This window comes from Erithacus rubecula (assembly GCF_903797595.1).
Source record: "Erithacus rubecula genome assembly, chromosome: 16".
NCBI lineage: Eukaryota > Metazoa > Chordata > Aves > Passeriformes > Muscicapidae > Erithacus > Erithacus rubecula.
In genome coordinates, this window is record NC_136668.1 from 2910325 (window position 1) to 3198682 (window position 288358).

General features: G+C 37.1%; 2 protein-coding genes across 12 annotated transcripts; one reads left to right on the forward strand and one right to left on the reverse strand.

Moving 5' to 3' along the window:
- Positions 1-61775: 61775 nt before the first annotated feature.
- On the reverse strand, positions 61776-206410 carry GABRB2 (gamma-aminobutyric acid type A receptor subunit beta2). Of its 8 annotated transcripts, XM_079320074.1 has the most exons (11): positions 206042-206410; positions 205023-205255; positions 204805-204896; positions 203848-203915; positions 159181-159401; positions 129011-129093; positions 89349-89486; positions 88006-88158; positions 84572-84816; positions 71506-71556; positions 61776-67855 (listed from the first exon to the last, which is right to left on the reverse strand). In XM_079320074.1, the coding sequence occupies exons 2-11, from the start codon at positions 205097-205099 to the stop codon at positions 67508-67510; spliced, it is 1476 nt and encodes a 491-aa protein (XP_079176200.1). In that variant the 5' UTR covers positions 205100-205255; positions 206042-206410; the 3' UTR covers positions 61776-67507. The 8 variants fall into 8 exon arrangements, with proteins under 8 accessions (XP_079176200.1, XP_079176198.1, XP_079176203.1 ...); XM_079320072.1 differs by having other exon boundaries at positions 204805-205255; XM_079320077.1 differs by lacking the exon at positions 71506-71556 and having other exon boundaries at positions 206042-206409.
- A 42696-nt stretch (positions 206411-249106) lies between these two features.
- Positions 249107-273076, forward strand: GABRA6 (gamma-aminobutyric acid type A receptor subunit alpha6). Of its 4 annotated transcripts, XM_079320037.1 has the most exons (11): positions 249125-249239; positions 249616-249734; positions 249981-250048; positions 251279-251499; positions 251602-251684; positions 252283-252426; positions 252861-253013; positions 253122-253274; positions 256246-256505; positions 265405-265665; positions 270558-270738. In XM_079320037.1, the coding sequence occupies exons 1-11, from the start codon at positions 249202-249204 to the stop codon at positions 270606-270608; spliced, it is 1551 nt and encodes a 516-aa protein (XP_079176163.1). In that variant the 5' UTR covers positions 249125-249201; the 3' UTR covers positions 270609-270738. The 4 variants fall into 4 exon arrangements, with proteins under 4 accessions (XP_079176164.1, XP_079176163.1, XP_079176165.1 ...); XM_079320038.1 differs by lacking the exon at positions 253122-253274 and having other exon boundaries at positions 249107-249239; positions 270558-273076; XM_079320039.1 differs by lacking the exon at positions 252861-253013.
- The last annotated feature ends 15282 nt before the right edge of the window (positions 273077-288358 follow it).

Here is a 288358-nt window from a genome sequence, read left to right on the forward strand (position 1 = left end):
TCTATTCTTTATGTTTTATTGACACACATATCCCACAGGTCTGTCTTAAATAACTTTGAGAACTTCTAATTTCAGTGGGAATAACTCATGTTTCTCCTTCTGTTAAGACAAAATTAATGTTGCCATGTGATACTGCGCTGAAAGGGAATGCACATTCCATCGTGGGAGTAAATGATTTTTGTACAGCTCAGGAAAAGAGGAAAGAAAAGTTGACTCTGTCACAAAACCAATCAACTACTGTAGATGACACCCGAGACAGACAGTGGAAGTGTTACATTTTCTCCTGGACACCATTTGGCAATGTCTGTGTTGAAATTTATTGAATCATGGGCATTGTAGAACTTACAGTTAGGAGGCAAAAATTTCAAAACCTCCTTATTTTCTTAGCAGCCTGAATCACTGCGCTTTACTGAACAGCTCAGATTGCCAGAACAGCCTAATCAGGGCAGTTCAGGTACCATGTGAAGTGCCTGGTTATCCACATTATCCCCCTTAGAGCTCCACACTACCACGTCTGAAGCAGTTCTGATACTGTCTGTCTGCTCTGTCCGTCCCAAAATAATTACTACATGCAGGCACATTATATCCTCTTTTCAGGATATAATTTTTCCTGGAAGGTAAACAAATATACAATATTCCTAGGCACTGGAGAAAATTCTCCATGATTTTGAGGTTTCCTCCATTTAATTTTAAAAAAGAAGAAAGAAGCATTGACATAGGAGAAGGAAGCATGGGCAAGGGATTCCACAAGTATATTTTCTTAGTCCTTTATTTCATCTTGTCCTGGCAGACAAAATAAATATTAAGTTTATTAAATTTGCAGATTAAGACAGATTGTCAGCAGTTGGGAAGATATGTTCAGAACTCAATCTTGATAAAAGGAAGACTATTTGATTTGAGAAAAAAAAAGATTCTAATTGAAAGAGTAAAATAAATACCTAGCAAGAATTTGAAAGCACATTGAAGTCAATGTTAGCAACAGTTCTGCAAAAGATATTCTAGGGACTATTATGCAGCTTTAGTTAAGTATGTCATGATAATAAGTAAAATCAGCCACTGTATTATGATATAGAAACAGATCTGTATGAGTCATGAAGCTTGTTTTCTGCTTTTGAAAACACCCCAGCTTAATTCTTTAGATCTGATTTTAGGCACTCTCAGTTAGAATATCAAGAAGAGAACAGGGATAATGACAAAAGATTTAGAAGCAGGTCCTAAATGTGCTAAATTTCTTGCACAAGGAGTTGAACACATATGAGGAAAATAGGAGCAATTTCTTCTTGTCACTTGGTAAAAAAAAAAAAGAACAAGAAATAATAGGCAGAAATTTCAGGAAGGACTCAGGTGAGACATTAGGAAAAAAGCAGTAAGGACAAGGTCTCCACGAGCCTTCCTGGAGCTGATCCTCCATCCACTTACAGAGACCACAGTGACTTTGACAAGCTGTGAGGAACAGCACAGCACTGCTGACACTGCCTAAAGACAGGAGACAAGATGACCTTCTGGTGCTTGTCTTTTGTACTGAAACTGAGTTATGACTGAAGAAACATGTGATTAAACCTTGTTCTCTTTAATAGGAGGGGCTGCTGTGGGAGGAGGGAAGAAAACCCCTAAATATATGATGAGTATGAGTTTCTCTACTATATCAATGTACACAGTACATCCATACATCTGCAAACAGACAACATTCTTAGTCCTGAAAACTGATCTCAGGATGTGAAACACAGATTCTAGAGTCACTTTTAAGTTACTTGTTTTAACTTTAATTTCAGAAACCTGGCTGGAATGATTCATTAATGTCTTGTGGGTCTGAATATTTTTGCAGCATTACCATGGCAACTTGATGTGATAGAAGCATTGAATATAAAAATATATTGAGACATCTTTTAAGAAAATAAAAACAATGAAAATAGAATATTAGATAATGGAAATTGTACACTTGCAACATTATATACATACTGAAATTCAATAAATGGATCCTGTGAAAGCACTGAGGATATATTCTTCTACTGCTGAATACAGGTGTAGAATTTACTTCTTAATATCGACACCAGTTTAGTAATAACTGGTTGAAGTCATCAAACAAAAGCATCATTGAAAAGCAAGATGACTTTTGGTTTCTGATCACCATTATGAAAGAAATCTTTATCTATCCTTCACTCTCCTTGCAGTGATAAAATAATCATTATTCTTACTACTTAGCTCATCTGAAGACTTCTTGCTTGCCTTTAGGGATTAATGTTTGATTTAACTTCCCAATTTCCTCAAGGATTACTCTTTCTATAAACTTCACTATTTATAAAAAGCTGAATTTTTTCCGCTTCTTCCCCTTTCTTATGCACCATTACTCATTTTGAAGACAGGTGCTGCATTTAGACAATTCAGAATATTAATGGCAGAACATTTCCTTTTAATGTCTTAATCACTGTCTTCTGAGATTGTGGCTACCTCATTTTGAATTTAAGAGGACTCCATGTATCCAATTTCTGCTACCGAATTTCACTTTCTCTAATCCCTAACTTTCTTTTAATTTCCCTGAAATGCAGAAATTAGGCACAATTTATTTTCTAACATACTTTTTGACCTTGGCCTGATCAGACCAATTGTCTCATAACTATTACACCCTTCCATTCTCAACTAATTCAGAAGTGATTTTTTATCTGGATGCTCATTTTCAGTTGTGAACACTTTTAGCTGAGTCAGAACCAGTCCAGGAAGGGAGACAGGAATTTGATTGCCTAGACAGCCTGGATGCTTTCTCCTGTGAGAAAAGTGGTGGTTAAAGGAGGGGAAGTAAAGGATGAGTAATGACCTGGATTCAGAGACCTCCAACAGGTCTGCATCGTAATTACAGAAGGATTTGAAACTGCTCCTGCTTCTCTATTAACCACAGGACAGGTAGGTTAAGTTGACTCTTCCTTCCAATGATTATTTCTAAGTAGGGCAGAGTCAAAATGTATTAAAGTGGTAGAATTACATGATGCTGACAAGTTTCTTACCTACTAGACACTTGGTGAGCTTGAAATTCCCTCAGGAGATAACTCCTACCTTGTCCCTTTTCCAGATGTCTCCATCTCCTCTCTGATATGAATTAGGGTATGAATTAAACACAAACATGTTATGAATTAATTTGCTCAAGGAATTCCTTCTCTGTTCAACTGGGATGGTTAATTGACCAAGAAATTTCATCTGTATATCAAAAAAAGCTCAAATAAAAATATTTTTCAAAAAAAGTTTTACATTAAAAATATTAATTCCAGGATGACTTTTTGACTCATAAGGCTAGTTCACTTTTCATGTGAAACAATACCATTTGCTTAAAAAATATAATCTGGGTTGGCAAAAATTCTTCAATAATGTAATGTAAAGAGCTCAGCATTTACAAACTGCTTTCTAAGTGATGTTTTTGTTAGCAATCTATTTTTAATAGATTTAGTCACAATATTATCATATTATTACATAAACATATGTGAATCTTTGGCTTTGGCAGAAGCATATCATGAATCCCACTGAGTTGCTGGAAGCTTTCAGGATCACACAGAGGAAGAAAGAAGCTCCTTGAAGATCTGTCTGCTACTTTTTTACTTTTGTTTATATTATTTAACAGTTTATTACCTTAGTGCAGAGATTCATACATACCACTTTGTTTTGCTGTTCATACTTCTCCTGATACACAGGATAAAACAAAAATCTTTGCTTTTCCTGCCCTTCTGTGTTCCAAACTCAACCTGATTGACTGGAATTACCATTGTAGGGTCCTTCAGGATTTCTGTATGGACTGGAAAGCTCCATACATGAGCTGTACCACAGGAGTGAACAACTCTCCAAATGTCTATGCAAATCCCTTCTGCTTTTGAACTGCAGCTAAGAAAATCACCAACAAATCCAAAACAATTCTTACATACCAGTCTTGGTGGTATTATAAATCCTGCCTTAATTTAACAAGAGTTTATCTAGTTAATCACATAATGTCTAAAACATTGTGTTTTCTAATATATTACAGCAGACATTGTCTTATATGGCTCCAAATGGCAAAAGGGCGGAAAGCACCTCTAGTTGCAAATGTACAAAGCCATAAGCAGAGAGGTGTGCCCAGCCAGGAGCAGCTATTTTAACACTGAACTGCCTCTAGTCATGAAACTTTCTATAAATTACCATAGTAGTGCATAAATATTGACTTACTACCTTCATCATCCTGCTACTTGTTGCCTCCAGGGTCACTAATGCTGCTGCTGTCACTGGACCATGAGCTTTCCACAGCTGTGGCACTGCCTTTCACCTGTATCCTCTGCACACCTGGCTGTTTAGTGTCAGTATCAGTTATGGCAGTGACACACACATCAGAGCAAAGTGCTTTAGCAAGCAGATCAAAGTAAAACATCACAATGGACTCTGGAGTAGCAATCCCATGCTTTCACTAAAGGTTCAGGGAATTGCCTGGCAGATGGAGGCAAGTATACTCACATTATGGCAATTCCATTTTTCTAATGAAGCCATTGCAACATCAATATAGAGCAGCCCAGCTTGCTGCAGTATCTTGTCATCTACGATTAGGAAAGTGCAAGAACATTCCTCTTGCTCTGCAGACTTTGCTTTGTTGCCATAAAGACTTCTTGTTCTCACACAGGAAGAGCTAGTGGATGGCATATTGTGTCCCACTTTTCAGATGAGAGTTTCTTTATTCCTCTCTACCCTTAACTAAATAATTTCACTACTGGCAGTTGAATTTTCCTCTACTGAAATACAATTAAGTGAGAGGTTTTCAGAGAATATTGCCAAAGCTGTTTTCATAGAGTGGAATTAATCAACAACATTGTTCTTTTGTGTGCTTCAGGGGCAGATTATTGCGGGATGTGGGCAGTCAGTGACTTAAATTATGGGACATCACTGTATGTGTATGTGACTCACAAGTTTGTTACTTCCTCCTGTTTTAGTCCTGGCTTGTAGACAATCTCAAGGAACCACTGCTAACCCCCCCCAGTCCCCCCAAGGGTCTCAGAAGAGCTCTAAGCATTTTTACAAGTTTGAAGCTTGTCTTTAGCCCAGAATAAATAGGATATTTATGAATTAAACATAGACTTTTCCTGTATTGGACCAAATGGGCTGTATCTGGTTAATGACCTGTCATTAAGACCTGTCAGCTGGACATTTCGGTACAGCATTGTTATGTCCTCATAAAATCATGTGTATAGTAAGTGAACTTATTATAGATACATTCAGCAATATTTTTATCAGTTTATTTTAATTTCTTATTTATATTAGATTTATAACATATATAACCCATACATAATGTGCACCCTTTTTATGTTGTTTATAAAAAAATAAATTAAGGAGATAAAGTGCATTCTCTACATTATTCCCATCTATCAGCATGCCCTCAATTCCCTTCATCTCAATAAACACTATTATAATGATAAAAGACTAAGGGAGCATCTGGTTGGATTTTTTTAGCAAATAGCAAACTAGGTTTAGCTTAGAATTTCTCAGGTGGTACCAGAAGGTGAAGGGTGCACTGCTGTCCTCATGTATGAATGCACTGAATTTTCACTGTCGAAGAAATTTCCAATCACACAAATCCCAAGAAGCTCAGGCTGATTACAGTTTGTTTGTTGTGCTTGACACCACAGGATAAATGAAAAGCTTTTTGGAAGGATACCCATTCCCCCTGGCACAGCATTCATTTAATGATGTTCACAGTTATCTTTACAGCAAAGATACAGGCTTATTATGAGCTATCACCAAGCCCGTGGTGCCATGGCTCTCACAAGAAATTGCCAAAATTGATACAGACTGCATCAAAATCAAGCTGTGTAAATTAGCTGTGTAGGGAGTTGCATAAAAATGCATGTTAGGAATCAAGCTGAGGACACTCAGTCTGTTCTATATAGCACATACTAGTATGCAGCCACAGAGTAAAAGAGGAATATAGGATTTTCACACAGATGTGTCCATGGCAACTGACAGACTATTTCCAATTGTCTCCAAAGATGTTTCCAGCATAAAGGGCTCCATTAAAACTCACAGATAAATCCATGCTCAGAAAGGATACCAACCAAGACTATTTGTTAAACTATATTCTGTTTTGACAGGGGCATGAGACTTTCTTTGTTTCACAAGCCAATTACCAGTCCATTTTTATGGCAGAAAAAAAACAATGGCAAGGTTTTCTATATACAAGATATAAAAATTCAAGAATTCAAGAATACTGTAAAATGATATTAAATTTAGATCATTCTGTACCCATCCACACAGTGAGTTATGACAGAAGGTTAAATGTCATCTATGAACACTAAGAATCAAGTAATTAACAAGTTGATTGGAAGCCTTGACTGGAGCACACAAACAAAAAGACCTTAGAGCCTTGCTGGTCTTTCCCTGACTGAAACAACTGCAGTGTTACAATGCCCTTGAAACAGGTTTCCCAGAAGTGATGAGAAAAAAAGGAAGAACACTGAGGAATAGCAGGCTATGAAAAACGTGTGATCATTAGATTACTAGGAAATTAAGCAGTTCAAGACAGCATGAGGAATAAATCACACTGTTTGATTTTTCAATTAAGATGGTCATTGCACAGATCCATTGCATGGATCACAATATGAAAGGAAACTCAACATCCACTTCTAAAGCAGAACATCTATTCCAAATTCCTACCAAGCATATGCCACATCATGCAGTAAGTCTTTAGTCTTTAAAAAAACCCCTCTAATTTTTACCCCAGTGTAGCAACTTTTTTGGGCTCTTCTGGTTATTTTTATTATGGAATGACCTGTTTTGTCTTCCAGTTCAACATTGCCTTCATTGAAAAGCAACATATTTCTCATTGAAGCTAGAAACTATTTTTTGCTGTACGGATCCTTGTTTGTTTTTGTTTTATGAGATTTAATTGTTGTAATTTTACCAGAATACTTTTTTTATGGCCAGTTCTTACTTTTAAATAAGCTTTCTGACTTCTGAATCACATTTGTTCACTGATCAATCTGTCCCTCCATTCCCTACAGGCTCTCTGCATAATTGTGTTAGAAATTGCTATGAACAGCTGTGGGGGTTTAGTCTCTGCCTTTTGCCCAGGCCTCCAGCAGCAGGCAGTAGCTTTATTGGGGTGGCTAGCACTCCAAAACCCACCCTTGTTTGCAAGTTCTTTAATAATGGCTGATGCGGTCTACTACAGAATGAATTAGACACAAAACTTTATAGACATAAGACTTTAAACAAACTAATACTAAACAGGAAGGACAAAAACAAACTACTAGTAGGTATATACAGTGCAAGATTAAAGGTACCATTAATTTTATAGCTAGTGAAGAAGTAATATAACTTAGGATTCAATGTATTTTACCATTCAGTTGTTGATGGGACACACATCAAGATCCTTTCCCTCACTTCCCAGGAAAGCCCCAGAATTTGCACCCAAACTCCAGAGAGAAGTCTCCCACACCTTCAGGGTGTCTGTGAAAGAGGCTTCTGTCTCCTTGATAACTAATGTGTCTTTTATAGTTTTGTAAACTAGTGTCTCCCAGTCAAGAATATTTCTATTATCTCTGCCCACATCTGCTTTCCAGACTAAGATGTTGATTTTTAGCTGTGGCTTGAGCCCTTTTGGTGCCAGAAGTACACTCACTTCTGGATACAATGATGTGACAAAGTCTTCAAAGCAAAAGAAAATTGTTTATTTGTACCGATTCAGCTAAGCCAGCTGCGTGCCTCTGACACCTGAGAGCAGAACACACACACCCTCCAACAAAATGGAAACTTTTTATACCCTTTGGTGGCCGGGAAGGTCCTTGTCCCCTTTCCTATCAGCTGGTACTCAAGAAATTACCTTCTCTTCTGGCCACCTACTTTTGTGGCCCCTCCCTTCTCATCCTACTTAATTTTGATCAGGTCTCCAACCCTGTCCCTCTCCCAGCTCACCCAACAAATTAGCTAGAACAAATTCTAACTATAAATAACAACATAGAAAACCAACAACTTTCATTCTTTTTACCTAATAACCTCTTGGCTGCAGCAAAATATTACCTCATTTCTCACAACTGTAATATTCTTCTCTTGAGCAGCCATTCATCCAGTAGGTTTGAAACTATTTCCTGCAAGAAATTCAAAAGTTTATAAAGACAACTCTGGGAAGCTGTGAAATATTGATTAATAACAATAACCTCAAAAATATCAAGCCTCATTGACACTGAAGAGTTTGAGCTCTTCAGCACAGCTGAATTCTCTGATGAGCTGCCTTAATTTCTCAAAGCTTGCCCTTTTGAAATAATTAAAAACCTGTAATTAGTAATCCAAATGGTTTCTTTTTCTATTAATTTCAAATGGACTTAGGGTCACTCAATCTGGAATAATTTCATGGGAGCATTCTTTTCAGTAAGTTATCTCCTGCCATTCAGGCTGCAAAATTATACAGCCTGTTCTTGGTTCAATGGCTAGTAACAAGTCTGTCATCTGGCATAGTCAGAAACTGTGGGACTACCCAATACTGTCAGTATTTTATCTCCAAGCTACACAGAGGAAAATTATGTGTCCCACAGTAAAGCAGTTGCATTCAAAATAATCATTTGTTTGTACTAATATTAAATTGGTCCTGAAGTTTTGCAATAATATATCAGAGATATGCCTGTGGCATATTTCAGAATTCTATTTTACAGTAAACCTAAGACTGAGGTTTCAGTCTTTGATTACTGTGCACCAAAATGATCTCCTAATATTCATAAAAGCCCCTTATCAGGCTTGTATGCCTTTTCTGTCATGCACATTCAGCCATGAAACAGATGTGATGGAAATAATGCCTTTTAATGGATTTTCAAAATTCCTTTGATACTTTTGAAAATTCCATTGAAAAATCCTGGTTTACTTGGTCCCCAGCCCTTGTCACTCTGATTTATCTTGATGAGAATACACATATGTTAAGGGTACCAAGCTGAAAAGGGATATAAAATTATATTGAAAACCTTGATGTTCCCTTAGAGAAACAAGGTAGCACTTCATGTGATGGAACTGCTAATGCAAACCTTTCACAGTATTAATTTAATGAATATTAAAACTGTGCTTTATTTTCATCTAGTTCTCATTACTTTCATAATGAGATATTTGCATGCATATGCATTTGTGTGTAGGATAATGTGCTACACATCATGACTTAAGGACAGATAAAATGGTAGAATGGGTATTCATGCTGTACTTGTTTGGGGTCAGGTCAAATATGATGCTGTGGATGTATGAGCAGGTTCAACAAGCAATGGAAAACAAACCAAGAATTGCTTAAGAAAAAATGAACTAAAGGAAATATACAAACATATCAGAGTCAGTGAAAGCACTAAGAAAAAGACCTATGGCAATATCTGTTCATATGACCAGGAGGATAGTTGATTAGGACAGAAAACTTTTTAGTTTCTATTATTTTGACTGAAATTTAAAGTTGATTTTTATCCACCACTTCAGTCTCTGAAAATCAATACAAAACAGCCTGTTGTGTGGCTTGTTGTCTCTGCTTTATTTAGGAGTTAAGCTGCTTTTTAATACTTTCTTTTTTTAATTGGATCGTCTGTGTTATTAAGCTTTGCATAGCCAAGCAGGTTCTTTTAAACCTATTTGCATTTAATTGTAAGAACACAAGTAAGTGGAGCTTAACTTTTTCTTAATTAAACTCCAAACAGCAAATCATCATTACCCTGCAGGGACAGAGATTAGTGATACATACCCAAACCTTAAAATCTGTTTTTGTGCCTGCAATACAGTATTTAAAAACTATCAGATCAGTTTGTCTGTCTGTTAAAAAGGCAAGAATATGTTACCAAACTCTGTAAGTACTTCATGCAGTATCATGTTCTCTTCCCCAGAGTGCAGCAGTTTACATTTGCCAATTTCAATAGACTCATTTGCTGCTGTGAGATAGGATTAGGAGCAAAAGCAAGGCAGGTCTAAAATGTAAAGGGTGTAAAGAAAAACTATATTAACAACATAAAGAAATAATAAATTCAGAATAAAACCTTCAGACCACCCCTCTTCCCCTCTCCTACACCACCTTCTCCTTTTTAACAACATCATACTGAAACATTTCAGTCAGTTACCAACTTAGATATTCGTTTTCAGTTTATTCTAGAGAGAGGAGTCTCCCCTTGTCAGGCTATAGTGATTTTTCCACAAGAAGAAAAATACCAGTTCTCTCATGGCTTCACTTTCCACAAACTCCTCACATCTTCACTTTCCAGCTTTCCCAAAGCTATGGCTTATAGGCCGCATTAAACTCATGGGGTATTATATTTTGCTTTTCATTTTAAGAATGAACTATTCAACAAGCAAACTCTTCATCACTCTTTCTCTCTGTTCATACTCCATCCCCAGGAACAGAGATCTCCTTCTTCCCTCAGGGCAAAGGATCCTCAACACAGGTGCTTTTGCTCAATGATCTACCAAGCTGAACACTCCAACTCCCCTTGTCTTTTTCCACGGTTTATAGGAATTTTTACTGTGGGACAGCCACAGTATAACTTACAAAAGGATTTTCATCCCAATTCACGGTGTCTCCTCATTCTCCTTGCATCTGGAACCTGACTCCTGCTTCAGTGACTGGTGTATCCTCTCTGTTCTTTTTCTTCTCACTCAAGGCAGGATTGAAGGTCTGCAAGTCTTACGCGAGCATTGGAAAGGTTAAATCTCACATGGAGGATGCAATGGCTGTGGCCAGGCCACGCTGGAGCTGTGCCAGGATCTCAGGGCACTCAGGCCAGGGAGGGGCTGGCCCAGGCCAGAAATGGCAGCAGCCTCTCTGGGAAGGGTGAGGGGGATGGCTGGGATCTCCATCAGCCTCCCTGGGCTCAACTGGCACCCCTGGCCATGGCCACCCTCCTCCCTGCCGGGCCAGCTCCCCACAGGGCCCGGCCCTGTCACCTGCGCTCCTGCCAGGAGGGAAACGGGCCCTGCCCGCCTCGCTCACTTCAAAATGTCACTCATAGAGCTGGACCAAATTCTACAGTTGGTTTCTCAGGCTGTCAACAACCAAACTGGCCTCCAATTGGTCCCATCAACTCACAGAGGAAGTTCTCAAGGAGAAAACCCCTGTGTATGTCCTCCTCCAGGTGCCAAGCAATGCAAAACCAGCACACAGGGAAAAAATCGCCGGTCAGGAAGCAGCAGACACAACCAGCAGTGATATTGCCTACATTACTAACAAAATCTGACCTTGAGTTTATCCTTCACTGACTCAGGGATCATCAGCACAGTCTGCACTGGACGCTGGTGATCCTCCCAAGGCCTGAACCATCCGTCTCAAGTCTGGGATATGTGTAGAACAAACTGCCAGCACCAGGCACCAAGCCCTGTCTTGCCGATAGGCAACTTTGGCCATCTGTGATTAGATACAAATTCAGGACAGGAACAAAAGGCTTTGAGATTTTTTTTCTGCATTGCCTTTGCTTGGAGCATTTCAAAGGGATGTGTTCTACTTTTCAGTATCAGAGGATGAATGAGAATCATAGTCTGAGTATTTCAGTGTGGGCCAATGTAATGAAGGGAAGAACTATCATTTAAATGGTTTGTGATAAGAGTGGCTGCTAGGCCAGTCCAGAGGACTGCTGGCTTCCTCATTACACTGCATCTGTTTTGCCACAGACATTCCAGTGCCCAGCTTGAAGTGCCCTGGTCCATGATTTATTTCTGGGAACTAAAATAAAATAAATGCTAATGAATTGACATAGTCGTATCAACAATATTCCCACTGAATAATCATGAGGTGCAAACAAACAATTTCTGAGTATTTATTAAAGGCTACAGTTCCTTTGGTTTTAATTTTCTTTTAAGCCTGAATCACAGAGCTACAGGTCACATTTTCAAAAGTTCAGCAGCACAGAGATGTCTATGACCCTACTTATTTTTCATTTTTATTTATTTTTGGAAAGTTGATACTTTAAAATAGCTAACAGTACCTGTACTTGAATTTTAAGGCAAAAATAGACAAGTTATTAGTGTCTGTGATTCACAGAATTCACAGAATTCACAGGATCATAATTAATCACATTAATTAAAGTGAAGGAAGGTCTCAGCCTGAAAAGAGTATCTCTGAATGATGGTGTGTGAGAGAGGAAGAGAAGGGCAGAGACACAGACAGGTGGACACAGATTCTCTGGCTTTAGCCAACTGCAGAAAGTCAGGAAGCACAGATGCATGTTTTAGGACTTTCCTGTGAATGTTTTAGTTGTGAACTGCAAACTGTTGGAGTCTGTGCCCTCAAATTAGTCTTAATGTTGACTTGAGATTAACAATTTATGAAATAGCAATTCCTACTAGTGAAAATCACACATGAGCTTTAAAGCAGGTTTTCCCTTTTACTTTTATCTTCTGATTTGCTAGAAATGCTTCTGGGTATTGAACTCAATGATAATTAAAGAATACAGAGACCATGCCTGTCCTAGTGGATAAGATTTTCCTTTGGGAGATCTTTTGCCATTATTTGTGAAGAGTTGAGTTGATTGAGGTGAGCTATCCAAGGTTTTCTCTTATTTTGTTTTCCCTGCATCGCACCTCCTGCATTCTAGAAAAAAATATTATATTATTGAAGTAATCTGTTATTTATAAATGTGGGTTCTCTCTTTGCAATAGGGAATTGCTTCAAAACAGGTATTTGATCTCAACTACAGAAAAATCAAGAATATTGTACTTCTGGAAGCAAAGCAAACATTGTGGGAAATAGGAAAACCAAAGTAATCAATTCACTGCATGTGGTACTTGTAGTATCTCAGCTGCAGACTATGTCTAACTTAAGCAATAGGTAAAACAATTGGAGAAAAATCCAGGGAATGCAAGAAAAATAAGAAACCTGGAAACATAAGATATAAGTATGGTTTCAAGAAACAGAATTTGTTTAATATAGGGAGAAGAGTTGAAGTATAAAACTTCATATACACAGCAAGTGCCTGAAAAGAAGAAGAAAATAACCTATTCTTCCTGTCAACAAAGGTAAGATTAAAAACATCCCAAAGGTCTTTAGCTGGACAGGTGTCCTGGTTTGAAAGGACAGGTGTCTGCCAGTAGGGGCAGAAGTTTCCCTTTTTGGAATAGAGACTTTGGTTCCACTCCCCTCCCCCAAGTATTACGATTGTTTGAATCAAGGACTCTGAGGCAGAGATAAGGGGGGTGGGAATAACAGCTCTTTTACTAATATATCTAACTATACAAACAGAAAACAATAACAGTTAAAATTGCTAACAGAACGAAATAGATAACTCGATGTCAGTCCCTTTAGATGCAAGCACGCTGTCTCTGTGCTTAGTCCAGAGCCCGGATTTGCCAGAGGGCAGACGGGAATGAAGGCAGGAGGGAGGGGGGAGGGGCAGCAGCGGCCACGCCGGTCTCGGGCGGGAACGGGCTCACCCTCACCGAGGGTGGCGGCTCCTCGCTCACCGTGTGTGTCCGGGGGATCAGCTGTGTCCGCAGAGGCAGGAGGCTGGAACAGGGCAGATGCAGGGCAGGTGATCGCAGAGGGTCTGGCTCTGCTGTGCTCGGCCGCGTGGCTGAACGATCCCAGGCGTCCTCCTCCCAGCTCGCCGGAAACGCGAGTGCCCTCCCGGAAGCCTCAGAGGCCCCTCCGGGGCCGTCCCCACCCACCCCCTTTGTCTGGACCCATCAGGGACCCTGGGTGTAACCCGGCCAGCTCCATTGGCATGATAATGGGAAAAATTCTTACAATTGACACAGTAACAGAAAAACACTCAACCCCGAACATTATCCACCCCGAATTTTTCCATGCCATCATGCTACATCATATTGAAACCTTTAAATTATATACATACATGTAGTTACGGGCACAGTATCATATATAGTTCACCCTAGAACAAGGTCCCCTTGGGGTATGCATCGGGTCTCTCCATCCTTTTGCATCACCCACCAAGTGCAACCTGGTCCTTGAGCGAAAACCACCCCACGAACAGGATTGTCTTTGCTGGAAGCAGAGTTCACCCAGACAGTTTTTCCTAACATGCCTCTCAGGTGTACCACTGGAACCTTATCTCCATCTGCTGCTCCCAAGGGCTCTGACTGGGCAGGGCCTGCTCGGTTAGTGGAACCTCGGGTATTCACTAACCATGTGGCCTTTGGTAGATTGATCTCCCAGTTCTTGAAAGTCCCCCCACCCAGTGCCTTTAAGGTGGTTTTAAGCAGACCATTGCACCGTTCGACTTACCCAGCCGCTGGTGCATGGTAGGGAATATGGTACACCCACTCGATGCCATGTTCTTTAGCCCAGGTGTTTATAAGGCTATTTTTGAAATGAGTCCCATTGTCTGACTCAATTCTTTCAGGGGTACCATGTCTCCAGAGGACTTGTTTTTCCAGACCCAGGATGGTGCTCCGAGCAGTGGCGTGGGGCACAGGGTAGGTCTCCAACCATCCGGTGGTGGCTTCTACCATGGTCAGCACGTAGCGCTTGCCTTGGCTGGTCTGAGGCAGTGTGATATAGTCAATCTGCCAGGCCTCTCCGTACTTATATTTGGACCATCGCCCCCCATACCAGAGGGGCTTCACCCGCTTGGCCTGTTTGATGGCAGCGCACGTGTTACAGTCATGAATAACCTGAGAGATGCTGTCCATGGTTAGATCCACCCCTCGGTCTCGTGCCCACTTATAGGTGGCGTCTCTGCCCTGATGGCCTGAGGCATCGTGGGCCCATCGAGCCAGGAACAGTTCTCCCTTGTGTTCCCAATCTAAGTCTATCTTTGACACCTCTATCTGTGCAGCCTGATCTACCTGCTTGTTGTGCCTGTGTTCTTCATTAGCCCGACTCTTGGCAACATGGGCATCCACATGACGGACTTTCACAGGCAGCTTCTCTACCCGAGTGGCAATGTCTTTCCACTCATCAGCAGCCCAGATTGGTTTTCCTCTACATTGCCAGTCAGCCTTTTTCCACCTTTCCAGCCAACCCCACAGAGCATTGGCTACCATCCACGAATCAGTGTAAAGGTAGAGCTTTGGCCATTTCTCTCTCTCAGCAATGTCCAAGGCCAGCTGAACAGCTTTGAGTTCAGCAATTTGACTCGATCCACCTTCTCCTTCGGTAGCTTGTGTCGTGTGGGGCTCCATACAGCAGCTTTCCACTTCCGGTTCATCCCCACAATGCGGCAGGAACCGTCGGTGAAAAGGGCGTAGCGTGTTTCATCTGCTGGCAGCTGGTTGTACGGTGGAGCTTCTTCAGCCCGGGTCACTTGCTTCTGCTCCTCTTCATCAGCGAGACCCAAATCTTCACCTTCTGGCCAGTTCGTAATTATCTCCAAAATCCCAGGGCGATTTGGGTTACCAATACGGGCACGCTGCATGATGAGGGCAATCCACTTGCTCCATGTGGCGTCGGTGGCGTGGTGAGTAGAAGGAACCTTTCCTTTGAACATCCACCCCAGCACTGGCAGTCGGGGTGCCAGGAGAAGTTGTGCTTCTGTGCCAATCATCTCTGAGGCAGCTTGAACTCCCTCATAGGCAGCCAAAATTTCCTTCTCTGTGGGAGTGTAGTTGGCTTCAGATCCTTTGTAGCTTCTGCTCCAGAATCCCAGGGGTCGGCCTCGGGTCTCACCAGGCACCTTCTGCCAAAGGCTCCAGGACAGACCATGGTTCCCAGCTGCAGAGTAGAGCACATTCTTTACCTCTGGTCCTGTCCTGACTGGGCCAAGGGCCGCTGCATGAGCGATTTCCTGTTTGATCTGGGCAAAAGCTTGCTGTTGTTCAGGGCCCCAATGGAAATCGTTCTTCTTGCGAGTGACTTGGTAGAGAGGGCTCACAATCTGGCTGTACTCAGGGACGTGCATTTTCCAAAAGCCGATAGCACCTAGAAAAGCTTGTGTCTCCTTCTTGCTTGTTGGTGGGGACATTGCAGTGATCTTATTGATGACTTCAGTGGGGATCTGGTGCCGTCCATCCTGCCACTTCACTCCCAGGAACTGGATCTCTCGGGCAGGTCCTTTGACTTTGCTCTTTTTAATGGCGAAACCAGCTCCCAGTAAAATCTGGATGATCTCCTCTCCTTTCTCAAACACCTCCATTGCTGTGTTCCCCCACACAATGATGTCATCGATGTACTGCAAATGTTCTGGAGCCTCACCCTTCTCCAGTGCAGCCTGGATCAGTCCGTGGCAGATGGGAGGGCTGTGCTTCCACCCCTGGGGCAGTCGGTTCCAGGTGTACTGCACGCCCCTCCAGGTGAAAGCAAACTGAGGCCTGCACTCTGCTGCCAAAGGAATGGAGAAGAATGCATTTGCAATGTCAATGGTGGCATACCACCTTGCTGCCTTGGACTCCAGCTCGTACTGGAGTTCCAGCATGTCCGGCACGGCAGCGCTCAGTGGTGGAGTCACTTCATTCAATGCCCGATAGTCCACAGTCAGTCTCCATTCTCCATCAGATTTCTGCACAGGCCAGATAGGACTGTTGAAGGGTGAGTGGCTCTTGCTGACCATCCCTTGGCTCTCTAGATCACGGATCATTTTGTGGATGGGGATCACAGCATCTCGATTTGTCCGGTACTGCCGGCGGTGCACTGTCATGGTGGCAATTGGCACCTGTTGTTCAGTCACTTTCAGGAGTCCTTCTGCAGAGGGGTTTTCTGACAGTCCAGGCAAGGTGTTCAACTGCTTAATGCTCTCTGTCTCTACAGCAGCTATTCCAAAAGCCCACTTGAACCCCTTTGGGTCTTTGTAGTAGCCGTTCCTGAGGAAGTCTATGCCTAGAATGCACGGTGCCCCTGGGCCAGTTACAATTGGATGTTTCTGCCACCCCTTCCCTGTCAGACTAATCTCAGCTTCCAGCAAAGTGAATTCCTGTGATCCCCCCGTCACCCCAACAATGGAAACAGGTACCTTCCCCACATGTTCTGATGGTATCAGGGTGCATTGTGAACCAGTATCAACTAACACTTTATGTTTCTGTTGCTTTGATGTGCCAGGCCATTGCACCCACACTATCCAATAGATCCTGTCATCCCATGCCTCTCCCTGGCTAGAGGCAGGGCCCCTCTAGCCCTGGTTATTATTTCTTTCCTGGGCATACATAGTGGAGGTTCCTTCCAGGGGATCTGACAGAACATCCTCCTTGCTGTAATACCCTGCACCTTGCTTGTGGGACGTTGAGGCTACCTTTATTTTAGTGCGGCTCCCTTGGTTAGCATTTCCCTCCCTGAGCTGACGCACCTGTGCTGCCAGGACAGAAGTGGGTTTCCCATCCCATTTTCCCATGTCTTCCCCATGGTCTCGCAGGAAAAACCACAGGTCAGCTCGTGAGGTGTACCCTCTCTCCCTAGCTGGGGGACGTGAAGCTCTGACTTGGGGGCCTGTGACTCGTACTGCTGCTACGCTGATCTTCCTCACCTCCTCCCTCACCTCCCTCATCTCCTCCATCATCTCCTCCCTCATATCCCTCATCCTATCTTGGACCTGTTGGAGGTCCCTGGCCACGGCAGAGACATTAGCCTGCATTGGGCCATTCATCATGCTCTCAAAATTTCTGAGTTTGTTGGCAACAGAACACACTGTCTCTGGATGGTTATCAGCATTAATCATTGCTATGTAGGTGGTATATTGAGATGGACCCAAGGTTGCCAGAATCCATAACATCTGCCCTGTGCACTTGACCTTGTCAGGGTCATTGTCATGCTGTCCATCCCTCCCAAAGAGTACCTCTAATACTGCTGTCTCTCTCAGCTGCTGGATCCCTTCCTCAAGGGTCTGCCAGCGCATCCTACGGTGGTGCTCCTGCATTCTCTCTCTGTGTAATAACTTGTCTCTCACACTCATTAAAAGCCGGTCCCAGAGGGAAAGGAGGCCTTGCTCCCTTACGAATATCTGGTCCACACCTGAATCCTGGGCCAAGGATCCCAAATTCCTGGCCTCAGTTCCATCCAGTTGAACACCTGTTCCCGTAAGGTCCCAGACCCAGAGTAACCAAGTTGTAAAAGGCTCATGGCCCCGGCGAGCAATGTCTTTACGCAGGTTACGGAGACTATCGTATGAGAGGGACTCGGTGACAATCTCAACCTCTGGCTCCCTTGCTGGTTGTGAGGACCCTCCTTGCTGATCCCCATTATCTAAGTGCCTCGTTTTAATCTTAGATTTCCTAGTTTCCACAGGAGCAACTGCTGCTGGCTGTGGCTGCTCCTGTGATCCAGCTGGAACCTGGACAGATACGACATCTACGGGTTCCACTGCAGCACCATCTGACTCTCCCTCATTAGGGCAGAGGGAGGGTTTCTCACCAGCTGGGGAAAAATACTCCTTCATCATCTGGCTATGCTCTTTCAGCATTTGGCCTATATCCTTCACTAGAGCCCCCACCCACTCTGGATGGCTCATTTCTGCAGTGGGCTGTGGGGCATCATCCCTAGTCCCTGGGGCAGGTATCAGAGTTGTCATCCAAGCCAATATTCCCTTGTTTCTGAATGCTAAGTAAAACAGGCCAATCAGCAACACCAGCCACTGTATAATAACAGTGGCAATTAAAACAGATCTGAAATCCTTGAGAACCAGTGGGGTAGCCTCAAAAAACTGGGTGATGGGTTGGGAAAAAATTTCCCTTGCACTCGTTACCTCACAGTAAGTACCATTACTGAAATAGCCCCAGAAACACGCAGTTAGAGTACGATAGCTCCAGATCCATGCAACCGCTTCCCAGAAAAAATTAAAAACCCATGAATTCCTGACATAATCAATCCACCAAACCAATCGGACAATAGCCACAGCAACCTTGGTGAGGGGGCCCAAATTCAAAAAAGGGCTTACAAATGGGAGGGAGATGGCTGTGACCACATGGAACACAAACCAGATTAAACCAGACAACATATTGCCAGTTAAGAGAGCTGTTATTCCTGTCTTAACTCTCAACTCAGTGCCCTCTGCCCCACGTTGGGCGCCAAAATCTGTCCTGGTTTGAAAGGACAGGTGTCTGCCAGTAGGGGCAGAAGTTTCCCTTTTTGGAATAGAGACTTTGGTTCCACTCCCCTCCCCCAAGTATTACGATTGTTTGAATCAAGGACTCTGAGGCAGAGATAAGGGGGGTGGGAATAACAGCTCTTTTACTAATATATCTAACTATACAAACAGAAAACAATAACAGTTAAAATTGCTAACAGAACGAAATAGATAACTCGGTGTCAGTCCCTTTAGATGCAAGCACGCTGTCTCTGTGCTTAGTCCAGAGCCCGGATTTGCCAGAGGGCAGACGGGAACGAAGGCAGGAGGGAGGGGGGAGGGGCAGCAGCGGCCACGCCGGTCTCGGGCGGGAACGGGCTCACCCTCACCGAGGGCGGCGGCTCCTCGCTCACCGTGTGTGTCCGGGGGATCAGCTGTGTCCGCAGAGGCAGGAGGCTGGAACGGGGCAGATGCCTCCTCCCGGCTCACCGGAAACGCGAGTGCCCTCCCGGAAGCCTCAGAGTCCCCTCCGGGAGCCGTGCCCACCCACCCCTTTGTCTGGACCCATCAGGGACCCTGGGTGTAACCCGGCCAGCTCCATTGGCATGATAATGGGAAAAATTCTTACAATTGACACAGTAACAGAAAAACACTCAACCCCGAACAACAGGAAAGACAGCAGGGATTGCTAAGCACTGAAACAGATGGCCCACATGGGCTATGAAATTATCCCCCAGTAGCCTGTTAAGGTTTTAAAATAAAACAAATGAACCAAAGGATAATGCCAAGTTCTTCTTGGTGTTAAACAAAAAAAAAAAACAAACCCTAAAAATTACACTGCTTTAGTATGTTCTGACAGTAAGACATGATGGCAGTGTGTGTGAAGGTGTGGTAACACTCAAAAATACAGGAGAGCAACTTTACAAGTTTTCTAATATGACTCTGGAGTGATGTAGTCTCCATCTTGGTAGATGAAAAGATCTCATAAATTTGTGATCAGAAACCAAAATATGAATGATTTTTATTGGTATTTATTGTGAATGGATAAATATTAACAGAAGAGGGAAGCTGGACTGCAGTGACTATATTACTATGTTTATGTGGTCTTCTGTTTTACTATTGCTTTAATCCTGTGTGGTGTTAGTCAAGACAATTTGATGAAATTCCCCCTTTTTTTTTTAATAGATTTTGTGTTATGATACAGCTAGAGAACATAAAATAAAAATCCTAACTGAAAAACAAAAAAACCCCTAGATTGCACTTCTTTTTTAACATTACAAAACAAATACCTGATCAATTTCAGTTTTTAAAGATCAATTCTGCAATGATACCTTAATGACTACCTTAATGATGCATTCATGAACTACATGACTGGAGAAGTTAAATATCTTTCTGCAAGAGTGAACTTCCTTGTGCAACTCTCACCTTAATTATTCAGGAAGGACAGACTGTATTTTCATGCCAAAGATGCAGCTGTTAGAGGCCTTAGGTAATATGAGGGTGTTGATGGATATTCTCAGAATAGGCTCATACATTCTCCTAGGCCTTGTTTTCCATACATTTTAGACCCTTTCCATTCAATAAAGATACTTTATTTCTGCTTTATAATCCAAACTACTGCCTTAATATAAGGTAGGAAATAAAGCCACAGGCTTAGAAATAAAGGCAGAGAAAAAAAGTGGGCTATTCTCAGGTCTAATCTCCAAAGGGATAGGACACAAAAAGGGTAAGGATATAATATTTCCTATTTCATATACTTACACCAGTAGGACAACTTGTTTGCCAGCATCAGATGAAATGTTAAACAGCCTCTAATAATCTGCTGCTCAGACAGGTAAAAAAATGAAACAGAGATGCATGTTCTTTGTAGACCTGTATTGCAGGTTGGAGTAAGAGTAGAAAATACAGCCCCCTCCATTCCCAGACATTTGCTCAGCACAATGGATTAGACCTTCTGACCAGAGGACAAGTCAACTTTTCAAGAAAATACATAAACAATATACTTCTAGTCAGTGCTGTTATTTCTCTGAAAAGAAACCAAAATAATTTTTTTTCAGCTCAGTGATGATTTTTAGGCAATAAACATCTTGTTCTAACATATGGCATCCTTAAGCACTTTCCAGTGATTTGGGTAAAGACTTCTTTGCTCAATATATATATTGATCTGCCACCAGCACAGGGCCAATTAGGACAGAATACTCTGAAACTTAACTTTGGCTTCCTCTAAGGTATTATTACTCTGAATTGAATGAGAAGACACCAAACTTTTTTCCTCTGGAACCTGGATAAAATGAGCTCAGTAAGAGAAAAAATCATTAATTTTACCTTAAAAATGCTTTCAGGAAATTGAAACCTTGATTCAAAGTATCAAGTCTAATAATACTTCCCATTTTCTTTTGAATTTTCTTTAGGTTGTGAAAAAAAATTAAAAAAAGAAAATAAAATTATTTGTGTGGAAGGAGGATAGAGAAACTGTTAAACAAAAGGGCAAAAACCAGAGGTTGCTATCAAGCAAAAATATGAAATTAGGTATATTTTAGGTACATCTAGTCTTTAATAGCAGTAATTAAGCCTAGTAAACTTTTCATGGGATAGATTTTTAAGGGGTTGCAAAGCAGGCTGAAGTTCTTGTTAACCACTTTTATATGGCCAGTATTTTCAGAGACAAGGCTCAGAGCAGATTTTAAAGTTTGCCTCTACAGTACCAAATAACCCTTTCATTTCAGTGATGTATTATATAATATTTACATAATACAATCAAAATAATTGAGTCAGAGGGTTAAACATATTATGAAAACTGTATTTCATCCTGCTCTAGGAATTTGTCATGAAAAGGAGGAAAAATCCCCAGAATGTTACCTTCTATGTACTACACATCAGACTATCTCTCCTTGGAGAGTAAATCTGCTTAGTAGCAGTCAAGTCAAAACAACATTGACTGAGTTATATTTAAAAACAAAACTGACTTGGATAAAATTTTTGTCATATTAATCTGAGGGTATTTTGACATCCTTTTACAATTCAAGGCGAATGCTAAAGGTAAAAAATAAAGTAGATATCTTTCTCAATGTATAGCTATGTTTTCATAGAATGACATAATGTTTGCAATTTTATGTGTCCAGCAGAAGCAAGAAATAAGAAGAAATAAGGAGTGGGAAATTCAAGGCCCCAGCAGTCAAAGTGCTAGCTTTTTAGCTCCTGTATGTTTATTACTTTCAAATCTGATTGAAATTATGTATTATCCAATATCCATATTTTATTATTTTACCCTACATACCTTTCACTCAAGTGAAGTCTCTTGATATGATTTCCTCTTTAGACAATTTAATATTCATCTGACTTAGATAACATAAATTATTTATATTGTGAAAGGGAAAGGAAGAAGCCTTCAGTTCTGTTCAGAACTGAAATTTTCAGGTATTTTTAACAGTGTCCTATTATAATTTTAATATGCCAACTGGCTCATTTTGACTTCAGATCAACTGGCAGAAAATGAGCTTTTGGTGAAACTAAGAAAGAGGTGAAACTAAATTATAACTATTATATAGTAATATTGTCTGGTCATAACGCATTTTCTTCAGGTAGGTCTGATTTCATGAGGGCAAGTTGATTAATATATGAATGGGAAAAAAAAAGGGTTTCCATTGAGTTGAAACTGCAGAATTAAATCATACTTCCATGGAATTTAATGAGGCCAGAATTTTATCTCTGTCCTTACATTTTCAAAATTAACCTCCTAAAAATATTTAAAATATTTAGTCCTGCTGAAATGCTGGATCTAAGTTCACTAAAATCTTCTCAGTGCCTTGTAAAATGCAGTTATGTTAAATTCAGGCTATGAATCCATTTTAGAGGAAAAAAAGCATTTGCTGGTAGGAAAGTTTTGGACAATATTCTTAGATTTAACAGCATATAGCAAGGTGGTAAAACTTATGGAAATAAGAGAGAAAACAGTGGAGATGGTGTGCAGGAACTGATAATGGAACTCTAACACTGGAAGGCTTCCTTGAAACAAATGCAGGAAAAAGAAATCTGAAATGGACAATTTAATCAGATTCTAATGAAGAATAGGAATAAACTTGGCAGTTCTCTCTTATCAGCTCTATTTCAGTTGCAAAATTGTCATTTCATGTAAGCCAGAAATGCAAGTAGCATCTCATGTTCTTATCTTTCATTGAATGTTTAAAATATTTGAAACTCTGGAAAAGAGAAAACGGGAATTTTTTGATCAAGTACCCGGGACAATGCCAACATTCCTTAGAAAAAAGTAAAGCCAATGTGAAGAACTGAACAAATTTACAATCTGTGGGATACTTTCTGTGCTGCAATTATTAAAGATAATAAATTAAAGATAAATATATGGTGTATTAAATATTTATAGCAAAATAGGAATTATTATTTAAGTACCTGGAAATCCAGGAAATCAAGACTTCTTTGCAGCTACTTAAAGACCTTTTACTAGACTATAAAAGAATGCATCTCTTGGATATATTTCAAATTGTATTTGATAATATGATACTATAAAACATCTCATCCAGTCAGTATAACGACCAAGGTTTTACCACACATAAAGGAAAGAGAGGAGGGAAACCCCTTGTGAAGAATCCTAAGGCAGAGAGATTGTATTTTGTGGTGAAGATGGTTCACTAGATCTCTAGAGCAAACTTACACCCAATTTTTTATTGTGCTTTGCATTAGGTCACGTTACATCTCAGACCCGAGGCCCCATTGTCTTTAGATATTCTTTTTTTACTAAGTGAAGATAGCTAAATTCAGATTTTTAGTAGACTGGCAAAATACTTAAATTTTTTGAGCACATTTTAAAGGAGATTTCTTTTGAAGTAGACAATTCTGCTATTTTTAGTTGACTGTTAGAAACATTCTGGAGGCAACAATTTTTTTTTTTTTTTCAGTTTTGAATAAATGAAAAGTTGAATAAATGAGGAAAATAATCACTGACTTCTAAATGTTCTTCTTCATAACATGTGAGCAATGAAAGGTTTCTAGTCTGAATCTGTGCAAGGCTCTGTCCTTTATCAAAGTATCCTTTATCAAAGGACAGTGACTTCTGATGTCCTTAACACACCATTGGGTCACACAATGTATTTGAACAAAAAGAATTCAAGGATCTTAATTTTAAGAGTAAAGCCTGGCCTGAGATCATACAACTTATAAGATCACTCTTTATTGCCTTCATCACTGCAGAATTCATTCTTCATCACTGTAGAATTCATTCATTGACCAGGCTGAATAAAAAGACTCACAATCTATGCATTCAATTTAAAGGGTGATGGCTCAGACTAGTAACTCATTCCCCGTCCAAGATTATAGACATGGATTCCTGGATTCTGTTTTATATATGCAACTCTAAGAATTAATTTTATTTTATTTTTTTTTTTTAAGGAATCACATCATTAGAGGTTTATTATCTTTAACTGTTTACCAAAATGTATGTGAAAAAACATTAGATAAAAGGCTGTTTGAAGAACATTCCATTTTCCATGTCAAATGGGTACAGCTAGGTACTGAACATGGTGTTTTTGTATGAACTATATTAATAGCATCTTTCCCAACCTCCTTGAGCAACTGCACTTACCACTGATGTAGTAAAACCTGTAAAACAAATTAGAAGTAAGTGTTATTTTGTACCCATCGGTAAATTACATGACATTTCTGCCAAAAAAGCCTCACAAGCTGCCATACCAGCTGGAAATCCTTCAGTTTAGTATATCAAGTGCAACTCTGAAGAGCTTTTATAGATATGACTAATTCAGTTTAGCTTCATTCTAAATTAATGCATTGGGACAGCCAATAGTAAAGCTATTAGCAGAGTGAAATGATGGTGTAATTGTCAAAATTTCTCCCTTAGCCTGCATTTAGGAACATGGGTCTCCAGTCAGAAGTAGAGAGGCATACTTACATTCAAATTTACATGAGGTTTCTGGGGACAGGATTTGAAAAAAAACCAGTGCTACCTACTGAACAGCACTATATGCATACATATGGAATTTATTTTAGTTAACATGACAAAAGGGATGACACTGAAATTAGGCAGAGAAGGCCCCCTATCAGGCAAAAGCCTGTGCAAGCAGATGGGCTTCTCAATACACTTGAAGGTCAAGAGATTCTAAATCACCGAATGTGTCAGTAGTCATGATAGTATATAATCTCTGTCTGCTGTAGATACTGGATCTAATCTGCACATATGTCAGCAGTTAAAAAGGTAAGGTCTTGAAAGCAGCTATCCAAGCAAACTGAAAATGAAACTATATCCTCTTTTCTAAAGAGAAAATAAATCTTGTTGGATCACAGTAAATAGTGACATTTATTTCAACTGTGGGCTTTCACATAAGCAATCCTATGAGAATAAATTCTCAAAGACACAGCAGGCTGTCTTGGTTTGAAAGACAGGGGTCTGCCAAGGAAGGTGGGAACCTCTCTTAGAATGGAAAATATGACTGAATTACTATAACTTTGAAATTAAGGGGCTTTCAGGAAAAGATATGGGAAAAGGAATAACAGTACTTTACTAGTATGTAGGTGTATAACAAGGCAAATAAACAACAACAACAATATCTACAACAGAAACCCAATGAGCCTCTCTCAGCTGCCAGCCTTTCTCTGTGCTGCAGTTCCGGTCACAGGCAGCAGGGGGCGCTGCTGGCTCCCGGCCGGGCAGGGTGGGTGCAGTGATTCCCCCATGGCTGCAGGGGGCGCTGTGAGCAGGGCAGGGCAGTGATTCCCCTGCAGGGGGCACTGTGAGCAGGGCAGGGCAGTGATTCCCCTGCAGGGGGCGCTGTGAGCAGGGCAGGGCAGGGCAGTGATTCCCCTGCAGGGGGCGCTGTGAGCAGGGCAGGGCAGTGATTCCCCTGCAGGGGGCGCTGTGAGCAGGGCAGGGCAGGGCAGTGATTCCCCTGCAGGGGGCGCTGTGAGCAGGGCAGGGCAGTGATTTCCCTGCAGGGGCGCTGAGGATAAAGGCTCTGCACTGGCAGTGAATCCTGTTGGCAGAAAGAGACAGAGAGACAGACAGACAGACAGACACCCTGGCAGTGTCTCAGCCCCTCCCAAGAGACAAGCCCTCAGCCAAGAGAGTGGCCAGCTACACCCTTCTCTCCACCTCACATCCGCATCTTTTGTTCTCAAAAGTATCAGTTGTTATCATGGCAACAAGCAGGAGAAAATTCACTGAAAGAAAGAAAGAAAGGAAAAATCATAGCCTCCAGCACGTGCAGTGGATATTGAATCCCAAGTCATTATGTCTTAATATTATAGTTTCAATAAACAAACAAAACTGCTATGATACAAGTCTTGCATAACAGTATTAAAATAAGTGACATTAAGTCAATGTGAAAGCTATAAATAAAAACATAATGTAAAGTTTTCATAGAGTTTTCCAGGACTGGGAAGTCAAAGGATATCAGAAAACTTACCTACTCTCTAAATTGTAGTGGTTGATAAACCCTCATTCTTGATGTACCCTTTTTTAAATTCCATATCTTCAACTCAATTTCCTTTCTGCATTTACTTTTTAAAAAAACTCTCTGTCCTTTGTGTCTTAAAAGACTGCATTTGAATGAAAAACACCTACAGCTACTCATACTTAAGCCTGTTACTTTCAGTGAGGTTCTCTTGCCTCAGTCTTTCCTCTTGATTAATTTCTGTATACTTTCTCTTTATGCAGTCTTTCTCTCCTCTCCTTCTTCAAATGTTCTTCCTTTGTTTTGGAAGAAAAAAAGGTACATAGAATGACTAAAAGCCAGCCTGAACTCTCTGATAAACCATCAGCTAAAACTCAATGAAGAAAATTTTAAACACCTGGGAACACTTTCTTGCTCTATTAATCAAGCTCGTTCTCAGTGTGGTGTAAGAATATCGAAGGAAACTATTTCTGTTTCTTCACTGTCTGAAAGGATGTTCCCCTCCATTTCTTCTCCCAACATGTTTCTCTTTTTGTCAAGAGAATCTTTGGATCTACCAAGATTAACTTGGACATGTTAAAGAATCCACACAAACTCCCTCCCACTCATCCCCCCAACATGCCAGATGGAAAATAAGGAAGTAATATTTAAACACTGGAGACAATATGACTCACACTATCTTCCTAAATGTATACAGTCCCTACTAGACCTTATTTCCTGATTTCTTCCCTAAATCTTAAAGCTATATTTTGTTTTGAGAACCTGAATGACTGTCACCAGCATTCTTTATAGCACCTTCTTTTGGGATTCCATTTACTGCACCAACCCACAGTAGTAGTTCTGCTCTCTATTTCTTTATAAAGAAATACTGGAGGGATTTACGTTTTAGAATAATGAAGGATGCCTCTCTGCATACCCAGTATCACTACAAATCAGAGTAAGGACTGATATTCATTAAAAGACTTCTACCTTCTGTCAACTCAGCAAAGGTGTGTAGTGGAGTGCAGGGTTTCAGTCAATAAAAAGTCAATTTTTTCATTTTAACAAGATGAAAATTTTTAAACATTAGAGAAAGAAATAAAAGAGCTGATGACAAAACAATATCAATGTTTAGCAATTTTAAGACGTTTATAACTTCCAGTCACCCAAATGAAAAAAATTATACAGAAAACCAGAGGTGTGAGGACCAGAGTAACTACAGGAGACTATACAGCTGAACAGTAAATGAATTGGAAACTGCTGTGGTTTGGACCAAACCTGGTTAAAAACAATAGGAATTCATTAGATCAGTTCCACCATCAGATGCACCATATGGTCATACAAGCACTTGTGCCAGAACAAGTCAGAAAGCAGCATGGGCACACAGATTAAATGAATGGAAGGATACTGCAGTTACACCTTTCAGGGACAGTACTGGCTCTGAATGTTTACAAAACAGCAGAGTAACTAGACCATGCCATTTCAACTCAAAAGAAAAAAAGCAACTGAGGAGAAATACAAAGATGGCAAAAATGTCATAACTCCTATGTAACATTTTGCAAAAATCATGAACTGGAAGCAACAAATTCTTACTTCACTTCATTCTTCAGAATGGGTGTGTACCAATTTAAAATTACCTAGCAATCCTTTCTGTACAACACAGGGAAATTATTCAGGCATTATCTTAAATTAATTAAAATGTATTAATTCAGCTACTTCAAATACTGGAAGTTTTTATATACAATTGCTTTCAATCTCTGAACTACTTTAAAGGACTTGAAATATTTCCATTAATTTGATCACCCCTGTGACTAAAAAGGAAAAAGTGGTTTCAGTTTTTTTCTATAAAATTTGCTATTTTAAAAAATATTTGTATTTTTGGATCTATTTCTTATACTTCTTCTTTTCTCCCTTGTAAGATTATAGTGAATGAAATAAACTGGCATGGATTGTAACAGATACTATCTGCAAATTTCTTTCAAGTTCAAATACTGACAACTTTCTTTTATCCTTCCTCTACGCAGGGGTAGTTTACATTTAAAGTTCCATCTGTGACAAATTCCATTAAGCACACAAAGATGTTTAAGCTTGAAGATATTTGTTATGTCTATTAAAATTTGAAACTTGATCTTTCTTTCTTTTACAGTGCTTTGCTTAGTTACAGGTGATATTAGCAACACTTTTTGATATCAGCCTAATCGAAGAACAGGGCAAAGACAGCGTTCCAGTTCTCCTAAGATCAGAATGTCTCCAAAAGCTTAAAAGAGAAACACATGGACAAAATGGAAACACAGGTTACAAAGCAGCTCATGATAAGCAATCATTATAAAAGACTGATTCTCACAGAAGCTGACAATTAATGACTGTTCTAAATTTAGATATGAGTCTAAAATCCATTTCTGTTGTACTGTTCCAGCAACATTTTTGTTCTTGAGGGAAAATAAACTTACAGCCCATTTGCAAGATAGCACATAATCCTGTGGCTCTCAAAGAATATAAAATAAACAGCACTAAATCTCCTTCAGTTCTTTATCTTTCCCACTTCATTAAAAAAAATTGCTTCAAGTGAAAAATATTAATAACTTAGGTTCTTTGGCCTATGAGAAATTACATAACAACTCAGGGAAATCCATATGGCAAAAGTTTCAAAGTTGAACCACAGCTGAATTTGGATCACCAGAGACATCTTTAAATAAAATTAGTGAGAGAAAGATTAAGTATTCCAAAGGGCTATTTCTGCTTGATATGATTCATGCTGGAAAACAGCACACTTTTAAACTAATAAGGCACAAAGCCAGATGAATGAAGGAAGTGTCTGATGCACCTGTATATTTCTGTTACTATACCAACCAAAAAGGAAGATGAGCCCTATATATGAAGGCTCTATTAGCAGGAAGAATTTTTTACATTATTGCAGAGTGTCTTTGCGAAAATTTTTTTGTTTTGTTTTTTGATTTGCCTGACAAGTCTTCAAAACCTGCATAGAGATCCAGGGGCAAGGAAAAAATGCAAAAGATTCAGTGGCAGACTGGTGTGCGCAAAGCTATAACAAAAGAATTGGTTGATAGTGAGAACATTAATTTAGGGCAGTGTCACACCTTTGCCTCTGCTAGAGCCCCTCTCATGCTCTGTGGAACTTAGTTCTAAGCAGGCTGCAGACCTGAGCTGCATAAATGAAATACAGAAAGAAAAAAAGTGAAATGTTGTGGGGTAACTTTTAGTTTTTTATGAAATACAAACCAGCATGTTTCAAGCTTCAATCTGTGTACAGTGAAATCAACTAACTGAAGGAAATCAAGGTGTATTTTGTTTCTAAAACAAACAACAAAAAAAGGGACAAATTCCAGGGTCACTTACAAAAAGCAAAAAGAAGAATAGGAAAACAAAATAAAGAGTAGGACTGTTACAGAGAATTAAGTGACAGGATATCATAGTCTCTTGTCATTTTATATGAACAATTTTCAGCCTTTGTATGTTTTTATAAATGAACCATTTTTACTCTCCCTTGACGTGGCTAGGGGGAATTGATGTTACTCTCTGTTGAAAGGATAATTTATATTAAAGCATACAATCATTTTGCACAGGCCTCCCCACCTCTTACTTCATGTTTTGCACACTTAGTCATACTGGCCCTTCCTCACAAACTTCTTCTTATGAATTAAACACCCAGATCTTAAAATCTCTCTCAGAAATATATGCAAGAACATATTCCCTGGCAACATGACTCACTCAAGTGTCTAAGCTTCATTAGTAAGCAAGGCAGATGTCCAGATACCAGTGCTGTCTGTAGCACTTACAAATGTGCTCAAATATCTCATTATTTATATGTAAATGTATAATGCCTTATCTTGGAAATACAGCATCAATTTTTGGTTGAACATTATTAAGATTCACTCAGAAGTGTCTTGTTTATTTTAGTTGTCTTCATTGTTTTAGTCTTAAAATTTTGCCATTAATTATCCTTATTTAGGAGAAAGCAACTTCCCTTTGGGGTATTTTCCCCTGAATGCAGTGCATGTTATAAAATGTCAGTGGTACAATCTCTTATGGTGTAGCAGTCGACAGTCTGCATACTTTAATCAAGCCTTAAAGCTTTAATTATACTGCTAGAGGCACTGCATTTATTTTCTTTAATTAATTTATTTATTTTCTTTAATAAAGACTCTGGAAGAAATTTAGAAAAATAAAAGAGCAAAAGTTAGAGTTCCTTAAAAAGAAAGAGGAGGGCACGTTTCTATTTTTAAACAGATAAATCTGAACACTGTCACTATGAAACAGCCACAGTGTTTTAGGTTGGAAAAGACCTTAAAGGTCATCAAGCCCAACCTTTAACCCATCACTGCTGCCAAGTCCGGCACTAAACCATGCCCCTAAGCTCCACATCTACAAGTCTTTTAAACACTTCCAGGGATGGAGACTCAGTGACTTCTCTGGGCATCTTGTTCCAGTGCTTGACAACCATGTCAGTGAAAAAAAAAAATTCCTGGAATAAAAGAACATCCTGAATTGAATGAGATGCACAAGGATCATCAAGTCCGTCTCCTGATCCTGCACAGGACAACCCAAGGATCCCATCATGTGCTTGAGAGGGTTCTCCAAATGCTCTGTGACCTCTTGCCTCAGGAGCCTGTTCCAGTTTCCAGTGAAGAGCCTGTAGTATCCAATCAGAAAACCTCCTCTGCCACCACTTAAGACCATTTCCTCTTTTTCACTTGTACTATCACTTGTTACTTGGGAGAAGAGACCAACAACCACCTTTTTCCCACCATCTATCAGGGAACTGTAGAGAACAGTAAAACCTCTGATGCTCCTTTTTCCCCATGCTGAATACCCTTGGCCCTCTCAGCCATTCCTTGCTGACTCTAAGCCTTCATCCCTGCCCTGGTCCTGCTGTCACCCTATTGCTTGAGCAAGGCTGGAGCCCTGCAGGGGTTTGCTATGACCCAAGAGCAGGACCTGTCACTTGGGCTTGTTGACCCTCAGACCTGGTCTGAGCCCATCAGTCTGGCCAGTGCAGAGCCTTCTGCAGAGCCCTCCTGCCCCTCAGGACATCCAGACTCACACCCAGCTTGGTGTCCTCTGCAAGCTGCCTGAGCTGCACTCCAGCTCCTTTTCTGGATCATTGATAAAGATGTAAAATAGGACTGGCCCCAATACTGAGCCATGGGGAACATAATTTGTCACCTGCCACCAACTGGATTTTGCCTCCACTCTCTGGGTCTGGTCATCCAGCTTGTTTTCTACGCACTGAACAGTGCTTCCAACCAAACCATGAGCAGCCAATGATATAATTTGTGGTTTTTTACACCAAGGGAGAGAAAATTGTATGTTTGGTACTATTAATGATAATGCTTTTGGATACTGTAACTGTTCTAACAATAGCAGGACCTTTAAATAAAATCCTCCTCCCTACATATTTCCCTTTTTTCTGCCTTCTGGCATTCAGTACCTGGAGTGGGTAGCACCATGCACTTGGGAACTGTTCACCTGTACAAATACAGCTGTAAGAACGCCTTGCCCTATTTAAGCTCACCTTGAACAGTGTTGAGAAATTAAGCAATATTCTTACTATGTTTTTATTATATCTGGGGCTGAAGTTTTGAGCTTTTACAGAGGTCTAAACTTTACACTACTTTCTAGGGCTTTTTACTCTCTAAAGGCACTTAAAGCATATCCCTACTTACTTAAAACTTAATGTTCTACTTCACATCTATGTAACTTAATAATATTTCTATTCACTTAAAACTAAAGCTTACACTTCTACTTCAGGTCTGTGTGGCTTAATATACTTTAATTTCTCTAAAGGTTTTAATTCAATCCCTCCATTCTGATCTCTCTCTGAGGAACTCAGAGAGGCTTCTGTTTTACACAATCCAACAGAAAGGCACCCTTAGAAAATACCTGTTAGCCTTTGAAATTGATTAAAGAAAAAAAATCATAAGAACTCTACTGTCATTATTGAAACAGAATTTCTTCTCAGAAGGACAGCACAATTTCTCATCAAAATTTGTTTCAGATTTAAATGTTATGCTATCATCATTGAAGACACTATGTCAGATCCTGTTGAATAGTATTTATATATATATATGTATTTAATTAAATAAATTTAATTAATGACTTACTTTTGATGGCCTGCACTTTTGGGGCTGAATTCATAATTTACCTTATGGTGTTTTTTTTTTTTTTACCCAAGGATGAGCTCATTAGCCTGAAGTGAAGTTCCCAATTTCATTCCAAATCAGGTAGTTCTTTCTCTACAAATTCTCTTTAATCTTCATTTGGATGTACTGTATTTCTCTCCCTGGTCTCAAAGAACTATTTGTGTAGCATTACTATTAGAAGCTTTTCCTCATTCTTTCCATATGATATAGGTATCAAAACTGTAAGAGTGAGAAAAACAATCTATATGGGATGAGTAATGGCTGGAAGTTACAGACAGAAGATACTTTATATATATAGGACTATTAATGTACATTACAGGAGCAAAATAACAGATATTTTGACTTGAATGGCACTTAAAAACCAGGTCAGGTCTCTTCACAGTTGTCTTGTTTGACTGAGCAAATAAATACAGCACATATAAAATGTTTTAATCATCCCAAACCAGCTTGGAAAAGGATTTAAATGTCTAATACATAAATTTCATGGAGTTTAAACTCCCAGATTTCAACCTTGAAACTATGCCTTTGGATTACACAGACTCTAGGTAGCATAAACTGAAGAGGGAGTTCAATAAAAAAAGTTCTCCAGATAGAGTCTCTAACTTCTCTAAATGATGACAAATAACTAATTCCTAGAAGAGTTAAGTGTCATGTACCTCACTGCAGATGACTAACCTGCATTTCTCTCCCTCCCCTTCTAAACAGCTTGTGCCAGAAGGTTTTAAAGCACACTGCAGACTCTTTTCCTCTTATAAAAAAAATTACCAGAAATTGTTTTCTTTTTCAAAATAACCAGAAAAAGAGTGAGATTTTCCTTTCCCTTGCTTTTAGACTAAAGCTCATTCTTTGGAACAGTGACCCACGGTTCACTTTTTGCCTTTAAAATGGTGTTCAAACCTATGTAATTACCAGATAAGAAAATTACACAGAGATAAAGACAGAGGTGCTTTCAAGCGTCCTATGGAGGCTGTGGCATTTTCCAAATAAGAATCAGGCACTACTTGTTGTTTATTTAGAGGAAGGAGAAAAGTTGAGTAGTACTCCCTGCTCTAGGAAAAACAGCAGGCTACTGGGGAGATGGATTTCTAGGCTGACCTACAAAATAAAAAGACAAATGTAATCCAAAACATTAAGGAAGATAATTGAAGGAAAAGAGAATCTTGTTTAAATGTTGTCCATCTCTCTTCCATTTTGTTCAAATGGAACCCATTCCCCATCTTATGCTGAATCCAGCCACAGGTACAGTATGTGACAGTGCTTATGTAACAACAGATCTACAACTCTTCCTATCTGGAAGACAGGTGTCCTCTTGTGATATTTTTTTTGGCTAGACAGACTGCATGATAATTTTTGGAGTTCATCCACAGCCATTTGATAAAGACAATTGTACATCTTTGCCACTAATTATAGTAATTATCTTACTTAATATTACAAGCCAAGAGCTTGAGCCAGAGCAGCTAATTTCACTTTTACTCCCAGTTCCCAATTCATGCTACATTGTTCATCCTTGTCTCAATTACAAATTGTCTAAATGTTTGGTTGGACTTAAAACAGAGGAAGCAGTAATATTTTCTTCAAGATGTAGATTGGCTTCCTGACAGAGATCGTTAAGCAATTCTGTATTAAAGTGTGAAGCTGAACAAATCACATTTTGAGGTGTTTCTCAGGCAAGTGAACAGTTATTTTACAATACTGTGTTCACAAAAAAATACTATTTTAGGTTAAAAAATACCTTAAAAGCACTGTTTATGTCAGTGAAAACATCTAAAGCAGCCCTTAATATTACTTCAGTTTTGAGATGAGAAGGAATAAATAAGTTGCACCAGCAATGAAATTCAATAAAGTGTCAAAAGTTTTATGAATTTCTTTGAAATGAATGCTCAGCATTCTGAGAGACAAAGAAATGAAACAATGGAATTAAATTGATGATGGGTATACTTGGCAAAACCTCTGAAATAATGACATTTTAAAATCAGTAACATTCAGAAAATTCTCAGGGAAATGTTATTACTGACCTGAAATTTAGCTGTGACCTTGTAAACTATAGTATATGCAGGAATATATCAAAAGTTGGAAATTATTTAGAAAAATTTAAATACTGATTAAATACTTAAAATTCTTTCAATACTGATTGTTTGTTGTAACTTCCTTATGTGATTTCCTGTATTTTTAAGGATAAATATACTTAGCCTGACCTGCAGCATCATATACAAAGTTTCCTTAGCTTAGTTCTGTTCCATACTGAATCAATTATAAATATTTTGTGGGTTTGAAATTATTTATACCTATGCAAAGGAGATATTTTTGATTAGTATTGAATATATTGCCTCTATATAGACTGTGAGAAAAGGCTGAATTCTCTATAGCCTGCTTGAGCTACATTTCTCTCTTTACTGGGTTAGGAGCTTAAGTTTTGAACTCAGAAATTATTAGTTAGACACATAGTGAGGGACTGATCTGGCTTAGCTTAGACATCTAAATGCCAAATTAGTAAAACTGAACCAGTCACACCCAATCCCTTTCCTAAACGAAGAACAGACATCTTTAAATGTTTATAATCTGATCAGAGAAATTGTATATCTATCTTTCTCTCTCCCCCAGACCAGTAGTGCTCAAATACAGGAATTATTCTTGAAAATTAGACATGTGATTGCCTTAAAATTATTAACATTTTCTATGTCTCCATTATTCATTGCTCTGCTCACGGCTGAGAGTGCAGTAAGAGCAAGAGTTTCTTGGATGATGGTGCAATATCTCCATATCTTTTCTATACTCTTCTATGTTAAAATCTCAAACTTACTAAATTAAATTGTAACTTCAGTTGTCATTCTTTGTTTCTTCATAGCCTTACTGTCCCTAAGTGTTCTTGAGAGATTAGGACAACCTTGAGAACAAAAGAAAAAACAGAAGTAATTTACTGCAAGCAGTACAACTGCAGAAGGTTTTATGTTGATAAGGGAATAGCCCTGGAACATGGCAAATACAAATAAGGCAGCAGTAATGGTCTGCATGTTTAAGAACTACTTAAATAAAAGGTAAATACTGAGGAAATTATTTCATATTGAGCATGGCAGCTTTTTGATATATTTAGTGAACACCAAAATGCCATTCTGAAAGATGAATCAGTCCTTATCAATCCTCTGTCCCTCAATATATAAATGCATTCATACTTGTGCATTTGGAAAAATTATTAATTAGAACAAGCAGAATCAATTGGAAAAACCCATATATTTCCAAGAGCATGTGCTTATAGGATGTCAGTCAGACAACCAGCTCAAATATGTTTCAAATTACTTAAGCCACAAAAGGTAATCAGAACAGTATAAGTAGAGGTAAGTAACTTAAAAAAAAAATTCCAAAAAAATCCCCCATAAATTTTATGAAGTCATAAAATTAAAAGGGGAAAACATGAATGTTTAGTAGCTTAGGGTTTTTCTGAGGGAATATGACTTTTTCTTGTTCATGCTCCACTGCAAACATTTCAGAACTTTCAAGTGCAGCAAGGTATTTCATGTAGCTAATGGACAAAGGGGGTTCCAGTCCATCCAAAGTGGTGTTAAGCAAGCAGGAATTACAGAATAATGAATTCAACATTAATTTTCCATATTTTTACTCAAAGATCAGATCTCCTTTTGCCTCCAGCTGATTGTTTCATTGTAGTATGCTGGTCTCTGCCATGTACAATATTTTGATATGCAGGGAAGCAATATTCGCTAAAAAGACCTGAAGCTTCCATTGGTTTGTCTTTTACAAAAATCTGCAGGCTGGAAAATAACTCCCACTGGAAATTTTCTTCTTTAAAACTTTTAAATCTAAAATGTCATCCTTTTCACCTTGTTCATCTGGAGAGCAGAACTGCAGAGCATGTTAAGGTACCCATTAGTCACTTCTTCAAGTGAGCTAGCTAACAGAGTAAGAGACATTTAAAATGTACAAGATGCACAAAAATGCCTTTCAGATGTGTTATTTGATTTGATAGTCATCAAAGCCAAGCATTCAAAGAAATGCTATCTGAAGTTAAACATTTTGCTCAATAAAACTGCCACAGAAGAAACATACATTTGAATTTCTATGTCTGTCAGTGATAAGTTCACAGTGACATTGAACATCTCATCCACATCAGTTATCTGAAACTCATTACACTTACCCTGCAAAATCAGGATGGAATTCAATGTGAACATTTAGTATACTTGGAAAGGAAGAAATATTGTATCTGTTCCTCCAACTAAAGATGAATTGCTCCAGGTATTTGCTTGAACTGTTGACAGAAGTATTTGCCAAAACAAGAAACAGTTTTCCACCATCCTGTACAGAAAAAGTTACACTTCTGTAGCTATTCCACATACTTTTGTTTAGGAGTCAGCCTGGTTTATCCTGTTGTATCCATAGAACTGGTATGCTTAAATCCATGCTTCAGCTATTGGCATTTGTCACAAAGAATGAAATCTTTGATCTTTAGAATAGAAAATAATTGTTCTACTGGCCAAAGATTAAATTTCTACTTCCTTATAAATAAAAAATTTTAAACATTTTCATATTCCTGTCTCTATTGTTAAATATCAGATTTTCTGAGTATTTTTAATAACAATTGCTTTTTTAAATTGAGTTCAGCTTTCAGTCAATGAAATTCCATATCCTTTAGCTTTCCACTTTGTATTTAACAGAGACTTTTCTTGCTTTAGATATTCTAATTGTTTTCCCTAGTGAGGCTAATGCAGATTTGTACAGTATATGAAGATACTGCTCTCTGCTCTACAGACTTGTACCTCAACAATGAGGATGTTTTCTAGCAATGCATCCATCAGAAGTTTAGAGACTTCTTTGCCCAAGAGCTGCTACAAGGTGCTAATACACAAAGAATCCAATGCATAAGCTATTAAATGGGGAAGAACTTATTGTTTTTCTCTCCTATTCTCTGGTATAATTAATCATGTAAATCTTTACCATAGTTATTTACATGTACTAGAATACATAATCTTTTATTTCAACTTTTCTTAAAATAAGAGTATTTTTGACCATTTTCTGAGACTTTTGGCTACAATCCACTCACTAACTTGGAAGTAACGAGACCCTGGAAACATTTTATGCACCTTACTCCTTTTGATTTTTCCCCGTTTTGATATTTTTTGGATTTTAGCTGTGCCACTCCTTGTTTTCCTACCTTTTTTACATTGAAGTTGAATGTGTGTGTACTGGTTTTGAGGCTTGAGGAGTTGGGGGAGATGAAGCCCTGGAAATGACTGCTGAATATGCAGCAAACTAACTTGGGTATTTAATCCAACATATTTCCATGCTCTAATGTCTGTGTAAGAAAGCTTATGTTGAACAAACTGTGGCTATTGACATTTGTATTCCCAACACAGTCAGAGCACCCACACTGTCTAGCTCATTACAGAAATTGCTTTAGAATGCCTTTGGTATGAAAGGTGTTATTATAGTATCAAATTCTACTCTAGTCTGAATTTCACATTCTTGATTAAAACAGCATTTTGGGCTAACAGGTTCTCTATTAACATCTCACCTATATACTTTACAGTGAATAATTCTAAATTATTTGTTACAGCTAAGGAAGATTAGGGCTGCTTAAAATAAGTCTGCTATTACTGCTTTAAATGAGATGTTTATTGGAACAGTGAATTCAATATTATAAAATATTACATTCTATCAGCTACTGCCAGTGAAGGAAATTCCTAAACATGCACAAACTCAGAAGAAAGTATTATGTATAGTTACAAATTCAAGAGATTATGGTCCTATTCATACTTTCACTTGTGGAGGTCTAATCAGATGCACAGCATTAACATATTAAGGCAACCAGAGAGATGGGTTTACAATAATTTAAAATAAATTCTGGACATATAAAAGGCATGGCTTTTTTGGGCACTTGTTTCCATGATTTAGCATCTCTTGCTGGACAGAAGAAGTTCATTGCTGTTCAGTACTGGAGGGAAAAGACTCCAGGGCTGTGTGGGGACAGTGCCAGGGCTGGGCAGCCTCAGGGCTGTGCCAGATCCTGTCACAGATGGCACCCCACTTGAAAAGCCTGGCCCCAAGAGACAATCATGGAATCACAGAAGAGTTTGGGTTGAAGAGACCTTCAAGATCATCTAATCACAAGTCCTCTAGCACAGTCTGCAGTAGTTCTCCCCTACTAACACCACAAATCTTTTATTTCCAAATAAAGCCAGATTTGCAGTATTACACAGGCAGGGTGATGCACCTCACAGTCACTTTCCTCTGTGTAGGTGTAGCTGTCAGAAAATGCCTTGGTTACATTTTTGGATCCTCTCCATAGACAGGAATGCCCACATGCTGGAATGCAGGAGAACAGAGTCAGAACCTGCTTCAGAGGGTTTGCTGCTCAGGCCAGTGAGTAGCTGAGACAAAGACAGCCTCAGAAGGGATCTCAGAAATTAGGTCAGACCTAGTTACCACCAGGGTATGCCAGTCCCTCAAGTGACTTAACCACACCCGTAAACTACTTTATCAAAATACATTTTTGACATGCTTGCACACAGGAAAAATTCTTTCTACTATTCATACATTTGGAAATCAACTGAGTTCCAAATCAAATCAAATCAAATCAAATCAAATCAAATCAAATCAAATCAAATGTTAATATTTTAAAGCAAATACGTTAATTTTAAAAGAGATTCTTTTGCTTCTTGATGAACAGGTGACAGGACCCAAATGAAAGGATTACAAAATCTGCAGACACCTGTGTGGCAGCCAGGAAACAGCAGCCCAGGGGATGGCCCATGGTGGAAAGGCTGTGAAATTGCATCTACACAGGTAATTGACAAATACCTTAGGCTCAGATCTAGAGAAAGAAAAATCAGGCATGCATTTAGCCTTGTAACACAAGCTAGTTCAGTAATCCTAGAAAATACTACAGTTAACAGGAATATATCAGAGAGATTTTCCACTGCATCTGAAGAAAAATAGCACTGACACTTAAGAATCTGTAACAATTTATGGCAGTTCATAATATTCCAAAATCAATTCTAACATACCTTGAATTGCATTTATACATTCAGAGGACTTTTAAAAGTAATTAACTCTTTTAAAAATTTTACAGTCTATGAAGAACTGGGAAGATAGTTTTCACTGTGCATCTATGGCAATGAGATCAATTTGCTTTAGGGTTAACTGAGTAGTGGAAGAAAGAAACTGAGGACAAATTTTTAATGTAATAATAAAAATTATCAATTAAAGCAATAGCCTTTAGTCAAGTAATAATAAAATAATAAAATCAATTAGGATTCAGTCAGAAATAGAATTCTGATTTTAGAAAGGCACTAGCTGTTCTGTCACTTACATTTCCTCCATGATAAATTTAAAGTTTGAAGTCATGCTTTCCCCCAGTGATACCCAAGTAATCACAGAGTATGTTTATTTAAGAAAAGTATAGAGCAAAATATTTTCAGCCTTAAAGAAAGTTAAAAAAAAAAGGTGCAACATTTTTTTACAATCCTAGCCTCAGCTCTGATGACCTTGCTCTAATCACCTCACAGAGTTTCAAACAGAGCACAGCTTAACAGGAATGACAAATAAGTTGAGTCCTGTTGAGATTCAAAGTTTTAAAGTTAGTATCTTTCAATACAAGATGAAACTTTGAAATGTACTTGGGTTTGCACTCATTCCCTGTAATTCTCTCTGTAATATATTCACTGTTAGTATTTTCTATCAGTGATCTTCAATATGATGAATTTATCTATGAATTTGAATCAGAAGCAAGGAAACTGTGTTCAAACAATAATTCAACCCAATCAGATCTACTTCATCTCTCATTTTTAAATGGTAAGGATTTTTTCTGCTCTCCCTCTCTCCCAAAGTGCTGCAGAGCAGTTGAATTTTCTGTGATTCATGCTCCCCAGGCAGGCAGCCTCTCCCCCAGTGCCAAGTGCTGACTGATGCCTGTGCCCTGTCTTGCTCTGAATTTGCACCCAGTCTTGCTTCTATTTTGGTCTGGAATTCCAGTGCAGTCGTGTACTGAAGGAAACAAGGCCAGATGCTCATTGTGCAGCCCACACACAAAGTACAGTCCAAGACAGGCCCAAAGGAATCAGAGTTGCTGCTCTGAGAAAACAGGGAAGGAGCCAGCAGTGAAATACAGTGATGGAGAGGGAGGTGCTGTGATAGGAAAAAAGACACATAATGCATAAGCCACCAAAAAGAATATAATTAAATAGTATGAAGAAAGAAAAACTGGTGGGCTCAGCACACCATGACCTGAACAGTGATTGTGCAAAGGAGTCAATAAGCCTAAGAAACAGAGCCCATAAGTAATGGGTGAAGAAAATGAAGCAAGACAAGTTGAGGTAGAGAAGATATTCCAGAAGCAGAAGAAGCTGGACAAAACTTATGCAAGAGAAAGCAGGAAAGCCTTTGGCTGTGGAAGGAAATTCTTTGGAGTCCACACAGAAGCCAAGATTCCTGACACATGGCTCTGAACACAATCAGAGCCATGAGCTGTGCTGCTCATTCAACACATTTAGTGCTAATGAGCACCCATCAGAGCCATTACTGCTGTCAGTAATTTCAGTTCATAGGACAAACATCCATTGGGTAAATATAACAGGTTTCCTACATGCTAATCTTGTAAGATAAAATTAATATATTTTATAGCTTTAGTCCATGTTCTGTGTTACAAATATTTATGTTATTTTAGTAAATGTTTTGATTATGTCCTCAGCAATATAAATGGCTAGAAATAAGTGAAAGGCAGAATGTTTGAATACATGCTTTTGAATTGTTGTGTACAATTGACCAAACCCCTGCTGTTTCCTGCTGAAACTTGTTGGAAGGTCTGTGTAAAACTGCAGAAATGGAAGCACTGTATTTAATTCCCTAATAAAATATCAATTTAAAACCACTAATGAAAAAGACACCTTTCCAGTGGGTAATAGAACTCAATAATCTTTCAGAAAAGCATGCAAATGAACTACAACAATCTGTTACAAATTTCCTACATATCCAATGAACCCTCAAAGCCAAGCCTGCAGCTAAATTACTTTGCTGTGGAACTTGGCTCCTACACTGCATTCAGTGGCACAGGAGAGACCCTGCATTTTAGAATGCAATCAAGAGTCAAGGTTCCTGTGTCTGGTGTTGCAGTCTTTTCCATTCTAATTTGCTTTTGTGACACCATTTTACATTTCATATCAGAGAGATAAGGCTGAAGTCCCCCAATACTAACAGCCTGCCCAGCATCACATATCCCAGGAGTAAATGAGATGGGTAGGTGCCTGCACTGAAACTAAACTCAGAGGTTGATGGTGAAATAATATGAATCCAAGAAATTGTACATGATGTATTTCAGGTAATCAGTCCTTCAAATCCAGATTATGTCATGCTAATTTTCATCACTTATTGAGTAATTTCTTATGTTTTCAAACTTATAAACCATCCTAATATGTGTTTCATCCTAATCTGTTTTAGTCTTGTGGTCCACATATATGGTGAGGGCCTTGGTTATATTTTCCTCTTCCTGTCCAGCTGTGGGGGGCAATGACAGAGAGGCTTTGGTGGGTGTCTGACATCCCTCCATCCACTACAGGAACCAAACTATTACCAATTATTGATATTGATCTGGTTGGAGTGAACTGTGGAAAGCAAAGCTGAAGATAATACTGTGCAGGAGGAAGCAGGGCAGGAATTGTATTGTTACAGACATTTGAAATTTCAGAATATTCCCACTGCATATTACAGCAAACTAAAGCACTCTCAAAGCTTTTCCTGACAAAGGAAAGAGGGCAGAAGAGGAAGAAAAGACCCAAACTACATTTGTAGTTACTATCTGGATGTTCACATAGGCTGTAGGGAACCTGCATTGTGGTTTTCAATCTTCTGTGTTGAGAGCAGGAACTTTGAAGATATTTTTCCTTTCACAGGCACTACAAAGACTGCAGGTAAGAAAATCCTTTGTTTTGCTCAGAATCAGTTTCTTGGCTGAACAGAAATTATCTTCAGAACAGAAGAATGGCTCTTTGTAAAAATAAGAAAAAAGTGTATTCCAGTAGAATGTTTCAGTTTTTATAAACTTTTCCTTATTGCAAAAATGTACAATCACAAAATTCCTACTTGCCTCCAGGAAAAAAATCATTCTTCATTTGTTTGAGTTGCAAACTTTGTCACTATAATTAAATTATTTGTTCTGTAAGATAAATCTCTTCAAAAATCTAGGGCTGTATATGTATTTCTATTAAATATTCTATTTTCATGTTATCTTGAAAACACACTGCTTATGTTAACAGCATTTACTTCTACTGTTTGTTTTCAAGGCATCAGATTTTCTTGGTACAGATATCTATGACATTTTTAGTAAGTAATTTAAATGTTTGGTTATTAAATTAAATTGTTTCTCATTTCAATTTAGAATTGAATTAGAATTTGTTCATTTCTCTGGTTCAGTGTTTGGAATCAATTTGCTCTGTGCTGACACACTGTTTATTTTAATGTTCAACCTTAAAAAAACCAGGTTTCTGAGACAGTAAATCTGTAAACTAAAATGTTTAGGATGTAACCTGTGTAACATCTATTCAATGTTTGCCTCCTTCTACACAGGAATGCAGAATTCACATTCTCAGGATCAACCATGGGTAGTCCAGCTGACAAGGTGTGATATGACAACTGACTAAAACTTACCAGCCACCTCAGGGTGGATACCTGAAATATTAGTGGGGTAAGAATGCCTAGACATTACAGCAGAGATAAAGTTATTCCAGTAAATTTCTACCCTTATTCTTTTACAATATAAGCACAACTCCAAATTGTTGAATTACTGTCTGATGTTGATGTATGAAGAGATCCATGTTCTTTTTCTAGGCTTTTTTCTTTAGTCATTCAGCTGTTTGTAAGATACTCTCCACTTTAAAAAAATTAATTTTGTTGATTTTCAGGAATTGTTGTATTTTTTGAAAATACTCAGTTATTTGCTAAATAATACATGTGGCAGAGTTTTCTCTCCACAATAGTAATAAAGATTAGAGGGAAATAAAGCTCCTGTGATTAAATTTGCTTGTAAGAGGATAATATATTATAAATCAGCAGCAATAATGGCCTGTTACAATTAAAATACAAGAATTAAATGACCACTTTGTGACAAAATATTTCAAAACCCATGAAAAATAACCTCATTAAGAAATATAAACTTAAAAAAAGAGTAGAGCTGCATATGCCAAAGATTTCACATGATTCTGAAGTCAATAAACAAAAGCAGGTACAAAAATGGAATTTCATACCAAGTCATTCACAAATTTAAATGGATATGTTGCTCTGTATTAACATAATTTGTATTAATTCCTGTTGTCAAATATAAATAAATGTCAGTAGTTATTTAGGTCTTATGCTAATATTTTAACTCAATCCCTGTGCCTTAAAAAACTCTATTAAAAAAAACCTAATGAAGTCACTTTGGCCTAATTAACAAATAATAATCAGAGCAGACAAAGCTGTGAACAGGTGTAATCTGTCTGCAGGATGTGAGATCACACTATCACACATCTGAAGATGCAGCTTATTTTCCTTTAGCAACTGTGTGTGATTTACCTTTTTATGATAAACAGCACATAGGGCTTGGGCTTTCTGCTTGCCAGATGCTATCTAGAATTCCAGAGCTAAGTCAGAGGTAATTATTTGGGAGAAAGCAAAAAAGGAATAAGCTAAGAACAAAGATAAACCTTCACACAGAAAAAGGGACATTTCTGTACAGCTGTGTGCAGTTAACCAGCTGTTGTGGGCACCATGTCTGGCAAAAATCATAATGCTCAGACATCCCAGGGACTAAAACTCTGAATCTGTGGAAATCAGGTGTGATGAGAGAGAGCAGAAAGGGAGTGGGGAGCTCATGGGGCTCAGAGAAGAGACTCTCCTTGTGTCAGAAAATGCACTGTGCTCCTATCCACAGCAACTTTGGTCCATTCATATAATCTTTATTTTTACAGAGTAAAAAATACTATGATTTTAAAAGGTTTTGAATGTTTTTGATCAGGTATTTGCTTTTAAATGAGAACATTCATAATTGTCAAATGAGTACTTTATATCCAGACTTTTAAACCTGGATATAGAGGACAAGTTCCATACTGTATTTAAATGTAGGGTTATTCAAATTCATAAAATAAGTCATGTTTACATATTATCTACTATGATTTATAAATTGTTTACCATGAGAATTGCTCTTCCTGGCAACAATATGCATTTGTTGCTGTAATAAAATAGCTCAGTGTAAAATAAATCTCTCAGTACAAAGTACAATCATAAATAGGATAAATATTACTAAATTTAAATAAACTAGTTCTATATTTCCCTCTCTCCAAATCCATTTTTTCCCTTTATATTTAAATAAGGTGTCATTTTTCTCTGCAATATATTCTAACTTTGTGTTCACATGAGTAATTTTTTCTTTATGGTCAGTTCAGTGAGATCTTAGTGCTCTACAGATCCTCTTGATTTTTCAGGTGAATATTATAGTAAATGCCAAAAACTCTTTATGAGGTTTTAGTTGCAGCTATAATATCAGCAGCAAATTGAAGATAATCCAGGAAATTCTTATCAATGGTCTGGTCTCCCTTGAAGGTTTTGGACAAAAGGTGGAAGAAATAGTGGTTGGGACAGTGTCTTCCCGTCTAATATGTCACTTTAATTTTCTCTCTTAACTTGTCAAATTCAGAAGTTGTTAGACTGGACAGATGGATTCAGGTGAAATCAGTTTCCTTTAATTTAACTTTATCTTATGTGTTTTATACAAAGAATCTTAACTGGCACCTGAATTTAACAGCTACTTACAGGAACTTTGTGAATTTCTGTTAAAAAGAAATAAACCTCAAATCTCAGCCAGTGACAATTCATGGTATCTCAGTAAACACTGAGTATCTCAAAATCAGATTATGTGCTTTTTCTGAGACAGCAAAGTTTCCCTAATCCAAGATGAAAGAAATTAAAGTCTGTGGAGCAAGTGTTTAGTTATTTGAAGACTAACTACAAACAATTATTCCTGGAAATTGTGTTTATTGCTTTGAGTAATGAAATGCATTGTGTTTCCATATTTGTCACTTTTTAACATTTTAAAACATGAACAATAAATACAGTAATCATAAGAGCTTGTTCTGTAAAACACTATATCTTCATTATTGTGAGGAGCACTAAATAATCTAAATATGAATGTACAGTTCCATGTTAGCATAAATTATAAAAACAAAGCCAATGTTCTAGCACTAGGACTCAAACATTTTATCCACTAAATCTTTTTTTTTTTTTACATACTTTCACAAGCTGAAACTGAATGTAGACCCTGACCAGGTCTGTCCCCAGTGCATTTTTCCTGGTAAAATGAGAAGCTTGCTCATTAGAGGCAGCTTTATCTGAAAAGAACATGATACTTAGCTAAGTTAATTCTGGATCTTGAAGAAGGGTTGAGAGACAGGATAAAAAGTCAAAGTAAAAGGTTCCTTTATATGAAGTTCAGGAAGGTAGAAAAAAATTGATGATGGAATAGAATAAAAGCTTTTATGAGCCATCTTGTACCTGGTGGGGCTGATACAGATCCAGAGCCAAGAGTCTGATAACTCCTTGCTCATTCACTCCACTGTCTCTACTTGGAGTCTAATAATTATGGGGAAATAGCAGGTTCATTAGAGCTGGGTGTGCAAAGAACTGGCTAAGATACAGGTCCTCAGTATTTTCATAATGTACTTAATGTTTTTTTCATACACTTTAAATCCTTTTGTAGCTCAAACGTTTCCTTATCCATAGTGATCTGTAAGCCAGAAGATAAGAGAGTAAAAAATTTGATATTTTAAGACAGACAGTTAAACTCAGTCTTTTCATCCTAGACAAAGCAGAAATCTAACTTTTCAGAAAACATTTAAGGAAACTAGCACAACATGAATGCAAAGTAATATAATTACAGGAATATAATTCTTGCTTCAAATACACACCTTCCTTTGGGATTCTGCCCATGTAAACACCACCACATTTTCTTTTTTAAGATTTCACCATACATGTGAAGTGGATATTAAGAGACTGCTGAATTTAACAAAAATTATCAAAAATCTTATTTGACTGAGGCCCAGCTGTCACACAGTCTTTTTTTTTTGCCCCCTCATAGAGGAGTTGAGACTTCTGTCCCTGTCTTTCCCTTGGTTCACAGCCTTCCACTAATTCTGAACATGTGCATATTTTCTACACTTTTTGAAACCATCAAGCTGGCAAGTGTCTCATCCCATTTGCTGGGGCAGACCAAGGTGCTGGCATGGCTTTCTTGAGTGCTGAATATCATCACTGACTGGAGCAGCTGAGAATGTTGCCTCTAGCATCTGCCCACATGCTGCAGGATTATCTGCCATACCCACAACCTGTCTGCTAGCAAGAAAATAAATTAAAACAAACAATAAACAAGCAAAAAACCCAAAAGAAACAAAACCAACACAGACACAAAACCAAGTGTTCAACTCTAACTGAAGTTGTCTTTCTTAAGCAAATACAGAAATATGACCAGATCTGCTTCAAAAAGCAAAGTTAACAATGAGATCACTTATGCTGCCCACACTCTGCCTCCTGCAAAGCAGCAAACATGATACAGAGGAAGAAATTATGTCAAATTTCATGTGGTTACTGTTGCTTGGGAAACCATTTCCTTGGTAACTACAATGCATTCTCAGCACGACTCAGTATCAATTCCTCTCTGGATTTGAGAGGCACAAACCTGCAGTATAGTCTGAAGTGAGAACAAGGAAAACAAAAAACTAATAACAAGGAAGTCGATCTGAAGAAAAAGAGGAGAGAATGAGCAAAAGATTTCTTGTTGATGTTGTTTCAAATGTGTCTAAATTAAAAATAAGGTAATCAGAAATCTATCTGGAAGCTGTTTCTAATATGGTTTGGAGGAGAAATCATTGATATATGTCAGGAAGTGTGTCTTGAATCATAAGTGTGAGGTTGGAGAGGTTCTTGTGTGGCTCTGCAGAATTGGCACTTTGCCTGCCAGGGAAAGTTGGCTGTCACTGTGTTTTCTCTGTTCCAGTTTGTCAGGACTTTTATTCCTGAATCCACACTACAGAGTGCAGTTTAAAAAACGATCTGTTAAGAGTAACTCACTAGTATTTTAAACATAATTTCTAAAGAAAATTGTAAAAAGAAGCCATAAACCTAGGAATCATTTTCAATACTGCTCCAGCAGAGGGGCTCAGAGATATTGCTGCTGAACCAGCCACAGCTTCCTTACTGCTAAAACACAGTGATCCTTCTTTTAGAAGGATTGATTTGAGCTCTTTGTATAGAATGCAAAATTTGGTTTATTCATTGTTTCACACCAAAATCTTGTCTTCTGCTTACCTGGACTTCCAACTTCTCTTTGACAACAGGCATGTGAGCTGCTCAGCAGAGTTTTTGTTCATGGACTGCATAAAGGAAATTTAATTTTTATATGAAACAAATAGAAGAAATGTCCTAGTTATAGCACCAGTAATTTGGATTGTTTTTCTTTTTCTTTTTCTTTTTCTTTTTCCAGTTTATCTTTTTCTGGGTCTTATATCAGAATAATTATTGTGTCATTTCAATAGACCAAATTAAGTAATAGGGAAAAAGAGGAAACACTGAGAATTAATGTCAACCTTAAGTGTCCTATCACTGTTCTTACAGACAAAGCAAACTCACCAGCCTGTACAGTTCATAAAAATGTGTGCACTGGAGGTTTCTTTTCACACAGCTGGATGTGATTAGGGTGGCAAAAAGGAGGCATCATGACCTCTCTACTTCCTTCATTTATATTTAGTACCTTAGGACAGAATAACTCTAAGAAAGCATGAAAAATAAATAAGGATACTAGAGAAATAATTTAAATCACCCTCTTTCTCAGTGCAATGAAGTACTCCTTTTATGTATGTCTGTTTAAATATATAGATTTCTTTCTGTAGATAAACATACACACACTTGCCTTTTCAAGGACAGTAATAAATCAGTTTGCTACTTTTTTGCAGACAAAAAAATTAACTGGTTGAAGTTATTTTGTTCTTACAGAAGGAGCATCAGCAAAACATTAATAGTGTCATTTTAGCACCTTTAGTTCAAGCATGCCTTCCACCCACACTGTGAATGGCAGAGGACACATGTAGAACACATCTCTTCCAGGAATTCAGGAACTTACTGAGCCAATGCAAACACTGCTGCTAAACTGCAATAATAGACTCATCCCATTTCCTGCATTAAATACAGGGACAAATCAAGGAATCTGGAAATTAGAGGAGTCTATAATTTGTTCTCTGGGAATTCAGGAGTTTGTATATCTGCTCTGGAGTACCTGGCTGTGGGATAGGGCAGGAGGATATCCCTGGGATGCTGGAAAAGATGATGGAGAGACCTGAGGTAGCCATGGGTAACAACAGTGGAAAGGGCACTCTCTCTTTTGTTGTTGACTACCTGGGTCAACACTACTTTCTCTTCTGTATACTGTCTTAATTCAGAAAAACAAATTAGGAAGTCCAGAGGAGTTCAACTGGTGCTGCTATTCTCAGGCAGTTGAAATACTTCTTCAACACACATTTATGGTACTTCAGGAATGAAAAACAACAGTGGGAAATGCCAATTCTTCCACATTGCTGAGACAGCTCTTCAAATGTTTGGGCAGTGCTCCTTCCTCTCCCTGGGGAGTTTAGTTACTCCATTCAAAAGCACCAAGCAGCCTTTAGGATCAACATTATTTGGACACTGATGCCTTGAAAGCTCTAGACTTGAATGTGGAGTTGTAGGTCTCCTGGTACATAATTATTGTTTCCAAGCTATTCTTGGATGAAAAACAGGAAGTTACATATATGTAAAAACAAATCAAACGAAATAATTCCAACAAAAGTCAAAGTCACCAACAAATTGAATTAGGATCACTCAGATTTTCTGTTTGTTTTGGATTTTTTAAAGGAAGTTTACAACAGTTACATAATCCAGAAATGCACATGTAATACTTCATTTTTCTCCTGCCAGCATTGCTGTACTATGAATTTAAATACTTCAGTCAAACTACTTCCTTAGTTTAGATGAGAGAAAAATTCTTGGATCCCTCTGTGAATGTATTATTCTTCCTCCAACCCTCAGTTTATCTCATCTCCATCCATGAGCAGTTCAGGGTGTCAGTCTAGAAGCCTGTTCAGGGTGTTCTCTGCAGCTTTTTAATGCAGTTTTGCTGTCATAGGCAAAGGTGCTTCATGAAGGTGTTTAAGTCATAAATTAAAATGTTTCAGTCTCCCAACACCAAATAACAACTTTCTTCAAGACCAGCCCATTTAGTCAGGAAGGGATAAACTCCAAGAAATACTTTAGACAAAGAAATGTTGGGAAAAAAAACAAGCCTGATTTTTAAAAACACTTTTTTATTATCTGATAGGATCACAGTCTGTCACTCTGGCTTTAAATACATAAATAGTGTTGCTTCTTGCATATTGTTGACTTGATTCTAGGAAAACCAGCTAGCTTTTTAAAAGTCAGTTTGTACATTTGATTTCTCAGAGGATTCAGTTATGTCTAGAGTCTATGGGACTGAATTGAGATAATTATTTTTGCCTTTCAGGCATTCATTCACAGGCACATCAGGTTTCCTGTGAATTTTTTTAAGTATGTTTTCCATACATCTGAGGGAATAATTCTTTTTGCACAGAATGTGTAACAAACTTCCATTTATCTTTTGCCATGGTGCAGATCGAGGTAATGACTTGTTACCTCAATGTGCAAGATACTGAATTTTGTTTGAGATGAAGTACAGTGAGATTAAACCCATTTCAAATTCAGTTTCATTACATAATTTTGTCAGTGCTTGTGAAGTGTTCCAAAGCATTCTCATAAAGCTTTATGGCTTTTCAATGTTAGAATACATGGATAAATTTACAAAAGGAATGTTTTTAATATATAATGTTCCTGTGAACAATTTTTGCACAGACAAACAATTAAGAAGTGTTATTCAGAGATGGAATAATAGAGGCTTGTAGTCAGACCAAGCATTTACACAAGGCAGGAACAAATATCCATGTCTCTTATACCTTTGGTTGAAGTCCTAATCACTGGGGTATTGGTATTCTGTGCATATTTAAATATGCATCAAACTAATGAAGGGTGATTTGGAACATTGCCCACGAGGTTAATGAATCAGGAGGAAGAACCTCTCAAACTTGGGCTCCCAGCAGCCAGCCCAATGTTGCTCTCTGATGTTTTCACAAACTAAATTTGCATGGTCTTAATTTGTTTCAGTTCAGAATAAAGAACAAATGTCAAACACCTCTAACTTTAACAGCATCCATTTTCCAGGCATTCCCTGCCTTTTCTGGAGACTTTTCCTACAGCCCAGAGGACTCACATTGTCATAGACAAAATCCAAACCCAGTCCTGTGGAATATAGCTCTTCTCCAAACCAGAATAAATGGGAATTGGTCTAAACTCTGGTTAAAGCTTTCCCTGAGGCTGCAGGGAGCCCAAGCACAGTCAGCCCCAGGCAAGGATTGATTTGCAGAGGAGCACACTGCCCCATTAGGCCAAGCCAAGATCCCAAACATCCTTCAAGCCCCACACAAGGAGCACAGGTGGCATCTTTAAGGAATTAAAAAGAGTATCAAGTAAAGCCCAGAGAACACCAGTGGGCAGTGGGAGCAGCTATTACAGCAATAAAGAATGGAAAATCCAATAAAATATCCACAGATATTTCATTATTTTCAGTCCATGGCCTCACCTCTTCTGATACTTGCACTTCAGGCTCACACCACATCTCTTGTCTCATCTCCCCAGCAAAATGAATTTTTGTATTGTAGCAGCTCTGTTGCCCCTTAATTCCCTTTGGATTTCTTCCCATTTACAGTGTATGTTTTGTCTCCCTCATTGGATAAGTTTAAGGGGAGGAAGATGTAGTTGCTGTCATGTCCATTTTTCATCCACCACTCTATTATTATTATCATAACCCCCATTACTATTAGTAACTAAAAGTAACTGGTTTTCCTGCTGTCACACACTGAAGTACAACTGAACCGGTGTCACTTTTAGCAGACAAGTTTTCAAAAAATAATGGCAAGAGATTAGTTTGAAGCATTAAAAAAAAAGTTTCTCCCTTAATAAATAAAAATTGTCACCCCAGCTGGCACAACACTGACCCACCTGACCATTTCAGCCTCCTTCCTCCTAATCACAGGATATTCCTGTGACCACAGCCTCGAACATCTCTGTATATTTGTGTCCCACAATTTCATATGCAGAGTGGCTCAGACCACCACAAATGATAAAATGATTTTCCAAAGCAAATACTTTAAAGCTAATGAAAATAAGGATGCAGCTAAAATGTTTTGTCTAGCATAAGGTTATTTGCTTTTTGTTTTCAGCTTCCCAAATAATATTGTTTATTATTAATAACATGATTAGTTTTATATTATATTTATATATTTATATATTTATATTATATTTATTATTAATAACATTGTTTATGATACTTCTGTTTAGTAGTATCATTGAATTAACAATTCTATATTAACAACCATATGCTGAGTGTACAGCCAAGAGTCAGAGATCTTTTTTTCTCATGTTTAAAATTTTAGGGGCATGATTAGTCAGGTAAAGAGAGAAAAGAAAGGGAGATACAACAGAGATCTATAAAATTATGAATATTATGAGAAAGCTTGGAGATTATTGCTAATAAATGGCATTAATCCATTTATATGGATTCCAAAAGTATATATATGAATTTATGGAATGAAAATTGGGAAAAGTACAGCTTTTCCCTTACTATCCTTAAAAAGTGGCAAGTCTGTGATAATATATTGACAGATGAGGGACCTGAGAGGTAGCTAAGACAACAGTTATTAAGATGGAGGACAGCAGCTGCCTGAAAAATCAAGTAAAAATTGATTCTTACACGCAGCTCCTGCCAAAACAAGAGCAAACCACAAAGCAATATGTTGCTTGTGTGGAAAAAATAGTTTGAAATGTAAAGCCCAAATCCCCAGAAAATGCACAGGGCTTAAGGATCTGATTTACACTTTTGCAGATAAGTAAACTTTTGTTTCAAGTAATGGAACTAAATGCTTGAGCTCAGAGTTTTTCCTTAAATGTGGCTTATTTCTTCAAATAATATAAATTTTTCCAGATAATTCATTTTTTTTAATATTGGGAGGATGTTCAATTCAGACTTCCACAAAATTGAGTAGAGATAGTCTAGTGAAAAATAAAAGTTTTCTCTCAATTATTCCTCTTAGGCCACAGTAATGTGAAACTGCAAATACAAAACATGCCCATAATGTAGGGAAGTACTTGTGTGAATAATGAGCTTAATTAAATTACTCGCATTGAACTTGAAGTAATCCCAGTTGCACTGAATTTTCTTTACCTTTATCAATGAAATGAAAAAGAGAAATGGGGCAAAATGATCAATTTGATTTTGGAGCAATAGTTTATGAACAGACCACTTCTTTTTTTTTTCTTTTCTTTTTTTTTTTTCTTTTTTTTTTTCTTTCTTTGTGGAGGGAGGTGTATGTTTGGGTTTTTTTTGTTGTTGTTGTTGTTTTTTTTTAAGAGGACTTTTTGACCATTGTGTGCTGTTTAAACACAGCCATCATATGCCAAGGGAGAGTTTCCCCTTTGGCTGCTGCCTCAAGCCTTGCTGGTTCTGCCCAACACACAACTGGTGTCACAGTTTCAGGGTCACACCTCTGACCTGCACTCAGCTGATTGTCCCCAGGTCTCCCAGGCCACAAAAAAAGCAAAAGTGTGAATATGAACCCAAAATTCGTGTTCTCCTTCTCTTTTATGATACTGAAAAGTCCATTTTAAATATTCTTCTGAACTATTTTAGATACTTTCTCTGGAATCATCAGATCTAGTCAAGAAATTCTGGTGTTTCCAAATCTGACAAGACTTCTAATGAGACTGTTGAACTATTTTCCTGTGCAGGAGTAGCCCAAACAAGAACAAAAATCAGGCAGTTTACATTAACCTTTCCCATTCAAAAGCTTACCCATGAACGCTCTGGTTCTTCATTAAAATCAGCTTGAAAAAACTTTTTTTATTATTTATGAACCTCCAGGTTATGCATGAACTTTTCTGAGGTTGAGCTGATCAAGTAGAGCTTATTAGCTTCCAGATTCCACACAGGCTGAAAGGTTCAGATTTTAAAGCCTCCAAACTTTTTGCCCCAGACTCCTGACATTTCCATAACTTCATTTGAAATGGTGATATGTGTGACTGTTTCTTTGACCTTCACTTGTGTGTATCTTCTCCCTAAAATACTCTAAAGTCAAAAGAAATTTGCAAACACCACTGCATAAACAAGGGGGGATTTTATGCAAGCACAGAAGGACAAGTTTAGCAAATTGCCTGAGCAAGAACAGTATTAATTAGAGAATATGTCTTAGTGTGTACTTTAGTGCCACTTCACATGGAGAAACCTTATTTAGCCCTCACACTTTGAAAATGTGTTTTAAATTCAATTGAATGCAGCTCTTCCTGTGCATTGCTAGTGAGAAACACAACTAATTTAAATCTGTTTTAAAAATCAGAAGACATTATGTGTTAATGTTGTAAAAAGACCAGGATAACCATTTTGAGTTTGAAATTTTAAATTAAAATACTGAGATATATTATTGTCTCTCCTGTGAATAGGGAAACAGCAGGAACATTCAGAGACAATGAGGAATCCTTCCCCTGGATTCCTTAGCTAATTCCACAATTCTCTTCTGTTTTAAAAAGAGAGATTATTATTCTCTTGGTAAGGACTCCAAGAGAAGAAGAAGAGGTAAGAGCAGGGACAGTTTGGCATTTACTATTGCAAAACCTGCCATTGTATCATAGCCCAACATTCAACTAAATGTAATAGATGAAACTAAATATCTGGAGGAAGAGAATTTCCATCACCCATCTCCACCTGTCTGTACTAGTTTGAAAACAAACCAGTGGGAGACTCCAAGTTAAACTACAGTTTAATAGAAAAAAATAAAATCATATAACACTGGCAAAACTGACAGAGTCACTTGGTCAGGGGGGTGGTAGCAGTGTGATTAAATGGTGGCTGCAGTCCTGTTGAAGTGGTAGAAGTGGTTCTGTTGCAGCTGAGATCCTGTGGAAGGGTCTGATCTTCCTCTGGAGATCCCGTGGTGACCATCCAGGTCTTGTCCTCTGGGAATCTGGCAGGGAGAGGCTGCCCATGGTGTTCTGAGCCTCAGATTATATCCAGGTGGGAATGTTTGCCTTTTCCCTGGCTGGAGCCTCTCACAATGGGAGGATGCAATTTTAGGAGCCCTGCAGTGAGACCTGGTGGCCCATTAGCTAACTCCTGGAGGGAGTTAGCAGGGATGAGTCAGGGAGGAGATCAGGAACACTGCCCCATCTCTTTTAACAACTTACAAAGATGGTGGTAGAACAAACACTTCTGGTGACATCTTACACTGTAACCTGAGACACTGTCCAAGAGTGGGAACAGTTTGTGGCCAGAAGAGTTCATTATCACAGTACAACAGTTCCACAGTTTTCAGGACCAGTGGATGCAGTGCCATTTTCTCAGGACAAAAAGGAATTGAATTGAACAGAATAGAATATTTCAGTTAGAATGGACCTGCAGCAATCATCTAGTCCAGCTTCATAGATTGTGTGAAATCACTTGCAACCAAAGAGATATTTTTGGCCTGAAAGGAATAGAATTGCTCATGACTATTTTTGACATCTTAAGGTGATTTAGAAAAAATCAAACCAGAAAATTTTCTTCCCTATGTTCACTGTTTTATAAACGATTATAAATTTCTATGGAGTGAAATATATTATCAGCTATTTAACTCTGTCAAGGAGCCATATCAATTAATAGCATAAATGTCTTACTGTATATTTTTTTATGCTAAGTAAGCTTTATGGCAGAATTCCTGTGGACATACTTCCTGTAGATAATTTTTAGGTTTTATAGTACATAGTGTCCTAAAGGCATCTTTAGTGTAAGTCTGCTCCCTTTCTCCCCTCTAAGAGGGTGAAAATTTAACATGGAATCAGAGTTATTTCTGGGCTTTTAAAAATGTTGTTAAAAACAAGGTGGGATTTGAAGTATTCTTATTCTCATAAACAAAAAAAAAGGTAATAAGCTTTAAAAATTGTCTCATAGGGCACATTAGAAAACTATACAAGTAAACTGCCATTATCTATATATTAGCATAACTTTTGTTATCCTAACATATAGATACAGTCTTTTCTGTCTATTTGCTGTGCAAACAGCTTAGGAACAGGGGAAACCATAAGCTCCAGGAGCCAATCTGCAACTGTTGTCTGTTTATGTAGTCTGATAGAATTTACATGGGCTGGCAGAAAAAAATTGCCCTTTGCATGCTCTGTCTCTAGGGGAATTTGGAAGTATGTCCAAGTTTTATAAAATAATGATAATCACACAATACACCAAGCACAAATCACAGATTTTCTAAGGATTTTTCTTAGCAAGTTAAGTGTGTGGACAAATAGAAGATAACAAATAATACTTACAAGAAGAGGAAAACCAACCCATTTATGCATCAAAGTTAAAGTGGGTCACTCTGCAACATAAAGCACATTTTTAGTGGGTATAAATTTAGCAGCTCTCTGCAGCATTATGCACGGCAGCTGTCTTGTGATATTTCAAGTATAGAACAGGTCCCTGGAGACACCATGTAATTTATAATGGACTAACCATAATGAACCATAGCAGTCAGAAAAGGAGCTGGCTCCAATGAGATAAGGAATGTTGGTCTACATGTCTTATAGGAACACCATGTTGAAGATTCACTTATCTGGGATCAGAGCAGTGGAGAGGTCAGTTTATTGGTCTGGGAATTAGAAAGGAAATTAGATAGGAAAAAGTCAAAACAGAAAATCTCCTGTTTGTCTAAAGTAAGAACTTAAAGAAAAAAATACAAAGGATCACAATACACTTTTCCAGCAGACTAATAACTAGGAACCCTTTTCTCCAAGTGTACAGCAAATGGCTTTCTGCTGTTTGTGCTGGCAATGCTTTATCAAAATTGGTGCAGTAACAAAATCCAGTGATACCTGCAGGGCCAAGGGCTCTGCCCTCCTCAGCTGTACTGCAAATTAATTAGGCCCCAGCTGCCTACAAAGGCACTCTTTATTTCTGATCTATCTGTTACTCCATTGTTTCATAGGGTCCTTGCAGGTAGACTGTGGGTATCCATTTGTTCATGGCTACCAGGGACTGACACCTAACAACATGCACAAAGTGTGGGAATTGTGAGCAGATTAAAGGTGCTCTTCTCCAAAACACATATTTAGCATGTCCATTCAGTGCAGTCATCTGCACATTTTTTAATTAATGAAAATTTAGGTTAACCTCTTGCTTTTCAAGACCTGAAGAATTAATTTCTATATCCTATTTTCTTACAAGCCTTTGATGACATGAGAAATTACTGAAGATATTATTAACATGATCAGAGTTTCACTTAACATTCTCCCATGCTGTCACTTGTTCCTTCAAAATAACAGTAACAATATGCTCTAGTTACATGATATTTTACAGTTATCAATTAGTGATACAATTAAGGCACAGGTATAGCAATACTATTAATGTGATAGTTAACATCTAATTCAACAACAGTGCAGGTAAAGTGTCTAGGACAGAAGGGGATGCAAACCTGAGGCAAATCCCAATCTGATAGCAGGTTTACTGTCTGTCAAACAAATGTGTTGGAAATCCCAGAACTTCTTTCCAAATTCACAGTATGCAAAAGCTATGGTAATCCTAATTTAATTCCCCATAGCAAAGTGTCAGTGCTTGCACCCAATTGTCCTCTTTCAAACACAGAATCTAGCAAGAGGCATTCTGCCTTGCTAAATAATGGTGCAGGGGCATTACAGTTTGACTTTTTATATTTTCCAATGTCCAGATCATTCTGTCTCATTAGAATTAAATAAGTCACTTTAATTCTTGAAGAAATGAGCAAAGCCAACCCTCTTCTCAGCAGGGCACAGATTTTGTATAAAGTGTAGTTTCTATTTCAACAATATGCATGAGTGCTTGCAAAATTGAGGCAAAACATTTTCATTTACAGGGGAACAGATTTGTCTTATTATCTCAGTTTTTGAAAGAGAAAATTCTTCCCTCCCCTCCTCCACTGATAAAACCACTCAAATATTTCTCAGGGTGTGCACAATAAATGGAAATGGATGCTTAACACCTTTGGAAATCCTTTGGGAGAAGTAAAGGGAGCAGGATTTGTTATTTGTTTTCAAGTATTGCCAAATGTAAAATACACAACTAAGGAAAATTTGGATTTGGATGCAGGACATCTTTCCTTTCATCAACAGCAGGATCTGTTATCTCATATCACTTTCCTGTAAGCAATCTGACATGGGAAAACCCAGGTGATGGATGGCTGGACTGCAGTTAAAAGACAGGGAAACATGTTATGCCAGAGGAGCAGGCAGTATTTACTGTAAAATCTTACAGCAAGAGTAAGGAAACAACCTTTACTTTTCATCTGTCCTTTCCTTTTTTATGTTTTTTCTTTTTGTCTGGACCTCACAGAAAGATTTCCCCCTGTCTCTTTCTCTCATCCTTAACTATTTTGAACCTTTTCAGTAATCACATTGCTTTAGGTAGTAATGAGGGCAAATAAATAATGCTTAACCTTTCTTAAAGAGATCCTGAGACCCTTCCAAAACCAAAGCTTACATTTTTCACTGGAATTAGCCAAAGCTATCATGCTAAATATCCAAACTTATCTAAGGAAAAACAAAAACAAAAAACAAAAAAAACACATTAAAATTAAGGTTGGGGAAGGAGAAAGTAAAAGTTTGTCCTTCCTACAGTCTTAAAACCTTCAAATTTTAAAGTATGTTATGAGTGGGATTAAAAAAGAAGAAAATAAATTAGGTGATGCATGTTGCACTTCATGGCTGCTTGAGAGAATGGGAGGGAATTTGCTGAATTTCACCACACTGCTTTTTTTTTTGGTTGGTTTGGTTTTTTATTTAGGTTTTTTTTGTTTGTTTGTTTGTTTTTTTGAGGGGGTTTTGTTTTTATTTTTGTGGTTTGGTTTTTTTTTTTGTGGTTTTTTTTTTGTTTGTTTGTTTTGTTTGGTTGTTTTTTTGCTTTTTCTCCCTTTTTCTGTCCAGCAATTTATTTTTTTTTTGGCACATATTTCCAATTTAGATATCTTTTGAATGATGACTAACAACAGCAGCAATAACAATCCTCAATTTTTCATAACCTAAAACCAGAAGCACATCAAAACCAATCCAATTTGTCTGCAAATCTTGCAGATAAATCTTGCTGTCCTGACATGTAGGTTTTGATCTCTTTATTATCCCCATTCATTCTCCTGTCAATGTCTTCTCACCTGAAGAATCAATTCCATTGCATGGCACAGAAGTGGAAATATCAGCTCAGTAATGGAACTGCACTGACCTGACTTGGGCACATTGGCTTTGGTGCTGTGGGTTTATCACTCACATCTTGCCCTTTTTGCTCTCCTGCACTCCTGTGCCTGCCTGTGATGTCTCTGCACAGCACCTTCATAAGCAGCAGTGCCATGAAATCTCAGCAAAGGGCTGAGGATTAAAGACTGACATGATCAGACTCTTCAGAAGAGATCTTTGGGAATGTTTAACAAGGAGAGCTCAAAGGTCACAGTGCAGTTTCGTGTGGGCTTAGAAAGCAGCAGACCTCAGAGGTATCAACCAAGCTGAGAAATGGGAGCACATGAGACCATAAACACCAACAGCTATACACAGTCCCAAGTCCCATCTGAAAACAAAACAGCACCAAAACAAAAAATGTGCAGTTTACACAATTTAAAGCATTTGTAAGGGAACTTAACCAAGCTTTGTTTCCTTGGATATATTTTTTTCCAAAAAAGAGGATTTTTTTAAAAAGTGGTCTCAGCTGGAACCCTGCCCTTAGCCATAGAGTGCCAAAATGAATGCAGTGTCAGAATCTCTCAGAAAGACAGAAAATAATACTTTCACTCCAAGAATAAGATTAGTCAAAAGTTTTGCCCTAACATTGAAACAAGCACTCCCCTTTCCCCAGAAAACCTGGCCCAGTCTCAGCCATGGGAAGCAAATCTCCTTTTATATAAGCATCCTCATCACCTGAATAGCCAATCCACATTTCTCCACATAACTGTCAGGTTGGATTTTTTAAATATATCCCTTGATTAGACTCAATATGAAATGAACACCATAATAAATGAGTCATTCCAGATACCCCTCAAGAATAACAAGCATTATGGATTGATAATGTCATGCAGGTCATTAATTTTGATAACCACAGAATTTATGTTAGTGAACATAGTGCTATGTAGTTATAATGTTGCATTTATTTATATGCAGCAGTTACAATGTGTTAGATGCCAGTTCCCATTATTTCACTGTTTCACAGCTGTTCAGTATTTGACAGATGCATAATTTCATTCTTTAAAATACTAATTTTCCTTTTATAAATAAAAAACCTGTGATTTTAGTTAATTTGCCTCATGTTTTATTAATTTTAGATTATAGAGGTGTAGACAACAATGCAATTTTACATAAGAAGTCACTACTAAGGTTACTAATTTGCAATCTAGTAAATTGAATGAAGGAGAGGCTATGTTACATATATCATGAAGTGTTAAAACTGAGTAAAGGAAATAAATTATTCAAATATCCTACAGTACTAGCCTTATTTTTGTGCCAGTTGATTTAACTCCTGTTAGGATGTGATAATATAGAATGCATTTATAAACACAGACAAGTGAAATAGTAGAGAGACATTTTTGATTTGAAAATGATAGTCATCAATTAATATAAATATTTTTAGTCTCTGAAATCATGAACCAGTCTTAAAAGTTGAAATACTTTGCTCCTGGCTTGTAATAATCTTGAAAATAAGGGGCAACAGTATATCACAGAGTTGTAACAAAGCAGTTGTGCTGACATTTCAGTCTTTTTTCAGAACCTTGCCCTCCTTTTCAGAAGCTTCAGAGGAAAATATGGTATTTTGAACAGTGAGGTACAAAAGTCATATTTGAGCTTTCCTTGACAGTCTGGAAACAGTCCTTCTCCTTCTCGTGTTCTATGTCCCTGACACAGAGTCAGCATCCTGCACCCAGCAGCTTCTCATTTCAGAACAATCTGTAAAATTCAAGTTTTCCATCTTCAGCCTCTGCTTTCTCTGCAGAACTGGTGCCCTTTATCCACAGAAAAGAGACAGAACAGATCAGTCATTAAAGCAGTGCTGTTGTGGGGCTGGTAGAGAGAGTAGCCAGGTGGATAACTTCAAAAGGAATTACCAACTGCTGTCTGCTTTTCCAGACAAAAATGAGAATTTGGCAGTTTTAGCCTTTGGCAGTCTTTTGTCCGATGGCCATTTGTTCTCTTTTCTGGTGCTCCATCTGCTCCCCCTGGTAGGATCAGCCAAAGAATCATCTGTGGGCATGTGCAGCTAAAGCTACCAATAAACACCCTCTAATATCCCCCACGTAGTAATACTTGGGGTGTGGAAACACAACCATGCATTTCCTTTTATTAGAGCTGAGACAGCAGACAAGAGAAACTAATAGACATGAACTGTTCACTCAGCACAGCCAGCAGACACGTGTAAGTCTGAAGTATATTTAAGGCTCAAGATTCCAATGAGACAGAAAGGAACAGCAAAACCTGCCCTGTATTAATGGACATTTTACTTCTTTGGAGTACAAAGCACCCAGCTTCTAATCCCTGCTACAGCCCTGTCCAAGAGCCTCTCATGACCAAGCCTGACTGGTCTCTCCTCTACTCTGCTCATCTTGAATTGTTCTTCAGCTGAAGCTCTCCAACAGGAAAATCTAAATCCACCATCCTGAAAGGGACAATAATTTGTCATGCAGAATCTCTCCTGTTAGAGCCCAGGTAGGAACAGGAAGGTGTGGAACTTGGAACTTCCATATTTGAAGTCCACATATTCAGATTTAAGACAATTTAGTGTAGAAGGGAATACCATCCCCCTGCCAACAGACCCTTCCATATTTCTGTAAGGGGGACACCAGCAACTCTCCATCAGTAACAGATTCACAACAATTGACTCTGAGGAGGTAATACTGAACTTGTGAGATTTTTTCAGCTGTTCCTCCTCCTCTCAGCATTTCTGTGCTGACCAACACCAGCTTCTCACTGTACATTGTTTACACTCCCCAGACACTCAAGTCCCACAAGGGCTGCACAGGCAAATTAACAGCATGTTATGGTTCCCATCCTACACCTACATTTCAGGTGCCTCAACACTTCACTTCTGAGTCCCTTTCTGACCCAAACTCAGTTACTCGCTTCACTGCAGCTTTGAGGAAAGAGCCTGCCCAACATAACACAACTACATGTACATATTTTAGGTTTTCTTTATTTATATTTTTAAATTCAAGAATTACACACTAGCCAACATTATTATATATTTACATGCTGAAACTGGCTGCAATAATTTTAAATTCAAGAAAATATCTCTTATGTGCTACTCATTTACAATCATCATTTTACTACCTCATATATCCCAGAGGTTAGCAGTCCTTTTGAGAAAGACATGAAGATCTGATGCAATGATATCCACTAGTATTTTGCATTTTCTAGCCATTGGAAAATGTGCATTATGTGCATATAAGAAAGGCTACAAGGTCATTAGTAAGGCTGATGATTACTACATTATGAAATAAATAGTACTAAGTAAAAGGTAACTCAGAACTGCGCAAAGACAGTACTAACAGAACCATTTAAACACCCATGCCAATAAAAACGTGATAGAAGTCAAATCATAGGCAGTTTGTCAGAATTAATCATGTTTCAAATGTTCTTTCTGTCTTCAACTGAAAGTAACAGGAGAGACCATGAACCATACATCCTGGTGAGTATCTGCCAAATGACAGGAACAGTGAAAACATACAAAATGCTATCAAATTGTAATAGATGACCTCATGTCTGAAAAACATTAAAAAAATACAACCCTTAGTATGAAAGTAGAGGTGAGATTTTTCATCATTTAAGTTTCATCTTTTTTTTGTCAAAGCACTTACAAAGAAAATAATTTTATATTTATGAAATGCTAGTGTTGCATATTCTTGTAGAGATGATCTATTTCAATTTTATATAATGGATTTTAATTAGTAGTATTTTTACAAAGTAGAATAGGGCAGTCTTTTTGATCAACAACATTCCATTTGCTTCTTAAAAATTTTGACAAAGTTCCTAGTGCATTTTACTAAGCTTTACCTTTGGTGTTAAGCAGTGACTTTTTAGATTTCCCCTTCAAACGATTTCTAGAGTGAAGGTTCTTTGGCTTTGGGGGACCATGCTATCTAATGACAGTCAAACATCCTGTATTTTTTTTTTTTTTTTAAGAATATAAGCCTACTATTAAATTCCATAAGAGACAGATTTCAGAATCAGACAGATGCAATATGCAGGCTTCTGTAATGAAATCACCAATAGCTGAATTCTCACTTACCCTTGGGCACCTTCACCTCTTCACTCACTGGAGCAAAATAAAGGTGCATTATTGTAAGTGAAAACCAGGCCCTGTTTGTTTTGGCTAATCTGAGTACTGAGTGTGTGGCCTGAATATTTTAACCATACAAAAGAATCTGTGCCAGCAGAAACATTGCCACAGTGGCTATTTTACACTATAGCACTTCCTGTACTATTTTATATCTGGAGTCCAAATCTGTTTATGCAAAAGGGTGTTTAAATTACTCTGCTAGAGCACTGCAATTATTGTACTTAGTAAAAAAAAAGTCACTAAACAAATACTGTATCTATCGACTGCTCATTTACAGCTTATTTAATTATTTACATAATTTTAGGACACATTAACCTAAACCATAAGTAGAATTAGCTTTTTGCCTTACCATAAAGTACAAATTAGAAGTTAAAAATGTTTAAGAAATCTGATAATATTTACACACGTTCAGCTTAAGTTATGGTTGCTCACATTGTATGTTCTATATACACATAGCAAAATGTTTTGATCACTACTGATATAGTATTGTACCCTGGCCATCCCACCCTAGATTATTTTCTAGAAATAGTTACTATTTTTGTATTTTTTTTTTTCTTCTTGGTTCCCTAAGGAATTTGTTGGTTTTGAAAACTTACTAGTGGACAATGCTGTTATAAAAAGAGAGAGAAGAAATAGGCAAGCAATGTGAGGACTAGTCTAGTTCCAGATGCAAGGAGGTACAGTACTATCATCATGTCAAACGGTGCAGAACTCCATACGGATCATAAGCATTGCTCTGCTGATATAGAAATGCCCAGGTACCCTGTAGAGTAAGTTGTTTGGTTATTTTTTTTTTCTAAGTACGTTAATCTTTTTTTTTTTTTTTCAAAAATATATTCATACACTGGTTGATGGTAGAAACAAAACTGTTATTAGCTTATTCCTTGAACACACCATGTGAATGTGTGTGCATGTATCTATACATGTACTCAGCATGTGTATATATACACACTGATGTCATACAGACATTGGGGAGTACATCCATATGCACAGAGAGTTGGGAAATATTTCACTTCTGTCCAATTATGTTTAGCACTGTGTTATAGGATTGGAACACAGTCTAATAATTACAGTGAAAATTAATTGAGGTTTAATTTTAATGCATGTTTTTCTGATATAAATAGGAAATTTTCCCCAGGTGTACGACCACCACTCATTTTCTCCATGCATTGTGCTTTTGTACCTTACAGATTTTATGTCTTTTTTTATTAGAATGTAAGAACTCTGAAGAACTCAGTCATATGCTGTTATCTAGGACTCTGCTTTCCTCCCCTGGGAATGAAAAAAGAAATTGTCACAATGTCATTGCTTGAGTCTTTCTTCCCAGTCATTGAACTGCGATAGGATAGAAACATAACATTCCTTATGCAAACACAGAAATATGTTGCATGAATTTTCAGTTCTGAAAATGTGTATCATACTTACTAGCAGTCATGTACAGTATATATTTACAGATTGATCTCAAAGATTTCATTAAAACTGTGCCATGTTATAGTCATAATTCCCCCATGAATTTCACAAAGATGAAAAACACCTTAATTGCTGGCTATTATGTCTAATAGAACAATAAAATGTGCAACTATAATTATATTACACGTTTTATCTAAATTATTAACTTTGCTATTTTGTTTATTGAAACCAACAACACTTAACATGATTAAAAAGATCAAGAATATTAATTTTCTGTCAATTCTAAAGTAAAAGCAAATTTATTCTAGTTTACCTGGAGGGTAGCACACATAGCAAACCCCACATCTCATGTATGTTGGCATCATTTCCCACTTTCACTCAAGTATCTCAGGAGTAAGTGCTTACCTTGGGCTCAAGTTATGCTTTTCCCTTGATAGTGCCTCACCAGCCTTTCTCACCCCCATCTTTTTATATCACAGTGTTAAGCCTTAGTACAAAATGGTAGAATCTTTCTCTTTGACTAATTTTATACATCACATTAATAGCCAGAAGAACATAGTAAAAGCAAAAATGCTCCTTCCCCACAGATAAATTATCTTTCCTAGTGACACCTGAGCAGAAACCAAACATTTTCTTTCACTCTCTGAATAGCAATATCAGAGAGTATTATGGCTTGTACTGTAGCTTCAGAAAAGTGAATGTGCAGTTCCAGGACTCCATCTCTGTGGATTTTGTAGCTGAAGCAGTTACCAATGCAGAGAGTCAACATATTCCCTGTAAGGTTTTATATTTGATGTGTATCAACCACAGACAGGCTGTGAGCTCCCTGCAGTCACACTCTGCTTCTGTGAAACAATAAAAGGAGCTGTCAGCAATTTCTGCAATGAAAGAAAAACTTGCACAGAAGAATACTATAAGACTGTTTTCATTTAAGATAATTAATATAATTTTTAAAGGACAGACTTTGAATAGAAATACTAAATTTTGATATGCTTCATTTCCTAAAATTGGGAAAAAAAAAATCCAACATGACTCATACCTATCAGCTGAAATCCCAAGTGCATCTACAAAGGTTATTGCATTATGCATGAAAAGCAGTCACAAATTAAGTATGTCAACCAAAGAGCAAAATTTTGAGTTAGGAAGTTAATCACAGGGGGAAAACCTGTCTCTACATATTGCAAAGTCTGAGCCTGGAGGCAGTTTGTGAATGTACACAACTTCCTGGCAGGTAGGGTACATTGCAAATCCCATCCCAGGCTCCAAAACCATCCTCTCTTAGCTGAACCAGAAATAAGCATATGAAATGCTCAAAAAAAAAAAAAAAAAAGTCAGAATATTTGCCTATTAGTTCTCAGAACTATTCTTCTCCTATTCATATCATTCACTGTCAAATGGGGGGGATGGGGGGAATCAAAAATAAAACCACAGAAATTTGTAAGAAAATTACTCTTAAAGTAAGAACAAAAAACCTAAAAAATATTTTATGAAACATGTTCTGAAGATTTTTTTAGTACCCTGAAAAAGTTTATACTCTCTAGGTTCTTTCAAAGATTTCTACACAGATGAGAGGTAGTATGGATGCAACAAATGTGGCTTTTTCTTCTTGGAACATTGTGTCAAACAATATATGGGATCTAATCTAGTAAAAGTCATCAAGAAATTTTACTTTATATACAGTTCTTGCGACTGCTGTTTTCATTACAAAAGGAATAATAACAAATAACAAATGGAATAAGTTTCAACATTTTTTTTGTCTAAATTATTTTTTTCTGTTTTATTTTGCCTGTAAAAATAAAGCTCAATGGAATGAAAAAACTCAACCTTTTAATTCATAAAGTTTCCCAAAGAAAACCAAATTTTCTATTTTTTCAATGGAAATTGCCCTAAAGCAGGAAACATTCGAGTCTACTTAAACTCTTAAAGTGATTGCTACGAATTTCTTTCCTTTAGAACAGTGCATTAAGGAAAACAAAAAGTGAAACGTTATTGCCTAATCCAGACTGAGGAAACAAACACCCTGTTAGTACCTCTTGTACAGAAATAGGTATGCTCAGATCTCAGCTGCTGAAAGGTACAGAACCTTTAACCAACAGCAGGAAGCATAATGCTGGAAAGATGAAAACTTGGAAGAAATCACACAACTCCACATGACTCTTTCAGAACTAAGCTGTACACAACTGACATTCATCTGCACCATGTATAAACATATATATATACACAAACACACTTTTATGTATATGTAGCCTCCAGTCTCCTTGCCCCTGCACTTTGTAATTGCTCTCTCACTCTCCCTGCCCTAGAGAATGACAGGGCACCACTGGTTTCCTTCAGCCACCTGTAGAATTACTATTTGGGCAATCAATTTTGGCACTTTGGACAGATTTCTTTTCCTCAACACAACCCAGCAGCATCTACCCATTCAGTGCTGATGCATTTTTATACTGTCCATACATTCCTCTACTCATCCCAAACACAGTCACCGTGACTGTGAGTCACTGACTCTAAAATACAAACATACTAGTGCTTCTTGTTTCAGCTTCTGTGCAAACACCCAACCCCAATATTATCAGTCAAAGGTTCAGTTCTTTCCATAAATAAAAGAAAATACCTGAATGTGGTTGGGAAAACCTCTGACCATGATCATCTTGGAAAGATGATAGGCACTACTTGTTTTCAAGTTTACACATTTAAAAAGTAAAGTGTATGTGTTTCATAAGCAGTATACTCGCAAGTGTATATGCATGCCTTGGATATGCACTTTCCCTAGAATGGCAAGTACTGCTGTCAAAATTAAAACTTGTTTCTCAAATGCTGCTCTATAATTTATACCACTAAACTGAAACGGCCATTACAAAAAAGAAAAAAAAAAAAATAGAAAAACAAAGAAAAAAGAGTGAAGGACAATGAGACAGAAGTGATTTACAAAACCCTATTTGCCTTTACACTCAAAATGCACTTATATTTTGGTAAGGGGATATGTCCATACCGCAACTTAAAATATATATGGTTTAGTAGATACAACCAAAACATTATAAAAACAGACCATAGAGCGGGCCAGCAACTAAGGTGTTTTAAAATAACTTTTTGTCCTGAATAGAATTTTTCCAAGTCCCACTTTTGGCTGTACAACCGATTTGAAGAGAAATCCAGTTCTTGCTTCCCGCGCGGCTTTGTCTCTTAGTTCACATAGTAAAGCCAGTAGACAATATTGAAGAAGGAAAAAACGACGGGGAAGAAGATGCGCGACCACCGGTCGATGGCGTTCACGTCAGTCAAGTCGGGGATGGTGATTTTGAGCTGCGAGGCGCGCCGCCGTAGCCGGCTCTTCTTCTGCGCCACGTGCCGCTCCAGCGCCGCGCGCCCGAAGCTGTGCCGCGGCAGCCCGGCCTTGCGGTACTGGATGCTCGACGCGTCGTAGGCCAGCATCGTGCTCCTGGGGTCCCCCAGCCCCATCACCGCCTCGTTGGCGGCCATCTCATTCTTAATCTCCAGCGTGCTCAGCAAAATGTTTTCGTGCGGATCCATCTGGAAAAAATCGGAGAGCGGGTTCAGCGGGAGAGAAAGGGAGCCCGGCCAGCTGCAAGCTGAAGCCATGCTAGGGCCATATCTAATATCACTAATTTATTGGATGTCAGACTAAGAGACTCTAAGCATAGCTGTGATTATATTTATTATCTTTTGTTCGTGACGATACAGTATAATGCAATAAATGGTATTTCCCTAGACCTGATGTTCAGCAAGCACAAACAATACCTGGAAACAGAGAACATGCTCAGCTCCTGAAAATGGGATTCTGAATAGGATATCTGGGGCAAATATTGAACTTTTCAGGGGTTTTGGAAGGAAATTCAATGAAAAAGGATCTGCCTTTTTTTGGATTTTCTTCTTTCAAATGAAAGTTTTGGTTCTGACATAAACTTCCATTAATTGTGAGGTCTCTCTCTATGAATGGGGTACACAGCACTGCACAACAAAATGCACATTTTAGGTCCCCATATTCCAAACAGGAGTGCTGGTTACTTGGGGAAAGGCAATGCCATAGTCTAACTATAGCTATGTGGAAACTCCATGCCCCAGAAATAATAAATCTAATAAATACAATGCATGCTGCAATAGCATGCTGCTCTAATAGCAGAGATCTGCAATTTCAAGCAAGGAAAAAGATATGCAGAATGTAATCACATCAAATGTACATTGAACAGTTGTTTCAATGGGTATATTTAGCTACTCTGCATTCTTTAAAGGCAATTCAGTGAAAAAAAAAATTAAAGCAATATTGTAGAGAAACCCCTTAGACTATCAAGAGGATTTCAAAGATAAGGAACTAAATTCCACTCTTAGGCAATCTGAAAAAGATCTGGAGTGTGGTAGGAAATTTAAAAAAAAATCCATTTATAGAAAACAAATAAAAGTTATTTAGGAATTTCTAATTCTTCTCAGCCTTCCCTCTAAGCATGTATTTTGAATTGTGTGATAACAGATTACAATTAACTAAAAGTACTTAAAAACAATAATAGCTAATGAGAAGCTAATTAATTACACTGAATTAGTGATGGTAGTGCAGATATACTCCAGGCCAAATAAGAGGAATAATTGTCCCAGAGCTCTTTTAAGAATCATTCAGCCACATAATTAATTATCATGTACAGAATATATTCTTTGATTATTACTCAAAGCACAAAAACTGACTTTTGTGGATTTCTAAACAATAACAGGGTATTAGTATATTCCTTAATATTTAGAAAATAGCTGCAGCAGCAGGTACCTCCCTGCACTGCCCAGTGCAGACTGAATTTGCCATTATTAAACCCCTACGTAATATTTACCATGGCAAGATAAGAGAACTTGGTTTAAATTAGTTGCTTTTTAGTAGCACTCTCTGCACAGTGTTATGAACTGGGAAGTGAGACTCACAAAGGTACTCTGGACCTACTGAAACACTGTCATTTGAGTGATTACATATGTTGAAGTGATGCACAAAAACTAGTGCTGCTGAGATGACAGATTTCCCTCTCTCTCACTTTTCCTCCCAAATCTGTGTGAGTTTGCACCCCTCTAGTTTCATTATATTTTAGTTATAAATCAAATGTCATGACTCAATGTGAAAGAGAGAAAATCTTTAACTTTTGTTTTCTTTTCATCAAAGCCACATTAAATTTCTGAAATTCCAGACATGTTAGGGGAATCAATCTTTACTTGAAAAGCACTAGAAAAATGGGAAAATTGAGCTGGGACTCAAAAATTCCTTTAAGAACTCTGCAGCATAACATTGAGCTTAGTGAGGGAAGCTGCTTCTATCCAGGTAGGCCATCAAATCAGCTCTGGTCTGCATCAAACAAAACTAAGGTAAAAGTAATATTATGGTATTGTAATTCCAACAAAAGCATGTTTCAAATAGATCTGTGAAACTTCTCAAAATGGATTTCAAGCACTATTTTCTAATGAGTGCATTTACTTGGAAAATTCTTTTGTGATTTTTGGGGTAAAACAAAAGGGGACTAATTTTTCATTATTAGATCTCAGACCAATCCTAAGACTCTCAGGGTCTTAAACTAATTACAGGCATTTGGCATTCATTGATCCCTAAAATCACAAGAGGTAAGTTTCTTAAGTGAGGGGTGCAAAGTCATTTGGAAATTACATTTTCTATATTTTATATAACCTCAAGAAAATAAGTTTTAGTTCCAGTGACATCAGGGGAAAGTTGATATAACATCCACTAATGTAATGGGTTTACCCCTTAGCCCAGAGGCTGGGTTATTTTTCAGTTCAATATTGTGCATTCTAGGATACTATTTTTGGAAAGATTTTAGTGCCAACAATTTTTTCACATCTTAAATCTTCTTAGGATGAATTTACCTTTTTTTTTAAATATATTTTATAAATATTTTATCCTTTTGATCTGCAATGATATTAGAAATTTGAGTTCTCTTTACATATTTGCATACATTCTATGCAACACACATGCAAGACAGGCTGTATTAGTCTGCTAGAGTTAAACACAGGCATGTTTCAGTGACATGATATCACTCCAGTCAACTTTTTTTCTTAATGCAGCAAAATGCTGCAGATGTCTGATAATCTTGGAAGCAGTTAGTAAGATTAGTGGTGCTGGGCAGAAAAAACATTAAGCAATATTCTAAATTATCTTCTATGGAAAAATGTCATCCTCTGTACTCATATCAGAGTTGAAGCACAGCATTTTTCAATATTCCAAGACTTTTTCAGAAGGAATAATGCAAAATACAGTAAATATTAGTGATGGGCGAACCTTCAAGTGTAACAATACCCAGGTAAACACCACAAAGCTCAGTTGTTTCTTGAGCACTAATCTGACCCTCTTGCATTGGGAATAATGAATTGACCATAAGAAAAAAAAATGCATTTTTCCATGATATTTAGAATTTCCAAAGGTGGGGGAGGGCAGGGCAGGGCAGGGCAGGGCAGGGCAGGGCAGGGCAGGGAAGGGAAGGGAAGGGAAGGGAAGGGAAGGGAAGGGAAGGGAAGGGAAGGGAAGGGAAGGGAAGGGAAGGGAAGGGAAGGGAAGGGAAGGGAAGGGAAGGGAAGGGAAGGGAAGGGAAGGGAAGGGAAGGGAAGGGAAGGGAAGGGAAGGGAAGGGAAGGGAAGGGAAGGGAAGGGAAGGGAAGGGAAGGGATCTAACTCTTCAACCTCTGTCAAAAGGTTCCCTGTCAGATTAGAGAGAGCTGGGAATGCTTTTTCCACTATGTAGATTCGCCCAACTCTAACTGAAACATATTTTGTAACACAGTGATACCTGAGATAGAAAGACAGTGAACTAACTACATTTACTGCAGACAGCACCACCCATTCAAAAGGATCCCAAAGCGCTTTACAAGCATTAGAAAGAAGAACCACTTCACATCCCAGTGAAGCACAATCACCTCTGAGGTGAAATGTGGTGACTGACAGTGCAGAACAACACACTTTCTTTTAGTCGAGGAAATGGAGAATGTTGTAGCCAATTGAAACTATGGGGTGGGTGAGTGGTGGTGGGGAATGCACAACAGTTACATAAATTGATATTTGGCCAGGTGCTTGGTGTTGAAATGACCACGCTATAAAAAAGTGCCATGGGATCTTGAATGACCATAACTGGTCAAGACCTGAATTTTACATCTCTGAGGATAAAAACATTAGAAAACAATGAAAGATACCTTTGTTGAATACATTTCTGGACAATGATATGTGCCAATTATTCTTCTGTCCTGTAAGTTAATAAAATCAAGACCAGTTTCCTTAGAGATAAGGCAGCTATTATCTTTCATTTAAAATTAAAGCACTGTAGGATAATAGTAGGAGAAGTAATTAAAATATATAGGGACCTCTAAGCCAACAATTAGCTTAGGTACATTCTGGCTTCAGAGGTGCTTTTACTGCCTTGCTCTGCTCCTCAAGGTAACATAATGTTGTGATGTAAATGTATTTTTTCCAACTGGTCATTTGACCAAGGAAGATATGATGATATGAAAACAATTATTAAAATTATTCTGGGGGGGAAAATAAGTGTAAAAGGTGTTTCAAAAGGAGGTGGAGAAAGGTTAGAAAGATCTCTTGGTGCTGAAGGATTGTTCAACCATAGGACTAGACTCTTTATGGTGAACAGGAGAGTTCAAACTTAATGGAGAAATTCCCAGGACGAGAAAGGAAGATGAAGATGAGAAAAAGCAGCAGCAAGTACTATGGAAATAAAAGGTGAAGGCAGAAGTGGAGGAGAAATGACCAGAACTCAGCAACCATGCAAGACACTATGGTTTTTATAAATCAATCTTATATGTGAATGACAAAATATATTATGCAAATGATTCATTTACAGGTCCAGGTCAAACGGAAGAAAAACTGACTCTGGAGCCTTGAAAGTAGCTATGACTTTTTTAAAGGTCTTAAACAAAGGGAATACAGAGAAAAGCATAGAAATGTTACCATTATATATTCTTCCTGACAAGTAGAAACTCCAAAATGATGGCTTTCTTGAGGAATCCCTCTTACAAAAATACATTAGCTACTGTAAAATACAAGGAAAATGCAACTCCCACACACATTCATTAGGAATCCTCCAAGGATGACCAGACCTCTGAAATGATTTCTTTCAGTAAATCAGTTCCTTAGTGATTATGCTCTGCTGTTCTGCCAAACACAGCTTTATAATATGAGAGAAATTTATACTGATGAATTGAACACTGACACTTCTCCTTTCTCATACACTGTTCATTTTCACCTGTAACCTTCAACTACAGGCAGGAACTGATGGCTTATACTATGGCAGAGTGGCTCAGAAACTGTGTAAAATAGACAGTAGAGATTGAATTCCTGATAGAAAAATCCTTTGGAACAAAATAGTTGTAAATCAAAAAGAAATCTTTTTGTTAAGTAGAGCTGTCATTAGACAAAAACAAAACATAGTGAGCTAAACCATGAAGTCTTAACTGGAAGTACCCAGTCTATGACAAAGATTAAAACCTGAAATTTACCAGTTATATGTCCTGTGAACTGGCATTCTCAAGAACTTAATACAGAAACAAAGATCCCCATTCTCAATGAAGACTTACATGACGTGTCTAGATATAGAAATAAATTTGTTGCAGATAAAGACTTTACCATCTATAGCATAGTATCCCATCTCTGAAATGCTGAGGTTTTCTTGGAAAACTGGTAATATTCCATTCCTGACAAGTCAGAGGAGCTCTAGTAACATCAGGTGAAAGTATGATGCACACTTTACTGCAATAGGGACCTTCCACCTCATCAGCAAGATCTGACACATGAAATGGGAACCACTGAGCTCTGGGGATAGCCCTGGCCACACAGGCAATGTGTGGGAGGTAGATAGCTCTGTGTAAGCTGCTGCTGGGTTCACTCTGGATGAAAAAACAATTAATGATTTCCAAAGGGCACCTGCCTAAAGGAATAATGAAATTTTTGATATGATAAGCCAGTCTGCTGAGATAAAGCTATAGAAATTTATGAGACATAAATGGTTAATATTTCAAAATATCCATATATGAAGTAATGTTTTTAACAATGCAACAAAAACTGCATTCGCATTGTCTGTACAAAACTCAATTTACTGCCAGTATTGTAGTTACAGTATATGAAACCAGGCTAGCATGCATTGTTATACACCTCAGATTTGGATCAGGATGTAAGGAATAAAGTTAGAGAACAGTAAAATTGGGTAGACTTATATGTTCAGGTTGCTTCACTTGATTTCAGGTCAGAAAATTCAGAAAAACTCTGCAAATTACAGAAGGATTTTCTTCAGCTTCCTGACCTTTCAAAGTCTAAAAATCTAAGCACACCCTGCCCCCCACAGCAAGAAATCTGTAAGAGTTAAAAAAAAGAAGGTGAGGAAATAATACAAGATATGAACATGGAGCTTTAACATTGCTCTTGCATTGCATATACTTGTAAATAAATTACTAGACATCCATTTTTACCTCCTGATATTTGTGACTTCTTGATCCTTATCTTTAGTAACACACCAATAACTTAATTGGAAGTATTGTAGGATTCTGGAGAAATGGTTGAAAACATAACTTCCTGTTGGTGTGCATTGCTTAAACACGGGATTCTGTATTTAAGGCACTGAAAAATGAGTGCCCAGATAAAATGCAAGAGGCTAAAGCATCTTTGATGGCTTTTGAATAAAACTCATGAAATATGAACTTCTTCAAACTACTGCACAGAATCCAACAAGCTTGTAGTTTATGTCTTCTCAAATACATTTTCAGCAACCATTTTTTTTACTACTGAGACATAGGAGGAAGCAAAGGCAGGTGATCTGGAACAGAAGACTTCTTGGATAGCAATTAACAACAGCTTAAATCCTACTGTTTCACAAAAACCAAGGTGTTAGGCAGTCCACATTCTTAGTAATACTGCTCTGATTAAGTTATTTGTTATTTCTTTTGTAAAATATAATCCCATTACAAGTATACAATTAATTTTCTTGAAGATAATATAAATGAAGAATACATTACCAAGAACGTGCATCTTAAAAGCTGCTCATTTCCATCTGTGATCAATAAAATCAAATTTTCATCAAGACTCCACGACAAACATCAGTCTCCCATTGTGGTGTCTTACAAAATATAATTTAGCAGATATATCCAGCATCAAAAATCTACTACAGAAACAGCAAAACTGGTTGTATAAGAAAATGCCATGAAAGATAAAAAATGCATCAAGCACCATTATCACCACAACTGGCAAAATTTCTAGGGTATAATTGGGATATAGTTATGGTTTTGAAACATAAACTAGATGGCAAAAATAAGCTTCTTAAGTTGCTCCTCTAGAACAGCTTCTGCAAAAATATGCTAAAAATGTTATTTTTCTTGTTTGAAGCCAAAAAAAATGTGTAAAGAACTATACAGCATGTCCTTATCATGAAGGTGGGTGGACTGAATGACAGTCTACCAGTTTCATATATCTGACCATGATATCCTCACTTGTCAACAGATTTAGGCCTCTGGTTTTGGGGAAGACAGAATTCCCAATGACAAACATGTTCAGAGACAGCAAAAGGTTCAAGGATAAAACTCTGGAGAGAAACTGCAACTAATTCAACAACAACAAAACTAAAAGAAAATTCTTGAGATTTTTCTATGGAAAAAAATCACTGAGAATATTTTGTTATAAGAAAAGGAAGATTAATTTCTAACACTTTATAACAAATGTCCAAATTAAAAAAAGATCCAGAGAAGTATTTCATATGATCAGTTCAGTGCTGATTTAGAAGCTCGAAGCAGTTACAGCTATAGACACTGCAAGGCTCAGAGGACTAGTCCTGACATTATTAAATTGAAAAGTCTTCTGCTGTAAAATTGTGAGGAAAAATGTTGACTAAATTAAAATGTTCCTGCATGATTTATTCATAAACTGATAGTCTGTTTTTCTTGGGAGACTCTAACATTTTGCTACTCATTTCAAAATGAGTGACAAGAATGAGGAAACTTTCTCTCCAAGATATGACTAGTCATTTAAAATCTGTTTCTGAGTAAATTTCTTTATATGCAAAAGATATACTGATATTATGTATAATTTTAAAAGCTGCATTATATTTGATTGTTTTTGTGTATGCACTAATTTTAGGGAAAATAAAAACTAGATTATAGTTTTATTCACGACATGGTGGCCTTTTGTGTCTACATTTCAATCTTGAGTTCATAATAAAGATATTGTATTTTGAATACTTATAAAATACATGGATAGAAAGTGGTCAAAAAAACTCCATTACATGAAAAAAAAATCACATTGACTTAGGCTTTGTGACCTTTACTGTTTCATCCTTCAGGCCACAAGTGTTAAGCTTCTGACAACCCCATTACCAGAACACAGACCTTGTTTTGAGAACATGAGTAAGGACAGGTATAGAACTTTTTGCACACAGCTGTAAGAGCTAAGTTCAGGGAGAAGTCTCAACAATTTTTTACATGGGGAAGAAAACTATAATCAAGTCTTTAACACTTCTTAAAAGAGGAATAGAGACATAAGAATACAAAACCACAATACAAAAATTCCATGTTCCAGTACAACCTTTTATCATTACAGAAATATTCTTAACTAATTTCTAAGAAGTTAAAAAGAAATATTCATGTATAGACATATATTTTCTCTACATATACATATCTGAGTTTAGGCATAATCCTACCAATCTACACCTAATGTTTTCCTAAATTACACAAAACTAACTCCTCGTATCTATCTTTCTCCATATGCAGAATTCTGGGAAAGCAGTGGAACCCAAAAGAATTTGTAACTAAGTGAATTTACCAAGAAACATAGGTCTTCATAGGCCTGTTCACTGTTCTTCATAGACTGTTTCACTAAATTTAACATATGTGTAAGCACTACAAACCCTACCATGATTTTAAAAAGAAAAAAGGAAATATTCAATTTCTGCATGTCTAAATGGATGCCTCTAAATGCATCTAAATGGATTGAGTCTTTAGAATGTGTTCTCATATAACAGACAGACAATCACTGTAACAACAATATAATAATATTTTTACCACTTAGTGACATCCAAGTGGATGTAATCCAGTGATCTCAAAATTCATGAGCACAACTAGGTTACCTTCTCTAGTACATACTACTTGCAGTTACAACTTATGTTTTGGTTAGAAATTTACCAGCTCCTGGCTGCTGAATTAAACCCTGACAAACTCTTTAGGGCTCATGTGTTTCAGTTTGAAATCAATTCACCACATTCCATAGCTAGACACACCTTCTGGACTGCAGCTACATACATTGTACATAATTTGTCCTTTTTTGTGTCTTATTTCTTCATAACTTGATATAATAACCTAAACTGCACTAAGAGATTTTTATGAACTAGAAATTGTGTTCTGCTCAGGGTCACAGGCTGTGTTCTGCTTAGGGTCACAGCACAAAAGCAAGTGGGGAGAATGTGCTTTAAACAAGCACACAGGCACTGGTCTTACATTAATTAAATATGGCATTCAAAGGAGTACAAATGGACAAAAAAAGCCTCACGCAGTTGACTTGACCTTTATTCAGATGTCATGTGGAATGCCAGCACAGATTGTGGAAAATCACCTTCTGACTGCTTCTCCAAAGTGCTGTGAGCTAAAACTGGAACCTCCTCAGAGTTCACTCCTATCTAGACCCTGGTTTGATAAAACACAAAGAGGCTGGCCAAACACACTGTGCACACTGTTTCATATGCAAGCTGTTCCTTGAAAATGCATGAATGTAAATTTAGGAGAAAGGCTAAGCTTTCATAATCCATGCCTACTTTATTAGATGTCCTTCAATAAACTGCTGTGTAAAGAATATCTTCTGATCCTGGATCAACAATGAGTCCTCATGCAGCTTTACCTGTACTGCAAACAAAAGGAAAAATCTCCTTGGAGAGAAAGAAAAAGGATGAATTCTTTCACTGACATCTGGAAAGTGGCAGCATTAGCTCCAGCAATACAGAGCAGTAAGGATTTGAGACTGAAATTTTAAGAGCTTCCTGTTGCCTTAGTGTTTTAATATCCTGCTCAGTTTATTAACTGTGCATATAACCAGTTAAAAATTCCTCTTTTTACCAAAAGCTTTTACATCATGTTTTAAACGTGTTATATAAGCTTACTCATGTTTTAGACTAGAAGCACCTCTCATCCATAGGGTGTAAGGTGCCATTCTATGTAATAGGTACTGACTGGTTTTAGGTACCTTTGAAATAGCTCCTTCTCCTTGAAGATGCATCATATAATTTCTTCAGATAGAAATGAACAAATATTGCTATGAACTGAAAAGGCCAGTGGCAAGCCAGCAGTAAATCAGTGGGGAAATAAAGGCATTAGCCAAGCCTAATTGTTTTGGAGCACTGCTTTGGTGCAAGGTCTATTATCTTGGGCCTATAGCCCTGCTAATGCATCTTCACACCACAGCCTGAAAATAGAAGAGAGTGACCTTGTGTGTTTGCAGTGCACTGAGAGCCATCACAAGCTGCAAAAAGCCACAGGTACAGATCAGTGTGTTCACTTTGGCTCAGGTTAACACACTCCTCCATCTAATTCATCCCTCCTTTCCTACAGACTATGGGTATGACAGATTAAAAACAAAAATACAAAGGGTCTTCCAGTTATTCTCTAGTAAAGTGGTGCATGGGAAATGGTCAGGTAGCACACAAGCATCTGAGTTGTCTGTGCCATTTCCAAATGTGCTGATTAACAGAGGGCTTTTCTGGTACCATGGACTAGAAAGTTCTGAGTCTCCCTGCTCCAAGAGCACCCATACATTAGACAGTGAACCTGAAAGTGGGAATCTGGGGAAGGAGGATGCCTCATTTTCCTGCTACATTATACAACTGCCAGTCCATCCTCAGACTGTCAGTAGCTGAGATAATTAGGTGTCATCACTTGTGAAACAGGTAATTGCATGCTCTTATTTCTCTCAAAGCTTTGATAACACAGTGGAGTTCCCTTAGAGTGAAAGATCTGAGGAAAACTGTTGAACTTGTCCAGCTAAACTTGGTCAGACTCCTTTCCTTGGTCAAAAAGCTGTAGGAAAAAAAAAAAGCAGCTGAGACAACTTGAAGGGGAAAAAAGTTACCAAGTGCATCTTAAGGCAGGTTAAGCTTCTCTTTGTTGTTGGCCATTTCACTTCCTTTAGCTGACCTGTGCTAATCCAGGTACAACAGCAGTGGGCCTAGAGGGCAATGAATTACAAAGATACCTGTATTTGTTTAAACCTTCTTAACTCCCTAAGCCCTTCATTTATTTTTTGAGAACACTTCTATTGTATTCAAATCTATTCATATGTGTTTAAACTCATTATCATATTCCATGTTCCTTGTACCCAAATTTTGGATTGAAAAATGCCATGAGTCTGACAGTTTCCCTTGTTCATGGGTGGCACTATGAGCAGCAATGCACTGTGCCTTTCAGGTGTGCTGACTGAATACAAAGAAAAAAACAAAACAAAAAAAAATTATGCAATACAACTCATTGTTTTAAAAACACACTCAGTATATTTTAAAAAAGTGTCTGTGTTCAGAAAAGAAACCTTATCTAAACATGCATAGGTTAGCAATGTCACTTCACATTTATTTAAGGAAAATGACTGAATAAATCTGTATAAACAGTTTTACAAAGCATGCATAATATGCTGACATTTTTCCCCTCTTTCCCAGAGGGAAATTGCTGATTTACTGCTTACAATAACAGAGTATGATTGCAAAATTAGAGGTGGTTTTATTTATGTGACTTATGTTTTCATGTACTTCAGGTATATTGCTGGTATATTGGAGCATTCTCTGTACTTTAAGCTAAGTTGGAAACATGTAGACTTTAATGATTGCTTCAACTGCATCCAATTTAAAACCACATTTAGTGATGAATTTACATGTATTTTATATTATGCAAAACACAATGCTGCTTCTGTGAAGTGGCAGATCAAATATTTGAAAGAACGTAGCTAAACAATTTTATATAAGGAATGTTAATTAGCAATAATTAACTCTTATAAACCTAGATTATTTAACTATAAAGGAAAAAAAATTAGAAACAAGTTAAACCCTACCAATATGATTTATACTATCTATATTATATACAGGTAAGAATTAGAAAGATTAGAAATGGAAGAAATGTGCACCAAATCATTATGTGGTAATGCCTCTGTAAGGTTTGACATCCAAGTTAAAAAAAGAAAGTATCATATCCTGTTTCTAGGTAATATCCTGGATAGTGATGTTGGAGACAAGACTGACCAGGACCTCCTTAAAGAGACAGATCTGTCTCCCTTTAATGAGTCTGCATGTTTGAAGTGCCCCCAGTACTCACAGTGAGTATCATCTCTGCTGCTGCCTGACACGTTCCAGCCTCGGATGCTGTCCAAGAGGATGGCACAGAGATGCTTTTCCATGGAATCATTCTTGTCAAACACACACTTGGCAAGAAACACTTCTTTACAGAGGAAGAAGTGTCAGCCTTTTATTTACCAAGTGACAGTCCTGGTTTTACCACTCTAACAGAGGTTTTTTGATCTATTCAGAATAACAAATATAGATTTAATTGATATTGAAAAGCATTTTCACCCTACTTATGCCTTGAAAGTAGTCAATTAAAGCACATAGTAGTTTGGATCAAATGAGTCAGATGAGCAACTGTAGAAAAAACAGCAATAGACATAACACCAGCTTATGCAGCTGGCTGACAGGAAATTTAGGAACACATATGGAAAATACAGAACTTGGCAGGTGATCAGACACCAAATGTCTAGAAGATATATCAGACTCATCACAATGGTCAGCATCAGCAAGCTCATCTAAATCAGAGTTCTGAGATGGAAATATTCAAGATAAAACTATTCGAAACATCAAATTAAGAGTACATGTAGAAACTAACAAAAATAACTTGGCTCCTGGATTCTGGAAAAAAATTAAGGGGAATAAATCAGCTCTGAGAGAGCACTAAGAAACTCATTATCTGAGCTCTCATAACAGAAATGAAACTTATTAAAATGGCTGGGCATCTACATAAGAAATCATTTACAGTTGTAGAGGCTCTACACTGAAATTGTGGTTAGGTGGATCATCTTCTTGGAGACAAAGCCAGACTTCACAGGGAGAAAACCTGAACAGTTATATGACAGTAGCTCGTTTCCCTCTCCTTGCACCTTTCTATCCCAAAAGGAAACAACAGAAAAAAAAATTACAATGAAAAGAAAAAACAGGGTCATAGAGGCTTCTAGAACAAATCCTTCTAGACAATTTGTATGTAGCTACTGAATAAAAATATATAATTTATGGTTTTCAGTAAAGCCTTTGATAGACATTACCTTACAACAGAAGAGCTAACATGTCCCAGATGCATGGACAAATACCCATAGGAAGACAGGTGAATGATACTGGGAAGCCTGAGGCTGGAATTTGGCCCTGTATTTTAATGGATCTGTTAATCATCTTGAAGAAGCAAGACAATATTAGTATGAAGATTCATGAAATGCAAAGTACCAAAAGGACACTGATGACCATCAGCATTCTTATCTTAAATATAAAAGTTCACAGAATAAAAAGACATAATGGTTTAGAGTATATATACCATAATATACACTCCCAGTTACCTTTCCTTGTGTACCCTTGCAGTACTATGCCAACCAGAACAGAAGAGATGAAGAAACTTGAGACTACCAAGGCAAGAAAGGCATTTCAAGACATAAGATGAAAAACTTGAAAAAAGAGGTGAGGAAATTAAGTGAATGCTATCTCAAATAAATGAAGGGTGTCTAGAGAAAGAAGAAAACCAGTGATTTACCTAGAAGTAACAACATGATTGTTTACAGAAAGAACAACTAGTCTTGACAAGGCAAAAGATGATGAGTTAGACTAAAAGAACAAACTGCTAAATGCAGCTTGAGAAATTTCAGGAGTGGAACAATGATACTGACAGCCATTTTTATTTGAACTCACTGGAGAGAAAATCAAGCAAGTCCAATATAATTTTAAAAGTCTGTGGCAGTGTATCTGCTGGTAACTGAGTCTGACTCTTCCTTGAGTTTTATGCTCTTTAAATTTCTACATGATGTTATTACTCTGGTTGCAGTATCCAAGAAGCAAATCAAGGTATAGGCCCAATTCCTTCCCTACCTTTCCATTACCCCATAGTTTCTGAAAATGTAATATATCTTATGTGATGATTCAGACTAGATGGATGGAGGAATTTTTTTTCTTAAATTAGAGTGATGAAACACTGGAAGAGAGTGGAAGAGGTTGCCCAGAGAGGTGGTGGATGCCCCATCTCTGGAAACAGGGATCCAAGGTCACATTGGATCCTGCCCTGAGCAACCTGATCTAGCTGAAGATGACTCTGCTCATTAAAATAAGGTTGAAGTAGGTGACCTTTAAAGGTCCCTGCTGACTCAAACTATTCCATGATTAAAAAACTCCCCAACAGAACAAAACCTAAACTACCATATTTTGGATATGATATGAACTTGGTATGAAATTTAAAGAAAAATTTGGGCACAGTTTCATCTAGAATAGCCATGGAGAAACTCTGCAGCCAGCCTGATGGAGTTCACTCTGATAGAAAAAAGAGAACACCTGAGTCACCAAATCTCCAAGAGATTGCAATGGATTGAGCAGATGCTACAGTCATGGAAAAAAAGGTTCTGTTGCACACTGTGTTGTAGGCTCTCTAGTATCTTCTGAATAACACCAAGGAAGAATAGAGAGATTACCAGTGCCCATGTCCACCCTGGAATCTGTCTGTGAAAGAGGATTCAACAGCAAAAAGGGAGCATGAATTAACTTCTCCTTTGATTTTACAAGCAGCTGTGGATGAGAGGACTGATCAGCACCTCTCCTCTCACCACCTTCTGTTGATTGAAAGTTGTGTGAGATTGCTACCAAACAAGAGTGCTGGAATTTAATAAAACTATTATGGATTTTCTGATCTGTAAAGTATAAACAAAGATGCTGCACTATAAACAGCAGTACCAGTAACTATTTATCTGCCTCTTTTACAGTGTCAATGCTGAATGCAGTAACAGACGTTGTTATCCATAGAAGTTTTCATCCTCCTGTTTTGAGGTTTGTTCCTTATGGCATCAATCTTCTCTCATATACTATCTGATTCTGATTAATTCATAATATTGCACATAGTGATTCAAGAGGAATCTTGTAGTATCACAGAAGAACATTCACACCTTGCAAAATCAGTCCTTCACTATTGGAGCCTAGTTAAAGATGGAATGCTTGTGAGATTCCATTTCTAAAATATGTTGGTCTTTATGACAAACTGTTTCTGAACTAATTTCAGCACTTCAGACCCCTTTTTGATTCCTATAAATGAAAACAATTACATAATATTTGTCTCCCTTTAATAGAAAAAATATTCAAGTCTGTTAAATATTAATATGTTTTCTTGCTGCTGGTCAAACAGCTGTGAGCTCCTTTCCTTCTCCCCAGGGCAGTCTCTGCACAGTGACTAGTACATTAGCTAAAAGGCTCAGTATAAAAAAAATACAAATCATATACAGTTGTTACTTGTGTTTTACAGTATACCTTGTGTAGCTGTTACATTTCTGCAACAGTTATTGAAATTAATTTACTCTGCCTACAGAATTGGATTAGCATACCAGTCAGTGCTTTCAAATTCTTTTTCATGGTCAGCAATTTGCTGCTGGACTTGAGCTATTCTGTTACACAGCTGAAAGATCTATTGTATGAACATGAATATTGAAAACACCACAAGTGAAGCAAAGTGTACAAAAACTCAGATAGAGGTGGTATTCTGACACATATGGATCTTAAATTTCCATTGATGTCAGAGGAAAAACTTCAGATAAATGCAGGCCTAGTACTACAAAATTACTCACATAGCATATTTTAAAAAGTAAAATTTAATTTTAAAAACAACAAAAAAACCCTACCCTTGACAAATTAAATAAAACGCAAAGATTTTTTTTTCATTCTGAAAAATCACTGCTAGAAATAAAAACACGTTACTGTGTTTCTTCATGAACTTTATAATTCTAAAAGATGATATATATTAACATCACATCTAAATTAAACTCATCATTATGAGTATGCCTTCATTCATTAAAATATGTTTCTCTCCAATCAAAAAATAAAATAAACCAATGAATGGATGAGATCTGAACCATGGTGATGTAACTCTCCTTCTTACAAACTATAACCTATAAAACTAATTTGTGCCATCAACATGTGATGGATTTTTGGAATAAAATATTCTTCTCTCTTCTCCATGTGTGTAGAGGTTCCAAACAAACATTAGAAATTTCTCTACTAGAGCTGTATGAAACTTAAGTTTCCAATTGACAAATAATCCCTTGGGGTTTTTTAATGCAGATTTTTTTTTTAAATTCTGACTTTGATTTTTTTCTCCTTGGACTATTCTGATGAATTACAACTCAAAGAGATTCCCCTGACAAAAAAAAAAAAAAAAAAAAAAATTCCCCAAACCCCCCCAAACATAATTCAACCTTATTTAAATTTCCAATTTTGCATGTGTGTGAAAGTTTATACATTTTAGACTGAGAACATTTTTGCATTCAGCAGAGATTTGCCACTGTGTGATATTCATCCCAAAATGGTCAAAGTGATAAATTACAAGTGCTTTATGATAAGTGCCCCATTTTCATTAAGCATAATGGATACTTCTCCCTGAAGTATGTATCTTGGCAAATATCTTTTCTGCCTCAATTCTCCATCCTAGGGGGCCACTTTTAGATTCAAAATTAAGAACACAGCACATTGATGGTTTATTTCTGAGAAGTTCCTCATTTAGTCAATATTATCCTGGCCCATTATACATTGAAAATATGCAAACTTGTCAAGCTTTAAAAACTTTTGTGGCAAATATTTCTTACCCAGCTCATCTGAAAGATTTATGAAAGCAGGTTAAATTTAGGTTTTAGTTCCAATGTTCCATACAGCTTTTACTAGAATATACAGCCATCATTTTGGATTTATTCCTTTGGAAACAATTGTACATATTCAAGTCTAAATTCTGACTAAGGAAACATCTCTCAGGCTTTAGAAACAAGTCATTCAGCTGTCCAGCCTAGAGGGCAGCATTCATTGCTGAGGTGCTAAGTACACTGCTCTGCAGAGCTAAGACAAGGTCATCATAACTACACTCCACTCATCTTCTACAAGAAATTGCATTTTAAAGCACTGTCTGACAGCAGTGAGAGTCTGCTTTCCTGGGGAAATGCTAAAACTGTATCCCCATGACAGTTTACCTTATTGACATCCATTCGCAACTTCTCATTGTTGGCACTGGCAGCTTTCTCTGCTGCTTTCTTCTGACGCTGAGGGCCCCTGCCAAAGAAGATGTAGTTGACCAATGCATACTCCAGCAGAGCCATGAAAACGAAGACAAAACACCCCATAAGGTACATGTCAATGGCTTTCACATATGGAATTTTGGGGAGAGTCTCTCGAAGATGGGTGTTAATTGTTGTCATTGTGAGCACAGTTGTGATTCCTGGAAAAAAGAATTGAGAAGTCTAGTAATTGAAATAGTTTTAATTTCTTTTCTAGAATAATAATTTATACTATTCAAATGCTAGAGTTGAAAAATATAATTTTTTCTCCTAGTGGAAAAAAAAAAAAAAAAGTCTCTAACCTCTGTCCATATTCATAGAATCCTAGAAGAGTTTGGGTTGGAAGAGAACTTCAAAACCATCTAGTACCATGGGCAGATAACTTTCCAACTTTCCACAGGTTGCTCATAACCTCATCCATCCTGGTCTTGAATATTTTCAGCGATAAGGAAGCTCCAACTTCAGGCAACATGATCCACTGTCCCACTACACTCACAGTGAAGAATTTCTTCCTAAAATCTAATCTAAACCCACAAGCTGTCAGCTTAAAGGCATACCCCTTTGTCCCAAGTCCCTCTCCAGGTCTCCTGGAGCCCTTTCAGGCTCTCAAAGGTGCTCTAAATGTCTCCCTGCAGCCTTCCCTGCTCCAGGCTGAACAATTCCAACTCCCTGTCTTCACAGAGAGGTGCTCCAGTCACACAGTTATCTTTGTGACATCTCTCCAGCCTGTTAAGGTCCCTCTGGGTGGCATCACTTCCCTCCAGCATGTGGACAGCACCACACAGCTCAGTGACTTGCTGAGGATGCCCTCAATCCCACTGTCCATGTTGCTGACAGACATGCTAAGCAGCACCAATCCCAACACAGATCCCTGAGGACACTTATCACTGGTCTCCATTTGGGCATCAAACTATTGACTGCAACTATTTAAGTGCAACCATCCAGCCAATTCCTCATCCACTGAGTGCTCCATCCAACAAATCCATAACTCTTCAGTTTAGAGAGAAGGATCCCATGCATAACAGTGTCAGATGCTTTGTGCAAATCCAGGCAGATGACATCAGTTGCTCTTCCCTCATTCCACCAGTAGTAGATGGCCACAGACATGGTCAGGCACAACTTGCCATTAGTGAAGCCAGGTTGGCTCTCATCAACCACCTCCTTAGTTTCCATGAGCCTTAGCATAGTTTCCAGAAGGATCTGCTCCATGACCTTGACAGGTACCAAGGTGAGACTGACAGTTCTGTAGTTCCCCAAGTCTTCTTTTCTTTCCCCTCTTAAAAAGATGGGCTTTGCTTCCACTTTTCCAGTCAGTGAAACTTCACCAGACTGCCATGGCTTCTCAAATATGATGGATAGAGTTTTAGCCAATTTATTTGCCAGTTCCCTCAGGACCTGCAGATGCATCTCATCAGGTCTCAAGGACTTGTGCTTGGGATCCCAGGCTCCTTAGACAGTCTCAGACAAGATCCTTTAAGCAGCTGGTTCTTCATTCTCCCAGTCCAAGCCTTTGCCTTGTGCAGCTTGGGCAATGTGTCTGGAGCCCTTGTCCATGAGAGCAAGACATTAAAAACGTGCTCAGGACCTCAGTCTTCTCCAGGCCCTGGGTATCCAGGCCACCTGCTTCCTTGCAGAGAGGACTTCCATTTTCCCTTACTGTCTTTTAGCACTGATGTACCTACATGGAAGCTTTTCTTGCTGCCTTTGACATCCCTGGACAGATTTAGTTCTGTCTTAGGGCTTTAGCTTACCTAACATGATCCCTGGCTGCTCAGACTTTTTTTGTTTATTTCTCACAGGCTACCTGACCTTGCTGCCACTCTCCATAGATTTCCTTTTTGTGTTTGAATTTTTTCAGGAACATCTTGTTCAGTCCTTATCTTGGACTTGGATTTTTTTGCATAGCATAAAAAACATTGCACTCTAATAAACTGAGATCAGTCAACCAAACAGTAGTTGGATTCCATAAGTATATTTTTAATCAGTTAAACTGCAACCTTCTGTAATGACTCTCACTTAAAAATTACAGGCTACAGTCACTTTATCTTGCTTTCCTCCAGCATTTTCAGCCTGTTGGCAGTCTCAAATTCTTAAGGCAAAATGCTACAACAGAAAGGTTTGGCAAAACTCAGACATTCTATAACATTAAAATGTCAAATTCTCAATGGCAACTTTTATGGGCATTTACCTATTTTAGCTATATAAGAGCTGTACTGGCAGGAATCAGACTGATTTAGACAAAGTCTGGCAATAGATAGAGATATTTATTTTTGTAACATGCTCCTTATGATGAGGGGCACAGAATAAACAGGCACACATGGAACTAGTGATGAGATTTACAAACACTCTAGAGATTAACTAGGGAAAACTTTTGCTTTTGGAATGTAAGGTAACAACAGTAAGGAAAAAAACCCAGACTTTTACAATAGTTTAGGTTGGAAAACACCTTTAAGCCCATTGAATCCAATCTTTAACTCAGCACTGCCACCACTAAACCATGTTCCCAAGCACCAAATCTACACATCTTTTGAATCCCTTCATGTAACTCCACCACTTCCCAGAACAGCCTCTGCCAGGGCTGGAAACCTTTTTGGTGAAGAGATTTCCCCTAGGATCTAATCTAAACCTCCCCTGGCATAATTTGAGGCCATTTCCTCTTGTCCTTTCACTCGTTACTTGGCAGAAGAGACCAACCCCCAGCTGGCTGCACCCTTCTCCCAGGGAGTTTTAGAGAGCAAGGGTCCCCCCTGAGCCTCCTTTTCTGCAGGCTGAGCTCCCCCAGCTCCCCCTCATCAGCCTGGTGCTCCAGACCCTTCCCCAGCTCTGCTGCCCTTCTCTGGACACACTCCAGCCCCTCCATGTCTGCCTTGAAGTGAGGAGCCCAGAACTGGACAGGATTTGGGGCACAGCCTCCTCCCTCAATGTAAGGTTGAGCAACAAAGTGAGCTATACAACCCTAGTAAAACTTTATTTAATTCCTGAAAGGAAAAGCGATTTATAATCCATAACACAATGCTGGACATGTGTTTTGGACTGCCATAGTCAAAAGCAAAGTGCATTCTTTTCAGAGAAAAAAACAAGCAGCAAAAGAACAGAATATGTTGAGACAATTAGGGTTAATTTTGGTTACAATGATTATACAGTTAGCTGATTCAGACATGAAATAATTTTAATTTTTTATTTAAATTCTGATTGTTTAAACGCTGATTCAAATAATACAAAGCTTAACAAGCCAGACATAAAAAGATCAAATATATTTTTATTTTCAAATCATGCACTATCCACTCAGCCAGAAGCTAGAAAAAGCATTCAGCTAATGCACACTGCATGAAATGTGTAAAAATGCCTACCTAAAGCAACTCTTGCAGCTGAAGCATCATAATTAATCCAGAAGGAAACCCAGGACAGGATAGTGATCAGAATAGAAGGCATGTAGGTCTGCAGAATGAAGTAACCAATGTTTCTCTTAAGTTTAAAGCTGAGAGACAGCCTTGGGTAGGCACCTACAAGAGAATATTTGGTATGGCCATAATTCATTTGTATAATGCCTGAAAACATTTTTCTTTTCTGTCATTTTGGTTATATTTTTCATTTAACATGGTACACTCAGAGCTGAAATATCCAGGATATTCAGGTGCAAAATTTCCAGCAAGAATTGGGATTAAATCATCTTTTATGCTAAGGATACAAAGATGCTGTAGTTTATCAGATGGTAATCAACATTCAACAATCAACAGCCAAAATACACATCAGAGCAACAAAGCAACAAAAAAATGCCTCTTCCCTGACAAAGTGTTGTGTGTCAGCTTCAGTGTAACCCTTACCCTAAGCCTCTCTCCAAGAACTCCAACACTTGTCTTTTGTCACTGGATACCAGGAATATTGTAGTGTATGAAACATTTGTTAATATGGGTGCCTAGAAATCATTCTGCAAGTCTCCATTCCTGCTTGATTTTGAAGTATTTGGGATGTACAATCCTTCAATATTCCCTCCAAAGATGATTTCTACCCGTATCTGGAAAGTGAGTTTTGAAGATAATTTTTTTAACACACTTAATGGGTCTCACAAGTAGGTAGAAAACATCTCCTAGTAACAGCCCAATCCAACTCTTCCCTCTCTTGAACAATTTAATGTCTTTGAAATATGTTAGTTATTTCTTTGTTTGCTTCTTTTTAAAATTTCATTAAATCCAATCTGCTTTTCCACTCCTTTTCAGAAAGTATCTTTTCACCTTCAGAAAGTCATATGTTTGCTAGAATAGGCTAAACTGGAAATCCTGGAAAAAGCATTTTAAAGACTTTATATTGAAGACAAAATAATTAGATTAATATATCTCCAACTTGCAAAACAAACATCTAAAAATACAGAGAAAAAAGTTCCTAAATTTCCTACATGCTGGGTTGGGTTTGTGGCACAGAGGAATAAGTGACTTAATCAGTTTTTGCAGGCAAACAGAAAATACAGCTCATTTGATGAGCCCTAACATGACAGATTACTGTACCCTCTTCATATGTTAATGAATGATGCCTTTTACACTATGGAAACTGTAATAAAAACTGCTTTCCAAATTCACTGTTGCTGCTCTATTTTATTCCTGTTTCTAAAAGTTTTGTTTATCAACTGCACACTGAGAATTAATCCAGTTTTAAAAGTTTTTAAAAGAATTCCCCTTTTAAGTTCCCCTCCACAAACCTGTAGAGAAAACAACATTCTTGGTGATAAGCTTGTAGTCTACAATGGAGAACTGTGGCAGCTCGATCTTTGTCACTCCTGTGACTGCATTATCACCCCCACGCCAGTAAAATTCAATGTCATCTGTTGTATAGCCATCTAGAAAAACAGGAATGAACAAGTGAGATACAAATCCCTTCTGATATCACGGGGAGCAGTTCATTAACTCAAAATACATAAAATGTATTTCTATAATTAAACCATTTATAAACATACAGACACAGGACATTCCAAATTCAAAAGGCAATCCTACATTTATTTTAATATTTGTTGGGTTTGCATTTTTTTAAGATATATTACATGAATGTATTAACACAACAGAGTTTCAAGACCCAATTAAGACTACCCACATTCCAACTCTAGATAACAACTGTATATTGACTTAAGGTAACTTCTGATCCCAAGGCTGGATACAATGGCAGGAGTTTCCTGTAATTTCTGTCCCTGAGCTGAAACATCAGCACTGGCAATATTTAGTTTTCAGTTGTAAAAAACAGCATAATTCTTTTTGTAAAATGGCTTGAGTGCAGTAAAAGACAGCCACATTCAGTGAGGCTTGTAAGAGGCCTCGTAGGAAGCAGCTACAGCAGATGCAACACCCACCAGTGGCAAAAAAAAACACCCACAAGAAATCAACCAAAGAAAAATATTCCCACCACCTAGAAAAACACCCCAGAACATGTTCACACAGTCATAAAATATATCCATGAAAAAGGAATCTGGGCTCCCAAATGCCAGCTGAGCCAAGAAATGATCATGAGACACCAGAAATAAACGTATTGCAAAACCAGGAAATACAATATTCATTAGAGTTTCATGATGCATTCATCTAAAGATTTTTGTCACTGAAAGTTGCAAATAAAATCAACTAAAACACGGAGTAATGATTATTACTTTTTTGCAAATTGAGGTAATAAATATATAAAACACCTTGATTTTAAGTCCTCATCCACAGACAAAGGACAAAACTGTACACTAAACACCATTTTAGAGTGCTCAAATACCCCTGGATTTCAAGGAATAATGCATAGAATCTATAAAACTGTTCCTGTGCATCATCATTTTTTGATAATCCAAGTAGAATCCAGGTGTACAGCATTAGAGGAAGGCAAGCAAGTTTGAAGATGTGAACCAAATAATCTGTAAAAACACTGAAACAACTATAAAAATCTATCTAATACACACAATTTAAAAAAGTATTTTGGTAGATACATTCCTATAACATGCTGATAACAATTCCAGAGTTTTGTATTAGAGATCCTTTTACTTTCCTGGTCACAATCTTCAGAAAAGAGGCAGACAGTTTGCTTATGTTTCCCTGCCTAGCAACAGTTTATATTTGTCAAATCTTTTTCTAGGCTTTCAGAGAGAGAAATAAAGTAACATCCAAAATAAAATAAAGGCTAAAATAAAATAAGGATGAATAATTATTTTGGCTGATCTTGAGATGTAAAAGCAATTTACTGCACTTCATGTTGAGAAAAATATAACAGAACATCCTAGGAGAGTTTAGGAAGGTAGATATTACTATTTTGGGAGTATCTTTGTGATATTGTCAAGCTCCAATGGCAAGTTCCAGATTCCAATACCATTTACTGAACTTGGTGGGATTAATCAAGGTAATGTATTTAATCCAGAGGTAACTAAACTGTTAAACTTCACAGCTAATAAATCAATATTTTTTTAAAATTTTGTTTATTTCTGAAAAACAAAAAAACAAATACTAAAATAATTTTCAGCAGGGAAAAACCCCACTTTTCTACGTAAAAGTTTATAAAAAGGCTAAAAGGTTTTTTATTTGGCTGTATTTTTTAGAATATCTGTTGGAAGAACTTTTTTGCTGAACTGCCTATGAACAGTTTATCCTTGAACTGTCTAATCTTCCCTGGGTTCACACAAGAGAACTCCAGGATTCACATTCCAGCTGACTGCCACATGCTCCAGCATTACCCTCTGCCATGGTGCAGCTTCTTGCTGGATTCTCACAGCCTCAACACTAAGCAAACATTGACAACTACTTCCCAGGAGAGAGGAATCCTTGGGAACTCTCACCCAAAGGTTCAATCTGAACATTCCAAACTGCAGCTCGGGGTGGCTTTGGGGAGAACTCCCTGCTGCTTAAGGGAATTACATTGGGCAAATGATAAACTGAGACTGACTCAGAATGACAAGACTTGTTAGTAGGTATCAATAAAAGAATTTCAGGAAGTCTCTTTAAGCTTTCATTAAAGTACTTCTCTCTCTTTCCAAAAAGGATAAATTATCCCATTCATTTCAGAGCGTGGAGAAGGAGAGAAAAGTCATCTGCACATGAATGCTCTTGTGTACTGCCAAAGTACCCAAAGATAATTGGATATAATATCTAATATCTGAAAACATCTGCCAAACAGAGAATGGGTCTATTCATTCTCTAGTGGATGTTTTACAGTAAAGTCCAATTACCTGTGGCTATAATAAACTCCTTCTGCAGGTATCTAAGACTCAAAACAACTCTACTTACAAGTTAAAATTATTTAAAGATCAAGCAATTTAAAGAAGCATAAGCAGTCTAGAAAAAAACATTCTGTAGCTCTTGACAAGAAAAAAACAAGAGTTAATAAAGTCAGTTCAGTATTTCTAAATTATCAGACCACATGTTGATAAAGTAGAAATGTAAGCATACTAAACCTAAGTAATTTTTGCAAGAATATAAGTTTGGCACAGAACACTATTGGATTTAGACTGAAAAACAACTGTCAGTTTACTATATATTAAATTGTATGTAGCTCTGTTGCCAGCAGAGAGCATCTGATTGATTGTTTTTCCCTCAATCATTTATATGTCATCATCAGCACGATTTACTTCACGTTCAGAAAGTTCAATTTCTCATTTCTGTCATGCATCACACACTGGCAGTCAACCAAATCAATACATTGTCCTGGTAATATGGCACCAATCCTGAGAGAAGTAAAGCATTCTTGACTTCCATTAGCAGGGACAGGGAGTTTATCATCGTGTATACATTGAGGAATGACAGATGACTAAGCACTGTAGAGGAAAAACAAACAACTAGTAGAACATAAAACCCACTTCACATAGAAACTATAAAAGCACCAATTTTTGCCAGCCTATTCAAAACAAGTCAAGATTAGGAAATTCTTCTAATACAAACCACCTAAAATGAAAGCTGAAGCATTACTGGCTGAAAATGAAAATATTTAGACATAATTGTCAGAAACATCATACACCAAACACCATACACCAACACCAATAGAAGAAGCAGATTTTTCTGAAAAACTCAGGATTTATCAGAATTCACTGCCTCATAATGCTGCAGTTTACACTTGACAGCTGGGAGATATTTTACATCTACACATCTACAGTGTGCAACTGTGTAGGAATTCAAGTACTCCACATTACTGGCACTATGGCAGCACCTGGAGACTCAAGATAAGACATCTTTTGGTTTTTTTTTGGAGGGGAAAAGGGGGGAAATGACATAAACATGCAAAACAGTGAAAATGTGCCTAAAACCGAGAGGATTCTGAGGCCATGCCCTAACCTCTCTCTGCTCTGAACCATCAGGAATTTGTGTGAGCTGGGCAATACCTGAACACATCCTGCATCACCTCTGAGCTAAGGAGATCATTTCAGCATTGACAAGGAGACACATGAGACAAAAGCATTCCATTGGCAACTGCCTAAACCTCACCTCCAGCTGCTAAAGCTTATCCAACCAACTCTTCCTTCAGTTACAACCTATTGCTGTGATTCTGGGCATTGAGAGTATGGAATTGTGATGGAGCACAGTTCATTCAGCTACTTCAAAATTTTTGCTAAGTAGGCCTGGAGACTTGGTGAAAGCTGGAAGCACACTGGTTTTTTATCACCTTAGGTATTTGTCTTTTGCTCACCAATAAAAAATATATGAGAACTCAGTTTATAGTAGATTCTGGACTTAAATACTGTTACAAAGCAACCATTTACGAGATGAACACTATATATCTGGTGGAGAATAACAGAATTGCATTATACACATGGCATTTCTGGGGGGGAAAAAATCACAAATGTACATTACTATATATAAAAACCTATGGCATCATAGATAGGGAATGAATAACAACTATTTGATTTCTTCTGCTGCTATCAAATGGATTTTCTTTGCCACTCACAATATGGTAGCTTCCCAAAATAAAATGGAGAGAACTCATGTACAATATCTACACTGAAGGGAATGTTTTGATTACAAGTATACAATATTTTATTAGCTGAAAATCATAATACATTAATTTATATAAATGCAAGTCATAGATTTTCAGAGTAATTGAAGAACTTGACATCTACAGGGCCTGTAAAAAGAGATGGATGCTATAAAGAAATATTAAATTAAGTGATTAATCCTGTTTGACTGTAGGATACCTGTAGTAGCAATAGTTATACACTTCATTTATTTTTAAACATAGAACCCCTACTCCCTCCTTTTTCAAGATTTTCTTCAGCAGTTTTGCATTTACACAGAGCAAAAAGCAAAATTACCTATAAAATCATAAGTAACATGCAAAGCATGTTTTGAAATTCTGAAGCCTTTCAGATCTCTCAAACTTGTTTCAGTGTATCACTTCAGCCTTCACTTATTCAATTCACTTATTCATTCAGAAACAGAAAGAGCAAATTAGAAGTGTTTCTTTGAATTTGCAGAGATGTTTAAAGCTGAGGAGAACACAAGACATGAGGTGCTGAAACCAGCGGGGTGATACAAGGGTGAGTAGGAAAAACAGAGTTCGTGTGTCAGAGCAATTGGAAAAAAGCACATCATACTTGTTTCTTTCTCTTTCTCATCCCCTCTAAATTCTGTCTTTCTGCATAAAACATTAAAATTCTTACATTTCACTTCAAAGGCTTTTCCCCCTAAGGCTCTGAGGATTTGGATACAAAGAGGATTTTCTGACTGCAGTGAAATTTAATTGATTTTTAGATTAAATTGGCAACATTCTCAAAAAACAATCATCTTCAAGTTCTTAAAACTCCTTACTGGAGCCATGGGAGAGTAGAGTGGGTCAAAGAAAGAGACAGAAATGTGATGCTGTAATTACTTATACAGCTATTAAAAAAAAAAAATGTCTTTTGATGAACAAGTGAAATGACAAAATTGATTCCAGGCCTTAGAGTAGGATTTTCATGATGTTAGCAGAATCAAGTTGAATTTTCATGTAGGTACATCAGGCTGATTCTTGCTTACAAGAAGCCTGGTAATGCCTAAAGAGGCTACCTAGGAGAGAGGCCAGATAGTGGGACAGGAATAAAGCAGGTATTTATTTAAAAAGCCTTAAAAGGATACACCTTGGGCAGTACAAGGAGCCTTGACTCCACCAGAGATGGACTCAAGAGAGATGGACAGTGTGCCATGAGTTTTCACAGTTTTATGTTTTGGTGCTTTTACATATTTGGGTTAATTGTCCAGTCACAGCTTCAGATTATGAAGTTCCATCCTCCCAGTTTGGTCTCCTCCATCTGCTGTTGTTTGCACTTTTTGGGCCCAAAGCTGTAATGATGTCTTGGTTCTCAGGCTGAAAAAGGATCAACTAAACTGTGAAGAGAACTTGCTAACACTTTTTATGAAGTTTAGATTTACAAACTAATGCAGTACAGAATCTGGAAAATATGAAAGCTAAAACTTAAGGCATCAGTAACTTACAGAATAGGTATCCTGGTGGAACTCATTAAATTTGTTTTTCCCCTAATGATTTCACTGAAAATCATTCATACTTTAGAGTATCTCCTGCAAAATGTTTTCATAAATATATTTCCACTGCAACAATATTTCTAGGAAAAGAAAGAGAGATCAGAAACAGATAGGGAGAACTGTATCCATCCAATAATATTCAAAAACCTTTTATCTCCTGGAACACAGTTATTTCTTGCAATCTTTCTGTTTCCATAAGTTCAGCTACTCCCACCAGTATGAATAATCCCAAAAAGTTGTTGGATTCAACAGAGTGGAGATCCTGCAAGCCCAAGCGCTCCTCACCCAGCAGAGATGAGTATGTGGAGCAGAATGTGCCTGGTGAAGGGAAGCTCATGGTGGCTGACTGGCACAGAGAGGGTGCCATGGCATCAGAACAAAGTTCCTTTTGGCACTTCAGGGACAGCTGTACACTGTCTGTGTAGGCTGGAACACAGACCTTTCCCATATCCTTCTCACAAGAACGCTCTTCTGATTATTCTTCTGATGTCCATCGTCATTTTGTCCTGCAGACCAAGTCCTAGATTTATGCATTAAATGCATCCCAGAGCACAATAAAATACAACACATCTGGCTCAGTTTTATTAATTTAAATGGCTGAAGTCCAGGGATTTCCATCACTGTGGAAATCATGATCTGATGTCTGTAGGCAAACAAATAGCATTAGATAACTGTGCGTGTTTTATCCAGCACACAGAAACATGCTATCCCCCATTCTGACACAGCTGGTATTCCCTAACCCACTTACTTCATTTAGCAGATGACCTTTTCTGAGGATAAGGTTGACAGCATTATGTCAGCACATTGATTAAGTGTGGATCATCTTGAAGGTTATTTCAGTGTAGCATGGGTGACATTAAACAAATATGTGAGGAAAACATGGGTGGCAACAGTTGTCGATAAAAGTTAGAGCTAAACATATTTCTCACTTTCACTACTAAAATTATATTAAAAACCCTTAATCTTTAAATTTAAAAAACCACATTAGTATACATTAGACTTCTGCAGTAAAGTTCATTATTTGCCTATTACACATACCACATGAAAAGAGGGGTTCTGGAACACACAGGTAACTTGAGACATGACAAATCTGTCCTAGATATAAAAGATGGTGGGAAGCTTAGTTTCATTTGCAATTGAAAGTAGACTATGGTAGAAAAAATATTAAGAAAACTAATATAATGAGCTATTTTCTTAAATATCAATTTTATTGTCAGCAACATAAATGTAATTTATTTTCACTTCTCATAATGGTAGATCTTCAAGATGCAATTGAAGAAATTGCAATATGCAATTTCAATATCATCATGTGGGTGATACCAATCACTGCTGAGGAAAGCAACATTTAGGCATAGATAAATTTCTATTTAAATGTGAACTGATGTAAATAGGATAAAAATGAATAAAAGAATACTTAAGTGATCTATTTCAATGCCATTAAATCACAAAATCAACAGAACTCAAGTGAAAATAACCACTGAAAAAAGACAAGTGTAATCAGATATAAGCAGTCAATGGACTTTTTTTTTTTCCCAGAACGATCAACAGAGTGAAAATATAAATTATTTCCTGCTTAAAGACTTAAGATTTTACTACATAATTCATAGCTGTTTTCTTCCACATTTAAATCAATGAAAACAAATCAAAGTTAAATTCAAAATTAATTAAAAAAACCCCACCTGCTTCTATATCAATGTTGATATTGAAATGTTAATATCAAGAATGGCATCAGAAATTGTTTACAGGAAAACAAATGTTGTTTACCCTAGTTCTTGAGATTTAACCTCAATCAGAGAAAAAACACATGTCCCAGAAAGCTGAACTGGCAGATCTGTATGGAAGAGAGAACTTTGAATGCCAAGAGATTGCTCAAGGTCTGCTTGAACCTTCTGCCATACTCAATCCCTGCAGTTTAAAGAGCATGATAGTGAAGTGCACATACTTTCACAAACATAGCTAAAAATGCTCAAATGAACAATTCAATGCCTCTCATATATTAATTGATCATTTTATGAAGTCCATAAATTTGCATAGATAATCTTATCAACCCCAGAATCAAAAATGAAAACTCCTCTGTGTTTTTAAATGAGGGATATGCATAAATAATGATTCAAATAGGAAGTACTGTGTTCTTTTGGCATAATGTTAAATAGCTGTCTTGGGTGCTGAGGGAACAATTTTTTATACTTTGATTGATATATATATTATATATATATATATACACACATACACTGAATTTTCCAGCTGTATTCTGAAAAGATATTTTTGAAGATTGATGGAAATGCCTTAACCCTGAACTCTTTGTGTAAAGCTAAACACTTTCTGCTCTTTGAAAATAATTAGTAGCAACTGTCTTCTACTTTTAAAAGGCCATGTTTCAGGAACAGAACTTTCATAGTAAAATGTACATCCATACTGAGTGGGTATAAATGACAAATTATTTTCTTCTCTCTCCATTCAGTAGGGACAGACAAGGCTCATGTAGGGAAACCAAATACTTACATTTGCACCCAACCATGAATTTCATCACTGCAGCCTGTATTTCATCCTCATGATTTGAGCTGATTCCTATACTTTTATCACATTTGACTACATTAACCTATTTATGCAAAGGAAAATTGCTGTCCAAAACAATATGTGATTTGGAAATTATGAAGGCCATTGAATATTATTCTCTATTAGACAAATGAATCTCACAATTTATTTATTTCAGAAAATACTTCATGAAAAGACTGTGTATGCTGTTTGCTCTTTTTGTCTGATTTAAGAATTGGTCTTTTTGAAACTGAAAATAGAAATGAGGGGTATATCCAAATAAATGAATCAGCAAAGCAGCATCTCCACAAGCTCAATTTTTAATACCTTAGATATGTAAGACCAAATGTTCTAAGTTTCCTGCAACCCACTATCAGCCTACATTTTGAATGCTCATGCACATTAAAAAAACAGAGAGGAAAAATGAACAACATCTGGCAACCCTAACCTTATTTAAAAAAATTGCATTAATACTCCACTCTGCTTAATTATTCCATAGCTGTTTTAAAAATACAAGGCCACAACGAGAAAAATGCAATTTGTAGAAGAAAGCCCTTCTGTTTGTTGCTGTGCCATTTTTTCAATTTAGAAAAATATTTATTCATTATGATATGCTAGCTTGCAATGCAATGTGAGTAGCATTCTGAAATATTATTCCACCTTTGGCTGAAGGTCATCACAGTATATAAAGCACTTCTACTTTTAGGTAAAAATCTGGTTAGGAAGGTTTAGGAACATGGACTATCCAGCAGAACATGCTAAAACCTGTTACTGCCAAGATGAAACATCATTAGAAATAAAAGTTCCCACAGGTTCTAACACATGTAGAATAATAGTTGGATTTGGACATGTAACTGAACCTGCAGAAATTAATTTTCTTTTAGTAATGAGCAAGCTATAATTAAATGCTCCTTCTAAAGTAATCCACATGTATAGATTTGTGAGCTTTTCCCTGTCTGGATAAATCTTCTGTCATCTAAAAGATTTTCTAGGATAATTACATGTACCTTTGATGTGGAGAGCTATTTATACAGTACCATGCAAATGAAGTTTATAGGAACTTTAATTATAGACCATGATATTGCTAGATCTACATCATTATTTTCTAAAAATTGCAATAGTCCTGTAACATTTCTAGATGTCCTTCACACAGCTTGGCTGGTATCAGAAACCACATCACTGCCTCCTCAAAGTATTTTAATGGGAGCTGTGTGCCTCAAGGCTCAGAGGACTTTCCTGCAGGAAACTCTGTTGTGACACCTCTATCAGAAAAGACAGCACAGATTTGTTGGCAGTATCCCAACTACTTTCCTAGGATGCTGAAAGAGGCCAGAATAAATTCTTTTGACACCCATCCCTCCAGCTTTTATAAATAGTATACAGAGAATGGTGGGTAACAAGATGCTAATGGTTGTGGATAGGTATGCACAAGGTAGCAGGAATTGCAAGTGTTTTAACAGGAGATGGGGAAAAGGCCAAAGGAGAATGAAAGCTACTTCAGCTCTCTGCCTTTATCTGCCACAGGAGACTAACCCTGAGAGCCTCAAACACAAACACATTAAGTAGCTACTTTTGCAAATCCATGGCAGATGCAACCTCATCCCACATCTTTTTCCCTAAAAAAGTTAACTTGCCCTAGTAGAGTTTAAAGTTTTGGCTTTTATGTACCACAAAGCCATGTTAAATCCTGCTCTATAGATAATACACTGTTTTACTCAGTATCTGGTATTCTCCTCTGATCTGCATTGATGTACCATGCTAGGTTTCATTACCACATTTCAGAAGTTTCTAAGTTCAAAAAACTGTCTGTAACTTCTCTGACATTAATTTTTCTCTGAGCTGCAACTCCAGGCATTGCTCGAGGCTATGCCTATTTCATGAAGTAGATGTGACCGAGACAAGATAATGCCAACCCTTAAAGGGACTTTTCTCTGCAAGCAGATTTTAACACACTGTTGACTTTTATTCTCATCCTCTAGCTCTAGTATTGCAACTGTGTCAATATGCAAATATGTATTACATAAGGTTGCCTCTTGGGCTGGAAAAGCAGGGTATCTGCATATAAATGTTCATTAAGATGAATCCAGTACCGTATTTTAACATACATAAAAGAAAATCAGCCTCAAATACAGAAGTTAAGGAGCTACAACTTTTTTTCTGAGAGCCCCATGTGGACTGTACTTCTCTCGTGCCTTTGAAATAAATACCCTTCTTCAGGAAACACAAAGAGGAAAAACACATGAATAATACAATAATGTATAATAAACCATGCAGCAATGGAATATGTTATAATTAGTACTTCATAGTCACTATACTTTTGTGACATAACTGCACAGAATCATTCTTGAAGGAGTTATTCACCTCCAAGCTATAACCCCCCCAAACACAATTGTAACTATTTCCATAAACCTACAGTATTCCACATCTGTGTCTGTCTGTTTCTTATTTAAACTGCCTTCTCCCTTACACAGTGACATTCATTCCTAGCTGATCCTTACAACTCAAGGCTTATGTGCATCACACATGTCATTATCTACATTTATATTCATGTTTTCTAATTTTGTCTTTCCTTTGGAAGTGTTATCCTGTATGTGTCTGTGGGCTTTATGAATCAGAAAAGTTGCTACTTGTAGGGAACACATTGCTTCAGTGCAGAAGCAAGAAACAAAGTACAGTGAGCTCTACTCCCATAAGTGTGAAAATTAAATTCCTCCTCTGCTCTGCAGCATCCTTGGTGTCCAGGAACCAGGAAGCTGTCACAGCTCAGGAACATATCCATGAGGCACATATCCAACAGCCACCTTGTACACATGCTTATCAAACCACTGTCCTACCTGTGGTGCTCCCAACTTTGCAGCATTAAATTACTGCTGTGCTCTGTTTATGTTACAAGTACATGTATGCTGTAGTATTTATAAGGGAATATATTATTATTAGTATTAGTATTATTGTATAAAGAAACAATTTGTACAAACCTTAAAATGAAAGGCCTCTTGTGTGGCAAAGAATAGATGTGAAACAACAGATCTTTGGAAGGCATTGAGTTGAAGATAGTGATCTCTCTCATGTGAGTTTTATCATGTCATTGTGTCAAAAGTTAGAAGTGGGAACACTGAAATACTGACCTGTCCCAAGTGGCTTTGAACTGCCACTCTGACTTGGAACATCTCACAGAGCTGTCAGACAAATGGAAGGTAGCTAGCCCAATGTTTCCCTGGGCACAAGATCTATAATAATATCAATATGTGTGTAGAATGCTGAAGCTAAGAAATACTTTCATTACCTTCCCTGTACGAAGCACAGACACAAAAAGACAGACTGATTCTTGCTTTTTTAAAGTATCAAGAGCTGTTGAAACAAAAAAGTGCTGCCAAGTCAACAGGGAAAACATAAGACACTTTTACTTCAAGGAAACCAAAAACCATTGAGATCTACAAACTCATAATAAATGCAGTGCAGTTTGAAAACTGTCAGTGCAGATACATGCCAAGGACAAATCTGAAAGGGATGCACTGGAGCAGCTCTCCCTGGAGGCCCATTAGACTCTTCATTTGGATGGAACTGCTTGGCCATTAGTAATGATAAATTAGTAATGATAAATATTAATGAACACCATAAACATAAATGCTTGTGACCATAAAGAATGGGTCATCCCCAACAAAGGACTCATTTTCCTGTGGCCACCATGGTGAATACCAGAAACCCAGCAAGAGGAGGATGGAGAGGAGCAGCTCTCAGAGAGGATGCACCACTTTCAGTTGTGGTGGTTTACACAACCTCTCCACCTTCTTTGGCACACCCTAAACTCTCCATGCAGTTTACTGTACACATGGCTGAGATCACCAATAAAAAGCTTTCCATCATCAGATTACAAAATACACCAACATCTATAAAACACTTAAAGGACCTAATAATATTAAATGCTAAGTTTACTTCCAAAGTTTGTTTATTTGTTTTGATTTTGGATGAAATTTAATGCATAGAATGCATCCTGACAGCTTAATTACAATTAAAAAAAAAAATTTAAATCTGTGCTTCACTTTTGTCCTCTTCACTAAGCCAAATGTATTTGTAACCTGTCCATTATGGCTATTTGATGAGCCGTTACATATAGAAAATAGCTCTATATGGTTAACATTTTCTGTAGGATCACTGCACTTGGAAGGTGATCAGAAAAATTGTTGGGCTATAATCCTGGGTGCTTATTTTCACCAATTTTTACCATCACCACAACATCAGGCTGTATTAGAAATTAATTCATATGAAAAACAGTATGATTAAGGGAAAAATCATTCTAGTTTGGAACTGAAATTATACTAATGCAAATATCAAATAAAATTTGGAAAAGACAAAAAACTGTTGCAACAAAAAAAGCCCTTCTTAAAAAAGAAAGTTAATTAGAAATGCATTAGGAAAATCCAAGGGAAACAATTTTGTTTTCAACCTGTCTGCCTTTACTTCAACTTTAATAGACTAGAAATGTTTATGGCTCTATTTTTACCTAAATTCACTAATATCTAGTTTAAACTATATATTTATGGTATGTGCAAATTAATCCATAATCATATGAAGAGCTAACCTGTCTAAAACATAGAGAAAATCAGTTTTTAGTACCAGACTTCTGTCTCATGAGAACAATCTTTCAGCTTAGATTCTTTTGCAGTCTTTGTACTGCAGTAGTTTCTTTTATAATTAGTTCCCAGCATGGACAAAGGTGGGCTTTTTTTTTTAAAACAAAAAGAAATGCTTTACAATTCTACCTGTACATTCCCTAGAGACAATTCTCTAACACAATTTTTATCCAAATAAAATCACTTGAGAAAACTAAGGGAAACCAAGAATGAGTTTTGTCTGATGAAGATTTCATGGATTTTAGCTACTAAAATTAATTAATTTCAAACCATTTCCCAAATTATCATTATATGTATTAGGGATTAAGGAGTATGCCAGCTACCAATTAAATGCAACCATTTAATAGCATAAAGTAGCCTCACACAAGAATTTATGGTATGCACCGAGGAAAACAAAATCCAATTAAAATTACAGGGAGAATTTAGCAGGGCAGAATTTAATTAGGAAAGATAAAATTTTGCCAGAAGACTGTGGCTAACACCTGTTCTGAAGTGTAAAGTGACAAGGAATATGTAGTAGCAAATATCTGAGTCATAATTTTTGTTGCATTTTCCAGAGAGTTCCTGCAGTTGCATTTAGATCCTTGTTTCCCTCAGACTGGTAAAGTGCTGCTTTCTCAGCTACCAGTGATGCTACAGGAATATCTGATGCATTCCAAAATCCTAATCCAAGCAGTACTGCTGGAACAATGAGATGCTGATTGTGGTGTTTCTGCACAGTTTAAATGCCACTGATGTACACCTTGCACCTCTCCTCTATGCAGAGCTGCCTGCAAGCAGCCCTGAGTGGCCACAGGGACACTGTTGTGGGTAAAGAATGAGTGAAACTGGTTCCTCACTGGGATACAACAAAAATGTCCCATCTGGGAGGGTAGTCAAAAACATCTTCCCAGCCACATATACAAAATCAAGAAAACTCAGTTCTATCATATATTTTAAGTTGAATTAATTTAAGATTTTCCTGAATTCCGTAATTTACCTTTTGCATGTCCAAAGTAGCAGTGAGGATGCTTACATACCTAAAGATATCTGAATACCTCCTGAAATATAGATGACTAATTTTTTCAAGTGTTCCCAACAATAAAAATTTTAAAAATCAACTAAAACCGTGAACTGAATCATCACCATTTTCTGTTATATTCTCCTGGTATTTTTTTTTTTTAACTTGCTTAGGAAAAAGCTGGTATTTGTTTTGATACACATACAAAACATCCCTGGAAACATACCCTTCATTTACAATTCTTGAAGGGATATATTGTCTAATAAGAGCATTTTCTACATTTGGCAAGTTGTGACATTCACTAACATTGTGAAGTAAAATCCAAATTAAATTCAGTATTTGATGGCTACAGTTAATGTTTTCCTCTAGGTTCACTAGCACTTCATTATCATTAACATCAAGTCACTAGACTACCTCACTGATGAAAGATGAAGCCACTGATTAAGCCATTCATTATATCCATCAGCATTATACTTATGAGTTAAAATCCAATCCTATTAGTGATGAAAGGAATACATATCAGAAACCTAGCATTAATGAACCCTACTGTTAGTAAATCCACATGTAGCTACAGCACAGGACAAATAAAGCATCAAGATTAAAGCTTTGAGCTTTGACAATTACATAAATAATGAGAGAGAAAATAATTTTTAAAACCTCAAAGCAAAGAATGTTTCATAAAAATTCATCTTTGCCTCAAGGCTGCACTTCGAATAACAGAACTATGGAGCATCATTACTGTAATTCTCATATAAGAATTTAAATTCAATTTAGAAAATAAAAAATTTCATCATAAAATTATGGGTATTGCTTTCAATTAATTTTACTGAAAAAAAAATAAAACCTTGTGATGTGGGAAATTGTGAAGGAAATCTATGTATTACTGGTTCTCTAAGTGCTACAACTGAGGGTAGATGAAATAAGAACAATTACTGGTAGTCCTGAACAGAAAAAAATGCTTTAGAAGTCCATCTCACCAGGTCATCCGAAGATACAGAAATTACAATATGTTCTGAAGTGGTTTTATTAAATATATTCAGCTTTAACAAATCTGATTTATTTTGAAAACGTTTGTTTTTGTAAAGTTGCTTTAACACCAGCAAGAAAGCCTCCAGGGCATGACAATGTGCTGTGTGATTGCCATTTGTTTGTGCATTGTGGATTTCCTTCCAACCCCCTTCTCACCTGGAGCATTTGCTTACCCTAACTCAGCTGTCATGCAGCAAGTGACTTTAATTATCTGCTGAAAAGTGGCTGTGAGCTGTTGATTAAAGTAATGCCTCGATTCCTGTGTGTGCACCTAGCATCAATTATAACCTGCATTTATAAAACCAGGTATTTTAATTCTTCCTACAGCAGCACTGCTTTTAAATCTCTGCAACATGCAGGAATTAACAAATTTAAGAGTCTAAAACGCTATTTAAGTTACCTTAAAGGGGTTTTCAGTTCTAAAAACTGAATTGCTCTAACTCTGTCTGACAAAAGGCACATTGAATAAAGAATCTCCACTTTCCATTATTGCCCTGTCTCTCATGAAAGATTTAATTGCTGTTATGCTGATCACTATTGCTATTTTTTTCACTGTGCTGTCATTCCGCAGCCACTGGGCTCTGACAGTAAAACAAGTCTGAGTTTACTGTTAGTAACAGACCTGGGGAACTTAAGGATGTGCAATGCACCACTCTGCTCTGGAAGTTACTAGAAATAGTAATAATAACAGGTGGTGCCAAGGAAGAAACACCCTTCTGGTGCTGAGGCTGGGAGTCACAGAGTCCTTTACTCATTTCACTGTGTAAGGGCTGAAGGATCTCTGCAGATTGATACAGGCAGAAGCAGAAAAACCCTTTTATTTTATTCTATTTTTAAGTGAAAAGTAACTTCAAGGGGAAAGGAACACAGTCTTTCCTCTCACCTATATTCAATGACTATGAAATGAAAATTCCTGGAAAATTCTCACTCATCTAGTTCATCTTTCTTATTAAAATAAGTAATGTGTTACATGCTTTCTGTCTTTGTTGAATTCAACTGGTGTTGATACTACTTGACTGTCAACTTTTTATGCTTTTAACTACACCTAGCAAGAATAATAATAGCAAAATAATAAAAGAATCTGTCAGCAGTTCACTTTGTTTGCTCAATAATTTCAACAGCAAATAAGTGTTCCTGTGGGAACAAAAATGAACTTTTGAGTCACATGCAGAGATCACTCCTGATTTAGATACAAGGCTCTATTTTATAATGGTGCTTTTGAAGACAGATCTTTCACCTCTTCCATTGGTTTTCTGCACATTAACTTGAATAAACTGAAGATTTCTGCATATGTAGGTATATCCTTCACCTATTACTTTAAATAAGAAACTGATGCTTTAGAAGAAATAAAAATGCTACCTCGTGTTAGCTTATGTATATAAATCTGTATTTATATGCATTGCATATCTTTAACACAGACCAATTTAAAGGATTCATTCTTTAGAGATACAGTTTTTCTTTCCCACTGAGTATTTACAAATTCCTCTCATTTCCTTAAGGACATATTGAAATATAGGAATATTTTGAAGAATTTGCAATCACTAAGAAATCAGAAGTCCCCCACCCTCAGACCTCTTCCCCCTATTCTTATGATGTACTTGAAAAAAAAAATTCAAAATATAAATTCACTAATTCATATAGAAAATAATAATAATAATTCCAATTGTTTCTGTTCTGTCTAGGAATAACCACTGTTAAACTGGATTAGCTGTTACTGAAGATTGAAGTCCCACCTTATTGGCATTTAGCTTTGATCAATATGCAAGGCTGAGAAGTCACTTTAACATGTTATTTTTTTCACATGATATTGTTTCTTCTTCATCCTAATAATGAATTGCCTTAATAAGAAAAGGCTTATAACTGAAATGGGTCAAGGCAGCAGTAAGAAAATTGAAAAATGTACAAGGAATATGCTTAAATACATGACTTTGCCTTCATTCATCACATCCTTATCAAAACCAGTATATTTAATCAATAAAAGCTGGGTTGATTTATGATTTAACAGTACTGATCATTACTCTATTACTTTAGGCTTTATCTTGGAGACTTAACACATGTGGCTTTTACACAGTGAAGGCAGCTATATCAAATTTAGCCTCTTTCCAAAATCAGATTTAAGTGTCACTGATCTCAAGCAAATATGCTCCACACTTTCCACACCAATTTTAGATTTTACTCTGCCAAAAAATAGGTAATAGGATAATCTCATCATTTAAATTTGTAACCCCATGTCAAAGAGAAAGCCTCACACAGCATCCTATCTCCTCTAGATCTTTAGCCCTCAATTGCTCTGACCTCTCACCTGTGCTGTCAGGGTTTCCACTACAGGAAAAGGAAAAAAATCCAAAGAAAACCCCCCCAAAATCCCAACAAACCACTTTCAAACCCATCACACAAACCAGATGAAAGCTCTGGCTGCTTGCAAAGATGAGAAAATAACTGCAGCATCCAAACCAGCATGACCTTGTTGCACAAGTTTTCCTAAAAACGCTGACCTGAGGGCTTCTCACTGAAATATTCCAATCCTTGTCTCCTTGAGCACTGTTGCCATTAATAACATGGGCAGCAGGGCTTATTCTGATCTCTGTTTTGGGGTTTTTTGTGGCTTTTTTTAGTTTTTCAAAGGAATGTCTGTTTCCTGTGACAAACATTTATTCTCATATTTGATATTCTAGAGTTTTATAAGAAAAGACAAAAAAAAATTCTGTCCTCATTGGAGACTGATCGAGACACAAACCCAGGAATTTCTTCATTGCAATCCCATTCTTATGTGCAAATGCCTTCAATATTCAGTGTTATAGTTTTAGTCAGTCAACTTCCCATACAGTAAAAAAATAAAAGGCAGTAGCTGAATATTTCAGATAAAAGAAGGCTGGTTTGAGTGTTCCTGAAAATTACACTCTCTTAACAAGCTAAATTCCAAGTACTTCTCTGTTATTTAAGAAAAAAGAAAAAAAAAAGGCCAAAGTCAAAGAAATAGAGAAAGAGGACCAAATCAGGAATTCATGCATATGTTACATAAATGCAATCAGGTGGAGTGCATTTAATCCCCTGGATTTCAATATACCTGCTTTATTTTTCAAATCTTGTTGGTATTGAAAATCCCTTGATTACCTGAAATAATTTGCTTTTCTTAAAAATACATACACAAATAATACTGGATTTTAAAAAAGTTATATGTGAATACTGATGAGATAAAAACTATTTTTTAAGTAAATGTAGCAAGAATATAATATAATCTGTTAATTGTGTTCAAGCAGGCCAGACGGTGTATAGCTTGTAATCTTCAGGGAGAGACAAATCAGATTTGTCTGACCCCATACACTGCCTAATGCTATCAATTTCTGCTTGGAATCTGCTAAAAAGGCAAAAAATAATAATTGGAAAATTAATGTGTAACAGTCTATAGTATTATCTTACTACCCAGTTTGCCCTAATGGGCCAATCTGTGCATGGTTTGCTTTCTCTTGGGGAGTCATTAGGTGCCTGGATCATAAAAAGAGGAAAAGCTTTACAAAACCAGCTTTAAATAAAGAGGTAATTACATGCAAAGGGCATAATGTTGATAGCAATTATTGCTGCTAACCTGGAAATACAATTGATTTTAGAAGTTCTGCCACAGTAATACTTTTTCCTATGAGAAGCTATGTTATATTTCACTGCTCTTACTATGGGCAGCTTCTTCCAAGTGTTCTGTGCTCCTAAAAACCCAATCATAGATTACAACAGCTTCAACTCATGCAGTGGGTTTGCCAGAGAAATATGAATAGAGTATAAAAAGAAACTGTAGCACAGATAAGTATCACTACAGGTCACAGAAGTGAACAAATTAGTAGTAAATGCAGAATTAGAAATCTGTTTCCCAGCCTGGTGCTTTTCCACACTAGCTACTCACCCTTACTGGGACACAACTCCCTAAATGAGTTTTCTTTACAGGATGCAAATTTTTGTCAACCAAATTACAACAATCAGTGACCTGACCTATAAAAAGAAATGCACCTTGTTCTACACATTACAGCAGCACCCTTTAAATGGGAATTTTGATCAGGTGGAGTCTCCAGGCTTGGTGCCAGTGTGCACCACTTGGCAGTGGGTTGCACACCTGAGATATTTAGCATTTCCTGCTCCTTTTCCTTACAATATTGTGCTCACATATCCATTAGCATTTAGTCACCAGTTTTCTCTACAGAACACAGATACAGCTGAAAAAACACCACTCATATGAGTATGGGATGATATCACCAGGTTGGCTTCTGATCCCTGAACCACACAGGAGTGAGCTGCAAAGGCTCAGTTCAATATGTAAGAAACAGTGTTGAGTGATGCTATGGTCAGATATCCTGGAAATGAAAAAAATAGAAAAAAGAAAGAAAAAAAAAAGAAAAGTGCACACGATGTCAGAGACACTAAGCCTTGCTTCTGACATTATGGTATTAGCTCCTCTAGCCCAGATGACTGATCATTCCAAAGATTACTTTGGAATTAAGACATTTTCTCTGAGAGAATCTAGAGATATAAATACTTATAACACATAAGAGGTTTTTTCCTGCAATAAAAGAAGATGACTGAAGACATGCAGTCATTCAAATCATGATTATACCTAACCTGAAACCATTCTTATTTTGAATGAACTGCCATGATTAAAGCCTCTTAGGATTCAAATATATTTATATAAAGACAGGTACTCATGGGCAAGCACTAAGACCCATGATCAATTGTCCAGATTTTAGAGTTGCTGCCTGGACATAAAATGTACATTTCATAGACACAGAATATGAGGATTTGAGGAAATTTCCAGTTTCACCAGCAGAATAAACAAGACAGAATACATATTAAGTGTTGATAGTGCAAAAGGACAAAATTAATATACTGAGAATTCTGATTATTTTAACAATGTAATTCAGGCTAGAGAGATATTTAGCATCACTAAATTCACAATCCTAATCTTGAGACTCAGACTAGACACCTGGATTCCATATGCAGAAAGAATTACCCTCCAGAAGGGTATATCCTCTTGTAAGCCAAGTCTGATGACCCAGTTTCGGGGGATGTACATCCTTCCACTGGCAATACAGGTAGATCCAGCAACTGAGTTAGCAACATCATTATCCTTAGGTGATCTAAACACTAACTCATCTGCCAAATGCTACTCTAAAGTTGTTTTTTTTAATTTTCTCAGCATTTAGAAGAGCTCAGCTCAGCTCAGAATCACAAAACACAAGGACATCCTCCTGAACCGAAGGAGGGAATTACTTTTAATATTAGTCTCATATTATAGGGAAAAAATTATGCAGACAGAGCTAAGCCACATATGTTTAATTTGTCTGTGAACTGTGCCATTTTTATATTTGCTATAAGCTGTGAACATTAATAATCTCAAGAACTGTAAAGCATCACAGATACATGGAGTGTGCTGCTGGCACACTGAACAACACTAAAAGGACTAATATCCGTCAACATCTTTCTTCTCTAAACCATATTAGGAATAAAACATGGGTTCTCTTAAGCCCAACAGTAGATCCCTCTAGGTAAAATCTGTTCCCTTAATTCACTGTGCAGTATACTTGCATTATGACACAGCCCAAAATAAGGCAGTCACACAGCATTTTTTTTTCACCCATACAACTCTCCCTACCTCAGATAACAAGCCAACAGAGACTTACTGTTCTCTCAGATACAGAAAATATTTTAACAGCAACCCTGTGCTTTCCTGTTACAGAATCTACAAAACTGGACATTGATTTCTCTCCCACAGTCATGAGTCTTAAAAAAAAAAAAAAAAAAAAAAAAAAAGAGAGAGAGAGAAAAGAAAGAATACATGAAAGAGGTATAATATTCAGTTACATACATCTTTCAGGGTACTAGAAAATCACTCAGAACAAATGTGATCTGAATACATATGTAGTAATAACTTTCATCCTTATTTAAAGGGACTACTTTCCCGCAGCAATGTATTAGACAGGATTTCCTCATTCCTCCGGTAATCTATCTAAAATAATTATTAAATGAAACCCTGGTTTTTAAAAAGTGGCTGGAATCTATTCAGACAGCTCTACAAGCAGCCAGAATCCAGGGTGCCTGGTCATTTGTGAAGGACTGAGCTCTTCCAAGCCCTCCCTGTAACAGCACTAGGAGTGACAGCAACTTCCCCTCCTGGGCACTGACCTTTCCCTGGTGCTGGAGAGCCTGGGAAGTGCCAGGGCTCTGGTGCAACCCCAGGGCACTGAGCTGGCAGGGACATGCCATCCCTCTGCACTGCTCTGCACCTGGTCCCCCAGAGCCCTGCCAGGAGATCCCTCCAAGGGCAAAGAGCAGCAGCTGCAAAGGGCCCAGCACAGAGCTCAGCACAAGATTACATCTGGAGGAAAAAAATGGTAGAGAGACTTCACAAAAAAAACATTTACACTTAGATTGAATGTGAATTCTGGAACATCATTGCAACTCAACATTTCTTTCTTCATTTCTATAAAATCAGGCAGCACAGTAATAAAATCTGTAGTTTATAAATTGCAGCACATCGAAATAATTCAGGATTTTTCTTCAGCATTCTAGACAGAGCTCTTTCAATTCTAGTTCCACTGGAAAAGACCTTTGCTTGATTATTCCCATATGAAATTATTTCTGTCAAAGCTTTCTCTGAACAACGTTTTGTCTTCACTTGTATTTCTATCAGGTCTTTTTTCTGGGTACACATGCTAATGCCCAGAGCAGAACAGAAGTCAGCAGCAAACACAGACTTCCATAGAGCAGGCTGTCAGTCTTCAGCATGCTTCAAGCTAGATGCAAAATTTTTCATAAATGTATAGAGAAATATAAAGCATTTTGATTCTGACACTAAGATTTTTCTGAATAAAACTTGTTCTTTGCATTGTTCTACAAAGATGGCAACTTTCATTATTCTAATAAATTAACAAGAAAAGACATCTCTGTTGCAATCATGTTACATAAACATCTCACCGATAGAGATATATCATTAGATTATATTTTAAGCTCCCATATGTCACTAGAATTCGTGCTGAAACCACCTTACAATGCAATCTTTATGACAGATTTCTGTGGATTAACAAGCTTCCACTTTTCTCTGACATTTTTTTTAAACTTTAATACTCTAAGCACTGTCGTTTGACATGCTTTCTGCCACTACTTTTGCCAAGCACTAGCATATGCTACAACACAGCAAAGGCAAAAAAAATATTTTGCTCTTTGACTTATGCCTTTTACAAGAAAAATATTCTGACACTTCATATTGTTTTAAAAGTATTCAGCTGTACCAAATAATACTTAGCATATATAAAATATAGTTCACATGTATAAAATAATACTTTGCTTTATATATGTGGGACTTTGCTTCCATGTTTTGTTTCTTTTATTACAATCTGCTTAGATGGAGCATGTTAATAGCATGACACTCACTGACTCTTTAAATGTCCCATCACTACCTTTTCCTATCATTGCAGAAACCAGCTAAGGTTAACCACAAGAAAGTATTTTTTTAACTAAGGAGCTGGACAGAATTCAACACTCATAAAATGATGATGACTGAAGACAAAATGGACAGGCTCTTTCTCCTTTATGGCACAGAGCATAGATCACAGATTTCACAAGCATGCTGTCAGTGGAGTTCCCTGGTATATCCATATTTGTATAAAATGTATTGTTCTCTCTTCTTGCTGAAAGCTGAATTTTTCTTCTCTTGAAAAATCTTAGGTTAATGAAGATGACTTTCAGATTTGAAACTACAGAAAATGAGAAGTTGCAGGGCATGAAAATATCTAAAATTAGATTTCTGTTTCATTCCTACATGTTCATCTGAAAATTCCTGGAAATACTTGCTGCAATACGTGATCTTCAAATGATGCAGCATGTCATTCCCTCCCTTGCTGAGTCAGCTCCGTAAAGAAAAGTGGAACCACATCATCACCATTTCTTCTTCAGGCTGGACTCCTTTTAGGTATTAGGACTAGCTAGAACCAATACCTAGAATAATTCCTATTAAGTAGCAATACCTGAGGAAAGTTAAAAAGAAGGTGAACATCCCCCACCCCTGCCGGCCCTCCTAATTTCCAGAACACTTGAAGCAAAGCAAAGCATTCTCTTTTAAACTATTTTCATAGCACAGAAATTACACACACAAGGTAACAGAGAGGATAATTACTTCCCATAGCTATTCCACAGGAAAACCCGAGACAAATTTACAAAGTCACAGCCTTTGATAAAGTTCAACCTATCCTGTGCCTGCAAATATTGAAAGATAGACATATCTATGCATACTCAAATACTACTCAATACGTACAGCAATATACTTGCTATTTGCTGATTCTTGTATGCACCTGAAGAGGGAGTGCATACCATCACAAGGAGAAAGTGTAGACAACCTTCTACTAGAAAATAAATCAAAACAACCTTTATGATCTTGATTATACTCAGAGACACCCATTCTAGCTCTGCCTCAGACTGGTAGGAGGAAAATACAAATATAGTCTTTAAGTGAGACATAGTGAGTTCTTCATCTGTTTGTCAAGCCTTACTTTTGGGTTTTAACTGTCTATACAATGATAATTTCATGCTGATGTATCCATCATTCATGCAAAATCTATTTATCAGCAAGGTTAGGGGCAACTGTGTCTCCACAGCTCCTGTCAAATGTTTTCCTGTTTGTCTTGAGAGCCCTCCTGGTGTGGACCACAATGGATCAAAGTCCATCCCTGCATCTCACTGTGGTTATCTTTGCACTTCCCATTTCCATCACCTCCACTTTGAACTTTCACTGCTGCAATTTCAGATCTTCACTTCTTGTCCTAACCAACAGAAGAGAGAACAGATTATCTTCTTCCACTGCAGTACATTTTGTATATTACAAGACTCTCACATTTCCTTAAATTCCCCTTGACCAGAACAACTCTAAGTCATGTTTTCTAGGACTTGGGTTAACTTTTTTGTTATGCCTTGGATATTCTCCAACTGATACAAATCTTCCTTGAGGTGCAGCCCTCAGAAGGACATAGCTTGACCACCATATCCTGCCACTACAGGACTGAACAGAAAAATTCAGTTATTTTACAAATGGCACTTCCATTTATAGACCCTGATATCAGCCTTACTATTGCTGCCAAGGAATCAGTGTCACATCACAATCCATGGTATCTCCCCAAGGCTGGACTTTTTATTTTGTTTTGATTCCCATACACCTGCCCTGGGCTGCCATTTACACCTAGTTATTTCCCAGTTATAAGATTCCAGTATTAGATATAAAATTGGGAATTTGATTTTGTCAGGCCACCTCCCTAGCAAGAACCATGAAAACCTAGCTCTATTCTTTCAAGCTGCACAAATGTTTTGGAAGTTCCATAATCTTCAGATCATTAAATTTAAACAGTAAAGAAGGACTTGATAAAAAATTGTTTCCTTCCTGCAAACTCAATAACCACATTCATGTTATTTTCTAAATGTAGTTTTCTCAAATCCATGTTTCCCCACTTTGTTTATAAGAATGTCATTCAATACAACATCAGGAACCTTATTAATGTTAATATAGGACATCTACTGCCTCCAGCAAACAACTCTGCTGTTCAGAAATCATCCAGGCACCACCACATGGGATCCACTCATGAACAGGAATGTTAGATTCAAAATGGCAAAGCAGTCACAAAATTAGGGCATATTTGCATTGGCAGGGTGGAGATACAGACAGCTGACCATTTTTGCAGACTAGAGGTTTAAAAATACTAATTGGGCAAACAGTTCTGCTGCTCATTTAAAATCATTAACATTTCCAGCTCTTACTGTGACTGCCCAGAGGTGATTTTTCTGGAGACTGTGCCTCTAACAGTGCCAATGTACTGGCAGCAGGCTCAAGGGCTCCTCAGCTGGCACAGAGGGTGAAAGGTCTCACTGTGCTGCCAGCTTTGCAAACACTCTGGTGCATGTTTTATTAATAATAATAACAAGGTTTAGAAAGGAGAGCAATCCTTTATTGATGATTCAAACACAGCAACTCAGAAAACAATTGTCAGGTTCAGCATGAAACCATCAGCAGTTGAGATGGAGTTATGGGACATTCCCCATAATGTGGCAGGGCAGGTATACTGACTGCATTGACTCTTGACATTTTTGCCACAGCCCAGGACAGATAATTAAAAGCAATAAGGAAAAATCTAGAAATAACATTTCTGAGTGAGGAATGTTACTACTCCACTTAACAGACCATGGAGGTAAAGACATACATGCTTTTACTCCTACCAAAGCAAGTGGTGACAGAAAACATAGAAAAAGGCAAGGACAATCAAAAATCTAAATAGCTCAGAACTGCTTTCATAGCCATAAAGGTTACTTGCCAGTTTTCTGTAGGCTAACATCCTTTTACAAAAATATTCAATAAAAAATTTCTGGTTTGGTCATATGTATGGACATACTTCACAGGACATTTAATGTGTCTGGAGTTATGACACAAACCACAAGGAATTCAAGTTATCAGCATGTCTGGAAATAACTTGGGAACAGAAAAAGGAGTCAACTTTGTTTATAATACATGGATAGCAACTGCAAAGTTAGTGCTGGGCTCCCATCCTGACACTGTGGGATTACCAAATTGTTCAATGTGGACTTTGTGGAGCTTTGAAAAAATTTTGATAATTTAGGGATAGGTGGAATTTTATAGAGATGTGCAAGACATTTTTCATTGCTCAAGGGGCCTCTGATAACCTAACCCTTCTTTTATATATGAGAAAAAGATGATCGTCAGTGTTCACCCTTTTTTGTGCACTGAACATTAATAAGCAAGAATGGATATTCTCAGAAGTTTTTATATTTCCCTCTAACAACCTGGAAACTCAAATCATCAACATCAAGCACACAGTAAGTGAACTGCCTGGGTTCCTTTTTTTAGAAAGATTAGAGCCCTTAATGTTCAGAAAAGAGAATATTGGGGCAGGCACCAGCTCCAACAGACCACCTTTTCTCTCTTAAAATACCCTGGAAGTTACAGAACTTTTTCATTCTTTACTATCATCATTTTTCAGAGAAGTCATACAGAGCATACAGACAGGTAAAAAATAGGTATGAAATGAATAACCCTGTCCCCTAGATGAAATATTCAACCGTTAGCAAGATTTATGGAAGCAAAAGCATGTGCATCCCATAAGACAGCATGTCTACTCTTCCAAAACAAATTTCTGTTATCTATCTGATCATACACTTCTCAAGGCCTTTTTGCACTAGTTTGAAAAAGTTAAAATGCAAAAATATGTAATTTAGCTTCAGACACACGGTAAATAACACCCAATAATTTGCTTATCAAAAGCTGTTATAACGGAAGAGAACTTCTATTTAAATGTGTTTAACTAAATTGTAAAGTTTATTCTGAAAATCAGATAAAAAAATCAGTACTTATTTTTGCATTTCTTCCCTTAATTGTAATGCTGTATGGTCAAACACTGCTATATTGATAGGTTGAGAACTGTCAGTAAAGAAGGATTGCATGCTGTGTACACTGAGGCACTGATATCAAATTCAGGAAACAGCTACAGGATGCAGGATGTCCTTGAGACACCACAAAGCACCAAACCCTGCCTTGTCCACATAGCAATTGGAGCAGACTGACCTCACCTTTGACATCTATGAGTAGCCATCAAGAAAAGACTGTGCAAATTTTTGTCTGAACAGTAAAAATCTCCTTTAGCCACTCTGTCACATGGATGACAGCAGAATATTTTCATGGGTAAAACTCCATACACTGATGATACGGCCCCAAAAATCTGGAATACAAACCCATTTATTAAAGACTGGGTATCACCACATGTCAACAGTAACAGGTATTATGGGAGACCAGCAACACTCAGCTCAAAAGAGCCACAACACACTTCAGGACCCCTTTGGACTCTGAATCTCTTTTGGCTTTATTGACCAGTAAACTACATTGACATCAGCTGTTCCCATCACAAACAAAACCAGAAATTTAGCACACATGCTATAGGAAATAACACTGAGTTATTGATAGATCTGCCTTCTGCACACAGCTGCAATGCACTGGACAAAATCTAAGACAACCAAGGGGCTGAAAATAGTCCAGGTTAAAGTACACAGAGCTCCACATCAGCTCATCTGCCCTCCTTTGAATCTGTAAGAACAGATGCACACTATCTGCTAATTATCTTCCTCTATGCAACAGACTCCGATATTTTGTTCAGATATTTTTATAGCATACTTTGATATTTTTATCATGATTGGAGAAACAATTTAGATAAGGAAAGATCTAACTAAAAGGCTTGCCTAATCATCATTCCCATAATTATTTACGGCTTACATTCATCCTTCCTATGGAAGCAGTTTGCAGTCTATTCTGAACAACTCCCTAGGGATGATAGCTTGAGCTGAGAGCTGAGCCTCTTCCAAGGTCAGACACTCATGGAATAACCATTATGCACAAGCAAATTTGGAAATTTGGATATATATTTGTAATACCAGAGTTATAATTGCCCTTAATACAAGGTATTGCCTCCTTTTTTACAGACTGAGTGAATTTTTGGCTGATCAAGAGGCCTCATGTGTTGACTTATGAACACGTGGAACCAACACGGCTGTATTTTCAGTCCCAGCTGGAGTCTCCCTAGTGAGCTGTTTTCTGTCTTCTGGCTAAAATATTTGCCATAATGATCCAAATCCCTGAAGGTAAAAAAGATCTTAAAAAGCCCCCAAAATGCAAAAAAAAATTTAACCCCCCCCCCACTAAAACAAACAGCTGCTCTACATTGCCTTGTGTTTAAGGAAAATGTGCTGCATTCCAAACCACAGTATTTTCCCTGAAAGAGAAAGAAAAATCACCAAATGACTTTGTTTCTGTATAACCTGACATCCTACTCACCTCTAGAGCAGCCATACTAACATCTCAGTACTCATGCACAATAACTCTCTTCTAGTGCAAGAAGAAACAAACTCAAAGCAGTAGTCAGAGGGGCTGACTTGGTGGGAGGTGCTGGCTAATGCTCAAGCAGGAAAGATGTGCTCCAGTCCTTTCTAAAAAAGCTCATCTTCCAACAGCATATTTCATACCCAGAAAAAAATGCAGTTTTAATCAGCCTAGGGAGCTCCCTGTAAAAGCGAGTCATTCTAAGATATAAAGTACAAAAACAGGTTACAATGCCTGTTCATATGTGGCCATTACAACTATGGAAAGCATCCTTAAATAATAATTACATCACTGCTTCTACAATTTAACATCTGGCAAAATTATGGCCATGTCATATGTAACAGGCATATTGACCTAATTTATCAAATATCTTTTTAAAAATTCCTTAAAATCAAAATCAATTTGGCATCCAGCCATAGAACAAAGTGTCCCTGAGTACAGCTCCAAGGCCAAATAAGAGCTGGAATATGTAAATATGTGGAACTAGGAACTCACTGTTCAGTTACAAAGACTTATCTTCAAAAAAAAAAGTGACTAAAAGTCTGTTCATGGATCACTCAGCAGAACAAATTGACAGGAATGTGCACAGTACGAATGCTACTTATATTTGTATCACTTTCAAGAATCCCCATCCAAAATAAAGTCGGGGTTTTTTAAAGTATATTTTAAAATACATGATTTTTGTATTAAAAATAGAAAAATTTGCTGATAGGCATTCAGACCTCACAGAATCTCTCAGCAGATTTCAAATACTTCCCATGTTTTGCTGTGCTCAAAATTCCATTACACTCATAATGAAATGCACAGATATGAAAGTTAAAAACATCATTTTATTTTTTAAAGAAGTTAGCATATTTAGCAAGCACCTTGTACTTTTATAATGCAAGCAAGTTTCCCACACCTATACAATCAATTCTACAGTAATATAAGCAATACATAAAGGGTTATTGAAAGGGGAAAGGGAGAGAAGGGGGGAGAAATGTGGGGGGAAGAGAAAAAAAGATCAAAAGGGCAAAAGAGCAAAAAAGACCAGCTACACTGTACATAGCACAGTATAGGGTAAAATGCTCATTTTGGACATAGTGAGGTGCCAGCTTTTCTGCCATCATAGCAAAATGCAAAACCCAGTTCTTTAATACCATTTTCCCAAAACCAAATAAAAATAGAGACAAGTAAAAGCTAGTTCTTCTTGGGCAGCAAGACAACAACTTTGATAGGAAGTAAGTTGATTTTGCAGGAGGTAAGTGTCATGCATTTACCTATAATGCTGTGGAGCTTGCAGGACCTGAAGAAAGTTGTTACTGAAACCTGAAAGGAAAGCAGTACTCTTACTAATACATGTGCAAAGCACTACCACTACCTACCTATACTACAGCAACATAAACAACTTACAGCAGAAAGGCATTACACTTGCAGAACTTTGATGCACATCTGATCTATACATTCCTGTTAGCTGTATGTGGAGAATGAGCAGTTTCTTGGCATGATATCCCCTATGATAATAATTCTAACAGAATAGGAGTCACTAATATTACTCTTTATATTATTCATTTTTGGTCTGCAAAGAAGAGAAGCTAGAGAGGGACCATAGGTGAAAAGAAGAAATCTACTGTTGTGCTCTTTGTCCCTTTACAGAATGTTCCCCAGATTCTGTGTCAGGAACAGGTTACAAGCATCCAGACACAAAAAGCTCCCAAATGAATAAAATCATAATTCACAAGCAAAAATGTAACTTACCAGCATTTCAGTATCACTCAGGCTGTCTGTGTAACATTTTTGTGCAGATCATTCTTCCAGAAGTCAGATGTTGACAGGATGATTATTCCACCAACAAACTGTTGGTTCCTTGGATTCCCCTGATTTTCACTGATGGGCTCCCACCCAGTCAGATTCAGGTACCTGCTGTCCTTTTATGAAACTTGCTCCCATAACAGCCCACAACAGGTATATTTGCCTTGAATATATATTGTCTAATAATGGATAAATATTCACTTCCAATGTGTGATGACTGTGAATTAACTGTTAAAAAAAACTGGCTAAAAAGTGGTGATTTTATCAGGGAACTGTTGGGTAAGTTTATGCAAAATTCACCAAATACTCAAGTTTCAGACATCAATAAAGTGCCTGGATTCAGCAGAGTAGTTGATTCCATCCATGCAATGCAGACTCCTACTGTTAACAAGGTGTTATTTCCAATGTTGCACAGTAGCAGCTCACATTATGTCAGAGTGGAAAGGTGTGTTCTTCCACATAGAGCCAAATACTGACTCCCATATTGATTTTTTTCTGTTATATTAACCTGTTTTTAAGTGAGATTATTGGCTGGGCTCAGGTAACATCTGGAATTCTGGCTGCAGTGACACATCAATTGCCAGATGAGACAGGCTTGTATGAGAGGAAATGCACAGAGTGGATGTTCTGCAGCTGAGGAGTAGAAGCATCACATACCACAAGATCCAAATCTCTGCATTTTCATACATTCCTGCAAAATTGACCATTTATATCTTACTCCATATCCAATATAGACAACTTGTATGATATACAGTCAGAATGTAGAAAATTGCCTTTTAAATGCAAATAACAATGAAGACAAACATCATAATGAAAATTCTGAGATCATTATCAAGGGGGAAAGAACCCTTATTTTGAGAGTTTTTAAACCATAAGATGCAGTGACAGAGACACTTTAATCTATATAATAAGAATAGTACTTGTGTAACTGAATAAAGAGACATGGAACAGATTCTACCACACCAGATCATACAGGGAAGGAAAACTGTATTGTTAACTTTGTTAAATTACAAGGCTACTTGAACAACATACTGATTTATTCAGAGAATTCTCATGCTATTGTCATTCTGGTACATGACTTATAACTTTTCCACAATGGAGGTCATGCAGCACTCAGGTTCTATTTCAGATCAGTAATGGGAAATATTATTCCTGATTCTGTAAGACAGAGGTAGGATCCTAGGACAGGATAAATCAGACAGAAAACTTCAACCAAGCTTCTTCACTGTTATGGTCAGTGGTCTTGGGAGGTTTTTCAATCTCATCCTTGGAGGTTTTCTAGACCAGACTGGACAAATCCCTGAGTAACTTGGTCTGACCACAGAGCTGATAATTTTTTTAATAGGCTAGACTAAGGACCTTCTGAGGTCTCTTTCATCCTGAATTATTCCTGAAGTATACCTTGAAATATAAGTACATAATAATCTACTTAATGACTTCTCTTTCCTCATGTAAAAACAACAATAAAAAAACACACCTTAATAATAATATAAGAAAAAGGGCAAAAATAAACTCCAACTCTTTTATAACTACAACATAAATGATAAAGACATAAATGATAAAGATGATAAATCTTTATTTCTCTCAAGCACTTAGACATCCTTTCCTTTATAAATGTTCATTCACAAAACATGTTTCAGGCTACTTAGAGTAATACCATTATTATTCATGTTTCCTTTTTGCTCAGAAGAAATGTATATCAAGAGAAAGTTTATTTAAGAGTCAGAGTATTTCATACATAAAAGATATCTTGAATTTCTATCCAAATAATTTTGGACAGTGTGTCAAAAACACATTGGATAGTCGAATGGCATGGGTATCAAACTTCTCTAAAACTAGAATAGTTTCCCTGCACACCAATACAACATCTTAGTAAATCTGCAGTAGCACTTTCCCACATCAACTACAGTGGTGTGAGATGTATAAAAAACAGAAGAATTAGCCAGAGGATAACTCCCCTAGAACTGCCAAAAGCTGGCTAATATAATGCTGACTTCTTTTAAAATGAATGACTACTGTCATAAGCAATACTAACTTTGCCTCCAATATATAAACTTACAATGTAGGAAAATGGGAATGCATCTAGTAAGAGAAAGTAGCTTGGTTTTGCAAAATATGGGTCGAATTTATCAGCCTGACTAGCAGTACCAAATAACATGAGCAAATGAAAACAAAATTAACTTGCTTCACAAAGCTCTCATCATTAGCAAGGTATGGTCAAGGGATGAAAAGATTTTAATTTTTAATTTTGCCAATGCTGCTTCTAATTCAATTTCTTCTCTGTTATTCCACCAAAGTAAAATATTTCTTAGACTTGTGTACTGAAGGTCAACCCTTCCTCAACTCAAATCTAATGTCATAATCAAAACTAAAGATGATCTTGTTATTCACCCTGGCTTCTACTTGCTGTAACAAAACCAATGAAATTGCTTTCCTGTTCAGTGACCAATGATGTAATATTCTGCATTTGAGCATCAGTAAGAAAAAGTAAAGAAAACTTGGACTTTGGGAAAAACCAAAACTAAATCACCCAAACAATAAAATTACAACCCTGCTGGAGAATATTTCTTTTCTTTAACAAGAGCCACTGAGGAGGGTTAAGCTCATATTTGAGAGATGAATCTCCAATTCCTACTCTAGAAACTTAGGACAAATGGACAAGTATCAGTGACCCAAATATAGACACACTAACCAATCTGGTCATTTGGCTTGCTCCTCAAGCAGCAAACTGAATTCCTTTCAGAGAAGGAACCTAATGAGCTTTGCCACATCTCACCCCAGTCCAAATACTGTCCGTGGGGAAACAAGGGACACTTTGCCAGAGTAGGGTAAGAGTTGATTCCATTTTGTTTGCTGTTGTTTTGTAAACAGGTCAAAACACCTAGCCAAATTTCATCCGAGTCCACAGTTTTGCAGTGACTCAAATATTAATTTTCATTCTTCCCCCACTTAAGTAGTTCAGCATGAGCTGAACAGCATTAGCAAGAGCACTGGCATTAACTGTTTGAGTTGCTGCCATCAGTGACCAAAGGCAAATACAGATCAGACTGACAACAGACTCAAACAAGTGCCCTCCTGCCCCTAGATGTTTTGAAAACTAATAAAAAAAAAAAAGAATTAATTCTCTAATGCAAATAAGACAATTGTAGTTATATATAGGGAAAAACCCCTCTATCTTAAGAAATAAAATGACTGTAGAAACATATTGCACTTCTTTTCACAGGTATGTGATCACTGTGTGATAGTCTCAGTTTGCATTGTCTTCTAAGGCAAGAGTCCTGACATCCAAGGATTCCAGCACCTGATAAATATGACTATTTTATGAAAGCTATATTATGTTGAAGAAGCTATTTCATTTTGAAAAAGACAGCAGACTGCTTAAGTAACCTGATATCATGAAGAATAAGCCATTATTAGCTTTCAGTACCACCTCCATCCATTTCAATGGTCCAAAAATTTTTCAAAAGAAGGACCTAATCACAAGAAAAATAGTGAAAACAAAGCATGTCTATCATACACTACACCCTGCTAAGGTATGTAACAATATCACAAGTATTTTCCAATAGCACTTAATAAATACTTATTTTTCTTGAAGAAGTCAGCAGTTACAAGGCATCTGAAAAGAATACCAGACCTACAGAAAAAAAAAAATGCCTAAAGTATAACATTTTATGACTGACATCCTAAAAAATAAAACCAAAAACAAAGGTGAATATTTACTGTGTAAAAGTTATACTTTCTCTAAAACAGGACTGCAAAGTGCTAACCCATCAGCTTTCCATACTTCCACAATTTATTGGATATAAGATTATCAGAGCTTTTGTTAGAAATGTATTATTTTCTTTTGGAAAATATTTTACTGCACAAGAGATGCCTTCCTGGACATGTAATCTTTTCCCAAACCTTAGCAAATACATTTGATACATTCTGAATATGGACTTTCTGAGAAGGACCTGTTTTGTTTCCAATAATCTTTTGATAAAATGCAGGATTATTTGTAATAAAAATTTTTCTCTTGTTCAAACTGAATATAAAAAGACAAAATGCATGAAAAGTTTTAAAAGTATTTTCATATTTTGGTTGTCTTTTTCATTATAGATGTTCTCCATATTCAACTGTAGATTAATTTTTTTAAAAGGCACTTAAAACTATTACTTCTGTTGAAATCTGTGCTGCTGGTATGGTCTGGGGCTAATAGGCACAGACTAGATATCTGTATACTGCATTCCTTTTTAGATTTAACTCCTGGTAACTTGAAAGCATTAGAAGTTTGTTGCAGAGCTCCTGTACAATTCTTTCTTCATTTGCAAACACTGCATTACCTTGTTTGTGCTATGAGAACTCTCAGGATGCAGAGAATGCTGTAAAGTTGTACTGAGATAGAATGAAAAAAGGAAAAATACTTCTCTTGCTTACCTCAGGTTTTATTTGAGCTCTAGTCTGAAAGCCCAACCCCCAGGTGAGTGTGGGGGTGTGTATTAAAACCTTACAAACATTGGCTCCCTTGTACACAGTCCACCCTGATCATATGCACTGATGGTGACTCTAAATTTCCTTTCCCTCTTCAGAATACACAGAAGAGTCATCTAGGGATTATTTTAGCTCTTCCTGAGTCATCCTATCTCCACACTGAAGAGGAGTCAAGGATTTCCTGTTCATTTGCAGTGTGCATTATGCCACTGAAATTATACCTTTTCTCTACAAACTTGAGATGAAATTTGTAAGGACAACTAAAGAACAAAGTGCCTGTCCCAAGGAAGCTCCACTAGAATGGACACAGGTGGAATTCTGCTTGCTAAGCAACCCATGTCTCTCTTCCACACACAGAACTGTATGCAGGTTGAATTAGCACAGAATCCAAATTGGGAAATCTGATTATAGGGATGATGGACAAGATGAAAAAAAGGTGGACTTTGATAAGACCACCTCCTGCTGACAGAGGAATATCCTCTCTGCAAGGGTCATGATGCAAAACAGACACATCTGAAGAGACAAGGGGGGTGGAACACGCATTAGGTTTGATAAAAGGAAGGGAAAAAAAAAAATACAACTTTTAAAATGCTAGCTGTCAGGGGCCCAAGAGTCATTTGTTTAGCTTTCCAGTTAGTGTGCAATTGGTGAAATTCAGGTGCTGCCATGGCATCCTCCTGTGCTGAACATCCACTGTTGGGATCAGTTTTTTGCCTGGCATCAACCACCCTCTCCTCTAACCCAGAGAAGCCTTGCCTGGTCAGTCCTGGAGCTCCACCATTTGTCCTGTGTGACCTCATTACAGCTTTGATCAATAGCCAGAGCAGCCATCTGCAGAGCACTCAAAGCCTCAGCAAAAGGCTGCTTTGATTTCTTTTCAGCAACTTAAAAGTGCTCATAAAGTCACCTTGAGCACACAAAGATGACTTCTCTTTCTCTTGATGAGCTTTCACAGATGATCTGATTAGGAAGTGTTTGGTACTGGGCTCCACTGCCACAGAGGGGAATGGTACTCTTGACTCTGTTTCTGGCTTTTTCCAGATTCTCTTACTGAACAGAAATTTTTAACCTAGTGAGCTTCTCTGGTGGTTTTGTCATGAAGAAGAAAAGAAAAATTCTGATGATTTCTGCTCCTAACACCCCAGGCTTTTACATAAATGAAATGTCCTGAAAACAATTATTTCTCATTCATTAGCAAAGCATTGTCCCCTGCCTGTCTGAGAGTGCTTCTCCCTGGTCAGTACAGCAGCACGGGGAGCTCCCTGTCTGCCAAGGCCTCCTGACAGGGCAGCTTTGATCTGCTTCTTTAATGCCACATTGCTAATACACTGTGCAGAGTGCTTCTAAGGATGGGCTTCTTTGTTCCACAGCAATAAAGAATGGAAAAAAAAGAACCCCAAAACAAAAATCCATTTTCACAAGGCAGAAACTGAATTTTACCTCTGTATAACAAAAATATAGCCAAGCCTAACACATTATGAAGCAGGATAAGAAGGAATTGTAGCAAATTTTTGTCTTTATGTGGCACCACATAATTGAAATGAACAAAGGTCCAGATGTACCAGATGAATCTTGAATAATTGCATTTAAAAATATTTAAAATAATCACAATACCTTCTGTTAGGCTGAGGATGGGCAATATGATATTTTATTAGTTTATAGGAATATGAAATATTCATCAAATTGCCTTGTACTTCTTATTGCCTTTGAGCCCTCACCTGTCTTATGGATGATAAGCTGAGGAATTCCCTTCAACAGTTAAAATTCCAGCGAGGCAGGAAACAGCAGAGAAAGAAAAATAATTCTCAAGAATCATCAGAAACTCTGCAATACAAACTGCAAAGGTAGGGTACAGAACAGGCAGGTATTGACTCACTCAAGTAAATATTCAACTAAAAAAAACCAAAACTCTCTGTTGCCTGCAAGCTGGGAAAAAAATGAATTATAATGAATTATTAAAAAATTAGTATGTAGGAAAACTGGTTTCCCTCTGGTACTATAGCCCTGCTGTTTAGTATGCTGGAGAATAACAAAAGAAAGGGAGAAGTAGAATATCTCTGAGTAGACCCCCTTGGACATGATAGCCCACAGGTTTAGAAGCATATTAGCAAAACTGAATATTCAACAAACTTCTGTTTTTCAAGGACTTCAGAGTGCAACTAGCTATACATGGAAAAAACCCAGGATTTCATTTCTCAAAACCAATAGTTCTTAAACTAATGGGGAATAGTCCGCTCTTACACTTCCAGCATTCTCACTAAGACTGCCCTAGACTGAAACATGACTGAAGATGCTGTCTCTTGTATCTTAATAGATGGTATCACCCCCTCTATATCATGTTTTATATTTTATATACAATTCTTCCGCACAAGAATTTCTAATTTGCAAATTAATCAATATTTTTGCAAATCTAGGTTAACAAAAACTTGATAGTGAAATTTCAGTAAACGTTATGACATGAGGAAAAAAATGTAGTCCAGGCAGTTGAGAAGGCATTCAACTCTGGCATCAGTAAGAGAATGAGGGGAGAAAAGGAAGAAAGGAAGCAGAAGAATGGAAGGACTTCAGAGACATTAACATGTATTGAAACAGGATAAAAATCTCTCATTACAACTCAAGTGACCTGACTTGACAATAACTCCTTTTTTAAACAGTTGAACTGGATTTCATAGAAGTATTTGGTATAAAACTAAGACAATTAGTAAAGATATGTAAAAGGAATGAAGGTAATTGTACTGCACTGAAAGGTGGTGCTCAATACAGAGAATGACTGTAAGGAAAACCCTTCCTTCTTGACATTAATATTCTTTAGTATTTGTGTGTTGATGAAATTTCTAATGAAGCAAAATCAGCATTGCTAGGACCAAGGATGATCAGAACAAATATAAAAAGAACTGAGGAATGTAACCTTGAGGACTGTAGCAATATTAAGAACACTGATTTATGTAAACAGTGTTATGAAATACCAAGTCATGTGCTCTTAGCACTATAAAAAAATTCTTCAAAAAGCTAGAAAGAAACCACTGCTGAAAAATGAGTAATGAAGGGAAAGACCTTGCTGTACTGTTCCAGAAAAGATTCTCACCTGTGATATGCAGTTGTGAAGAAAGGCAGGATTAAGGCCATAGTGTAATACAAATTTTCATCTGGGACACTGTTGAAGGTACTAGTTATTCCTAGTGAAGAACTAATCCAGTTCTGCATTTCTCTTAACATACTCCTGCATGAGAAAGCTAAAAAAAGACTGGAATATTCAATTTAATGAAATTATGTCTATGAGAAACTACAAGTGTTTTCATTAAATGTGTTATGAAGGTCCCAGGAGGGCCAGAGAACACACTGCATTAAAAAAAAAATGTTTCATGCCTTCATAGGCATGAAACCACTTGGAGTAGAATTTATAGAATATCTAACTACTACAAGAAAGCAGTGGTGAAACAGGCATCCAACAGAAACAGTAGGGCAAGAAACCAACCTTCTTCAAGCATGCAGCTCAACCACTTTTGAGAACTGATTATGACTTCAGCACCTGCATTGAATGACCTGGAAAGTCACTTCCAATCTTACTCACCCTGCCACCTACCTACCAGCATTTTTGCTTTAAGTGACTCATGAAGAGTAGACAGACAGGATTTCATCAGGATGTTTATGAGGACCAAACATTTTCTAAAGCAGTGTGACAGTGCTTCAAAACACAGTTGAAGTGTTACTTTATCTCCATTCTTTAATGGACTTTATTACTGCAATGAAATAGGCAGGCTACACATAGTATTCTGATTTAAATCCCTTTTACCTTTGTGATACTGCAACAGAGCTCACACAAATGCACAAATGATCTCTGCTCCAGGCATCCCAATTTCTCTACTAAATTCAACTTCTACCCTATCTATGACATAATGAGCATTAAATTTTCATACCAAGTGGAACAACAACTTTGACCACTCAATACCTCAGTTTTTAGGATTGTTTCTTGAAAGATGTGTGATCTGCATCAAACCTCTACTCTAAATCAGATAAAAGAAGTACCACATTGTATGTCTGAAGGAGAACAAGTGCTCTCATTGAAAAGTGGACACGTAATTTAATTTTCTGCTTTGCCTAAGGACTGACATGACAGGTATTTCCTGCAAATATTTTCCAGGTGTGCTGTGGAAGGATGAGAGGAGGGATATCTAGTTTGTGAATCCCAATAAGATTTAGTCATCTCAGCCATGCAGAGAGATGGCAAGACCTTGTTGGCCATATAAACAATGCTGTAAACAGAAAGAAAGGATTTCCTCTGACTCTCCAGCTTCCCACCTTACACACAAAATTGGAAAATAGAAAAATACCAGGTCCTTGCTACAAGAACAATTAAAAGACACTGTCATAGCAAAAATTTTCTCAATGAAAATATCTGTAAGTCTGAATTATGGTAATAGCTTTCTCACACATTATAATCAGCCTATATATACTACTTATAAACTGGTTGCATAATAGCTGGCTGCAGGTATGATATTCTGAATCAAATGCTATCAATGGAAATTCTACACTGAACTACAAAAAAAAAACCCCAAACAAACTAAATTTTATCCACTCAGTGCAAAGTCCAGCACTGAATTTGCTGCTTGTGAACATCAGTACACAGAATTTTAATCATAGTCTCACTCTGCTTACTTATGCATAGAAATTATTTCAGGCAACAGTGTCACAAGAATTTTAGCATATCTGTAAATTCCAGTAAAACAAAATTTGGACACAAATGTAAAGCATATTCTTAAATGCTTTCTCAAGCAGAAGTTCAGCTGTACCAAATTCTTACCAGACAGTAATACAAATTCAACACAGAAATCCCACATATTTCATAATACAGAACTCATTTTAAAAATAAACATACTTGTGTGCTGCATATTAAAATGTGACATTTATCTTGAAAGTTCTGACATAATCTTAATTAGTGTTAAATAACATGCTTGCAATATTGTCATTATAAGAGTGATCTCGAATCTTTTACAGAGAAGAGAGGTTTTACTTCACAAGGTTTATCTACATAAAAAGTTCAACAGACACCAGTCATTAAAACAGTATATATAAACAATTGTTAACACACGTTGGAAGTTTAACTACAGCACAGTGGTTAGGAACAAACCAGCAAAGCACCTATTTGAGAACAATTCTAACCTCTTGCCTCCACTTATAAATGGAAACAAGCTGCCACGCAGTTCAGCAGTAAAAGAGGATAAAGAACTGATAATAATCCTTGTGCTCCTCACATGAACTCCAGCAAGGCACTTGAATGAGACTTTTAAAGCTGTAAATTGTCCATCAAAACACAGAATAACTTTTGCTAATCCTTGTGCCACAAATCACTACTCCATTTTGTAAGCTATTATTTTGCATGTGTTTAATGAGGATCATCAGACAGAAAGACAACTGGGTTAGTAGCATGTTAAAAAAAAAAAAAAAACAAAACCAACAAACCTGAAAAAAACAGAACCTGACAGAAATAAAAACCCTAAAGCAGTTGACCACACAATAAGTAGGATTTGCAGAAGTACTTACAGCTTTCAATCTCCAGTGTGCAGTTCTGCTCATCCAGCGGATATCTCCTCAGGTCCATCATACAAGCAGCTGTTGTGGTAATTCTGGGAAGGAAAGAGAAGACTTTGCTAATGTGCCTTGTTCCAATCTTTGCTTGATCACATTTTGTTGAAAGAAGAAACTGTATTTCTGTATAAGTGATGCTCTGCCTGGTTTTGTGTGGATGCCATGTCTGCTGCTGGCTTGTAACTAATGCAGTCCCAGGGAGGTTATCCCAGCCTGGTGGTCATGCACAGCTTCCCCCCAACACAAGTATTTTCTGCTGTGTGTTAAGCACAGCTGACTGGCCAAAGCACATGGGAACCTGCTTCCACAATATTTAAAAAATGAGAGCATTGGGCAGCAGCCATTTGTACAAGCTTTCTTCAAGTTGGGAGGCTGAACAAATGAATTAACTCAAATAGCAAAATCTAAGATGATGATCTCCACAATGGGACCCAAGATGGAGTAGATGGAGTGCCTACAGCACATGCAAACACTAAGACATTACAGGATAAATTTCTTTCGAAGGTATTAATGAGAGATTGGGTGACCAACGGTTTTCTTCCCAAAATCCTGTCTCATGTATGAGGTTTACCACTGGACTTTTATAGTAGATATTTAGAATGTTCAATAACAGTTCAAAAAACTTATTGTACATTCTTTGTTCTGATAAAAAGACTTCAGAGAACTCTGTCTTTGACAGATCTTATTCCTTCCCCTTGAATACCTAAAAAGTGTTCATTAGCTGCAGAAAATTACAGTTGCCTGGTCAAAATTCACTCAAAATTGACTGTAGCAACTACTTCTGCAAGGCACTTAAGAATCTCCATATCTATGCTTACTCTGCTGTCTTACTGGTCTCTTTAAGAAAAGGAACATCTTTAGGCACCAAGTCCTTTTCATTCCATACAGGAGTACTCATAGAATTGCTTTGGAAATTATGTTTTTAATCAGTGTGTGTTACTGGAGATGCTTCAGAGGAAAGCTTTTTGGAGTGGGACGAAAGCATGGGAGGAAAGATTCCTTTTGTTCCTCTCAGTGAAAGCTTTTCAGCTTTTAACAAACTCAGACTGCTGAGGAATACATGTGTGTTGATAGAAAATGCATATGGAGCAAGCAGCAGCAAATATTGGTAAAAAAAACCTCTTGGGAGTTCATACTTGTTTCCTTATTTTTAAATTTAAAGAAAAAAAAAATCAATGAAATTGTCCTGTTCCAGTAGCAATGTACAACTGATTATTTGGGGGCAAAGTTCAAGAAAGGTATAGTGAGACTAGAAAAAAAATTACAGCTCATGTTTTTTTGTTAGTTTATGTTTGAGGTTTTTGTGGGGACATTTGTCATTTTGATTTCCCCAGTATTTCCATACTTACCTGTCTATTATAGTCAGGAACTTTACAAGAGTTTCAGTAGTTCACAGAGGAAAAGGCAGAGCACAGACACACAGTCAAGGTTTAAATGCACAAAAGAGTTGTGGTGAAAGCTAACCTGGTTGACTTCTATCTTTTCTCATAGCTTTCTCTGCACTAAATACTTCCTACCAGAGTCCACCAGATCCAAGGGTTCCACACAGAGACAACCCCCAGACCCTGGTACCCTCTGCAAAGTGTCTTCACACTGATGGAGTGAAGAACTCACAATTCTCACACATTTCCAGAGGATTTTTGGTGCAAAAAAACCCGAGAGGGGCCAAAGCCACAGACAGCTGGGATAAAAGCTCTGTGGAGAACATTAGCAAAACATTAAAAGACACAATGCCTCACTTCACCAGAAAGTAAAGGAAAAAAAGTGGCATAGTAAGGAAAATGATTGGTAGAGCAGGGATTTAATCAAGTCAAAGCAGAAGTTTTGAATAATGCATTTAATTCAACTTGCTTGTTCCTTCTTATCCATAATGCAAATCCATTGAAATAAAATCAGAAGTCTGTCCTTTCCTCTCCCAGTACCTCCCTCATATTTTTAGCCTGGCTTCTCACCTTCATAGTAAAGTAGAAAAAGTTTTCTTTCATCTTTGTAATTCTTTAAACAGCAAAACTACCTTTGGATAATTTTTAGTGGTTTGCAATTCATGGTGATTAGCTAAATCAAATTACCAAAGCAGGAGAGTGCAAGTATCACCAGCCTGGAATAGTTTTAAAGGCAAGAGACATGACCCACACCTTTTCAGACAGAAGAAGAAACAGCAGTTCTTTTTAGAAGCTGGGAACACTTGAAACAGCCCCAAAGCCTCTCCCCCAGAGCAGAGCTGTTTCAATTTTCACAGCAGGATTAAAAATATTTTTATACAGCCTGTACTAGTACAAAAAATATAACATTGTGTTTTGCATAATGTAACCTTGAGAACAAAGAATGAAAAAGTGAAAGCTTTTAAAAAATCAACACTGTGACTCAAGGCACTGCAGTCATTAGGGATGATACACAATAACAGGACTCAGAGAAACACCACATGAAATGAAACACATCACAGATTTGTCTCTCTCATACACTTATTTTTTCATCTGTTGCTAAAGAAAGAGAAACCTTGTGATATTTTATGATTCCTAACAATGTAAATGAATTTTCATCTTCCTCTTTTATGAACTATATTCTGAACGTAGCTTGATTATGAAGAAAAAAAAAATCAAACCTTGAAGCACCACTAAACTGACTAAATAAAAGTATTGTGAAGTAGGCCTAGAGGAAACTTCATGTGTTAAGCACAGCTACACTGCAAAAAATCTGCACCACAATTGACTTGCAGGGAAAGTAAAATTTGCTGTCAATTACTCAAAATAATTCAGATAAACTCTGAGAGAGCTGAAAATCTGCTCACCTCCAAATCTTTGGAAGGCTTGTGATTCAAATAAGAGCTGGAAATTTGCATGACTTCTTTCAGAGGCCAAATTTTAAGGCCATAAAGAACTTTTTTTAAACATTTCCAAACCTGAAGTGAGGCTAAACAGAATACCCCCCATATTATAATACTTGCCCAGAAGTGCTAGTAATCTTATTTTTCAGTTTTATGCATGGAAGAGTCTTCTAAAATCCTACAGATTTTGCTTTTCTGACAATTTCAAGTGGGATTTGAAATTCAAAATAGCAACTTAAACAGTTCTGACATCACTAGTGAAGACAAAACAGCACTGGAAAACAGGAAAGCAACACTAATGACATGTGAAGAATTCAATTCCCTCTTGGAGCTGCAAAGGGTTTGCAAAGCTGTGGAGAAAAAGCTGTAAGAGAAACTTGTCTCTGCCCTGGAAGGACACAGCCCTGAGCTGTAATTACAGTTTCCAGACACACAGAAATGATGAGCAAGAGGGTGACAGTTTCAGATAGATCAGCTGAGTAGAGTGGTAGTCCAAGAACTCTGTGACACCACCATGTTCTGTTCTAGCTCTATCAGATCATGATCCTTGGAGTCAAAAAGGGAGCTGAAGCCCAGGAAAATACAAAATCTAATTCTTTCTCTAAATGTCTGCACATATATCCTGTTGAAAGCAGAGTGAAATTCTGCTTCAGACTTGTGTATCTGTAAGCTGAGTCCCCATTAACAGCATCAGGAGCAATTCAAAGAGCTCACAGGGACAACAGACTGAATTTTTTATCAACGACTTTGTAAGAATTTTCTCTATATGGTGACTGGTAATCAGGAACTCTAAATCAGCTACTGAAATAATGTACTGCAGCTAAACCCACTGTTCACTTTTGCTTTTTGGAAAAAGTCTTCCTGCATGACAGTTGGAAATACCTGTGAGAGCAGCAGCCAGCAGAACCAAATACCTGGAAATTCTGGGAACAAAGCATCAGTGGGATAAATCTCTCTCTTGGATGGTAACACTGGATTTAAATGCATATCAGGGTTGATAGACATACTAACAGATCTACTTTTAAATAAAATAAATTTATTGCTAATTAGAGATTTCATAGAATTTTTCCTCCTTCTGCTTATTCACAGAAAAGAAAAGCTTCCCTTGAGTGATCATAGTCAAAGAGTTGGCTGTAGGGAAACTCCAAAAGTGGCATTGCTAAAAATTCAACATTAAATCTAAGAATTCAGCTACTGAATTTTTCAACTATAAATCAGCTATAAACTTCCAACTGTAAACAGCATATAGAATCTCAGTGTAGTATTATGGGGGGAAAAAAGAACAGCTGTTTTATTGATGTTGATGTCTCTATTTGAGATTAAGCAATATACACATGCTACCTAGAATCTGTAATATACTCTCTTCTAACACTACTCCTCAGCATTTCCTGAGTATTCCAACCTAAGTGCCAACAGATCATTTTTCTTACTCCATTTGGAACTTGTTATCAAATGACATGTAGATATTTTCCCTGGCTTCTGTAGTGTGCAATCCTTAGACAGTATGGTGCTCTCTGAAAGCACTAGGTGTATTTGTCAAAGATGAAAGGCAAAACCATAATACAAGTTAAGAATATGAAGGATATCATACTAAAACATTATCTAAATGTAATACAAGAGAGGAAAAAAATTTTGTAGCTGATAAAACATAGGGAGTCAGAACCCACACAAAAACTTTAATCTCACTAAGTTTTGTTGTTGCTGAGATTTTTGGTAAAAGAAGCATGCCAGATTTCTAAGAGGAAACTAAAATTCTATATGCCTCTGATCTTTCTTGGGAAGATGATCTGCATTTCTCTGCTGAAGTACAGCCTGTTCTGCCATCTACATGCTAACAGAGAAGAGTTGTGGAAAACCAGAGAATTGGGCTCTTATTTCATGGGAAAAGATTTCTGTCATAGAAGAATCAGAATTTTGCAGCAGAGTTCCACTCCATCTTCTACTATGCTGCTATATATGTAGCTCTATAAATTGCTCCTTAAGTGAGATGGCATTTCCTACTATCCTGCCACTGTGTCAAAAATTCAGCCATAACATCATCATAATTTAAATCCTTGCAGAAAGCACACATTGCACTGCAGTAAAATCTTCTGCCACAATAACCTCTGCTTTAGACTGAATTCATTCAAATCTTTCTCTGAAGTAATAATTATTCTCTAGAAAATACTACCTATATTAAATGGCAGAAGAACTCAGAGGAGCACTTCATAATTTTATCACTGAGAAATGCATCCTTGTCTTTCAGCATTCACTTCTCCCTTTCAAAAGAAATAAATAAAAGGGAGAATGCTAAAATACTACAGGACTTAGAGAAAATAAAACAATATGAGCATGATCAGCAGTATGAAAGAAACAACATTGTTTAGATTTAGTACATCTCCTCCACTAATCCAGAGTTTATAGTCCTTTTGCTTTACTAATCAACACTGAAAATGTGATAGTCTTACTTTCAAATATTTCACCAAATGTTTCTTATTCTGGTTGGGAAAATTACATGTCTACTTCACTCAAACAATGTCAACATTGAAACAAAAAGTGCATTATTTCACTATCTTTCTCTTAAAAATTTATATTGTTTCCATCCAAGACACACTGCATAAAATACATCACATACACAAAGCATTTTTAAAACAGTTGTTCTGATATTACACTACATTAAATACAGACTCTCAAACTATGGAAGAGGGCTAGAACTTTCCAAGGAGACACATGAATTTGGTGGATTTTTAATCAGTTCTCACCACCTAAAATAACATGCTTAGCTCTAACAAGTACATTGCACTTAAAAGTACCCTATATTAACATTTTTTTATTCCAGGAAGATAAAGATACAATTTCTAATTAGCTGAAGTCCTAGAGAAAAAAGGGAATCTCTCTTACACAAAGTATGCACTGCTTCAAGGCACTAACTGTGCAGGTAATACTGCATCTAAAAATACAGAAATAAGGAAATACAAATTATCATAGGTAAAATAATATGAACTTTGCCCCCATGCTACTTCACATGCCTTAACAGAGAGACAACTGAAAGTAAATCCAGAACTACATCATTATGGGTTATACCCTGCTGCCTTGCAGTTACCACCATTGCCCAGGATATCTTGAGTGCCCCAGTTACTGAAATTTTCTAGAGAACTTGCACTAGCCCACTTCTATCCATTACCACATCTTATTAAAATGTAGATTTTTTTTTTTTTTAATTTTCAAAGAATTTTTTAGGTTTTGCTTTTGCTGATGTCAAAGAGGATGATGTTCCCTCATTCTTTACTCCCTGAACAGGTCTCAAAACAAACTGTCATTCACCAGATCGTCAGTTTTAAAAACAGAGCATACCAAGCAATCTCTCAAATTAAGAGCCACAGATCTGTGCCCCAGGGAAGCACATCCAGAGCAACCTGGCCCATTGCAGCTGTAATGTCCTTGCTACTTGCCACAAAGTGCTCTTGCAAAATGCATCTCCTTACCTCTGCTGACACACCCTCTTTCAGTCTCTGAGAGGTGAACCACTATCAAACAGCTGTACAAAATAATTTTTTAGAACAAATATGGGAACATGAGAGCTGGAAGCACATGCAATTGCTAAGCTCATCAGGAGGAGAATGATATATCCACAATCTCCTCTGTCTCCAGCTTCTCTCTCCCCTCGTGCATCTTGGAGGCTTAAAACAGTGTCACAAGCAAAAAAGAGAATCAGAAACTGTCTCTTTCTTACTTTTAGGGCAGAGTAAGAGACATGCACTCAAATATGTAATTTTACTCTACTGACATTCTTTGAGACATCACTGTGACATCAACAGTCAATAAAGGCAGAACACAAACAAATAGCATACATGATTTAAAGCTCCAAAGTACCTGAAGTACAGCTGTCAGACTTAATGCAGCATAGTAGACTATGCTAATGTATTACACTACCATTGGCTAGACCAACACTCTGACACTAATATCTCAGTTTGCTTTTAATTTTATCAAATGACCATTATTTGTAGTTAGTAGGTTGTAATGCTTCAACCTGTGGCAATAAGGGGGTGGGGATGGTGAAGTGTATGGGTAGGTTGTGATGTCTACAGCAGATTTTTTAAAACAAAAAATTCTGCAGTGCACAAAAATGTGCTGTGTATCTATGTATCTATGCATACATGTGTAACAGCTACTAGTAAAACAGAAATGGTTACTTTAAAAACCACATATTTCAGGACTCAACTCAAAGGAAAATTGGAACCCTCTTCTTAAATACTTCAAAGTATCTGTCTTCCTATAGGCAGTGGGTCTCAAAATGTATGAAAGCATGATTTAAAAAGAAGAAAAATAGCTTTGAAACACACAGAACAATTCAATCAACTGTGCAGCCATATAAGAAAACACTACTAATTCTGTTTTGTGTTCATATTCATCATGAGTGACAAAACACAAATATATTCACATACATATATATACATAACAACATAAATATCATATGCTCCCAGCCATACTTGATGAATGCTCTTTCTGACTTTTAGGGCTTATTCTGCAGCTGTATTTTCCCTTTTTTTTTTTTTTTCCTTTTTTTTTCTCCCCAGCCAAATACCATTTTCAATCCCTGACAATCAGGATAACAAGGACTGAGTGTCAGTGATTGTCAGTGTCAGTATCTCACCAAATTTTTATCCTTGATTTTACATAAATCTTTATTACTAATAATTCCTGAACTGTACTTCATAACTCCATCACCCAAGTCAATTTTTATATTTAACACAGAGGAGAAGCTGACCACAATATTCATGGCACAAGACCTCAATTAATACCTAGTACTGATCCATAATTTCATTCCTAAGAATCTTTTTACTATTGTTTATATCAATTTTCTTTTACATAATTTGATTTACTGATTCCTGTAGCTGTTAAAAGAAACAGTAAAACTGCTGCCAACAAACCTATCATCTTATTCCAAGTGGTTTTAGGTTTTGCATTTTATTCCAAAAAGTCACCATCATATGACTGCAAAAATGTAGTAAGTGTAATTGGACTGAATTATTCTTTTTTCCCCCACAGTCCTGACATCAGTAGATCACACACACTGCACACAAAGAGATCATTGGCCAGTTTTTAAAACTGTGTTTAATTCATGCCCTTAGGAGTGTCTACATGGACCACCAAGGGCCTATTTCCAGATATTAGAGTGGTAAAACTGACATAATCCATAACAACCTGGAACATTGCACAGCATTAACAGATGCACTGTAAAATTACAGATAAGTCCTTGGGGGAAGGTTTTAATGGTTCTTTTGCAGCAACTGTTATGTCCATAGGGTAGTGATTACTGAATAGTGTCGATTTTATCACTTAGGAATGAGAGCATTTTTCCCTAGAACAGGGAGAAATTTAGTGGGTCAACAGCACTCCAGGTAGATAGGTACCAAGAATATGAGGGGAAAAAACCCAACCAAAAGCCAAAAATAAAGGTATAGTAAAATTCAGTTTTGATATTGGTGTTAAGGTTGCACCATATAGGTAGTACTTCACATGCCCTCTTGCATGAGTACAGGACTGCAAGAACTGTAGATCCAAGTGTCTAAACAGGCATCAGACATTGGCACCTCACAGAACTGCAGAGGAATAGGATAAAGACAGTTTTAAGACAGAATGAATACTTTCAGTGTCAGAACCTCACCTGAGATTCAGATATTTTAGCCTAATGTGGCTAATTGCAGACTACTTTAAACAACTTTTCTCACTTCTTTACTTTGCTAGAACTGAACCACTCCTCCTCACCTGCTTGCCATGATCTACAGAAAGGCTGCACCCACTTGGTAAGTGGGTGGGAGCATTTATTACCAAATAAAAAAGGACAACAATTCTGCTGCTAATTGCTTTTGAATTGCTTCATTTTGTTTCAGTGATGTTTTTATTTCCAGAAGATTTGTTTTGGTTGTATCAGGTATATCACATAATTTATTCTGTAAAATAGACTGTTAATTAATATTTTTTTTAAATATGTTTTATCAAGTAAAGGTTCAGTGCCTATATTTAATCCTACAAGTTACCTAAGCAGACGTCCAAGCAGGACACCAAAGCCTGCACAGAGTAAATAACATCTGACAAATATGGAGAGTACAAATACAGATATTTGTAAACAGGGTATTCCAGGATAATATTTTAAATTTATAGAAGAGAAGTCACTCACTTAAAATGACTACCAGAATTCTTGAAACTGGCTACAATTTATTCAATGATTTGTATTAAGTTATTATTTATAAAGCATAGATGAAAGAAACACATATGTAAATCATCCTTTATGAACACACTAAGAATTAACACCTAGGCATATAAAGCTACAGATCTTCATCCCTCACTTGAGCCTGGTGTGTCCAGAGTGTCAGTGTGACTTCTGCCCAATTATCAGCTGGAACTGAGGCTGTTTAAGCTGTCTTGAACAAATCACTCATTTTTGCATTGTAGTTACATAGCTCAACAACTATTCCCAAGCAGACAGTATTTAATTGAGGAAATTTAGGAGATATTTTTAGCCTAATTCACAGCAAATATATTTCAAATTACAAATGTCTATTATCATCAAATGACTTTACATAAGGCTCCTGTGGTGGTGGACAGACAAGAAAAACACCTAGAGATTTTTTTTTTTCTAAAAATGCTGTAATGGTGAGTTGGGAAAAGATCTTTCTTATTCGTATAAATGCTTTAGGATATGGGCAAAACACAAACAAACTTATTCTGCACAGTTTATTCATAAATATTGCTTTTTTTTTTTCCTGCTCAGGCTAATCTGCAAGTGGAGATCTGTGGGGAAAACCCATTTTGCAGCTATTTCTGATCCTGCTTCCTCTTTTCTCTCTTCTGACAGACAGGTCTACTGACATGCCCAAGCCAGTACAATTCTTTTTTATTTTGACAGTGAAAAAATAAATTACTTAGAATTGCCTTCTATCACATTCCAGATGTCATGACTGGCCTCAGCGCTCTCTCATCTATTTTGTTAGACTTGTATTGCCCATTTCATATCTGATCCATTTGGGACACCAAATACTCTTATTGCTTTAATATATTATTAAGGCAGCAGGAATATGGTTTTGAAAATGGGAAGCCATGTTCCCCTTGAATATTTCAAAACCAGTACCTACATCAATTCAACTCAGCTTTAGCTAAGAATTTATTGGATGTGTGAGAGAAGCATAACAATGAGTCAAATCTAATGACTAAAATTAACAGGTGTCTAAGTTAACTCCAGTCATCCTTCTGGAACCCAACTCTTGTGCCAAAATTAGGATGCTCAGTCACGACCTTTCTCTTCCTCATCCTTATTTCAGAACATTTGTAACTCTGTTCCAAACAGAAACAGGAAAACCAACCAAAAGACTTCTGACATATCAGCTGCATCATACTGGCAAGAACTGAAAGCTTGATAAGCTATATACCACACTGAATGCTGGGAATCTAAACAGAAAATCTGGATAGGGAATATTCAGTTGGTCCTGTCCTGTTAATGAAATAAATCCTTTGAAAATTCTCAGTAAGCAGATCTCAGTGGCCAGAACTCTAATCCATATACTGCAAAAAAACCCCAAAACCAAACCAAAACAAAAAAAACAAAAACAACAACAAAAAAAACCCCCATACAAAAACAAAAAAGGAGTTTCCTCTTCATTACTATATTTTCCTGCACAGTATGCTTTTTAAAAAATTAAATCTGTATTCCCTTAAGACAAGCTTCAGAAATCTTACCGAGGTCCCTTCTTTTCCATTCTAAAGCTAGTAAGATCTATCAGTTTCTGCAGTCAAAGTTATTTGCATTTATGATCGATAAAGCCATTAGATTTGGAAGATACATGACTCTGACCTGCCAAACAGCCTGGTGCCAACAGGATGGTGCTGTATGCAATCCCATTAGCAGATAGGGTGTGACCTGAGTCAGATTAGAATCAGTTGGACTCAGACTCTCTTGGAGACTGTCAGTCTCAAAGATAGTCTGAGTTCAACTGATTCTAATTAGAGTTTAATCAGGTCTCGACTTCCCCTAGATTTATGCAGACAGTGGGGATCACTTTTAACATTCTGTGCACACAGAATTGCATTTTAATGCTTTACACTGCACTGAAAGTTGAATCAACACATGGGCTACATACCAATCCAAGAATGATTTATTTGTATTGTGCACTTTTATAATTTAATTTAGAAAACATTTCCCCACTGCTTTTTCTGTTACCCTGTCTATTCATGAACCTTCTTTTCTCCAAGAAGCAATTTAAAACTAGTTCACGTTTGAGGTAGATGAAAAGTCAGCTGGGACATGTCAGTCCTACCCAACACAGCAAACATACATCTGATGAGAAATTAAATGTTTATGTCAGATATGCCAGACCTGTCTGGGACCCGTTCCTTCAATTCAGGGAGTTTTTAAAGTGATCATTTTGCTGTAGAAAGCCGCCTTTTTCTTTCTTTCTTTATTCCAACCAATTTTTAAAATTACTCCTATGCTTTACTTAAGTCTTTTATACATCAATAATAGGACAATACATGCTGCAACTCAGTAAATCAAATTCAGAGCCTTGGGAAGCATTTACTTGATTAAATGCACAGGTACTCTGGGGTGACTGCAAGCACTGGCATAAAGCAAAAGCACCACTGGCAAGCAGGCTCAGCACAGAGCCATCCCCAAGGCACAGCATGGTGGCTGCTGTGTCCCCTCCTACACATCCTCACCCACTCGTGAGCCCAGGTATGTGAGCAGATCCAGCCACAGCCCTTCAGCAAAATCTACAGAACCACAGAATTGTGTACATGTCAACACTGCTGTTACTTACCATGGTAGTTTGCACTGTCCACCTGGCAAGATCTTTTAATTTTTTTCAATGTACAAGGATAACACTAGCACAGTAACAAAACCACCACTCTCTCCATGAGGCAGACTGGTCATGGGAAATATGCTGGAAGAGCATTTTAAAAATGACTACTCAACAGCAAAGTCTTAGCAGGGATGGGGACTTCAAGTTAGAGCTGTGGGCAGTATGAGGACAGAAGGAGATGAAGCTGTGTACAAAATGGCCACACTTCCATGGGCAAGCAGGTTTCCCAGGAGATAAGCATGGGATGATACATGAAAATTATCGGTGCCGTGTTTTAAATGGGTAAGACAATTCTCTATAAGTCAGTCCAGCATTTTTCTCATTTCCCTGTACACGTTCTCAAGGATGTAGTTAAATGCTGTGTTAGGAGAAATATCCATCTGTTTGGTTCATTCTGGGTTTTCTTAATTGTCACAACATATCAGTATTTTTGATGTTAATTCACTTTTAGATATATCAAGAACTGACCAGAATTCATCACTACTGTCATGCATTACCTACATTCATTAAACCTAATGTTATAACTAGTGACTCTGCAAAACCTCTCTCAGGTGGAAAATCTCATTTCTAACCATAGACCAGAAAATTAGTGAACAATGTCAGCAATTTAATAACTCTCCTGTTTAAGGTTAAATGTTTTTCTCCTGTTGCCTCTCCAAGCTGACAAAACAGAAGAGTAACCACATGAATATCAGTATTGCATTACAGAAATCATTCTTTGGAATTTAGATGGGAGTATGTTTATATTGTGATCTGTGAAAAATGCATGTGTGATTCATGTTACGAGGTGATAATAAAAGTAAAACCATGTGAATCGTGAGTGGAATAAGTGCTTGGGATGATTATTAAAATCAATGTTAAGAGTGTCAAATAACACATGGAACAAAAGATAAATTGTAACAATTATTGCTTAGGAGAAATGCTTGCTTAAGAGGATTTGTGATTTTGCCTACTTGCATAAAAATAAGGAATTTGTGGTTATAATTTGCTTGCATAAAACGAAAATAAGCAAATTGTGAAAACTATATTAAGCAAATAACTATAGTTATCTAAATAGCTCATAACTACGCACGCAAAAAGAAAAGGTTAGCAAAAACACATTGAGGAAGACAATGAGCCTTCCTCCAAAAGACCACTGAAAGAGGGCAGATGATCCTCCAGGAACAGCCAACGCCTGTGCAAAGGCAACCATCGATGTGGATCAAGGAAATGAAAGAAGGAGGATACCGGGAAAACGAAACTGAGACTGAATAAAAAGGTGGAACTGATGCTGAGCAGCGTGCGTCATTGGAGCCGTGACTCCCCGGAACACACAGGGCTGTTTGCCTGCTGCTTTTTCTATTAATAAATAATCATTGGAGAGATCGTAATTCCTCGTGAGTTTGTAACATGATCCACATTTCACAGAGACACATAAACCAAAGCACTGTGGTGGTTTGTATAAATTTCCTAAAGTTTTTCTCTGCCAGGACTTGGGCAGCCTCCCTTGGACCTGACAAGGACCAATTGGTGTCTGATTTTTAATACTGACACAGTGTTACATCAATGGAAAGATTTATGCAGCTTTGTGAAACACACATGTAAAAATGAGAAAAGGTTGAGAAAGCTCTTTTTCCCTTTGGGCCCTGAAACAGCAGTTCCAAACAGCCAAGCTCGCCTCACCGCAGTGCCTGGGAAAATGACAACAGCCCCGTTCCAGCAACACCCCATCACCCTTTGCCTGCCTGCAGGGGGGAGGGAAGACCAGCAATCCAAACTAAAATTAAATACAACAAACACCAATTACTGTATATGTTTTGGTTTAGAGCAAATTTGGGAGGAAACTTCTAGATGGGGTTTCTCTAGGATGCAGATTCAAGCGGTCTCACCCCCAACTCGTTTGGGAAAATATTTCCTTGGAGAGAAGTGGAAAAAACCTGTTTATTTAACAGGCAAAGCACTCCCCAGCACAAAAAAAGTGAGCAGTACTAAACAACAAAACCTTTCACTGCTCTGATGAGATGACAAATTCAGAATGTCTCTTTCATGGGCTGCAGCTCGGCTCACTCAGTCCAGTATTGGTCTTGCCAGCATTGGGAAATGCCGTGGCCCAGGCCAGACCCCAGGGGGCCACAGGTACAAGCTCCAGGTGCTCGTCTGGGTTTTCAGTCTAGAGCAGGTTCAAACACTTCCAACAAAAAGAGAAAAAACACAATCCAGGGAATTTTTCGGCCTCAGCTAGTGAAAAAATAAGAGCAAAGGAGAGCTCTCTCCTGCTGTCCACTGCAGACAACACCGTCTGTGTGAAGGATGTGGGAGAGAGAGCAGTCTCTGATAACAAACTCTGCACCTCTTCTCCTTCACCCCTGGAATGAGCCTTAAAGCTGCATATCTTAATATCCAACACACAGAACAGACAATTAGGGATACAAGCATCAAAGTCACCCCAGGACACTCCCTGCCTCTCCAAACTGACAAAAGAGAAGAGTAATCGCATGAACATCAGCACTGCATTACAGAAACCATTCTTTGGAATTTGGATGGGAATGTGTTTATATTGCAATCCACATTTCACAGAGACAAAGAAACTGAGGCAATAACCAGCTTGCTCAAAATGACTCCACTTTTCAGAATTTTCAACAGTACCCATCTCAAATTTTTGAAAGCATTATGAGTGTTTTTGTGGTGCAGTGGATCTATCTCAGCATTTCATTTACTCCAAGTCTCCTTCTATCAACAGATTTAAACATGACTGCAGTAATACCTTAAAAGTTAATTAATAATGTCTGTGTTCTTGGAATAGGAGAGATACTCCTAAATTTGGAATACCAGCACCTCCCTTAGACAGCAAACTATATTATGCAAAGCCTCTGCATTTTCTGTATTAGGCAACAGAAATCATGCTCTGGGTCAAGCATACAACTCTGTATGGAGGAAAACCACATTCCCTTCAGGTTCTTTCTATTTTTTAGGTTATTTCTTCATTCATATTTCTGACTGTTCATATCTTGGAAACCTTGACACATGCCAGACACAGCCCTAAGAGTCCCTCTTAGAATCACTTCTTTATGTAACTCCCAAAGGCTCACCATTCTGTGGCCCCTGCATGCAGCTTCAAGTAGAGGTGCATTCATCCCTGTATGGCCAGAAACAATAAATATGTACTCACTAATGTGTCCTAGGTTACAATGTAAAGATATGCCCAAAAGAATGTATTCTATTGCCATCTGCTGAAACCAAGTGGGGCAGTGATTCTTATCTCTGTGGGAGATATCATCTGCTAATGGCCCAGCTGTTAAAAACCAGGTGGGGCAGTGTTCTTTATCTTTCCCATGACCCATCCTTCCTCCAGGAAGATATCTGCTTTTAATGGGTCATTTAGTCCCACTGCATGACTGATAAAATTACATCATCCCATTGGGAGATGCTTCACTCAGGGGGAGGAGCCAAGCCTTTCCCACCCAGATAAAAACTGAAATTTGGAACACCAAGGCAGCACTTACCCACTGGTTTCTTGAGGACGAGAGCTACCAGACCAGTCTACAGGAGCACTACTTCAACAAGACCACTTCATCTGGACTGCTATAAGCACCCAGACTAGTTGGGTGTCAGGTTATATTCTGATTCTGTCAGTGTACTATGTACTTTTGTATTTATTTTATTTTTTCTCTTTTTTTCCCCTATTAATTTGTATTTCTGACTTGGAGTCTCTTACTGGTTTTGCATTCAAACCAGTACATAAGGTGACCCCCCGGGGTAGAACTCTCATTGCTAGGAAAAGAAGTGTAGCTTTTAAAAAGTAACCATGAACTTCCTTTAATTGTACCTGCAGAACAGGATCTTTCCTAAACAAACAAATGGCAAACTAGACCAAACCAAATTACCCTAGTATTTGCAAACAATGATCAGGAACACAGCAGTATACTTAAAAAGAAAACAAGCCTTTACATTATAAATGAATTATATAAAATCTGCGACTTTTTTGGAGAATAAACCGAGAAAATGTTTGAACACAGAAATGTCAATACTGTTGGGTGAAAGAATCAATAATAAAAAATCTAGGGAATTAATGGCCATGAAAGACAGATGTAATCAAAGAATAAAATTTTAAGCTGTTTTCTTTGTTAGTTGTGCCTAAATTACTCCTGTTGTTTCTTGCAAACCATAAAAACAAATAAATGCATGAGTAGAAAAGCAAAACAATAAAGCAGTAGAAGTATTTATTTTCTACCTGCCACATACAAATTGCACTCAAATTCTAGTAATTAAAAAAGAAACCCTTTTAGTGAAACTTAAACACTTGTAAATCCTGACTTAAGTTCTGGCAAGTTTACAGACTGAAAATTCTGAGAATCTCTGAAACACAGAAGGAATGAATGGCTTACAGTTACCTGCATAAACCTGGCACTGCAAATTTCACATGTTAGTAGAGATGAAGATGAAAATTCAGTGCTCCTGGCTATGATTTACTTGAAGGTTTCAGGCAAAGTTTGGCACAGGTGTACTTAAAAGAAGAAAGTGCATGTGCAAATTCTGCCTCTTAGCAACAAGATGTGATCATAGTATTGGATTTAAAAGGCAGCTGATGAATCACAAACCCTCATAAATAACAAGATGGCAATACACCCTTTCTGCACAGTGTAAATGCCACGAGAGGAGGAGATGGAAAGGGAACTATTACATAGCTAAGCCACTACCATCTGCACAATTAATATATGCTCTAAGCAATGAGGGAGTAGGAGGAAAGGCATCATCACTAATGACTATGTAGTCATTAGCCAAGATCCTCACTTTCATTGGACAAATAAATTAAAATTCACATTTACTGAAGCTGTCATAGTGGCTCCAAAATAATACTCTAAAAATGGTCCCCTGAATTTGGATGAAAATGATGTCTTTTGAAAGAGTAGTTGGTAAGCAGAAGCATGGCATCAAATACACTGACCATCCAGAGATATTAATCTAAGGCAACCCTCCTCCCTTCTCCCTGTCCCCTAAAGTAAGAAAAAAAAAAAATCGAGCACATGGTAAATTTTAGTGAAAAACCATGAGTCAGGATAATAAAAGTCTGTAATTCATTGAAAAACTGACTGCAAAAACACATTGCTTTTCTTAAAGTTTTGGAGCTTAGAGAAATTTTTCATTAGAAAATTGCTAAACAAAAGCATGGATGAGCACAGTGATAAAGTAAAATAGTAAAACTAAGCAAAGCCAGAAGGGGAAAGGATAATGCATTTTCAAAATAATCATAAGAAAGCAGTAGTCAGTGTTGAGTCTTGGTCTTACTTGAGTCTTACTATATTTGATGAATTAAAAATTAGAGGGGGGAGGGGCACTATTTTCATTACTAAACAATATTAAAAAGAACACAAAAGTTACATTCAAACAGAGAAAGGGAATGCTTTTGCTGACCCTTTGTACCAACACTGAGAGGGACTTCTTTACCTAAATGGAAACTCTCCCATGTTCCTGGGCACAAAACACCTTCACTAAAACTTTTTTAGTAGATAAATCCCCTGAGGCAGAGCTGAGACCCTGTTATCCTAACTGGCATCAGACTTTCAGAATGGAAGACAATAGATTGTCACACTAGGCCTGAACTGTCAACATCTTTAAAAAACCATTTAAAGACCATATTTTCCAGGGCTGGTAAGAGGAACAACAAATAACTGTGAGGAATAAAACTTTTCACTTGCTCATCCCTGTCTAAACTAATGAGCAGAATGAATCCTGATACCCTGCTCATTTCTCTCAATGACAAACAGAATTTTAAAAGTCTCAAAGTTTAAGGATACTTTATTTCTATAAGTAGGGGTGCAGTTCAGGGGTTGTACCATGGGCACAATATTACATTTGCCACATTCCCACCCTATTTTGCAGGAATGTGAAATTTAGGATTTCTAGGAGTGATATTCATCTCAGCAGTCTCTCCAGATTTATCAGCTTGGCCATCACATCTAGCATCACAAATCTACTGATCCAATACTTTACAAAGCAAAACAAAAACCTGTTTTTTATTACATATTCCACCAAAAAATACAACTTAATAAAAAAGGTATCAAAGTGAAAAAAAAAACTGCTTTACCAATGTTTTTTTTCTTTCATATGGGGTAAGTAATAATTATCTTTGCCTATCTGAAGTTTGAGCATTGCATCCATTAATCACATATTTTCTAATTGCTTTATATTGATGCAATAGTCATACCTTCCTCTGAACAAATTACTAATAAGGTTCTTTAATACCTGTAATGGCAGGAAACATTTAACATTTACTTTCATTCTTGACATTAAACAATAACTACTCTCCATGCTCTTTTACTTGTCTTCAGTTCTGTGGGGAAGTGTTCCCCACTGCTGATTTCAGTGCCTTGGTTCAGTCTTACCCCTGTTTCTAAAACCAGGACACAGCAAATTTTCTTAGCAATCCTATAAATCATAAATATAGATTGTACTGAAATTAAAGCCATATTGATATAAAATGGAAAGATGATCCCTAATGAGAATTGAATGAGGTGAAGCAGAGAAGATGAGAGTAGATAAGACAGCTGGAATGGGAGTCTATCTCATTCAATACAAGAAAAATACCTTAAACACTCATAAAAACAAAACATTAACACAGAAAAAAACCAACCAAACAAACAAAAAGTGCAAATAAACAAAACTAAAGAAACTACCAAAACACTTACCATAATATCCCAGTATCAGATTCTGAGATAACCTTTTGGAACTAGTGTTAAGTGTTCAATTTCAAAAATAGAAAGGGTGCTGTGATATAAGCTTTGGGTCTGTCCAATTAAATCAAAGGAGGAGCAGAAAAGAGATGATGACTGCAGGCCTGACTTAAATGGCAAAGTGCAGCTGTTGTTGATTTACATGAGCGGGACCTCACCTGCAGCATCAATAGTAACCTACAGAACCACCTATGGAGGGGAAAGGTTTCCTTCTAATCCTTATCTACAAAGATCTTTATATGCTCAATCAGATTTTAATTTCTTCTAGGATTGTAACTTGCCTGCTCAGATTTTTCAGGGTTTTTTTCTTGTATTTTAATATCTTTTTTTTTTTTTTAACCATAATTCTGAATACTGCAGTATATGCATCTGGAAATTACTCTAGGACCCTTCAAAGCCAGACTAAGGTTTTTGTATTTGTATTATACAGACATGTATAACTGCAAAATAAGAACACCTTATTGAACACCAGCATTCAACATTTTATCCATATCTTTCAGTTTTAATAATGGGCAAATAATTTACTTGAAATTATGCTGTGACTTCTTTATAACATAAAACCACCTTGCATTAGAAGATGAAGATGGAAGGCTATGAAAAAGTATTCTTGAGTTTATCTTCAGTACCTCCTTCTTCAAAAAGAAATAAACTGCTCTGGTTGGGAAAAGGGGTGGATGTTTCTTTAACACACAGCAGTATCCCTGGAAAAAATGTTTTTCAGATAAATATTGCAGCTCTTGAATGCATTTCTGGAAGTTACATGAAATGACTGTTTAATGATGTATCTTTCTTACAGCTCTCTACCACCTATTTAAAAATCCAACAGCAACAAAAGTCATCTCCTCTCTGCTGTAAGTGCCATTTCTCCAGCCACACTAATGCAACACTAATGCTGTGAAACAATATCCATAGGCATTTCAGGATAACCATAATGTAATATTTTACATTCCAGCTCTATGTGCTTTGGAGACCCCTTGTAGAAGCATCCCACACACTGATGTTTAAAGATGCACAGTGCTTTATTCTCAGTTGTTTGTCAAGAATAAGATATACCCCGAGATGGAACTATGAAATAAGCTCCTGTTGTTTGTAATGAAAACTAGAAGGAGAGGCATGAATATTCAGCATTTGCCTCTGTGCCTTCATGTTTTCCATCTTGTGCACCGATGGTCATCTGCTTTTTACAGACAGAACCAAAGGGAAAAGACATGAGACATCTTCTAGAGAGTGAATGATATGATAAAAACACAGGTGATAATATCTCCCTGAAAAGACAGAGCTTATCAGTAAAGTTTAACAATAATTTACCTCCTCAGCAAATTACAAACAAATGTCCTGCAGTTATCTGAGTTCAAGGGATTTCTAAGATCTTTCAAAGTAGTTTTCATTGTCTGAAATTTATAATATTTTGGTAAAAACATCTATGAGATAGACTGTAACAAGCTTTATGGTTACAGTAAATTAACATTTTCTTGGTTTCCCATGTCAGCAGAAGCATTCCAAATTTTGTTGTGTTTCTTCCTATGCAGTATCAGCCATATTGCCTCGTTGAGGTACAAGACTATTATTCTAAAGTGCACATCTTGTTAAGTTAAAAATCCCCAAAGCTACAAAAAGATCTGTTGCTGATAGATAATTTTTGCTATCATTTCTACCAGTAACAAATGCTGTAAAAACTTGCACAATGAAGAAATTCTCAATAACAAAAGAAAATAAGAGAAGACAGGATTTGTGGATGTCAACATTATAAGGAGGAACATTTTCCTTCTAGCTCCAATATTTCTGATGCTTACCCAGATATCTCCAAATGGGGATAGGTTCTGTATTGATAGACAGAACACACTGAAGTAGGTTAAAAAGTTACGATCCCTAAGAAAGAAGCCAGCCAAATAATGCTGGGCCACTTGGTCATAATCCTGCTGTTCCAGTTTCCATGAATGCAAATTAAACTGAGATCTCAAAGTGTTTTCCCAACAGCTACACATCCCAGGTTTTTGTCCATTCTGACACAGAAGAGAATGCACCATAGAATTTTTCAATACATACTGAATTAATATTCCATTACTACTTTAAATAGGAAAAAAGTTGGCATGCAACACCTTCTACAGTAAAGATATCTTAGTCTTGTAGGGATAGTTAAGGTCTATCATTATATTTTTTATGTGAAAACAAATGTTAGCTTTATAATCCTCAGTGACTTTACAACCCTGTAAAAGGCTTTGGGAAAAGAAGATATTTCCACATTAAAAAGTCATATACTTTCCTATGCCTTTCACTTTTCAAGATAAATTTTTGGAGCAAATATTTTAAAATGTCAGAGTTTCAATAAACAATCTTGAGACAGATCCCTGTCAGTGAATGAAAACTAACCCATAAGCTGTAAGTATTTTTTTGGGCAACACACACAATAGCAGGGGGCTATTGTGCAGCAGAAAAATTATGATATAGTTGCCATTGTAGAAAGACAATGGGGTGACTGGCACAACTGCAAGGCTCAGTTCAGGGTCCCTCCCTGCAAGGAACACATAGAGGCATTGGAGGAAGTCCAGAGGAGGGCAGTGGAGCTGGGACAGGGTTTGGAGTGTGTGTCTTACATGCAGCACCTAGGCAGGCTCAGTGACCTCACTCTCTACAGCTCTCTGGCAGGAGATCGTAGCCAGGTCAGGGTCATTCTCTTCTACCAAGTAACAAGCAAAGGGCAGGAGTAAACAGCCTCAGGTTGAGCTATGAGAGGTGTAAATTGTACATTAGGAAGAATTTCTTTATTGTAAGGGCTGTTAAGCATGGTAATGGGCTGTCCTAAAGAGGAGGAGTAACCCCTGGAGGGATTTCAAAGGTGTGTGCATGTGTCAGCAGCAGCCACCATAAAAAAAGATATGGTAAGCTGTTGAAGGTGTAATGCATCTTCAATATTTTGCAAATTCTGCAGTTTTTTTTTTTTTTTAAAGTGTTCTCAAAAATGACACACTCTACTACATGAAGATGGAAAAACAGTGACCTCTGAATTCAGAAGCTGAGCAGGATAAGGCAGTCTGGCCAACCCTCCCTGTGAAATGCTGAATGTGGACTTTCAGCCCATATGTGAGAATCACTTAGGGTCCTGAAGATTTGCTTGTTTCTGAACAACTGCCAGAAAAGATCATGTCCACAGAATACAAACCCTGGGGATCCTTACTGTATTGATTACACCACTTTGAAACACCTTCTGCTACTGGAACAGCAGTGTCTGGGGAACAGTCTCCAGGTCATGTCAGGGAGGTGATTGCTGAGGTCCTTTTTGTTATGACACAAGGAACATGCCTCGTGTAGCTCTTTCCTTGTGATTTGATCTCACAGTCTCTTCCTGGCCGTGAAACATTCTTGCCATCTGCTTATACAGATGGCACATTTATGTAAATTTTTAAAAAGGGTTTTCCAAACATTTTCTCTTCTCTCTTCTCTGACAGTTCTAGACTAGCAGATGCAGTAAATGTTCTAGGAATGACTATTCAGATTAAAAAAAAAAAAAAAGCAGCAGAAAGAAAAATCATGATCTTACAAAAATAATTTAGAGGAGAAAAAAATTATAGTCACTGAACAGCAATTAGAAATATCTGCACTATAGTCTAAAAATCACTGATAGGCATAGCTTTAAAGTGCTCCCCTGCAGAGGCTTACACACATCCTGGGTCTGGAGAACTCACCTGGAAGCACAAACCCCCAGACTCTATAACTCAGTTTCTCTCCTTCTAAGCAGGAATGAAAACTGTCCCAAGAAAAGTTCTCTTGAATTACTTTGCATATTGAAGTCCATAAGAAATTTCAATTTTAAGAGAATTAAAGAAATAGACCCAGAAGATGCAAGGAAAAAAGACCCCAACAAACCCCTAACACTTGAAGAGTTTAGGTAATTCTTATCTTTCAGAAAACATTTTAACATTCTGTAAAGTTTAATAACAAAGTAGAATAAAACATTAGGTGAACAAATCAGCAATTATCTTCCCAAAAATGCATTAAAACAAAGGAAATGTTTTCTGGGGGAAAAAAAAATACCCAAACTGGTTATTTAATTAAAAACTAAATGCAAGTACTTACACCTTCAGATAAGACATTTGGTAGGGGAAAAAAATTCTTTCATTCGAGAAACAGTATTCTAAAATATCTTACATTAAAACTGTTAAAAGAAAAGCTTCATCTGTAAAATCTCAACAACTAGAAAGTGATTCTGTGTGATTCACAAGAGGTATTACTAGTTTTACAGACAGTGTCCTTTTTCTTTTTCTTACACATGCAAGGACACCAACCCTGCTCCTACTTCTGAGATCCATCTCAGATTTTACCAATTTTAGTAAAAAAACCCAATATGTGCAAGTACAATTTGTATAGATACAAATATATTGCATTTATTTATAAAATATATATCATATATTTAAGCATGTGTTTGTGTACATATACTTGGCATCTATCCCATTAGCTGAGTCTTGATCAGAGCATTCTGAGATTTTATCTATGTCCTTCCAACTGGAAAATCTCCCTTCTCAGGATCACCAACTACCAGCTTAAATAATATGATCAAAGACTTTGCAGAAGAGAAATGATAGATTGCTGTAATTTTAAATTATATAAATTATTACATTTTAATTTAAGATCAAATGTTTGATGACCTCTATTTGTTTTTGGAATATGCAATACCCTTGGAGATACTTAAACTATTTCATGGTTCTGTAGCTGATAGGAGTTTTTCTTATTAATAAAGATTAAATGCCACAGTCTATTAGGCAATAAAACTCAGAACTTTTTTCACTTCATTGCAATGTAATAATTTTGGATAATAGGACTTTTAATGGAAAGGATCCCTGTGACTTAAAGCTTTTTTTTTTAAATTAAACTTAATTGAATTAATTATTCACATACTAATGACTTAACAGACACTTAATAAAAAAATAGAAGCCAAAGACCCTTCTGAATACTTATTTCATACTTAAAATCTAATAAAGGGACTGAAATAGAAGGATATTTTGTTTTGTTTATCTTTGTTTTCTTTCAGATAGGGGAGATATTTAAAACACAACTACTCTCCCTCCTGCTGAGGATGAATGGTGAAAAGATGCCATTCCAAATCCTACAGAAAAAAATTCATAATAATCTATGAGTTCATAATTGAAAAGAGATTTTTATAAGAGTCAATTATCTCCTTTTTTTTTTCCCAGAAGTTGCTTCTTGCCTAAAACTGGCTCATTTTGTGAATGGACTGCTGCACAGGAAAAGTGGAACAATGTGATTCTGAGAAAACAAAACAGATTTGTATCTATAATCTGGCCATCCCAAGGTGCACATGAGGGCTGGCATTTTATAATTCTTCATAATAATGCTTGGCACTTATGTAGTGTTTTATGGGATCAAAGCACTTTACAAACTAATTAATTGATCTTCACAACACCCCAGTGAGAAGGTAGGTTTCAGCATTCCAATTTATCAAATGGGATAATTGAGCAGAGAAGCTGGATGATTTGTTTCATGTTCAAGTCTTCAGTTCACAGAAACTGTGTTATTAGAAATAACAGTAGTTGCATTTCTCTGTTTCATTCCTTGGAACGTACAAAAGAACTCTTTGCATGAGAAAGGAATACAGCATCAGGGCCACACCTTGGGCCAGAGATGATATATAAAACAACAATTAATTCACTTAAGCACCATGCTGGGATTCAAGTTCCTTTCCTTATGCTGGATCTATATTGACTGTGCAAGAAAAGAGCCATGATCAGACTTGCCCTGCCCCACGATTTCCAAATAATGAGACTGGGGTGGAAATGTTTGTTAAGGCAGAAATTCTTTGTACTTGAAATTCTCAATAATTGTACAGTATTCAGGGTTTTTTTGAGTCTTTGCAACAGCTACATGACTTCAGTTTGAAATTATGTTTTACTACATTTGCATTTATTTCTGCAATTCCAACAAGTTCCTGCATTGACCACCTTCATACAAGATTTAAGGGTTCTCACACCCTATGTAGAGGGTGTAAGACTATGTATACTAACAGCCTTGAAAATCTGGGCACAGAAATTGAATTCACCTTATTTCTTGTGCAAGAGTAAAGAGCTGCATGTCAGACTGTGAATTAGCTTTGGCAAGTGCTGGCAAAGGAAAAGTCAGTAATTGTATCTATAGGTGTGAGCACCAGCACAAAAAAAATTATCCACTTAACAGAATGGAAATGCTTCTTCACAGACTGATAATTATCATGTTCAAACAAGTCTTACAAAAATTACTTTTTACCTTCTCTTTGCCTATATATCCAAAACTAAGAAAACTTGTATTTTTAATTGGAGAACAGAAAGCGACTGACACTTCAGACATCCTAATAAAAATGTGCATAATATATACTTATTTATTTTAAAAAATGGCAACACTACTCTGAGATGCTATTTGTGCTATTTATGCTACAGGGTACCTCATTATAATGTTTATTTCCTCTTCTTCCCAGAGGCTGGACAAGGCCCCAGTTGGTATGAAGGGCTGCACAGCCAAGAGAGGCACGAATGGGATGGAACTAGAAACACCTGTCCCCTTGACAGGTATCAGGAGCAAGAACAGAACATCCAAAATAATATCTTCTTCCCAGGAAAGAAGTCCAGATTCTTCTTATCTCTTCTGAAATCCCCAAAGTGAGAAAGATTTTGAGAAAACCTTTTGCTTAACATGAATGTGTATTAAAAGTCCTTAAACACCTTCTGTCCAACTTCTGGAAATGTAATATTGTAGCTAAAAAGTAGGACAGGTCTCTTCCTTCTTGCAGAAGATATTTTGGAATAACAAGAATATTTGAAATATTGTAGGCAGTTCCAAGACTTAATTCTAATTCACAGAATCCCAAAATTTTAGGGGGTGCAATGGAGGATCTTAACAACCATCCAGCCATAAACCTCCTGCCATGGGCAGGAACATTTCCCACCAGGTTGCTCAAGCCCCCTCACACCTGGCCTTGAACATTTCCAGAGTTCCAGCCAGTAAAAATGATTAGATGTTTTAAAACAGAAAAATGCAGGTTTACCTCCAAATTATGCTTAGGATTTAATTAAAATTAAGCCCTTTAAAAACAACAACAACAAAAAAACAAACACAACAGAAAACAAAATCCTCAAAACCCAAAAAAATCTCCCACCAAAACCTCTCCAAACAAACAAACAACCCCCCAAACAACAAACAAACAAGAAAACCAAACAACAACAACAAAAACCCACAAAAACCCCCCAAAAACAAAACAAAAAGAAACCAAACCAAAGGAACAGAAAAAAAGCAACAAAATAAAGATGAAATGCTTTACTGAAGGGTAACTGGTGTGAACAATTCAACTCTAAAGGAATGTTGTCTGAGAACTAGAGAGATTTGCAAAGCAATTGCTTTTAAAATTCTCTGTTGGATTTCGTAGACAGTAAGTTGTCTATGAGGAGTTAAACTGCTGAACAAAAATGCCCAGTGTTGTTTTACCAGGGCTAAATGTGGGAGAATCTATTTTATTTGCAGAAGTGAAAATTTCCAAGCAGCTGAAACTGAGTGAGCAGACAGCAGAAGGCACAGCTGAGACAACACAAAATACAGTCATCCAGGACTGCTTAAGATTCATGTGACTCAATGCTGGTAGCAGGAAATAGAGAACAAAGCAAGGCTATCATACATATAATTCTCTCATTTGTGGGAGATTACTGTGTTCTATCAGTCAAATAGGAATTCTTGCTGGCTGAGTTGGAGACTCATAGTTTGTAATGCATTAGATAGATCTTGGCAAGTAAAACTGTTTGGCTTTCAAATGGGAAAAGTCTTTAATTTCTGAAAAAAACCCCCAAAATCTAGAGTTCTGTATGTATTCTATTTTTCTGTAAAAAACCCCACAAACTTCATTTGCAAAAAGCATGAAACCATCCTACTGAAGAGATACAGAAGCATACAGTGCTCTTGGTCATGCAATTATCAGTTCTCTACCCGCAGTCACAGAGCTCTCTTGGGAGGAATGTTGGGAGAAGTGTGTGCAAGAGTCATTATCTCTATAAACAGCCTGGTAATGGTGCAAAACCACACAAAACATCTGGGTCTTCAGCCACTTCTTCAACTATATTTAATCTTTGTATTCTAAACTAAATTTCCCCCCTTACTCTGACACATGGGATTGCAAGACTCTCTACCAGCTAGGAGGCAAGCTCCAGAAAGACACCATAATGTAGTGACACAAAAAGCAGTAATTCTAAATTGGCAAATAAAAGGTTTCTTACTTGTCACCATTCTCAAATCTTGCCTCGTCATTCCTAGAAAATAATTCAAAAAACTTGGTGCTTTCAGAGGCTGCAAAAATCAGAGAAGTGATTCTTCCCCAGGCTTATACAGAAGAAAGCAGAATACAGCTGAGCTTTCCATCCACATTGTAGAACAGGTTTGATGTCAAAAGCCAGGGGAAATTTTATGTGTGTGTGTGTATGTATAATTATTATTTTTATTTACTTATTTATATATACAAACATAAATCTAAGAAATGATAAATAGTAGATGTACTGTAGAACCCATTTCTTCTAAGTGTATTATATAAACCAGATATTTTAACAGAGAGAAATTTAGTTAAAGCTAATTTTCCTCAGTTCTGACTGCATATCTTATTCAAGCTTTACTCAACCTACTGTAAACTCTTTGCTATCCTAGATTTGAATGTCTAAATTTACTGTTTGAAATGTTGTCAAATCACTAATATCCTCTTGCAAGTCATCTTAACTTCCAACATAGTAAATTTCCCTGTAATGACTCTTCATTTAAGACTACATGTTTACAATTTTCTACCATTTAGGTGATTTAAGTATATCATCTATTGAACGTCCTAGTCTTGGCAGCAATGGATAATTTTCTTAACAGATGGAATATGAAAAAACATGAAATAAAATATTTTCTCAAAACATAAATAGCTGGCAGTTATCCCTCAGAAATAAAAGTCCTTCTTAACTTAAAAGCAACCAGCATGTCATATTCTCTGTAAAAAAAATTCAAGAATTTAGTTATGCCCTTAACTAAGGCCCTGTCACAGTGAAGAAGGCAGGCTATGAGGACAACATACCAACCATTGATATGGGTCCATTCATTATCAGCCATTTCTCTTTCTTCCCCTCTTTCTCTCCCCTCTTTCAGCAACAGCATCATCTAGGTGCTCACAAAACTGCTTCTTAGTCCTTCCTCAAATTTACCTTCCCAATGTCAAATCTAATCAGATGTGACATGCACACCATGTTTGGGTTCTGCTCACAAAAACAAAGAGGACAGTGTTAATGGATTACTTCTTGCTGTATGAAATAGAAATTCAACTATAGGGACACAAAAGAAAGGGATGGTTACATTTATACTGATAAGGTCACTAGCAGTTCAATGAATTTGGTTGCAGCAGTCAAAGTAAATGCAACTAAATTCACAGCAACATTTATATGTGTGTGTATATGATGAAATAGATGTATGGGAAGGTAAAAAAAAAAATCAGACTGATACTTAGAGGAATCTAAGTTTAGAAAAATGAATCCCAAAGTAAGAATGTGTGACTGCAAGTATAAGTTAAAGTAAATTAATGCAGCAACAGTAGTCATTTTCAGAATAATAGTATACACGGGGTTTTAGATATGTGAGAAATACAACTAAGCAGGCATTTTTAAGATGTGGAAATTACTAAGCAAAAAATAAATATATCAGTACTGTGGACACTTGAAATAACAATAACTCTGAGTTGAATTTAGATTAAATAGATAGATAAAGCTACTAAAAGCTATAAAACTAAAACCTTAATATTAGAATTACATCACTAATTGCCACTTGGTCCAGGAAGGCAAAAGCAGAATATGGCCAGTCACATAACCCTGTTGTGTTACCACTGGTGCATTTTCCCCATCCAGCCAAGGGTCTGAAAGATGTAGTCAGAAAACCTTTCACAACAGCATCCACATCCATCATCCATCCTGTGCCAGCTCACAGGGCAAAGACAGCACTTGATGTGCACCAAGAAGCCTCTTAAAAGAGATCATCTCAAATGTGAGATTGCTAGGTATACCAGAATCCTAGAAAATTACTTCCTAAAGTGAAATTTTTTACCTGGGAAAAAAAGCTATCTAAATATCTTTAACTCTGGGCTGAGAACAAGTCCTAAAATAGAAAAATAATCCCATTTTAGAATTGTTCTAAAACCATTTTGGATAACATATTGTGATTGCAAGTATTGAAGAAAATAACTCTGGGAAATAAAGGCTCAAAGCATTAATAATCATTCCTCTAATTACATTAAACAGCTTTAAGTAAAAAATAGACACCATTTTGCTTTATTGTATCTCATAAAAGACATTAAAGCTATTTATGCTGAAAGAAAAGGAGAAAGGATTTCACCTTAAACAGTGAAGCAGTACCAACACTGGTTCAGCTCAAAAAAAAAAAAGGAACAACAAAACCCTCAAACTATTAAACAATTAAAACCATTTCATGAAAGGTTTTAAGTTTTTGAAAAACAAATGAACATCAAAAAGAAACTCCCAGAAAACAAGACTTTGTTTTACTTGAATCTTCTGTGGCCAATTTTTTGTGAGCTCTACTTACTATTTACCAACCTTCTAAAAAAACAGAAATCATTACAGATGGTTAAGTAGCCAGAATAAAAATTGCCACAAATACCAAAAAAAAGTTAGCATTACTGAAGACATTAAATCTGATATTTATTTCTAATTTACTCTAGAAGATAATAATAAAGATTATTATTTCAGAATCTTAAACTGAAAACTACACCAAAACCATTGTTATTCTTGCTCTCACTCCATTAATATAAATGTGTGTTATTAATAGGTTCATATTTTACTTTAAACTACAGCTGTGCTTTAAAGAACCAAGTATCTGTTGGCTCACTGAGCAATCACAAAAGCTCCAGACCTGCTCCCAGCCCCAGTGCCAGAGCCTGAACTGCTCCCACAGGAAACACACTGGACACAACAAACATTGGTAAATGCAACACCCAGCTCTGCAGCATTTTCTGAGGTTAACCCAGACAGTGCTTTCCTGCCGTTTTGCTACCCACTCACATGGGACTCAGTCACCTCTGCAGCTATATTTTCAAACCAGTTTCTCAGCAATTATAAATCCTGTTAACATCACTAAACAGACAATTTCCTCCAGAACTTCTCAAGAGTGAAGCCCTTTTGCTGATTTCTCCAGTCACCCCTCTCCATACAGTCATACAGAAACACAGGCTGTAAAACATTTCAAGTCATACCTCCATATCATATCTCATTCATATCTCAGTGAAAATCAGGAAGTTGATTAATGTGGGTAGCAGCACACAAAACAATCTAATATTCAATCAAAAATATTTTTTAAAATTACCAGTTAAACTATCAGTTCAGCTGTCCCATACATTTTCTGGTTTATCTTCTAATCCTTATTTTGTATTTCATATTTCAATTCCTTTGAAGAAGCAGTTCTAAACCAGGCTTTTAATCCAGAATGAGTATTTCAAATAATATTTACAATCTTATCTGTTCTTAATACAAGTATCTGAACTGTTACTAAAAATGGAAGTTTATCTCAAAACATTGTATTAAAAAAAAATCCTTAGATTTAGAATACAACTCTAGAATACTTTTTTTTTTTTCCTGGAATATCATCAGTTATATAGAATACAACAGTAAAAAGAAAAATTATTAAAAAATAAAAAGAGTAAGGGATGTTTTTTATTTTTGGCATTTTAATCATGGTTTAGAAATGGTTGATACTGACCTGAGTCCATACAGGACTGTCCCATCTGGATGCAAACGAATCATTCTGTTCTTCACAGTCACACCATGAACAAATGACTTCTTGTCATTTAGGAAGTAGGTATCAGGCACCCAGAGCTGATCAGCTACTCTGTTGTCCAGAGTGAGGTTTAGAGGTATTACATTATAGGACAGCCTCTTATCCCTCCATGCTTGCTGGAAGTACATTGTCAAGGTATAGTCCTGTGATTAGAAAATACAAACAAACAAGAATTTGCATTGAAACATACATACACAAAAAAAATGACAATGCAAATACACATGTATTCATTATAACAGTTCCTAAAGGCAAACATTTCTGTTCAGAATTTCCATAAGTAGCAGCAGTGAGAACAAAGAAGATGGGGCATTCACATTTTATAAATGACTTGCAAGCTTTTAATATTTAAAAACAAAATGTTAACAATTGTAGAAATTGAACAGCCTGCGATTTCTGTAGCACTTTAAAAGCCTGTGAGTTCCAGGAAATAGGAACATTCACAGATCCAAATTTAATTTCAGGCTCTCCACAGTATTCAGTAGAGTACTGAATCAAACCTTCCGTCTCTGAAGTTGCACCCAAAGTCTTCCCTAAATCAAAATATCTTCAAAGTCTGTTAACTTTGCCCTGAGCACTGAAACCAATGGGAATTTTTTGAGGTTCCTATGCTATACATTCTTAGTCTTAATTTTACAGATGAAGTAACTCTGTAACTTCAGGGGGACAATTCAGAGAGCACAAATAGAATCTCAGTAAATATTCACAGTATTATGAGACTTGCATTGTCTTGATGCAGGCCACCACTACAGTGCTTCAGAGATGCTGTGACCTCTTGGTGTTTTAAAGAATAATACTTTTATAAAGGTTATATCTTTGTAAAAACTCTCATACAGATACAGAATAATCATTCTATTTAGCCAGTGCTAAAAAAACCTCTATAAGTAATACAAAAATATATTGAGAGCAACCCTGTGGAAAAAGACTTGCATAAATGGCAATATTAGCTCTGATTCCCTGTTTTATATTGTGAAGGAGAGTCCATTATTTAAAGTATTTTTATTACAGTTGGAAAAGAAAAAAATATTTTCCTGCTGAACCACTTTAAAAACAAGTGTATTTTACAAGCATTTTCATTTGAAAGGATGTTTGATATATGAACACTCTACAGAACTTCTCAGAAAATACAAAAATAAATATTTCTTATTCTGCAATTTCACAGACTGAGCACTCCAGTAAGAAATCACTGAAATTGGGCTGCTATAATTATTCTCTTTACAATGTACAAAGTCTACCCTTGAACTAGGGAGAGCCTGTGAGAACTATGGCTATTTCAGCAGAGTTCTGTAAGCAATGACACAGCACCTTGAAGCTAAGTGACCCTGCTCTTCTGCAGAGCAGTGTGCATTCAGATGAAGCAGTAGAAACTGGTTTTTTATAGAAATGTGCATTTCAGTGGTGGAAACACTCTATTTTTTGCTTCATCCCTCCCCAGAAGAGCCCATGTACATGAGCTTCAAAACACCTCTTCAATTTTCAGTGAAGCAGGGAAAATGCATGTTCTGTTGTGAACAGTTCCTGCATTTCTTCCTTCCCAAGACAAACCACAAATGGCATTGCTGTCCCTTCAATTGCTGCTCCTGTCTGCTCTGGTTAAAGGTCCATCTCCCTCCCTTGCTGTGCCCCTGGCCGTGCCTGGAACCCTGGCACCTTTGCCAGGTGTCACAGCAGCCACTCTGCAGGGACTCAAGCAGGTAAACACCAAATAAGCAACTGTTTAACTACCAAATCTATTCACCTGGTAGCTGTTGTACAATCTGATCAGTTTTAATGATCTGAAACCTCTTCCCCTTCCCACCTTCCCAGGGTCAGGATGAGATTCTGCTTGCTAGAACATTCCACCTACACCTGCAGAATTTTGCTGTTATGCTTCATCACTGTTCTGCGGGGTTTGATTCATAATCAGCTATCAGAAAATCTTCAGTAGGGAAATTTATTAGTCTTCATTACACTAATGTATCACATCATCAAGTAATTATGTGTAGCAATTGTTTTTTTTTCTACTACCCTTGAAATGCTGCATTTTATTCCTATTCCAAGGAATAGCCTACATGTATTAATATACTGCATAATTACATAGAACATGCTTTCCTTTTTACACTTCAGTAAAAGATGAAAAGAAAAAGAGGAAGAAGAACCCTAAACATACATGGTTCACTGCATAGAAGTGAATTACATAAAACTGTAAATTTGGAGAGCTGGCATTGCTGAAAGAAAAGCCAAATCATCAGGCTGGAGTTTAAAATCAAACACATTGTGTTCCAGAAAGAGCTGGTGTTCTGACTAAAAATTGTTTGTCATCTGTTGGCCCTAGTTTTCAGATGTGACTAGAGTTTCTGATGGTCAAAACAAAACTCAACTGAAATTGTAATAAAACTCTCACAGGCCTTTGAATTTAGGTTTTTATTTTTAATGACAATTTTAAAAAACCCCAAAGATGATCCAAACTACATATTTCAAAGTGAAATTGATAAGAAAGAAAAAAGCAAAACCTGACACATAACTGCAATTTATTGCTTAGAAAGGAGAGAGGCATCTGTTTTCAAAATCCCAAATTAAAGAGTAATTCAGAAAAGATGTGCAGGTACAAAATGTCCCTGGTGTATCCCAATACCCTTTATACTTCTAGATTAAGAACATTCTCATGTAATAGGAATACTGCAAGGTCTGTTAAACTCACATTAAATATGGGCATTTCCCTCTATTCTAAGGATAAAATCAAACCAACATGCAAATATCTTGTTTCAGGAAGAGAGGCACACAAAAGTAGAGGAATAGAAGTAAAGGAATATTTTCATTTGTTAAGGTTTAGCATCCTTTTAAATTCACACCATTCTAACAGGGGTTGTTAGAAACAGTACAAGTTTGAAGAGGAAACAGGAGCAAATTCATTTTCACAGCTTTGGACATGGAACTAACTCTAATGAGCCAAGAGAACTCCAAGCCCACAGCTCCTGATGATGGTGTCTGTGTAAACCATTCCACAGGCAGAAAGCACAAAGGTACAGACTTTGCAGCACAGGCACACAGACACATTTCTCCCATAGAAATAGAGGTTCCTCAGTTGCCTGTGCATGAAATGCTGCATAGAACTGTATTAGTGGTGACAAAGCTGCAAGAAAAACCTAGGATATAAAGAAGCAAACATATTTTCTGTAAATAATATCAGTTTTGTAGCTTTCATTATTATTACGTTGTTTGCCTAGACTTAAATTTCATAGCATTTTTTGTTCTGCTCTGAGCAAAAATTTTGGCATCAGAAAATGGATCTTATACCCCTAATTCTATTGTGAGCAAAGAAGTCTCCTCTCCTCACTTTTCCACTTTTCCTCTTCATTTCATAAAATGAACAAAAGAGCAATAAATATAAAACAAAGGTAATCTTTATGTATAATTTTCCATATGAATAAAAAATATCAAACAGTTTTATTAGTATTATTATATTAATGAGTAACTTTTATCCTGCACATTAACTGTGTGCAGTGGTTCCCTCAAACATTTTAGCTGCTGGAAGTGTAAATACACAGAGGATTTAAACTTTCATTTAGACAAATGAAAGTATTACACACAGACATGGTGCCAGTGAATGACCATCAATTTCAATGATGCAACAGAAGATGCTGGACAGGCAAGCATCAAATTTTCACATTTCATTCATGCTCTCAAATAAATGCTTAAGCAAAAAAAAAAAAAAAAAAAAAAAAAAAAAAAAAAAAAAAAAAAAAATCAGTTTGAGCCTATTATTAGTTTTCAAAAGATTAGAACACAGGCCCTTAGCTAAACCTACCAATGGGCCGATAACTGACATTTTGCTGATCCTCTTTTTATATTGGAGAAAGGATCAAGGCAAAAAAGAAAGAGAGGTCATAAATATTCACAATGACAGTGGGTGTCTAATGCAAAAGACTCTACAAGATGTAAATTTTTTCAAAGCATGGTAATAAGGTCCAATGTGAGAAAACACATTTGAAACACAACTCTTTCTTCTGCATTACACAAATGAGGACTGATTCACAGTGCAGCTTAAAACTGTAACCAACACTTGTGTTAATAGGGCTAGAAAACAGCTACTGAAACACTGTAAGCAATAAAGGCAGGAAACTTCAGAGATAAAAATAAGCAAAAGGAATGTACAGTATCTATAATATTATAAATATAAATAATGTAAATAATATACATTCTGTAAATTGTAAACATAGTGCAAAATAGTGTGAAGTTGAAGAAGTTATTTATCATTTCTCCTCAGTAATGAATGGAGAACTCATTTGTAGTTTGGCTTAAGTCCACTTCTCATCACATTTCTGGTTATTACTAACTTGTAAAAATGCTTTACTACATTTCCATGTATGGCTATTTTAAAATAAAATCATTTTGTTCTGAAAATGCTTGAAGCTGAAGATTTTGCCCAAACACTACATTTATTGAACACATACATTTATAAAACTGTTTTTTGATAACATTTAGAATTGCTGATTGACAATCTTTTCAATCCTCTTTTTCTTTAAAACAAACCACTACAACATGTTTGATTCAAAATTATCTATGTCAGTCTCTCATTGAGAAAAGATAATGTAAAAAGTCTATTTCATGCTGGAGACATCACAAAGTGACTTATATAGAAGAAGAAAGAACTGTTGATGGAATGGGTGATACCAAAGAAATGCCAAAATACTCATATGCCCTTTCAAAAAAAGTATTTTTCACACTCTGTAAATCTTTACTTCAAAATAAACAAAAAACCTCTCAAAACAAATTAAAAAGCCACAAACAATGACAGAACTTTACACAGAATTCAAGTTCAACTCTCTCAGTCTATCACATCCCACCTCCCAAGCCAGCTTTAGATCTGTGAAACACTTGTAATTACCTGAGTCTCCTAAAACTTACAAGGGGAGTTTTCCTTCATGGGAATTACATCTTCTCAAGTTTATGATATTTTCAAAAAGACGATCCCAACACTAAGCTTACCATTTATTTTGCTGGAACTCTCCTGGAATTATTCATCAGAAATTCTCATTTGTCAGCTGAACAAAGCAACAAAGATGGGCAGCTCATCTCCCACCACAGTTCTCAGAAAAACACAGTGTTCCAGAATCATGCAAGAGAAAATGAAAGTCAAATGGGTATGAAAGTCAAATGACTGTCAGCAGATCTTGACTCCTTAGCATGAAAGATTTGATCCTGATTATATGAAGTCTGTAATAAGAGACTGTAGGAGTTCAGCAACAAGAGCATGAATTTGTGTCTCCTTGCACTGCTGAGGGTAGCCAATATTTGTATTGTTTCTCCATGGTGATTTAGATAATGACAGCCTCACACTACAAAGGATTTCACACACTGAAGTGAAATGAAGCAGTTCTGGCTGATCTGTTTCCTGTAACCTTATTGAGTTCAGCAAGACGCTGTGACTCTTGATTTTCATTTCTGACAAGTCATCCAGACTGAAGCATGATACTGCACTTTTCCTGAGCCAGCAATCTGCACATCACTCCAATCAATGAACATCTGCCATGGGTCTTTAGCTCTGATTTGCTGTCTTTGATAATAAGAGGAAGATTGATTAAAGTGAACTGGGACTGAAAACTGTAATCTAACTGCTACTCGTTTGAGAGTCGTGTGCCTTGGGATCCTCAGATTGTTCTCTTTTGAAAGGATCTTGTCATCCTGATACAGCACTGCAGGATTCTCAAATGAATAAAGCAAATGCAAAGGACGATGAATAAATGCAATTATACTCACTTAAAAGAAGTTATGAAAATAGTAGTTTTCTGCCTCAGATAAAATTATTATTTAGTTGTGTCTTTGAAGTAAAATAAAATATTTTAGGACACGAGAAATATAAAAAACTTTATTTATATTTGAATTTCAAAGATTTCTTTACCCATATATTTAAAGTTATTTCCCAGAACTCACAGGTCATTCCCTATGTAATTGTGCAATTCCACAAGTCTTCAGAAAGGTAAATACCTGCAACAGAAATCATATTTATATTGCTTTTTATTATAGCCTATTATATTATTGTCTTGCAAAATAGGGGAGAATTTCTTGATAATACTAAAGAATAAAAAAATCAATAATCATTAAGTAGACTGGAAATAAACCTGTGGTTAAGAACTGGAGATGCAGCTGAAAGGTTTGATGAGAACAGATGGTGGCCTAAGATATTGTTTTGCAGAAGAGACTGAAGAATACAAAATCCTGAGTGTCTGATACTTTTGGGGAGGTGGAGGAATTCCAGGGTTACAATATAGTCATTGATAGTTTAAATATGGCTTAAATCTGAGGATTCAAGCTTTGCCTAGATGTAGAACTAAACCAGCATAATATTTGAATAAGTGCTCTTTTTCCTTATGCTTTACAGGATCCTAAGTTCCTTCACAAACAAACAAAGCCTTAAGAATTCACTCAGACTGAAAGGCAAGTTAATGCTGCTCCAGATCATTGCAATAAACTTCTGAAAAATGTACTAAATTAGTACCAAAACAAATAGGTTTTAAATAAAGCACAAAATACTTGTTTTTCTGATAAATATTTTGCAATACTTTTCAAGGAGACTTATGAAAAATGAATAAATATTTCTAGAATTTCTTTATTTCTAAGCATAGCCTTGCTCCCTTTAATCAAGGAGCTGTCACTGCATAGAGGCATGGAGACCCCAGTGACAAAAGTGCTGTTAATATTCCTGTTACCACACTACATAACTCTGTGTGCCTTTCCACATCTAAAAGGATGTGTAACAATCTCTAAATGTTCAACCACAGGCTTGATACTGAAACAAATCACAAAGCAATCTCAATTAAAAGTGTAAACTTAGTTTCAATGTTGGAAAGAGAAATAGTTGACAAAAATTTGAATATCTTAGCTTCAGACTGAATTTTTATGCTTAGTGATGTTGAGAAATACAGTGTTCTAAAAAAAATATTTCCCTTCTGTGCTTCCATTTAATTGGGCAGCCTGAGGATGCACTTCTTGAAAAGGAAAATAATATTTTATTGGATCGTTTTTTAATAGGCAAAATAATTTACTTTGCTATGATTAGTTTGCTTTTAAAACACACTAATGTATTTCCTATCAGGTAAAAAGTCAGTTGCCTCCCCAGCTAGCAATGGAGAAGTTTCTACAAGAAACAGACACACTCAAGGAAACAAATATATGTATGTTCTTTATTTTCCTAGATTCATGTAATTTTTCTGTTCTGGTAATACTTTCACACTTGGCTTGTCCAATCTACATCATATTCCCTCTGTATCACAGAGTACCTGAACAATTCAAGTGGCTTTCAGCTAAGTTTTCTGGCCCTTGGTATTTTCCTTATAAGAACCCTTATAACATCAATAATTTTTGCTTTGCTTGTGATATAATAACTGTGAGATTTAGACATATAAAAAAAACTTATCAATCCATGTGAAAATTCCCTTTTGATAAAGAGAGCCAAAGACAACATCCCAGATAGTCTTACTGTAAGAATAACAGCTCTATAAAAAAGGAGTACATATGAATATTAATCAATGCTGAGCCAATATTATCTGTCTTGGCATTATGCACTTACTAAACATCACCTTCATTTTAATGATAAAAATTAGAAAGCAGAGAAGCTCAGATAAAAGTATTGAGTCAGATTTTTAGGAGGCATCAGAGTGAAATTCCTAATCAAGCTGGACAGTCCTATAACTTTTTCAAAATTTAGCTGAAATTGTGGGTAACCAACAGTTAATAAACCCCTGCTGTATTAGCACTGGGAAAGTGGACAAAATCAGGATGCTTTTCTCAGCGTTGCCCTAAACAAAGAGTTGGATATATAATCCAGATATAAATTATTAATTAATGAACTAATTGCTTTCCTCTGTGCTTCTTGACACTGAACACTGTCACATTTTCTGTTCTGACTTGGAGTATCCTTTAGCAAAATACAGGGTCAGCTGTTACAAGTTTTGTCAAAGTAGTTATGATTATCTTATATTTGTAATACTTCTAAAACTGTATCAAGGATATATATAATAAAAAAAATATTTTACATCAAATTTTAAGATCACCTCAAAAAGCCATGTTTACACAGATTAAACAACAATCACACAGAATACTGATGGAACAGAGAGGCAGTGAGTGAGTGAGCATGAGTTGAAGATTTATAATATAATCCAAAATATTTCCTTTAATATTTAGATCATTGCAGAATTACAAAAACAATGGGATACATAATATTTCCTTTAATAATGTGCTGTGTAACTGAAACACAATTAGACCAATTTATTTCTTTAGCATGTTACAGTCTCTAAAAGCTGTTGATATTTCACACAAATTGACAGGACAAAACCAGCCAGGTCTGTGTGTGACATTTCCTGAGTTTATTTTTGCTTTATTTTTCTTCTAAATGAGCTCAGACTCCTTCTCCCTTTCTTCTGTGCGTATACATTTTCTCATATACTGCTACTAAACACTATAGAATTTTTGCTGATTTTCTTGGCATTTTTGTGTTGTTTTATTTGTTTATTCTTTTTCTTCTCAATCTTTGTCAAACGTGTGCACTTTGGAAACAGACACAAAGATGTTTCTAGGCAAGGGTGATCTGGCAGCTTTCTCATGCTGTTCCTCAGTCCCCTGAGGAGCATCAGGAGCATCTCTCTCCTCTCAAACACTGCCATATCCCACACTTCATCCTCTGCCCTCTTGATTTCCAGCTCCCTAAAACTGTTTGTTAATCCAGCAGCAACAAACCAACACCCAGAGAGAAGCAATGTGCTCTGGAGAGCACAAATCTCCCCCAGAAACATCCCTAGAAGTGTTTCTGTGTTTTGGTGCAATATGCCAGAGGCTGCATTGCAAACTGATGTGTTTCCTCCCGTTTACAGATAAATCTTGTGGGAATAGACAAACCCTGATTCATCCCCTTCTCAATCAATAATCTCTTGCATTCTGCAACCTTATGTACAGACCACGAAATTTGAACAGTGAAGAATGTGAGGATGAAAAAAGCAATAGTGTCATGTCACCTAGACCTTTTTCTGTATTTTAAATGCCCTCCTTCCTGAAGCCCAAGATGTGACAGGCTGTTTCCTCTCAAAAATGTCAGGCACTTCAGAACTGCCAGTGCTTAAGTAAAAAGGACTTTATTATAAATACATATAATTTTCTTCAGTGATGACAAGACTGTGGAAGTTGGTAGAAGGTCCGATTTGCATGACAGCACAACACTTCAGCAAAGAGAATACACTTAGCTGAGACACTGCAAGAGAATAAATTATGTATTCAGGTGAAAGAAAAATTAATATTATTATGCTCTAGGAAAAAAATCTGAAAAAAACAGGTGGAAAAATATTGCATCTGTAATAGTCGTTAGTTGTACTGTAAATTGTTCATGGTTCAGTGAAGCCAAAACTTATTGGAATATCCCACAGTAAAAATTTCATTGCAAGTGCCTTTGATACAAAAGTGTATTTTCCTCTAGTTCAACCTCACACTCAAAGCAAGATCAACTGCAAAGTCAGACCAAGTTGCTCAGAGCTTTATCCAACCCAGCCTTGAAGACCTTGAAAAGTAGATTAGAACAAGTCTTTAATAACAGTGAAATTGCTACTTGCATTTAGAAAGAAGCTCCCTATGCTTCAAAAAGGAAAATCAGGATGGTCACCCTAATCTAGCAGTGACTGCAACTTAATTTCAATTTGATTCAAAATCACCATTGTCTGATTCTTGAGCTATTGAACACTACCACTTTTATCTGTTCTGTTTAGTGTATTCTTCCAGTCGTTTTGTGTCTTTTTTTCTCAGCAATTGCCTCCACTCTTTAATCTCCCAACTATTTGAGATACTTCGAAATCAACAGGATTCAGTTACCACTGAGGTTTTGAATGCATCTATCGTTCATTATTTCCTATATGCTTCAATTGACACCAACAATTTCTCATTAAAATATTCCCTGTACATACAGTACATGATTTTTTTTTCTTTTTTCTCTATTAATCTTCAAGGTTTCCATCTATGCCAGAAAACTTTCTATGTAATTAAATTATTTACTTCCCCTTTCAACACTATTAATAGATATTTTATAAACAATCCTGATTGTAACTTTATCAGACTGAAGCTATCCTCTCAAGAGGTAATAATTTCTCAACACTTGTACTATCAGTTCAGAAATATACTCCCAAGAATTAAAAAGAAAAAATTAATTTGGCGTTCTTTACTACCAAAAAGGCTTATTATTTGTCACTTACTAAATACCTCATCTCAACCTTCAAAATTTGTCACCACCTTTGTGGTTCAAGTCAAACTTGTACTTCAGTGACCAAGTGGAAGTAACTGTTTTGACAGCTGGAAAGATCAAGAACAAGACAAGAGAACCTTTTTTCAAGGAATGAAAGGTATATGGTTAATTGACATGGCATGGAAAGTATTTCTTACTTGGCATTAATGCAGATCCAGCCTGTCTTAACAAGATAAGGATAAATAAGGATACCACACTTCCCCCATCCCCCCAGTCAGACTGCTTGTTGGGGAAATGGCAAAAAAAAGTATTCCTGGTTCCAGGCTTTCTAGCCCTTCTAGCAAATACCCATCTAAGTGCACAGGGAAATCATGCAGGAAACATGGATCACATTTTAAAGTAAGCTGTTTCATTATAATCATACTTTGAATGTATTTGACTTGGCAGACACTCTTCTGAAAACATGGATGAGTTTTAAGCAATTTTAAGATCTTGCACAGAGCAAACTTTCAACTTACACAGCAGTTCCCTCCAGCTACTCTCACTGGAAGGCATTTACACAACCTGCTGGGACTCAGTTTGATATCATTCCTTCCATCTGGACATCCAAACCAGCAGGCTGGATACAATCTTTCCTGCCTTCTCTCTACTTCACTTGACATTCATTGAAATTTCTGGGAAATGAAATGCCTAAGAATCAGAGCTCTATGAACACTTCAGAACCTCTAGAGAAAGGGATTTGCTTTTTCTTCACAGCTGAAGAACACTAAACCAGTGTTTCCAAAAACAGTAATCATCTTTTCACAGGTAAAAGAATGCAATGCATTTGGTTCCTTTTTTGACATGTGGAATTGGGTTATTATTCTCACATCTTCATATATTTGGAAACAAATCAAAATTATTGTCAATTAAAGTCAATGTTCTCAATAAGTCTAAGGACATATTCCAACTTAAAACCTGTCAATTCTTACATTAAAAACTCTTAAAAATTTGGTAAATATTTGGAAACCAACTAATCCAATGAATCAGAAGCAAACACTAAATTTGCAGGAGAAACTACCATCAAACATTCATTAAAATATACACAAAAGATGTTTTCATTCATAAGATGACCTGGCAAAAGAGTTTCAACCCCTGTTAATCACAGAACCATTATTTCTCTTTCGCTCCAATGGTCAGTAGATATAAAACATATTTTGCAGCCCTACTAAAGATATTTTGGAGACAAATGAAAATAAAAAAAACCACACATATAAAGACACAAAAATAGTCAAAAAGCTCTGTGATGACTCCACTGAGATTGTCCTAAAAATAACAACTCATCTCCTGGCAGCTTCATCAGTCCCGATGAATTTGTAACACTGGATTTCTGAATTCATTTTCTACTTTCACAATAAAGATTTTGTTAAATATTTCAGTTATAAAAGATTCAAAAACACATTAGCAGAAGTGCTTTGCTTTTTCTCTCAAATTATTAGACCACACTAAATAAGCACAGAGCCACAGCAATAAGTGCATGGCTTTAGCAGGTGCTAAACAAAAAAAACCTCCAGTACCTGATATTTGTAGCCATGACCTCATGTACTGGATATAGTGTTTCTGCTTGAGCACATCCCATATTAGCTGGGAAACAGCACACATAGATTGGTATCTACTAGCTAGTAGCTGGTTAATTCATGCATGAAAGGCATTTATATAGCAGTTCACTGGTTTGATTGATGACACATCTATTCTTTTAAAATAACAGCATAGTCCCTGTCTCAAGAGTCATGGAAGTGCTTTACAACATATTCTCATGTTGCTACACACTACTTGAAATTTAGGGTTTTTTAAAAGAAACTCTTCTTTGACATGCATTCTCCATCATGTCCAAATGAAACAGAAGCTCTATAAAGTTTTCCCATTAAGAATTATTTAGTTTTATTTTAAAAAGATAATTCCTAAGTAATGCACTTATCAGAAACGGTATTTCACCAGGTATTTCATCAGAATTGATGAATTCTGATCATCATTTTTCCCAGAAAGTCCCAAGGAAAATGAAGAAGCATTCAGATCTGCATTTATAAGCAAACACAACAGAACCTAAATTCGATACCAGCACCATGGATAAGAAGCCCCTCTTTGATTTTACAGACAGAGCTTGTTTTTTTTTAAATGTTTTTGTTTCCAGCTAATCCATAACCGACCACTAGGAAGCTTGAAACCTTCTTCGCTGTGAAATAATTAGAAAAGAAAGGAAAGACAGCTCAGAATAATAATAAAAAAAAGTAAATTGGGAAATACTGTCCCCATATGCTCTGCCCTGTTCTTGAGGACAGAGCAGCTGCACAATTATTTTGAGACAAGAGTTCCATACTAAACAGCATTTAAATTAAAGGTATAAATTTATCAGAAACTTTGTTTGGCAAATAAGATTGGTATATGGTGATTCTACTCATGGTTCCTCTTGTTGGTAGTGCTTTTCTGAAATAATTATTATATCTCATCATACAAAAAATAATCATGCTAGTGAAAACTACTTGTGTTATATTCTTGTAAAATCAATTGTCTAAAAATCAATTTAAGTACAAAGAGAATATATAGATGTGAATTAAAGCAACACAATTACTAAAAATTGATAGCATGGATGAAACTTTTTTTTACTTAAAATGTAAAAAAGTTATGAGAATAAACCATGTTTCCAAACACCAATTTGAATCATAAACATGCAAAGGAGTTTGAAAACTCCATTTAATTGATCTTCCTGTTCGAAACAGCAATTTGTATTTTCTCATGGGTCTTCATCCCAGTACCTAAGCCAATCCTAAAGTTAAGGAATAATCTTCTAAACAAACAGTAACTATTCATTCCATACAGCATTTCAGACCCAGCACAAACACAGTCCTCCCAAAAATGTGTTCATTGATTCTACTCAAAATAGCTAATTTATTGTCACCATTTGCATATAACTTGAAGTTCTGATTTATATCAATGCAAATTTTTTACTGTTTGCTTTTAGCTGTGTTACTTGATGCAACATTTCTTCATTACCTGTACCAGATGTCTCCTCCTGAACACTACAGAATGTTACAGATGCTTGGTGTGTTGTATTATCACTAATTTTACTATAGAAAACATAACTCAGACACAGATACTTGAATTCTAACTCATGGTCTTATCTAGAAAACTGCTGCACAATTCAGTACAGTTTTTTTGTTTGTTTGCTGGTGGCTTGTTTGGTTTGGGTTTTGTTTGGTTGTTTTTTTTTTCCCCTCAGTGGGTGTGAAGAGGGAAGAACAGGGAATATAAGTACATATGATCTTTGGAGGTCCTTCCCAACCTGGGCTGTTCCATGAACGTTTTGACACAAGCACATCCTAAATTAATTGCTTCATTTCTCAGACAACTTTTTATTAATGTCACCAAATATTACAATTAAGCACTCCCCTTAAATTATTTCCTCATCTCTGCAGTGTTCAAAAAGTCAACCTAGACCTCAGCTGGCCTAGGGCATAATAGGATTATCTACAGCAGCTCACAATTAATGAATTACACTTACAATGCATGCACTCTCACACAGCTATTTAGGAACTCACTGAAACATTAATTTTGTATTTGCTTGCCTGAGATATTCAGCAAGGAGTATTTACAACTGGACATGCTCCCTGAGCCTGGGAGAATTAAAGACTTTTTAGATTACATATGAAAAAGTAGCTAAAATTAATTAAAATTTGCACAAACATAAGCAAATACGGTCAATGCTTCATTAAAACACCTTTCCTGAGGAAAATATTAAGTGCTTAAAACTAAGCATGTAATCTGAGGTTTTACAAAAGAGCACTTAATCAAATCAATACTGTGAAGAGTCTTAAAAAAACTAACAAAAAACAAGAAGAAAACCATAAACCAAACAAGCCAAACCAGGTAAATTCACAGGCAAAACCAGATCTCTCTTTCAGTTTCATGCAGGATCAGAGATTTTAGGCATGAAGCTTCACAGACCTGTTAATCCTGCACCTAGTGAAATCATAGCATAGGCCTTTGAAAAAAAAAACCCAAACAAAACTTCTATAGATTTTTGCAGACAGTGAAAATTCTGAGCTTCTCAGAACTGGAGACACACATGAGCCACTTAAAAAATGGATTCTTCATTAGCTTCTGTTTGATTCTTAGGTTTTGTCTGGATCCTTATTTGTCTAGATCTGGTAGCAAGAAAAGCCTTTTTGTACTTTAATCCATTTCTAATAATTTTATTTCACTTGCTTTTTATTTACACTGCTATCATACTTTGCAAAAAAAGGTATCCATTAATCAGTTAAATAAACAGTAAATATCTTTTTTATTCCCTAGTCTAAGTTTATTCTAAGTCCTTATGTGAGTGTGATTTCTTTGAGTCAAATATAGAATGGAAATAAAAATCAAAATAACTACATGGCCCTGAGCTCTATTTTTTCTTAGCAAGAATAAAAAAAAGTCTCTTCACTCTGCTATATAAAAGTGTGCAATTGTACATAACTCTTTGGATCATTTAATCAAAAATCCCTTCATATCCCCTCCAGACCTCAACTTTTATGATCACATCACATTTATTTAATTGAAATTTAACCTCCTCCTCTACCCAAATGAAGTTACAACAAAACAGACAGAAGTACTAAATTACTGAGCACCATTGTTAAGGATCTCATGACACTTTAGTACCACAACATATGGGTTTCCTTGACTTTAGAAATGAAAATACAACAGCTGCAGTGAGTGAGCTGGGGAAAGCTGGCATTTACATCTACTTCTTTAATTTCTATGTTCAAGAACAGTGCTACCTCCCAGGAAATTCCTAGTTAATAGGGAAACCTCAGTCTATTTGTTACTTCATCCATATTTGTAGCACTTTTTAACATTCATCTTAGTTTAGTATAATTAACCATTCTGCTCAGAATTGAACGGACAACAAAAATGAAGCGGTAACAGAAGATTCAAATTCCAACCACTGGGTGATTTACACAATATCCAAACATTTTATATGCTATTGACTCTAAAAGTCACATTTTAAAAATTGAATGTTGAAATCCAGTATTTCTGGCTGCCAGCCAAGCATAGAAAACAGACAGGCTAATGCTAAAGAAAAAATATTTTTATTTTTTTTTCCTTCTGTGGGAAATTAACTGTGTAGTGAATTTTTTAGAAGATGAAAATTGTAATTGCATGCCTAATAAAGCTGAAAATTAAGGAGAAACAGATGGAAGACTAAAAGTGTTTTTTGTAAGTGATAAGAGGATGATTCATAAGTATTTGACATTAGTTAAAATTACTTATGGAACAAATGTTTATGGAAAATGTTCTGCTTAGGACAATGTGCCATCACACAATCAGCAGTGAATTATTCCAATTGTGGTCCCTAATCAAAAAGAGAAAAGGAAATAAACTAAGAAAAAAGAAAAAAGTCAAAACTTGTTAATCTCTCCTGAACTTCAGTGACTTGTGTCTTAAAAGTCCTACCTCAAGAACTAAGGGCACTATCAGAAGCATTGCAGATCACAGCAATTCTATTAATTTGCAGTTTTAAGATCACTTTATAATGTCACTAAATAGTAATTAACTTCTTAAGGTCAGCTGAACAGAATGTGGGAAAAAATAGGTGGCATGTAAGTGCATGAGACTCACAGTGAAGTTATCACACTTTGTTGCTACAACCCCAGGGAAACACTATTTTTAAGTCTCCATCTACTACTTCTAAACAAAAATTAACAGGAAAGCCAATTATCTTATCCACACTTGCATATGGTTGCATATGACTTGAAATATATTATGTGAGCATTTTCACATACAGCTAAATACTTAAAGTAGCAGGAATAATTAAAAATACAGAGATTAGTTTATTTTCATTGTTTTTCTGATACTATATCATAAAAAATGCAGCTACCATACAGATTATGGTTTTGTTGAGAGTAAATAGGCCAGCACTTTGGCTATGCAGTCAGGAGTTCTCTTTGACATGAACAGATTATTCTAGGCAGTGCAGCACCAGCCTTGCTGTAGGAGTGGGTGGTGCAGAATGAGACAGGTGGGCTGCTGAGGAGCAGAGAGGAGGTGCCTGTCCATTCCAGTGTCAGCAGTATCACACTGCAAACCAGATCCAAAGCTGCAGGTAAAATCCAAATTATATCTGGAGACAATAATGCAGTAAAGCACATCTTAATTCATCTATGGATCTTTTGGTTTAAAAAATCAGCTGAGTGCTGCTGTCTCTTCACAGGACATCCTCTTCCAGGTCACTTTCTCAATCACTCATAGATATATTGCTATACATAGGCATTTATAAAATAATTAATCATGTTATGTGTGGAAGAGTTCATTGAGAATTTCAATAAAATCGTCTCTAAACTCTATTAATAGAAGTTAATAAAATATTAAAAAAATATCTACATCTTGGTCTTCCTCTTCCACACTGGCCATTCAAATTGATTACTGATAATACAATAGGACCGATTTGCTCTTCAGTGTTGTTTGAAGAGAGAATGTAAATGGCAAAATGAAAATTTCTGTCGCCATTTTACTTCAACCAGCCACTCAAATTTTGCTTTGGTTTAAAAGCTAGATGGGAGTGACACATGAAGAATTATTAATTTTTTTGACATGGTCATTAGAAACTCTGCATTGCTAGTTTGACCACAGATATTTTCAGATCTCTTATAGAAGTGTACAACCCCAGCACAAGTTCACGAGATCCTGCAGCCAAACAGGCAGGGGAGCTTTGATTCCCCATTACTGCACACTTGGTCTGATACACCAATGACAGCAGTTAGGGTCACCTGTCAGCTGCTTCCAATTTCTCCTTGTTTTTCACTCTCACCTCATCAATACAGAAACTCTGAGAGGTGAAGTCACTCTAACAGTAATGACACTAAGGGGGGGGAAAGGTCTTGCCCTTTTTTCTGTGGTGGTCTGGGTTAGTGTACAACAACTCTTCAGACTATTTTGTTTAAGGCAGGTCTTTGATATCAAAGAACTGCAACAGCAGAACCTACACACCATAATACATCACAGTTACACAACAGACAGACTCAAGCTTCCAGGAATTTTTTAAAAAATTTGCAATATTAACTGTGCGACTTATAGAGCCAGAAAGTCCTTTCAAGTGTGTAAAAGAAATTTACAGATAAACATACCTAACACCAGATTACTTGTCTGTAAAAGTATCCATATTTTAGGGATTTCTGGTTCTGCAAGACAGCATTTTCTATCTACTCTTACAGATCAAGAGACATATTGTTATGCATTGAAAATATCTAAGTGAAGCACATATGTCAAACAAAAGCTGAACTTTTCTTGTGACAAAGCAACGGAAATGGATACTTTTTAATACCCAGGGAAATTGACCATGAGTCAGGGCTTTTTTTTGCCTAGAGAGCTTCAAGGATATTAAGCAATTTCTCCACACATACTGATGTTTGGATGTTTCTATGCATTTGTTTTAATTAGTTGTTCACATTTCAATTTTTATTTGTTCTTGCAATGATCCATTTGCCATAATATCGTTGGTTTCTGTGTCTTTCCATAAAAATGGGATTTCAATGACTATATCTTACTCTAACTAAACAGGCTATTGAAACCAAGATCACAATATCCCACATTACATATGCAAAATCAGTATGAAAAAATTGAGGAAATTTCCCAGACTATTGCACAGAATACTAAGCCTGAAAATACAACAATCCAAAACATTTTAAACATCAAGTTGCAAAATGTCAGTTAATAAACTCCCCCATCCTGTTATATGTCTGATGAAGAACCAAACATCACACCTAAAAGCAAGAGGTGCCATTGTTACACATGAACAACAAGCTTAAACATGAACAAAATAAAGTTTTAAGAAATCACTTTGGTGCCTCCAATTAACAAATTGCTTCCAATCTTTCACTGGTGGATTTCACTGCATGTATTGCAGACTTACCACCTCATGTTCTGCTTGGCTATTCTTTAAAGACATAATTTTGTTATGCCAAGCAAAGTTACCTGCAACTAGCTAAGGGTACCTCACATCTGGGAAAAACCCAATAGTGACAGGACATTAACAATATTAATTCCAGAAAAATCACATATTTGCACATTCAAGGAAGAAAAATTGCAATGAGGCAAATACAGGAGTAGATGAGCACAAATCGTGGGGCTTGAGAATATAGGTCATTCTACAGAGATCTCCAGATACAGATATTTCAGCCATATAACAGGCTGAGAAGTTTATTATCTCCTTTTTTTCCTTTTTTTGGTTTTATTTTTTCAATTTCCAAATCTAGTAGATGATTTTGCAGTGATCGCTTCAAGTTTGGTGAAAAAGATAAATAAATAGGCAAGAAAATTATTGCAGAAAGTGGAAGGCTGATATCAGAACACACATAGCATAATTCAGTACTTGATGCAGTGAGGAATGACGTCTCTGCCAAAAGCCTGGCTGCTGCCAAGGCTGAAGTCCAAAAAAAAATCCAAAACAGAAAAAGACCAACAGAACTAGACAACCACATATCATAATGCAGCTTTCAAAAAAGTGAAAGGTTAGTTGCATGGCTTTCTAATTAAAGCTGTAAGATCCCACATACTCTTCTAAAAGCATAATAAAAAAAAAATTCCTTCTTCATTTGTCCATACCTCAAGAAAGTCTTAACACAAACTTATCTCAATGGAGGGAAAAAGCAGAACCACAGAAATCAGCTGCACAAACGACCATAAACACTTTCTGTTCTGTATAGAAGGAAACACACCTGGAAAAATTATTTTTCCGCAATATGTGTTACTTAAGAGATAATGTCAATGAAATAGTGCATTGTTAGAGAATAATGGTCTCCTGCTGCTATTAAATGCCAAGGCACAGTTAAGCCATTTGCAAAGTAAGGGACATTATTCCAATGATAATATTCTAGTAGAAATGGCATTTCTACTGTGCTGAATAGGGTACATTGATTCAATCATTTGATTTGATGTCTGCTATTGTAACAGAGCAAAGTTGCTCAAAAGTGCTGCTCAAAAATGGCAGTATTTGAACTGACCATCTACAGAACCTGTAGCATTTCCAACATTTAATCCAAGCACATAAGCATCAGCCAAGTCTTAAAAAAACATTAGATTTATATTTTTATGGCCATTTGGCACATAGAGAAACTAAAACTTGCCCTACCTTATAGTACAGCTTAGCAGAACAACTAGAAACAAAATGGAGAAATATTTGACCTTACAGGAGAGGTACACCCTTCTACTGGGGTTTGCAGCCATTTGCTAGCACATACAAGCTTGGATGTGTTTTATACCAGCAGTATTAAGGCTTTGCATCATTTCAGCCTTTCAAATGAAGTATTCTGGATGCCAAAAAGAAGACATAGAGGGTATGTGAACGTCATATTTCCAAAATTTCACATATCTATAGAAAGGAGGTTGCTCTTGCCTTCAAGTTGGCATTCATTCCTCACTCCTGCACAGGAGGGGCCTCAGAGAACACGTAACTCAGATGAGTTTAGTCTCAGAAGCACAACTGTACTTTAAAAATGTTTGTTTTCTGGATTTCTATGCTGAGATGAACAAGCAACTCCTTGAAAAGGTTCTGCAACCCTTCTTCACCTAAGGGCAAAGCAGATGATTGGAATGAGGCTCCACATGCGCACGAACTGGCTGTATCTTCAGAAATGTTTTTGATTTTCTCTAGGTGGATGGAGATTTTGGGATGGCCTGTGGGGAAGTCTAGTGCCAAAGAAGACAGAGCTGTGATGTCAGGGCTTGTAGGTGCCTCCTTGGTGCCTGCCTATGGGTGCTACTATGAGTATACCACAGCAGGAGGTAGAAAGGGCAACTGCAGCCAGTGGCAGCTCACCTGAAACACACACAGCGTGGGCACACAGGAAGAGCAGAAGCTGGATAGTGTTACTGAAGAAAGAAGCACTCATTCTGTATTTAAAGATTGTTCAAAAGACTCTTCATATGGAAATGGAAACCCATCAGGGATTCCAGAGCCACACAGGACAAGACCTCAGTGACGGCAGAGGCACCTTGACTCTCTCTGCTTGCACAAATGGCTGCTGGTGAAGAGGGTCTGCCCAGTGCTCTGGGCTCCTGGCACACAGATGAGGGGGAAACAGCATCTCTTCTGGCACACAGCATGGCCTGTGGGCTGGCAGGCAGCTGGGGAGGCTGAGAGGGACACAGACAGGAGCTGTGAGCTGAGAACCAGAGCCTTCCTGTGCACCAGCTCACAGCCCCGGATTTCTGTTCTGAGTAAGCACCTCCAGATTTCAGCAAGAGCTGCCAACTGGCTGCTTTTCTTCCCTAACAGCTGGCAAGCTGGTTTCCTAACACAAACTTGACAGAGTGGATAAGCACCACAATGCAATGCAAACTCAAGCATGATTGGTTGTGTAAAAACATAACTGAAAAGCAATTTACTAATTAAAGCAAGGATTCCCCTGTGGTCCAGCTGAATGGAGAAAAAATTAAACTTGACTGTAACTCAGACACCAGGCATTTGAGAACAAAGGCACAAAAGCTTGGTTTCACATTTTAATGACTAAAAATATCTTAAAATTTGGGAGCTTAAATAGCATGCATATTCACAGCAAAACACATATAAAGACAGTCATAAAAAGGAAAAACAAGATTGTTCTAATGATAATCACATTTTCATTACAGCAACTAGTGCAACATTATAAACATTATAAACGAAAGTGCTGATTTTTATAAGCTTGTTTCCAATAGTCCATTTTATTTGGTACAACTGTCATTCAACTACCTCTAATCAACTGCCATAGATTTCATGTTTAGAATTACATGCTACTGTATAACTTCAATTCTTCCTGTTAGGTACTTCAAGCGCCATTATATTGCACAGAACTCTATTTATTGCATTATTTTTTTCTTTCAGTCTGTATTTGAATTATGAGTAATTTCTCAGACTGCTTACACAAAAGTGAAAGCTCTGGATTTGTCACAAGTAAAATCATTCATATTAATCAGTTATTCAGAGGCAACTTATGTCATCATCACCCATCCAGTTCTGACCAGGAAGTGACACTGTGGAGACAACGTGACATAAAATCTTACAATGGTTCTCTCAAAGAGCTCCAAAGCAAACAGCTTGATCATTTCTAGGTTTTCTTTCAATCTGTAATCTGGGAGAACAGATTAGGCCCAGGGCATTTTTACCCTCTTCTCTTTTTATGCAGACCTCATTTTATGGTTTAATGTTCATCCGGTGATTTGGGCATTAAACCTCAGTTAGATTCCTCTGCCTTCTACAAGTTCTGTGATTAGGAAGAAACTAGTTAAAACATTCTGTAAATTCACTGTATTTCCCTGCTAGGTGAAGTGTCTTAAGTACATTATATTACCTGGCCATGCCAAAATTTGCTAGAATTTGACCAGAGATCTATCAATACTTAAATTTTTCTCAGCAGACACCAAGATACCACTAATGATTTGGAGGTAAACTAAAATGTGCTGCATGTTTGTGGTCTTGCTTGTCTCAATAAAGGATGATTATTTCCTTTTTTATACTCCCTGTGGCATAAGGTAATGTGGCAGCTAAAGTAAACAACACCAGACAGACTTAAAAATTGATCCTCCAGTTCATTCTATGTGCTCCTAAGGGCTTTTCATTAATAGCACCCAAAGAGTAAAAGCATAATTTACCTTAGGTAAGATAATTATCTCACATTAAAGCCCCAGTGACCAATCTACAAAACAGCTGGTAGCATCTATTTTCAATTGCAAAACCATTGTCTATCTATCTTTTTTATTTCCAGAACATTATATGCAATTTTTCTTGGCAATTTTTTCCTCATAAAAAGCTGACCTGTCTTCTGATAATACTGCATTAGTAATGTCAGAGCTAAATAGATTCTAGTATGTGCAATAAAGCACCTTCTATGGTTCCTACCAAACCATTTCAGATAGTTCAGAGCATCATCTATCCATAAAATACATTTTTCCTTTTAGGTCTGTCTCATATTTTTTTAAAAAATCATTATGAATATAGTACCAAAACAGATAGAAATCTCTGCTGATATAGGTACATTGATACCAAGACCCAAAGAAAATTGTTTTGTTTGGAGACATATCATAATGTTACGACTGCATGACTACATGACTACATTTAAGGCAAAGCTTACTAAAATTATTTTCTTACTTATATTTCAATGGATAAGAGAGCTTTGATGAGAACAGAACTTGCTCATTTTTCTAAAAATGCAATGTAACACCTTTCGTTTTTCTGTCTCATGTACCTCAAAAAGTCTAAAGCACTTCTGAAAATAATGACTGAAAACCTGTCATTGCTGCAGATATGTTTAAGTGATATTACTGGTATACTACAGAAAGAAATCCTATAGTAATAGCAACATGTAATAGTCACAAAGGGTGAGAGACTGTTAAGTTTTAATTTGAAAACATGGTGATATATATTAATGAGGTACTGTGAAAAACTCCAAGTGCATAAACTTGGGGATTATGACATACCAAAAGGGGGGAAAAAGTCAGAAAAGGATATATTTATGTAGCCATAAATAAATTCCTTTAATCCTAAACTCAATGCCAATGAATTTATCTGTGTAAAACAGAGCAGGACAGTGAACAGAAAAGACCCTTAATACAGGTGTTGCAGTACCACCAACTCAAATGTTCCCTCCGCTAAAACTTCTCTTAAACCAGAGACATTTCCCTCTTTCCTTCTGACAATTTTGGATCATGCCCCCACCATACAGATGTGTTTTTCAGACTACAAAAACTATTACTTCCACACATCCAAAAAATAAAAACTACTATGGAATAAAACTACTATAGTCTTTAAGAGAGTGAAAACAAATGGTAGAAAAACTTGAATAAATCTGTCATTGATTTCACTTGGGTGACATAATTTTTTAACACAAATTTCACATAGCTGTGTTCTTCCTCTACGCAGGAATTCTAAAAAAATTGCTGTTTTCTTCTTCCATAATAGTTTTTCATCCCTTAATCAAAAGGATCCATTACATATTTTCTTTGTTCTTGTTAAAGCTGTCTTTTTTTTTTTGTTTTGTTTCACACCTCCTGAAGTGCCTCCCTATACAAGTCCACTCACTCCCATATAGCTACTGGGAATCTTACAGGAAGGTGTCTTGCATTCCTTACCTCCTACCTTCTAGTAATGAAATGCCTCTTTGCATCCCTGCTGCTTTTACTAATGACTGTATAGAAATGTTTCAGCATCTATTTAAACTCCTCAGTATTACAGGTTAAAGAGTGATATATAATGATAGCTCTGAAAATAAATCTGCCTGTAATTAACAGCTTTATCCATACAATTATAGAGTCATGCCTTTTCCCAAAGTCCACTTACCTCAGATTCTTAGCGTGACAGCAGCAACTGCACAAATGTTATTGCCTGTGCATAGTACTCTTAAAACTCTCACTGCAAATTAAAGCCCCAATAGTCTTGGACTGGGCCAAACACATAACAAAAGAATGGTCTATGCTTCACACCATTCAACTGCTCCAAATCATCAAAGCTGCATCTTCACAGACTTTGACCTCAAAAACTAGAAATGCTGTGCTCTTCAGTCAATCACACACAGCTTTTCCTACCAGAGTCATCAGTAATATCTGACTCCCTGCAGAACACCTGCTTGGTTTCCTCATCTTGTGGTCCTCAATTAAGTACCTATATCACCTTCTAAAATAGGTCTGACTCCCTCATTCAAATCACTCTCAAAACCAACCTCCTTGGTGTCATTTTGCACTTTTCAGCATTGGCCAGCTGACTTCTCTCTCATTGTAGTGCTTCTGAATTAAAATTCAAATTCACCAACAGGAACACATGCAATTATGGGCACAACAGATGCTCCAGAAATAACTATTTCACTCAGTAGAAAGCAGAGGTATTTGTATTTTAAAAACAACATTTTGTCTTTTGTCTCAACATGTATTTTATGCAATAAGATTCAGAATATAGCAGGTAGATGAGAATAACACACTTCAAAAGAAGAAACCCTCAAACTGTCTGGTTCTGACACAGATACCTGTGTCACCACTCACCTGCTTCTAAGAATGTTGCAAACTTGAAAAGACGTGCTCATGAAAATACAGCTCTCACTTCCCATCAGAAAACCCTCAACAATCTCTACTAAAAGGTATGAGAAGTCACAAGTAAGAAGTGGGGAATATTCCAGAAAGAGAATTCCCTGCAGACAGGAGCCCCAGCAGCCGTCAGGTCACAAGCCCACACAGAAGGGAGGGGGAGCAAAGCAGGTGACCTTCAGAAGCAGATTACGTCAGAAGCCCAAAACAAAATCCAACTCTCTCTTTTTTACAAAGGTTAGCTAAGGGTTAGCAAGAACAAATGAAGAACCTGAACCTTGTTTTAGAGTACTTAATTCCTCCTATATATGTACCAATTTATAAATTAAATATGTGACCAGAGAGAAAAAGGTGGAATTTCCCAAAAAGGGAATAGATCCACGTTCAACACTGGAAAAAAAACCCTCATCTCCAAAATGTGAGATAAAATAAAATGTGAGGACAGAAAGGTAACACAGTTGATATGGCCAGTAAGATCAATTATTAGTTCATAGAGATTGCAGACAAAATTGAGATCTTTCTTCTTGCTCTCATCACATCATGAATCAGTTATGCATTGCTCACAGCAACAAAATGATGTCACTAATTTGAGTTTATTTTGTTAAACTTCATTCACTTCTTTAGTTCTTGGTTCACTTGACTTCTTGTCATAAAAATTAAAAGCAGAATTAAGAAACAAAGTACTTTTCTGACTACTAAACATCAGCTAAGAAAAACCGACAACATGAAAGATAATGGCTTCTGCTCTAAAATGAATATTTCACAGTATTCAGACTCCAATGTTTTCATGCTTATCTCAACTGAAAACATTTCCACTGAGATATTATGCAAACGAAGTGTGGAAATAAAGACAAGATTTTCTACCATGAGGGCTATTTATGGAATGGAACCAGTCCACACTGATGCTGAGGAGGGGATTAAGCCATGCAGCTGTAGTCTAGAGGAACCATCCATCACTAAGAGCCTGCTGGTTTTATGTGAGTCACTTCATTTATAGATCTATTTTTTTAAAAACTTTAAATCCAAAGTCAATTACCAAGATATTGAAGCTTTCTTGAGCACACTTTTTCATAAATTAAGGTCCTTTGAAACGACAATGATTTTTAATTGCATTGCAAATATGTGTTTGGACTGTGTGCCCAAAACCAGAGGTGACTATTTCTAATATAGTACATGCTTCTGTTTTCCATCATCACTCTCAATCTCCAATTTAGACCTGAGAGATAAGAAGCAATTCCTGGGGAGCCCAGGAAGCCCAATTCATATCAGCTCCAGCACATGCCATAAGAATGCTACAGAGCTCTTGGTCCCTGAAAACAAGCCCTCAGACTGATTTAGTAAAACACAGGTATTGATCTAATATCAATACCCAACTGTGATGGACAAAAGACTCTCTAGCAGTTTAGAGTTAGAAAGTGAATGTTTAATTCAGCACCAGGCAGCTGCATGGGGTGATCCCCTAGGATGCACTGCAAAATCACAGGTGATTAGAGAGTCTATTTATTTACACAAGTTTTGAATGAGTATATATTCATTACACCAGCACCTCCCATTCCCTGCTTCCTATGGAAATAAGCTTCAATGGCTTAAGCATGAGTGTTTTGTTTTCTCAATTGGGTCTGTGGTCTTTTTTATGGAGGGGGGTCATGAAAATGGGAAGTAAGGTAAGTCTTCCTTGCCCTGAACTTTCAACCTCTCCCACAGATGACAATACAAATTATCTCTGGGAGATCTCCAATATATTCCCTTCGTGACTTTTGAATTGGTTTTGAGATGTAAAAGATTTACAATTGGTTGTGTTTCTTTAGATCTATTTATCAGTTTTTCCTTTTCTCATTGCAAACCCAGTTGAGGAAACAGAGATGACAAGCAATTAGTTATTTAAATTTGAGACAAATATCTCAAGTCCAGTTTCTTTTAACTAACTTCTAACTCTTAATTATTTCCAGCAAGGCCTATCTATCTGCTTTAATTAATTCTAGCAAATTTATCTTTTAGCTAAAATCCTAATTTTTTCTAAAATTAGTGTCTCAAGAGCTTAAAGCACAGATTGACAAAAACAAATCTGTTCTCAGTAAAAGTGACGATTTCATCAGGAGTATAGATCTGGAATTACGTGATAACTCTAAAGTGCCAGAAGAGGTTTGGAGTGCAAGAATTTTTCTGGAGATTGTTATATATGCCATAAGCCAAATATTTTCAGAATAACAGAATATTCTGGTTTGGAAGGGATCCACAAGGATCTCCAAAACCTGACTCCTGACCCTGCACAGGACATCCCAAGAGTCACACTGTGTGTCCATGAGTGTTGTCCAAACACTCCTTGAGCTCTGTCGGGTTGCTGCTGTGACCTCCTCCCTGGGGAGCCTGTTCAGTGCCCTACCACCCTCTGGGTGCAGAGCCTTTTCCTGATATCCAGGCTATCCCTCCCCTGGCACAGCTTCAGGCCATCCCCTCAGGTCCTGTCACTGGTCACCTGTGCTTTCCCTCATGAGGAGGTTGCAGATTGCTTCAACCCTGTGTGGACTTCTAATGGAAATGGGCTGCAGTCTGCCAGCACATCACTTGTCAGCTGCACATTGCCCTGAATAAGCAGGCCATTGGACGGTTACTAATTTTAGCCTGTTGTTCTATTCATTCTCTTTTTTTCCCTTTCTTGATTTTCTGTTGCAAAAATTAATAAAAACATTTTCAATAGGCTTCTTTGCAATAATTTTGGAATGCATAAAGAATGAACTGTATTTTAGGTAAGCTGAGCACAGTCCCACTGCTGACTTATTTCCTGCATTGTTTTCCACAGTGTACAATACATGCTTACACAAAAATACAAAGCTATGCCAGCTTTATTACATTGCAGTTAACAGAGATATTAAGCTGGGGCAGAAAATATTCAAAGAAATACATTTCTCAGCTCAGCAAAAATGCTATGGATTATAAATGTGTTAGGCAGGAATAAGGCATATATGTTGTACCTTGAAAACAGAATTAGATGCTTATTTCTAAAAATCCCTAGTAATAAATAAAATTCTACACAAAATAAGGTACTCCCCAATGTAAGGACAGCTACAGTGCACAGCTCTAATTTAAATTTTAAATTTAAAATTTTCTTATGTATGTTCCTGCACATATTTTTTCTCCATCAGAATGTAATGACTCTAAAAGGCTGCTTATAGTATATGTGTGTATGACTCAAGTGCCCTCAAACCCAAACTGGAATTATTTCAAAAGTGCATCTGTATTTTCTGTTTGGAGGATAAGACTGAGATAAGAGCAATGCACTTTTCAATATACTTAAAGAAGAACAGGTAAGATTCTGCTGCAGGCAACTACATTCATTTTTCACATCTTAATTTCAAATTTTAAAAGCACATTAACTCCAGACAAACTGCTAAAAATAACATGGCATTGTACAACTGTAGAATATTGATAGCAAAAAACTGACATATTAGTTATTACTCAATTGAATTCCCCATTTTGCATACAACCTAATACAATTACACATATAATAAAGTCCTCCCAGACACATAACATGTCTTTAAGGCCACCCTGACTTGCTCTCTACCAGCATGAGAATAACTGGCTGCAGTGAAGAAAAAGTCTAATTATCACAGGACTTAAACATCTCATATTCAGAGTTTTATGGAAATATAAAAGCTCTCCTATTTGGAGAAACAGCACACAGACATCAAAGGCATATTATTATTTATTACAAGTGTCTCTCAAGATGTGTTTCTCCCCTGTGACAAAGTCTGTTGCAATCACACTTTCTGATCCACATTACTAACAAGATCGATAAAATTACCTTGGCCATAAAATAATAGCATGTGGAAAGCTGTCAAAGCTGAAAATTATGTTCTCCCAGCAACTTGAAAGATAAATTAAATGAATGAGCAACAAGAAAAAAGCATGACTTTAAGATAATCCTGCAGAACTAAGGCTCAACCACTGCCTATCCTTTACTTGCACCATTTAAAAGCAATAACTTCACTGTAATTTGCTGACCTAGATACTTGGCTTGCACTCCAGATGTTCTCACATTCCCTGCTGCTGGATTTGCTTTCTTACAGGCCGTATGAATGGGCACTCCATTAAAATTTTCAAAGCACTGGATAGTCACAGTAATGCAGATGTGTTTTTCATATTCTTTCCTAATGCTCTTATCCTCCTTGTTTTTTTCTAGCACTGTTTTCATTCACCAATAGAGATTTAGAAAGTGTTAGAGAAAAATTTGAAACCAGCTGTTTAAAAAAAGGGGCTAACAGTACCTGGGGGAGCTGTTAACAAACAATTATCTGTTGGTAGTATTTAGTACTTAGTCATCCCTTCTGTGAACACAGACTATGGAACACTCAGAGCAAACTCGAACCAAAGTGTTACTGTCATTACTTCTTAGTTAACAAAACATACATTAGATTTGTGATTCCTTCTGTGCTACTGACAGCCAAGGACCAAGATAAAAGTCCATTACTAGCCATTTATTGTTAACTAGTCCACTCATTTAATTTGCCTTTCAAGCTCAAGGATTGAAAGCAGAAATATGGCTAAAGGAAACTGGGGTTCAGGTGCCATAACCCAAGGATTTTTATATTTTTTAAGAGAACTGGGAGGAACGCTTGAATAGTCTCCAAATGATGCAATAGATGAGGCACTAAAATTGCCCTCAGATTATTCTATCAGCCCAGAGAATTGCACACTGTATTCCAGCCATATTTCCTTCTCTAGGCACACACTGACATTCTACTAAAGGAGCATTTATGAAGATGCAAGAGGAACGGGCATAGCATGAACAGTATGCAGTTGATAAAAATGAAAAGAAACTTTATCTACATGAAAAAGATAGAAGGGTGCATTAGAAGGGTCATAAATTGAAAAGGCAGTATTTATCTGGAGCTGGTACTCAATGATATTTTAGAGTGGTTTCCAAACATACAACTGTTCTAGCTCAATTACTACTGTATAGATGTCACTGTAAGTGATGACTTTTTAAATGCAGTCACTGCAGAACCTATTTCAAGTCTTTTAAAATAACCAAGTAGAAGTTTATGGATAAACACACATAAAGCTAAAGGTCTTATATCCTATCTGAAGGCTGTTACAGCTGTCAAATTGATATCTGAATGAAAGTAAGGGGCATATGCAGCCAAAATGAATAATCCCCAGAGAAAGCTGCTGACAACAGATGCCTAAAGAAGAAGGTATTTCATGAGTCAAACCTCCTCTACTATAGCATTATGAGGAAAGGCTTCCCATTATTACAAATGCTTAGAGTACCTCCAGAAAAATACTTGGGTTAAAAAAAAAAACCAAAAAACAACAAAAAACAAAACCCACCAACAAAGTAACAAACAAACAAAACAAACAACAAAAAAACCCCAGAACCAAAACCCCACACAAATTTAAAAACAACCACCAAAAGTAAGAAACGAAAACTTTCTCCCAATTCTTAACCATTAATTACCTTCTGCTATTGCCATATCTTAATTCAGAAAAGAAAAAATATAGGTAAAATGGACCCAAAAATCAGAAAAAAACCTCACACATAAATAAAGAACTGTACAGTAACAACAGCAACAGAGCAGCAGTCAGAGATCATCCTGAGGATTTTGTGTGTCACTGTCATGCAGATGAATTCCTGGGAGAACTGCCACCCACAGTTTCGGTTTGCAATGTAATGACAGCATAACCTTTCTCAGAAGAAGAGAGGAATACTAAATAGGAACCTACAAAATCTGAGTTATAATAACTAAAAGAATGCTACTTTTAAATGACTATCCTGACATGAATACCTTCACAGGTCTGAACAATGAGAAAATTTGATTATGATTAATGTTTACAAGCAGAAATACTAGTTATTTTATTTTGCCTGTGTCCAGTTAAAGGACTATTTTTCTCAAAACAGTAATTTTGGACAACTGATACTGCTGATATGCTGGAACAATTGGCTTAGCTGAGTTGCACCTGTTCACTTAAAACCTCCTCCCATCTGCTACTCCAGTTCACCTTCAGAGAAATTATTGCCCTTTTCCTACTAGACCATGATTTAGGCCAAAAAAGGGGGAAGCAAAACTCTCAGAGGAATTACTGCTCTCTCAAAATTAGGTCTTAAAAAAAAATCTTTTGAAACTGCTTGCACAGTTGGGTGCTATAAACAGGAGAAAAGCACAATCACTAGTATTACAAAGCCTCTTTCTATAGCTCATTAATAATTGTGTCTTCACTTAAGAGGGTATTTCCTTATGAAATAATTTTCATTTTTGCCAAGTTTTGTCACTTAAAAATAAGTGACTAATATATTATTTTATTTTCTCTAGATGTATCAATGCAGATGGCTCCAGCAACCAGACTGCTGTTGAATTATATTTTGAAAGCATGAGGGCAAACAGCCCAACGTAGCAATTCTTTTCTGTTGGTGAAGACTTCATTTGAGACAGAAGCTAAGTGGCAACTGTTCTTACCTTCATGAATAAAGACCTATGTGAATTCCAGCTGTGAATTAGCAATCAATAATTTTAGAAGAAAAATGGGCTGAAGGATGGGAAAATTTTCTAAGGTCACTAACAAAACACCCTTTTAAAGTTTCCAACTGTGAAATTGAAGCATTGTTGACAATGTAGGCATTGGTGCAAAATCCTGAGCCAGCCTGCACAGAGCTAGTAGAGCAAACAGCAGCATCACTCAGTAGTAGCACTTAAAAACATACAAGTGGCATTTTGGAAGCCCAGGCACATAAGATAGTGAAGTTCCACCACCAGAGAAAAATCTGCTCTCACATAACTTACAACTATTAAATGGGTGACAGTCATATTGCTAAAAAGTCTAGAAAAAAAAAAAAAAAAAAAAAAGCTAATGTTGTGAAATAGGACTGAGTTCAGAAGGATGGAGAGGTCTTTTGGAAAATTACATGGTTCTGTTCCAAGACTTTTTGAAGTTTTCATCATATGTTAAGATAATAAGCAATGACTTTCATCATATTGATAAAAGCTAAGAGACATTATAGCTAATGCCCATTCAAAAATAAAGTAATTAAATAGCTTCATTCTCTCTCCCATTCTTTCATTTAGTAGTTGTAAGGGTAAACTGACAGTAAACAAAAACTCACTGCCCTCTCCAACTTGGCCAGCTTTAGAAGGGTAACCAGGAATTTAGTACAAGAGATTTGAAGTGGGTGCATTTGAAACTGGGAAACAACAAATTACTGTAAAACTGGTCTAACTCAAGGGAGAGCTCCAAGCTTTAACATATGCTCAAATTGACAGAAAATGACAGTGAGATCTTCAGAAAGGAGGAATTAAAACCTTATTTCTCTATCACAACATTGCTTTTTATGACAGTTCATCTAAGACTCGAGTTTTCTTAATATAAGGAATACAGCTACACAAGCAGAGACAGAGAAAAAAAATCTAACACACCCCAGCAAAATTCTGCCCATAAAAATATACAACTCCAGCCATTTCACTACTGCAAATTGCAGACTTACCTGTGCTCCAAAGTTACTAAAAATTAAGTGTTGTTTGGGGTTTTTTCCCCAAACTAGTTGTTTTGGTTTGTTTGCTTTTATATAGAGGAAAAAAAAAAAACCAAAATAGGTGAGATAAAACTTGGCCTCTCTCAAGAGGGAGATGTTTCCACAGTGGAAAGTTTCCAAATCTGAACTACACTACCACTGGTTCTAGAAACACTTTTCCCAGCAGTGAGCTTCAGAAAGAAGTTCAACATAAAATACCGCATTTAGTGGCATTCCTTACTTTTTGTAGAATCTTTTAGACACACTTAAAAGTTAATATTTTGGGGAATCTTTCAGATAGCATGGGAGCGATATTATTGGTACCCACTTGAGACAAAAATTGCAATTCATCTCCTTCAAGCAAAATATCTTTGTAATTTTTACAAGGGGGGTCATTACCACAGCTTGGTGGCTGCTACTGCAAAATAAAAAGAAACTGCAGCATTTAATAACCCATAGTTTGGAAGATCTTATTGATACAGGAAGAAGCCCACAATACTATCAAGCAAAAGACAGAAGCTGAAGTCAACTTCAACAAAAATTCAATTAAGGCTTAAATTAAGCAATTCTTTTACTGAAAATATGTGATATAGTTATACAAATAATTTTTCTTCCACTGCTGTTCATATATTACCAGTGATTCCATGTGCAACTGAATTATTTTCCTGATTTTTAAGACATTTGTGACTTTGCTCCAGCAAGACAAATATTGTACTCCCAAACCAACTCCTTCCCCCTTTTTCCCAAGAGAAACTGGGAAAGTTTTACTGACCTCTCAAGAACTAATTTTTCACCTTGCATTTCTAAGGTTCTACAAGGTGTAAAATGGATAATTTTGAAAACTTTTAGTTTTGGTGCAAATAAAAACTTGCATAGTGTTTTCCTGCAAGGGTGGCAGTGACATGTCTGTATTTTTAAGGAAGTTCAGGCCACCACAAAGCAAATAAGTAACAATGGTTAAAGCTTCCCATACCAAGCAGTTTAAATGATAGCTGCATTTTTTTACCCAGAGAAAGATTGTTTTTCCAATTTCCCACTTTGCAGTGTACCTAGACACTGTTTAATTCAGAACAGTCAAATATTGAAAACACCAATTAGACACAGATTTACAAATTGGTATACTGCTCCATATTCTAAATATAATACTCTGCAGCAAGGTAAACTTTCTAAATATAATACTAATCGTATTTTAAAAAGTCTATGGAATCTGATGACTATAATCAAAGCACTTCTTAAATTTGTAACTCAGGAATTGTGAATTTTAAATACATTAATTACTTCATATTTGCTACTCATGAGTCAGCTTTGATCTGCTAAAATAACATACAAAAGGTATTCTTTCCCCTCCCAAGGTTTTTACTTCTGCATTATAAACAAAATGCTTTTGTTAGTATTCAAAAATGACATTATGATGACAGCAGAGTAGTGTGGGTGAGAATGTGTGGGAAGCTGATCAGAAGCACAACGAACTTCTTGGATGTTCAGAGAACAGCGGATGCCTCCAGGGAAATTTGGAAAAAATATTCTGCATAGAAACAACTCTGCCTATATATCACATTTTATCTTTTTCTCCTAAGGTTCTTTATCACTTGGAATATTTGCTGGAAAACAGATTTTCTGTCTTGATGGTTGTCTAATCTGCTACTTACAACTCCAGACATAATCCTGTTTATGACATTGCCATTGGAGACAACGGAAAACTCCCCCCCATATCCACCTCCACACTGAGGTCAGGATGATCAAAGGACACAGTTCACCAAAACACTTACAAACCTAACCTCAAACATAGGCTTATGTCTAACAGGTGTGTGTCCTCAGCAAATGAGAGCATCCAGAACTCCTGTTTCTCCCTTGGAAGGCATTGGGTTGTCATTGTGCAGTCAGAGCCATGATCTAAGGGCAGTGCAGATAGATTAAGATTGATGATCTGACATTTACACACTACAACTTCACTGGTTTTATTTGTAAACATGCTTACACTGATGCTCAACCATTTTACTCCATCAGCCAAAACGAAACAAGACACCCAGGTATGTGAATGACTGGGATGTCTTACACATGCCAGGGGAAGAAGCAGACACAGGCACTGCTGAACTGGGCCAAACTGGCAGAAATAATGAACAACCAACGGGAAGAACAAGATCAAGCAGTAGAGGAAGAGATCAGCTATGACTAGGAAAGGTGTGCACTCTAGTTAAAGTGCAATACAATGAACTCCATGACTGTATTTCAGCTTATATGAATAATTCAACAAGAAAACACGTACACACATTCTTTGTTTTCAAAAAGTTTAACTCAAGAAGGTAATTTAAGTTACATAAAAGACAAAATACTTCCTTAATAAAAGCAATTGAGACATTGATTAAAACAAGCCCTTTATGTATTCAAAAGCAGCAATTGTGATTGAAACCTCATATTCTAAATCTTTACTAAATAATTGCTGCCTTTGGTGAATAAACAAAACTGTTATCCAGCCAGCATATTATTGGGACATAGGCATCTATCCTAAGCTCTTGTATGCCATATCAAAAGTTCATGAACCTTTGTCTTCTCAAAAAAGCAATGCAATTTAAAAATTAATCAAAATTTAATTATACGCTTTAGACTTTGCACTACCATCTGTCTTACCCAAGATGATTCCATGATGTTAAAAAGTTCATTTTTATTCATTTAACTGAATGTTAAAAAAAGATGCCATAAAAATTTTCATGTCAAGTGATGCCTCCCATTTAACAAGAGGCAAAGTCTGGCCCTGGCAGGAACCACATGTACCTCCTAATGCTGCTGCAGTTACAGCACAAACTCAAGACCAAGAGTAAAAAAAGTGTATTTTTCCTATGATTGGACTGTCTGGGGTTTAAATACCCCTAAATCAAAACTGCCATCAAGGTTTTATGATTTTCTAGTCAATTAAAACCACCAGTAACATCTACTCACTTCAAAGGAGCGGCTGTTGCACAACAATGTTGGAGACTATTACCCAGTCCCACTGACACTTACTGGCTGAGACATTATAAGAATCATCTTGTATTGCATTTCAAGGCACTCAAGCCCACAAATCTTGTGTGAAACCTATGCAGAAATAGCCTCCATGGAAAAATCAGCATCACATTTACACATTTTAAGACTTCAAAACAAGGCTCATGTGGGACCTGAGCTCACAAAAGCATTCTGCAAAGCCTGTGCACAGAGGTGGGTACTTTTAACAGCATATTTGAATGCAGATGGTTAACTATAATTATTATAGATTTCTCTGTAACTGGTCACTTGTGTCATATAATAGTAGACTAATGAAAACTGTATTCATTTCCAAGCATTTACGCTAACAGGAATGATTATGGTTAAGGGTCCCCTAGCACTTTACAAATCTCTTTTTTGAAGATTTATATGTCAGCTATAATAATATATTTTTAGCTGAAACTCGATATGAAAGGTCTCAGCTATGAATTTATTATTCAGTAAATATTCCCATACCATTGAAAAGGCTTCTTTCAAAATTAAGAAGAGAGTAATTTTACCTCATTTTCCTATTTATTGTGATTGCTGAGCATTTTATTTTGAGCAACCTGAGGTAGCATTTGCTACAAGATACATCCATTACAATGTTAATTCTATTATGGATGGAATTCCTACAAGTATCTCACATTGCAGAACGTCAGTGAAAAAGAACAATTGGACAGTAAAACAGATTGAACAGTCAAATAGGTTCAGGAAGACTTCAGGCTGATTAAAAGGTTTCTTTGGTCATTTCTGGGCCTACATGATTAGAGAAACAATAATAAAATTAGCAGGAAAATGCTCCTTTTCATTTGTAAATGATGTGTACATTTGTTGAATCCTATTTCTTTCTTCCCTGCATATTATCTAAAAGAATAAATCATTTCCTAATAAGGACTAATGAAACAGTTACACTCCCAAATTTTTTAATTTATTAATTCAATCTACTGGATTTTCAAACTATTTTTTTTCCACTTAAATTTTATGCCTCCTTTGGTGCACATCTTGTCAAACATGGATTAACACTCTTATTCTGATACACCTGAGAGAGCCAGCAGAGTCTATTTGGATCATCAGTCCTTGGGAGAGGAAAAAAAAAATTCTACAATGCTCCACAAGTTCTTTGGAGCTGCAGGGTTTATTAACTTAAAAACAGACTTATAAAAGAAATAAATAAGGATTATACAGTGGATCATAACAATTTCTGGACTATTGGGTGATAGTAAATGACAACACATTCACCCTTACTGACCAAAAGGAATTAACAGTATTTCGCTGTTTCCACTGTGGTTGCAATAATGTGCCTCTTTTTATTAACAATATACATTTTTAACAGTCTATACAGAAAATTTTAGAAGTTTGAACACTAACTTTACTCAGTCAAGCAGAAACAATATCTTCCAATTATTAAAAAAATACAATTCAATGGAAGTTCCATGGGAAAAAATTAAATCAAATTACAATAAAAATTAGAACCAAATTTTCCAAATGCTTCTCCATCCATGACAGTGAATGGTTTTTAAAAAGGCTTCAGTATCTTTTCCAGTATTTAGTTACTACATTTTAATAGCTGGTTCTCACTGAGAAATAGGTGCCTTCAGTTCCTTGAAAGCAATAGGAACTTCTGGCTACTTAACAGCTGAATATAATGCAAGAAGTAGAATGAGAAAGACTTCTGAAATCTAAAACACAAGTCACCATTCTAAGACATCCCAAATATATGAATATCCACACACATTTCTGGAAGATCTTCCCATCTCAGTTGGGCTTGGCATGACCTTTACTTAACTCTACACCTTGTAATAACTTTTCTCCAAGGTTTGTATCTAAAATTTAATAACACTTACAGCATTTTGTACATTAAGGCTTTTTGCCCCATGCCAATCAAAACCAACTTTTCAAGGAAATTGTGACAACTAATCTCTGAAAAACATTACATTCAAAAGTTTCTGCTATTTTGATGATTTAATTTTCCTAGATCACAAATATCTGTACTGCACATCTACTCAGGAAGGAACTGCTCCAGGTGAGCAGGCATGTTGTTCCTACTGTAGCCCATTCAGACAGGTTGACAATATTTAGATCTCATGCAAATACAGACAAAACCAGTGTGCTTAGGTAAAGTCTAACATAACAGAAAAGTCCTGGCTACTCTGGTTTAAAAACATTTCCAGTGATAGAAAAGACAAATGATGTGTTATCAGCCTTTCACAGGTTAATTCATGGCATGCAAGGCCTATTTTTCTGGTCCCCTGACATCCAAATGCTTCCACTCCCAAGCACCATGGGCTAACAATCCATCCAGAGCAGAGTTCCCTACAGCCAGGCTGCTCTGCAAGCAATGGAAAACACATGGACATGGAAAAGAGACATTCAAAAGCAGTAATAAGGACACCCGATTGTGAAAGAAAATTCTAGGATTTAATCCACGGCTGCAGAGTTGTTTGGTTAATAGAAATGCCTGTTCATTAAAGAAGAAAAGAAAGAAGAAACAGTCCTGAGAGCAGACACTGGAACAAGCACTTGCCACTTCAAATAGCTGAACTTTTTGAGTAATGTCTTCATTAGGGTAATATACTGCTCCTGTCCATGGCCAAGCTTTCTGTAAATTTCTTCTACTTGTTCAAAATGCATAAAGCTGTTTCTGTATTTCAGCACAATCACAAAGAATCAATGGTTTATATGTAGGAAAAAATCAGTGGAAATACTCAAAAAGTGACATATTTACTACAACAGCACACACTTGAATTGCAAAATGCATCTCTCAGAAGGGTTGTTTTTCTCCCCACATAGTTAAATTCTTATTACTTGAAAACTAACAAATGAATTCCCTCTCTCAGTATTTACAGAATAAAAATTAATAGGCCTTAGCTTTGATGGAGATAGGCAAAAAGAAGCTCAAGATAGAAACAGCACAGTCCCTTTGCCCTTTAAAGTCTGGGGACAAGGAAAGCTCTCACACTCTCAATGCTTTATCTGGCCTGTGATAAACTATATTGAATATGATCTACATATTCTGTATTCAATTGCATACATGCCAATTTCCTGAATATTAAATGTCTTCTTATTTGGAACAGAACTTGTAGTTTTTATTGGGAATTAATTACACCCTTATTTGAAAAACTCATACAAAAATGTCATGTGCAGTTGGTGGGATTCCAAGTCTTGGGAGGATCTTTGCATTGTTCAACTAATTTGAAAATACTTAGGCAGAAAATTTGGATGCAAAGGTTTTTGTAGGGAAAAGCTGTGAAATGAGAGCACTGCTACTTCACTGGCCTTCAGACAGGCAAGACTGAAACTGTAAATATGCCCCTATGTCACTATTCCTCCAGGGCTTGTGCTGTCCTGGCTGCTATCCATCCACTGTACACAGCATCTCTGTCAAGAAATGGCAGCAGGGTGGGAATCCCTTTAGAAGAATTGTTAGGGTAATTACAATAGAGTACAAAGGCTGATTCTCTCCTGGTTTTCTTTTTTGCAAACCCACAGTTGACAACATTTGTCAATGCCTACAATTCATATTTAATTATACATGGGTACAGACAGATTGCATCCACTCATAGTAGCAAATTTTTCAGTTTTAATAACTCCAGACATTTGACTGTTTCTGAAGTTATCATCTCTAAAGATGACCAAGATGCCATCTTCCACATCTTACAAGGAGACTTTCAAAAATTACCTTGTGGATGAACACTGTCCTTTGAAATGAGGGGACTGAACCTTGCTTATTTAATTCTCACAAGCACTAGCAGAGAACTACAGCATTAACCACTAGAAATCTACTAGGAATCTGGATTACTTCTAGAAAAAAAGAATTATTACTACACAGAAAGGTACTTCAACATGATTGAATACTAAAGGTCCTATTATAAACCTTGCAGAGGGTTGCATGAGGTATGAGGATAAAAGAGGGAGGGAGGAATAATAAGGATTTAGTCATGATGCACTAACAGACTTTGGAGTCACTAAGGAGCACAAATACAATCACTGGAACAGCTTAAAGTTGTAACAAGTTCATAGAGTACAACAAAATCTTTTATTCTATTACACAGCTCATCTATAAAGATTTTATGTGATTTTCAATAGAGGAGTTATGAAATAAAGCAGGCTACAGTAGGAGCTAACAAGTGCACTTTATGTTCATTCCCACACATTAGCACCAAGACACTGCCCATAAAATATACTAAAGATAAATTTATCTCTTTTTTTGTGGCAAGAGCCAAAACACTTCAATATTTATAGATCAAGGCTTTCTTAAAGGAAAAAAAAAAAAAAAACCCAGAAGATAATAATTATTAATTCAGTAGTACAAATTACCTCCAAGGAAATATCTTTAAATTACTAACAACCATCCCCTGGTCTGCAGAAGGGAGCAATCACTTTGAAAAATCACCACCACCAACCAAACAAGGATTTTCTACTGATTAAAGTCTTGCAATACTGTAGCACACTGAAAGTGCAATCCAATTAACAAACCATTTATATTGACCTTAAAGAAAATCGAGAATTATGTGATGCTTCTAGTGATGTATAACACAGAAACACATAATACATAATGATTTATTACTTGTGAACTATCTTATAAAATAGTTACAAACTCACTATATTCCTGCATATATGTTCTAGATGAGTATTTTCATGCTGTGGCTACATATATTCTAGCAAAAACAGCATGAAAACTTAAATCCACATGTGGAGTATTAATCAGAAGACTCATTTTGGTCTTTAAGAATAAATATTTTATTTGGACATAGGAGTTCTTACTTAGTTTCACATATCTTTGAATTAAGAAAGGAAAATGCCTGAATTAGAGATCTGTAGTAACAAAAAATGGAAATCCATTACATTACTAATGCAATTTAGTTCAGTTCAAAACTACCACAAAAACCAAAGTTTTCAGTAAAAAAAAGTTCTCCCTTCTAAGATATCCATCACCTGCTCTGGATTCACAGAAGTCTCTGTAGACATATTTCAGTATGAGTCAGTAAATAATTTGACAAGAGCCAAATTCAAACTGTGTGCTGAGAAAAGTGGTTTTATGTGAAGAAATATATGCATTTACAGCACAGAGAAACTAATAAAACCACTGTCTCTGGCAACGGAAGTATTTAGCAAAGCAGCACCTTCTCAATATTCCAATATTTAATTTTCAATGCATTTTCAGCCCTGTTCTCTCCTTCTTCTCCCTACAGAATATGTGCAGCAACATGAATAACTAGAAAATATTAACAAAAAAAGATATTGCTGACAGAAAGTATTTTCATGACCATTTTCCTCACCTCTTTCTACACCAGTGTATATAAGACAATTTTTCCTGTTTTCATTTTTCTCTATCAGGACTTTTCCATGAAGTTTTTGGGTTTCTTTGCCACTTAATCTCCATTTCTTTATATATCACAAGCCATCTCTTCCCTTTACATACATAAAGATAATTGCTGCTACCTGAGAGGCAGCAACACAGCTCCTGTTGTTTTCATTATCTAAACCTATTTCATAATCTAAACCTTGAGCTTTGTTAATGTCCTCTACTGAAAGCACCTCAAGAAAAATGATTTCAAGTAAACCAGTAGTGGGCTTCTGTTATCAAACTCAAAATCTGAACAATTACCAGCAAATTATAGCTATGCCTGCACATTTCTGAGAATATCTCCATCTATGACTATTACACTTATTGTCTTATGCAACTTTGGAATAACTCAAATACAGAAGTGAAATATAATATTAAATAAGAAAAGAAAATAAAAGAAAAAAAGCTTCTTTTTAGAGCTTGGAAGCTATTAGGCTCTGCTATGTAAAACTTGGCACACACTAAGAAATAAACCTTTCCCTGATAGATGGTAACAGCTCCTTTGTTTCTCCAAGTCCCCCTTGATGGAAGGATTATGCTCTCAATCAATGATAATGGCTCCCACTAAGACAGACCAATCCATCCTCTTTAACTCCACACACACTGCTGCTCCACGTGCCAAAACCTGGGCACTGAGCAAGAACCTGGAATTAAATAAACAGCTCAGATTCCTCTCTGCAGACCCCAGTGACCCACAGTGTGAACAGTTGTATTGGATTATAATTATATCTAGACAATAAAATCAGGTGATAGTGATACCAGACCATACAGTCACCCCAGGACACATACACAACCCATTACTTCAAAAAGCATATATTTCCTGAGTAAAATCTGTAGCTACAGAATACTTCTCTCTTTTTTCAAGACATTCTGTACTGGAATCCCAGAATAGCCACAGACCAAGGGGGAAAAAAAAAAAAAAAAAAAAAAAAAAGGAAGGAAATGTTGACCTATTTAATATGGAATAAGCCAAGACATTGAAAACTAACACATGACCACCATTATCCATAGAAATCCTCATGTCTTATCTAGATAAATAAAATGCACAGCATGTTACTCAGAATCTTCAGGGGTGTCTAGGGAAGAAAATTTATTTCTGCACTTCTTAATGAACCCGTATCAATTTTTACAAAGTTTATGAGGGAATAGCTAGGAAAAAAAGGGAGAAAATTGGAATGGAGAATAGCCTTCATTGCTACATTTTCAAAGGGTCTATTTCAAAAATTAACTGAGAGGAAAATGTGGAAATGTGGACATTGCATTTAGACTCACTGCAACACAGCTAATCTTACATAACATCAAATTCATTAGCCCAGGAAAACCATTTAAGTTGCCTTCACAGATCTCCATCTTTGTTCTCCATTGTTACCTGAATAAGAGAAACACTAAGAAAATCTATAGTATAAACTGAATAAAGGATACACTCAACAGTATTGCAGGACCTGGTGGCAAGTGGAATTAGCCATGATCATTACTGTGTCACATAAAATACCTGCCATATATTTTTCTTTGCAGAATGCAAAGAAATCAGTCCAAATTTTCATAACATTTTTTAATAACTACATACACGTGAAGTTCTCACTTTTCTCATGTTCATTCAGTGCATTCCCCAGAGCTGGAACAAATTCAGTTCCCAAGTACCAGTACTTTGAAACCACTTCTGCAAACTTAGATAAATGCTAGTTCAAGTTTCTACTACCCAAGGTAAACAGCTTACTGTTTCAGCTCTATTGCATAAAAGAAATAATTATAGAGCACCTGTAATGCCTAATACCCTTTATGATGCAAGTACTTATCACTTCTTTAAGAATTTAAGTCAACAATAATATTCTTGAACATCCTTAACATACTTTCTATCAGAGCAAGTCTAAATTATCTTCTTAAACAAAGTAAAAACTTCAGAATTTACTTCATGACACTGAAGTGACATAAACATTCTGCCTGCAGGGTGGCACAAGTTTATATAGTAGATCCAATATATCAAGATTGAGAAAGAAATGCAATTTTAAAATAAACTAACATGAAAATTAATAAAAATTATCTCAAGGTGAATAACTATGATTATTTAGCTTTTCTCCCAAGGCAGAAGTTTGATCCCATTAATGTTAATAAATGAGTCCAGGCAATGATCTGCCTTTATCTAAAGTCAGTAGAGTTTACCATGACTACAAGCAAAGCTACACACAGCAAGGCCATGCTTAGAAAAGAATAGGTCCATAAATCCAAAAGATTCTTCCTGTGTCTCTTGTTATCTCAGAAGGCTTTGCATCAGCTGGCATTCCATGGTATTCCTCCTGGTTTCTACTCCAAATTCTGGTGAATTTGCAAACTTAAAAGCCAAGGCCTTGCATACTAAGTATTTTGTTGTTTCCTTGTATATCTCTCTGCTCATTTCAGGTCATATTAGCACTTACTATGTTATACAGACCATTGTAAAATCAAGTGTACATTTTGCAATTAAGCAGATTATAATCTTGGTTTGAAATCCCTTTTGAAATTGTAAGTGAAAAAAAAAATTATGTAACATGATTGCCTGGGTTTAAGAAATGGTGGCTTCTTAGAGTAAAATAATTCCAGAGCTTAAATTCTTTAGGCAAATTAGTAGGTCAAAATTGTCTATACAGTCCCTCCACTGACTTCTGCAGATAATCTGAAAAGACTTTTTTTCAGAAAGGTCAAACATTTCATTATAGAAACACAATAAACTGACTACAGAATACTAAAAATAATATTGCCTTATATAGTTGGGCTGTAAGTCTCAGATCTGATATGCTACCACCTTTAATTGGAGGCCAAATATCTAGAAACCATTTAAAGAAAAAAGAAACTATTCCCAAGATGTATATTTTTTTTTTTCCCACAAGAAGCTTCCATTTCAGAAGGAAGGGAGGATATAACACTGACCTGGTAGATTACATTCCCAGCAAGAAACATCACTGCTCAGGCCTGTCTAAGAAATAACATGTCCCCATTGCTCCTACCCACAGTTCTCTTAATGAGCAGCAAGTGGTTTAAAATACAATATACTTTTCTTCCTCTGCACTTAAAGCTACTGGAAGTAGAACACCAGATAACAAGTTTAGTGGTACAAAGTTTGGAAGCCCCTTTTAGCCACTTAGAAATTTTCCAGAAGTGATGTGTCAGAAGATGAAATTATTCAGGTTTTCTGGAATCTTGAAAAAGAGCAGCACCATGCTCTCTGTCACCAAGAGCTCCCTGTCTCACAGTAAAATCACCTGTAATGTTATCCTCAAATTAGGCCAAGGGCTTTATTTGATACTAGGAAAAAACACTTGTATTTTGACAAGACACAAGCATTCAGTTTGAGAAGGAATGGTTGTCAATTCATTCAGTGCAACATCTCTGAGAACCCAAGCATGACACTGAGGATTTAAATATTTTAGTAGTGCAATGATATTAAAACAACTGCTAACTTTCCAGGTGTTATTTTCAAATGCATGATTAGAGCTACAACAACTATAAAATCACATTTGTATTTAGAAAGACATTTGCTTGAAACCTCTTCAAGAACAATGGAAAGTTTGCTTCAAACAACAAGCTTCCATTCTCAAATATTTGACAAAATCACATTTATTTAGAATCACTTTTGTATCCTGTGCTACTCTATTTCAGGGTGTTTTGTTACTTTTTATAAACCTCTAAGAGTGTTTGGTCAATTAGTGTCCTTAACCAGTCAACATGCAAATTAAGATAAAAACTTCAAAACTTGACCCCAAACATTTCCAAATAATAAAAGTTAACGTTAGTAAAGTTTCATCTAAGTCGAGAATAGCTTCTTCTAAAGTATGGATCAGACTTGCCCAATTTTCTCCACCCCTCATTAGTCTCCCAGGTGATTCAAAGTGAGACACACAAAGTGTGAAATCACTACGTTCTGAACAAGTTCAGTATTTGAGCACAGTCAATTCCAAGTATTTAGGTAAGAGAGACAAACATCTTGGAAAAATTAAACCTCTAAAATCATCGACTCTCATCACCATCCAAAACAACGTTAGGCCAGGAAAAAAAAAAAAAAAGGTAACTTTTGAACACACACAGAAGTAAAAACCTCTTTTTTTGCTTTTAATCGAGGATGTATTACTAAGAGACAACGGCAATTATTGATTTTGCTGGGTGTTTTTTCTGTTTTAACGAGGCCCAAAGCACGGCGCAGGGAGCGGGGCGCGGTGCGCGCGCGGGGCCGGCAGGGGGCGCCGTTGCTCGCGGCAAGGCCGTGAGGGCGGCAGCGGCCCCGAGCTGCCGCAGCACGGCCCGCGCACCCGGCCCGGCCCGGCCCGGAGACACCGCCGCCCAACGAGGAAAGCCGCCCCGACACTCCGCCGAACCCCGGGCAGCAGCCCGCGCCGGGACCCCGCACGGCCGCGGGCACCGCTCCGCCTTGGCAGAGGCGGGGGAAGCGACGGCCACCCCCCCCCCTCCCCCCAGAGCAAGCAGCCCCAAACCCTAAGTACTCACCATATTGACTTCCGAGACCATATCTATACTGGCAATGTCTATGTTCATGCCAACAGCCACTGGGGGACCTGCAAACCGACAAGATGGTCCGCAATGTGATCTCTCAGAACTTAACTCGTTCTTACCAGAGTTAGCAGGGCGAACACACGAAACGACGTTTCAACATGACCAGAAATTCCGGAGGGAGGCACGAAGTGATTCCCCCCAAGCACGCGGGACCATTCGTTCCCCAGGCCGCCGTCCGTGGTGGTGCTTTATGTAACACCACACACGTGCCGGCACCGGTGCGCCCTGCTCCGCGCCCCTCGGAGCCCCTCGGAGCCCCTACAGCCCCTCGGAGCCCCTCACAGCCCCTCGGAGCCCCTCGGAGCCCCTCGGAGCTCCGCTCCGGCCTCCGCCACCCCCCTCGACACGCTCAGCCCCGGGGACGGCGAGCACCGAGCCCGGAGCCCGGGGGAGGGATGGGGGGGACAAAAGGGCCACCCACAGCGAACACGTCCGAAATAAACAAACTAGTTCGAAGTACGAGCACGCAGGGGGTTAAATGGCATTTCTGTAGCAGTTAACAGCACGTCTTGTACTCGAAAATAGTAACTGTGATCACAAGCACGTTAGGCTGAAAGGAGCAAACGTTGGGTGAACTTAAGAGAGGTTTGCATCTCGATAAAACCAGTTAAGCGGAGGTTTAATTACAGGTTAGTAAAGTATAATCACGCACACACACACAACACGATGAGGGACCGATTACGAATATACAAGAATTTAAGTGATTCCATTAAGAGCATCCTGTACTAAGACAATCGAGAAACAATGGGTTTACTTTGGATCAGCTACAGGAAATGGCAACACACACACCCCCCAAAGCAACAGCACCCACAAGACGTTTGAAACCGCCCCCACACACAACGCACCCAGCCCGGATATGCAACCTCTCTTATGCAAAAGCAGTCAAATTACCTCCAAAATCTGGTCTCAAGCGAATATCATAGCCCTTCAGCAGTCTATCCACAGTCTCTTTCACCAGTGACATATTACTAGGGTCATTGACACTAAAGAAAAAAGAAAGAATAATACAGTATTGTTTCTGATTTCTCAGCCCCCAGCTTTGCATTCCTCCCAGCAGCAGCATGCACTGCAATTCAAAGTAAAGGAAAAGAGATACCTTAATCACTTACCTCTGTGCACACACCGCAGCTATTATTAAAGGGAATGACCAAATCCCAAGGTAACCCTTTTTCCGGACTCTCAGCATCCCTTTAGCTTTTGATATGATTTAAGGTTTCAGTGAAGAGAAGAAGAGATCCAACTTATTCTGGCCAGTGCAGTAATTCTAATGTGAAGCGCATGCGCACGGCGTACCACAACATCAAAAGGAGCAGTGGTTGCTGCTGGAGATGGAGCAAATTTCCTTGAAAAAAAAATTAAAGGGGAAGAAGGAAATGCATTATTAAAAAAAAAAAAAAAAAAAAAAAAAAGTAATCCACAGGAGGATCCAGTATATTTTTGTTGTCCTTTTTGTTATTATGGAGTATAAATCACAGCGAAAGGAGAAGTTTTAGGTGTTGCAGGGTACAGCGGCTTTGCAACCTAGTTTAAGCGCTGGGGGGGCTGGACGGACTTCGATTAGGCACAGGGAGAATAGTTAAAAAGGAGAATGCACTGCGTACGTATGGGGGCAGGTGGGGGGAGAGAGGGGGCAGCTTAACTTTTTAGTCCCTGGAAAGAACCGCCTGAAGCGAGGAGAGGTGCGGGCACAGGAGCCGGCGCTGGCAACGGGGGCGGGCGGTGGGGGAGGAGGGAGATGAGCGCCTACAATATTTCTCACGGAGGAAAAAAAAAAATGATGACGAATAGTTTCTTGTAAGAGGGGATTAGGCTGTTTCTTTCCTTACTGTGATGCCAGGCGCTGTTCCAGGAGCAGAGGCAGCGGGAGCTGAGGGGATCGCCGCTGCGACCGCCGGCTCCCACGGGTCACTGGCGGGTGCCTTAGGGGCGGGCGCGGCGCTCCGCGACCCCGCTCCCCCCGGCGCATTTTCCGTACATCGACCGATGGTTAACCCAGGGATGCGAGCTCTCCAGGTAGAACGAAACCAGCCACGGGGCTGGGGAGGGGGGGCCAAGGGGAAGAAAAACACCACCCTGAAAGGCTTTCAGTGACCATCCAGACCTGATGTAGGTGCATAAACCCGCTTACCTTAGTGGGTAAAACACCCAAGCTCTTCAAATGCAGCGTGTGATCCAATTAATGCCTCGGAAGAAACCGGAGACGAGCGGAAAGCTGGTCCGGGGATGCTTTGAATGACATTTAAATCCTGAGCATAAAAAAAGATAGGAGAGAGAGAAAAGCGAAAAAAAAAAAACCCCAATCCCTGAAAAACAACAAACACCGGAGTTAAATTATTCCTCTCCAATCTGCTTTGTGCCCGTCGCTCCTTTTACACCACCTCCTCCTCACGCACATACCCGCTCGGCCCCGCGGATCTGTGCTGCTTCACCGAGCGGATCTGGGCGTGCACACGTCCTCGGTCGGCCCGGGCGGCGCAGGGAAGGGATTGGGAACACTTTGGGCGTCAATTAACAAAAGAAATATTTAACTCACTGCAGGAGCGTGGAGGAGCGGAAAAAAAAAAAAAAAAAAAAAAAAAAAAAAAAAAAAAAAAAAAAAAAAAAAAAGCGGCGGGTGGTGGCGGGGGCACAAGGGTGAAGGTGTTGCACAGATAGCGAGGCGGGCTGCAGAGCCTCTCGCTCCCCGGCACGGCGAGCTCCCGGCGGGGCTGAGGCGCTCCGGAGCATCTGCCCTGCCCTGCCCTGCCCTGCCCTGCCCTGCCCCGCCGCCTCCCGCTCCCCGGGAAAGCCGCGGTTCGCCCCGCACGGCCCAGCCCGCACCCGGGCGCACCCCGGCCTGGGAGCAGGAGAGCCAGGAACGGGGCGAGGCGGCGGCGGCTCCCCGGGAAGGGCTGCGGTGGGAGGCGGTGGGATGGAGCCTCACCTAGAGAAGCGGCGGAGTGGAGAGTGGGGGAGCTGCCCCCGAGAGACGGCAGAGCTGCTGAAAAAAAAAAAAAAATAAACAGCCGAACGGTGAAGCAGCCAGCAGCCCCGAAAAGCAGGCAGCCATTTAATACAGACCGACAGCTACCTTGCCGGAGCGGTCGGGAGCGGGGGAGCCCCGCAGCATCCACCTGCCGCTGGAGCGGGGCCGGGGCTCCGCCGTGCCCCGTGCCCCGTCCCGGCCCCGCTCCCCGCGGGGACACCGACCGCGCCCGCTGCCCGCGCTGCCGCCGCCTGAGCCGCCCGTGCCTTTCGGCTCCGGGAATAGCTGCTCGGCTTTCCCTGCCAGAAACAAAATAGCCGTCCTTTGCGGGGCCTGGGGGCAATCCGTCAAGACGTTTTCGCTACCTTTTTCCATTTGTATCGATTGGAATGGCACGAAGTGAGAAAATACACTTTCCCCGCTGAAACAGACACGATTGTGTGGGTGATGAATTTCTCATTTATGTATTCAATAGAAAAAAAAAACCCAAACAACTAAGTTAAAGAACGTTTAAGCATTTTTAAAATCAAAACACCTACGGCCCCCACCCCATTTTTCATCTTTTCATTCCGTGGCTGATTTTATAGAGCCACTCTCCCTGTTTTACCAGCGGAGGTTTCTGTTCTCACACAGCCAGGCTGTTTCACTGCCAAACCTCTTGAAATATAGTCCTGAAAAGAAGATGGTGGATATGCTGTGCAGTGAATCATTTGACTTGAAATGTATAATAGGCACTTCTTTTTTGGCTTTCTGCAATCATATGATAAGACCGGGAGTCTCAATATAAAACACTTCAATCCTGCACTGTGGAATTCACCTGCAAGTGCTAACTTGGGACCACATCTGACACTCCTGAGCTGTTTCTGAGTCTCTGCTATTAATTGCCATTACCCCACAGAAATGTGTCATTTGCCACATCTGAATATGAACAGATAGAAACATGAACCTGATGCTGAAGGCTGGTAATATTTGGTGCTGGACTGACAGAAAATTTTGATTTACATATTAAGAAGAATTCAAGCAATGCCAAAATATCTCTGATCTGGTGTATGCACTGTCAGAGAACACTTGTTCCAGGCCCAGAGTAGCTCTGTGCCATGTGTAGTGAAACCTACTATCAGTCTGGCTGTCCTAGCAAAAAGGAATTGCACATATCTCAAACAAATTCAATATGTGTGGATATCATGGTGCATTATGTGTGGAAAATTAATGTATGTCCTTGGGTTTTGGAAATTTAAAGATTCTATTGAACCATGTTTGGGTTGATCTGCATAAATCATTATTTTTGCTAGCTGTAAATCACCACTGTCTAAATGTAGCAGTAGCATTGTCTTACCAACACTGCAGGTTCTTTTGTGCTAAGACAAGCCTATGGGGTAAGGGTTTCATCATTATGTATTGACAGTGTATAAAGTCATACAACACTTTTCCTTTTACAAATGTGTTCATGCTTTGCTATATGCTTTTAATAATGCCACTTTTTCTCTGACCAAAGGGTTGTGGTCTATCTCTGACAGTTGAAATTTCTTATTACCTTAAAAATCTCCCATTTATTTTAAGCAATTTGTCAAAGAAATTGTTTCCCTCTTTTTCTCTCTAGTGTTTGTGTGTTTGATTGAAAAGTATAGGAAATAACTGATGTGAACACCAGCATTGGCAAAATGCAGAACTGTTCATGTGACATGTCTAAGCATTGCAAAGATTTTGGGTGTCTTACAATGGGCAAACAACCTGGTTCCCAGCTGGATATGGTACTTCTGGTTCTAAAAATATTTCAATTAGATTACAAGTACTGTAATCTCACAGAGAAGCCAGCAAATACAGTCCTATTTTAAACGCCAATTGCAGAGTATTTTGATTCTTGGCTTTCAAGACGGAAAAAAAAATACCCCTCAAAACTGAAATACTCTTAAAGAATGGCCCACAGTCCTTGCTGAGCAGCATGTGATACTCTGCAAGAAACGGGCAATAAAGTAACATCATACTTGTTCCTCTTGTCAACCCTTGACTACAGCATTATTATCCTGTCACCAAAACTAATATCTCAGGCCATGTACTAAGAACTCTAAAAGGATTTCAGATGGGTTGCTGTAAATGTGTTCATTATGCAAAATAAACTCTCAGATGGAGTAAGAGTTTCAAGATAGGTTCTCAAGAGATCCAGTCACTCAAGTCAGTAGAGACAGAAGAGATGCTGATTGATGACAGAAAAGTAGCCTTGTATCACAAATACTGTGATTAACAAGTGCAAAATCCCACTTAAAAAAAAATATTCTTTTTACCTCAGCAGGCTGTTGTGTTCTGTCAAAGTGATGTTTCCTGAATTTTTTAGCATTTAGATCAGATGCAGCAGTATCAGAAATACGCAGGTGAAAGTTGTTTCCATGTATCCAGTAACATAAAATTCTCTAATTAATAGAAGAATGTTAATAATAAACTATTTTGATGCATGATTTCAATTTCCAAATCCTGTAAATCTATAAATTCTTGTGAAAGACATTACAATATAGTCAGCCATTGTAGAAATTTCTTGAACAAGGTTTCAATATACTTTATCTTGATGTCTTTACTTTCATTGTAGCTCTTCAGATCTAGCATGTCACAGCCCATGCACCATACACCATCCCATTAGCAATCAACATGTCAGCATAAAGATGCCTGTTACATCACAGACATAGGAAAAATACTTATGCAAGTGTCTTGATTCTGCTTTCCATGGGCAATGGAATTACTTTTTCATAGCCATAGTTTCCTGGGATTCACATCAACACAGAGCATCTAAAAGAACCCAAACTGGTAAATTTATTGACAAAATCTATTTTGTAAGACATTCCAGTTATACTGCTCTTGGCCCTTAAACATATTAATTTCTCAGTATTGTGCAGAAAATTAGTCCAATAAGTTTCCCAGGAAACAAGTAACACTTGATACAAGAGTGACTGTCACTGAACTCTAAGAGAAGAGCAAATGGGAGGGGCAAATAATCACCTCCTCTTGCTTTGTGTAATTCTGTAGGACTTTAGGTGCTAGAGTACATATTTTTTCATTCTGCAACTCACTACATGCATCTCCACAGGGTTAAAGACACTGTAGGTAAGAACTTACTCCAGTTCTTGACCCAGACTGTTTTATATCAGTAAAAGACCTGCTAGCAAAAATATTTCGTGTAGTTTGAGATCAGCATAACTTAAATGTATATTGAAGAAAGCATTTTAATGTTAAATTGAATTACAGATTTAAAAAAAAAAAAAAAAAAAAAGGCAAGTAAAAGGTTGTGCAAAACATCCGCAAGTGCTTTTATTGCAGACAGCTGGAAGCAACTCAGTGGGTACTGGAACAAAATAGAAATTGTCAGGCACCTAGAATTACAATGGGTTGAGAACTGAAGTCCTCTTATCAAATCATGAAATCACCACAAAAAGCTACCCTATTTCCTTCAAGGTGATGGAACAAATTAGTTTAACAGCTATATCGACAGCAATTTTTGAATTCCTTGATTTTAGTTACATTGGCACTTAGTTAAGAAATATCTGCAGCATCCACATCCTTTGACAGGAAGGCAGGACAAGGCAGAATGAATGATTGCATAGGGTAAGGATAATAAAACACTCAATAGACAGCAAAAAAAGTGCACCAAGATTATGTCACTCTGTGTCTAAATCTCCTTCATGATGTTTGTGTAAGATTCAGCCCTGAAAGCAGATTGCAAAAACCTGTTTCTAAATTAATGGAGTGGCATTTTTCTGCATCAATTTTGGTCTTCCTTTCTAAGCTTTCTTGATTTCCAAAATTTTTTTTTATCTGGAATACTATTATAAAAATATCTGAGGGTTCTAAAACTGTTGGGTTAGAATCTTTTGATAAAAAGAAGACAAAAGTTTTCTTTTTAAAGTCATTCAGCTTTGAATATCAGTCTTGGATCTGGCATAACTGTGTGCAAGTTTTAAGATTAAAATAGTTTTAGCTGGATTTTTCTTCAGCTGGAAGGACTTCACTTTTTCAGAAAATTGTCATTATTGCCACAACTTTGACCAGGTGAGGGGACAACAGGGGGACAATTCAATAGAAAGAATTCAAAGAGAAGTACTATTACTATTGTGGATTTAAACAGTAATAAAACTGCATTTCAGGCATAATTTTTTAAGAAAGAACTGGAGTACAGAAGTTTGTATCTGACTGTAAAACATATTACAGTCATCCTTTTATTGATGTTCTAGAAAGGGAGATGAAACTGCTTTCATCAAATGTAGAGTGTTATTAATTCAAGCCTTCTTTGAGAACAGAGAAAACACAATGCTTTTCACTGTCTTCCACCTTCTTGCATGGCCTTCCCAAATGTGCTCGTGCCCTGTTCTTTACCTGCTGCCCTGGAACCCAGCCCCAGTGAGGAGATGTCCCCCAGTGCTGCAGGAAGCACACACACATGTTCTGTAGCACATTTTGCCCCTAATGATCCTTTCTAACTAGGAGCATGCAGACCAAGTGTTTCATGGAATCAACACTTGCTTTACCTGGGATCTGCCTCTGTTTCCAGATGCTAAAAGGTAGAAATTTCACCGAGAGATGTGTCTGTTTAGCAGCAATTGCCAAGTCTGAATAAATCACTTTTGCTGAGTTGAGAGTGTTTTTAAAGAGCTGCATTATCCTCTACAGAAAGAGTATTGTTGCCTAGAGGGTATAGCATGGAGATGGGCTGAGGGCCAGTGAAGATGGCAAGGCATTTGTGTGGCAACTAAGGCCTAGAGGACATTATGATAATCCTGGGAAAATTCAGAATGCCAGGACAGGAAAAAAAATAAATAAAACACTCAAGCCAATCAGAAATCTTACTGTGGAATAATCCTTTTCAAGATTAAAAAAAAAACCTTTAGGAATACTATCAGTATTTACCACTTTGCATACAAACTAGGAGATGTCTTAGATCCTCTAAGGTCCTTAGTCTTTCAAACTAGAAGTCTTATTAGAGAGGTCAAAGGCACAGCTCTGCTCAGTCCTCAAGCAGAGATGGGGAGCTCAGAGAGGGTGTGAAGTCTTGATGAATTTGTTTGATGTCACCTCCCCCCCCACTGCCTGGGGATGTTTTGTGTTGATTCCATACAGCCAGTCCTAAGGCCACTCCAGCAGCTCCTGTTGATCACTTTGCCAGGCATGGGCAGTTCAGTGAAATCTTAAACAGGGTGACAAAATTGTCTTCAGAGCCACTTTGAAGAGCTGTGAATGAACCAGTCAGAACAAGAGTTTGTCACTGGAGGCAGAACAGCAGCTCTGGGTCGTCATAGTAATCAATGTATTAACTTTGTAAATTTATTCTCATATGTGGCAAAAGCAGCTGAGTAATACCCATACTTGATATTGTTACACAGCAAATTCAAAGTACTGCTTTGCATTTTATCTCTTACCATGGCAACTTTGGACATTTCTTGCCAGTGCAAATCAGGAGCAACTCTACAGGTTTTACAGCATTACCAAAAAAACCCCACCAAATCCACACACCACCCACCCAAAAAACAATCTAAAAATAGAGTTAAGGGAAAGACCTTCTCTGCAGAGTAAAATAATTGTGCCACTTTATTTATATGTTTACCTTAATTTTGGTGACACACATCTGTTTAGCTCACTATGAACAATAAAGTGTGTTTTATGCAACTTCCACAACAGATCTTGATAATCCAAGCTCTATACATGAATTACCTCCATATTCACTCCACTTCAGAGTTCAAGCTCAAAAGAAACTGGACCTGTCTTTCAACTACCTTTTCATTGCTCCAGTTATACTTTGTAAAGACAGATCATTTACATCACCATAAAGTGTCAAGAATCACTTGGGCATGTTAAGAACTTATGAGTTAAACACCTTCTTCTCTAGTTTCTTAAATTTTAAATTTGTTTAAATTTGTCCTGTTTTGAGTTTGACTATCTTCTTCCAAGTACCCTGTTATAAGGTTTTACACTAAGTCAGAGATCCAGCTGACACTGCCACAACTTTCTGGTGGGACTATGGCTGAGAGTTCCCTTTTCAGGGCAAGACTGATGGATGTTGCTGTCATTCATTTGCAATTTTTTTTTTTAACCTATTAGTTTTCTGGTGATGCTGTGAGTCCACAGGGAAACATGCTGTATGCACAGGAGATTTGGCAATTACTGCTACAAATAATTCTGCAAGAATTGCCTTTTTTTTTTTTTTCTAAAGGTCGTTATAATGTAAAGGTTTGTTACAATTCTAATTTATACTCCCTCTACAATCAAAATTATTCTTTCACCATTCCTTCATTCAAACTTGGTTTTAAGGTAAAAAATTAAACAACTACCTTCCATTTCCTTCTCCTTCAAACTGTATCATAATAAATTTATTTGCAACAACAAACTTCTTTCTTGCATGTAATGCAAGCACTGCAGTATCTTGGGTTAGAATATCCTCACTATTAACCCTTTCTTTCAAGAAAAGGATTTTCCAATTCTCATTCCTAAAGCTTTTATCAGAACAGTATAATAAATCCTTTTGAAATACTTGCATTAGTACAAGAAATAAATAAGTAACAACATGTGAGAACATGAGAAGATTTTGGTGCACTTCTAAGGATTTAGAACAAAGTTTGCATTTCAAAAACATGACAAGATAAATATTTTCAGTCAACAACAAAAGACACAAATACATAAACAAGTTCCTGAAGAAAATCAGGGTTCATGTAAACAAATGGGAATACACAGTGGTTTCATACTGTATAGAAAAGGTGTATACCATGGATTCCGAAAAGAAAAATAGAAATTATAAGTCAAAAGTTGTTTATTAATATTACCCTCAGCACTTCTTTGCTGCCCTGATGGCAATGCCTCTGTTAATGCCTATATGCACACAATCCAGCAGTGCAGTATTTTGGAGGTCACACCAAGTTCTTTTGTCTGAATATGGTTCAGTATCAATGTGACAGGAGAAGTGCAACTCTGTCTGTCCTCCCCACCCCAACAATGCTGCCATTCTTTCCTTCACTGGATGGGCACTGGACTGATCCATGGAATTTCTGGTTCTGTGCACCTGAGACAGAACTCTTAGGATAAGATGATCTTCCTTGGGCCAATTTAGAGTGATTTCTAAGGAAACAATACTGTATATGTTGGTCTTATGTCAGAATCTGGGTATGTCCATACTGCACTACAACATGATCCAAATACTTGTACAGTTGAGAGTGTTTGCTGGTTTTCACAGAAATTAGAACAGCCTCTAACAAAGTTTGTTAGGACAACTATCATACCAAATATATCACAGCACAAATTGGAAAGCAATTTTGAAAGCAATATACAATTGCATCTTGCAAGAGCTTGGTCTCAAGCACAGAAAAGGCTATTCTTGACTTTGCCTTAAGTTACTTTCTGAAATAATTCCTCTAAGTAAACATGACTGACCTGCTAAAGAAAAAAACTTAAAACAATAAAGTTTGACATGTTTTGTGAAAGTAAACTAAGTGGTACTTTGCAACACTGGAATTCAGGAGCTAAATTCTTTTTAAATGAGTAGGCTGCAGCAGTTTGAGAGACAATGAAGTAAAAAAAAAAAAAAAATAGAAATCTAAAATCCATAGGAAGCAACCCAGACACCATGTTGTTAGGCAGTCAGGGGAAAGCTCTGAAAACTCTGGTATAGCAAATCAACAAAAATGCAATGAACAGAGTAGGTTTAAATAGAAAGTAGTTTAAATATAAAGTTGGCCTTCAAGCCACTTTTTATCAATGAAACACAGATTACAGCAGCAAGTAAGATTCCTAACAATGGCTGCCTAGGAGGCTATAATTCCAATATGATTACAAAAATAAGAACTAAATACAGTAAAAACCAAACTTTGGAAGCTTAGCAGAATGCATGTGGGATGTCAGTACCCCTCGAGATCTTTCAGTGAGACAATGATTTTACTTTGTTCTTTAGACATAAATGAATATGAGAAACCCATATAAAGTGCTGAAGTAAAAAGCAGCTTTTGAGGCATTCCCAAAGATGCAGATATCAAAAAGTCTGCAAGTTGTGGGTATAAAAAGAAGACTGAAGTAGAGCATTGCCTCTGAATTTTGTACCTTGCAAAATACGCATCTCCACTACTGTATCCTTGGAGGGGCTTCTTGTGGAATTATATTTAGCCTGAGTATCCAGAGCTCAGCTCTAGCAGCATGAAGCTCAGCATGCACTAATTAGTCAGGGTCCTCAAAAAGCACTTGCAGGCCATGCTCAGCCCCTCAGTGCTGCAGATACTGCTGGCATTTGAAACACACACCAGCCTAAACAGTACATTTGGTTTTCTTGTGCCTGCACTAGAGAAGACCCTGCAAAAAGATGCATTTTGCCCTCGTGTGCAGGTGCCAATGTGCTTTAAACAAGACACCAGGCAACTGGTGATGAACATACACATTTATTCAAGTTATGTAATGTCTTAATTATATCTTCTCTATTTATGTATATGGAGAGAACATATACCTATATCTTGTCTTCTGGCTTTTTCTTTGCTTTACTTCATCTGGAAGTTGTATGTTATACACAAAACAACTACATAATGAATAACAAAAGCATGCTATTTAATTCTCTTGCAGGAAACCAGCAATTACTGTATAGTGACTGTTCAAGGGTGTTATTTTTGTAAACAAAAAAGAAACTAAATGAGCATAGAATTCATCATTAGGAAATTTTCTCTTATTCAATTAATACACATTCAAGAGAGCCCCACATGCATGTGCATGTGCAGTGAAGTACTGCAGGAAAATAGGAAGAGATCTCCCAGGGTGCAGCACACCCTGCTTTCTCTACCATATGCTTCTAAATATGTTCCTCTGTGTCACTACACTCACAAGGAAACTTGCTGATTCTTGGCAGATTGATTCTGGTACATTTAAAACATACAATTCCTAAAGAATATGTTTTCCCTTAAAAAAAAAAAAAAAAAAAAAAAAAAAAAAAAACCAACCAGCAAACCTGCCAAGTCACCAAACCATCCACCCAGAGAGAAACAGTTTAATGAAAGTGATCAGTGAATTCTGGCAACAGGTAAATGCTTCCAAAATCTGCAACAATCTACTCTTTCCAAATTATGGTCTCAACAAGATCCTGAAAAGCAGAGCTTGAAAATCTTGAGAGACTCCATGGTGCACAAAACATATCAGGTGGATTTATTTGGTTGAGGTAGTACAGACAAGAGTTATTATAAATATAAAGAAAGCATGAAAGATACAGGGAAACCATAAACTTTTTTTTGAGACTAACCTTAATGTGGATAAAGGAAACCAGTGAATTTCCAAGAAGAAAATGCTAGAGGAAGGGTAAAGTGTTCAAATAATAAGCTGCTGGTAAAACACAGATTTTAAATAATACACTAAAATTCACATTTATGGTGTTAATTTTCAGTGCTGTTCCATAAAGTTGCACAACAAATTGAGGAAGAAACTTTGTTCTTAAAAAGAGACTTTTAAAGGGCTTCCAAATAGTTATAGAATAAGGAACCACTAATTAAGTGGAGATGGGAATATAAAGGATAATGGAAGAAGAGTTAAGTAGTTTATATAAAATTCAGGATCTATTAATAAATTTCAAGGTGTGCATGCATATATGTTATAAAAAAAAGAATAATGGTGAGCAAGGAGGAATACAGCATCTACCAGTGGTAACTGAGATTAGAAATGCAAGAGTTAGAAGATCAGCAATCACTTTTAGAAACCCTTTGGAACTGGAGAGGTACCAGTTGATTGGAAACCGGTGATTTGTTTCAGGACTTTGAACAGCTTTGTTAAAATTATTTAAAATAGTTGTACATCTGCAAGTTCTATGTATCTTTACTGTGGGCTTTAAAAACACAAATTTCAGTTTGTGTGTTGTCTGTTTGCTTCTTAAACTTAAAATTAGTCAGAATGCTTTTCTGAGGATCTCAGGAACCTGAATTTCTAACCACACAGCCTGTGATTTTCCTGAGAACTGGCTGGATTTGGGGCTAATAAAATGTTCTAGTGGATGGCATCCCTTTGCCCAGCCATGAATACCAGAATATTTTGTTCTGTTTTATCTAAACTTTTGCAGTCACTGACATCCTAATTACAAACTGTACTGGAAAGTGGTTTTAAAACCAGTTCTATTAACTAGCAAATTTAAAAAATTTGAGTCCAATGGGCAGAAACAATAATTAAAATGTATATAAATTTTCAATTTTACTCAAGAAACAGACTTGGAAATAGATACACTCATAAGAACACAAAAAATGTGGTGTAATAGATTTTTTTCCTTTTACAATACCAAACAATTAACTTAATACAGAACCTTTTTAGAAATGGCTGTTTCAAAATACGTGCAGAAAAAGTCCATCTGCAAATAAGATAAATCAGGGATATAGTGAGTATTCACTAGATATGATTTATTTCCACTGTGCTCCAGATAATCCATCAAAACCTATCACATACAATGCAGCAAAGATGGGATCTATGTTAAGTAGATTTTAGTGTTTAGGAGGCTCAATATAATTCATTTTGCAAAGTAAATATTATGGTAAAGGGAGTGTAAGGAGGATTTTGGTTACAACTTGACAGTGACTCCTGCCATAATATCATAGCTCTTAGAAATTAGTCATGTCAATTTTGAGAAATACAACCATGTTATAGAAATCTCAGAGAAATTGAGCTGTCTTATTTTATATTCATAACAAATCACATAATGTGCAACACACTTTATTTATCTTGACTTAAATTCTTAACAAACAAGGCCTTAGTTCTAAAATAACTCATCATAACAAAATATTCAGTGGCTACTGATAGCATCAGCAATATTGCTGGAGACTGACTTTTCTTTTTCCATGTTTGAAGAGTAAATTTCTGCTCCTCAGAAAAATACACAATTGAACATGAGAATCTGAGGCTTTTATTGTGCATCTGTAAATAAATCTGCTGAATACTACACTGCTTCCATAAGTCTCCACCTATAATCTTTGTGTTTTATCTCACCAGTGAGTCCCTGGTCTTAAAACTGGTATGTTCTTCATACTCAAAATTTCCAAAATAAAAAAAATTCTTATTCAAGGATTTTAAGAATGTTTTCACCTTCAATAATAGGAAATAATGTAAAATATTACTCATTACACTATTCAAAGAGCTTGGTATTTAAAGTAATTTTTTAGATACAGAAATTGCAAACTTTCCTCACTCACAATTGCATTCCAGTTATTCCATGACAACACTAGCACTTGGTATCTAATTGTTTCTTCCTCAAATTTTTGTTCAGTTTTATCTATGCACATATTTCTCTGGCTATTCACATTTAAAGATCTTTTTGAGACCATTTTGAAAATGCAGCCTCTAATGAGAGGGATGATTAAGAGGCCTAGTAGTTTGCTATTAGCATATGGAAAAGTGAAACAGTTTCCATCTGCATACCTATTTTTATCTCTCTGTTTCTTCTCCTGCCCTTAAAGTAGAACTATTGCATTAGGTAATCTGCCTTGTTAAGGCATTTAAGGCACTGGAAAAACAATCCAAAGTGGGAAGCATCTTATGATTGCTGATGGAACTGCCCAGAGTGTCTCATTTGCACATTATCATCTTTGTGCTGCCATAGAAGGAACAGTGCAGCTGTCTCAGCTGACAACTTTGATTTTTAATTGGAGGAGTGGGGGTTGGTCAAATAATTTGATAGTATTTCAACATTTCCCACAAATAAAGATGTGTACAAAGATGTCACATATTAAGAAAGTACGTTAACTGCTATGTGTTGTATGCTAAGGATTTCCTCCAAGTTCATAATTTAACTTTTGGATTTGAGCCTATCACAAATAAAATGTATTTGAAAATTGCTTGTGAATATTCAATGCAGGACATCAAGGCCTAATCTCCAGCCTGCAAGGTTAAATCTGCTAACAATTTCTTATTATGCACTAGCCCAAAAAAAAAAAAAAATCCATCTTTAATTAGACCTTCACACTTTTTTTTTTTTTAATAGTAACAAAGACTATCCAATGCTTGGGAGAATTAACAGATTGAAGAGTTGTGACAATCTAAAATTTCAAATGAGTCTAATGTTGGATTCAGCCCAGAGAAGACATTAATTATTCTTCAACACTGCAAAATTACAATCATTTCCAAAACAACATACATACTAAAACCCCCAAATTTCATCACATTCTGAAGCACTGGCTTTGAATTTCTTGGGTTTAGGTTGATCCAGCAAAAAGTCAGCCTTGCTTTCCCTCCCTTATACAGAGTCTCTTTATGGAAAGGGCACAAAGGGACCAAGCTCTGATCATCATCTGCAGGTGGCATCTTTCACTGAAAATGCATCAGTGGACTGAAGGAATTTCTGAATTTCTGAATTTCTGTCAGCCAAAGACATCCTCAACCACACCTCAGCACCGACCATCAGACCAGCTTCAGGCAGAAGAGCTGGAAGAACTTAGAGAAGTTTGAATTGTGTGGCTTTCCTACATTCTACAAGAAAATGCCTGCTCATTACCATGAGCTAGGAATTTAGAATTAAAATACCTAATGATGTTCCTTCAGCACAAGTGTTTTTATGATTTTAAGCCATTGCAGTTTATTGCTAGTCTGAGCATACCTTTGGAAAGCAAAGAGTGAGAGGCAGGTATCCTTTCTCCATTCTGTAAGCAAGTTTTGCATTTATTTTAATAAATTGTAATAATATATTCAAAAAGTAATTGCACAATCTGAATCAAATATTTTTTGAACATCAAGCTAGCAGCAAGTATGTGTGTTTTCATGGAAATAAAAAAAACCCAACAAAACACAAAACAACAGAAAGCTAAAAATAAACCCTCCACACAACAGCCTGATCAATGTTGCTTGCCTGGGACTATGAAAATAGTAATGAGACCAAACAATATGAAAGACAAAGCTACTTGTAGAGAACTAGATTTTTCTAATACTGCAAATAGAATACTCTGCCCAGAACAGTATGTATAACAAAATAAACTGAGCACAGGCTTCAGAGTGCAATACAGAAAGGTACTAAATTAGTAGCAAGCAGCTTCTGAACTATTTTAGTACCTGAATATAATCTGGTTAGTATAACACAGGACATAACTTGCCTAATTTCAGGTAAAAGGGAGATAAAATCATGTTTCATAGCACCATGTTCATAGACAAGGAAAAGCATTTCCCTTTGGATTTACTACTTTCCTCTTGGAAAAAAAAAAATTGCATTTTAACAATGTCTATCATCAAATATGGGCTACAAGGAGCATCCCTGCCCTTTCTTACATAAATCCAGTCAGGGAAATATTTTGTTTCTCAGAAACTATAGGCCTGTACACAGCCTAAACACAATCAAACATTGACAAACAATCACTTGAGGGTGGGTTTTTTTTGTTTGTTTTGTGGTTTTTTTGTTGTTATTGGGTTTTATACTCACCAGCAGCTGTTACAGCTGCTCTGTATTTTCCAGTTCATTACAGTGATGTTTCCTAGGACACAGGTATGAAGTGATGCAAGTATGATCAGGCTGAGAATTTTACAGGTCTCTTACTGGAGAGATGATGACTGAAGAACCTGCCAGGTACCACTATTGCTGAGTCAGCTCGTTTTTGCTAACTGGTGAAGTGCTACAGGAGACAATTTCCAGTGCAACTGCTTATTCAGAACTCCACATGATATGTCCAGTTTCACACACAGCCACAGGCAGCACCCAGACCCTGTGGATCACTTGGTACACAAAGATGCTGTTTCAGAGCTGCCTGACACAGCAGCTCTTTATCTGGGCCATGCCTTTCAGTACCTCCCAAATTTTTAACACTTGACATGCCCAAGTAAATCTGTGAGGAACGGATAAGGTACAGATAAAGGGAAAATGCTTAAACTATATTTAGGCATGCAAGTTAAAAAAAATCTTCCTCATATCCAAATCTAATTAATTTCAGAATTAGTTGAGAGCCTCAAATCTTTACAAGGTGAGTTGGGACAGATTGTAGACTGTGGTTCAATTCAGGTGTGCCCAGTCCTGTGCACAACAGGACACAGCTGGGGGCACCACAGAACCTTAGAAACAGAGAACAACAGCAACAAAATTGTAAGGAGAAAAGCTGAAGAGAGCAAGAAGCAGCAGAGAAGGCAAATCTAGAGCCTGTCCAGGGGCCATGTGCTGCCTCAATGCAGTGCCGAGTTTTCCTGGCAGGTGACACCTGATGGTATTTCTCTGTGTCAGAATCTGATTTTAAACACTTAATTATCCATTGGAAAAATCAATAGGCAACATTCCAGGCCTTTGAGGTTCCATTAGGGAATTCTGCACCAGCATCAGGACTTTGTAGAATTAGTGATACAGAAGAAATGTTATAAAGGCAATACTGCTAACCAAGTAAAGGTAAACATTTGTTCAATTTGAGGAAGAGTAGATCTTAAGCAGGAGCAGAAAATAAAATGATATTTTATAGCTCTAACAATAAAGGAAAAGGGTGGTTGGCATGAAGCTAATGATATGAATTTATTTAATAGTGAGTAAAGTTTCCATGAGAAAGAAAGAAAGAAAGACTTAATGAAGCAACCCAAACCTTTATACGTGATGTAATCTTTCTGAATAGAGGACTAAAAAATCATCAATAAAGCATTAGGTAATAACAGTAACTGAGATGCTAAATGTCTTAGGTTACAAAGTAAGGTGCAATCAAAAGTATGTATTCTATTGCCATCCACACAATCCCACTGGTAAGTGGGACAGTGTTCTTTATCCTCTCCATAACTCATACCCAGTGATGGGAGGGGGTGCTCTGTGCACTCAGGGCCATCAAGCCACTGCATGGCTTATAAAATTGCATCACCCCACTGTGAGATGCTCCCCTGGGGAAGGAAGCAAGCATTCCTACCTGGCTGTAATCTGGGCTGGGAACACCATGAGAGCACTGCCACTGGGTTCCCAGATGACAAGAGCACAATAACCACCACTGTCTATCACCATCCTCACAGCTATTAGGAAGGATAAATTGGAAATGCTCTGGATGACAAACAAACACATATATAAATGGTATTATTGCTGCTGGTGGTCACCAGGATTAAAATAACTTTAAATTTAAAATTTATATCCATTTAAATAAGGATGAAGATGGAAATTTATCACTTGTTTCAGAAGGTCAAGAACCTCAAAATTTTAGTTGTAAATGCATATTTCATGCTCTAAGAAAGCCAGGAAGGCTCATCCCTGAAAAGGTCTAGAGAACACCAAGGAGTTTTTGAGCACCAAAGCAGAATGCATGGGCACAGCAACATGTCAGGAGAATTTCCTCGTGGCAGATTGCCCAGCAAACTTATGCAGCCAGAGTAGGAAAATGTTACTGTGTTTTCAAGCACTGCAGCTGAACCTATTCTGGACTTGGCTGGTCTTTTAGTTACTGACTAACCTGACCAATTTCTTTCACCATGAACAAACACATAGAGCTCCCCATCTTCATTGCTTACCAAGGGTCTCTTCCCCTCCAAATAAAAATGCTTTGGTTGGCAAAAAAAAAAAAACTTAGGAGAATGAAGATTGAAAATTCAAAGGTTACCAAAGACCAGAATACTAAAGTTACATGGCACAGATAAAGCAGAGATACTATCCTTAGCCCAACAAATCTTAAGATATTTAAGCATATTCTTAGTTTTCAAGTTTGATTTTAGGATTAGTGGTAAAAAAACTTTTAATAAGCTCTATTCTTCATGTTTCAATTAGAAGTATAATCATCTCAATCCACTCTGTCTCAGTTTGATTTTAGGATCCTGTCCCAGAAAGTCAGACTGCTAAAATTAAGTAAATTCTGTAATTTTTAATTAATAATAAATTTTAGAAGTTTTTTATTTTAATTAAAATTAGAAACCATTTATAAAGGAAAAAAAATAACCACACTATAAATACAGTAACAAATTATATAATTCATAGTATAATAATTAGAGATACAATTTTAAAACTCAAAACCAGTAATGCTTTATATAAAAAAGTACAAACAACAACAACAAAGCATAAACAAAACCCCCCCAAAGAGTACTAAAGGAGAGGAATCACAATCTCCTGTTGCTAGTATTAACCTTCTAATAAATCAAGGATAACTGGAGTAACTCCAGCAGATTAGAAGAGAGGCAATGTTCTGTCCACACTAAAAATGCCAAAAGGGATAAATCAGGTAACCACTGGCAAGATGCCTAACTTCAGTTCTTGGCAACATAAAGAAAAGCTGCTGTAACTGTTTGACAAATTACAGAAAAATATTTAATTCCCAGCTAAATTATTTCAGAGGCAATTGGTCTGGACTAAAAGTTTGATTTTATTCTTTCAAAAGATTACAAAGGTAAGTATGTACAAAAGGTAAGCATATACATGTAATAAACTTAGTGGTTGTGAGGCATCACAAAAAAGCAGAATTCAGTATTGTACTCCATCCATGCAGAAAAAGGCACCTGATTGCTCTGGAGGGTTAGTCCTTAAATTCCCAGGACTTTCTGCTTTAAGAGACTGAGTGACAGCAGCTGCAGCTGAGCTGAGCTTGGAGATCCCTGAGTCTGGCTGCCTTTGCTTAAAGTCTGACCTGGGCTGGTGAGAAAATTGTGAGAAATACGACAGAATTTATTTCAGATTCATTTTTTTACACAACAAATTACAGCTTTAAAAGTTGCATGAAAAATTATTTGATTAGAATATTTCTGATTTGGAAATCTGCTTTGAGTATTTTTGACCACCTTGAAACAAGAAATAAGAGACTTCTGTGGCCATTACTGAAAACTCCATAACGGGAATCTGCACCCTGCTTCAATATATGCATTTTATTAAAAGCTTATTTATTTTGTCTTGTCCTGTCCAGGGCAGAATAGAGCAAATGACTTACAGGATAGACAAACCAAGTGTCTGTCCAGCTGTTGGTCTTCAAACAGGCTGGGATTTGGTTTGCTTGTTGTATTTCAGTATTCACTTAAAATGTGAGGGGTGTCAAGTACCAACAGGCTCCTCAATAGGACAATGAGCAGTGGAAACGAATGGTTAAAAGCTACAGTCAGACAAACATAGCTGGAAATAAGACACAGTTTTCAGTGAGATGGTTCATAGCACAGGATAAATCGGGCTGGAAGATACCTCCATAGTGATTTAGCACAATCTCCTGCTAAAAACCAAATCAGCTCTGATCACTCAGGCTTTGTCCAGTCTGCTCTTGAAAGTTTACAAAGGTGGAGACTGAAAAAGCTCCTTGGCACTGTTCTATTGCCATTCACTGCTATCAGGGCTGAACACAGAGGTGAAGATGTACTGTAGCCATCCATCCCATCTTGGCTGGCACAGGGTCGCCCTGGTTCTGTCTGTTATTAATTCCATAGTTGTTGTTTTGTTTGCCTTGTTACACATACTAGTAAAGAATTGTTATTTCTACCTCATATCTTTGTCTGAGCCCCTTGATTTCAAAATTACAATAATTTGGAGGGAGGGGGTTTCCATTCTCCATTCCATGGAGAATTCTGCCTTTTCCATTCTGCCTTCCCTAGCAGACACTTGTCTTTCAAATCCAGACAAGACACTAAACTATTTCTAAATGGTACAGCAGTTTTACTTTAAACCCAATTCTTTACTCCTAATACAATCATAGAAGAGTAATTTGGGCCATTAACTCCTCCCAATGTGATATAAACTCTTCACTAAAACCAGGTATTTCTGTAGGCAGTGATGGTCAAGTAAGATCAGATACAGAAGGCAGCACCAAAGCATAGTCATTATCAATCATGACTTCCTAAAGGTATTCACAAGGCAATGAATGCTTTATCCTATACAAGTTGCTTTTTTCAAAAGTAACTGATAAAATTTTACATAAGGAGGCCTTAGTCACCAACAGATTTTTGGTTGAAAAGATGTATTACTACATTGTTGAAAAAAATGTACTTAAAACACAATCAAGATTTTGAATGCATAACTCTGCAGGCTATCACTATTCATCAGCTCATCAATGGGAGCAGGGCAGGCTGTCAAACAATTCTGGTATGAATTCTTAAAGACATAAGAAATGGAAGCACATAAGCAGCTCAGGGGATGTGAACTTCTATTCCTCTGATAATGTATAATAAAAAAATGTATTTTTACTGTATCTAAGAAACTATTTATTGTTCCAGTATGGGGCTCTGGGTTTGTTGGGGTGGGAGGTTTTTTTGCTCCTTCCTCTCATATATACTGTGCATGTCCCACAGTAGAAACAACCAGAAAGAAAAAGAAAACCCAAGGCACATCCCCCAAAACACTGTAGTTTCTACCAAGAGGAAATTTGCAATCCATTACTCATTCTAGTCAAACTTCCAAGGCATTGCAGATGCACTGCTTCATGTGGCTTACTTCAAAATAAAAGAATCTTAAATTGTGAATCATTTAGTGCTACTTACGTGTGCAACCTATGTGATGTCTGGCACTTGAAACTACCCACGACTTTAATAATCAATTGGAGGATGCAGCCAATCACATTTCTGCCCATGACAGTTTCCAAGGTAACCAGCAGAGACACTGACATGGGCTGCATGCAGTGCAAAAATGCACAAAAACACTGCTACATTCCCACTTTTCTCTATACTTTGGATTGTATATTATATAATGCTAAAAAATCCCCTAAATTAGTACCGACAAAACCAGTAGCAAAAAGGCCAAAGCAGAATTAAAAGACTGTGATGACAAAATGCTGTCTGCAGTGATTCAGGAAGATTACAGAGAATTCTAGCCCTGCTTTTCATCAGCTACAGTATGGACCCCTCCCTTCACTGGCCAGCCACAGAAAATGAGAGCTGCAGCTCATTAATTACAATTAGGACACCTCTGTTTCATTCCTGTAAATACTTTGCTTAATTGATATTTGCTTATGAACTGCTGTCATCATGAGACAGATGACACACTGCTCTTTACATAGATTTATGCTAGAACTTTTAGTTCTTAGCCCCCAAGAAAACCCCTCCAGACTAAAAAAGATCAGTAGTACTTCCATATAAAGGAGTCATCAAATTACTCATTAGAAAACCTCTTCCCCCAGCTCTCCTTCCTCACCCCATCCTGTCAATCAAAGCAGAATATGCAGAGGGGGAAATGTTGGGATCTTTGTTTGGTTTTTCCATGCTCATATCAGAATTTTAAGCCCTAGATTCTTTTAATTAAAATATTTCAAAAAAATCATTATCTGGGCAAAATTAATCTTGGAGCCAAATTCTGTTACTTAAAGGCTTAAAACTGTAATTTATCAACACATGGGTTCTGTGAAAGTAGAATTGAGCACTGGGACTTTTTCAATAGCTATTATTATGAATAAATAATGTACACCTGATAATTGCCTCTGATCCATGAATTTTTCCTGAGAAGCACCTTGGCACAGCTTCTCTAATTCTGAAGCTTTCCTGATCAGAGATTTTCAGTCACATTTCTCAGTGCAAAGCCACATAGTGGATAGTCATCACTTTCCCCAGAATTTAATAAAATCCTGAGGCTTGATTTTTCTTGTGAATTCTCCAAACCCCAAACCTTTAATCTCCAGAAAAAAAATTCTTCTGCATCAGGAAAAAGATGCTTTGCCTTATCCAAGAAAGCCCAAAAAGCAAACCAACCAACCCCACCTCCAAAAAACCAAAGCAGAAAACCCAAACCAATCCACACCAACACATACAACAGACCTCAGTCACTGGAACTATTTCTCTCTACTCTCTGATTATCATGAAAGCAAATCATTCATGAAGGTATTCAATTGTCTTTTATTTTATAAAGTGCAGAATGATACAAGCTGTTTGATGATGTTTGTGAAACTGACTCTTCAAGCTCACAGATTTATCTGCGTACCTTGAAATGTATAAGTTACTCAAGTGATTTGAGTAATTTCTGCCAAACTGTTTAGTCTGTTGCATTTTAAAACTGTGCAATAATTGCTAAATAATTTTAAATGCACGAGTATTTTTCAATTACTGAAAAATTTAACACTAGCACTCTCTAAGATAACCAAATATATAAGCATTAGAGTAGATCCAAAGCTGGCAATCAAGTCTTACTTTAAATTACATGTACTTCCTATTAAACCTTGCTGCAAGATAATATGGTTTCAGAACATAACCCTAATTCACTTATATTCTACAATCCTTGTGAAAAAAGAGGCACAGTGAAATGCCTATGTTGTTTAAAAAACAGCTTTGTAAATAGAAGGAAGGTCAAAGTTTGAAAGCAAGGTGTAGGCAATGAGACTGCAATAATCTTTGTTTGCACATGCAGACAGGATAACATACTTAGCCATCTGTTGGCAGAAATATCAGCTTTTATTCTTCAGCTCTGAAAACAGATTTTTTTAAACAGTACCCTGAAAATTCATAGAATACAATAAAAAGTAAGATTTATTTTTATCGTCCTCTCACTCTGTAGTAGTAAACAATAACATTTCTTGGAAATATAAAGATGCAATGCTCCTAGCTTGCCCATTTGCTTCACATTCCCAATCTATTCTGACTGCATTGGGTGGGAGAAAGAATGTGTTTATTAAAAATTTGTATGAGAACAGATTGACCCAAATGTCAATTACAAAAATAGATTATATTAGCTAGAATGAAGTGTGTTATTTCCATGAAACCAGCAACAGCCTTATGAAAATGTCAGCTCTTATATATACATTCTGATGCAGGATAAGTCAAATTCTTTTTCAGCTCTGAAAAATAAATACATTAGAAATACTTTGCTTTGTACTGTGACCACAGAACATAACTCTCCTAGAAATGCTGTTATTGTAATCAGTTTCTTTCAATGCTGAGTTTTATTCATCATGCTTGGTAGACTACCAAAACAAAACTGTTTCAGACAGTCCTTTAAAGTAATTAATAATTAAAATTAGCAGATAGACATTTGGCATGATCACTGGTGATCTCTGGTAGACCAATCTAGAGCTCCTTATGTCTGGCCAAATCATCCCCAGCTTATTCTTACACATTTAGAACATTGTACAGTTGCACTACAGATTCCAGAGACAGGACAAGTCTCTTGCCCTAAAAACCACTTCAGTGCTTCTGTTTAATCCTGCAGGAGCCCAGGAACCCCTGCACACCAGACACCAGAACATTTCAGTGTGTGAAGACTTTAAACCTGCAATGTGATGCACCCCGCCCTATCAAAGAACCTCCAACTTGCTGTATTTCACCTTTTTTTAAAATAAGCATTTTTCATTTAGGTTTTTATTTAAATTCATCACTGTCAGGGCATATAGGGGAGGGCCTATAATTTAACCTCAATAAGTTACAACTAGATCAGTTTTATCCAGAGTTTCCTAATGATTAGCTAATAATAAGCTGTAAGATCTGGGTTAGATAAAATTTATTGTAGAGTTGGGTGTCAATTTATTAATAATGATCTCCAGAATGTTTCACAGTGCCAAGAATCATTTGCAAATTGTCTATCAATTAATGTTTAAAAAATACAGTTGGGAAAGAAACAACACAAATAGAACAGGAACCTCTTTGGGGCCTAAGCATCCAAGAGCAGCTGACAAGAGTTAATAAGGTCACTTACAATCACTGCATATCATCTATTTCTTCAGTAGACCCTCCTCCACACATTGTTTGTAATTGCTAAAATATTTACAACTCTATATTTATGTGCAAATAAACAATACATTATTATTTTTTCTAGAAAACTATTGTGCAAGCCATGACTATTTAACCACCTTCTGTTTTATACATGTGAATGCAGGAGAAATGCCATTGGCCAACTTAAAAACTACTAAGTACTGGTGCTTTATGTGTTCACTCTTTACACCTTTCAGTTAATTCACCTACATCACTAGAGTTACCTCTTATTTCTTTCATTTCCTGAAGAGATTATCCCAAAACCTACTGGAAGCATCCAAGTATTTACCAGGCACAGTCACCTGCTGTCAAATTCATGAGCTGCCTTTTCATTAATAGTCTTGCAAACAGGATTTTCTTCCTGAAATGCAGGTGCCAACCAGTCATGAATAATGTTCTCTGTTTTATATGAAATTATATCTTTAAACACCCTTAATGATTGATATTAAGGAAAATTCCCTAGCCTGAAAGCTCAAAATTAAAGTATTTATGTTGAAGCTCTAAGTTACTGGGTTTTATATTAATTGATTCATTATAAGAACAGATGTTTAAAAAATGAATAAGCAGTATTGTGCTGAGACCATACCAGTACCTTAACTAACCTTATCTACATTTTTAAGAGGGAAGATTTGTATTTATTATGAAGCCAGGCATATAGTGCACAGAGGTTTGCATCTGGAACCCTGTTCCATGCATTCAATTGAATAGTATTAGGAAAAATATGTTAACATAAATTGAAACTAGAAAGAAAAATACTGTCCACTCTCCCCTTCTGTGTTGTGACATGTCACCATAACAGACAACTATATATGAAGATGTTCTTCCCATTGTGTTGGCTATATGAGTAATCTGCTAAATAAATCCATACAATTCTTTGGATACTTGTTTTAGTATAAAAACATTGCAGTGAGGGCTTTACTCATCCCTAGCCCCTACTACTGTGTAAGCTTAAAAGTAGAAAAGCTTAATATATTTTTAAAAGAAAAAGCAAACACCAAACACAAATTTATCTCTCCCATTCTGTAGGAGTTTGTTACTTAGCAGATTCTGTTCCTACAAGGAAACAGCTATACTGACATAAAATTATGATTATTTAATTTTAGAAAATATTAGCCAGCAACATTTAATAGTCCAATTTCTGAAAGAAAAAAAGAAATGAGAAAAAGGAAAGCTGGTCAAAGCACTGCAGTTGTGGTTATATTTCTTACAAAATTAATTATGTTAGTGAAAAGTAATATGCACAGATGTTTCTACTAGGCCATACCGACTAAATGTCACAAATAACTTTAATATCCCCCCTGAACAACGATCTCCAGCATTTAAATTCTTGCTAGTTTGAGGACTAGCCTTAAAAATGTGATTTTCTTCCAGTAGCAGAAAACAGTCTGCCTATAGCTTTAACAGATTTTCAACTGTCTTTGGGTCAGATATTTAAAGTGCCTAAAGATGTAGAAGATACATATGGGATTTATAGAAGTGACTAAGTGAAATTCAGTGGGAAGTAGATACTGCTGGCTAAATTGCCTTTAAATAATTCTGTTAAACATCTGACTGTATCATCAAAGCACCTAAATAGATCTTTCTTTAGTAAATGCTTCTCTTCATCTTCAGCATTGCTGGAGAACATGCTTAGCTGTTAAAGACATTTTCTTTTTGCTTAGCAATCACACCAACTTCGAGATGATAGGGAGCAATGGGTTACACAGAAATATTATTTGAAATAACTAAAAGGTAGAGAGCCTTGCAACCAGGAAGTCATATTCCATTGAAGTCTCTCAAATTCAAAACCAGAATACTCACAAATGTTTCTATATAGCCTTCATTGTGCAAAATAAAGTCTTAATTTAGTTTCACTGCTTTCAAAATAAAATGTCTTTCCAGTGATTTGGTAACACTTACTTTATCATCACTTTTTTGGGGGTCATGTTATACCAAATAATGTCCCCAGGGGGGAAAAAAAAAAAAAGAAGAAAGGAAGAGGTGACAGTATCATGAACACATATCTGAGAGAGCAATTTACTTCTGGATTTCTTGATTCAGATTCAATTTACAAACCAACAGGGAAGTTATTTTGTTATCATTGGACCTGGGTTATTAGAGAGAAGAATTCATACAAAGGTATCTTTGTCATCAGACCCTGGGAGAAGGTGAGACACATGTGCTGCATCCCTCCCCCCTTTATTTCCAACTGCAAAGTCTCCTTCAAATCTGTCTTGGTTTGAAAGGCAGTTGTCTGCTAAGGAAGCAGGAGCCTCCCTTCAAATGGCAGATGTAAACCCCTTCCCTCTGAATCTGAAATTAATTTTGCAATTAAGGGGTTCTCACACAAAGATATGGAAATAGGAATAACAGTCCTTTACTAGGAAAATTAAAATAGAAATGCAGTATTACAAAGAACAATCCCAACCCTGCCAGAGTCAGAATCCAAGCTGACACCCGTCAGTCAGTCAGGGTGGTGGCAGCAGTCCCATTCCATGGTGGCTGCATCCTCCTGCAGGGGCAGATGTGGTTCAGCTGGAGCAGTGCTCCTGGAGAAGGTGCAGTTTCCTCTGAAGGTCCAGGGATGATGTGGAAAGGTCTGGTTTTCCTCTGGAATCCAGTGGAAAGAAGGTTCCTTGGTGTCCCAAATCTCAGTTTTTATCTGGGTGGGAAAGGCTTGGCTCCTGCCCTGGCTGGAGCATCTCCCAGTGGGATGATGGAATTTTATCAGTCATGCACTGGGACTCACTGGCCATGAACAGGAGATATCTCCTGGAGGGAGGATGGGCTGTGGGAAGATAAAGATGATTGCCCAGCTGGTTTAACAGATGGTGACAGAATACACACTTTTGGTCACATCTGGTATAGCAACACAAGACAAATAATAAAATGATACTTAAAGTAGTAAAAAAGTCAGACCCTGTGCTCCTATCAGACAGGTTTAATATAACAGAAGAAAGTATTTTCCAGGTGTATCTTCTACCTTGTGCTCTGTGACTGAGCTGAGACAAATTACATGGGATTTTTATCTCCAGCCATGGAAATCCTCAGAACCAGGACAAAACCAGCTGAACAGCATCCACCTGTACATGGACACTCAGAGTCAAATGTCATGAAGGTCACTTCATACTCAAATGCTGTAAAGAAAATAATCAAGTGTGACCCAGAAGGACTTAAAAAGATAGGGGAAAGACATGAGCTGTGATTAGCAAGCCTACTAATTTTTAGTCACCTGTCCAAGTGGTGATAAAAAAGATCCTATTTGCTATCAGGAGTTGAAATTGAAAAGTGAAAGGCAGCAAAAAAAGAATTCAGTACAGTGGATTCTTAAGTGACTTCTTAAAAAAAATATTTTAAAAAGATGTTTTGGTTTTATAAAGGAAGATTATTAAAATGCATACCCTCCAAATACTCTAGTTATCATGTATGACTTTCCCTTCCAAGGGTTTTCTTATTCCCACTTGAATGAAGGCAGAGAAGCATTTTCTAATGCTCTCTGAAAATCCAAGAGAAAGTGCTAACTATTCAAAGTTAGGGTCTGGTCCTACACATTCACTGGAAAAGCCTCACTTATTCCACTTGTCTTTCTCCATACTTCTGGAAGTCATGAATAAATTTTATCCTTCCAAATAAGTTGCTGCCAATCATCTGCCAAAAGAATAACTCTACAGTTCTAAAGACATGTTTGCAGGTTTTGCCCACTGCCAAGGAGTGGTGATTCCACCAGACCTTATAAACCCAAATGTGATGAAATTTTGCTGTTATTAGTGAACCTCTGCTGTCAATTTTTTCCATGACCAAGAAAAAGATATGTGCTTTAAAAACTGGAGTATGAGAATGTTTTAAATAAAGCAAGTCAAAACAACATCTTGTGCTCCAGAGTACTGGAAACGTCACCACATTTTCACATTCCATTATCCTATCTAGTGGTTATTTGTCTCGAATTATCTTGTGATGATATAATTGCAGCTAGAATTTAGTAAATTTTTGCTCATCTTGAGTGCATTAAAGAGTTTCATCAGTCACATGACACTTTGAGCATCTTACAGACATGCTCCATTCTGGTCATGCCATGGAATGACTCTTGGAACTGGACACTTTTGAGCCACCACAACCTGCAGCAGGGAAGGATGCAAAGCATCAACTGCCCAGTTGATTGGTGCAAGAATTGGAATTGTAGTACTGGAAAGCTGGATTTTATTTTGTTTTATTTTATTTTTTTTTTTAACATTCAAGGTCATAAATAAAATGGCAGGAAAACTGTGTATGAACCCTACATCTGTAGCTTAACCTACTTGCATTATAAATAGTAAAAAAACCAGACCAGTAGGGGAAGCCTTACCTTATTTATATTAAGCAATAAATTTAGAGGTTTTGAAATGATCAGGAGAATAAAACTGAAATCTTGAGCAAAAGATGATAAGGTTAAGAATTCCAATTTAATTACTGTAGGGATAGTTTTCTCTTGAATTATGTTTTAGCTTTCAGTTTGGACATTTCAAAGCAGAAGACAATTTTGTTAATTCTGGTGATTATGTTATTGAGTTCCAAAATAAAACCAACACTAACATGCAATGCTTGCTCACTTACCCAAGTGATTTCTCTCATAGTGGGATAGTTTTAGAAATGAGGGGGAGAAAGATTTGTAAGGAGAATTTGCTTATGTTGCAAAGGCTCCTGAATTCTAAGTCTTCTCACATAATTGAGGTCTTCTTTAAATAAGGAAAAGTTATTCTGAATTATCTGGTCTCCTTCTGCCCCACTAACATAGTTTTAGAATTTTAAAATCTCATTTACCTCAAGAATGAATTTTCAGTATCTAAGCTTTAATTTCTGTCAAAACTGACAAATTTATCACTTGCAAGAGCTAAAAAGACAATAACCTTGAGGTATTGAAGCTGAGAAAAATCAATTAACTTGAATACACACAGGTATGTTCAATGATATTGAACCTAACACCTGTGAGTGTGCTGAATGAAATAACTGACCTTATAGGGAATGAAGTACATGTTGCAGATGTAATTGTACACATCAATAAAGACACACCAAAAGGCCACCTGCAAACCTCTCTTTTAGTCCACCTGCAAACTTCTTTTTTGTTTTAATCATAGTCTTATGCACCATCAGAACTATTCCAAAAGATCTGATTTTCTTCCTCAGATATCTCTGGTGTTATTCAGGAAATGTAGGTATTGTATAGGCTCATAATCATCCAAATAACTGAAAATATTAGAGGAAAACAAAAATACATTAAACCCTCCACCTCAATTCTTTTGGTAGAGTTGTATGGAAAAAGACAAGATAGTTCCTAAAAGGACTCCACAGTAAGTTAAATCATTTTCATGTATCTCTAGTGTAAATCAACTAATGATTTTATTGAACTGCACTTGAGCTTAATCTTTAATGTTTCATTTAATTGGATGATTTATTTGTGCTACGATTCTGGAAAAAATGAAAGACTCATTGGGAAAAATGGTAATAATGGAAAATTGACAAGATCTATAGAAGACAAAATATGAGGAAAAACTTACTAAAAACATTTTGTTTTTTTTGGTTTTTTTGTGGGTTTTTTTTGTTTGTTTTTGTTTTTGTTTTTTTTTTTTTTTTAGTATTAGAACGATGCCAGCAAGGTAATCACAAAATTGAGACTTCTCGTGCTGCATGAGATGACAATATTTTAGGAATTAAGCAAAAGATTCAAATTTAGATAGGGCAGGTTTTGCAGAGTATGAAAAAATTATTATATCTGCCTGTGGTATACACATTTAAATTAAGAAAATCTGTATTTCAGTTTGTTATGTAACATCCAACTTAGTTGATTGCTAAAATAAACTGAAAACTCAGCACAATGAAAGACCAATGTGATTTTCTTCATACTTTAAACATCTTTATATCATTGTTACTGACTTTGGATCAAAATGAACAAATTCTGATATAATAAATGCACATCAAAATTTGATTTTCATCATAGTTCAGCATAGTTCAGATAGAAGAAAGTACATAAACGGTAGCCTGATCTACATCTTAAAATAAGTAACAAAATTTTCAGATTGCTAATGTTAAAAGAAAAGTCAGGGTCAGTCTTGCCAATGAGCAAAAGTTACATAAGCATGTTCAGATAAAAGTAAAAATAAGCTGGGAAGTTCAAGCAAGAGCTGAGTAGATGGCTGGCTGGATTCACATGCAGCTGTGTGCATAGTTTTTTCTCAGATAAAATATTTTAGTAAAATAAGTCACAGAGTAAAGTCTAAGCACAAAGATATTCTTCTTGAATGGGTCTATAGACTCAGTCAAACTGGGATTCTGGTGTACTACAAAAAAGCAAATTTCAAGACCACCAGCTTTTCTGCCAGGAATTTCTAGTGCCTCTAGAACAGCTGGTCACCAACAATCATGCAAATCTCAACCAAAGAGCTAAAGATGATAAATCCCACTTTCTTCTCTACCTAGAAAATAGAAATTCAGCAAATTGTGCACAATAAACCAAAAGAACACAACAAAAGCTTGCAAATGAAAGTATATAGTGGACAAAAAAGGCAAAGATAGGGTATGGAAAATAATAAACATTTTATTAGGACAATTTTGAAGCACTAATGCCTCTAATTTAGGGAAGTGATGAGTGAAATTCCACAATATTTGCTGCTCTAGTCACAACCAAACTGCTAAACTTTAAAGACCCCTACTGCAATACATTTTAATTAAATATTTAGTAGATGAACCTTAGGACTATTACAATTAATGCTATGAAGCAAAACCAATTAATAAAAATGAGTGATGCATCAACTTTTAAAATCAATAGATATAATTTTGAATATTACTCTCCATAAGATTGTGCCTATATATTATAGGGCAAAGGAAGCTGAAAATAGGATTTTTTCCAAAAATTTGAATTCAAGTAATATGGTCCTTATGCAGATTATCCTAACTGGCTGTAGCACACATTTGATATGTTGCAAACATGGCAATTTAGCAGTGTGCTAAGGCAGTCCATAAGCCTGGTAACCACCCAGCAGTGCAGCCATCGTGCAGTACTGCCTCCAGCAGATGGAGACAGGAAAACAAACGAGATGGATGCAGGAAAACAAACGAGATGGATGCAGGAAAACAAACGAGATGGATGCAGGAAAACAAACGAGATGGATGCAGGAAAACAAACGAGGTGGATGCAGCAGCACCTGCTGGGCAACTTCTGGGAACTGGCATCCTGCTCTTGGGGATCTTCATCTGTCAGAGGCGTAGAAAAACCCCTGTTTGCCTTTCTTACTGTTCTTTTCAATGCTTTCTCCCCATCAGCTACTCGGGGTACATTCAGTAGGGAATGTTTTTGAAACTGCACTGTGGCCTAAAGGAGGCTCATTGCTGCTCTATCATTATTATGCCCCACTCCTCTCCTTTCTCATTTCCCTCTGTAATTTCACTTTCTCTGCTAAACTCTGTCACACAGACTGTTACTATTTCCTGTTTCCACTGTGTCAAATGCTGATTGTGTTGTGTTCTCACTGGTGTTTCAGGCTGGCAGCATCTGCATGTGCAAGGCAGACCAGAGAGGGTGGGAGGAATCACAGAGCAGCTGGAATTGGAAGGGATCCAGAAGGATCACCAGGTCCAGGTCTCAAGGATGGAACCCTCGACCTTGGTGTTATCAGCATCCTGCTCTGACCAAATGGAAAGTTCCATTTCACACACAGTAAGAGTTTCTCTAATGAGAGGATGAAGTTTTGGTGCAGGACAGAAAAACTAAACTCAAAACAAACATTTCCTCCCATTTCTAGATATGTTGTTTGCTATACATGGAGAATATTTTTCTTTGCTTTCTGGTAAACAGTATTAAGGCACTGATATAAAACATGAAGAAAACAGAACAAACTGCAAGAATAGAAATTCCAGATAGATAAATAGAAATAAAACTTCATGGGAAGACTGGTCAAACATTGGAACAGACTAGCCAAAAAGGTTCTGCAAGTCTCTCCTTGGAAACACTCAAAACTGAGGTAGATTTGAGCATAAGTAAATTGATTTGACATTAAAGCTAGATCCAGCCTTTGAGCAGGGGGCTAGAACAGATTACCACCAGCAGCTCCTTTCAACTTCAATTGTTTTAGGATTTCATGAAAGCATACGGTTCCTTTTCTTATCTCAGGTCTACCAAAAGAGTAAAAATACAATTATAATAATACAAGGAAAAAGTAAGCAATTATGGGATTTTTTTTCTCTTTTTTCTTTTTTTTTTTTCGGTGGTTTTTTTTTTGGTTTTTTTTGGTTTTTTTTGGTTTTTTTTTTTTTTAGGACATAACGGAAAATAATCAGAACAATATTTTACTATGGCAGAAATGTTAGTACAACTAGTATTTTTATCTGTTGATAAAAAGCTGCTTGTCAGACAATGACAACTGGGATTATTTAGTAGTCTTTGGTTGCTGAAAGTGACAGACCTTCAACAATACTCCCACAGAAAGAATTTTTGACTGAAATTTAGCTGTGAAATTGGTTTAAAAAATACATTATTGAGGCAAGCTGTCAATTCCCATGAGGCATTTGATTAATAATTTTCAAAGCTTCAGTAGATAAGCATTACCATGTCAATGAAGGCTGTCACACAGAAACACCACAAGAGCCATCTGTATCAGCATTGTAGAAACTCAGATTATCATAGACTTCTGCAAGCTACATCACCTCACTCAGAAAGGCATACAGCTAAAAGAAAAAAGGACAAGGAAGGCAGTATCATAATTACCTTTGACTGAGAAAAGACCAAGGGTTTTTGCAATGGATTTTGCCATTTGGATTTATGAAAGATAGCAAAATTCAGAAACACAGATTTTTCCTGTAAAACTTTGACTTTATTGCAGCCTTCAAAGAGAGTTCTCTTGATCTGTGTTTAATGGGAGCCCAGATAATAAGATATGGCAAGTGTTCAGAGCTGCTGGTGTAAGGACAGAGTCCTCAGAGCAGGTTTAGATCATGACCTGGGTCAGCAGAGCCTGCAGATGCTCCTCATAGGAAGAAGTCCAAGGTTCTCTGCAGCTGAGACAGAACTTGAGAATTCTCTCAGTATTTATTTTCATAGAAAAGTCACAAATAAGAAGTTTTATCTTCACAATAATTTTTCCAACTGGCTGTATCTACAACCTATCCTCCATCACTAGTGTGGACTTTTCTAGGAATTTGTACATGAAAACAAATTTTAGGAAGAGCTGGGCCATTAACAGACTCTGATATCTTCTTGTCAGCTGTAGTTTTCTCATGAGGCAAGATTTACATATACTAGTTCTTTCTCATTAATCGATTTTCTTGCACTTTTGGGAACTTAAATATATGTTCTTGTAGGTTCACATTCAGTAATATAAAAATTAGAATAGCATACCCAAATAAGTACACCACTAATAACTTCAGATTCTGGGGTAGATAAGCTAAACCTGAAATAGTTGAGTCTTCAAAATGTAGAAGGATGAGTCTGCAGAGAAACATTACATTTGCTGGGATATAGGACACAAAAGAAGGTGGCAAAAGTCAATCTAAAATTACTGCTGCTGTTTCAGGCACTACCTTTAAAGCAAATGCTGCCTAGGAAAAGGTTTAGAGTTTGGTGATGGACAATTCTATTCACATAAACTTTGAGTAAAAATTGCATAGAAAATAAGCCCAGTAATACAAAGTACAAGTAGTGGAATTGCAGTCTCTAGCAAAAATGAAATGGGCAGGAACTGTTTTTTATCCAACCCAGCTCACATACCTGTCCTAGAGGAAACATAATACTACCACTACATCAGTTCAGAAATTATGCACCATGGTTTTCATCCACTGATCACCAGTTTCACCCATAGATGTCAAGACATTTCAAACAGAACCAGTGTCCTTCTTTGCATCCACTCAAGCACTCAGACTTTAGAAAGCTGAATTTCTGTTAAGAACTTCAGGCCACTATGACCCAACACACTGATTAAACTGAGAGGAACAGCATCTGTATCTAATTTTCTACAATTTTCCAATTTTCTAAGCATTTGCATAGGGAAATCGTGTTAAAGATTCAATTAGGAATACCATTACTGTTGAGAAGAAAGGGCTGACATGTCAAATTAAAATAATATAAGCACTTATTTTTTTTAATGCTAGAAATACTTTTGTAAGAAATTGAGAAAATGTAGCTATGCAAGTTGGGGAAAACAAATTGTAAGGATACATTAAAGAAAAAAAACCTAAAAATCAGTATCTTCACAGAAGCTGGCATGCAAAAAGGAGGACACTGATCCAGAAATAATTATACTGGGAAATAGGATAAAGAAGATAAAAATAGCTGTCATTAAACTGTTATTTTTCTTCCAGTTGTCCTATAATATAATGGGTTTTGCCCACTGCCTAAACTATTTTGTCTCTTACATATTACATGCATTAGCATATGTATGAAAAGATGCCACGGTTGAATGAGACTGTATGTTTGTATGGTTATATATAAAAATATATTACCTACTATATACAAGAACTAATAAGCACAAAACTGTAAAAATAGTGGAGGAAATAGAAATCATTTAGGTGAAGCAAATATGTACTTCAGATGGATTTAATTTTAAATTGATGGGCTTTTTCACTATTATCAAGTTTGAATGAGGCTATGGAAAGTAAAATTATCAACAGTGAAGCAGGAGGAGATGAGGAATGGGAACAGAGGGGCACAATCCCATGGAACCATAGGTTTGATGGCAGGCATTGTAATAAATCTGCTCAACTACAGCCTTGCTTAATTGGAAAATCCTCTGTCCATGCTCATGCTGTAACCACTGCCTGTGCAAATTATTGCTGTACAGTCTTGGATAAAAGCACACGTGGGGGTTTTTGTTGTTTCAGTAGTCACAGCCATTATTTTGGTCTTGCTGGGAGAGGCACAACACAGCTGCTGGCTTGGACTGTCTCTGTTCAGGCCCTAAGGTACAGCCCAGCTCTTTCAGGGGCTCTGTGCCCAAGCTCTAGAGCTTCTCTGCACTGCCATGCTCAGCAAAACCAGGAATCTGGATTACATCTCTTCTTCCTTAAATCTATCAATAAGAATGCTCTGGAGGAAATTTCACCTTCCAAATCAGATATCCTAAGCTTTGTCTGCATTTCTGTATTTGCAAGGGTTCTGATGATGACAGTAGAAGATGGGAGTGTTCACTAATGAACAGGACTAAGAAATCATACATATATGAAGTGTTATCAAAGATCCACTTTAAACCACTCTTGACATTGTGTTTATTTATCTTTCTATTTGAAGACTAAAAGGATCAATTTTTATAAATGTAGAAGTGTCAGCAACCTGATAAGCCTCTGAGTATTGTATCTGTTGTAATAGAATTACTCTAGAGTATATTTAATTCTTTTACCATATATTATGTCAAAAAACATCTGGAAAATATTTGAAACAAATATTTTTTCTATTTTCTTTTTCTCTCTGTGTCTTTAATTTCAGCCACTGCCAGATCCCCTTTCTAGTAAAGGCTATAAATACCTAGAAAGCAATTATTCTAATTAGTATTTCTATGTTTTATAACCAGTGACAAATTACTGATTCCAATATGCTCATCCAAGAAGTACAATATTTTCCACTGTAAAAATAGTACTAAATAGTATATACAGTACCACAAACCTTCAAAGATAGGAAAAAATCTACAGTAAGTTACAATTTTGAAGGCTGTTGTGAAAGAAGGGCAGATGGTTCAAAACTCTTCAGTATTGGAGGACTATTAAACAGCACATGATTAAAATTTTCATAGACTATATGGGTTCATGGAATTCAGCAAAAATTATTTTTTTATAAAATATTGCCACATAAGTATGTGGAAAATACATTATCAATATAATAAGCTTTTTAGATTCATGCAATTTTCTATATAAATAATTATAAAATTCTAATGCATGAATTTTTTGAAATAAACCTGCATCTTTAATTATCTTTTGATTTAGGATTGCATAGGAAAAAGGTACTTATTAAATTTCTTGAAAATAAATTACATTTCTCTGGTTTGTTGTGCTTGGGTTTTTTTCCCTGCAGCTCACACTATCATTTTGCTTGGGTCGTTTATTAACATTTGCATATAAACAATGCTTACTTTTTAAGCTAAGAGAAGACACAAAAATAGATACTTCCTTAAACTGCATTACATTAGGCTTTATTTGAAGCTTTCAATCCCTGTGTCAATTGGCTGAGACAGTGAGCTCCTGTTTAGAGCATTGTCAGAGACTGAACAGGTTAATTTATGGCTTAAACATCTTCATGAAACACCTTTGCTTATTATAGCAAAACTGTGTTAATAATAACAATTGTTATTATTTATTATTATTATATGAAATCTAGTGACTAATTTCTGGGCTGGGGACAGAATACACCCACAGAGCTCAAGCTCAGCAGCTTCAGGGTGTTAACCTGGGTTTACCAGCTGCCAGCACACAGACCCTCACACCAAAGGGCTGGGGAAGGAGAGGGTTTGGGTGTGGGGAAAAGCCTCTGCTGAGATAACTCTGTGCATGACTCTTTTTCTATCTCTTTGTTTCTTTTGCTATTAAATAAATATGCCAATATTTCTTGGCACCAACATCTAACCTCGCTTGGTTTTAATCACTTTTTTTTGGGTATTTTTCAAACCTTTCTGGGTCTGATCCATGTTATTCACAGAAACTTAGTTTCCTTGGCTCTTCTGTGTCTAAACCAGTACATAAAAGGCATTTAGGGACAATATTTACAGATGTACACAGCAAAGTCATTAAAATTGCTGCATACTTATTAGAAAACAAATAAATATAGCACCTTGTATATAAATATATAGTGATTTACTGTAAGAAGGGGCAGAACTTTTTTGCAGTATGAGAAATTAATACTTTAGCACATCTGTTTGATAGTCTAAAATATATACAGACAGGTAAGCAAAAAATTGTCTGTAAAATACCTCAGGAGATTTACAAAGACAGGCTACATTTTCCAAAATGTTTGGCAAGTTAATCTTTTACTGCACCATAACATTGATAATGTTTTAACTGATGCTAAATATAAATCCCATTCAATATTATTATGATTAATATGCAGGTTAGCTGAGTACTAAGGTAGAGAGAGAAAAAAAGTGCTAACTCTACAGAGAAAATGTGTGACAAATATAATTTGTACAGGTTTTAATACAAAATTTATTGGGTTTTTGTATTTTCTAACATTAAAACAGGAAATTTCAGAATAAAATGTTTTTGTAATTGTTTACTAACACAGAGCTCTACATGTATACCTTACTGCTTTCTATAATGCAAACATCTAATATTTTCTAATAACTTCCAGCAACTGTTGGGAATGGACCTAATTAAGAGACACTTAAGTGGCTTATCTCTATCCAAACAAGAGGGAAAGATTCAGATGTCAGATGGGATGTCTTATGCAAGCATTCCAAATACTCTCCAACATGGAAGGCAAAATAAATTTCAATATTGTGAAATGAAGGAAAATAAGAAGAAATCATTAAGAATTACCAAATTATCCACAAGTAATAATTTCAGAAATCTTTCTCCTTCCCCCTCCCCTCATTTTTCCCTTGATATGGCAAAAAAGCAGGGCAAAGCCTGATGGTTATAATTACAGGAAAATTATTTGCCACAATAAAAGGAAAAATCAATTTTCATTTCAAATATTTATCCTAATGAATTTTGTGTAAATGGTGCTCTACAGTGTGCAATATTTAAAAGCTGGTGTAACTTGTGACTGCCAAACAACTTACAAGAGGCTCTTGCTTTCTGTTCAAGCACCCAGCTAATGGCACATCCCTAAATGCACAGAAATACAAGCACATGACTTGGGAACTTATGCATTTAAATGATGGATTTCAATTATATAACTGCTTTTGAGAGAATATATGAAATAGAGACAAATACAGATGAATTGATTTTGCTCAAGTGCTTAGGTGAGTATCTACAGAGAGTGTGAGCTGGAAGGGATGATAGCAGTTATCAATGTTTCCCACAGTCACTTCAGAGTGAAATATTAATATGCTTAGTATAATAAATGATATATTAAGGCATTCTGAACCTAACATGTATTAATCTTATTCAGAGAACCCTACAATAAATTAACACTTCTACATTAGTTTGTTAGCTAGCATACAACCCAAAACCCAGTGAACTATGAGATTCCAAGAGAAAAATATGAATTATCTAAACACATAAGAAATCATCCTGGTAATGTAGGGGTTTAAGTGACTCTGAGTAACAGACAATCAAGCTCCACACACACACACACTGTTTTTTTAAAGTCTTGTGTAAAAGCCAACAAACAAAACCCACTGAAGATTAAATCAAAAGTTAAATTTTTTGCCTTCCTTTGGGTTTAAAATGAGTTGAAGGGTTTTAATAATATTTTTGGAAGAAAAATCACGTAGAGAAATATCCATATCTCAGAAATAAGTCTGTAAGAAAGTTACCTTTTTCCAAAACTTACATGAAAACAAATTAAGTGTAACCCTAAGTCTCTACAATTAAAAAAGCCCTCATTAGGTAATAGTTGGTAAAGTCTTATTAAATACACATACAAAAGTTGGTTTGTTCCTCTAGGCTAAATTCTAAATGTGGTTTCCTAAAGACATGTGATCAAGGGAAGAATACTAACCAGCACATTACAATATCCTAAATAATTGGTCTAATTTATGTATCTTGTGCACCCATGCACATATTTAACCAGACAGCTTTATGTCAAAGATATTGAATGTGTCTGTGATCTGTCTGTACATCCTTCCCAGTCCACATCTACACAGCTGAATAGAAACCCATTTAACAACTACCACACAACTAACAGAAAGCCAGCACAGATTTACTGGCTTTTTTTCCACTGTGCATTTGGGCTCATCATTGTCTGTAGGCAATATAAAAAAGGACTGACTTCCAAACAAGCAGAAATCTTGAGACTTAAGAATCTGTGTTCACTGATTCTTCAAATGTGAAGGATGCCAGGGTAGAAACCATTTCTCTCACATCAAAGACTTCCTGTTCAGTGAAAAGAAAGCATTGTCACCATTATTACAATCACAGGCATTACTATTAGTTAACACTGTTGAGTTCACTAAGCTTCACACCAAGTCAGGTGCAGTGAGCCTGCAGCTCCCAGGACCTCCTACCCCAGTTGCTTCTGCTAAAGGAGGATTTCCTTCTCATTCAGAGCTTGTACCTTACACCTGTTCTAGAAACTTATCCAAACAATCAGAGAATCAATGTGTCCTGGTTGACAGTGACATAAGGAGAACTTGCTTCTGCCAGGTTAAGACTAGGACAATTTGCAATGAAGTCCAGACAGCAAAGTTTATGCAAGATCTAGAAAAACAGAGAATATGGAGTAGAACCTGTTTTTCCCTACTGTAAATGTCTATCCTTAGATCAAGGATATTTTTTCCTGACAATTATTCCTCAATATTATGCCTTATTCTTAAATTGTGAATGTCTCTGTAAAGATTATTTTAATTGAAATAATAATGGATGGTTACTACCAAATAAAATTAACATAACCTAGTGAACAGATTTTTGCTTTCTGTACTGTATCTCTGAGGTACAAGAGAACATCCTCTTTCAGAACAGTTCTGTCTTTTTTCTGTCCGAAACATCATAAGAAAATTGGGAATCTGACTACATAAGTGAGATGATCTGGAGCACCAGTGGTTATGCAATTCCCCCCAGTTCAAGCCATTTCTAAATCCTCCCCCCTCATATGGGACTGAACTTTGGTTTTAAAAATGTATCTGAAAGAGCAGTTTTTCAATGCTGGTTTCTAAGGAGAACCAAGACAGCATAGGGGTCTTGGAATGTGTTTTGTCTTTCTGCCAACCAGGGCAGGGAAAAGTACTGGGAAAACTAGCTATGAATGCAATAACAGGATACAGAGCTAAAAATATATGTGTAAAGAATACAGAGAATATGTAAAAGAAAAAAAAAGGCAAAAATCATTAGGCATCATTTCAAGTGCTGGGGCAAAGCAGGGTTCCACAGTTTATTCCAGGTTTGTTTTGTGGTGTTTTACCTCTGTACAGCAAGTAAGGAGTCTAAGGCCTTCAGTTTGGCTTAGGTTGTTTGTGGATGCCTCAAAAGGCATCTAGAGAGAGCCCTGAGCTTTCACAGAATGATTCATGGATACCTCACATTTCCCAGAAATATTAAATTCCTATGATGACAGAAATCCTAAGAAAAACAAGTAACCACACAATACTTGTATTGATTTGTACACACAGTGTCAGCCAGTTCCATCTGTACTTTGAAATGCCATTTATATATCTGCACAGTAGGTGGAAGGAGTAATAACAACTGAACAGCAGTCTGTCCCATATCCTTCAAAAATGCTTAATGAAGAATTTGTTTCATTTTCTACCCAGCAGATCTGCCAAAACTAAGCTTCTATTACTGAAGTGTTTATGCTAGACTGCATATTGAATAATGTCTTAGAATCAGCCTGAGATTTGAAATGTTATGGTTTCTGTCTGTTTGGACCTTTGACTTCCCTGGACATAAAAGCAAACTCAGGTTCAATCTCCTATGCATACAGGCTCAAACATTTAAGCATTTAATATAAAAAATAAGAATGTATGTCTGTATGTGTCTTTGCAGGTGCATAAATTTGTGTGTATCACTTAGAAAATTTTTCTGTGTGGTGGAGCTTTGTCCAGGACATGAATAAGTAGGACAGAAGCATCTTTACCTCAGTGTGTTCCCTCCATTCTGAGAGCTGCTCTCTCCTGTGCCAGCTCCTGGAGTTACAAGGTACCAAAAAGGCAATTTGTGAGTAGATGACTCATCCACACTTGGAATTATCTGTGGCAGGGTGGGGTGAGCAGCACAGGTAACAATATGTTCATATATTCTCCCTCAAGGTTTTGGATGCCAGAGGAAACACTTGAAAGGGCAAACAGAGTAAACACTTTGACAGCAACAGGAGCATGAAGGTATACCAATCTGGCAGACATTCCGTTCACACATTGTACCATGTTAAAACGACTTCACTTCTACCTCTGCTGTACATTCCCTGCAAAAATAATTAATTCATTGGGAAATCTTGTAAAAAGGAAAGCCAACTAAACATTGAAATGCAAGCTTTTCCTACAAAGTAAGGACAATTTTAAAATAAAGTTTCCCTATGACCCTTGAGTTAATTTATAATCACATCCATTGCATAAAATCTTATTTCCTCTCATGTAGTACGTAGATGCTGAACAAAAAGAAATGGGGGATGCATTTCTCTATCAGGGGCTGAACAGATAGCAGATTAATTGCAAATATGAGAGATTCAATTGCAATCTTGTAAGCCTTTGTGCCAAATCTGCCATATTTTAACTTCCTAGTTGCCACAGAAATTTCAGTGAATTTTCATTCCAAAATGCCTTAATTTCAAGAAGAAAACAAACACATTTCTCAAGATATTTTCAGCTGTTGCAAAAGATCTAATTTTCAGCAATAGTATTCCCAAATGAATCAGAAAATTCATTTTTCATCTCAGTGCTAATGACACCCTACAAGGTGATAAAATTAGCAGCTGGAAAGTGAAATCTTGCCACCACACTTCTCAATTTGCCATTCACTTTTTCCAAGCCTGTTGTTCAGCTCATGCCATTTTTGCAACAAATTTCCAAATTGTTTGTTTAATTAAAAGCCCAAAGCATATGTTGCTGACAAGCCTTTTATAACATTTTCATTATTCTCATGAGAGCTTTGTCTGCCAAGAAACATCTCTTCCTGTCTCCAAGATCACTATTCCTTTTTAAAGTGTGCTCTGATCACTTATAAAATTCTAATTTCTCTCTCATTTTCTCAGATATTTTTATTTTCAAACTGGTTTGATAACCAGTCTCAATAGAATTTGCTGGTTTGATCTTCTCAGACAGAGAAAATTGTACAATTGATAGTATGAACATTTCATAAACAGAAAACAAATACAAGAGCACACAACTTCTTGGTGCAGAGAATTTCAAAACTGCTGAGAAGGAGAATATATCTGTTCCACTCTTGAAAGTTTCAAATTCACAAGAAGAAAACATTAACTGAAAATTCAAGATAAATTAGATTTAACAATCTGTCCAAAGCCTCTTTCAGCTCCTGAAATTGTCCAGCTCAGGGGCAGTAAATCCCCTTCTACTGCCTTTACCATGTAAAGGCTGTTTTTAGCCCTTTTTAGAAGGTAGGCTGGAATATTTTAATTTTTTTTTTTATTTCTTATAAAGAATATTATCATGTCATTTTCTTGCAAGGAAATCCCATACTGAAATGATATAATTTATTCAAAGACTGCAGTCCACTGCCCAAGTTTCTTGCTTTGCCATCAGAGATCCTTGCTGCCATGCAAGAATTGCTGTCCCAGCCTCAGAGGTGAGATAATAATAGACATAACAATAACAGATAATAAAACTATTTGATGTACCCCAAAAAGCAAATGTATTAACTCCCCCAAATTCCAGCTAAAAGGAGAAAAAGTAAAATTCTATGTCTCTGACTCACATCCCAATCTACTCAGTGAATGAGACAAATTGTTTATATTTTTACACAATAGGAGTCTAATTTGGAACAGGGTGCCATTGAACAAAAAGCAATTGACAATTATGCTACTAACAGAAAATGTGACTTACCTAATTCACAAAAAAAACAAAGTGAAAGAAAAGAAGTAAGGAGTGGTTGGTGGCCCTGTGTAGCACTGGCATTTTAATCCTCAGGAGATGCTTGTTAGAAGTTGCAAAAATAAACCTTTTAAAAGAAGATAAATTGGATGTGTTCTATTCAGCTGGGGGATGCTGATGGGACACAGCATATGTTTAATTTTATAAAGTTACTCTTCTTGCACATTTTTTTGAAGGAAATTTGTTAATATTTTGCCAAGACTTTTTTTCCTTTATTGAAAAAAGAACAGGACATTATACCAAGAGGAGATGCAAGGTAAAACATGGAACATAAAACCCTTAGAAGTAAATAAAGGTCCATAAAAATAAAATAAAAGCAAAAAAGAGCCCTAAACTTTTAAGTGCATTTACATATTTAATATTAATGGAAGCGTATTTACAAAAATGGATGTTTACATGCTAAGCACAGTTTTAATATTCTGAGAAGAGTGATGCACACAAATAACTCAACCATGTCTAAGATTAAATATATACAAAAAATGGGGTAAGGTTTCAAGTGGTAGATTTTAATCAAGACCAGAGAGAAGAACATAACCCCAGAAGGTTCTGATCTGTTGAATTCCCTTTTCTTCTTTTCCCTGTGCCACTTAGTATTTCATACAAACCTTTGATTTTTCATAGATGCAGTAGTATTGTCTATGAATAAATTAATGCAGAGGAATGGTTCTGAATAACAACAAAAATCCTGAGCTATCCCAGCCCATGATTAATTCAGAGAATGCACATCTTTGGTGTATTCAGAGAGTATTTCCAGGGATTTTCAGGAACTCATGTTTCCAATATTCTATGTCACATTACTGCACATGACAAAAGGGACAGGACTCAGTGACAGAAAGTATCTTGTATTTTCAATTACATCATTGAATTCTCTTGGTTTTGTAGCATCACAGCCTCTCTTAAACACAAAACTTGAGCACAAAACCACAGTGCCAGTCTTAATCTAGTTTTACTCCTGAATAAATACACGACTTTCCTAGTTTCATGCAAATACATTTTTTCCATTTCATGATAATAAATATATATTTTCTTAGAAGCTGGTAATGAAAATGAGATGTATGCAACAAAATATTATAAAAACAACTAATTTATTTTGGCGTATTTATTTGTCCCTCTGTGTTATCATGGAAAGAAAATAGACCAAATTCCTTTTACAGTGTAGCTAAATGTTATATCATTCACTTGTTTTTTGAGAAGTAATAAGGCCACAGAAAAAGCTGGAGCAGCATGAACTTTTTTTCCTTTAGGCCTGACTACATTAACACACTTACTGAAGGAGGGGACAGCAATGATCCAGTCAGTACTTATCAGGACAAAATTAGTAATGATACATAATCCCAGTGGTTTAAAAGTAAGGAGCTCCAGTTCTAACAAAAGTCCTGGTAATGCCTTGGTTTAAAGTCTGAGTGAAATCTGCGTGTGTAACCTTCCAAAACAGCTTAGTATTAAAAAAACCCAACAAATCAACAAAACCCCAAAACAAACAAACCCCCCCCCCCCCCCCCAAAAAAAAAGAAAGGAAACCAAACAAACAAAAAAAGAAAAATAAACAAAACAAATAAAACTAGAAAACTGAACCAGAACCAACTCTTAGTGTTCAATGTCTAGATATCAACGCTTAGATACTGGAGACCTCTGTACAATTCTCAAGAATTGATCAACAGGAAAACTGTTGAGAAAGATTAAAACCCCCAGTAAATTGTAAACTATAGGGTCCCCCCTCCCTCCCTCCAAAGTTCTAATGATGTAGAAGCTGCATAATAATCTCCCTGTGAACCATAAACATAATAAAAGCTGAGGCCATTTCTAACATAATCTCTATCAGCAAGATGCCAGCGCTTTTCCAGATTTCCTAACGGGTCCCTGCTAATTCCATGCCAAAACTAGCAGTGGATTTCTTCCTTTTAATCTCCCCTAATGCCTTATTCGATTATTGTCACTGCTCTCCGGCCGCGCACCGTCCCTCCAAACCCTAATTCCCCCCTGGCACAGTCAGAGCGGCGGTGGCGAATCCGAGGGACGCGCACGGCCGCGGACACCCGGCACGAACCCACGGCCGGGCTGTGCCTCCGCCGAGCCCCGGGGCCCGGGGCAAGCATGAGCACCGACACCGGCTCCAGCTGACGGCGCTGAGGGCACCCGAGCGGCCCCGCACACACCTGCGGCATGGCTCTGCTGCTCGCCTGGGCGTGGGTGGCCGTGAGGTGAGTGAGGGCCGCGCCGACCCCGCGGGCTCCCCGAGAGCTCCCCGAGAGCTCCCCGAGGGCTCTCCGAGGGCTCCCCGAGAGCTCCCCGAGAGCTCCCCGAGGGCTCTCCGAGGGTTCCCGAGGGCTCCCCGAGGGCTCTCCGAGGGTTCCCGAGGGCTCCCCGAGGGCTCTCCGAGGGTTCCCGAGGGCTCTCCGAGGGTTCTCCAAGGGCTCTCCGAGGGCTCCCCAGGGCTCCCGAGGGCTCTCCGAGGGCTCTCCGAGGGCTCCCGAGGGCTCCCCGCAGTGCCGGGAGCTGTTCCCTCCCCGCGCCCCCCGGGCCTCGCCTGAGGCGGTTCCGGCCGCGGGACTGAGGGGGACTCGCCTCTCCCCGCAGCGTGGGGACGGCGCTGGGGGAGCAGAGCGACGATGCGGACCTCTACTCGGAAAACATCACTCGGATCCTCGACAAGTTGTTGGACGGCTACGACAACAGGCTCCGGCCGGGATTTGGAGGTAGCGGGGGAGCCCCGTCCGTTCCGGGGGCCGGCGGGTGGGGCAGGGCGAGGGGCAGCGCTCGGGTGCCCCGGGCCGGAGCGGCTCGTCCCGCAGCGCTGGCGGGAGGGAGGCGGTGGAGCCCCCAAAGCGGCGGCAGAGCAGCCAGGCTGCCTGTGCCCCGCAGCCCCGGCTCTTGCGGGCCGTCTCCGCCGCCCTCGAAGCGGCGCCCCCGCTCCTCTCCCAGCCCCTGTCCGTGTCCCGCAGGCGCCGTGACTGAAGTCAAGACGGACATCTACGTGACCAGCTTCGGGCCGGTGTCCGACGTGGAGATGGTAAGGGCCCCGCTCGCCTCCCCTGCTCTGTTTCCCGGGATTCATTACGGTGGCATCTGAGTTGACCGTCATTAAAGCAGATTACGAGGCTTAATCTCTTAGACAATCTCTAGGGCCCAGCAGAGCAGTTTGGCCAGAGCTGCATACAGCTATTTCCCGGCGGCGCCAGCGGGCTGGGCGCACCCAGCCTCAGGTGAGGGCAGAGCCGCAGGTAGAAGAGGCTCTTTAACCCTGAGAAGAGGATGGTGAGCACCCGTGTGCCAGCAGAGCCCTGCGGAACGAGCGGCTGCAGGGGAGCGGTGCCACTGCTGACACTGCTGCCCCTGGTCAGGCTGTGTGCCCCAAACTCGGGCAGCTGCGACGTGGGTGACATATGGCAGCTACAGCAGTAGCCCCCAGCAACATGTTAAATTATAGAAGTGAGGATGCCATTGCTGTTATTTTTCCAGAGATTGACTTGAGCTGCTATTTTTGCCCTTGTGCACTCCTCTAACACCAGCTCACCTGAGCCTGCAGTCCAGTTTGCAGGCTGGGAACTGTGGGCTCCAAGGACTACCAAAGTTTTTCCACTGCTCTTCATGAATCAGTCTAAGAGAAGGCATAACCTGGCATTCTTACAAAATTTGCCCCTGGCCAGATTTAGCTCTGTTTCCTAAGCAACTTTTGTGGAGAGCTCTTTTCTGAAGACTTGTGAAAACATTACTAAGAATTCTTGAAGAAGAGTCCCATCAATTAATATTAATTTGACACCATAATCCTGTAATGTGACTCAGATCAGTCCTTACTTTGTGGCTATCCAAAGGAAGCTGCAGAAGTCACTGAGCTTATTTTTTTGTTCCAGGCAATTAAACATTGGTAGTTTAGTCTTGGGCTTTGAAAGGTAGCCATTTGTATTTTCTTAGAACTCTGTCACTTTGAATTAAATTACTATATATGAGAGTACAATAAAGGTTGGGTTTTTTCCCCATACTCATGTCAAATTGTCTGTTCACTGATTCATTATTCTTCAAATAATAAGAAAATAGGATATGTTTTCATGGATGACTTTTTTTAGTAACTACTTAATCTAAGTTTCTAATTATAGTAACTACTTAATAGGATCAAGTATGTAAGCAGTAAATGAAATGCCATTGGCATGTGTCTTAGGTTGTTTTATGGAGTTACTGTCCCCACAGCCACTTGGGACTGCTGACCCCTACACAGCAGTCAACCCCTATTTATTTTCCACAGGAATACACAATGGATGTCTTCTTTCGTCAGACATGGACTGATGAGAGGTTGAAATTTAGTGGGCCAACTGAAATTTTGAGACTGAACAATTTAATGGTCAGTAAAATTTGGACACCAGACACATTTTTTAGAAATGGAAAAAAATCAATTGCTCACAATATGACAACCCCTAACAAACTTTTCAGGATTATGCAGAATGGAACTATTCTTTACACAATGAGGTGAGAGCTTGTTCTTTTGCTTTTGGTTGAGCTGTATTTTTGATTCTGTCAGCATTTTCCTACATACCATCATTTCTCATTGTGTACAACTGTGTATTCTAGACTAACCATTAATGCTGATTGTCCTATGCGATTGGTGAACTTCCCAATGGATGGACATGCTTGTCCACTGAAATTTGGAAGCTGTAAGTTTTTCTGTATCTTTCAGTTTGTTAAAGTAACACATTTGGTCAGAAGGTCAGAAGATCCTAAGATATTACTTAGTGACATAGCTGAAATTTTAAGTTGTATTTTTATGCTAGAATTTTACTTGTTTCTCTGAGACTCAGACCATTCATATGGACATGGATTTATTCACTGAAGGGTGACTGTTGAAGCATGTTTTATTGTTTATTATTCTTACACTTCCAGTAGTCAAAGTTGGTCATTCAACAAATCTCAAAACCTCTGCTACATTTACTGTATTACTTACAATTTCGAAAATACGTAATCTGTGATAATCAATTCTGAATTTTTTTAGGTGAGCTGTGGTAATCAATGTGTATGTTTTATAGCAAATTAAGATGCAAAAGCTAGTTCCTCTCAGGTCCCACCTCAGCCCTTCTTTTATTGTTGCCTTTTTTTTTTTTTTCCCAATTTGTCAATAATGAGATTAGGAACGTACTGGAGTAGGATGCATGTTTCCGTGGGCATTTGAGCTACAAAAGGGATTCTTCTATTTACTTTTTCAATTGCTTATAAAATATGTAATTAGTAATGGTAGTTTTCCCCTTTGTTACTCAGATGCTTATCCAAAAAGTGAAATAATTTATACTTGGAAAAAGGGACCATTGCATTCAGTAGAAGTACCACAGGAGTCTTCCAGTCTTCTCCAATATGACCTCATAGGACAAACTGTATCTAGTGAAACAATTAAATCTAACACAGGTAAGATGGAGCTGTGTGGAAAGTATTGCTGTTGTGCAACATCTTAATAAGATATTACAGGGGGATTTTTTCATATAGAATGAAATTAATTATCTTTTGCCATTTTAGAATGTAAAACTTGGACAGACTCTAACTATTGTCTCTTAAAAGACAGTTTTTTAATACAAATACAAAATTATAATACATCAAATACAGAATTTTTCATTAGATTCATAAGAATTTGCACTGCATCTCCACCCCAGTAAAAACAATACATAAAATGAATATTATTCTGCTCTGTTTCCATAAGGTCACTTTACCTTTCTTTAAGCAGCTTATTTCTATTATGTACTAAGAGGTCTGTGTTTTCATCAGAGCATATTATGTTGGGTTTAAGCCAATAATGTTCACTGACATGTTGCCAAAATAATGCTGACATACTTGTCTCTTACCAGGTGAATATGTAATCATGACAGTTTATTTCCACTTGCAAAGGAAGATGGGCTACTTCATGATACAGATATACACTCCTTGCATTATGACAGTCATTCTTTCTCAGGTGTCTTTCTGGATTAACAAGGAGTCTGTTCCAGCCAGGACAGTTTTTGGTATGCTGTGTTAAGGTCTTTGAACAGCTCAGCATCACATCTGCCATTCATTAATTCGTTCATTCATTTATTCATTCATTCATTCCTTTCATTACTTGTTTGTTTTAGGCGAATATTCACTCCAGCTGCTCTATTTCCATCTGCAAAGGAAAATAGGCTACTATCTCATTCAGACATACATTCCATGCATCATGACTGTAGTCTTGTCTCAAGTTGTGTTTTGGATCAACAAAGAATCTGTTCCAGCAAGAACCGTGGCTGGTATTGGTGTTTTCCTTTTGTCATTCATTTCATTCACTGTATTGAATCAATTGTATCTATAGATACTGTAACCCAGGGGGGTTAGGAATGACAGCTAGTAGGTTTCAGTCAGCAAAAGATAATACTAAAGTAAAACCAAATGATAGTAAATTTGCCTATGAGGGTCAAAATTCTTGACTCAGAATGTTTGGTTAGCTAGACTTGTTTGTGATGATTTTCAATATATTTTTGTATGCAGGAGGGGGCAATTTCAAAGTAAATGTCAACCTCTTCATTTTTTAAAGAGGATTTTTTTCCTATGGATTTATTGTCTTGTGAAACCAATATGAGTTAAAGCTTTAAAAGAAAAAAAATCACACAGAATGGAGTTATTATTGGACATAAGGTACCTCATCTAACACTCATTTTGAAGTGCTCTCTTTTCCTTGGCTACAAAGGTATCTAAACAACTAACAAGGGCTTTAGATGGATAAAGATCAGTGAGATGAGTAATGTCCCTAGCACAGCTTGAAGTTATAATGAGAAAGACATATCCATTCTGCATGGCAGACCCCTTTTTTTTTTTCCTTTCCAGTGGTTTGAATTAATGCTCTCAAAGATTTTTGAGTCTCCTGGTTCATATATATATCTGAGGTTTATACTCCAGGTATGATGCTACCTGATTTGGCTTTATGTTGCCAAATGTAGCTTCATGTTGCAACTGCAGAGTTGCATCCTCTACTATTTGAGTAAAATAGACTTGCAACGTAATGGGCATGGAAGTTAACTGTGCATGCTTGAAGAGATGTGCAAGTAGGTCTGTAGCAAATTTAGTAATATTTATATAAATACCAAACACTGGAATAACAGCTCCTAGGTATCGTCCTCTTACTGAAGAGTAACATGGACTTGAGAAAACCTTTTATGAAAAGAGTAGAATAAACATCTCTCTGTATTGTGGAAAATGGTGCTATTAGCATCTTAAAAGGATATTTCAATCCTTATTCCATTTGTATTTCTCTCAGGACACAGTCTGAATTTATAGTCCTGACTTGTTCAAAATCTGATGGATTCTGAATACCTTAATCTAAGGAAAAGAGGGAAAAGTCCTTATGCCCAAAAAAAGACTTTCAGTCTTTTTCAGTAAAAAAGAAAAGTTTTTAAATTGAGTAGGTTTAAAATGCATCATGTTGTAAATACTTATAAATTTTCACTTTTATTTGTAAGTCCCAAAACTAAATTTGAGAAGAGAGAAATTAATAGTGCAGGAATAATAATATGCCTGAACCAGTGTCTCAGCACAAAATAATCAAAGGACTTTGTTTACCTCCAAAATGAATGCCAGTTATCAGATTTTAGTGTTTGCATTATGTAACATATTCTTCAAAACTTTCCAAGAGGTGTTCAAAGTGTAAAGACAAGGGTAAACAATCAGCAATTGCAGTTTACCAACTGTAATTTGGTATTCAGCATGATGAAGTAGCTTTTCCACAGTGCAGAGCATTTCATCAGTATTCACTCCACGTTGAGAGAATTCTTATCTATATCTGAAATAGAATAGGAGACCTATTCCTAAGTTGAATTCCTGCTGCAGTAAGATTTTATTCAGACACAGAATATATCAATTATATTACTAACTAGCACATGGACAGATTCTAATCTAATCACACATCATTTCAAAAAGTTCATTCTGGACCTTTGAAATTGAAATACATCCCAGCATAGCTGTATTCGTATTATAGAATGAGTCTGGCAGATTTGCAAGAAGTAGGGATCCTACATATTTCTATAACATCTCCTATATGTATTTCATTTAAGAGTGTTAAGTCATGACATTGGGACATAGTTAACCTTAGACAGCTGGCAAGCCATATCATATGAAAGAATTGCAGAGAAAATCTGAAAGTAATGTCACCCTGTCTGGATGCTGCAATATGCTATGACACTGCATCCTTTCCTCTGAGCATCACTCACAGCATATTGCTTCATCAACTCAACATGATCATTACAATATTCTTTTTTCACCACCTACCCTTGCCCAACTGCAGAAAAGAGGAGTGGAGGATATTCTCCATCTTACTATCTTTAAATACCCACAGCTTTTACATTCTAGCAGGCATAATTATAAGTCAATATGAGTCATAGAGACTTGTACGTAAATGATTGAGTTTGTTCTTGCAGTTTTTGCTTGTATCAGGCAGCAGTAGGAAGCAAGTATGTTTCCTGCATTATTAATGCTGTACACTTCAACACAGAAAGAATAAATTCATTAATTCTTGTGAAGAACACCATGGGGCCCATGATCTACATTACCATATTTGCTCTATGAAAATTGATAAGCAGCTCTAGAGAAGTAGCTTTTCTGTCCTTCCCTATCTGTAGCTCTATGGGTGCTTTCAAATCAAGATACCCTTAGTGAATCTTAAAAAAATGTATCCAGTGATTAAAGACAACAGATCAGGGGACAAAAGTGTTATTACTTGAAATATTTGGATCAGGGTCTGTCTGTTTTTAATGTAGAATTTGACTGATTTAGTGAGGGTTCTGTAAGCCATGGTCTGTCTTGTACAAGAACAGGAGAGAGGATCACTGTTGGGGAATGACAATATGTGAATCCATGTTTCTGCCAAACATTCCACTTATTAACCCCCCAAGGAAAATCTCCTTCATATTTTGAGCCTGGATTTTGTCATAGCCATATTTAACCACAATTCTAAGAATCTGTGCCATGTAGAATGTTGTCTTACCTTTCAGTGTGCTCAGTGCATTAAGGAAGTTTTTCTAGAACTTTTAAGATGGTGAATCCAGTATACATGAGTCACTTAAGGGTACAAAATACTTAGGAGTCTAGTTGGTTAGCTGGGATGTAGGATGACAGCTAAAATCAAAAAGGGTGTTGTGCTTTGTTTATTTTTTTTCATATATATGATTTAAGAGTAGCAGGGCTGAAGCAAAGTTCTAATGCCCCCCATTTCTTTCTCTTGTTTTGAAGGAATCACTACAGTTCTCACAATGACCACTTTAAGCATCAGTGCTCGCCATTCTCTGCCCAAGGTGTCGTATGCCACCGCCATGGATTGGTTCATAGCTGTGTGCTTTGCCTTTGTCTTCTCTGCACTTATTGAGTTTGCAGCTGTCAACTACTTCACCAATCTCCAGACTCAGAGAGCCATGAGGAAGGCAGCCAGGGCAGCAGCACTGGCAGCAGCACTATCAGCAGCAACTGTACCGGCAGAGGACGAGATTGTCTCGGTAATTGCTTGCTTTTCTGATAATAAGCATCATATAGGAACAGGCAGCTGAGGTAGTGAATGCAAAACAATATTAAAATCATCTTAACCTGAAAGAGATTGTGTAACCAAATTGTGTGATTTTTTTCAAAGACATTGTTCTGATTCCAGAAAATGACAATACTTCATTTATTTGTAGTGTTTATTTAAAGTTGCAATGTGATTTTCTAGAGAGATGTTTATTTGGCAAGATATTTAAGGAAAGCCATTAGACTGTAATCCATGATACTTCTCTTGAGTAATGCTGTAGGCAGTATTGTCAGGCAGCTGTGGCTCCCTGTAAGTCTGCAGAATCTGTGGGACAGTGTACAATGGAATGAACATGTGCATTAGCCAGATGATTTTGGGATCACTGTAGTACAAGGGTACAGACATAAGTGAGTCATCTGGAAGATGGGTAATTAGCCTTTACATAAACTTGGCATCTTTTACCTTTATAAAATCTGTGTTGGTGGAAGGAAACATGAACAAAGGATAGATTTTAGTACACGTGAAAGACAGGAAGTCTTTCTAGTATCAAAGAAACTGTCAGAATTGCTTGCAAATGTTACTCTGTAAATCTCATGCTAAATCATGAATGCTGTTTCACAATGTGTGTTTATATATTTATCACTGTGGCCTTCCTGTTTCAAAATCAGTTTTATGAAGTTAAAAGACCCAAATTTCTTATCAAGGTCTTCAGCCATACACAAGCAAAGAGCAAACTGAAGACACACCTTCCTGGTTTGTAAATTTTAACTTGTTAGGTTTTTCAAGTAAAAACCAGCAAAAAAAATAGCATCTAGGAATAAAATACACATACAGGAAGTACCTTGCAACAATCTGCTCAAGAAGATTATTTACATCTAGCTGACACCGTACAGATCTAGAAGGGTAGTAAATCCCATAACATTTAGGATCCCAAAGTAAACTAGGTCTTTAAAACAGACCACAATGTCCACAAAATTCTGCAGAGCTGATCTGTCTCAAAGCAAACAGTCATTTTCAAGCCCTGTACATCCACCTCTTCTTTCTCCCAGGATCACTATGAGAAGTGCAGTAATGGAAAGAGCAGACTCGATGAGATCACAGAAATGAAGGGAACTTTCAATTGAAAGCAAGATGATGTTGTCAAAAAGGCTTCTAGAAGAATTAGCTATTGGATTTAAGAGGCTGCCTTCCAGAAGGGCATTCTGGGAAAAAGGAGTGATTACAGGACAACAGATTTTAAGAAGCTTTTCTTTTTTCATTCCTTTTTTTTTTTTTTCCCTTTAGTAGAGATAAGAGGAGAGGAACTTTGATAGATATACTGCAGTCAGTGGTAAAATTTCATATGAAACAGCCCTGAGGTGTCTAATTGGAATGCTAACAGTGTATTTAACACAGGCTGATTGTCTGAGTCTATGACCATTTCTGCAGGACTGTCATTCTCACAGAGCCTTGTGCTTCTACAGCTACATTACTGGTCCTGGGGCTGTTATTTTTAACAGCATAATGCTCAGTTTTTTCTTAATGTAGATTTAGGAATTCCTTTCTGAGGTCCCAATTTATTCCATGTTTCCCTGTATTCCCCAAACAATTGTTCCAGTTGTTTGCCTCTGAATCCTTTCAACTATTTTCCTTCTGGATTTTTCTCTTTTTTTTTTATTTTTTTTTTATTTTTTTTTTTATTTGCTACTGTGCACAATACTTATTATTTACCTCTTTGCTAATTTATCTTACTCTCCTGCTCTTTTTGTCTTTTCTTCTCATTTTCTCTGCCTCTATTCCAAAAACATTGTTTTCCAAATCACTAGAAAGAAAAGCTTAAGAGAATCCATATCTTATACATTATTTTTAATGTATATGTCTTCTTTATTTGATTATAAAAACATATTTTCTTCTCTCATACCCTGTACTTTGGTGCCTTTTCTTTCCTAATCTACAATTTTTTTTTCTTTTTAACTTCTTTTTACTCTTTTAGATAGCATAAAAAAATTTTCCGTCTGTTTTGTGATTTAAATATTTTTATGTGTGATTTTTCAATGTATAGTTGTTAGAATTTTAGGTGTAAGAGGAAGAGTAGCAAACTGTATCAAAAATACTGTCTTGCATTTTTAGAAGCCACCTGATATCTTTACATGAGGATTTAAAGGTTTACTTAGTTTCAGAGAGTCCATTTCTAAAACAAAAAGTCAAATGTACTTCAGAATTTTTATGGCTGTACAACTGCCAGTGAAACTCTGCTACCAGCAGCAACAGTAATATTAACACACAGACTATATGTTTTTAATGATCTGTTCTTTTAACTTGCCTGAAGAGGGGATAAAGGAAATCATGGTGGGAATAACCTTAGGCTATCTGAACTAGTACTTTTTGTATGACAGGTAGACCCACTGCTGCATAAGAGAAGCCTGGGGAGTTTGGTATAAATGAAAATAGAAAAGAGTTACAAAATAGCCAGTTAGAAACCTTTCCAGGTTGAGTGAGGGCCTAAAATCAAGATAAATGCATCTACAGAATATATATTATATTTTTTAAATTCCAGATTAAATGTTTCTTGAAAAACAAAAAAATTTAAAATATTATCAAGCAGTCTTCCTTCCCCTTCAGTCTAGTTAATTTTATTTAAAATCTTGTTGTATTCAAATCAATGAGAGTGTCTCATGCAGATTTTTACAATGTAGCCAAAATACCTGTACACTCAGAAAAGAAATATGTGAGAAAACCAAATTCTGCTCTACTGTAGAATGAAAGTAGGAGAAAATGCTGCAGCCAGTGAACTGTGGTGGGTTCAGTAAGAGAGATGAGGCTGTGCCTGTGTGCTCAGTGGAGAGCTGAGAGCCCAGCAGGCCTGGGCTGGCTCCAGGAAAGCCTCTCTATTTACCTCAGTTAACTGAGAGCAGAATTTGGCTTGCTCTGTTCATCAGCTGCAGGCAATCCCTGTGTGAAATACAAAACTATGGGTGTTCCACTGCAGAACACGATGGCAACAAGCTGAGTCTTCATCTGGACCCTGACACAAACCTGTTCTTGCTCATATGGTGGCCAAGTTGGTTTTAGCATGTCAAAACCAAACATCTTACACATATACATATAAAACCATGATGGCATTTGGCTTTTAATTCAATCTCAAATGTATATTTTCTATGTAAATTGCATTGTTTCCTCTTGATGGCTTTCTTTTCCTAGATTGATCCCAGGCCTGGAAGTTGCAGGGGAAGGGAATTGGTGGTACTGTGTGCACCACACCATTTGCAGTAATGCTTTTTGGGATAGTCAGGGAGTAACCCCATGGATCAAAAGACTTCCTTTCCGTGTGAGAGGCTACATGTAAAAGACCAAAGATTACCACCCTGTAACAGCTTGATTACAGTTATGTTCTAAAAGACCTCATGTTTTAACAGAAATAAGCAGTGAAATACCTCTGGGAGAGCTTCCTTATCCCTCCAGCCTTGTTTCAAAACAACATGGCTTGGGCAGGAAAAGATTCTTATTCTCCTTAACAACCCTTGCCAACTGCAGAGCAGCCATATGTCACTGCATAGAGAATTTAGTTTCCTATAATTATGTCAGAATATATTGAGTATGTTTAATGGTGTTTATGTTTCTGATGTAACAGAGTACTTCTATCTAGATCATCAACCACCCTTTAGATATCATCCTATAAACAGATATGCTTTAAGGTCTTAACTGAGAACTTTGAGGCCTAGTCCTAGTACTTTTTTTTGCAGGAGGGTAGTGAGAACAAAATAAAGTAAATTTAATTACAGGCAAAAAGCATATGGATAGACACTGATAGATTTAAGAGCCAAATGTGGCTTTGAAAATTTAAATCTGTTTAATGTAAAAACATATTTTGACAGCAGAGAGGCTCTGTGCCAATTATATATTTTTTCTCTGGCATACTACAAATAAACTTAGGAAGAAACTCTACCCTAGCACATTCCTACTGAAAAGAGAATGACCAAAGTTCCAGTCTCTGCTCTCCTTATTGCATATCTGGTTTACATGACAGTAGTTTTAATTAAATGGCCATTGGCTATTTTTCAGTTATGCTTTCTACCTGTATAGATAGATCTATAGATTTTTCCATGCAAATTAAAATAGCTTTGAAGTAATAAGGTAACAGCCTCTCCCTTATTCATCTTCACCTGATGTTTAGGCTATGTTCTGAGAGAAGTGAATTTCAGTTCCTAGAGGTTAAGAGAGAACATGGTTTTCACATGCTCCAAGTGAATAATTTAACCTAAGTGATTTAACCCTTTTTATAGGGTAAAAAATGATGAAAACAAGTCTGCATGTTTTTCCTCAGTATTTCTAGCAAAGGTAACTTAAAATTCCTAAAGAGATGCCTAAAGCTAGGGCTATTTATGACTTCTAAACTATATTCAGTTTTGGATTATGCAGGACACTGTTTATGTCTATAAACAGTACACTTTGTTTGCAATAGACATTTTTAAAATCAGATCCCACTGATGAGACATTTAAAGAAGTGTCCAAATTAGGGTTTATAATAAATCTCTGCCATGAGATGGATACTGGAACTGCACAGGACTGTTTTGAATGAGGTTCCTTAGTAGATGGCCAAAAGATGATATTGCATACTGCAATGAACTTTCCTGTTGGAAGATGCTGCATTTGGATTGTTCAATAGCCAAGGAGAGTTTTTACAGATCACACTGGTGGATGTAGGGGCTAAACCATGTTTAACTTTCATTTTGGGAGATAAGTCACTAGCATGTGCTGTTATGTCTTTAATGGTTCAAATTACTCAAACTGTATCTACTAATGAGCAGAGGCAAAAAATGTTATATATTTAAGTAGGCATTCTGTCTTTTACAGACAGTTCTGGTTCTGGGTTGGTTTGTGTGTGTGTGTTTTGGTATAAGGAAAGTTCAGTGCCTTTAGTCAAATAAATTATGAAGAAAAGAAGAAATAACCTTATTTTTGTCTAAATTTTTAGAGTTTATTCTCATGAACCTCTTATTACTGCATTGCTAGCAGGAAAAAGAGATGTGACTAAAAGAGAGAGAAGGAAGCACATACAGATATTAATTTGTTTAATGTTATCCAGTATCTGGGTTGCATATATAGGAGATTCATGTTACTGTTAAGTCACAAACTGAACTGATAGTGAGAATATGCATTTGCAGTACAAAGCAAAAGAGAAGAGAATTCTACAAATATGAATTACAGAAATCCCTTGAGAGGAAGAAACACAAGAACAAAGTGCATTCATGCACAGTTAGCGTGCACCAAAAGAATCAGAAAGAGCAGACAAAGAATTCTGTTTACTCCAAGGTTATGTATGGTGTATTCTTTTAGATCTGGAATGCAAGAAATTTGATGAAAGCCTCCTGAGATATTCTGAATATAAAATTCTAGTGATGTTGAGGAGAGATGTGAGAGAGCAGTCCTTTATAGACACGATGAGCTTTCCAGGGGATGAGATAGCTTGGCTCCAAAAGCTTAATAAGGCAGACTATACCTTACAGGCCATCTCATACCAGTGTTTGTCTGGGCTGGTGTAATGGTGTCTCACATTAAACAATGAACTGGCAATCTGTTCTATGTCACTGCCTACTCATAGAGTTGCAAGTTTAATGGCCTGATGGGACTGACATTCCACATGAGTGCAAGAGTTCTCTGAATCAAGGTTTGGTAACTTCAGCAAATCCATTATTTCCTTACAACACAGTGTGTCGTGCCTCAGGCTTCTTGTTCTTGCTACTTGTAAAACAGTCCTTACTTGAGTGATTGGCTCTGTGAGCTATGCAAAATAGGCTATTCATTTCCATTTTCCCTCTGTGTTTTGTTAACATTCATGATGTTACTGTATGTAATCTTTGTCAAAATGAGAAGTTAAATCTAGATATACGAGACAAATTACTGTAGCTGCTGTTCAGAACAGCTGTAATAAGAAATTATATGGTCTCCTCATTGCCTCCTCTTCTTGGTTTAGCAGGGAATTCCAATGCAAAATATAAGTTGTGGTTCTGGGGAAGCAGTCTGGTCTGCAAACAACTCCCATACTGAGAAACATCCTTATTACACATCTGCAATAAGTTTGAACTTAGAATTCCACATCCTGAGTAGGGATTTAGAAGAAAATAGACTTGACCCTGAGTTTGCTGCTGTGGGGACACAGGACTATTAAAGACAGTGTAAAGAACTGCTCGGGGTTTTTCTTGAGATGAAGTCACATTGAGATAATCCCCCTACTTTAGTAGTCCTCCTTATATAGGAATAAGATTTAATAAATATAAATAAAATAATGACCAGGATTACACTTTTCCAAGTGCCTATTCAAATGATCACAAAGATTTACTACTTCCACATTCTAAATATGTTCAGTACTAAACATCATCCAAAGACCATATGCTGCATCTGTTCTACTTACTATTAACTCCATCACCTCAGCACTGTAATTCCTGATTCATGCTTGAATAATCCAGAGTAGAATTTGACCCACTTTGTGCCATAATATTGTAGATAAAAATGGCTGAGATTTACCTTAGCACTTGTATTTTTAGGAACCACATATTCTCCACAAAAGGTCAAGTTATTCCACAGTAAATTGTAAAACAAGGTACCTTGCAAACATGTACAGTACTGTTAAAAGGAGGGCATGCAGGCAAAATGGAATAGAACTCGAGTGAAAGCAGGAAGGCAGGCTCAGCCAGCCAGTCTGTTTATAGAGTGGGATTATTATTATGATTAGTGCAAGTGGACATGGATAACCCTCTTTCTGTTTTTGTGACACATCTGTAGATCATCCTCCATTTAAATCTGTCTGTTGCTTGCTGTGTTACTGGAAAATACAAAACTAAACATCTGTGTTCCAGATAGGCACAGAGCAGGAATGCTATTTAATGCCCATTCAGAACATGACAACAGTCATATAATGTATAGAGGGCAAATTGGAAGTGATGATTGATTGTAGGGGAAGAAAAAGGGCAATAGGTAAGGGAAATACATACAGAAAAAGTATCTTTTTCCTTTTGAAGTAAGATTAAGTTCTCTTCACCTTTTAGACTAAGATCAGCAGTGAGGAATCCACTTTTCCTTAATTTTAGTTGAGTATCAGTCCATTCATTATGGACAGAACTTGTAGAAATATCACTTGTTCCAATTCTCTGACAGTAATAATTACTTCTGGAAGGATAATTCCTGTTACAACTATTTTAAGTCACCCAGGAGACACCAGTTGTGCTAGGTTTGTCTGTTGTCTAGAAATTGTGGCCCAAGTACAGGAATGGGCAGTGTATTTCAGAAAATGCTTCCTCTCCTTTCAGTGACTCAGTCATTTGTCTGATTGACTGAAATCTGTTCCTATGCTTAGAATTCCTGTGAGATAAATCCCCAAAATGCTGACAGCAGGCTACATTTAAGTGAATGGTTGTCATTAAATGACTCCCAATGAATGACTTTGGAAATTGCCTATCTAATAGAATTTTTCTACCTTAAAATCATTCCAATGTTAGTCTTCCATTTTACTATAGATGTATATGCTGTTATAGTGGCAGTTATTTATATTGTCCAAGACTTCCCTCATCTGCATCAGTCATTTGGTCATCTTATTCTGCTGACCAAAAAGCTTTGTACTGAAATCCAAGAACATCTGTGCATGTTGTGTGATTTTGTGTGCAAGATTTTTCTTCAATAATCTGGGAAATGAGTTTTATGGACAAAGTTTCAGGCTTAAGCTCCATATTAACAGAAGTTTATAGGCTTTTTAAATAAGGCTTTTAAAATAAGGCTTTTAAAATACTACAGTACTTCATCTGGAAACAAACAACAAACAGACAAAGTCACTCACAGCATCCTTCTGTATTTTCTCAGCCATCAGATAAATCTTGCAGCTGCTGCCATGCATCCAATGGCTGTCCTGGGGTATGGCAGCAGCAGAAAGGTTTTTGAATATTTCTCCTATTTGACACTACTGTGAAATTGGGTAATTGATATCCATGAGAGCAGCCTTAGAGCCTGTGGTAGATCCTAAGTCATTTTTGGAAGAAAGAACTCTATTACTTCTACTCTTGTGAAAGTAAAATATGGCAACGTGGCCCCAAAGGGAGCCAATGTACAAAATGAATATACATGTTAGCCTAGTCAGTAAGAGGTAAGCTCTACATGTCCTTGAGTTCTGGCTGAGTTTTCATAAGAGCTTTAATACAGCTTTCTGAAGAGTAATTGGACCTGGTTGTGAATATTGCAGAAAATATGGGAGTAATTTGGTTTCATTTCACCATAAATGAAAATAAAATAGTCCCATTACAGTTAAGTATATTTGTCTTCAGTTGTATGCATGGAATTGCTGTGGAAATTATGAAACATATTTTAAAATGAAATTTTATCCTAGAAAAAGCAAGAGGACATTTTAGCATTCATGTCTTCAGCAGCTGTAAAGTTAGTCCATTGCCTTTTGTGCAGCAGTTTTCTAGTTCTTGCATGACTGTTTGACTCCATTCAGTGTTTACCAAACTCATCAATGGGCTCAGTCAGGGAAGACTGCACCTGAGCCAGCCCATATTGCTGTTTTGTTTAATCTTGATCTATATCTACACAAATTTCACTCATATCAATCTACTGCAATTTAGATATAGCATTTCTTTATTTTCCTTTTAGCTCCATCTTTTCTTTTTCTCTCTTTGAGCTTCCACTTGCCACAGTGTTAAAAATATGAAAAGCACATATTCTTTCATTGCTTTACAACAAAGCTTTAGGCCATAAACAATATCCTTCTGTATAGATGCATTATTTTTGTGATTTTCTGAGATCGCACTATAGCAGAGAAACAATAAAACCAGAAAGTTAAGTTAAAAGCTGGAAAGAAGTTTAAAGATCACAAAACCTAAGACTCTATCCATATCCACTTTTTCCTCTTTTTCCTTTCACAGCATTCTGACTCCAACTCTAACCTGAAGAAGCGAGTAAACTCCATAACATCTCAGGCAGAGCAGTCTCCTGAGCCCAGCATAATATCAAATACTGCAGCCCAGGGTCAGCCACTGGCTGCTGCTCCACCAGCCCCACCACAACCACCAGCCATTGGAGGTGCAAGTAAAATAGACCAGTATTCCAGGATCCTCTTTCCTGTGGCATTTGCAGGATTCAACCTGGTCTACTGGGTTGTTTATCTTTCAAAGGACACTATGGAAGTGAGTAGTACATTTTCTGAAAACTCATCTATAATATGTAATATGTTTACTTGGGCAGCGTTATTTCAATTTTTCATTTACTGTTGCAATTCAGTTCATCAGTCCTTTCTAAGTAATACTAGAGTGTTTTCTCAAAAAAAAAACAAAAAAAAAAAAACCCAAAAAAACCAGCTGTAGCACTCAGCACAATGCTGAAAGGCTGTTTGAGGAGGGGAAATGTAAACACCTCTCTCTAATCCATGCTGCACTGAGCAGAAAATTCTCTGTAAGACAGCATGTGGTGCCATTCTCAGCAAACAAACTGAACTTAAATCTTCTGTTTCTGAGCCTGTTGTAAGGAATGGCAGGAATATCTGTTGAAGCTATGAAGTGAAAGAAATAAGGACTTTAATATCCTAAAGTTTTCTCCGTGAATTAATACCATGACTCCTCAAAAATTTGTTATATAGTATAAAGGATTAATAATTACAGTATAAAGTTTGTGAATCAAGAGTCCTTATTTTGTATATTTCAATACATTTTCCTGGGTTTTTTTTCATATAGCTGTACTGTCTTATGCAGATGAGGCTGAAAAATCTTTGCTTAAGTTTGTTTGAATCAGGCAGAGAGTGATTACATCTTCAGGTATCCTGGAGGTTCAGAAAAGACATGTGCCCTGCAAATTGAGCATGTCTAGAATAATCAGTTAGTAATCAGTCATTAAACTTTAAGTCTTTAATGCTTTAAATCTCCATTTCCCAACTTTTTGCCTAAATAAAGTTAATGGTGTCCTATTTCCTTGGTAAAAAATATCTTCATTTGCCTCATTGCTCTAGAGTTTTGGATCTCATTGTACATTGCAGTAAATATGATTGGTAAATTTAGTTTATTTAGGACAGAGAGATAATGATGGTGTTTAGATAGCACTAAATGCACAAAGTCTCTATATCAATTAAAATAGAGGCTGGAAATCTGGTATGAGTGGGGATCAGGCTGTACCTTTATTTCCTAGGTTAAAGTCAAAGCAGGCTGAGGGAAATCTTGTGGGCAGCCAAGAGATGTTGCAGTTCAGAGGAAACAAGAGAGTGCTGATTGGTGGCACCTTACCTCTGCTAGAAGGCTGCTGCTCTACCAGACTTTAATTTTTGCTAGCAATATGATCTAGAGAATGCTGTCTCTCAGAGATGGAGTGTGCTGCCAAGCAGCTTCTATGGAATTGTGAGGGCAGGAAGGTAGGAGACACTGTCTCTTACAAATGTTCCTGCAGATGTCTCTCAAGAGGTCACAGCTGCCAACTCCTGGCCACTCCAACCCTGCCCAGTGGTAAATTTAGCATTTGTGCCACAGTTACTGATCCTGCTATTAAAATATTGACTATGTGTGCAAATTACTTATCTCAGCCAGAGAACAGAGATACTCAAAAAGCTCATGTCTGATCATGACAACTTCTGTTTAGGGGCCAGCTCCTCAGCTTGCATAGCTTGCCAAGACTCCAGTGATTTCATTTTCATGCACATTTTGGATCTGGGAATATTTGGAACATACTTGCCACTTCCCTTGGTAGTGATGAAATATTTACACTAAACCTTGTATATTAATAATAACACTAGAACCAGGCTTTTAAAATACTTCCAAATCTAGGACTAAGTGCTGACTATAAATATTTTTAAAGGACTTCTGTGCCAGCTCACAAATATGCTCAGAAGCTCAAAAATTATGTTCTGTAGTAGCATTACAGAATAACAGAAGTCCAGCAGCAAGACTTAGAAAAGAGGACCATATTGACAGCTGGGGTGTTTTGAATTATGAAGAATATAAACAATTATGTAAATTTTGACCAAGCTCTTCTTCCTAAATCGTGTACTCAGTTATAATTAATAATAATTTTGATATACACTCCTAGGTTTCTAATTCAAATGTTGTATCACCAGTTGTTACTTTCAATGACCAGGATTCTTTTTGCTTTAAAAATATATAAAAAATATGTAAGCTTTTCATTTTAAAGAGAGGAGGTTGAAAAGTTAGGTGAACAAAGCATGCTTCAAGGGCAGTTAAACTTTATCTTTGGCTCCCTCAGGCCCAATAGATTTAATGTTGTTACAGTATTATTCAGCTTATTCAATTTTAAAAGTGCATGTTGTGCAGTATTTCAGGTATATTAGCTTTTTTAAGTTAGTTTTTTGACTTCATGGGACTTCTGCTTAAAAACCAGAAAGAGGAAAAATACAATTAATTAATTGAAATATACAAATTTCCAGTGCACCAGTTCTTATTATGCAGCTTTCTAGGATTTTTAGTAGTGCAGTTTGGAGTGGAGAACATCATTCACCAACTGATGTGCTTAAACCAAACAGCTACCTACTGTCTGTGGAGGTACACAGAGAATAAATCAAGCATTTCATGAACCTGTTTGCAAAAGCAGGTTATTAGCACTGGAATCAAAGGTCATTTTCAACTCCTGTCATTATTTTCTGGCCAAACTCTTCCTTTGGCTTTGAAGGAAGAGCAAAACCAGCTTTTTTCTCCATGTTCTGGACTCAGAGCCTCAGCTGCAATGAGCAGCTTTGTTAGTGTAATGACACAGAGTTGCATGGAATGAGGAGCTCTTTGCTAAGCTGTTTGGTACTAGTGTGGTACTCTACTAAGCAATTTTCTTATGGCTTAAATAATGGAACATATGTTACAGGAATGAAAAAGTCATTTTTGTGTATTGTATCTTGCAAGATTTTGAGAACTTTGGGATAGTTTTCAAAGTGCTCCTTGGATAAGTTTTTCTTCCCCTTCCATTTAATAATTTTCAGGTTAATCACCTTTTCTCTTACTATACATGTAAACTAAGAGTATGTAAAGTACACAGTTTTTTTTTATTTGGAGGTTTGTATAAAGAAGAAGGTGTTTTTAATAAAATGCATGCTCCATTTGAATGTTATCATTGTAGATTTGGATTGAGGGGGAGCTTGGAGATCATAGAATTCCACACCCCTCCCATGGCAGGGACACTTTCCACTAGACCAGGTTGCTCCCAGACTGATACAATCTGATTCTGAAAACTTGCAGAGATGGAGCATTCACAGCCTCTCTGAGTAACCTGTGCCAGGGCCTCACCACCCTCACAGGGAGGGGCAGCCAGGACTGACAGACAGCAAAAGTGTCTTAGACTGAACTCTGTATTTATACTTCCATACATACTGCACCCAAGTCAAGCTTTGCAAACCAAGAAGCTTAGTAGCAAATTTTCATTGCAAGATTAATATTTTTCTATATTTTAAATCAAAAAAGCATCATTCTCTGAAGAAAAAAAAAAAATCCAGGTTAAAATTAAGTAATCCACCTGAATGCTTTTTATATATGGTTGGGGATAACATTCATCTTCTGATCTTAGTATTTAAATTAAGGGTTCAGTTCTCCATTGGAACAAGTGAGAAAACATTCAATATCAGTCATCCATTGTGCAATTTGATACATAAGATATTTCAGTGTAAATGGGTTTGCACTGAGGAATAGCAATAGCATTACAGAACAAAAATTGTATTGGTCAGAACAAAGATTAAACTAGTGAAGTTCTGTCTGCATTTTGTTAGACTGTATATTGGTACAACCTAATATAATCAAAGGACTACAAAATGTATAAAATATCAGATGCTAGTTTTTAGTCCAGAGAAATATGGATACTTGTAAGATAAGCTCCTTTTTCTCTCATGACAGGTGCTAACTAAAGTGATATCACTGTGCTATTTATACTATGAGAAAAATAAAGCATCGGAGTTACTGTAAGAGGACTTACTCCCTCTCTTTGTAAGGTTAATTAAATTAGGTGGATGGTTTGAAGATGTGGCATCCCCATGATTTATACATGGGAGATATAACAGGCACAATTCTTTGGTTCATGTTTTTCTGTAGAGTAATATCTGCCATCCACAAGAAGCTCTACACAGTAACAAACAAGATACATTTGTCTAAATTAGACAAATAGAAATAGTTCTTGAAAGCAGAGCAAACCTTTCTGACAAATGAGGAAAAATTGAAGGGAAAATGAGGAAAATAGTCTAGCTTTTTATTTTGTTGTACAGCATATCCTGGCTTTATTTTCTGTTTTAAATCTTCCTAAGTCTTTGAGCTGAATACTCATGACATGAATAATATGACAGTGACCTTGGTAGGTGAATTACACACACAGTTTATTTTAAAATTCACTTGATTTAGAATGCAAAGTGTCCCCTTTTAAAGAGCTGTACTACCTTTGCCATATAACTCACAATGCATATGACATTGCCACATCATCTTATGCATCTTATTTCTAAATTTATCTATCTTAATTTTTATATGCAACATTATATTACAGATTTTCATGTAATAAAACACGGACTGATTGAGTGAATCAAACTAGATAAGGAGATGATGTTAAAATTTTGATGATAAATTCAGAAAAAGAAGCAGAGACTAGCTTTTGTGTTTGGGAGCACAGGAGAATACAAAGTTACTGAATGGACCAAAGTTGCTGAGTCCTGGATATTATTTGGATGCAGAGAACATAGAAGGACAGCAGGAGAAGAGTTACATGATGAGTCGAAGATGCTAATGATGTCAGGTGGGAAGAAAACAGAGAAAGAAACAAGAGCAAGAAAAATATTTAGCTTCAGTGCACTGGTATTATAAAGCTTGTAGTGCATATCATGACATCTTTTTTCAGTTTAAACATTGGAAAAATAAAGTTTAGGAGGAACAGTCATTGCTATACATACCTAACAACTGAGCTTTGATGATCCAGGTAATGAGCAGCAATTTCTAAGAGGATTCTCCTTGTGATGCAGTTCTATTTTGAGTCTGCTGAGAGAGTTAGAAGGAGGGTTTGGTGGTTAACTCAGATTTGGTTAACAGCCCACAGCTTAAACCTCTCTAAACTTTTATTGCAGTTTTTTGAACCTTCAGCAATGCATTTTCGAAACGACCCTCAGTCCAACTGAAGAACAGCTCAAGATTTCAAGGAAATCATTCAAGGTCTCAGAAAATTGAAGAAACTTCAAAGGATTTGTCTGTCCAAAGGTGCTCTCAGTTTTCAAACAGGAAATTTTTATATTGGACATTACCTGTATGCAAACCCTGGAAAAATCAAGAACTGCAAACTGCTTAGGGTTCTAATTAATATTTTCCTAAGATTTCTTATAGTGGTTCTACTACAAACGTTCTTGTCAAATTATTTGTTTAATTGTCAAATTGTTCATTTGTTCTAAAGCATTTGTAAACAATTGAATGTTTACATTAACATGAAACATCAGTAAAAGGGTTTTGGTTTTTTTTAATAGAATAAGGATTGCTAAACTCAGCTGATTTTGATATGGTGTAACTTGGCATAGTTTCACTGGAAATTTAGGAGTTGTACAGATTTCCAGCACCTGAGATTGACCCAAAATAATGTTGGATAGAAATCTTATGAAAAGGAGCTGTAATTCCATTGTGTTTTAACCCTTCCACATAAAAGATAAGGGATTAGTTCTTAATTATTTTTAATTTAAATTTTATCTTTGAGATGACACTTATAAAGAATGAGATACAACAAAAAAATGAAATATAAGGTAATTTTTGTGTGCTTAAGCTGGTTGGTTATCACAGTATAACTGTTGAAAGCCACCACTGAAGTACAACCTGACTAAAAATAACCAATTTCCTGACAAGATCTAGAAATGGAGGACTGGAATTTCAGGGAGTTTTCAAGGTCTAAAGCTGAATAGACAGAAAGATGCAGCTACCATGAGGCAAAATGCAGCTTCTAGCTCCAGGGAACTTCCTGGAAGCAGACCTGGATAACTAGTTAAGGAGCAGCTTTTATCAGTTGATTCTACTGAATTGCCTGTAGCAAACTCCCATGAAATGTTTTCTAGAGCCAAAGTATTAGCAGCACATTCAGAGTTTAAAGGTAATAATATATTGCTATTACAAACAGCTACAGAATTTCCTCATTCACACTTCATCTCCATGATCCTTCTCAAGAATATAATTAGGAAACATATGCCTAATCCAGTCAAACCCAAGACCAAATTGCTGCAGGTGTAATGGACATTGGGAGGAGTCAGAAGCACAATGAGAAGTTTTATGTGGAGTCAAATAAAAATTCATGATTCCATCCTGTCTTGAAATTTTAGTACAACAAAATTAACCAGAAACATGAAATAATGCACAGATTCATGATATTCAGGGTGTTTTGCTTTGTGTACACAAACATCTTAATCTTGTGAAAGAATACTTACAGGCTGACTATTTGCTTCCAGTAAGTCATCAACTCTTATTGGTACTATAACAATTTTAACTGTTTGAAGGCCTTGCTCCAGCTGTTTTCCTCCTCCTATTTCCTAGCTTTCATTACTGTGGTAGCTGGAGTGATCATGGGAAACCCTTTTTATACATCCTGTTCTCTAACTTTGAAGGGCTTAAATGGTACAGTTTAAGGATTCAACTCAATAATAAATATTGTTTGTACAGAGATGTTATATTTGCAATTTGCTTTTTCTGACTGGCTGCAGCCTGGCACACTTGGATGTATTTATAAGTGCATGGAATTTTTTCTTCATTTTAAAATTGGGAAAAATTTTCGTATTTTTAGCCTTTATATACTGTACTAAAAAAAAAAAAAATGAAACTATGGATACTGGGCAAGTATTTTATAATTTTTAAATATATGTTATTTTGAAAAAAGAGTTATTCTGCAGGGACCCAGAAGTTATTTTTTAGAGTAACTATGCTCATTCTTGCTTCCCTGACTAATTTCTATTTTGAGTGCATTCATATTGTTAAGAGTTTCCAAAGTATTTTAAAACTGGTTTATGCACAAAATGACAATGTTTAAAAGCTATGGTAAAACAAGTGACACTAAAGGAGCTAAATTTTGTATCTGGTCTTTGCTTAAAAGAAATCTAAATATTAATTCTACAGCAGGTGCAGAGAGTTACTAAATAGTGACTCTGCTCTTGAAATTTTCAATGTATAAAATGGTGGTAACTTCCCAATTAGGAAGCTGCATCAGCATCTTAAAATTGTTTTAGTAGCTCTTTGTACTTAACAGCACATTTTTACATGAGCACAAAGACTGCTTTTTTTTTTTTTCCAAAGAGCTTTTCATGTGGATATAACAGAGAAGTGTTGATTCTCCTCCTTTTTGAATGGTAGGAAGGGAATGTGTATTTTATCTGTTACATACTTTATAGAGACACTAGTGTAATCAATAATGTTAATAATGTCAAGTTATATCTTAGAATAAATGTAATTACTTACAATTAATGTCACTTGTTAACAATCCTGGTTATGGTCAAACACTAATCAACCAAACAAAACAGTAAAAGAGCAGTTAAATAGAAAAAGGTTATATATATGTATATATTTCTGTATGCATATATACATATGTATTTCTGTAGAAAATATAAATAATAAATAAATAATACTATAATAAATGATATCTATTTCTTTCCTTAGCACAAATCAAAAGGAAATAAAGGGATGTGGGTTTCTTCCAGTATTTTTGACTGTACTGCAATAGGAAGAGCAAGAGCTAAAGTTAAGATGCAATTCAAGAATTCCTATGTAGAAACAGGGCACTGTGGGGAGATGTGCAGTTATATGGAACTATTGCACTCTGATGCAAGTTATGGATCTTGGTAGAAAGAATGCTCTGGTTTTAGCCCACACAAAGTGACCAAATGTAGTTTATATCAGCTTTAGCATGTTCTGCTTGATCAGAAGTGCAAGAAATGGGATAACTATGAATAAAATTACAGAATTATTTAATAATAAATTAGTAGAATAGTAAATTAGAACCTTTAATTACATAAAAATCTTTATTATTCTTGATATGACCAATTATTTTTTCATAATTTCTAAGCCAAAGGAGAACCTAGCAGACATAGACCTTTAAGTCATAGAAATTATGCAATGGAATACAAGATCAGCCTTGATCCACTCCTATGTTCAAAGGGTAATCTTCCTCAGCAGCTAAAACAGGAGCTGTATAAACCCCAGAAATGGGAAGAAAATATCTTGACAAAGGATACTGATGCTACCTGTCAGGTAACAAATTCAAGGACTTTCTCTTATATGCAAATAAAATTCAGAGTTGACTTTGTCATTAATTCATTACATTCTAGATTCTCTTCCAGTTCATGACAAGAGCAGCACTCCTCATCTGCCTTCTCAAATGAATTCATTCTTGCAGGGTTTTCCTCTTAATTGGTAATCAATCAAGGCCTTTCAACTCTCTGCATAAATGATGTCTGTCACCTGGCTTTGTGGAGAAATCTGTGAAGGAAAAAGTCCTTACCCACACTCAGAATGGGTAGGGACTTCAGCAGTAAACAGTTTTGTTCTGCATCACTGCTTCAATAAAATCATCCCTCAGCCAGTGCTGGAGTGGTGCTTGTGTACAAAGAATAAAGCTCTGCAGCTCATTTCCAGGCTGCAGTTTGATTCAACCACAGCAACTCAGAAAAGTATATTGGAAGTAGAAGTTGGTGAGAAAGCACAAATGAAACTCAGCCATGTTTTGAGATGCAAGTCATAAACCAGAAAGTTTTACCAAGAGAAATGAAGGAGTCCAAAGAAACCAAAGCATCTCCACAATTGTAAAGTAGGAAACAGAATTCCATACCTATTGAGAGTCCTTCAAAAACAAACAAACAAACAAACCAAACAAACAATTCTTACTCCAGCCAAAACCCAAATTATATGTTAGTTAGGGAAAATATCCTAACCCATGAATTTCATGTGGTTCTACAAAAGTAAGACAATAAAAGGCATCAAGGAATCTCATAAGCCATGTAACATGCATTTGTACTAAATCACTTTGCAACACACTTTTCTAGTTCTCCAAGGAGTCATTAGTAATGAAAACATGATCTGACCTCAGTTATGATCAACTAGTTTAATCTCCACAAATAAGAGTAATCACTAATAGTTTTAAGGTTCTAAATTCTTTACATGCCTTAAGGAGCCAATAAACCTCCTCTAGGCCATATATGGTTACATATTTAAGTACACAGCAAAGGTTTTTCTTCCCACCTCATATCTGCTTTGTTTATAATAACATTTTCACTGAGCAGATAAAAATATTTTATAATTTAAAACTAAATAGAACTAATAAGGAATACTTATTTCTGCTATTCCTATTTCTGCTATTAAAAAGCTGGAAATCATCACCTATTAGAAGTTGACTTTCCTAAGGGCTATAAACTCTGTACCCTGATGTAAACTGTGTTGTGTTCCCACCTTACACATGGGGAATGGATGTGAGATTTGGAAGTGGGATCTAAGAAACAAAGATCTAAGCAAGTCACGGGTTTTATCTGCATGTGAAAAAAATTATAGTAAAATAAAAATACTTTAGTTTAAACTATTTTCCTTTCGTCCTCTTCATGTCTGCTAAATGATCTGACTCAACTATTATTTAAGTCGATGCATAGCATTTGCAATCACATGAGGATGTTAAATTAATGAATTGTTTGTTCTGTAGATGAGTCTGCTGGAATGATTGGATAGTGATGATGAGTCTGACTAGAAATTATCAGAAATAAGCTACTACATCCAAAATTCACTGAACTGAAATTTTAAAAAACAAAGTAGGAAAATCTTCATGTGAACAAAAAGTTAAAGTTTTTCCCAAAAATGTAATCAATGTGCATTTTCATGTTTTAGTAATTTATAAATTCTTCGTGGGCTAAAACTTGTAATACTTCACACACCCCACACTTTTCATTTTAAATGAGTAAAAACTATTCTTATCTGGTACAGTCTTCACATAAAATCTAACCATTTTTTGGTATGAGATGTCTGCTTGCAACTCAAATGCATTCAAAAGTAAAAATAAGTCAGACTTCATGGTTTTAATAGTTTTTGTCAGGCTTATTTTTAAACCAATATGATGAAACTGTGAGCTTTGCCCTTACTACTTTAAGGGCTTTATTCTGAAGTCACTTCCAACACAATAAAAGTGGAGTAATTCTAGTGAAGCAGACTGAGGAAGGCCAAAGTGAAAGGAAATAACTAGTGACATATATAATAAGCTGTTTTAAATACCAACTTTTAAGCTTACTTGATAATTCAGTTGTAAAGTACTATATAACTTAAAATCATATACACCAATTATTTTATATAATTACATAAATCAATTTAGACTGAGTAGTTAATGGGAAAAGAGTCACCAGAAACTATTCTGATTTTAGTACTAAAATGAGAAGACAAAACTGGATTTTGTTATTCTATATTTCAGCAAAGGAGAGTTTGCTCATTAAGATTATTCAAATACATCTCCTTTTTTATGGTCTCCAAAGAGGAACACTGACAATTACAAACAAATTGAAGCTTACATTTACCATCTGAGCCATATTCCTTATTGACCACACTAGCATTTCCTCAAAGTCGGAGAAGATGGGAAAAGTGTTGGCATGATTACAGAGAAAACAAGGAGCAAAGACTCATTATAGTTTTCAACATATGGTGTTGAAGGACAGGGAGCCTTCTAGTTCCTCCACATCACTGGAGCAGCAGAAATGTAATCACACTTGGACTTGAGTGCAGAGCAAGCACGTTACTAAATGTTCTTTCACTGACATGTCATTGCCCACGGAAGCCAAAATGTCACATGTAAATTAGCATCAACAAAGGTAAGCAGAAAGGACTCAAGTCAGCACAACTCTGCTTGACATTGCTTGCAAAGAAAAACACTTAATTATAGAGACAGTAAAAAATTTCCTTGCAAATTACCAGGGCACAGTTTTCCTCTGTCAGTTCTCACTTTTTCTGCATTAGTTTCTAGGCAGTTTAATGAAAACTGGATAGGTTAGGTCATCCTGTGGTGGCCAGGGGTGGTACCACAGATGTGTCACTCCCTCTTAAGCCATTTTTAATACAAATGCAGGTCCTTCAGTCTAGGAGGAATTCTGAGTAAGGTTTTTATTTCTGTGAAGTGCAGCCTGTCCCATGCAAAACCTGTTGGATATGCATGACAGGACTGCATGAAGGCTGCTGGATAGATTCTCTAGTAGGGGAAAATAAAAAAAAGGGCTGAGGATCAAACACACAGGAGATGTGGTTCTTGAACCAGAAAGCTTAAATGTGGAACTGAACAAAAAATGAGCTTGCCTTCTCTCCCTGTGAGATTTTGATCAGCACAGATTAAATCAGAGCATTCACATTAAGTTGTGATTTTATTAAAAGCAAAATTTTTTTTTTCAAAATTGTTTCTTTTGTTCATTTTAGTGCTTCTGGCTAAATTTTTTTAGGTCTGGGTTCAAACTGTATTGGCAACCCCACCACACCTTCCCTAAAGATGCTGGATGACTTTTCTCTAAAAATTCTGAGAATATTCTCTAGTGAACAAAAACTTGGTTTGTTGAAGAGCCCAATTTTCTATTGAAAAACACTATCACCAGAAATTAATCAGAATTCAGTTATCTATAATTTATCCCAGAGGCAAGAGAGTTGGGAAAGTAAAAAAGTGACATCCAAGGAAGTTAGCCCTTTCCTAATGGTGGTACAAAGATCACTTCATAGTAGAACTAGTGATAAAAGGCAGGATGCACATCCAGAATGCTATTCCTGGGATGGTATGCCTTTCGTTATGAAGAAATTTTGAGGGTTGTAATGCCTTTAATTTGAGACAGCAGTTTCTGCTGCAAATTTAAAGATGAAACAAGGAATACTGACAGGACTCCCAACAACCAAATGCCATCCTCACACAGCAGAGCCAGTGTAAAAATGCAGTGAACTCCAGAGGAAGAGCCCACATGGACCAAGAGGAGTGTGGCAGCCATCCCAGACTTTGCCAAGATGCAGAGACAAAATACAGCCAAGGGTGTCAAGAGCCTTTCAAAAGGACACCAAGTGAATGAACAAAGCACCACGAACGTGCCAGCAGCACAGTCTGCTCAAGCTGTGGGTAAGGTGTGGACAGTCATGCACAGCAGTGGGGAATTATGACCTAATCCCAGAGAAAGGCTACAGCCTGATCTAGACAGGCAGAGGTCTCTGTCCAGACACTCCCTGGGAGAAAACACACCCCATTATTGGTGATGAGCTGCTGCTGGTGGGACAGGCTGGGACTGTGACTCCATAACTGGGAAACCAAGCTGTGCTGATTTCAAACTACATTGGCTGAGCTTGCCACAAAGGTTCTTCTGTCTTAGAAAGTGTCCAGGAATGTTCCAGTCCTGTGAAACCCACTGGTTCACAGAGTCCTTGGCTGATGAAGCTCACAGCTTTATATTTTCATAAATATTTCTCACAATGAAGCTGGACTAGCACATGTCCTGATAACTATTTAAAAGATAGAAAGAAAGTATTCCAGAATATGATGCCAGTTATGTAGCTAAGGGCAGACTAAGTTTTTGGTTTTATTTGTTTGTTTTCCATTTCATTCCAATTAAAAAGATGAAAAGAGCTGCAAACCCACTGTAACTCATTGAGGTGTATGGGACAGTGGCTTTTATGACAAGGCTGAACCATCACCTGCTCTCACCCACTCAAAGCCACAGCAGTCAGTCTCAGCATTCCTTCCTCATTCCTGTGAAGTGTGGCTCCCACAATCCAGTTTTATTATCTAAAACAGCACTCAAGAATTTTCTTCCAATATATGAAGACTTTGATAGTGCCAAAACCCCAAAGTTGCTTTATATAATTACCTTATCTCTTTTTTCACATTGCAGTCTCTGTACATGTGGCTGAGTAATACAAATCACTACTTTCTGACATTTTTGTCAACTGCTGAATACATTATTCATGAATGTTTATTTATTACTGCTGAACCAGCTCTAGAAATAGTGAAATAATATCCACTAAGTAGTTTTAATGTGCCTTTTCTTTTTATAAACCAAATAATTTGGGAGTGTATTATTTTTTAATCCAATGTGCTATGTTCATTTTAAGGACAATGTAATCTGGTCATATTTTCTTAAATATTTCTCACAATGAAGCTGGCCTAGCACATGTCCTGATAGCTATTTAAAAAACAGAAAGTATTCCAGAATATGATGCCAGTTATGTAGCTGAGGGCAGACAAGTCATCACCCTAAATCCCATGGTCCCTTTTGGGTACACAATTCAGTCAAATAATTATATTATTCTAAATGCTATAGACATATGTTTTTGCAAAAACATGAAGGTGCATATACTGGGACAGGCCAAATGGAGGGCAATTTGAGATCTTAAACAGACCTTTCATTACCACTAATTTAATGTGAATTCACATCCAAGGCTATTAACATGTTTTTAATAGCTCATATTTGTCACAGTGGTTTATGCCCAGCTTAGAGTGAAAGTCTTAGGAAGAGACAGGTTATCTCTTTGATTTTATTTAAATACATCACTATTTTCCATGAGCAAGGTGACATAGGCCCTTAATTTTTTATGATACATACAATACAGAAAACAATAGCATCATATATTTAATCTCTATCACAATTAAGCTATTAAACATGAATTATCTTATACTATAAACTGTAGAAAATGGCACCTCTGGTGCTGCCAGTGAGCTTTTCTTCATTAGCACCACACCCCCTCAGTTTTCAGGTTCTTACAGTCCTTTAACTCCATCTCAGAGCAAGTTCTAAATAGGAGAGAGGCAACTTAAAAGAGCAGAGATATTTCAAGTTTTCATTAAATAGGACAAGCCCACTTATAAATTCCCAAATTACAAACAAGTGCCCATCCAATACATATCTCTTTACAGAAAGAAAACCCTCTGTAAAAGTCCCTGCACGATCCATCCAAACACAGACATTTATTGCAAATCAATATTAATTCTCTGTTACAAAACCTTGTATAAGACTCCCATCAAGTTGATGCTGTCACTTTGTAAATATTTTACAAATGATTCAAAGCTACTCTTATAGCCTCTTCAAGAGTTCATTTCTACCTTTCACTATTAAATGTTTTGATTAAAAGACTCATGATGTCCCTGCAATTTATTTAACTTGCAGACACACCTATGTTCATCTGGTGTATGTTCATTCAGTGCATGCAGTTAAGTGCCCATAATGCTGGTTTATTGACTGAAATGGCAGGGTTTGCTGGAACCCAGACAGTATTTCAGGTCAATATCTTATTGAGTTGGTGCACTTAAGTAACAGAATAATGCTAGAGTTGTATGTATGTGCCAGGCGAATGCACAGATTAATTAATCTCATGACAAATTAATTATGCAGAAAATGTAGTATTTAAATGTCTCCAGTCAGAACAATAGAACAGGCAAATGTGCTGAGAGGCCTCTAAAACATCTCGTCATGCAGCAGATGGATAAACAATTGCAATTAAACTCTCCAGTACTATTTATGTAGATAGTACCTATGTAAAAAGTGCAGACTAATCTGTGGTGAACAGGTAGAGGAGAGCTATTCAAAACAGAGAAAAAAATTCAAATGCCTAAAATCTTTTACTGAAAAAAACCCTTACCTGATTGCTTACAAGATTGCCAGAAACATATTTGTAAATATTAAATATACCAGGGCTCTCTTGCTTTATTGCTGTGGTTGTATGTTATGCAATGCAGGATATAAAAATATATTCAAGTACATCATGAAGCACTGGTGAGTCAAAAGTTCAGCACTAAGACAGCATCTGATTTTCAGTCTAGTTCAGCTCCCAGCCTGCTATCAAATCGGATTGAGATGAACTGGGGATAAATAACACCCATTAACTTTGCTTGGTCTCTTTATGACCAGGATTTTCTCTCTGGAAATATTTAGAGGAATTTTAAAATGGAGCTGTCATTTATCTACTGCTAAGAGCAAAGTGGTTCCCTTCAGAAAGTGCCTTGGGTAATAATCTGGCTGCAAATGTCACTTTGAGGAAGGTCCGAGGAAACATTTCTTTAAAGTGTCTTTTATATCTTGTTTCTATCTATCTACTTGGCATCCATTTTGCACATCTGTTAACCCAACTGCTTGATCCTTTAGATGTATTTGTCATTGTAGAGAAAGCAGTTTTGTATCTCATCTATCAGCTACCTGCTGGCAATATAGCACCTACCTGCTATCAGCTCTTTAAGCTGGGTTTATTATCCTAGTTATAATATTAGTACCATGACAGCCTAAACTCCAGCTCATTACCATGAAAAAAAACAGTTCTAGCAAGTAAACTTGTCTAATTTAATAAGAAAAAGGAAGTTTATTTTCCTTCTAAACCTGTTAAATTGCTATATAGCATTTATGGTGATAAGATGCTTTCTAAATAGAAAGATATATGTATAGTAAAGTTACTTAAATTGTGAAGCTTATTAGAGACATGTTTTTCCTGCTTCTGTTTAGGTGCATATAAAATGTCCCTCCAATGCTAATAAACTGGCAAAAAATTAATTTCCTGCTTCTACCTTCTATTTCTTCTTCTTTAAGCACTACTGATATGTGGCATATTTAATCCCCAATTTGAGGGCATAAGGACAGTAAATATAGAGTTTTTTCACAGTGATTTCTCATGTTTTGCTAGAATATAAGGCCAAGAAGAGGCAGAAAATGGGGAGAGGATGAGGGCATCATCACATCCACAAAATGAAAACAAAGAAACAAATCCTACAAAAATCAAAACAACCAAACCCAAACAGGTCAAATTCATGAAGTCTGGCCACTGGCAATAGAGAATAACCTCTTATTTTGCTATCTCATATAATACAATGTGTTATACAATCAGTCTGTATTTAAAATTTCCAAGCCAAAGAAATGCTACTTGGGAAAATAATTCTCCAGCAATTCAGGTTACTAAACTTTACAGGGTTTTGTGAAGAGAACAGAGTTCCTGCTTTAGGCTTGTTGGTCTTACATTTGCATCTCATTACTTCCCTGCAAATTGTGCAAAATTTTCAGTTGCCTACTAGCAGCTAGAAGCTGGTATCAAAGCCCTGCTTTAATTAACAGAAAACTCTACACAGAGCTCAGGGGCTTCACTCATTTTGCTAAATAGAGAAATTGACAGAGGTACTTGTTAATAAGAGAAGATAATTATGGAAACTCATATATAAACATACCTTTCACAGAAATTTTCACTTTGTGGCCTTATTAAAAGTGTTCAGTGCTACTCTTGCTAGCAAAGACATGCAAAGCCTGAGGGGTGAGGGGAGAGAACCTCTCTGCTGGTTCCATTCAGAACTTCTTAGACTTGACCACTGAATTAGGGTTAGAAGAAGCAAAATTATTTCATATGTTGATAAATAATTTTTTACATCTAATTTAACATAGTCCACTTTCATGATGTCCTTAAAATAGGGGATTTTCCATAGGCTTCAGCAATGTCAGTCCCCTTCATTTATTTTCATAGAGGATGAGAACTCCATGTGGAAGTGTTGGAAGACACTGGCTGTATAACTCACTGTCTTGGTTCCAAAAGCACAAGAGGGAATTGTGAAAGTTTTCAAAACTAAATTCTGCATGCTGTTGAATTTCTTTTAATTAATTATAACATTTCATACTAATTTACTTCCACCTGATGCAGCTTTCATTTTGTAATTTTAAAAACCTGCATTTGTATTAAACACTTCTAAGATTAGACTATTTATGTGAATTTAATGTTCCATGCAAGATTATTTGTTAAATGTAGGTATTAAATACAACAGTAATTTGAACATATTGTAATGACAGGTAGCACCAAATGGATCAGATACTGGTCATAGGACCTCTTCTTCATCTTCTGTTATGAATTATTTACTATAACAAAATAAAACACAGTTGTTTGTTTTGCAATTCAGATTCTACTGGCTGCTTATTCAAAAGACAATGGAAGTGTTCTCTGAGTTTTAGTCTCTACCTTTTTAATGGTTGTATTCTTAGTATAGATTTACATACCCCCATGCTTCCCCTCAAGCCAATAAAATAATGTTTGTTCTATGCTTCTTGATTAAAATAAGAAAAAAACCACATTGTGTTGATGAACATCTGTTCAAGACAGTTAAATGCAGATTCATGTTTATTGTTTAATTTGCTGGGCGGGCTCAGCACCACTGAATTCTCTCCCCATGGGCATTCTACACCTATTGATATTCAAATAGGGATGCATTGTTCACCCCTCACCCAGTCAGCACATCCAAATATTGACAATTTTCTTCTACCACTGCCACACCTGTAGCTGCAATGAATAAGATTAAGCAATGTCCTTTGGAAAAAAGGCATTGATTATGTCTATAAATAGGATGAAGAAATGCAAACTCTTATCCATTTTGGAAACAAGGGGCTTTCTAAGCATAAAACTTGAAAGATTTTGTTCCAAAGTGCCTTACAATTTTCCCTAATATCTTTAAAGAATGCTTGAAATTACAGCCATAATTTCAAAAAATCCACATTATTTTGATTTTGTCCAGTTTTACAAGAAAAAATTTTTGGTAATAGATTTTTTTTCAGAAGATAAACTACTTCCCAAGATAAGTGACTTAATTTTACTTCATTCCTGTGAGGTGAATGCAAATGTGGTGGAGGTTTTGTTTAGTTTTTTTCTTGTGGGTTTTTGGGGTTTTTAGCTTTTTTTAACTGATGAGAAAACAAGGATGGCAGGGTCACCAGCTCAATATGACAGGCAGGACCCTATGCACTGAAAAATTCTAGTCCTTAATAATTTAGGTTGAGATTGTGTGTACATCTCAGATGACATAAGACATTCAAAATTACAGATCTCAATGCAATTGTCCAAGGTCTGATGAGTCAAGACAGAAAATAAGTGAGAATTCATAACATTCCCCTCTGTGGCACATTTTACAATGGACTCACAGAAACCACACAAGGAGCTCCAAGTGTTGCACCATTGCAAAATAAAACATTCTGCAGAAAAGTAAAGTCCACCTGCTCTTCTTTCAGTTGGGATTTCCCAATCCTCTTCTGTGTGTTCAGCAAAAACTGAATTCTGTTTTTAAGGAGGCAAAGGATAGCACTCAGCTACCTAAGAGGTGGATTTGCTCCAACATTCAAAGAAGTGAAGAACTAACACTCAATTTTCTCAGCCACAGTCCAGACCCAGGTATAGCAGTGTGGACCAAATCTTTACCCTAAAGGACACCAGTTAGATAATGAAATTTCCAATAAATGCACTCAGCAATACTGAAGACATTTACATTTCTTTTCTGAAGCAGTCAAAAGTCTCACATATGACCTTGAGAAGTTCATAATTTCTCTGGAATTTAAATCTGGGAAATCATCCCAGTAATGGTTTCTGTCTCTTCTACATACACTGTAAACTCTTCAAATCAGGGTCTGTGCCTTCTTATATATTTATTTCACTAAAAATTCCCAATTAGCACCAACCCATCATTGCTCTCTGAGTTTCCACAATATATAAATACACCAAGAATTATTTGAGTATTCTAACTCATGTAAATCAATGTCAGGAGACATTTTATCTCATTAGAGAGAATGTCAGGAGCCTCTTCATCCCACTTATTCTGCAATTGGTGAACATTCATCCACCTCACTGTGGGTAGAAACACCTCTCACTTTCAGAAGATATGATATTTTTATGCACTCACTTCTATACAGCTGCTATTAAGAATGCAGTCACATAATTTTTTATTCTAGTAGTGGGAGTCCATAATCAGTTCAAGTGCTTCACTAGTAAGGAGAATTCAAGGCAAATTATAAGTCATAGATAATTACTATTAATAGAAAATATGCCTCAAGGAGAATGGAGTTATTAGATAAACATCACTGCAGTGCTTAGTAGCTCGGGAGTGGATAAGAGAAAGGAGAATGACTTGACTTGCTCTGGGATTCCTTCACCCTGTAGTAGTAGAAAGAATTTTTTTTTTTAGAATCCTTTCTGTTCCTACCCACATAAATGCAGATTTCTTTTAGCAGGCATGAGGAACTCTGGAAGTGCCATCTTGAAGCAGTGCAGGATTTGGTACCTGTGCAGGAGAGGTCCCAGCTCCTCAGCCAAAGGAAAGGCTTTTTGAAATGTGAATTACGTATCAAAAACAAGATTTAATGTATATAACCTGGCTGCTTTAATTTGAATTTGCATAGAGGTGACATATTTTGCTAGCTGTGGTAATCTTTATGCCCTGTACTAGATTAAATGTTTCCATGCTTGCTCCTCTTCTTCTGAAACTTCTTATACATTTTTGTTCTTCCTTTCATCACTGCCCCAGAAGCTGGACAGCATGTCCAACTGAGGCATTTTAACAGCAGGGAGATGATCCCTGTGGAATATTGCCTGCACAAGCTGCTGGAAGCTGAGAAGGAGCACTTAGGCAGTGGGAACAGGAGAGCTGACATTAACACTGTCCTCTGGGTGTTTTGTGAGTGAAAAGCAGTCTCCATGGGAGTTACAGGAATCACAATCCCTATCTCTAGCTGTTGAGTCTTGGGCACATTGCATGGGACCTCCCAGACACATTTCTGTGGCTTTCCTATCAACATGAGCTTACAGACATACAACCCCCCTGAGCAGCAGTGCCAGGTTTGGCACAGTTTGATTCCCCTGGCTGCAAAGGCATCCCAGGACATCTCTGGACTCAAGAGGGAGGCAGTGATGGCCCTGTCCTGCCAGCTGGCTGAGGGGTAGCAGGGATGCCACCTATGGAACATCTGCTCTTCTACCAGCACGACTCATGGTGGCAAAGCTGCTTTCTGACTGTGGGGGAAGAGATAAATCTATATTTCCTAATTATGCAATTGCACTCTCCTGCTTATTTTCCATTTACAAAAGCAGAGAAAATTGGCACAACTAGAAGTTTTGCTTACTAAGACACACATGGAATCAGCATCACATACCAGAAACAACAGTCAGATAATTCTCAACCTCTAACCAAAGTAATGACAAGAGTTATGATGTCCAGTAATTTGATGCAAAGAAACACAACAGTGGTGTAATAGCAAAGAAATTATATGAGGAAATACTTGAAGCCAAAGGCTAGATACTATGATATACATAATTTTTTCCTTTATAAGTCACAGTAATTAACAGGGGCATGATTTGTCTTTGAGACACTTCACAGAAGAGCTAGTTCATGATTTCAGGAACCTATGGTAGCTTTATTTATACACTGGAGGAGTGCCAGAGCAGCCCTCTGGCCATCCTTGGCCACAAACTCACCTGGATGGACATTTCAAAGTGTTCTGCACAGCTCAGCAACATGACCTGTGCCTGACAGCACTGCAAAGTTCACAAGCAGGTGCTCAAAGTAGAGCCTGTGTCAGCTTTTGGTAGTCACAGCATGCTGGTGGTCACTGCTCACATGGGCACCAGCTGACAGGGGACACACAACTAATGCCAAAGATCAAGCATCAGCACTCTTTTATTCCCCTGGACAACCTTTTATACCTGTTTTCTCACATGCATAACACCTGTGTGCCTTTTTAATCCTTTGTGATGGGTCAGTATGCATCAGCATTCCCCACTCTCCTTAATGCTATTCATCTGTCTCATACAGCTGCACCCCATCGTGGATGAGGCTTGGTCACAGCCCCATTCCTAATCCCCCCTAATCCCCCACAACAGCACAAATATTCTCCACCAAAACACAGTGCATCAAAAACCCTTTGTTGCAGTTTTGGACTCTAAAATACTTTATACAAACACAAAGTGAAAAGGTGTGACAACAAAGACTTAGGCAGCTTCTGCAAACCTTCTGAATTTTGATACTGCTTTCAGACACACTGAGTGGCATCCTAAAATTCTCAGTTGGTCATTCCTAAGAGCCCTTATATGGAATAAAATGCTGTTATCACACAGTAATAAGTTACCTAAATTTACCCCTTTTAAATAAATATTTTTTTAAAAAGCAGGTTCTCAAGAAGAAAAAAACCTTTAGGATGGAAGCTTTGGCAAATAAAACACAAAAAGAAAGCAAATAACTCTTTGTACCAGCATTCTGGTTATAAGTAGCAGTCCAGAAGTCTGAACCATGTGAACATGTAGAGAATGTGTAAGGATCCCTGTGAGGGAAAAGTGAGGTGGGAATCATTAGATGAGGACTTAATATTTCCAAATGACCCCCCTTTAAATCAGGGGAATGTAAAGTCAAATCCATCTTTGGAGCTGTGCTTGTCAAAAGCTCTCAGGAGGTTTTCAAGCTCTCACTGTTGGTGTTTGGAGCTGTATTACCAAGGGAGGAGAGCTGACAATGAAGTGCTGTCATTAAACCATACAGCTAAACTCTTATTTCAGGAAACAAAAACCAATGTAACATAAAAATTGTTCAGATATTCAGATATTCAGGATTGTTTTGTTGTTGCTTTATGTATATTTTGTTGGCTTTCTTAAAGATGGGAATATCTCTTCCAAATCTGATGTTTGAAAAGTACCCACATAAGGATGGCTAAAATTAGAATGAATAGAACTGGAATAAACACAATTTCATATTAGTTTACATCTGTTATTATTTTCAGCTCTCCATTTAACTGTGAATGATCATGAAAAAAATTATTTCTCTTACTAATGATACAGTCCTCTTACTCTTTCATGTGGGATCACTCAGATTGAAATGCACTAATGAGGCTTTCAGAGCTGAGCTCACATTTCCCATTTTCTTTGAGCATTGCTTCAGAAAGCAGATTTGCTATTTGTGGAAGTAGAGGAGATGAAGAAGCTTTGAAAACGAACCCAGGGTGGGTCCAGGAATGATCCTCAGGATGCACCAGGCAAGGACATGGGGTGGGATGACAGAGGAGGCAGTGTGAGCAACCCTACAACATTCCAACAGTACCTAATGCTGTTTTTAAAGGTGCACAGCCTGAGTGCTGACTCAGTAATTCATAAAGGGAAGTGATGAGCCACGCAGGTCCATGCTACACCAGAATAATTCAGTGTAAATTCAGCATTTCCAACAGGCTAGGAAACACAGAGACACCAGGAATGGGCAAGAAAGAGTCTCCAGAAGTTCATTTATATGCAGCAATAGCAAAGGACTCCTGCTCAAACAGAAAATAAAATGAAAACCCAGAACTCTTGCCCAGATACATTTTTACTCCATAATTGGTTTTTGCTCAAGACAAAATAAAAGTGAATAATGACTTCTTGTTTTCACTAGTATCTTAAGACAGCAACAGTAGGTGCATTAATAACAAGGGGCTAAGCAAGCTGTACCTGAATGTTTTAGGTTGGAAAGCTTTTTCTATTCTTATTTGTTTACTGGAAATATATTCAAAACTAGAATAGAGTGGTTAGAAATCAAGAAGTCTACAGAAAGAGAAAAAAATAAGAGAGAATCAGAAACTTACACAGAAAAAAAGAAATTAATTAGAAGAATGCAGTTTTATAAAAGGGCAAAAATAAAAACCTGTGAATATTAACAGGAAGGCAGGAAGAAAAAAATGAATACTAAACACCATTCCAAACCCTTGAGAAGGTGATTTCAAAGGAAACAGGGAGATAAATGGATGACAACATGCATAATAATGAGCCCAAAGCAATTCTCAATTACAGTTCATTATCATTAACTATTTGAAAAGTAAAAAGCAGATAAACAACTAGGCCTGCTCCAGCAGGAGTTGAAAATTGCCTGGCAAGAGATGCTTCCCTCTCAGGAATTCTAAGCAAAGGCAAAGAGTGTTTCTCTGGATGTAACACTAAGGATTCCATTCAGATGATGAAAAAAGACTTGGGGAAAGGGGAATTGGGCAGCATTATCCTGCAGACAGCACAAGTCATGATATTCTGAGCCCTCTCAAACACATCCTCCCATTCTGCAATACCATGCTGGTCTGAGCACCAGGTAGCAGTGCAGCCCCCCTGACCTTTCCACCTTCATTTAACCCTTCCATCT

Coding starts and splice junctions, on each gene's coding strand:
- GABRB2 (XM_079320072.1), bottom strand. CDS start 204,976: ATGCTGCTGCTGGGAGGAATGCAAAGCTGGGGGCTGAGAAATCAGAAA. Junction 88,159..89,348: donor GAATGTTGTTTTCTCTACAG/GTTTGTGGAGGG, acceptor ATTCTCTTGTAG/GTGCCTACCCAAGGCTGTCT. Junction 71,557..84,571: donor TGCGAATGGATGTCAATAAG/GTAAACTGTCAT, acceptor ATTAACTTACAG/GACAGAAGAATAATTGGCAC.
- GABRA6 (XM_079320037.1), top strand. CDS start 249,202: ATGGCTCTGCTGCTCGCCTGGGCGTGGGTGGCCGTGAG. Junction 249,240..249,615: donor TGGGCGTGGGTGGCCGTGAG/GTGAGTGAGGGC, acceptor CTCTCCCCGCAG/CGTGGGGACGGCGCTGGGGG. Junction 253,014..253,121: donor TCCAGCCAGGACAGTTTTTG/GTATGCTGTGTT, acceptor TGTTTGTTTTAG/GCGAATATTCACTCCAGCTG.